The sequence below is a fragment of the Oncorhynchus tshawytscha genome, linkage group LG33, assembly GCF_018296145.1.
Source record: "Oncorhynchus tshawytscha isolate Ot180627B linkage group LG33, Otsh_v2.0, whole genome shotgun sequence".
NCBI lineage: Eukaryota > Metazoa > Chordata > Actinopteri > Salmoniformes > Salmonidae > Oncorhynchus > Oncorhynchus tshawytscha.
Window position 1 is genome coordinate 25054985 of NC_056461.1, and position 280458 is coordinate 25335442.

Genomic DNA, 280458 nt, shown 5'->3' on the forward strand with positions numbered 1-280458 from the left:
GCAGAGGAGTAGCTGGACCAGGGAGAGGAGTAGCTGGACCAGGCAGAGGAGTAGCTGGACCAGGCAGAGGAGTAGCTGGACCAGGGAGAGGAGTAGCTGGACCAGGGAGAGGAGTAGCTGGACCAGGGAGAGGAGTAGTTGGACTAGGACAAGGGAGAAGGAGAGGTAGGGGGAGAGGAGTAAGAATGCGTGGTGGTGTTCAAAGGAAAGTAAGAGCTGTTGTCGCTAATGAAATAAGAGCCACCATCATAGACCATGTGATAAACCAGGGTCTATCACTGGAGGGCTGGTTTGGTCCTGCAGAAATGCCAGATTGGTCCCTACAACACTGAGCGCCTTTTGTTTTTAGATGACCTCCACCAACAACTGGTGCCAGAAGCAGAAAGGGAACAGGAGGAAGGAAACATTTGTGATTGCATGTAGCATTCCACCATTCTCGTGCAATCCCAAACTGGTCTGCAGCCCATCCAAAAATCTTTTCCCTTTTCCTTCCCCCCCTACTCGCCTTTCCTCAAACCCATTGAATATTTTTTTCTGCCTGGAGGTGGAAAGTGTATGATCATCGGCCACTTGACCAAATGTCCTTGCTGGATGCAATGGATGCTTGCTGCAGAGACATCTCAGCTGAAGACTGCCAGGGGTGGATAAGGCAGGCCAAGCGTTTCTATCCAAGATGCAGAGACATCTCAGCTGAAGACCGCCAGGGGTGGATAAGGCAGGCCAAGCGTTTCTATCCAAGATGCAGAGACATCTCAGCTGAAGACTGCCAGGGGTGGATAAGGCAGGCCAAGCGTTTCTATCCAAGATGCAGAGACATCTCAGCTGAAGACTGCCAGGGGTGGATAAGGCAGGCCAAGCGTTTCTATCCAAGATGCAGAGACATCTCAGCTGAAGACCGCCAGGGGTGGATAAGGCAGGCCAAGCGTTTTTATCCAAGATGCATAGCGAGAAACGACAATCGATGTGATGTGGACGAGAACATGTGGCCAAATGCTGAAGATTGTTTAGATTAGAACAGGACTGGGCATTTTTGTGTTTTTTCCCTTCTGTGCCTTTTTTACAGTAATTATGTTTTATTTTTTAAACATTTGGAACCAAAGGCCATGCATGTTGGATTTGTTGTTGATCACTGGCAGCAATTTCATGTTGCTAATAAAGATTTTACTGCAGCAATTCTGTCACTTACTATTTTTTTCTACTGTACATTCTATAAAGTAAAGATGACACATTCACTTATAGATAGTATGTTCCCGGGGGCACACATTTGACACTCAACCAAAAACATGTAGTGGTTTACAGTAAAAGGAAACTGAATTATAAAAAACAATGGATTTCATATTGTCTATTGTCTGCAGGTAGAACTGAAACATGAAAAGTAATGCAGTTATTGCAATGCCATCAACTGTTAGTATTTTGAAAGTCGTTGTGCTATGATTGACTATATGATACAATAATTGTACATATTTGCCCCTAAGCACATATTACTTTTTGGTGCTATAATAATGCAAGTGCATTGTGAGTGAGTGAGTGAGTGAGTGAGTGAGTGAGTGAGTGAGTGAGTGAGTGAGTGAGTGAGTGAGTGAGTGAGTGAGTGAGTGAGTGAGTGAGTGCCGTAGCAGGCAATTTCTAAATGTCTTTAAAAAAAATCACTGGACAAGTAACTAGAAACATAGCTACTGTTAGGGACAAACGACTGCTTGCTAGTAAGAGGCAGATGTCAGCAGCAGAACAAACTCAAATCAACTGAAAATTAGTTTGTTTTGGCAGCATAGATAACTAGCGAGCTAGTTAGCATAGTTATATAATTCGCTCTGATCAGCTGATAGCCACTCTTTTCCTGATGTCAATCATCTCTCGTGGCCTCTAGGCCTAGGAGTCACTGGCACTAGCTTGTTGCAATGTGTGATGATGCGAAAATAGGCCTTTTATTATTTTGAGCACCTTTCCTCCTAAAGGTCTGTGCACTGCCCAGTGACCATGTGCTTTTTAAGAATAATATCAAGATATTCCTGATTGTGTCCCCAAGAAATCCAATATGTCATGGTTAGGCAGTACCACTCACAGAAAAGCAATTCAAATCCCTGCAAAAAGGATCAGTGTGTTTTTAACCTCTTCCCAGATTCTAATTCCATGGAATACCATCAGCCACGATTGTGGGAAAGTAGAGGGAAAGAGAAGAGACATTCAATCTTTCAAAGGGATTTAAAAAAAAAAACCAAACTGAAATTGTCCCTCAGATGCAGACACACGCTTATGCAAGCTTTTACACACACACACACACACACACACACACTCTTTTTTCATCTTCACACTATAACAAACTAATGAAACAAAGCTCAACTCTACACAAAACTCAAAACAATAAAATCAAAACTGTGAAAACCAAAATACTTTAAAAATAAAATCCACTGAAGTCCGTACCCTGGTATGTAAGGAGCCGGCCATTACACCCAGACACAGAACAGACGTCTGGCATCTGGCGACAGCCCTCATGCATCTTCACAGGGAGATGCATTGAACTAGCTCATAACGCCACACCCCCAAGCACACTTCTAATTAAACTTCCTCTCTTCTTATTGGCTCCTCCTAATTGATTTAATGTGTCTTTCCTCAACTATTGGCTGTGACCTCTACTTAGTTAATTCATTAATTGATTTACCTCAAGTATATTTGGGCTTCTAAGAGTATTTTTTACATCTTCACCCTTTAATCTTATGCCGTGTGGTCACTCTGGGGCTGGACGGCGATGTATTGGGAAATGCTGCTGGGATTTTGCTGTAGATTTAGACCAACAGCGATCGACGTACAAGGTCATATTCTCAGGCCTTCACACAACTGCAAACTTCGCATCAGGCATTTTTCTTAATGAAATTAAACATAAAATATTGAGATGGTGAAGAAATAAAAAAGTCATCAACATAAATATAAAAGTACTGCCATTTATTTGTGGTTCGGGGTTGACGTCAGAGTTTATTCAGTGTTGAGAACAACTTTAATCCCACAGAAAAACTACAGACAGTATTTGTGACCATAGAAGTTTGGAAGGATGTACTTGTTCCAAATGCCCTCGAGATTTAAGGGAACAACATACGAGGTGCTAATATTGCCGTAATTAATGATTAGGACCAGTATACCTCCTTTACGAGGGGCTCGGATACAGAAATCACAGACACTGGTTTATGGAAGTCGTTTTTCTTAATAACTGTGTGGGCACTGGACTAGATGCATTCATTAAGGAGACGTAGGAGGAGAGGACATCAACTTTTGGCATCATTTTAGTGCTGTTTGCTTTTAAGGAGGTAGAAACTGTAATGGCTGCTGAATCTGCCCATTTGTCAAAGGATATGTTGTTAATGTATGAGCTGGACATTCTTCAAATATGCCCACTTTATGAAAAAAAGGCAGTTTGCTGCCATGCCCATGGAAGAGCTCTTTACCATTGACCCAAGTGTGTGTGTGGGTGCATTAGTTTGTGAGTGAGTGAGTGAGTGTGCATACATTTGTGCATCTTAAGTGTAAGTTGGTATAAGTTTCCTAATAAAACTTTTTATATTATATTATTCTAAGAACAGACCAGAAAGAAACATGTGAAATAAGTTAGACAAAGAAGCTGTGAGTTATAAGGTACATTGTTATCACAATAAGAGAGGTAAGCTTACCATACTCCTTTATGTGCATCATTGTCTCCTTACTGCGTTTGAGAAGGCAGCATGCAGAGATGGACAAACAGCTCTATCTAGTGGTGAATGTGCAGACTGACATGATGTTATTTATGTATCTTTTTCAAGCTTGTGCTGCTATATGAGGAAAATAGCAGAATATCAACAAACCATTGGGTACAATACACAACCTGCGATGTACAGTTCTTTGCAAAAGTATTCAGACCCCTTGGATTTCTTCACATTTTATTGTTTATTGTGTTACAAAGTGGGATTCAAATGGATTTAACTGTCATTTTTTGTGAACAATCCATACAAAATACTCTGAAATGTCAAAATGAAAGATTTTTATTTATTTAAGAAAAAATAATAATAATAAAATATAGTCATTTGCATAAGTATTCAGCCTCTTTGTTCAGGCAATCCTAAATTATTTCAGGGATACAATTTGGCTTAACAAATCACATGATGAAAAGTTACATGGACTCACTCTGTCGAACTAACCCTTCCTCTGTGCCTCATACATACAACATCTGTAAGGTCCCACAGTCAAGTATTGGATTTCAAGCACAGATTCAACTACAAAGACCAGGGAGCTTTACAAAAGGCTCATAAAGAAGAGCAGTGATTGGGAGATGGGTAACAATAACAAATCATACATTGAATGTCTCTTTAAGCATGGTCAAGTTAATAATTATGCTGTGGTTTATGTATTAAACCACCCAGACACATCAAAGATACAGTCGTCCTTCTGAAATGAGCTGCAGGACAGGAATGAAACTGCTCATGGATGTGGCCATGAGGACATTGGTGATTTTAAAAAAGCTACAGAGTTCAATAGCTGTGATGGGAGAAAACTGAGGATGGATCAACAACATTGTAGTCCACAATAATGACCTAAATGACAGAGTGAAAAGAAAAAGAAAAATATACAGAATACAAATATTCCAAAACATACATAGGTACGCAACAAGGCACTAAAGTTATACTGCAAAAAAACACAGCGAAGGGATACACTTTTTGGCCTGAATGCAAAGCCTTATGTTTGGGCTAAATCCAACAAATCACATCACTGAGTTACTGCCTCCTTATTTTCAAGCATGGTGGTGGCTGCATCATGGTATGGGTATGCTTGACATAGGCAAACACTGGGGAGTTTTTCAGGAGTAAAATAAATGGGATGGAGATATCCTAGAGGAAACCCTGCTTCAGTCTGCTTGACACCAGAGACTGGGAGAGGAATTTTTTCAATAGGACAATAACCTACAGCACAAGGCCACATCTACACTGGAGTTGCTTACCAAGTAAACAGTGAATGTTCCTGAGTGGCCAAGTTACAGTTTTGAGTTAATTCTGCTAAAAAAAATCTATGGCAAGACTTAAATTGCTGTCTAGCCATGATCGCCAACATCTTGATAGAGCTTAAAGAATTTTGAAAAGAATAATGGGCAAATATTGCACAATCCAGGTGTGCAAAGCTCTTATAGACTAACACATGAAGACTCACATATGTAACCATAGTGTGAATTACACCATGACATTTGGTTGTCTCTATTGAGTGCACAATTATTTATGGGCCTAATAATAAAGATGTCATTTAAACAGTAATAATGAATGACCTTTTACTGTGGCATGAACAAAACCAGTCATAATATTTTCCTCTGATTGTCATGTTCGTCTACTCCAAAATCATTTCAGCATCAGCATCCAAACTACATGTCTACTCGTGCCATTTGATGAATGGAAATAGACATCTGTCACAAAACATCAGCTATGGTCATTGATTAGGCCTACATTTATTTGCATTTTTCGGTTAAGAGAAGCCTACTCTGAACTCAATTCATCCTTTCACTGCTTCTAAACAACGAAATGTTTGAAACTTTGGCAAAATTGTCTGTCTTTGTTACAGATTTTAGTTTTGGAAACAGAAAACTGTATGGAGATGAGAAAGTTAGCAGAATACTGGCCAAAATCCATCTCACTCCATGTTCTCCCATGACAGGCCACTTGGCTTCCTCTCATCAGCATATTTGGTAGTGAGTGGAAATGCAAACCGGATGCTTCTAATTTATATTGCCGGTGAAACATGTGGGACATTGTTCTAGCTGTGGTTTCACTGTTGAGGAACATTCTCACTTTTGGAAAGGATGCATTGGTGCAATTATTTATCCCAGGAATTACAGTGTCATGTCAATATCTGCCCATTTTCGCAACACGCTCAAATAACATGACCTTGAATGTGCCTACACGTGTTGACACTGACTTATGTAATAGTGCGAAAAGAACTTGGTCAAGAAGATGATCAATGTGCAAAATCCAGACACAAAAGATTCCACGAAAGCAACAAAGTGTTGTAGGTCAAAAGCATCAGCACAGGAGATAGAAAGTATGTCTTCCATGCAATTTGCTTTGTTTTTTTGGATACATGAAGTCAGCTGGATGATTTAGCAAAGATAGTTAGCTAGCAATGTTAGCTACAGTGGAGGCTGCTGAGGGGAAGACGGCTCATAATAATGTCTGGAACGGAGTGAATGGAATTGCATCAAACACATGGAAACCATGGTTAGCTAACTGTAGCTTTTGTTCGATAAAGTCCATCATTTATATCCAAATACCTCATTTTTGTTTGTGCGTTTAACCCAGTAATCCAAATTCATGAGGCGCAATCACTAGGTCCAGACAAAAAGTCAAAAAGTTCCGTTACAGTCCGTAGAAACATGTCAAACGATGTATAGAATCAATCTTTAGGATGTTTTTAACATAAATCTTCAATAATGTTCCAACCGGAGAATTCCTTTGTCTTCAGAAATGCAATGGAACGCAGGTCGATCTCACGTGAGTGCGCGTGATCAGCTCATGGCACTCTGGCAGGCCTCTGGTTGAATCATCTCTCATTCGCCCCCACTTCACAGTAGAAGCCTCAAACAAGGTTCTAAAGACTGTTGACATATAGTGGAAGCCTTAGGAAGTGCAATATGACCCCATAAACACTGTATATTCGATAGGCAATGACTTGAAAAACTACAAACCTCAGATTTCCCACTTCCTGGTTGGATTTTTTCTCAGGTTTTTGCCTGCCTTATGAGTTCAGTTATACTCACAGACATCATTCAAACAGTTTTAGAAACTTCAGAGTGTTTTCTATCTAAATCTACTAATTATATGCATATTCTAGCTTTTAGGCCTGAGCAGCAGGCAGTTTACTCTGGGCACCTTTTTATCCAAGCTACTCAACACTGCCCCCCAGTCCCAAAGAAGTTAAATCCTCAAGGTCCTTGACCTCCTGAGAATCACACCACCAATCAGAAAGACATGCTTATACCCTGGCGATCTCAACAAGACTTTGTGATTCTGTCTTTCGTAATTTATGTCACTGTTGTCTGTATGTGTCTGGGACCAACACGTAAGCCTGAAGGATAGCAGCTTTAACATGGTCATAATCTGAACTCTGGTCAAGAGATAAAGCGGCGTACACGTTCTGAGTTTTTACCAAATGTCCCGTGGCCATTTTAGGGATGTGGCAATCCCCTCCAACAGAGTAAAATAGTCATCCATCTCCTTTTTGTTGAAAGGCGGTACAAGCCGGCTGTTTCAATCTTTTTTAATAGAGTAGCATGTGTACATTCTTCTTGTTCTTGTTCTTGTTCTAGTCTGGCTGCACATTCTCTTCCCCTTTCCTTGTGCTCAAGCTCTAATTTCTGTTGTTCACTTTTTGCCTTTAGTTCTACCTCTCGCAGTTGCACATCTGAAAAAACAAACATACACTGTGTATACCAAACATTAGGAACACCTCCTAATATTGAGTTGCGCTATCTTTTCCCTTCAGAACAGCCTCAATTTGTTGGGGCATGGACTACACAGTGTCGAAAGCGCTCCACAGGGATGCTGGCCCATGTTGACTCCAATGCTTCCCACAGTTGTGTCAAGTTGGCTGGATGTCCTTTGGGTGGTGGACCATTCTTGATACACAGGAAACTTTTGAGCATTGAAAAACCCATCACCGTTGCAGTTCTTGACACAAATCGGTGCGCTTGACATCTACTACCATACTCTGTTCAGAGGCACTTAAATATTTTGTCTTGCCCATTCAACCTCCGATTGGCACACATACACAATACGTGTCTCAATTGTCTCAAGGCTTAAAAAATATTATTTAACTGGTCTCCTCCCCTTCCTCTACACTGACTGAAGGGGAATAAACAAGTCACATCAATAACGGATCATAGCTTTCACCTGGATAGTTGGTGTTACCTTTGATTGTAAACTGTCATGGCCAAAATATATAGATTCAATGGTTGTAAAGATGGGGAGAGATCTGTCCAGTTGTCCAGTCATGGGGCCAAGTGCTGCAAAGAAAGACCTATTTAAGCTGCAGCTGGCCCAGAACAGAGTGGCACATTTTGCTCTTCCTTGTAGGGGGCTTGTCACTTCTGCTCCAGCTCCCCCTCTCTGGCGCTCAAGGTCGCCAGGCTGCTAATCATTACGCACACCTGTCACCATCGTTAAGAGCACCAGCGCTTCATCGGACTCACCTGGACTTCATCACGTCATTGATTGCCTCCCCTATATCTGTCACTTCCTCAGTTTCATCCCTGTGTCTACATTGATGTTGTTTTGTTTCTCTTGTCCAGATGCTGTTCTTGTTTAGTTTCATGTCTATTTATTATTAAATCTGCACCCTGCACTTGCTTCCCGTCTCCCAGCATCTGTGGTTAGGAACCATTACAGAATGCAGACACCACAATTGGAAGCATCAGGAATAAAATAAAAAATTGTGGTGACGTCGGGTCCGGGTGCCACTGCCGAAGCAACCGGGGATGCCTCAGCTGGCTCGTCAGGCTCCCATGTCTCAGCTGGCTCGAGAAGCTCACAAGCCATGGCTGGCTCCTTGGGCTCCCGTTTCATGTCTATTTATTATTAAATCCTCACCCTGTACTTGCTTCCCGTCTCCCAAACGTCTGTGGTTACGGAACCGTTACAGGGCTAATATAAATACTATGCATGCCAGTCTCTCATTGCTAAGAGTTGAGAAGAAACTGACTGCATCACTTATTATTTTTATAAAAAACATGAATGGATTCCAAATTCCAAGTTGTTTGCATAGTCAACTTACGCACAGCTCTGACATATACACTTACCCCACCAAACATGCCTCAAGGGGTCTTTTCACAGTCTACAAATCCAGAACAAATTCAAGAAAGCTTACAGTATTACAGTATACAGTGGGGCAAACATTATTTAGTCAGCCACCAATTGTGCAAGTTCTCCCACTTAAAAAGATGAGAGAGGCCTGTAATTTGCATCATAGGTACACTTCAACTATGACAGACAAAATGAGGGGAAAAAATCCAGAAAATCACATTGTAGGATTTTTAATGAATTTATTTGCAAATTATGGTGGAAAATAAGTATTTGGTCACCTACAAACAAGCAAGATTTCTGGCTCTCACAGACCTGTAACCTGTAGCAAAGAGAACAGTCTATGACTTAGATGATTGGAGTCTGACAATTTTTTGGGCCTTCCTCTGACATGCCTAGTATACAGTGCCTTGCGAAAGTATTCGGCCCCCTTGAACTTTGCGACCTTTTGCCACATTTCAGGCTTCAAACATAAAGATATAAAACTGTATTTTTTTGTGAAGAATCAACAACAAGTGGGACACAATCATGAAGTGGAACGACATTTATTGGATATTTCAAACTTTTTTAACAAATCCAAAACTGAAAAATTGGGCGTGCAAAATTATTCAGCCCCCTTAAGTTAATACTTTGTAGCGCCACCTTTTGCTGCGATTACAGCTGTAAGTTGCTTGGGGTATGTCTCTATCAGTTTTGCACATCGAGAGGCTGAAATTTTTTCCCATTCCTCCTTGCAAAACAGCTCGAGCTCAGTGAGGTTGGATGGAGAGCATTTGTGAACAGCAGTTTTCAATTCTTTCCACAGATTCTCGATTGGATTCAGGTCTGGACTTTGACTTGGCCATTCTAACACCTGGATATGTTTATTTTTGAACCATTCCATTGTAGATTTTGCTTTATGTTTTGGATCATTGTCTTGTTGGAAGACAAATCTCCGTCCCAGTCTCAGGTCTTTTGCAGACTCCATCAGGTTTTCTTCCAGAATGGTCCTGTATTTGGCTCCATCCATCTTCCCATCAATTTTAACCATCTTCCCTGTCCCTGCTGAAGAAAAGCAGGCCCAAACCATGATGCTGCCACCACCATGTTTGACAGTGGGGATGGTGTGTTCAGGGTGATGAGCTGTGTTGCTTTTACACCAAACATAACATTTGCATTGTTGCCAAAAAGTTCAATTTTGGTTTCATCTGACCAGAGCACCTTCTTCCACATGTTTGGTGTGTCTCCCAGGTGGCTTGTGGCAAACTTTAAACAACACTTTTTATGGATATCTTTAAGAAATGGCTTTCTTCTTGCCACTCTTCCATAAAGGCCAGATTTGTGCAATATACGACCGATTGTTGTCCTATGGACAGAGTCTCCCACCTCAGCTGTAGATCTCTGCAGTTCATCCAGAGTGATCATGGGCCTCTTGGCTGCATCTCTGATCAGTCTTCTCCTTGTATGAGCTGAAAGTTTAGAGGGACGGCCAGGTCTTGGTAGATTTGCAGTGGTCTGATATTCCTTCCATTTCAATAGTATCGCTTGCACAGTGCTCCTTGGGATGTTTAAAGCTTGGGAAATCTTTTTGTATCCAAATCCGGCTTTAAACTTCTTCACAACAGTATCTCGGATCTGACTGGTGTGTTCCTTGTTCTTCATGATGCTCTCTGCGCTTTTAACAGACCTCTGAGACTATCACAGTGCAGTTGCATTTATACGGAGACTTGATTACACACAGGTGGATTGTATTTATCATCATTAGTCATTTAGGTCAACATTGGATCATTCAGAGATCCTCACTGAACTTCTGGAGAGAGTTTGCTGCACTGAAAGTAAAGGGCCTGAATAATTTTGCACCCCCAATTTTTCAGTTTTTGATTTGTTAAAAAAGTTTGAAATATCCAATAAATGTCGTTCCACTTCATGATTGTGTCCCACTTGTTGTTGATTCTTCACAAAAAAATACAGTTTTATATCTTTATGTTTGAAGCCTGAAATGTGGCAAAAGGTCGCAAAGTTCAAGGGGGCCGAATACTTTCGCAAGGCACTGTATAGGTCGTGGATGGCAGGAAGGTTGGCCCCAGTGATGTACTGGGCCGTACTTCCTACCCTCTGTAGCGCCTTCCGATCGGATGCCGAGCAGTTGACATACCAGGCGGTGATGCAACAGGTCAGGATGCTCTCGATGGTGCAGCTGTATAACTATTTGAGGATCTGTGGACCCATGCCAAATCTTTTCAGTCTCCTGAGGGGGAAATGGTGTTGTCATGCCCTCTTCACGACTGTCTTGGTGTGTTTGGACCATTATAGTTTGTCGGTGATGTTGACAACCAAGGAATTTGAAACTCTCGACCCGCTCCACTACAGCTCCGTAATTGTGAATGGGGGCGTGATCGCCCCTCCTTTGCCTGTAGTCCACAACATTTAACCTTGATATTGTTCCCACATTCACCACAATCATGTTCCCCTCCACACTTGGCACATCTTTTCTTTCCTTTGCACAGAGCCGCTACATGTCCCATTCTTTGGCATTTAAGACACCTTAATGGAGGTGGGACAAACTCTCTAACAGTGAAAGCCAGGAAGCCCATCTGTACTTTCTTAGGTACAACCTTCTCAAACATGAATAATAATGACAGGCTTTCACTTCTCTGCCCCTCTTTCTTACTGAACAGCCTTTTGGCTTCTACCATTTTATTTGATATAATCTATGCATATGAATAGTGGAACTCCAGAAATGACCCCCCTCAGCTTAGCCGAAGTTCCAGACATGACTGTGATTTTCTTCCCATTGAGAGAATTCATTTTCAGAATCTTCCCTTGCTGAACATGGTCAGCACAGAATGTTAACGGTCTACCATTACCAATGAACCGGGCTAACGTGACTTCCCCTATCTCTTTCTTAACGGCATTGTTTAATCGAATAGGGTCTAGATGAGACACATCATTGCTTTTGTTTTTCACTACCTTCACCCTCTTCACGTTCTCAACACTAGAACTGCTACTGCTGTCAGCAGCGCTTATAGCAGTGCCATTCTTTTAACTTGATCTTTTCACCACAGACCATCCAGGTCCATGACTTTCATCATACCACCCATACCATCAGAACTATCATCCATGTCAACCACAGTCTAGCGCTGCTGTTGCTAAAACCGCCTACAACAATATAGAACAATGGATTCTAGTGTTTCCTTGTTTGAAGTCGAACGTCGTGCGTCCAAGCTTACGAAGATTCTGTTGCAAAAACCTAGCAGTCCTCTAGTGAGAATCGTCCGACCCTTCCTACCCGTTCCACCTCCTCTGACATGCACTGTCAACAGTGGGAACTTATATAGACAGGTGTGTGCCTTTCCAATCAAGTTGTTGAAACATCTCTAGGATGATCAATGGAAAAGGGATGCACCTGAGCTCAATTGCGCATCTCATAGCAAAGGGTTTGAATAGTTATGAAAATAAGGTATTTCTGTTAGGGTTTGAATAGTTATGTAAATAAGGTATTTCTGTTAGGGTTTGAATAGTTATGTAAATAAGGTATTTCTGTTTTTTATTTTTAATACATTTGCAAATAATTCAAAAAACTGTTTTTGCTAACTCATTATGGGTTATTGTGTGTAGAGTGCTGAGGATTTTTAAAAATGTAATCCTTTAGAATAAGGCTGTAACGTAACAAAATGTGGAAAAAGTCAAGGGGTCTGAATACTTTCCGAATGCACTGGATGTGTCTAGTTATAAGTTGTGTTCCCCTGCTCAGAAGTTGATGACACATGCCAGCTCTTACAACGCCTGAACAGGTATTTTACGTATCAGCTAACCACATCATATTGTAGCGAATTCGGAGGGTTCCCCCACCAGGACTCAAATCCGGACCCAGTGACTGTTAAGCCAACACCTTAACCATTAGGTCAAGAGATCCCCTTCTTCGGGACAGCGTGTCTCCACCCTTCTCTATACCAGGTACACGTGCCTCTCCGATGTCCTACTCGGTTAATGCTCACTGCTCACCATCTGGAGAGGTAGCCTTTTTAGATGTACTGTAGGCCTACGCAGGGTTATTGTTGTCATTATTTAAACCAGCAGTTTACTTTTATTAAATGTAGTTATATTTTTGTACTAAAGTTCCTGTAATACTTTTCCCTTTTGCTCTTTGGATCCCTACAAGAAAATAACAAAATCTAAACTTGGTTCCTGGTGCAGAAAAAACTTGGTTCCCTCCTTTCACTCCAACAACACCCTTTAATCACCAGTACCATCACTGCAAGACTTAGGCTCTAGGTCTCTTTCTTACAATCTTTCATAGCACTTTGCTGCATTTGTAGAGTTTGACAGGGCTTTGTTACTAATAGGCTGCATGACGTTATCACAACGTTGCAAATAAGTTGTGACATTACCATGTGACAATGCTGTGACAACCTAATTTGGTTAGTAGAGCTCTCCCTACAAAGCAATTCAGTTGGTGGGCAACTGGGCATGTAGAGAAATAAAGCATTCTGTAATGGATGGAATAGATGCCCTCCCATTTTAATCATAATCCCCAGAGCTCTCTGCAGAAGTCATTATCTCTGTGTTCGCAAATCTGATATCAATCCTCAGCCACCACTCAAATTATTACACTGTTTATTTAATTAGTAAAAGCAATCACAATCTGGAAGTAAGGTAATTGGGATAATTTATTAAGCCCTGGCGACAGCTTTATGCATGTTTGATTAAGTATTATAAGGTTTGTTTTTCAGATTTTGCATAATATACCTTTAAATCCTGTGCAAAGTAATCTGGCGCACCATTAACGACTGTAATAAACTCTTTTTAAAAACGACTCTGTTTATGATTTATTTGCATGTGCCTTGTCTCTCCCCCGGCCGTCTGGCCGGCTGACAAATAGCCGGGCAGTAATCATTTGGCCACCTCGTAAATCTGCCTAATGAAGGTTGCTTGATCTGCTGGAAAGTTAGAGAAGGGTTAGAGACAGTTTACAGGGGTGACATGTGACCCGTCCAGGGGATGGCACGGCACCACGGGCCAAAAGTGCATGACCTAGTGACGTCAGAAAGTGAAACGCTTCCCAAGTTTGGCTCAGTGCTTTGTAATACATTATAGTATTCGAGGATATTATGGCTATGTAAAGTTTATGGCTAGCCTCCTGCTCGTACCACTGCCGCGTAACTAATTATGACTAAAGGAACTATGTTTCATGAATGTATGAGTTAAAGGCCCAGTGGAGTCAAAAATGTGATTTTCCTGTGTTTTATACAGTTAAAGTCGGTTTACATACACTTAGGTTGGAGTCATTAAAACTTGTTTTTCAAACACATTTCTTGAGAACAAACCATAGTTTTGGCAAGTCAGTTAGGACATCTACTTTGTGCATGACACAAGTAATTTTAACAACAACTGTTTACAGACAGATTATTTCACTTATAATTCCCTGTATCACAATTCCAGTGGGTCAGAAGTTTACATACACTAAGTTGACTGTGCCTTTAAACAGCTTTTAAAATTCCAGAAAATGATGTCATGGCTTTAGAAGCTTCTGATAGGCTAATTGACATCATTTGAGTCAATTGGAGGTGTACCTGTGGATGTATTTCAAGGCCTACCTTCAAACTCAGTGCCTCTTTGCTTGACATCATGTGAAAAACAAAAGAAATCAGCCAAGACTTCAGAAAAAAAATGTAGACCTCCACAGGTCTGGTTCATCCTTGGGAGCAATTTCCAAACGCCTGAAGGTACCACATTCATCTGTACAAACAATAGTACGCAAGTATAAACACCAGGGGACCCCGCAGCCGTCATACAGCTCAGGAAAGAGACGCATTCTGTCTCCTAGAGATTAACGTACTTTGGTGCGAAAGTGCAAATCAATCCCAGAACAACAGCAAAGGACCTTGTGAAGATGATGGAGGAAACAGGTACAAAAGTATCTATATCCACATAAAACGAGTCCCATATCGACATAACCTGAAAGGCTGCTCAGCAAGGAAGAAGTCACTGCTTCAAAACCGTCATAAAAAAGCCAGACTACGGTTTGCAACTGCACACGGGGACAAAGATCATACTTTTTGGAGAAATGTCCTCTGGTCTGATGAAACAAAAATAGAACTGTTTGGTCATAATGACCATTTTTATGTTTGGAGGAAAAACGGGGAGGCTTGCAATCCGAAGAACACCATCCCAATCGTGAAGCACGGGGGTAGCAGCATCATGTTGTATGGGGGCTTTGCTGCAGGAGGGACTGGTGCACATAAAATAGATGGCATCATGAGGAAGGAACATTTTGTGGATATATTGAAGCAACATCTCAAGACATCAGTCAGGAAGTTAAAGCTTGGTAGCAAATGGGTCTTCCAAATGGACAATGACCCCAAGCATACTTCATACAAAGTTGTGGCAAAATGGCTTAAGGACCACAAAGTCAAGGTTTTGTAGTGGCCATCACAAAGCCCTGACCTCAATCCCATAGAAAATATGTGGGCAGAACTGAAAAAGTGTGTGCGAGCAAGGAGGCCTATAAACCTGACTCAGTTACACCAGCTCTGTCAGGAGGAATGTGCCAAAATTCACCCAACTTATTGTGGGAAGCTTGTTTGACCCATGTTAAACAATTTAAAGGCAATGCTACCAAATACTAATTGAGTGTATGTAAACTTCTAACCCACTGGGAATGTGATGAAAGAAATAAAAGCTGAAATAAATCATTCTGTCTACTATTATTCGGACATTTCACATTCTTAAAGTAAAGTGGTGATCCTAACTGACCTAAGACAGGGACTTTTTACTAGGATTAAATGTCAGGAATTGTGAACAACTGAGTTTAAATGTATTTGGCTAAGGTGTATGTAAACTTCCGACTTCAACTGTATATATTTCCACACTATGAGATTGGACTAATACTGTGACATTTTTTAAATTATGAGTGTAAGAGCTGTTTGAAATTTCAGCCTGTTGTGGTGGGAGGGAGTTTTGGCCTGCCTCTTTACATAACCAGGTGGTGCATTAGTTAATAGAAAGAGCATTCCAAACCTCAAATCAAATCAAATTGTATTGGTCACATAGACATGGTTAGCATATGTTAATGCAAGTGTAGAGAAATGCTTCAAATCAAATCAAATCAAATTGTATTTGTCACATACACATGGTTAGCAGATGTTAATGCGAGTGTAGCGAAATGCTTGTGCTTCTAGTTCCGACAATGCAGTAATAACGAACAAGTAATCTAACTAACAATTCCAAAAAAACTACTGTCTTATACACAGTGTAAGGGGATAAAGAATATGTACATAAGGATATATGAATGAGTGATGGTACAGAGCAGCATAGGCAAGATACAGTAGATGATATCGAGTACAGTATATACATATGAGATGAGTATGTAAACCAAGTGGCATAGTTAAAGTGGCTAGTGATACATGTATTACTACCAAATACTAATTGAGTGTATGTAAACTTCTAACCCACTGGGAATGTGATGAAAGAAATAAAAGCTGAACTAGAAGCTTGTGCTTCTTCTGCTTCTAGTTCTGACAGTGCAAAAATATCTAACAAGTAATCTTGTAGTAAGCAAATCTTGTAGTAAGCAAAAAGCAAGTAAACAAATTACAATCTAACAATTACAAAAACAAACTACCTAATACACACAAATCTAAAGGGATGGAATAAGAATATGTACATATAGATATATCGATGAGCGATGGCTGAGCGTCATAGGCAAGATGCAATAGTTGGTATAAGATACAGTATATACATATGTGATGAATATTGTAAGATATGTAAACGTTATTAAAGTGGCATTGTTTAAAGTGACTAGTGAGTCTCTACGTAAGTCAGCAGCCTCTCTGAGTTAGTGATTGCTGTTTAGCAGTCTGATGGCCTTGAGATAGAAGCTGTTTTTCAGTCTCTCTGGGTTCCAGCCTTGATGCACCTGTACTGACCTCGCCTTCTGGATTGTAGCGGGGTGAACAGGCAGTGGCTCGGGTGGTTGTTGTCCTTGATGATCTTTTTGGCCTTCCATTGACATCAGGTGCTGTAGGTGTCCTGGAGGGCAGGTAGTTTGCCCCCGGTGATGTGTTGTGTAGACCACACCACCCTCTGGAGAACCTTGCGGTTGAGGGCGGCGCAGTTGCCGTACCAGGCGGTGATACAGCCTGACAGAATACTCTCAATTTTGCATTTTTAATAGTTTGTCAGGGTTTTAGGTGACAAGCCAAATTTCTTGAGTCTCCTGAGGTTGAAGAGGCGCTGTTGCGCCTTCTTCACCACACTGTCTGTGTGGGTGGACCATTTCAGTTTGTCTGTGATGTGTACGCCGAGGAACTTAACTCTTTCCATCTGATCCACACTGTCCCTTCGATGTGGATAGGGGGGTGCTCCCTCTGCTGTTTCCTGAAGTTCACAATCATCTCCCTTGTTTTGTTGGCGTTGAGTGAGAGGTTGTTTTCCTCACCTCCTCCCCGTAGGCTGTCTCTTCATTGTTGGTAATCAAGCCCGCTACTGTTCTGTCTTCTGCAATCTTGATGATTGAGTTGGAGGCGTGCATGGCCACGCAGTCATGGGTGAACAGGGAATATAGGAGGGGGCTGAGAATGCACCCTTGTGGTGTTGATGGTCAGCGAAGTGGAGATGTTGTTTCATCCTTCACCACCTGAGGGCGGCCCATCAGAAAGTCCAGGACTCAATTGCACAAGGCGGGGTTGAGACCCAGGGCCTCAAGCTTAATGATGAGCTTGGAGGGTGCTATGGTGTTGAATGCTGAGCAGGTATCAATGAACAGCATTCTTACCTAGGTATTCCTCTTGTCCAGATGGGATAGGGCAGTGTGCAGTGTGATGGCGATTGCATCGTCTGTTGACCTGTTGGGGCGGTAAGCAAACTGAAGTGGGACTAGGGTGGCAGGTAAGGTGGAGGTGATATGATCCTTGACTAGTCTCTCAAAGCACTTCATGATCACAGAAGTGAGTGCTACGGGCCAGAGTCATTCAGTTCAGTTATCTCTCTGCCAATAACAGATAGTTTTCAGTTTCCCCTTCCGAACTCAGAACACTCCCAGACAATTCTAGCAAAATTATTGGTTTAGAAAATGCTTTTGCAATTTATTTTTGATTGGAAAACAATCACAGTAAGGTACTTAATTGTTACCCTGAAATGATTTGATATTGAGATTTAAAAAACGTTGTATTGGACCTTTAAACTTTAAAGTATACTTTATCAAACATATTTAGATGTACATTTGAATTCACCTACAGGTTTCAAACACACTCACTAGGTCAACATGCTTTAGGAATGACTGTTGTGGTCAGGCTATGGCTAAATCTTAGGTTAGGCCTTTTGTGTTAGGGTGAAACTATCAGTAAGCTGTCTCCCAATATTACAATGGCAGATTGGGGGTGATCTCTGTTCTCTGAGGCTATAACATGATGTGGCCATGCATTCTCTCTCCGAACTCTCTCCAATAATTTTTAAATTCCAAAACCATATTGCAGTTTGGCTTGACTGACATTGACACTGAAGAGTTTTTCTCTGTCATCATACATTCACAGAAATCATTAACCTCTATGCAACATGGATTTGGGGAGGTAGCCTGGCAAGCCATTTTTCTCACAATAACAATCTCTATCACACCCAAGGCAAAAAAGAGAACCAACCACAGTTTTAATTAAACTGGACAAAAAAAAAAACAATTGAACCCTTCTCCTTTAAATTTCAGATGTTGTCGTGAGAAGAATGACTGAAACATTTTACGACAGGATGTATTCACCAGTTGTCAGAGCAACACTACCGCCCCTGTTGAGTTACATTGTAGCAAGCATAGCCATCTATGTCAATACAATGATGTATCAGAGGGCTGTAATTACTGTTTGTTGTTTTTGAAAGGTCTTCATGTGACGAGTTATAACATGATAACTTGCAGCAGTCGTTTCACAGCATACTACGACGAGTTTGAGGAACTCATGTATGAGCATCGAATCGAATGCTGAGAATTCATTGCGCAAGACATCTTTCAATAACTCGAAATCATTTTTCTAAACGAACGGTATGTACAATTTCAGCTTGATAAATAAGATACATATTGTAATGTCAAGTGACGTTTCCAAGCAGTCAAGTCTATAGGCCCAGGCTACATCCATAATAGAGATTTTAAAATATTTGAGAATGAGCATTTTCAACAGACATAACCAGCATAAACCATGATTTACTGCTTTTACTATCAAGGCTGACCTAATGTCACACTGCTATCATAGTGTGTGAGGGAAAGGGATCGCTCATTTCAATGCCTATATTTAGTTTGGTGTGTGTAACACAAAAATGTAACATAAATGTGTTGTGCCCTCTTTACAGAGCCTTGTTGCCTTTTGGATGCCTGTAGCGACAGACTCCAAACAGACCTAATCAGAAGCCCACATTCCATGCCTGGGGTTCCGTTTTAAGCTCTAAGCCAGTCAATGATGCTAACCCCCACCACCCCTGAAGCAGAGGACAAGGCATATTGCTGCGACTCCCCACAGAAGCTTGTGGCTCAATTCTCCCACTCATGCCTGTGATCCCCATCCCTCGTCGTGTGCGTAGCTTCCATGGTCCCCACACCACCTGCATGCACTCGGCCTGTGGGTCTGCACACACCACCCAGCTTGTGCGCACCAAGTACAACAACTTTGACCTTTACCTGCGCTCACGCTGCATGTACGGCTTCCTGCGCTTCCTGCTCTACTTCGGCTGCAGCCTTCTGACCTCCCTCCTCTGGGTGGCGCTGTCGGCTCTATTCTGCCTGCAGTACATGAGCGCCCGTGTCTTCCTGCGGCTGCAGTACAAGCTGTCCGTCATCCTACTGTTGCTAGGACACCGGCGCCTTGACTTTGGGGTGCTCAACAACCTGTTTATCTACAGTATGCAGGTCACAATGTTCCTGGTGGGAGGCCTGGGCTGGTGCTTCATGGTGTTTGTGGACATGTAGCTTCTGGTGACAACAGTGACCATGGTTTTTTTATTGTTTAAAAAAAATGTAACCTTTATTTAACCAGGTAGGCCAGTTGAGACCTGGCCAAGATAAAGGAAAGCAGTGCGGCACAAACGACAACACAGATTTACACATGGAATAAACCAACGTACAGTCAATAACACAGTAGGGGGGAAAAGTCTATATACAGTGTGTGCACTGTTATATACCAATGTCAGACCTCTACCCACTGCACAGCAGCCATTTTGTACCAAAACATTACCACACAGCAGCAGTTGCGATGAAGGCGTAAGGATGACCAGGAATAGAAGGTGGACAGAATATATGGTTACACTCTGGTGCTATTTGCCTGAAAAAAGCTGATGCATACTTACTCTAAGACTTCTGTAATAACAAGCCTTACTTTAGTTTGGACCATGAGGGGTGGGATGCCTCTCAAGACCCTAGAAAGGAAAACATGCTGTCTTCTGTTTGACTGGAGAAAACAAATCACGCAAAATGTTGAATTATAAGCATAAAGGATACGTTCGTATTGGTGTTGGATTCAAATCCCTTGGTGACCAACATTCTTTTTGTAACGTTATTATTTTACACATCGTCTTTTCATTTAAAAAAAAAAGCAACAGTATCGTGCTGTAAAGTATATGGATAAGTGAGTATGTGTTAGTGTTTGCAGATTGTGTCTTATTGATGCCACTAATATCTGCCATGGGTATAGCCTGCTGCTTGAGCTGTGTCATCGAGTCTGTAACAGTGCAAGTTAGTTACAGTGGGTGGCTTTGGGTGAAGTGGTCATTTAGTCCCTCACATGGTCCCAGAATCCCTCTCGCAGAGAGAACACTCTGTTTGTTCGGCCTCCCTCAGAAAACAATAGCCAATCACAGCCAGACACCTCCGTCTCTGCCAACCAAAACAATGGCTGTGGCTGTGTCCCAATGGCCTCCTTTACTCAGCTTCTTCCCTACACTAGGACTGATCTGATAAATATAGGAAAGGCTGTAATGATAGGATGAAAACCTATTCAGAATGTTTATCATTGTGGTCATGTGTAAAGCCTGTAGTTTTCACTGACCATGTGTCAATAACTTTCTCATTGTTCATTTTAAGTACTGAAATCCTGATAAATTTCTCCTAAATTCTCCTCCTTTCCTTGTCCCCTTTTCCACAAGCCTAGGTCCTGGCCAGGAAAAGGTCTGGCCCTAGTTATAGTCACAGCCTCTGTTTCAGTACTTAAACTGTAAACAGTGTGCAAGCCAAGTTTCCACCATGCTACTTTCTATTCAGTCTGTTTCAGATCAGTGCTCAATACTAAGGGAAGAAAACCATTTAAAATATTTGGGACTCGGCCCCAGTCGTTGGATGGAGTTCAGAGATAGAGGACTCACCTTAATATCTGTGCCATTATAGTGTCTGTGATAGCCAGTGAGGCTACAACCCATAAGAATCCCTACCCAGTTGACTACTTTGACCAATTTAAAATGGCGACATGGCTGAGGACTGGCATTGGGCCGAAGTGGGTACGCAGCACAACCCTATATTGTTCTAGGATCAACTCATCAAATGCCTCATACTCTGGGGCACTCATATTTGTTAGCCTAGTTCGTATGTCCTGTTAAAACTGAAAAGAAGGAAGAATTGCGTTTTTGACATACAGTTCCTAAAGGAAGTGTTCATACCTCTTGACTTATTCCACATTTGGTTGTGTTACAGCCTGCATTCAAAATGGATTAAAACATTTAAAAAAAATATCTCACCCATCTACACACAATGAATTATTCCACATTTGGTTGTGTTACAGCCTGAATTCAAAATGGATTCCAATTAAAAAAATTATCTCACCCGTCAACACACAATAACCCATAATGACGAAGTGAAAACATGTTTTTAGAAATGTTTGCTAATTTATGAAAAATGAAATACAGAAATATCTAGTTTACATAAGTATTCACACCCCTAACTCAATACCTTGTAGAATAACCTTTGGCAGCAATTACAGCTATGAGTCTTTCTGGGTAAGTCTCTAAGAGAGTCTCTACTCTCTAAGATTTCCATACCTGGATTGTGCAACATTTGTGCATTATTCTTTTCAAAATTCTTCATGCTCTGTCAAATTGGTTGTTGAGCATTGCTAGACAACCATTTTCATGTCATGGATTTTCTAGTAGATTTAAGTCAAAACTACCTCGGACACTCAGGAACATTCACTCTTGGTATGCAACTGTCTTGGTATGCAACTGCAGTGTAGATTTGGCCTTGTGTTTAAGTTATTGTTCTGCTAAAAGGTTCATTAATATCCCAGTGTCTGGTGGAAAGCAGACTGAACTAGATTTTCCTCTAGGATTTTGCCTGTGCTTAGCTCCATTCTGTTTCTTTTTTATCCTGAAAAACTCCTGTCCTTAACTATTACAAGCATACCCATAACATGATGCAGCCACCACTATGCTTGAAAATATGGAGAGTGGTACTCAGTAATGTGTTGTTTTGGATTTGCCCCAAACATAACACTTTGTATTCAGGACAAAATGTTAATTGCTTTTCCACATTTTTTGCAGTATTACTTTAGTGCCTTGTTGCAACCAGGATACATGATTTGGAATATTTGTATTCTTTACAGGGTTCCTTCTTTTCACTCAGTCAATTAGGTTAGTATTGTAGAGTAACTACAACGCTGTTGCTCCATCCTCAGGGATCTCCTATCACAGCCATTAAACTCTAACTATTTTTAAGTCACCATTGGCAACATGGTGAATTCCCTGAGCAGTTTCCTTCCTCTCTGGCAACTGAGTTAGAAAGGACACCTGTAGCTTTGTAGTGACTGTGTGTGTTGATACACCATCCAAGTGTAATAACTTCACCATGCTCAAAGGGATATTCAACGTCTACTTTAAAAAAAATTGTACCCATTTACCAATAGGTGCCCTTCTTTGTGAGGCATTGGAAAACCTTCCTGGACTTTGTGGTTGAATCTTTGTTTACAATTCACTGCTTGACTGAGGGACCTTGCAGGTAATTGTAATAATAATGTTAAACTTTATTATTGTACACAGACCATGCAAATTATTTTCTCCTGAACTTACACTGAATATACCATACCACTGAATATACCTTTCCCCAAGAACAGCCTCAATTCGTAAGGGCATGGACTCTACAAGGTGTCAAGAATTCCCATAGTTGTGTCAAGTTGGCTGATGGTCCTTTGGGTGGTGGGCCAGTCTTGATACACAAAGGAAGCTGTTGAGAGTGAAAAACCCAGCAGCGTTGCAGTTCTTGACACAAACCAGTGTGAGTGGCACTTACTACCATACCCCGTTCAGAGGCACTTTAAATATTTTGTCTTGCCCATTCACTCTCTGAATGGCACACATACAGTACACAATCCATGTCTCAATTGTCTCAAGGCTTAAAAATCATTTAACCTGTCTCCTCCCCTTCATCTACACTGATTGAAGTGGATTTAACATGTGACATCAATGAGGGATCATAGTTTTCACCTGGATTCTCCTGGTCAATCTGTCATGAAAAGAGCAGTTATTCTTAATGTTTTGTACACTCAGTGTATTTAGACTTGCCATAACAAAGGGGTTGAATACTTGAGTCAATAAGACATTTCAGCTTTTCATTTTTAATTCATAAATTGTAATAAAAAAATCTGTTTTGACATTGTGTAGATCAGTGACAAAATTCAGAATGTAATACATAACTCAACAAAATGTGGAAAAAGTAATGGATGTGAATTCTTTCTGAAGCCACTGTAGCTGTACAATGCAATAGATAGCCATGTATAGCAGGCCTATGGCAAGTAGGGTTGTGGTTAATTCCAAATCAATTCAGTTGAGGAATGTAAAGAATTCACATTTTATGAAATGAGAGTTGCAAGTTATTTTCACCAACATTTCAAGTCTATTCCCTGAGTTGATGGATGCCAGGTGAGTTGACCCTCCATTGAACCTGGTCGTCACTAGTTACCACACCCACAAAGGCATAATTTTGTCTAAACCCTGCCTATTTCTACAATTTATCTTCTAAAAAAAATCTGATTTGAAACCTAACCTTAACCCCGCTGATAACCTTTTGTCTAACCTTAAATGAAGCCCAAAAGGCAATGTTTTGTTTAAATGAATTTTTACAATATAGCCAATTTTTACTTTGTGGCTGTGGTAACTAGTGACAACCATTGGCCCTCATTAACAACATCTCAATATATCCCGAAGCTGTTCAGAATGCTAATGTGGAAAAGTATGTGTGAAATGGACATGGTATGTTATTGTTTCCTCCGTTGCTGCTGTTATTCAGGGCATTGTACTGTACATTTTCATATTACCAAAGCTGCTTGGGAAGAGCATATGAATAAATGTATATATAAAATGTTAAAAATGTGTCTGCTCCTGGTGTTTTTATTTGTGTCATTCTTTACCATGCTAATGTATTCCCTGTTATATAATGAATACGGGGGCAAAGCTTGATGTGCTTTAGGTGTTTGCAATGTTTGTGGACTGATAATTTATGGTTTCATAGGATTACAGAGACACATTTTCATACTATGTTGTATTTAGATTTTTCTCATACAATTCTGTAGTATATGGAAATACATTAGGATACATTATAAAATGTCTACAGTATTAATGATGGGGACCTTATGGTTATTAACCATTATCAATGACTATACATGTGTTTATTGACAGTGGGCATATTCTACATTGCACCCTCTGTCGAGATAAACACACTGAAAGATATGTTTAATGATGTGTGGGAATATTTGGTCAGACATGGTTAAGGTCAGTTGCTTTTGGAGTCATGCAACTGCACAGTTGAGATTTAAGGGCATGGTCTACAAACAGTAAATATAATAGCAGATTTTATGGAAATAGAGTCATGGATAGACGTATCAGTGAAAGTAAATACATTTTGTTGTCTGGCAGTGGGTGGTATATGGATTCACTACAGTAAAACGGATACAGCAGTTAGGGGACAGTTGACTTGAGGTCATAATATGTAGCCCGCAGTTGGTCCCCAAAATTATGAGCTGCACACATGCGCAGCTTGCAACTAATAGGCCACGTGAGGTAACCATGCATGTAAATGCACTCCTGCGCTCACGCTCCATATGTTGCGTGCTTGAGTTTTAGCTAGATTTCGGTACAGTTGAACAATTCACTTTGTCGTGAATTCTGTCATTAGAATCGAGTGCATGTAAAGGTGTCATAATTTAGAGGTGCATAACGTAGAGCGCTCAATGTTTTTCTGTATTTACAGTAATGTGCATAACATCTGAAAGACTGTACAGTAGCATCTCTAAACGCCGAGTCTGTGTCTTTAATGAAAGTGTATCGACTGTAGAATGATGTCAGTCTGCGGCTATGCGCACAGTTCATATAGCGTCCATGTGAGCGTCATTCACTTCCTGCACAAGGATACATTGGGGAGAGAGAGAGAGCAGCGAGAGAGAGAGCGCGCTGGGGGCGAGCAGGCAAGATATGAGAGCGAGCAAGCAAACGAGGTGAACTCGGGGCCTGCCTATGCTACAGACGGAACCTGGAAACTTTACATCGCAAGAAATAAAGCTGTGCCCGCTACTGACAGCAACCTTTTATGGAGGAGCGACCATATCGGGTAAACATTTGTCATAATCGTGGTTTGATATGTAGGCTATAGTGTTTGTTTGTATAACGCATATGGTTTTGCCATGTTTTATTTCCTCGTATGTAGGCTAGATTTAATCTGCCCATCTTTCATATCCATCGCTTGATATATTAATTCACGAATGACATAGCGATATTGACATAAACTACAACAACGATTTAACTTTTTATAGTATTGTAGAATAGCCTAGAAATTTCGTAGATTTTGTGATTTTGTTAGAACCGTGACATTGATTTAATGCAACTGGATTCCTGAAAAATATAACCCGCCAGTATTTTAGACTAAAGGAATTTGCGCAGATGTTTAGAAATGCTACTTTAACAATGAACTTTGTGAAATGTAGGCCTGACATTTTGGGACCACTTTTTATCAGTCAACGAAATACAGTGTTTCTAACGGGATATGTGGAGCATATATCGGTCATTGCGTCGCTGTCAAGTCCACAACAAAAACGCCCCCCACTTCTTTGTAGGCTGTAGGCATTATAACACACATGTAGCCGACCAAACCACACCCCAAACATACAGAATGTTATATACAATGTTGCCTATTCATAGCTGTTGATCTTAAAGTTATGGGATCCAAATGAGAGTGATTACACTGTGAATTTAGGTCAACTCGACTCACCGCCATCAGACCAGAATATTTTGTGGCATAATATAGGCTTCAACCTTATAGTATTTTTATGTCCTCGGTGCTACCATAATTTGTGACTCATGGTGTACAGAAAATCATTCTAAGTCTGGAGCCTCAGGAGTAGACTATAAAGTAGGCTATGCAGCATGGCTTATAAACTTGGTATAATTTAACTATGATGTCCTCTTGTAATTCTGTGTAATATTTAAATAGGTCTGTAGTTGTTTAAATGTACCCTACATGCCTTAGCCTATGGAGTATTCATTATACATTATTTTGTTTGTGAAGAGGTAATAGGCCATTATTGATTCAATGGAATCTCAATAGGCTACATCCTTGCTGTTTGTTGGCAAAAAAATGACAGTGACACACTAGATCAGTGCTTCTCCATGACCTGGGGTCTGACTGGCATGTTACTCACTTTCTGCTTCCCTTGAAGCCCCTGACATGTGATCAATGCCTACTGTACTGTTTGCGCCGTGCATGTGACTTGTGGCAATTTATTCATTTCCTGCTCTCTTGCTCTCTCACTCTCTTCTCTCTCTCTCTCTCTCTCTCTCTCTCTCTCTCCTCTCTCTCTCTCACACACACACACACACACAAACACACACACACTTTCTCTCTCTAACTCTCTCTCTCTCCCACACACACACTTTATGTTGTTTAGTTATTGTTTGGAGATGATTTACAGCTTTTAGACCAGTACATTGCAAGATGTTCCCTCTATTTTCATCTATATGAGGTGGAATGGTGTCGGGTTGGAGGTTGGCCTCATTTGCCCTGTGTGTGTGTGTGTGTGTGTGTGGTGTGTGTGTGTGTGTGGTGTGTGTGTGTGTGTAGCTTTAACTAACATGGCTGGCATCCAACACTCCAAGTCTACAGGTTTGCCTTTCACACACAGCTCTCAGCACTGTGAAATCCATCTGAGCTGTCATACCAAACAAGAGAAAGATATACAGACACAGTGACTCCCATCTCTCCGCTTATTGATTCAAACGAAATCTATAGGCACATTGTGTGTGTAGGCGTGTACTTGGCTGCCTGCCTTCCTATATACACTACATGACCAAAAGTATGTGGACTCTTGCTCGTCTCATTCCAAAATCATGGGCGTTAATATGGAGTCGGTCCCCCCTTTGCTGCTATAACAGCCTCCAATCTTCTGGGAAGGCTTTCCACTAGATGTAGATCTTAGGGTTGTGTGCGGCTGCTCGGCCATGGAAACCCATTTCATGAAGCTCCAGACGAACAGTGCTTTTGCTGACATTGATTCCAGAGGCAGTTTGGAACTTGGTAGTGAGTGTTGCAACCAAAGACAGACGATTTTTACATGCTATGTGCTTCAGCACTCGGGGGTCCCATTCTGTGAGCTTGTGTGGCCTACCACTTTGTGGCTGAGCCGTTGTTGCTCCTAGACGTTTCCACTTCACAATAACAGCACTTACAGTTGACCGGGGCAGCTTTAGCAGGGCATAAATTTGACGAACTGACTTGTTGGAAAGGTGCCATCCTATGACGGTACCACGTTGAAAGTCACTAAGCTCTTCAGTAAGGCCATTTTACTGCCAATGTTTGTATATGGAGATTGCATGGCCCTGTGCTCGATTTTATACACCTGTCAGCAATGGGTGTAGCTGAAATAGCCGAATCCCCTAATTTGAAGGGGTGTCCACATACTTTTGTATATATAGTGTGCTTCACACAATGACACCTTTTTTTCTTAGTAGTTGCTTTATTGCTGGGAAGTCAGTGAGGGCATCGAGGTGTACTGCCAAGTTCTTATCTTCAATGTTTAACACAACATACAGTACATGGAAGGAGTGTGCTCTTTGTTAACTTTTTTTTCTTAACCAAGGCCTTCACCGCCACACGTCTTTGAGTTGGATGGCTGCCAAGCGCTGTGATGGCGCTCAACAGCTGTATTTGTGTGTGCCGTGTCCTCAGATGCCCTTCCTCCATAGGCCCCGCACTACAAAACATTCCACAGGGGGGCCAAGGGGGGAAGTGAGAAGAGAGACACACACACACACACATTTTGATAGACACGTACATGGGAAGAGAGAGAGGTTGTAGGGTTCACTCAACTGCATCATCAGATGCTTGACTGAACAGCATGGACTCATTATCATAAGGGGTGATCGACAGTAAAGGAAATGTTTAGGTTTATTTGTTACCTTCCTTAATGTTTATTCTCCAGCATTGTAGGATCCACCCACTCTGTTGCTCGACCAGTAGAACTATTTTCTCATATTTTTGTACTACCATAACTTGAGTCTGGTTTTGTAATATGAATATTCAACCTTATAGTAATGTCTAGAGAATATGTATAACCAATATAACCAATATTTGAGATGAGATTTTCCCATTCTTTGTTTACAGTGCTCACTGAAAAATGCCTAGTGTTGATTTCTGTCTCTTTGGCTCCTTGGTTTAGCTAGTGCACTTGGTGAGAGGGAGGGAGTAACCATACTACAAAGGCTCTGTGTAAAAAAGGCCTAAACGGCATCCATCTGTCTGTGAGGCCCTCTAGAGATGATGATGGAACAATGGGATGACAATGTGCATGGTACGTGATACAGAGCAGGCATACATTATTTTCTCATGCGTCATGTGTATGTACAGTATGTACAGTTGCTCTGGGCCAGTGGTGTTGTCGCAGATCCCATCACAAGGTCAACTGAGTCCACTACACAGATCCTGTCATTTAGATGTGGAGTGGGTTCTGTCATACAGTATTGCATTGCCTTATTCTTTTTGACGTGTTTAGTTATGGGTATGGTTTCAAACCTTTTTCTCTTCGTTTTTCCTTCTTTTTTCCCATATAATATAGTGTTTAAAGATTCTTGTGTGAAATGGACTGAAATTTGAATCTGTATGGCGAGACAGATCTGTATTTCCATTTGTTTCTATCCTTCAAGCCTTTTAAGCATATGCAATCAATAAACAATAAACAGGCCTACCTATGGAGCCTAACTAGTGATGTCGACGTATGTTGACTTTATTTGAACTACTGTTGACATTTCGGGTGGCAGATTAAATCAAACTGTAGGTAGTGTAGCATGGCATGGTACTTGGTTGGTCAACAGTGTTTCCTTAACTGTTAACCCACTGTACATTCTAAATGAAGATACACACACCAATACAAACACACACCAATACAAACACACACAAATACAGAGAGACAGACAGAGAGACAGACAGAGAGACCGAGACACAGAGAGACAGAGAGAGACAGAGAGAGACAGAGAGAGAGAGAGAGAGAGAGAGAGAGATTCGTGAAATGTAACTGATTTGGGTGCTTTGGCTCATTCTGTGATTTTCAGGAAGTCTTCCAAGAACTGAGACAATGGACAGTAAACATGCTCTCCAGAACAATTTAACATAAGAGCTCATGTGCTCCTTGTTACTTAGGGCCTACTGCCTCAAGAACGTTGGAGAAACAGAGAAAAGTCATAAAGCTTCATATGCTTTTTCAGTGTACGTTGTGGAGAGGATTGACAAAGAGCTCTTGCATAACTAAAGGCCCTTTACTCTCCCCTTACTTGCTTCTCTCTCTCTCTCTCGCTCGCTCTTGTGCACTCTCTCTTTCTCTCTGTATGAGATTTCTGGTAAGTGACATGGGTTGGCCTTTGGCATAACGCCTGGCAAGATCACATGGCATGGATGTCACGGCAGTTTTGTGTGTGTGTGTGTGTGTGTGTGTGTGTTTGAGAGAGAGAGTGATTTTGTGTGCATTTTTACTGTTCTAAGTGTTTCCCTATGAATGACAGCACATAGCCATTGCAGCAAATTAAGAGAAGTACTAAGGGGTGGGATGATTCTGGAATTCTAATGACATTTTGATAGCCTTACACTTGCAGTTTCCTCTGTTCCCACTGTATACAAAAATTCAAAAGTAGATTTGTCTTGGTTTGGCTGAAAAGAAGTCAATAGAATCTATTGCAACCTCCTGAAAGTTTGCTTGTAAATCACTTAAAATCACTAAAAACCATCAGTAAATAGTTTGTAGACCATTAATAGATGTTGTGTAAATCATTAAATCATTTGTTAATGTATCATTAGCATTTGTCTATACATACAAAACACTAAATGTTAATAATTTATTATGGGGACTTGTAATCATAGAGTACATGAATTTACATTGATTTTTGAAAAAATATAGTAATGTGTATAAAAGGTATAGCAGTCCTTCAAAAGGGAGTGTTCCCTACAGTATCTATAAGATTATGCTATACAGAAGCTCTAGGTCAGTGGTATTACTAATGTGTATCCGTCCATGGACCTTGAGGTAAAATGTAAGTTAATTTGCTAAGGGGAAAACAATACCATTGGAGTTATCTCTCCAGTGAACACTAAATGGTTCTTGAGAGTGTGTGGGCTCAAAACAGTATTTTCATTTCCCTTATCTTTTTGAGGGTCCGGCTTTCTCTGATTACAGGCTTTATCTGATTACTTCTTTAGCTCAATTATAGGCTAATATATCTCAATTACCTACAGTACATGTTATTCCCTCAGTCCCCGAGGCTTTTAAGTGACTTGACAATTTGGAATACTTACAGATGTAGGATCTTAATTTGAGCCAGTTTGCTGTATTACGTTGTATTACCTGATGCAATTAAGATCCTACATCTGTATATATACACACCACACATAGATGCATGCACACACAGGCACACTCAACTTGACAGCCAAATATATAAAAAAGTGTGGTTCGAGTTCAGTGTAACTTCTGCACAGTATCTTACCATGGTTTCACTTTAAACAAACTACAACTTATAAATGCTTTATATAGTATACATAACATCTCTATTTTACCTTGTCGGTTTACTGAGGGCATGTGTTATTGGCTTAGTTTAGCATAAACACATTAGGCCTCGCATGACGGTTACACCTGCCTTGCTCCAGGCCAGAACACGAGGTATCTGCCAAGTATGGCGGTTGCATATGCAGATTAAACTGTTTATAGGGCAACTAATGTTATGTGCAATCTATATCATCATCACAGAGTACACTTCCACTGCTATGCTGATGGTACCTACCCAGCTCCACCTCTCCACCAAACCCAAACTCAACAGCAACAAGCGGAGGTCATGCTCATCGGTTCCAAATCCACTGTCTTCAAATGGCACAAACTCAGCATCACCATAGACGGGTTCCAGGTCCCTTTGTCAACAAAGTCAAACACCTCAATGTCACCCATGACTGTGACCTGTCATTTGAACCCCACATAAAAACCATCACCTGGACAGGATTCTTCCACATCCACAATATCTCCAGGCTCCGCCCCTCACTGTCACACTCTATCACTGAAACCCTCATCCATGCTTTTGGCCCCTCCCGACTGGACTACTGCAACACTCCTTACTGGTATTCCCACCAAACTCACCAACAAACTTCAACTGGTCCAGAATGCTGCTGCACGAATCCTCACCTGCACCAGATCAATTGAACACATCACAAAAATCCTCATCAAACTACATTGGATCCCTGTCCAATTCTGTATTAACTTTAAGACACTCCTCACCTACATATCCCTCCAACGACCTGGCACCTACCTGGCACCTACTGACCTCACTGAACTCCCACTTTATGCCCCCTCCCACTCTCTTTGCCCTCTACTTGTCACCCCTCCATTACGCTTCTCCACCATGGGTGCCGGGCCTTCAGCTGCTCGACACCCAGGCACTGGAATAGGCTTGGGCTGAATACCATATATACAGTTGAAGTCAGAAGTTTACATATGCTTAGTTTGGAGTCATTAAAACTCGTTTTTCAACCACTCCACACATTTCTTGTTAACAAACTATAGTTTTGGCAAGTCGGGTAGGACATCTACTTTGTGCATGACATAAGTAATTTTTCCAACAATTGTTCACAGACAGATTATTTCACTTATAGTTCACTGTATCACAATTCTAGTGGGTCAGAGGTTTACATACACTAAGTTGACTGTGCCTTTAAACAGCTTTGAAAATTCCTGAAAATGTCATGGCTTTAGAAGCTTCTGATAGTGTAATTGACATCATTTGAGTCAATTGGAGGTGTACCTGTGGATGTATTTCAAGAACTACCTTCAAACTCAGTGCCTCTGCTTGACATCATGCTCTGCTTGACAAAATCAAAAGAAATCAGCCAAGACCTCAGAAAAACAATTGTAGACCTCTACAAGTCTGGTTCGTCCTTGGGAGCAATTTCCAAACGCCTGAAGTTACCACGTTCATCTGTACAAACAATAGTATGCAAGTATAAACACCATTGGGCCACGCAGCCGTCATACCGCTCAGGAAGGAGATGTGTTCTGTCTCCTAGAGATGAAGGTACTTTGGTGGGAAAAATGCACTCAATCCCAGAACAACAGCAAAGGACCTTGTGAAGATGCTGGAGGAAACAGTTGCAAAAGTATCTATATCCACAGTAAAACAAGTCCTATATCGACCTGAAAGGCCGCTTAGCAAGGAAGAAGCCACTGCTCCAAAACGAAAATTTGTGGGCAGACCTGAAGAAGTGTGCGAGCAAGGAGGCCTACAAACATGACTCAGTTACACCAGCTCTGTCAGGAAGAATGGGCCAAAATTAACCCAACTTATTGTGGGAAGCTTGTGGAAGGCTACCCGAAACATTTGACCCAAGTTAAACAATTTAAAGGCAATGCTACCAAATACTAATTGAGTGTATGCAAACTTTTCACCCACTGGGAATGTGATGAAAGAAATAAAATCTGAAGTAAATCATTCTCTCTACTATTATTCTGACATTTCACATTCTTAAAATACAGTGGTGATCCTAACTGACCTAAGACAGGTAATTTTTACTAGGATTAAATGTCAGAAATTGTGAACAACTGAGTTTAAATGTATTTGGCTAAGGTGTATGTAAACTTCCGACTTCAACTGTACCATATACTGGGGAATGTTGAAATACAGACAGTATCATTTTCAATACCGTCCCCCCAAAAATATATATACAGTATATACGTTGACTTATGTAGTAACCAAAAAAGTGTTAAACAAATCTAAATATATTTTATATTTGAGATACTTCAAAGTAGCCACCCTTTGCCTTGATGACAGCTTTGCACAATGTTGGCATTCTTTCAACCAGCTTCACCTGGAATGCTTTTCCAACAGTCTTGAAGGAGTTCCCACATATGCTTAGCACTTGTTGGCGGCTTTTCCTTCACTCTGTGTTCCAACTCATCCCAAACCATCTCAATTGGGTTGAGGTCGGGTGATTGTGGAGGCCAGGTCATCTGATGTAGCAGTCCATCACTCTCCTTCTTGGTCAAATTGCCCCTACACAGCCTGGTAGGTGAGTTCGATCATTGTCCTGTTGAAAACAAATGATAGTCCCACTACGCGTAAACCAGATGGGATGGCATAGCGCTGCTCTGCATCTCACAAAGACACAGCGGTTGGAACCAAAAATCTCAAATTTGAACTCATCAGACCAAAGGACAGATTTCCATCGGTCTAATGTCCATGGCTCGTGTTTCTTGGCCAGAGCAAGTCTCTTCTTATTATTGGTGTCTTTTAGTAGTGGTTTCTTTGCAGCAATTCGACCATGAAGGCCTGATTCACTCAGTCTCCTCTGATCAGTTGATGTTAAGATGTGTCTGTTACTTGAACTCTGTGAAGCATTTATTTGTGCTGTAATTTCTGAGGTGGGAAACTCTAATGAACTTATCCTCTGCAGCAGACGTAACTCTGGGTCTTCCTTTCCTGTGGCTGTCCTCATGAGAGCCAGTTTCATCATAGCGCCTGATGGTTTTTGCGACCACACTTGAAGAAACTTTCAAAGTTCTTGACATTTTCTGGATTGGTTGACCTTCATGTCTTAAAGTAATGAATGGCTGTCGTTTCTCTTTGCGTTTTTGAGCTGTACTTGCCATAATATGGACTTGGTCTTTTACCAAATAGTGCTACCTTCTGTATTCTACCCCTACCTTGTCACAACACAACTGATTGGCTCAAATGCATTATGATGGAAAGAAATTCCACAAATTCACTTTTAACAACACTTTTAACAAGGCACACCTGTTAATTGAAATGCATTCCAGGTGACTACATCATGAAGCTGGTTGAGAGAATGCCAAGAGAATGCCAAGAGTGTGCAAAGCTACTTTGCAGAATCTCAAATATAAAATATATTTTGATTTGTTTTAACACTTTTTTTGTTACTACTTGATTCCATATGTTTTATTTAATAGTGTTTACAATGTCGAAAACATAAAAAATGGTTCTGTATAGAAGAAAGTATGTGGACACCCCTTCAAATTAGGGGATTTGGCTATTTCAGCCACACCCGTTGCTGACAGGTGTATAAAATTTGAGCACACAACCATGCAATTTCCATAGACAAACATTGGCTGTAGAATGGCCTTATTGAAAAGCTCAGTGACTTTCAACGTGGTACCACCTTCCCAACAAGAGGATGCCACCTTCCCAACAAGTCAGTTCGTAAGATTTCTGCCCTGCTAGAGCTGCCCCGATCAACTCTAAGGGCTCTTATTGTGAAGTGGAAACGTTTAGGAACAACAACGGCTCAGCCGCAAAGTGGTAGGCCACACAAGCTCACTGAACAGGACCGCCGAGTGCTGAAGCGCGTAGAGCCCAAAAATCGTATCTCCACAGTTGCAACACTCACTATCGAGTTCCGAACTGCCTCTGGAAGCAAGAACTGTTCGTCGGGAGCTTCATTAAATGGGTTTCCTTGGCTGAGCAGCCGCACACAAGCCTAAGATCACATTGCGCAATGACAAGCGTCAGCTGGACCTCTCTGCCATTAGACTCTGGAGCAGTGGAAACATGTTCTCTGCAGTGATTAAGAGCGAGAGAGGTGCTCATGAATCATGCTTCACCATCTGGCAGTCCGACGGATGAATCTGGGAGAATGCTACCTGCCCTAATGCATAGTGTCTGAAAAGTTTGGTGGAGGAGGAATAATGGTCTGGGGCTGTTTTTCATGGTTCGGTCTAGGCCCCTTAGTTCCAGTGGAGGGAAATCTTAAAGCTACAGCATACAATAACATTTTAGACAATTCTGTGCTTAGTACTTTGTGGCAACAGTTTGGAGAAGGCCCTTTACTGTTTCAGTTTTAGAATGCCCCCATGCACAAAGTGAGGTCCATACAGAAATGGTTTGTCAAGATCCATCTGGAAGAACTTGCCTGGCCTGCACAGTGCCCTGACCTCAACCCCATTGAACACCTTTGGGATGAATTCGAACGCCGTCTGTGAGCCAGGTGTAATCGAACCAAACATCAGTGCCTGATCTCAATAATGCTCTTGTGGCTGAATGAAGCAAGTCCCTGCAGCCATTTTCCAAGATCTAGTGAAACGCCTTCCCAGAAGAGTGGAGGCTGTTAAAGCAGCAAAAGGGGGACCAACTCCATATTAATGCCCATGACTTTGCAATGAGATGTTCGACAAGTAGGTCTCCGAATGCTTTTAGTCATGTAGTGTATATGTGACCGACTGCCTCGATTCGATCTTATGTAGCAAAATTTGAAATTGTGTTTTTTTACATATGAAAAAAGTAGATATTTTATCCAATGTAATGATATACCATTTTCAGAGCTAGAAAATGGTATATCATACACTGCAATCGAGGAACAATGGGAAGGTAATTCTGCTTTGAAAGTTGATAAACTTGTAACCCAACTTTTGGGAAAATGGCCCTTGGATGTTATGGTACACCTACTGGAGAGCGCTTCTTTGTCTATGCACACTCAGCATTGTTCACACCCTCTTAAGCCTTAGTCTCACCCATCTCTTTAATGATTCACATGTGAGGGCATGTGCTAAACAGAGTGAGTAGTTTAGTAAACAACCTAAGATTTAAAGATTAAAAGTAGTAACCTACAATAAGGAAACACCAGGTAGAATTACACTTTATCTAGTGCTTGGCCTATATCCTAATCTGACCTTGGTGCAGGTCATGCTGTTCTTCACATTACCTTCTCTGGTAAACACACACTATATCAAATAAAATCTATGTTTATTTGTCACATACACAGGAAACAGAAGGTGTAAACAGCACAGTGAAATGGTAACTTGCATACTAGCAATATCAAAAACAGAAAGTGTCCAGATAAAATTTTTATAATTATTAGATGACTCTTACCCAACAGACACACTTGTCTAAATTGATGGGTCATGTGAAGGAAATGCTATAACCACCCCAAAACACATCTAGCTAAGTGGATGGGTCGCTATTGTCTAGACATGTACTCATGTTCATGAAATACAATAGATGGCCTTACTCACCCCCAGACACACCTGGCTAACATGATGGGTCATGTAATCATTTGGCGAGTCTTTTGTTTAGACATGCAGCTAGCTAGCTAAACAATGAACCGGCATAATCCCAACTCATACTACTACCAATACAAACATTGACTTAGCATTAGTGAGTAAGTGAGAAGTACACATCGTTGCACGAGATCTTCAGTTTCTTGGCAATTTCTTGCATGGAATAGCCTTCATTTCTCAAAACAAGAATAGACTGATGAGTTTCAGAATAAGTTATTTGTTTCTAGCCATTTTGAGCCTGTAATCGAACCCACAAATGCTGATGCTGCAGATACTCAAGTAGTCCATTTTATTGCTTATTTAATCAAAACAACAGTTTTCAGCTGTGCTAACATAATTGCAAAAGGGTTTTCTAATGATCAATTACCCTTTTAAAATTATAAACTTGGATTAGCTAACATAACATGCCATTGGAACACAGGAGTGATGGTTGCTGATAAATGGACCTCTGTACGCATATGTAGATATTCCACAAAAAATCTGCCATTTCCAGCATCAATAGTAATTTACCACATTAACAATGTCTACAGTATATTTCTGATCAATTTGATGTTATTTCAAAAACAAGGACATTTCTACATCACCCCAAACTTTTGAACCATAGTGTATGTCTTGGTAATCTGTCTTGCATGCATCGCTAATTCACCAAAGTAGCCGAAAGTCTGCCTCTTCCTCTCTGGTTTTATTTAAATTACACAACTTTCCCCAGGCCTTTATAGCCTATCGTCTAGTTAGGCAATAACACATAAAATAATGTTTTGTGATAACTTTACTGCTATTTACATTTTGGACTATTTATACATGTTATTGTGTTACAGCCTGAATTCACACAATGCCCCATAATGTCAAAGTGGATTTTTTTTTTTCCTCCCAGCTTTTTTAAATGATTGGATTTCACCATTGAGGTCAATGGTGACCTTAAAACAGTTACAGAGTTTATTTTAATTTTAATTTTTTCCTTTATTTAACTAGGCAAGTCAGTTAAGAACAAATTCTTATTTTCAATGATGGCCTAGGAACAGTGGGTTAACTGCCTTGCTCAGGGGAAGAACGACAGTTTTTTTTTACCTTGTCAGCTCAGGAATTCAATCTTGCAACCTTTCGGTTACTAGTCCAACGCTCTAACCACTAGGCTACCCGCCATCCCAGTTTAATGGCTGTGATAGGAGAAAACTGAAGATGGATCAACAACATTGTAGATACGCCACTGTCACGTTCTGACCTTTATTTCCTTTGTTTTGTATTTATTTAGTATGGTCAGGGCGTGAGTTGGGGTGGGCAGTCTATGTTTGTTTTTCTATGATTTGGGGATTTGTACGTTTCGGCCTAGTATGGTTCTCAATCAGAGGCAGGTGTCATTAGTTGTCTCTGATTGAGAATCATACTTAGGTAGCCTGGGTTTCACTGTTTGTTTGTGGGTGATTGTCTATGTTAGTTGCTTATGTCATCACAGGTCTCATTTATAGCTTCACGGTCGTTATTTGTTTATTGTTTTTGTATAGTTTGTATTCAGTGTTCAGTGCTTTCTTTTATTAAATATTCATCATGAACACATACCACGCCGCATTTTGGCCCTCCAATCCTTCTCGCCTCTCCTCTTCAGATGAAGAGGAGGACGACCGTGACAGCCACACTACTAACCTAATTGACAGAGCACAAAGAAGGAAGCTTGTACAGAATACAAATATTCCAAAACATTGCAAAAAGGTACTAAAGTACTACTGCAAATAAATGTGGCAAAGCAATACATTTTTTTTCCTCAATAGAAAGTGCCATGTTTGGGGCAAATCCAATACAACACATTACTGAGTACCACTCTCCATATTTTTAAGCATAGTGGTTGCTGCATCATGTTATGGGTATTCTGTAATCATTAAAAGACTGGAGTTTTTCAGGATTTTAAGAAATGGAATGGAGGCAAAATAGGCAAAATCCTAGAGGAAAACCTGGTTCAGTATGCTTTCCACCAGACACTCGGAGATTAATTCACTTTCATCAGGCCAATAACCTTAAACACAAGGCCAAATCTACACTGGAGTTGCTTACCAAGAAGACAGTGAATGTTCCTGAGTGGTCGAGTTAAAATTTTGGCAAGACCTGAAACTGGTTGTCTAGAATTAACAACAACCAATTTGACAGAGCTTGAATAATTATTTTAAGAATATTGGGAAAATGTTGCACAATCCAGCTGTGGAAAGCTCTTAATAAGATATTTCTGTATTTCATTTTCAATACATTTACAAACATTTTAAGAATCATTTTTTAAATTTGTCATTATGAGGTATTGTGTGTGGATGGGTGAGAAAAAAATATTGAATTCAGGCTGTAACACAAAAAAATGTGGAGTAAATCAAGTGGTATGAAAAATTTCTTGAAGGCACTGTTGTTCTTCAGTTTGGGAGTTCCTTGTGTGCCTTCCCAGTATCCCTTCGTGGCCTGTCCTGTTTTGTCTGGTCTTTGTTTTTAATTGCACTATTGATTCATGCACTTGATTTATGATTTGATGTACTATCACTAGATTTTATGCAGGCATACTTTTATTGTAAGATGTCCTTGAGTTCCCTGAAAGGCATCTGCTAAATAAAATGTATTATTATTATCAACAATTGCAAATGAATTTGCATGTGTTATAAAGCACATATTTTGTGAGAAATGTATATATTGAGTTATGTCACATTAGGCAACACACCTTTGATGATTTGTGAAACATCTATGTTGTGCTCATAAAGCCTTTATAAGTAGTTGTTTCTTCAAAGTGTGATTCTAACTATCATGATATTATAATACATGACATTGTGACATCCAACCTAAAATCAAGAGCGAAATCCAACCTAAATCAAACCTCTGTGTGTAAAGCCAGATTTCAGCAGGAGTTAGCACCATTACCCCTCTCTCCCTCTGCAGTCCTGCCCTGTATGTGCGCTGTTTGTTCAGTCTGTGCCAGAGAGTTTAGTGGACTTCCAGTGCAGGCCAATGGAAAAAGCCTGCCATCTGAGGCAGCTACAGTCTCTCCTACACAGCTCCCCTAGTCCACTGCAAAAACACATGAGCAATTAGCATAGCATTATCAGATGCTCATGCCTGTCATGGTAATTTTATGTTGAAGGGGGCTTTTGTCGTTTGTCAAATCCTGAAATTTCCATCCCTAACTAAAACATTTTCCGACAAGATAGAACTGCCAAAGGGGGCGGAGTTGCAATCTACTGCAGAGATAGCCTGCAGAGTTCTGTCATGCTATCCAGGTCTGTGCCCAAACAATTCGAGCTTCTACTTTAAAAATCCACATTTCCAGAAACAAGTCACTCACCGTTGCCACTTGTTATAGACCCCCTTCAGCCCCCAGCTGTGCCCTGGACACCATATGTGAATTGATCGCCCCCCATCTATCTTCAGAGTTCGTACTGTTAGGTGACCTAAACTTAGGCATGCTTAACACCCGGCCGTCCTACAATCCCAGGTGGTGAGGGTAGGTAACAACATCTCCACCCCGCTGATCCTCAACACTGGGGCCCCACAAGGGTGCGTTCTGAGCCGTCTCCTGTACTCCCTGTTCACCCACGACTGAGTGGCCATGCACGCCTCCAACTCAATCATCAAGTTTGCGGAGGACACTACAGTGGTAGGCTTGATTACCAACAACGATGAGATGGCCTACAGGGAGGAGATCAGGGTCCTTGGAGTGTGGTGTCAGGAAAATAACCTCACACTCAACGTCAATAAAACAAATGAGATGATTGTGGACTTCAGGAAACAGCAGGAGGGAACACCCCCCTATCCACATCAACAGCGCCTCTTCAACCTCAGGAGGCTGAAGAAATTTGTCTTGTCACCAAAAGCACTCACAACTTCTACAGATGCACAATCGAGAGCATCCTGTCGGGCTGTATCACCGCCTGGTACGGCAACTGCTCCGCCCACACCCGTAAGGCTCTCCAGAGGGTAGTGAGGTCTGCACAATGCATCACCGGGGGAAAACTACCTGCCCTCCAGGACACCTACACCACCCGATGTCACAGGAAGGCCATAAAGATCATCAAGGACAACAACCACCCGAGCCACTGCCTGTTCACCCCACAATCATCCAGAAGGTGACGTCAGTACAGGTGCATCAAAGCAGGGACCGAGAGACTGAAAAACAGCTTCTATCTCAAGGCGACCAGACAGTTAAACAGCCACCACTAACATTGAGTGGCTGCTGCCAACATACTGACTCAACTCCAGCCACTTTAATAATGGAAATTGATGTACATTTTTTTTTATCACTAGCCACTTTAAGCAATGACACTTAATATAATGTTTACATACCCTACATTACTCATCTCATATGTATATGTATATACTGTACTCTATATCATCTACTGCATCTTTATGGAGTACATGTATCACTAGCCACTTTAAACTATGCCACTTTTATGTTTACATACTCTACATTACTCATCTCATATGTATATACTGTACTCGGTACCATCTGCTGCATCTTGCCTATGCCGTTCTGTACCATCACTCATTCATATATCTTTATGTACATATTCTTTATCCCTTTACACTTGTGTGTATAAGGTAGTAGTTGTGGAATTGTTAGGTTAGATTACTCGTTGGTTATTACTGCATTGTCGGAACTAGAAGCACAAGCATTTCGCTACACTCGCATTACCATCGGCTAACCATGTGTATGTGACAAATAAAAATTTGATTTGATTTGAATCTCAACTAGATGCCCTCAATCTCACACAAATTATCAAGGAACTGACCTCATCCTGTCAGTAGAGGATGCCTGGTTTCTCTTCAAAAGTGCTTTCCTCTCCATCTTAAATAAGCATGCCCCATAAAAAAAAATCGAACTAAGAACAGATACAGCCCTTGGTTCACCCCAGACTTGACTGCACTTGACCAGCACAAAAACATCCTGTGGCATTCTGCATTAGCATCGAATAGCCCCTGCGATATGCAACTTTTCAGGGAAGTCAGGAACCAATATACTCAGTCAGTTAGGAAAGCAAAGGCTAGCTTCTTCAAACAGAAATTTGCTTCCTGTAGCACTAATTCACAAAGGTTTAGGGACACTGTAAAGTCCATGGAGAATAAGAGCACCTCCTCCCAGCTGCCCACTGCACTGAGGATAGGAAATACTGTCATCACCGATAGATCTACGATAATCAATAATTTCAATAAGCATTTTTCCACGACTGGCCATGCTTTCCACCTGGCTACCCCTACCCCTACCCCTGCCATCTCAGCACCCCCTGCCTAATCTTACTCCCCCCACTTCTCCTTCACCCAAATGCAGACAGCTGATGTTCTGAAAGAGCTGCAAAATCTGGACCTGTACAAATCAGCTGGGCTAGACAATCTGGAACCTCTCTTTCTAAAATGATTTGCCAAAATTGTTGCAACCCCTATTACTAGCCTATTCAACCTCTCTTTCGTATCGTCTGAGATCCCCAAAGATTGGAAAGCTGCCGCGGTCATCCCCCCTCTTCAAATGGGGAGACACTCTAGACCAAAACTGTTATAGACCTATATCCATCCTGCCCTGCCCTTATAAAATATTAGAAAGCCAAGTTAATAAAAAGATCACCGACCATTTTGAATCCCACCGTACCTTCTCCACTATGCAATCTGGTTTCCGAGCTGGTCATGGGTGCACCTCAGCCACGCTCAAGGTCCTAAATGATATCATAACCGCCATTGATAAAAGACAGTACTGTGCAGCCGTCTTCATTGACCTGACCAAGGCTTTCGACTCTGTCGAAATCGGCAGACTCAATAACCTTGGCTTCTCAAATGACTGCCTTACCTGGTTCACCAGCTACTACAGATAGAGTTCAGTGTGTCAAATCGGAGGGCCTGTTGTCCGGACCTCAGGCAGTCTCTATGGGGGTGCCACAGGGTTCAATTCTCGGGCTGACTCTCTTCTCTGTATATATAATTGATGTCGCTCTTGTTGCTGGTGATTCTCTGATCCTACTCCACGCATACGACACCATTCTGTATACATCTGGCCCTTCTTTGGACACTGTGCTAACAAACCTCCAAACGAGCTTCAACGCGATACAACACTCCTTCCGTGGCCTCCAACTGCTTTTAAATGTTAGTAAAACTAAGTGCATGCTCTTCAACTGATTGCTGCCCGCACCCTCCCACCCTACTAGCATCACTACTCTGGACGGATCGGATCAAGAATATGTGGACAACTACAAATACCTAGGTGTCTGGTTAGACTGGAAACTCTCCTTCCAGACTCACATTAAGCATCTCCAATCCAAAATTAAATCTAGCATCGGCTACCCTATTTCGCAACAAAGCATCGGTCATCATGCCGCTAAACATACCCTTGTAAAACTGACTATCCTACCGATCCTTGACTTTGGCGATGTCATTTATAAAATAGCCCCCAACACTCTACTCAGCAAACTGGATGGAGTCTATCACAGTGCCATCCGTTGTATCACCAAAGCCCCATATACTACCCACCACTGCGACCTGTATGCTCTCGTTGGCTGGTCCTCACTACATACCCATCGCCAAACCCACCGGCTCTAGGTCATCAATAAGTCTTTGCTTGGTAAAGCCCCGCCTTATCTCAGCTCACTGGTCACCATAGCAAGACCCACACTTAGCATGCGTTCCAGCAGGTATATTGCACTGGTCAACCCCAAAGCCAACACTTATTTTGGCCGCCTTTCCTTCCAGTTCTCTGCTGCTAATGACTGGAACGAATTGCAAAAAATCTCTGAAGCTGGAGTCGTATATCTCCCTCACTAACTTTAAGCGTAAGCTGTCAGAGCAGCTTACCGATCACTGTACCTGTACACAGCCTATCTGTAAATAGCACACCCAACTACCTCATCCCCATATTATTCTATTATTATTATTATTACCTCCCTTATCCTACCCTGTTTGCACACACTGTATATAGACTTTTTCTATTGTGTTATTGACTGTACGTTTGTTTATCCCATGTGTAACTCTGTGTTGTTGTTTTTGTCGCACTGCTTTGCTTTAACTTGGTCAGGCCGCAGTTGTAAATGAGAACTTGTTCTCAACTAGCCTACCTGGTTAAATAAATGTGAAATCAAATAAATGGTGTCTTGACTGTTAACTGTGTGTAGTCAGTAGGGTAGGAAATGTGCTATAGATATATCAATGAAAAGCGTGGTAACACTTTACATTAAGTCTAAGAAGTAGTATAATTCTTACTACATCATTGTACTAACATGGATTTAATAAAGTTATCACTGTCACTTTAAATAAAGCCTCTTCAATAATGTCTACATATCCTACATTTGTCACGTTCTGACCTTAGTTCTGTTATTATATCTTTGTTTTAGTATGGTCAGGGCGTGAGTTGGGTGGGTTGTCTATGTTCGTTTTTCTCTCATTTGGGATTTCTGTGTTCGGCCTAGTATGGTTCTCAATCAGAGGCAGCTGTCAATCGTTGTCCCTGATTGAGAATCATACTTAGGTAGCCTGGTTTCACTTTTGAGTGGTGGGTATTTATTTTCTGTCTTTGTGTGTGTCGCTAGACAGGACTGTTTCGGTTTTCGTTCGTTCACTTTATTGTTTTGTATTTCAGTGTTCATTTTTATTTATTAAAGATTACATCATGAACACTTACCACGCTGCGCATTGGTCCTCCGATCCTTCTCGCTACTCCTCAGAAGAGGAGGACGAGATCCGTTACAACATTACTCTTCTCATATGTAAACTCAGCAAAAAAAGAAACTTCCTCTCACTGTCAACTGCGTTTATTTTCAGCAAACTTGACATGTGTAAATATTTGTATGAACATAACAAGATTCAACAACTGAGACATAAACTGAACAAGTTCCACAGACATGTGACTAACATAAATGGAATAATGTGTCCCTGAACAAAGGGGGGGGGGTTCAAAATCAAAAGTAACAGTCAGTATCTGGTGTGGCCACCAGCTGCATTAAGTACTGCAGTGTATCTCCTCCTCATGGACTGCACCAGATTTGCCCGTTTTTGCTGTGAGATGTTACCCCACTCTTCTACCAAGACACCTGCAAGTTCCCGGACATTTCTGGGGGGAATGGCCCTAGCCCTCCGATCCAACAAGACCCAGACATGCTCACTGGGATTGAGATCCGGGCTCTTCACTGGCCATGGCAGAACACGGACATTCCTGTCTTGCAGGAAATCACACACAGAACGAGCAGTATGGCTGGTGGCATTGTCATGCTGGAGGGCCATGTCAGGATGGGCCTGCAGCAAGGGTACCACATGAGCGAGGAGGATGTCTTCCCTGTAATGCACAGCTTTGAGATTTGCCTGCAATGATAACAAGCTCAGTCCGATGTTGCTGTGACACACCGCCCCAGACCATGACGGACCCTCCACCTCCAAATCGATCCCGCTCCAGAGTACAGGCCTCAGTGTAACGCTCATTCCTTCGGCGATAAACGCGAATCCGACCATCACCCCTGGTGAGACAAAACCGCGACTTGTCAGTAAAGAGCACTTTTTGCCAGTCCTGTCTGGTCCAGGGACGGTGGGTTTGTGCCCATAGGCGATGTTGTTGCTGGTGATGTCTGGTGTGGACCTGCCTTTACAACAGGCCTACAAGCCCTCAGTCCAGCCTCTTTCAGCCTATTGCGGACAGTCTGAGCACTGATGGAGGGATTGTGTGTTCCTGGTGTAACTCGGGTAGTTGTTGTTGCCGTCCTGCACCTGTCCTGCAGGTGTGATGTTCGGATGTACCAATCCTGTGCAGGTGTTGTTACACGTGGTCTGCCACTGCGAGGACGATCAGTTGTCCATCCTGTCTCCCTGTAGCACTGTGATTTTGTTAGATTACTTGTTTGATATTACTGCACTGTCGGAACTAGAGGCAAAGGCATTTCGCTACACTCGCATTAACATCTGCTAACTCTGTGTTTGTGACCAATAAAATTAGATTTGATTTGACATACTACATAGTATTTTAGTGATTACAACAATACACATTTAAAGAGATTTAAAAAGGGCTGCCACAATCAATTCCCTTATTATGAATCCTATCATGCATGGAGACTAATCTCTCATGGATGGACAGGTCTCCATGTAATCTCGGTTAACCCAGAACAAAAATGTTGTATAATTTGGTCAGATGCTCGATGTTTACGTAAACATCAAGTATCTGACCAAATGATGAGAGATTTTAGTTCTGGGTTAACCGAGATTACATGGAGACCCACGACTCTCCCTCTTTTAAGTAAACTCACTGAAGGTCAATCACATGTAAATATAATATATAAAGTCTTTGTCTATGCTGTTTATTACTAGGTATATAGGAAAAGACACCTCCTTTGAGAGGACTGCTCAGGGGCTTCCAGTAATTATTTAAGTTGACATGTTATTTGAGTTCACGTGTATGTGGAGTGTTGGGGGGTGTAACTGCTATAATACCTAGCCAAGTCTGGTAAACCACTAACGTGAGGTTCTGTCTGTGTGTGTGTGTGTGTGTGTGCGTGCGTGCATTCTTGCCTGCATGCCTAGCCGTGTGTTTGTGGAAAGCGCCATACCTGCGTGTCTAGCTGTGTGTTTGTGGAAAGCGCCATACCTGAGTGTCTAGCTGTGTGTTTGTGGAAAGTGCCATACCTGCGTGTCTAGCTGTGTCTGTGGAAAGCAAGTGGAAACAATAAAATTACACTGAACCAAATTTGACTTTACTGAGATACACTTCACATAAGGATATCAGTCAATTGAAATAAATTACTTAGGCCCTAATCTATAGATTTAACATGACTGAGCAGGGGCGCAGCCATGGGTGGGCCTGACAGGGCGTAGGCCCACCCACTGGAGAGCCAGGCCCAGCCAATCAGGATGAGTTTTTCCCCACAAAAGAGCTTTATTTCAGAAAAAATACTACTCAGTTTCATCAGCTGTCAGGGTGGCTGGTCTCAGACGATCACTCAGGTAAAGAAGCTGGATGTGGAGGTCATGGTCTGGCGTGGTACACGTGGTCTACGTTTGTGAGGCCGGTTGGATGTACTGCCAAATTCTCTAAAACGACGTTAGAGGCGGCTTATGGTAGAGAAATGAACATTACATTCTCTGACAACACCTCTGGTGGACATTCCTGTAGTCAGCTTGCCAATTGCATGCTCCCTCAAAACTTGAGACATCTGTAGCATTGTGTTGTGTGACAAAACTGCACATTTTAGAGTGGCCTTTTGTCCCCAGCACAAGGTGCAACTTTGTAATGATCATGCTGTTTAATCAGCTTCTTGATATGCCACACCTGTCAGATGGATGGATTATCTTGGCAAAGAAGAAATGCTCACTTACAAGGATGTAAACAAATTTGTGGAAGTCTGAGAGAAATAAGAGAAATACGATTTTTGTGTGTATGGAACATTTCTGGGATCTTTTATTTCTGCTCATGAAACAAGGGACCAACGCTTTACATGTTGTGTTTATATTTTTGTTCAGTATATTTTTAGAGGCATGGGTGGACCCACAGCAAAGTACAGCAGAAGTTTGCCAAGTCCTTATCATGGAAAATCTGTAGGTTATATAATAGAGCTTGCTGGATATGGAATTCAATATGTCCTGCAGATTTACAGTAGTTTATCTGCAACCAATTCTCTGTGCTCCAGTTCAGAAGTATACTGAGGGTGTTGTGTATGTTTCGGTGTGCCGACAGTGACCGGTGATGCTGAATGATGTGTCCTCCTTTCACTTTGCGCATCAGCAGCCATGTTGCCCCACTCTAATGTCAGACGTGCATCACATGACGTACAATAATTCACTCAGCTGAGAATGGAGGTTATGTATGTGCTCTGCTGACCTGACTAGCATGTTTTCTGTCATTCACTCTCTCTCTCTCTTTTTGGCACCTCTCACTCAATCACTTTTCAATTTCGAGACTGCATATAGCCTACGACAGTTTGAGTCTTTCTCATTCATCACTATGTGCCTCTTCCCTCTCTTTTTCTCTCTTTTCCCCTCTTTTCTCTATCTCTCTCTCTCTCTCACTCACTCACTCACTTTCCCTTCATATACCATGTATCTCTATGTTTTTCTAATCTCATTTCTCTCTCCCCTCTCTTCTGCTGACTCATATAGAATCAGGGCGTTCCGTCCTTAAAAACAGGTGACTCAATGGCACAGGAACACAGCAGAGTTTTTTTGTATATTGAGTTATAGAGTCCTCTTACCTTGCAGAGGATGTACCCAATTCTGCCCCCCCCACACACACACACACACACAAACACACACAAACACACACACACACACACACACACGCCTACACTCGTTCCCCTCTCTCTGTGTCATACTGTACACAAACAAGAACACACTCAGGCACACGCCTACATTCTCTCTCGCTCTCTCTTTCAAACTCACACCAACTTACTATATTACACATGCATACATGCTACACTTTCTCGCCACCTCTCTTACACACACACACACACACACACACACACACACACACACACACACACACACATACACACACACACACACACACACACACACACACACACATATGCCCCTCCCACCCACCCACACACACACCTCCCATTACCTCAGACCGAGTGGAAACTACATCCCTGTATGAGACAGTAACATTCTGCAGGCCCGAGTCTGTAGTGTTGACCCCACTGTCCTTAAAGGCCCAGTGCAGTCAAAATTATTTTCCTTGTGTTTTGTATCATATTGTACAACAGCTGATGAAACAAACACTGTCAAAGTGTGAAAACATTTCATCAGTGTTATTTCCTGATAGTTGATTGTTGAAAATATAGTCACAGGATCTCCTAATCAGCAGGTTTGCTGATTAGAACAGCAAACGTTTGTGTCCCTGGCTAGATTGCTATTAGAGGATATTGATTCTAGTGTCGTGGAAATTCTACACAGGGACTCTCAAAGTCAATCTTAAATGAATCATTGTTTATTAACAGCAAGCTGGAGAGGGCACAGTCAAACTTAGATGCATAAAGTACCTGGTCTGAAGTGAGCTCCTTTGGGGCAGGCCTGTTAGATCTCTTATATACTGCTTACACAGACAAGTTACATGGGTATGGTTCATAGGGTTAGTTCCTGCATGTGTCTGGCACCGTCTCCTATATTAACTTATAGAACATTTTCTGGGAGTTCTGCCAGATGGTCCTAAGGAGGGGGTCATGTCGCCCCCTCTCATATCTTTACCAAGCACAGGCAGGAACCAAGGATTATTTATGACACAAAAAACAAGATTAACATTTTCAAGTCTCTCTTCACACAATAACATTTTCCATCACACTAGATTATATTGTTCCTGCAGTTTTACAATCACTAAGAATACAGAAGCCTTCTTTGATGATGTATTAATATAGATCTTATAAAGATCATATTGCTAAAGGAATCTTTCGACGGTCTCCCCTTGAATGCCTTATATATTTGACCATGGAATAATGTACATACACTACGTCACCAAAAGTATGCGGACACCTTTCAAATGAGTGAATTTGGCTATTTCAGCCACACCCATTGCTGACTGGTGTATGAAATCAAGCACACAGCCATGCAATCTCAATAGACAAACACTGGCACCGTCATAGGATGCCACCTTTCCAACAAGTCAGTTAGTCAAATGTCTGCCCTGTGGAAACGTCTAGAAGCAACAACGGCTCAGCTGCGAAGTGGTAGGCCACACAAGCTCACAGAATGCATAGTGCCAAATGTAAAGTTTTTGTGGAGGAGAAATAATGGTCTGGGGCAGTTGATTTGGATTAGGCCTCTTAGTTCCAGTGAAGGGAAATCTTAACGCTACAACATAGATATTCTAGACGATTCTGTGCTTCCAACTTTGTGTCAACAGTTTGGGGAAGGCCCTTTCCTGTTTATTCATGACAATTCCCCTGTGCACAAAGCGAGGTCCATACAGAAATGGTTTGTTGAGATCGGTGTGGAAGAACTTGACTGCCCTGCACAGAGCCCTGACCTAAACCCCATCAAACACCTTTGGGATGAATTGGAACGCAGACTGCGAACCAGGCGTAATCACCCAACATCAGTGCAAGACCTCACTAATGCTCTTGTAGCTGAATGGAAGCAAGTCCCCACAGCAATGTTCCAACATCTAGTGGAAAGCCGTCCCACAAGAGTGGAGGCTGTTATACTTTTGGTCATGTAGTGTATTTGTGAGTTTATTCTAGCACCTGATTCGCACAAGGTCTATGACCCTCAAAGTCAACTTTGGACCTCGAAGCCAGTTCCACTGCATTTTTTCATTGTTCCCCTCTAATCAGGGACTGATTTAAACATGGGACACCATGTGTGTGCAATTAACTATCAAGTCGATCAGAAAACCAGCAGGCCTCATAGGGTAATAGTTGAGCACCCCTGGTCTATAATATAGACTCTGTGACAATGACTGTTGTCTTACTGTAGCTGTTATTAGATCACATGGGACTTATGCTGCCCTTGATACACACGCTCATGTTAGCACACGCACACGCACACACACACACACACACACACACACACACACACACACACACACACACACACACACACACACACACACACACACACACACACACACACACACACACACACACACACACACTCCTCGGGTTTGGGTTTCCCTGGACGGAAGGGAATAACCTGCACAATTCTCTAATGTAATACTGAGTTCTCTACTGCTGTCTTCTTCAAGCACTCTAATGGCATTTTTTGTGTTATCTCTCTCTTCACCTAGGTCATTTTCTCTGTCTGTTTCTCTTTTTATGTCTCTGCCTCTGTCACTCTGTCCCCCTTTTTACCTACCTCTCACTGTCTCCCCTGTTCCACCCCCTCTCTCTTTCTCTCTCTCCCTTTGTCATCCTCCATCCCTCTCTCTCATGCTGTATTCATTGTCAGTGGGGCTGCTGTGAATGTTTGTTTGTTTAGCTCCTACGCCCACTTGGAGTCCATTAGCGCACTCACTGGCAGTCCCTCTACTGATTTTACTCCCTAGGAGTACACTGTCAGAAACCTGTGTTGAGAGACTCAAGTGGAGGGTGGTTGAGATGTGAGTGTAATGGTTGAGAGAAATAGTAGTTAGTTACTACAATAACTATAAGGCTATGCACCAGACTAGTTAGGGAATATATGGATGTTGTGTTGTATGAATATGATAAATGTGTTATGCTCTGTACGTTTACACTGTACGTTGTGTTGTATATGTAGCCATTGTGATGATAACGAGAGCTTAGAGACAGCTAAGAAAGCCTTGAACAAAAAATACTAAACAATATTCATACCAACAACAAACAAATCGCTGTATGCATATTACACAAGCCGTAGTTCACAAAACGATTCCAACGACAAAAATAAATGTTCTGACATTGACTTTGCACAGACAACTTCTCCCTGGGGAGTAGTCAAGCAAAGCCTGACGTTGTATTGTAGGCAGCTATAAGCACTCAGACACCTCTCCTTTGTTCCTCCTTTCTATCTTTCTCTTTCACTCTCTCTATCTCTGTCTCTCTCTCACACTTCTCTCAATGCATACCATAATGCTCCTCTCAGACTGAGAGCTGAGGCTCTCTCCCGATTGGTAGAACTGTTGCCATGGAGCCGACCGCCTCAACAATGTAGATGGAATCTGTTGTCTGTTAAACTTTAGACATGAGAACAACTGCAGTATCTGAATATTTATAGAGAGGGATTGTTCATATTATCAGGATAAAGATAAGACCCAGATGCAGACCGTGTCGAAGTAACAATGTTTATTACAGCAACAGGGGCAAAGGTACAGGACGGCAGGCAGGCTCAGGGTCAGGTCAGGCAGAGGTCGGTAATCCAGAGGCGGGGCAAAAGTACAGGACGGCGGGCAGGCAGAGGGTCAGGGGCAAGCAGTGTGGTCAAGCGGGCGGGCTTAGGGTCAGGACAGGCAAAGGTCAAAACCAGGAGGATGAGAAAAGAGAGACTGGGGAAAAGCAGGCGCTGATGCAAAAAACGCTGGTTGACTTGACAAACAAGACGAACTGGCAACAGACAAACAGAGAACACCGGTATAAATACACAGGGGATAGTGGGGAAGATGAGCTACATCTGAAGGGGGGTGGAGACAATCCCAAAGACAGGTGAAAAAGATCAGGGTGTTACACATATTGAGAATGTATAGCTTCGCTATTATAGCAGTGACTAGACTTTGTGCTGGAAAGCTGTTAGTCTATGTTTGCCTCTGTTTAACATTGTATAGAATTTGAATTGACTTGTATCTATCCTCGAAGGGATATAGAATAACACACATTATAAACATTGAAAGGTGCTGCTGCGCTATATGCATTAAAACATATATTGTGTTAAGCCTACATATGTAGGATCTTAATTTGAGCCAGTTTGCTACAGCAGGAAAATAATCCTGCAGCAACAGAAATGTTTAATTATTATGTGGATTATAATTCATGGACATTTTTGTAGGGGTTGATACATTTTTCGTGAGGGCAAATCAAGCCTGAAATGTCATAGTGGAAATTACAAACTTTATATCATTTTTGAAACTCGAATACACTGCAAGTTTGCATTTCTTGCTGGGACGTTGCTGGCAGGAATTGTGTGGAGTTCCAGTGTAAGCCAACGTTGCTACCATCATGCCATCCAAAGGTAAAGAAGGTTGGAGTAATGGAGAGGACAGTGTTTCCCTACCACAGGTGTGTGATATTTTAAATCAACAAAATATGTCTACAAGCAATTGTTACAGCAACAGGGAAAAACCTGCGCTACAGACGGCTATATCGGGCCACAGGGCCCACCAGGCTGGGGAGACGTACAGGAGGCCTGGTGCGTGGAGGAGGCACCGGATGGACCGGGCTGTGGGGGAGCACTCGATCTCTGGTGCGCAGCCTTGGCACCACTCCTCCAGGCTGAATGACCACTTTAGCCCGGACCCTCCAGAGTGCAGGCACAGGTCGAACCGGGCTGTGGGGGAGCACTGAATATCTGCTGCATACCACTCGCACCTCTCCCTTAGGCTCAATGCTCACATTCGCCCGGCAAGGGGGGAGTGCAGGCATAGGGCGAACTGCACCCTCCCAACGCCCCGGAGACACAGTACACAGAGCCGGCGCAGGATACTCTGGACCGAAACGGCGCCCCCGGAGACCAAACGCGCTGCGCTGGCACAATCCGCCCTGGCTGGATGCCCACTCTCGCATGGCACTTGCGGGGGGCTGGCATATAGCCCTCCGGGCTATGAGCGCGCACTGGCGACACCGTGCGCTTCATCGCATAACACGGTGTCTGACCAGTACCACCCTGCTTCCGGTAAGCACGGGGAGTTGGCTCAGGTCTCTCGCCTGACTCCGCCAATCTCCCCGTGTGCCACCCCCCCAAAATAATTTGGGGGCTGCCTCTCGTGCCTGTTGCGCTGCCGTGCTAACTCCTCGTAGTGTTGCCGCTCAGCCTTAGCTGCCTCCAGTTCCTCCTGCGGATGGCGATACTCCCCAGCCTGTGCCCAGGGTCCCTTGCCTTTCAGTATCTCCTCCCATGTCCATTTCTCCAGATAGCGCTGCTCTTCCTTACCACGCTGCTTGATCCTTTGGTGGTGGGTGGTTCTGTAACGGCTTTCGTCAGAAGAAGAAGAGTCATTGGACCAAAATGCAATGTAACTGACTGAACACTGAATACAAAATCACAAAAGAATAGCCGAAACAGTTCTGCAAGGTGCAACCAACACTAAACAGAAAATAACCACCCACAACTAACCGTGGGAAAACAGGCTACTTCAGGCTCTTCCTTACTAAGAACTAAGTATGGTTCTCAATCAGAGACAACGAAAGACAGCTGTCCCTGATTGAGAACCATACCCGGCCAAAACATAGAAATACAAAACCTAGACATACAAACAGAGTGCCCACCCACATCACACCCTGACCAAACAAAAAATAGAAACATACAAAGCAATCTATGGTCAGGGCGTGACAGGCTGTTATTGAGAGGGCCAAGAACTTGAGAGGAACCAACATCTTCCTCAACGAGGACTTCTCTGAAGCTGTGCGCCAGAGGTGGATATAACTTATCCCAGCTATGAAAGCTGCCAGAGAACATGGGGACATAAATCTGGGACATAAATCTGCTACGACAAGCTCATTGTCCACCCTCCCTCCTGGGTGAGAGAGAAAGACAAACTTCCGGGTCAGTAGCTTCAGTCCAACATCACACACACATACACCAACTGAAACTCACAAGTGCCTGATTATTGGACTCTATTAGCGAAACAATGTTTGTATTTTACTTATTTTTTTCTCCATATTATGCCTATCTCTGTCCAAATACAATGCTATTTTTCAGTTAACTACTGGCTTTCGGCATGCATATAGAGAATGGCACTCAACTTGTACTGCACTGACTCAGATGACAGATGATTGGTTAAAATAACTGGATAATAAGATGATAGTTGGAACTGTTTTGTTAGATTTCAGTGCAGCCTTTGATGTTTTTGAAGAAACTCACTTGCTATGGCTTTACATCACCTGCCATCACATAGTTGGAAAGTTATTTATCCAATAGAACCCAGAGAGTTTTCTTCAAGGGAAGCTACTGCAACATCAGATGTGTACAGTGAAGTGTCCCACAGGGCAGTTACCTTGGGCTGTTACTCTTCTCTATTTTTACATGATTTGCCACAAAGCTAGAATGACTATGTATGCAGATGATTCCACACTCTACATGTCAGCACCCAAAGCCAGTGAGCTCACTGAAATTCTAAGTAAGGAGTTATAGTCAGTATCAGAATGGGTGATTAGTAATAAACTGGTCTTAAATACTGTACATCTAAAACTAAAAGCATGCATTTGGCTCAAAACATTCTCTAAGACCTAAATCTCAACTGGCGTTGTGCATGAAGGGTTAACCATTGAGCAAGTTGAGGAAGCTAAACTCCGAGGTATCTCTACACTCTACTCAGCAAATTCGATGTAGTCTATCACAGTGCCATCCGTTTTGTCACCAAAGCCCCATATACTACCCACCACTGCGACCTGTATGCTCTCGTTGGCTGGCCCTCGTCGCCAAACCCACTGGCTCCAAATCATCTTTAAGTCTTTGCTTGGTAAAGCCCAGCCTTATCTCAGCTCACTGGTCACCATAGCAACACCCACACGTAGCACGTGCTCCAGCATGTATATCTCACTTGTCATCCCCAAAGCCAACACCTCCTTTGGCTGCCTTTCCTTCCAGTTCTCTGCTGCCAATGACTGGAACGAATTGCAAAAATTATTGAAGCTGGAGTCTTATATCTCCCTCTCTAACTATAAGCATCAGCTGTCAGAGCAGCTTACCGATCACTGTACCTGTACACAGCCTATCTGTAAATAGCATTCCCAACTACCTCATCCCCATACTATTATTTTATTATTTTTATGTTCTTTTGCACCCCAGTATCTCTACTTGCACATTATCATCTGCACATCTATCACTCCAGTGTTAATGCTAATGCAGTAGATGGTATAGAGTAGAGGTTATGATTTTTCAACGCTGATACAGATTATTGGAGGATTTTTTAAAATTTTAATTTGTAATAATGACAATTACAACAATACTGAATGAATATAATACATCAATAAAATCAATTTAGCCTCAAATAAATAATGAAACATGTTCAATTTGGTTTAAATAATGCAAAAACAAAGTGTTGGAGAAGAAAGTAAAAGTGCAATATGTGCCATGTAAGAAAGCTAACGTTTAAGTTCCTTGCTCAGAACATGAGAACATATGAAAGCTGGTGGTTCCTTTTAACATGAGTCTTCAATATTCCCAGATAAGAAGTTTTAGGTTGTAGTTATTATAGGAATACTATTTCTCTCTAGACGATTTGTATTTCATATACCTTTGACTATTGGATGTTCTTATAGGCACTTTAGTATTGCCAGTGTAACAGTATAGCTTCCATCCCTCTCCTCGCCGCTACTTGGGCTTGAACCAGGAAGACATCGACAACAGCCACCCTCGAAGCAGCATTACCCATCTCAGAGCGTGTGACGTTTGAAACGCTATTAGTGCTCACCCCGCTAAATAGCTAGTCATTTCACATTGGTTACACCAGCCTAATCTCGGGAATTGATTGGCTTGAAGTCATAAACAGCACAATGCTTGAAGCATTGCGAAGAGCTGCTGGCAAAACGCATGAAAGTGCTGTTTGAATGAATGCTTACGAGCCTGCTGGTGCCTACCATCGCTCAGATTGCTCTATTAAATCACAGACTTAATTATAACATAATAACACACAAAAATACGAGCCTTAGGTCATTAATATGGTCGAATCCGGAAAGTGTCATTTCGAAAACAAAATGTTTATTCTGTCAGTGAAATACGGAACCGTTCCGTTTTTTATCTCACGGATGGCATCCCCAAGTCTAAATATTGCTGTTACATTGCACAACCTTCAATGTTATGTCATAATTACGTAAAATTCTGGCAAATTAATTCACAATGAGCCAGGCGGCCCAAACTGTTACATATGCCCTGACTCTGCGTACAATGAACGCAAGAGAAGTGACACAATTTCACCTGGTTAATATTGCCTGCTAACCTGGATTTATTTTAGCTAAATATGCAGGTTTAAAAATATATACTTCTGTGTATTGATTTTAAGAAATGCATTGATGTTTATGGTTAGGTACACATTGGAGCAACGACAGTCCTTTTTCGCGAATGTGCACCGCTTCGATTATATGCAACGCAGGACACGCTAGATAAACTAGTAATATCATCAACAATGTGTAGTTATAATTAGTGATTATGGTTGATTGATTGATTGTTTTTTATGAGATACGTCTAATGCTAGCTAGCAACTTACCGTGGCTTCTTACTGCATTCACATAACAGGCAGGCTCCTCGTGAGGCAGGTGGTTAGAGTGTTGGACTAGTTAACCGTAAGGTTGCAAGATTGAATCCCTGAGCTGACAAGGTAAAAATCTGTTGTTCTGCCCCTGAGCAAGGCAGTTAACCCTCCGTTCCTAGGCCGTCATTGAAAATAGGAACGTGTTCTTAACTGACTTTCCTAGTTAAATAAAGGTGTTTATGAAAACTTGAAATCGCCCCTAATTAATCGTCCATTCCGATTAATCGGTTGACCTCCAGTATAGAGTACAGTATATACATATGAGATGAGTAATGTAGGGTATGTAAACATTATATGAAGTGGCATTGTTTATTATTTCACCTCTATGGCCTATTTATTGCCTTACCTCCCTAACCTTACTACATCTGCACACACTGTACATAGATTTTTCTATTGTGTTATTGACTATACGTTTGTTTATCCCAACAACTCTGTGTTGTTTTTATTATTTTATTATTCGTTTTTTTATTTCACCTTTATTTAACCAGGTAGGCTAGTTGAGAACAAGTTCTCATTTACAACTGCGATCTGGCCAAGATAAAGCAAAGCAGTGCGACACAAACAACAACACATAGTTACACATGGAATGAACAAACATACAGTCAATAATACAATAGAAATGTCTATATACAGAGTGTGCAAATGGGGTAGGATAAGGGAGGTAAGGCAATAAATAGGCCATAGTGGTGAAATAATTACAATATAGCAATTAAACACTGGAGTGATAGATGTGCAGAAGATGAATGTGCAGGTAGAGATAATGGGGTGCAAAGGAGCAAAATAAATAAAATAGCTAACAGTATGGGGATGAGGTAGTTGAATGGGCTATTTACAGATGAGCTATGTACAGGTGCAGTGATCTGTGAGCTGCTCTGACAGCTGGTCCTTAAAGTTAGTGAGGGAGATATGAGTATCCAGCTTCAGTGATTTTTGCAGTTTGTTCCAGTCATTGGCATTAGAGAACTGGAAGGAAAGGCAGCCAAAGGAGGAATTGGATTTGGGGGTGACCAGTGAAATATACCTGCTGGAGCACGTGCTACGGGTGGGTGCTGATATGGTGACCAGTGAGCTGAGATAAGGCGGGGCTTTACCTAGCAAAGACTTATAGATGATCTGGAGCCAGTGGGTTTGGCAACGAGTATGAAGCGAGGGCCAGCCAATGAGAGTGTACAGGTCGCAGTGGTGGGTAGCATATGGGGCTTTGGTGACAAAACGGATGGCACTGTGATAGACTGCATCCAATTTGCTGAGTAGAGTGTTGGAGGCTATTTTTTAAATGACATTGCCGAATTCAAGGATTGGTAGGATAGTCAGTTTTACGAGGGTATGTTTGACAGCGTGAGTGAAGGATGCTTTGTAGCGAAATAGGAAGCAGATTCTATAATTAATTTGGGATTGGAGATGCTTAATGTGAGTCTGGAAGGAGAGTTTACAGTCTAACCAGACACCTAGGTATATGTAGTTGTCCACATATTCTAGGTCCGAACCGTCCAGAGTAGTGATGCTGGATGGGCGGGCAGGTGTGGTAGCGATCGGTTGAAGAGCATGCATTTAGTTTTACTTGCATTTAAGAGCAGTTGGAGGCTACGGAAAGAGAGTTGTATGGCATTGAAGCTCGCTTGGAGGTTAGTAAACATAGTGTCCAAAGAAGGGCCAGATGTATACAGAATGGTGTCATCTGCATAGAGGTGGAATCACCAGCAGCAAGAGCGACATCATTGACATATACAGAGAAGAGAGTCAGCCCGAGAATTGAACCCAACAACAGGCCCTCCGATTTGACACACTGAACTCTATCTGAGAAGTAGTTGATGAACCAGGCGAGGCAGTCATTTGAGAAACCAAGGCTATTGAGCCTGCCGATAAGAATGTGGTGATTGACAGAGTCGTAGCCTTGGCCAGGTCGATGAATACAGCTGCACTGCTTTGCTTTATCTTGTCCAGGTCGCAGCTGTAAACGAGAACTTGTTCTCAACTGGCCTACTTGGTTAAATAAAGGCGAAATAAATAAAAAGGTATTGGATTGGATGGTCAATTATCATGGTCAAGTCATATTGACAGAGTTGTTGGGACGATGGGGAGGGGTATGTTTGTTATAAAAATATGCTCTGCCTTTTTTATACAAAAAACAACTGTACTAGTTGTTCAGGCTCTGGTCTTGTCCCATCTTGATTATTGTCCGGTAATATGGTCAAGTGCAGCAAAAAAAGAGCTAGCAAAGCTGCAGCTGGCTCAAAATAGAGCAGCACACCTTGCCATTAACTGCACCTACAGAACTAACATCAACAACATGCCTGCCAGTCTTTCCTGGTTGAGGCTTGACAGGAAACTAACTGCATCTCTCCTAGTTTTTATGAGAAGTATTACTGTGATGAATATTACAGATTGTCTGCATAATCAAATAACATTCAGCTAAGACATCCATACATAACCCGCAAGACATGTCAACAGGGGTCTCTTCCCTAAGTACAAAACAAATCCATGGGAACCCACAGTATTATACAGACCAATGATCGCATGGAACTCCCTTCTGTCTCCAATTACTCAAGCAAACAGTAAAATTACCTTTAAAAACGGATTATTACATACATGGAATGACAGGGACTGTGAATGTACACAAATACAAACACACTCACACACAGACACACTCTAACCCACACATCATTTCTACTGTTGTATTGTTTGTGTATCGTTGTGTATTACATTTGTGTGACTGTCCTTGTCTATCATTGTATCAGTGTTTTGTTACTTGTCATGTATTGCATATTCAAATACTCCAGCCTGCTACTACAAGTAATCAGCACCAGGCCCCAGAGTGCTGCCCTGATTCAAATTTCCACAACACATTCCAACAAATTTAGAAGGAGCAGTAAAAGCATTCAAATGTCATGTCCCATTCTATAAAATACACCTACACACTCATAACTCACAGTGACACATAAAGAATGGATGTGCGCACACACACACACACATACAAACACCCTCTCACACAAGCGCATTAACTCTCTCTCTCTGATGAAAGTATCTTGTTATTCTTGTCATGTGGCATCGCCCTCTCTCTCTCTCTCTCTCTCTCTCTCTCTGATGTGCTGTGCGCAGTGCTGTGTCGTCCCGTCTGCCTGACTCAACATATTTCTGGCTCCCCCTCCCCCTCTCTGCCCAGGCTGGCACGTACATGCATGTCTGTAGACTCTATACCCAGCATGCTTCACTTCTCTCTGTGCTGTGGCGCACGTGGGACTCACTGCATTGCAGCCCCGTGTGCATTGATTGGCAGAAAGACAGCAGCTCAGAGGGAAAGTGGTGTGAAGAGAGGGAGGGGGAAAGAGAAAGCAGGAGTGAGGGGAGGTATCCTAAGGCTTCAGCGTGCAGACAGACAGACAGACAGACAGACAGACAGACAGACAGACAGACAGACAGACAACCAGACAGACAGACAGACAGATAGACAGGATGAGGGAAGAGGGAAGAGTGTCAATGACGGTATGCAGGTGTTAAATGGGACAGAACTCGTCTGAGTTTTAGTTTTTTATACAGACATCACCACCGCTCTGGCAGGAATATGACTGCTGATGTGTGACCACACTAACTGACTGTGTGATTTCCCTTCTCCATTTTCTTTCCCTGTGGTGATGTGAAGTGAGAAGTTTGCCCAGTTTTGGTATCTTTTCATTACATCTGGCAGGCTGGGTTTTTGTCTGAGAGGGAGTGAGTAAGAGAGAGAGAGCCAGAGAGGGAGGGAGTTAAAAATTCTGGTGTTGTTTACATAGCAGGTGTTGTTTACATAGCTACGCAGTGAGTAAATTACGAGTGAAACTCCAACTTTTTACAAACACACATTTCATGTTGCCCACACCCTACTCTCTCTCTCTCTCTCTCTCTCTCTCTCTCTCTCTCTCTCTCTCTCTCTCTCTCTCTCTCTCTCTCTCATGTGTGTGTCATGGTTGTTTTATGTTCACAGCTTCCCTCACAGTCCTTAGCAGAGACAGTCTCTGTACTGTAAGCTGCTGTCTAACCTTTCCCTGGGCTTTCCTCTGTCAAACTCAATGACGTCTGGGGTCCTTTTTCCTTCTCTAATCCATCCCAAACACCAGTCCGGGAGCCCTGCTTAGTGCCTGTGCAAAAATGTAACCAGACAACAACAGAGGAAATTGTCTACCTGAACAAACTAAGACAGTGAACTCAGTGACATCTCACTGGGAGAACTCACTCGCTCATGTTAGAAATCCCCCAACAGACAGTCACAGCATTTTAAACGAATCTAACGTAATACTTGCACAAACGCTAGCAAGTTCAATCTTTTCCGTCATTCAGAATCAGTAGTGGTAATAGTAGGAGCTGTTTTTGTGTGAGTCACATTCTCAATAAGATATTGCATTGACGATTTCAGAGCAAATGACTGTTACAGCATAATTAACTCCTTTTCTCTCTGCTCCCCTTTTTCTCTGATTTAACTTTAATTTTATTTACTTAGTTCTTTGATTATGTTTTCTCTCTTGGCCATTGTCTACATCCAGATAGGAGCTGAAGTTGCTCCAAACGCAATTGTCTTTCTTTGCTCGTACTGTCCTTAGATGACTTTCCCTCTGTCTCAGCCCACCCCCTCCCTCCCTTGCCCAGTCTCCATCTCTGTCTCTGTCTGTAACTGTAGCCTGTGTTTTTCTCTCTCTCTCTCCATCTCGCTCCCTGGCTCCATCCCTCCCTCTCCCTGCGACATACGTATAGATGCTGCATTGATTGCACACAGAGAGCCTCCCACTCCCTTCATCACTGATGCGCTCTCTCCAGCTGCAGCAGCACTTGTTGAATTCAGCCCTGGGAGAGACAGAGACAGAGGGAGAAAGAGAGAGAGAGAAAGAGCGTGAGGGTGAGTGAAAGGAGAGAGAGAGCGAGGGAGAAAATCTTTAAAAGAGAGAAACAGTGGGAGAGGGAAAAGCTCAGAGCGCTGAGTGAGACAGAGCAAGGCTTTGAGACAGATGAAGAGCATCAGAGCGCTTTTTTCTCTCTCTCTCCTCCCTTCTTCTCTTCTGGTTCTGGCGTGCGGAAGCTCCATGGTGTGTCCACTCTCCTTTCCTACGGACTGGGTTGTACAGGTCAGAGTTGTCTGGGATGGAGGTGTGTGTGTGTTTGTGTTTGGTGCTTGCGTACATCCAAGTGTGTGTGTGTGAGAGAGAGGAGAAGAGGGCTGTGTGTGTGTGTCTATGGAGGGGGGTAGAGAGGGGTTGACAATTTTCCATTTGTATTCTTGGAAACCCTCCTGCAGCGTTGCTCAATAATGAAGCTGGCGAATGTGTGGTGGAGAAAAACACAGAGATAAGGTTCATGGAAAGAAGGAACGTATGCAAATATGTCTGGGGAGCATGCCTGGCTGTAACTGGGTGTTATTGTAAAGGGAGCTATCAAAGTCACACATTTTTGTGTCTCTGAAGTTAGGTGTTTCTAGTTATTATACATGTGTTTCCTTGCTGGCTACAGCTTAGTTTATACAGTCAAAGTGATGGGAGCATACTTACTGAGTTGAAAAATACATGTAAATTACAGTGGGGCAAAAAAGTATTTAGTCAGCCACCAATTGTGCAAGTTCTCCCACTTAAAAAGATGAGAGAGGCCTGTAATTTTTTATCATAGGTACACTTCAACTATGACAGACAAAATGAGGGAAAAAAATTCAGAAAATCACATTGTAGGATTTTTAATGAATTTATTTGCAAATTATGGTGGAAAATATGTATTTGGTCACCTACAAACAAGCAAGATTTCTGTCTCTCACAGACCTGTAACTTCTTCTTTAAGAGGCTCCTCTGTCCTCCACTCGTTACTTGTATTAATGGCACCTGTTTGAACTTATCAGTATAAAAGACACCTGTCCACTACCTCAAACAGTCACACTCCAAACTCCATTATGGCCAAGACCAAAGACCTGTCAAAGGACACCAGAAACAAAAGTGTAGACCTGCACCAGGCTGGGAAGACTGAATCTGCAATAGGTAAGAAGCTTGGTTTGAAGAAATCAACTGTGGGAGCAATTATTAGGAAATGGAAGACATACAAGACCACTGATAATCTCCCTCGATCTGGGGCTCCACGCAAGATCTCACCCCGTGGGGTCAAAATGATCCCAAGAACTGTGAGCAAAAATCCCAGAACCACACGGGGGGACCTCGTGAATGACCGGCAGAGAGCTGGGACCAAAGTAACAAAGCCTACCATCAGTAACACACTACGCCGCCAGGGACTCAAATCCTGCAGTGCCAGACGTGTCCCCCTGCTTAAGCCAGTAAATGTCCAGGCCCGTCTGAAGTTTGCTAGAGAGCATTTGGATGATCCAGAAGAAGACTGGGAGAATGTCATATGGTCAGATGAAACCAAAATAGAACTTTTTGGTAAAAACTCAACTCGTTGGAGGACAAAGAATGCTGAGGTGCATCCAAAGAACACCATACCTACTGTGAAGCATGGGGGTGGAAACATCATGCTTTGGGGCTGTTTTTCTGCAACGTGACCAGGGTGACTGATCCGTGTAAAGGAAAGAATGAATGGGGCCATGTATCATGAGATTTTGAGTGAAAACCTCCTTCCATCAGCAAGGGCATTGAAGATGAAACGTGGCTGGGTCTTTCAGCATGACAATGATCCCAAACACACCGCCCGGGCAACAAAGGAGTGGCTTCGTAAGAAGCATTTCAAGGTCCTGGAGTGGCCTAGCCAGTCTCCAGATCTCAACCCCATAGAAAATCTTTGGAGGGAGTTGAAAGTCAGTGTTGCCCAGCAACAGCCCCAAAACATCACTGCTCTAGAGGAGATCTGCATGGAGGAATGGGCCAAAATACCAGCAACAGTGTGTGAAAACCTTGTGAAGACTTACAGAAAATGTTTGACCTCTGTCATTGCCAACAAATTGTATATAACAAAGTATTGAGATAAACTTTTGTTTTTGACCAAATACTTATTTTCCACCATAATTTGCAAATAAATTCATTAAAAATCCTACAATGTGATTTTCGGGTATTTTTTTTCTCATTTTGTCTGTCATAGTTGAAGTGTATCTATGATGAAAATTACAGGCCTCTCTTATCTTTTTAAGTGGGAGAACTTGCACAATTGGTGCCTGACTAAATACTTTTTTGCCCCACTGTATATCATTACACTGATTATATTAACTGTTCCTTTGGTCATTGAGGCCTACTACGTTGAATACTTACTTTGCATATTACCTTAATTTATGTTTTTATACCATATTTCTGCAGTTCTCCCATGTCTCTCTCTTCACACACATTCTTCTGTCACATGTCTCTTTCTGCTCTCTCTCCAACGTCCCGCTCTCTCTTCCTCCCTTTCCCGCTGTACCCTCTGTTTCACACATCGGTTTCACTTATCTGTCTCACGTCTCTTTTTGCTCTCTGTCTTTCACATACTCTATTCTCCTCTCTTCTCAAGTTTTCCAATTTGTCTAATCCATCCCTCCTTCTCTCCTTGTACAGATGTCCCTTTCTCTGGCCTTGTCAGTGGTGACTCTCTGAAGCCTCTTCCTCCTCCTCCTCCTCCTCTTTCTCCACCACCATGTCCCAGCTGCTCCACTTGGAGATCCCCAACTTCGGCAGCACGGTACTGGGCTCCCTCAATGAGCAGCGCCTGCTCGGTCAGTACTGCGATGTCTCCATCCTGGTTAAAGGCCAGGCCTTCAAGGCCCACCGGGCTGTACTAGCCGCCAGCAGCCTCTACTTCCGAGACCTGTTTAGCAGCTCGTCCAAGAGCCAGTTTGAGCTGCCCTCGTCAGTGACTCCCGCCTGCTTCCAGCTGATATTATCCTTCTGCTACACGGGAAAGCTGACCATGGCAGCCAGTGAGCAGCTGGTGGTGATGTACACCGCCGGGTATCTTCAGATCCAGCATATTGTGGAGCGGGGCATGGACCTGATGTTTAAGGCCAACTCGCCCCACTGTGACTCTCAGACGGCAGCCATGGAGGAGCAGCAACCAGGCTCAGAGCCCCAGAGCCCCAGTAACAACACACTAGCCGGGTCAGGGACGTCCATCCTGGGGCCGCCGGGCTGGTCCCCCTCCCTGGTGCAGCCCACACGGAGGATCAAACTGGAGGGGTGCGATCCGTTGCCCAGCCTGAGTCACCATAAGAAAGGGTCCTCTTCATCTGAGCTGGGAGGGCGGCTCTCCAAGGGAAGCTCATTGTTCTACACAGGGGCGGGGGGAACCACCATCTTCCCGGGGATGCAGCCCTATCCAGTGGCAGGGGGAGAGAGGTCCAGTCCTGGGGCCTCCAGCCTGCCCACCACGGACAGCCCAACCTCCTACCAGAATGAGGATGAGGAGTTTGAGGAAGAGCCGTATGACGGGATCACGGAAGAGGCCTACAGTCAGATCTATGGGCGCTCAGCCAACCCATACGGAAGTAAGTATCAACTGTTGCTTAATAATGCAGTTCTCTGTTACTGTATATTAGTATAACTGCTACTCATTTGTTTAACTGCCAGCTATTTCCTTGGTGTTCACTTTGATATGCGGGATAAATGCGACGTTCTATACATCACCTTGAAAATAATGGATGACCGTTGAGTCCCTTTGCGGAGTTCATTATTCCAAGGTAATGTGCAGAACGGAGGTGTTTATCCCGCATATACCACAGTTACCAAAGAAAACAATGCTTAAGCACACATTTACCGGTAGAAATAACATATAATACATGTTATACCACAGCATTGTTGAATACTCGTTTCTGATTGGCTTGAAGAGCATTCTAGAATGGACATTAAAACCAAATAACGGGACGGTTGGACAAGATAGCGGGACAGTTGGAAAAGATACTGGGAAACCTTGCAATCATGATGCAATATGCACCTACACACATGCAGACCATTGCTACAAAGTTACAGAAGGCTAAACCAACAACCACACAAACCCGAAATTGGATGCATTGTAAAAGCAGGTCCAACAAAGAAAAACATTGCTAGCTAACTAGCAATTGATTTGGTTTTGTAGAGACATATTTTTGGGATAACCTAATGTGGTGAATGATGAACATGAAATTCTATGGTAGTCATGACGCAAGTGGTGCTATGCTGTCAAATCCTCCGACATGTTTCTGGTTTGACCAGCTGTTTTCAGCAACTGATATTTTTTTATTTGGTTGTCATATTGGCAGGTTTGCTAGCAACAAACTATTTATATCGACGAGTGTCCTGAGAGAAGGCACTATGCCAGGCAAAATTTGGGCATCATCTGCTTATTGTTATGGATGTATCCAAAATAATGTCAATAGAAAACAGCTTAAGCAAATGCAAATTCAGCTAGTTCGCTGTTATTCTGTCTGCAGACGTCGTAAGTGTTAACCGTAGCTATTTCGCTAGCTAGCAAGCAAGGGATAAGAACATTGCTAGTGAGCATAGTAATGGAACATATAGAATTAACATCAGGGTTGCTAATCGAGAGAACGACTGGGTCGCATCTCTAGCAACCAAAAGATGAGAAAGTATGAATTTGTTATAAAAAATGAAAATATCAATGAAGATGTTTTATTTCTACCGGTAAATATTGTTTTATTTGGTAACTGTGGTATAAGCGGGATAAACTCTTCTGTTCTATATATTACCATGGAAAAATGTACTCCACTACGTTGTCCATTATTTCCAAGATAATGTACAGAATGTCTGCATTTATCCCTTACATAACTGCCTAGCTGCCGTCATCATTATTACCATATATAGTCCTCCTGGTTTCTATTACTTCATAGGGAAAATAAGCACAAGTTCCATTTGGTGTAAAGTTGCCAGTTGTATTTAACCATTTCAAATGAACTCGTACAAAGCAGCCCAAAATGAATACCGACAATGAATACCAACACCTGCCAAACTGCCAATTGTTTCAAATACTTTACAGGACTGTATCAAATAAAGTGCTGCCCAGTTCTCTGACTACCTCTTGTTATGAGAATATCCTTTCATGTCAAAGCAAGGGCTCACTTGCAACATCTCACTTCATGAGCACTGATGGGGAACATTACTTTTAAAAGTAACTTGTTATGTTACAACATTACTTGCATTAAAAGTAACCCGTTATGTTAAAAAAAAATTGGTCGATAGGTTGTTATTGGATTGAGATTTTTTTAGTTCAGCCGTCAAAAATTGTAACAAAAAATTCATGGCACACTAGACACGTGACTGATTCGCGCCTGTCTCATTGGACTAATCCATTGCGGAGGCCATGGAGATGGTACAGTCCATCACTCTTAGACAGATATCGGCAAGCGTGAGAGTATTCCTTAGGCCTTCAGTAGGTGTGAAAATAATGTGTCTTGGGTATAATTTAAAATGTTGATTCAAGAAGAAGGGATTGTGGCTTAGATGCACCAGGCTGGTCTCTCTAGAATGTGCTCTCTCCCGCCAATTTGTGGGCATTCATTGTTTTATAACTTAATTGTGTGAATTGTTTGCCCTTTGATTGTTAATGTCTTGCAACTCACCATAACATATACCACCATATACCAGTAGTACATTTACCATTAATTCCTATAATTTCTAATCTGCTATGTTTGTTTGGTTACCGTCATTTCTGTTAATGCATTCAATATATTATTATTCCAGTCTTTTGTCATTCTCATTGTCGGAGTGGACACGTTGTTTGCAGAGCGCACAACCTATGTTACACTTGTGAGAAACAAGTTTTGGTTTATTTCATTCCATTTATGGGTTGTCAATTTATTAATTGTATTTTGTTGGGAGCACTCCTGTCATATTGTTGAGTAAGGACACACACCTGATTACGTATACATGTAGGCCTAAACCATCTGGCCTGCGCGCAAAAGTATAAATGTGCTCATTTGGGCATGTATGATAGTATTTCTAATTGTTTTAACGCACCACCACTTTGGAGCTTCTCAAAGTATTTTTTTTATTCACCTCAAACAGCAAGTAAACAAAGTCTGTTTTTACATCAAATCAAATGTATTTATATAGTCCTTCGTACATCAGCTGATATCTCAAAGTGCTGTACAGAAACCCAGTCTAAAACCCCAAACAGCAAGCAATGCAGGTGTTGAAGCACGTTGGCTAGGTAAAACTCCCTAGAAAGGCCAAAACCTAGGAAGAAACCTAGAGAGGTACCAGGCTATGAGGGGTGGCCAGTCCACTTCTGGCTGTGCCGGGTGGAGATTATAACAGAACATGGCCAAGATGTTCAAATGTTCATAAATGACCATCATGGTCAAATAATAAGTCTGGGACAGGTAGCACATCCGGTGAACAGGTCAGGATTCCATATCCGCAGGCAGAACAGTTGACATCCATTAAGAATGACAATAGTTCCTCAATGTATTTGAAAAATCTATCCAGCTCTACCCCTTTCAATAACCACCGACTCTCGGTGTGAATGGGAAAAATGTCATGCTCTGATCCAGTGTAAACGTCATAAAAAAAAGATGACTTCTTATCCCTTGCGCAAATACAGCTGTGTCTGTCTGAAGCTCACTGGCACAGGAAACTCTGAGAACCCAGAGTAATTTATACAATGTTGTAAGTTTGCTAGACCCAGTTGCAGGCCATACCCAGTTGATAGTTGATACAATGTTTCAAGTTTGTTGAAGACAGGTAGAGTAGAGAGATGAAGAACATGAACAATCCTCCATGTGTAGCCAGTGATTTATAGGATATTTATTTCTATCAAGATATTTTCTACCTGTTTTTGTTTGTTTGCTTCATGTAGGCTATTTTTACCTAGTTTGCAATATATCTAAAATACGTTATTATAATTGAAATTAAACTATTCCATGAAAATGTGCTTATGAAAATCATAACTGGCACGCAGATCGGTAGAAATTGTAAGATAAATTGTAAATTGGCCCTCCATGTGAAAAAGGCAAAGGTCAGCAGAAGGGGGACGGTTGGGAACAGGTTTTTTCTTCTGGTTATCTTGATCTCTGGCTCCCTCTTGAGTCATTTATGTGTCTTAATTATTTCATCAAACAGTACACTTAAAGTATTATACAAGCTCAGTGCATATAGTTGATTTTATTAAAACACATAGGGTGTGTCTATATATGGAAAAATTTAGAAGTATTGTAAAAGTAAGTAGTTACTTATTTGAAAAAGTAACATAGTAACTGATTACTTAAATTGAAAAACTACTGTGTTAGGTTATTTCTTTACATCAAAAAAGTAATCAGAGTACAGTAGCATGTCACTTTATAACACATTCCCCCAACACTGTTCATGAAACATGCAAAAATTAAGCAATATTATTTTCATTTTTAATTGTTAGAATCAAGAATATGCATGTTAGGTAAATGCATTCACCTTATACACACAAAAACAGCCATGTATAAAATTGGTTTTAAGGGGCAATTTTTAATGAACACATTACTGAGTGTTGCGTGTGAGCTGGAGAATGGATCAGGTTAGTACTCTTGTATCAGATAACACTTTGCTAGCCGTGCATGCCCGTCTTCCAGGCTGACCTATACATTGTTTTTACAAAATCATGAATGTGTCATAAATAATGCCACGTGGCCTCATAAAATGGGATTTCATATAATGCATCTCATAACATCAATCATGAACATCGTGCACTATTAGCATTGTGTCTTGTCATGCTCATTTGATGGTGAGCTTTAAATAGTCTTATTTATGTAGACTTATGAGAATGTTATATGAGGTTATAGTTACTGTATTAATTATACAACTAAAAGGCTTTGCATGGTCAATCCGACTTCTGCAGAGGCTGTACAACATTTACTGCAATATAGCATCTGCAGTTTTCAGGGCATTTATACTTTTTGCGAGCAAAGCTGTTGTGAAGGATGTTGTTCAGGAAGTGAGTTTGTTTTTATACTGGATCTCCTGCCACCACCTACCATCAACCAATCATGTCAATGCGGTGCTATACGGAGCTATACGGAGGCGTTCACATTGTTAAAAAATGTAGGTGGCGCACGGCAATGCGGTACAGAGCTCAATTTGGCCTCTGCATGCCTCCGGCGGCTCCGCAATTGCATCATACTCTCCATCTTCGGATCGAGCATGAATTGGCTTTTATGCACACACACGCACGCACACATACATTGCATTCGGAAATTATTCAGATCCCTTGACTTTTTCCACATTTTGTTACGTTGCAGCCTTATTCAAAAATGTATCAAATTATTTATTTTTCTTTATCAATATACACACAATACCCCATAATGACAAAGTGAAAACAGATTTTTAATACATTTGCAAACATTTTGAAAATGTCGATAATAAAAAACAGAAATACCTTATTTACATAAGTATTCAAACCCTTTGATATGAGACTCGAAATTGAGCTCAGGTGTATCCTGTTTCCATTGATTATCCTTGATATGTTTTTACAACTTTATTGGAGTACACCTGTGGACATGATTTGGAAAGGCACACACCTATCCATATAAGGTCCCACAGTTGACAAAGCATGTCAGAGCAAAAACCAAGCCATGAGGTAGAAGGAATTGTCTGTAGATCTCCGAGACAAGATTGTGTCGAGGCACAGATCTGGGGAAGGGTACCAAAACATTTCTTTAGTATTGAAGGTCCCCAAGAACACAGTGGACTCCATCATTCTTAAATGGAAGAAGTTTGGAACCATTAAGGATCTTCCTAGAGCTGGCCGCCCGGCCAAACTGAGCAATCGGGGGAGAAGGGCCTTTGTCAGGGAGGTGACCAAGAACCCAATGGTCGCCCTGACAGCTCCTCTGTGGAGATGGGAGAACCTTCCAGAAGGACAACCATCTCTGCAGCACTGCACCAATCAGACCTTTATGGTAGAGTGGCCAGACGGAAGCCACTCTTCAGTAAAAGGCACATGACAGCTTGCTTGGAGTTTGCCAAAAGCCATATAAAGGACTCAGACCATGAGAAGCAAGATTCTCTGGTCTAATGAAACCAAGATTGAACTCTTTGGCCTGAATGCCAAGCGTCACATCTGGAGGAAACCTGGCACCATCCCTGCGGTGAAGCATGGTGGTGGCAGCATCATGCTGTGGGATGTTTTTCAGCGGCAGGGACTGGGAGACCAGTTAGGATCGAGGGAAAGATGAATGTAGCAAAGTACAGAGATATCCTTGATGAAAACCTGCTCCAGAGCGCTCAGGACCTCAGACTAGGGCAACGGTTCACCTTCTAACAGGACAGCGACCATAAGCACACAGCCAAGACAACGCAGGAGTTGCTTCAGGACGTCTCTGAATGTCCTTGAGTGGCCCAGCCAGAGCCCAGACTTGAAACCGATCGAACATCTCTGGAGAACCATAAAAATAGCTGTGCAGCAACACTCCCCATCCAACCTGACAGAGCTTGAGAGGATCTGTAGAGAAGAATGGGATGAACTCCCCAAATACATGTGTGCCAAGCTTGTAGCGTCATATCCAAGAAGGCTCGAGGCTGTAATCATTGCCAAAGGTACTTCAACAAAGTTCTGAGTAAAGGGTCTGAAAACCTAGGTAAATGTGATATTTTTTTATTTATTTTTTTAGAAAGTATTGAACTCATTTTAGGCTGTAATTTAACAAAATGTGGAAAAAGTCAAGGGTTCTGAATACTTTCCAGATGCACTGAACTTGCACACTCATGCGCGCACACACACAGACACAGACATTAAAACACCCCACTGTCCCTACTGCAGAGGTTTTATTTTTTTGTTGCAGAGGGCATTGCTATTGGACAGGTTTGTCTAAGTCTAGAGTTTCAGATATTTATGAAATCCATTCTATCTACAATCAGTCAGAACACCCCAGGGTGACATTGTGGGATATTTGAGAGAGAGAGAGAGAGAGAGAGAGAGAGAGAGAGTGTGTGTGTGTGTGTGTGTGTGTGTGTGTGTGTGTGTGTGTGTGTGTGTGTGTGTGTGTGTGTGTGTGTGTGTGTGTGTGTGCGGGCCATCTTAGAGGTCAATGTGAAGGTTTTGGGAGGGTAATTAATCCACAGTTTGAAACCAGTAACACTCCCCCCTTTGTCTCTCAAGATGCTGATACAGCGCGTTGCGAATCTGGAACTTAGCTGTGCTAGGCCTTGAATCATTTATTAAACACCCTCACCTTTAATGGAGATCACCTTAACCTTGTGTGTAGGCTGATGTTAAATTCTATCTAGCTTTCTCCTTGAAATATGTAAGAGCACTGTAGAAGGACTAGATCGTAACCTGTGTGTCTGCCTGTCTCTCTTTGTCTTTCTGTCTCTCTGTATTTCACCCAGGGAGATTTTGTCTCCCTCTCTATAGAAAGGGTTTATTGTTATTTCCATAACACTTATGATTTCTTCCACTACAGAGTTAACCCACTCCCTCTCCTCACCTGTCCCTCTCCAGTCCAGGAAAAGCCAGAGATGGCAGCCATGCCTCTGTCCCTGGAGAGCCGCTCCTGTGTGCTGATCCGTAGGGACCTGGTGGCCCTGCCCGCCAGCCTCGTCAGCCAGATCGGCTACCGCTGCCACCCCAAGCTCTACACCGAAGGAGACCCGGGGGAGAAACTGGAGCTGGTGGGAGGTAGGCAGCAGGAGGAGAGAATGAGAGGTGGATTGGTGAATACTGGTTAGATGAGACCAGTTTTTTTGAAGTAGCAAGGCTGAGGTCTCTGTTAGTCTTTGGTAAAAGGGTTGAGGTAAAAGGTAGAGATTAGATCAAATGCTGTATGAAATGTTCAAGTTGATTTGCCGTTTGTAATGAATACGATGGAAATCTTATTTATTCAAGAGGTGTCACATAAAATAAGTGATGGGAATGAAGATAAGTGATGGGGTGAAATAGCACTGTCTCGGTGAGAGTACTTTTACAGCATAAATGTTTAATGAAAGAAATTAGAGTTTTGTTATAAAGTAGTGATAGAAATACATAGGGTAATGGAGTCGTGATGGGGAAACCTATTTCAATCAGGAAGCTCTCTCTCACACCACCCAAGGTACATCTGTGTTTATGACACGGGGCCAGCTAATGAACTGTCACCTGTGTGCTGGCATCAAACACAAAGTCCTACTGCGTCGCCTGCTCGCCACCTTCTTCGACAGGTAAGTCAAAGCCAATCTAAAAGGTATTGATTAACAGTTAAATGATTTACATGTTTTAGGTGTGACTCAGATCCAGAAGCTGTTAGCTTTATCAGTATAGTTTTCATGATGAAGTGTCTGTTTCATATGCGATCGTATTCAGACTCAGAATCCATACACATATCCAACTTACATTTAGATTCCTTGTTTTCAATGCCCATACTTGCACAAAGTTTAGTATATATGTATGAATCTATCTTCTCAAGTCAACATAAATCTACGGTTTGCAGTGCGGACGTTTCATATGAAAGTGGTGTTCATGCTGCCCTCTGGTGTTGGCTCTGTGTGCCTGCAGGAACACCCTGGCTAACAGTTGTGGGACTGGCATCCGCTCTTCCACCAGTGACCCCAGTAGGAAACCTCTGGACAGCCGTGTGCTCAACGCTGTCAAACGTGAGTCTGAAGTTGATCAAACGGTGATCTTACATGGTCAAATATCTGGTTGTTTAGAATGGAGGATAATGGTTCAGGGGGATGGCAGCCTCTGTTGAATGATGTTACTGTTTCAGAGTCAAACTATTGTAGATGGTATATGAGACTTTGAATGAAGAAGTGTGATGTTCTAGTCTGTAGCCATTAGCAATTTTAGGTTATGAAAACACAAGCATTTATGAATTTATGGAAGTGTGAGTACATTTTAAAAAAAAAACATTTTTTAAATCATACTGTAACATACTGTAATATTTGTTTTTGGGGGTTTTGATCAACTATTCATATAGACTGAGCAACAGGCAAAACAGCGGGTTATTTAAAAAAATAATGTCTTCCAACTAATTCTGTCTCTTTCTCTCTCTCTCTGTATCTTTCTGTCTCTCTCTCTTTTTCTCTCCCTCTGTCTGTCTCTTGTTCTTTCTCTCTGTCTTTTTCTGTCTGTCTCTCCATCTCTCTCTCTCTCTCTCTCTCTCTCTCTCTCTCTCTCTCTCTCTCTCTCTCAGTCTACTGTCAGAACTTTGCACCCAACTTCAAAGAGAGTGAGATGAACGTGATCGCCGCAGACATGTGCACCAATGCGCGGCGCGTTCGCAAACGCTGGCTGCCCAAGATCAAGTCCATGCTGCCTGATGGTATGGAGGTCTACCGGGCCGGTGTAGGGGTGGCTGCTGGTGTGGGCCTGGGCCTGGCCCTGGGAGCCGCCGGACCCGGGGTGGTGCTCCCCTTCGAAACCGATTTTAAATCCCTGACCCCCTCTAGCCTGTCCCTGGACCAGAGGCTGTACTCGGAGCAGAAGGACCCACGCAGGACTCACTCTCTGTTGGACACAGTCAGCCCAGGGTTGGGGGAGGCTGGAGGGGAGGGCGTGGACGCAGAAATTGTCGGTCCCCAGGCAGGGGAGGAGGAACAGGAGGAAGAGGAGGAGGAGGAGGAGGCTGGGTTGGAGGGGGCCTTGATGCCGGGAGGCGAGGCCGGGGGGCGGGGTGACATGGCCCCAGGACAGGAAGGGAAGGAGTTAGGAGAGGACCTGAGAATGAACGGGCAGTGAACATCCTCTGGCGTCTATCTCTGATCCATCCACCGCCACACTTTCTTTCACTCGCTCTTTCTCTCCTCTTCCACCCCTCCTCCTCCTCCGCCCTTTCCTAAGGTAACCTCTCAGTACAAAAAGCCATGCTCTCAGAACTTACAGTACAACACACACACACAGTGTATTCTTTAGCAGGGCAGGGAGTACAAGATGTGCTATGTTGAACAGACACAAGCATTGCTGGGGAACAAACAGAATTACTTAGTGAGAATAAAAAAATCTCTCATTTGAACATGGAAGAACTTTACTTTAGACCTGAGACATCAGGTCATTTTCTCCGGACTATTTTTAGTATTTATCTTCAAGACCACATTGTAGTTCAAACTGAAAAAAGTAACACTGCTGTGTTATCCTTCCTGCATAGTTGTAGAACTTGCTACACAACAGTAACAGTTACTGTACATCTATGGAGTGTGGGTCAGATAAGACTGTAAAATGATAGTCCTCTTTCTAGGAAAGCAGCATGGGTTCTATAAATAACCTAAGTAACCTTGAAACAGATCACACTACACTGGGGGTGTGAGAGACTAAACATACAGTACTCTACAGGAGCAACATGGCTCAGTGTATTTAATACAATTTACCATATTCCTTCTTAAAGTGCCACACAAATTCTTGGAAGATATAATACGATCTCGTCGCAACATACAGCAAATCAGTTGAACAATTTCACGTTGGGGAAAAAAATAGCATGTGATGTTGTGAGAGAGAGAGAGAGAAGAAACTTTTAACCTCCCTTTGTGTTGCTTAAGGGTTGTGGTTTTCCACGCAATTGAAAAGATTATCTGGAAACACGAAGAGCTTTTTGTCTATGGATCATCCTTAGACAAGATGACGTCATCTTTGATTGGCCAGTCAATGCAATGCCTGTGTCTTTTAACGGATAGACGCACGTACATACAGTACATATACACACACGCACAATCACTGTTCCCACACACCTTGTGATTTTAACCTCTAATACAGTACTGATGCATCTGAGACTCTGACAAATCAGATTAACAGTGCTTGCAAACTTAGCATACACTTACAATAGTACACAGTAACACAGACTGAGTCATGGAAATGTCAGAGACACGAACATGCACTAACAGAAAGCTTGCATGCAAAACGAATACAGAGAATCTAAAATACATCAACAACAGAGCCACTTATGAATATGCATACAGAAAAGAAACAATAGCTGCAGTTGCCTGAAGATATATCATTAATATGGAAGGAGGTACCTTTATATATGCGTTTCTTTTCAGAGTCATGCATTTCGCCTGTGTTTCACCCAGGTTTGTTAACTTGGGTATGGCCTGGCTTTCATCTGGGGTGGAGGGCACTAGAGACATGCTGAATTGAGCATACTACATAGTAGTGAGGACTTCAAAGTGAGTTGCCGGTGAAAAGCACGGTTTTACTAGCGTCACGGCGTGCTCGAAAGGATCAGCACTAAGACTACAGCACCCAGCCTACAGCTTTCTTGCATCCGCTATTTGTTTTTTGTAATTTATTGAATGAAACTAATATGATACATTTCTGTTGGCTTATTGCATTTGCACTTGAAGAGGTTATAGGAAGAGATTGATGGGGAGCTTATGGAGATGCCTAGACTGTTCTAAAGAAGTAGGCTAACTGAAATTTGCCCCCATATCTCCTTGTTCGATTGGAGGATTTGAGGTTTGTGGACTTGGATGGTCGGTCATGCTGACGGCGACTGTTGCTCTACGGCAGGGGGGAGACGAGAGACAAAATGTTGCACAGCGACATTTACTAGTTTTGTTGCACTTTAGTTTTTATATATTTTGTCTGTTCTCGCTCTGTTACTTTTTGCCAAAAGTAGGGAAGAAGTCTATAAATAGCTTCTAACGATAATGGTTGGTCGATAACCCACCAGAATAAGTTGCTTGGGGTAACACATTGATAGGCCTATCAGACACCCACACTGTATGTTGTAGTTTATGAATGTGTACTTGGTCATAAGACCTGGGTAAAAACATAACGTAAGGAGACAGTAGAATTGGAGTGGTCCCAAAAACCTAAATAATCAACTTCCAAGACAATAATTTTAATGGCCAGCCTTCTGAAAAGCCTTTCTTTGAATTGCTGTCTTATAATCGCATGATGCAAAAGCACATCATGTATGTCATATGTTATTATTCTATATTAAGTGAAAATAAGATTGATCTGGTTTTAGAAGCGAATATCAATGTCAATCGACTACAGCCTACACTAAGCCACGATTCAAGACGCTGGCAGTTATCATATTGGCTTGGGATCTCATAACAATGAAACAACAAGATCACATTTCCTCTGTCAAATTCAAATGCTTTATTATATGTGCCATTTTTTAGACTGGGCCCGTTATGTTGTGTTGAATATCTATATGATCCTGTTGTATGGTTCTTTTGGGGAGGCATTAACATGGTCCGGTTTCTTTCATAAGGAGCACAGGGTTATAATTGCACTAGGTAATGAGAAAACAAAAATGTTTACAAGAGTATTTTTTGGAGAAATGTGACCTGCATAGGAGAATAAGGCAGGGGAGGGGGATGGGTGAATGGGTGTGTGGGACTATGGGTAAATGTGAACTGTAGAACTGCTTCACCTAACCTTGGTAGAGTACGGGCACAGTACTGTACAGTAAAATACAGTATCTTGGTACCACAAGATAACTATTTTCTAGCACCTTGTACAGTGTTGTATGTACTCATTTAAAAGTGGGCCAGAGAATGGAATAACATGACACTTCTTTGAAAACAAAGGTGGGGTATCTGACTTTCCCTCTAGAGGCCACTAGAGCTGCTGTGTGATTTCAATAAAGTAGCACTGTGAAAGTCTTCCTTTGTGGAAAATCTCCAAATATACAGTCAAACTAGCAATGTTTGTACTGTAGGCCTATATACTTATTCTATCCACATCCCGACAAGAAACCAATTATCTTCCTTGTTCTCAATCTCTATTCATCTATAAGTAAAGCTGCTTGTTGCAAATCACTAATAAGATAGGAAAGATAGACTGTAAACCAAACCTGTAATATAGAGGTAATAACTGCAAATCGACTCCTTTGGTCAATTTGCATGTGCAACCACTACTGGCTCTAAGGGGAAGTGAAATGGCTTTCCAGTAAAATACTGTCATTAGGGAGGTGAGTTTTCCTGTTCTGAAGAAGGGGCGGGGATCAGTGCCTTAATTGAGACTGCAGGGGGAGAGAGTGTTGTGCTTAGTCACCATCTGTTTGCATTGGGACCTCAACAAATACAGAAACTAGCTTTAGAGTCCTAATGACATAATGGAGAGTTTTATGTACAGTTCTGAATGCTAAGGTAAATGATGCTGACGGGAAATAGGCTCTGTTTTCTCAGAATACATTGGCAGGTGAGGTTAGGATGGAGGTGTCTTGCTTTTTCTTGGAAAATAACCCCTAAGGCTTTAAGAACTGTGTTCTTGTAAGCAAATAATAATAATGACTTTGGACTTATGCCCCGAACCATTTGCCTTCCTAAATCTCAGCAAAACATGTGTAAACTCGAGAAAAACAATACTGTGACATTTTGCATGGAACTGCTTGTATAGGTCTAAAGAATCTGACAGACTACAATGGTGACATATTATCACATATATTAGAAACCTTTGTTAGTTTCATGCTACTGGATCGTATAACAACCAGGTTTACTCCATGACTTGTCAGTAGTGGTCTATACTGCTTGAGTGGCAGGTTATTTAGTTATTGGTGTCACTTTGTTATTTCAAAACCACCTGGATAACATGTGAACTTGATCAATCTGCAAGATATATCACACACTCAAACAGTTATCACCATAAATGTCCACAAAGACTGGAAAAGCTTCAGATGACCCATGGAGTAGGCTACAGTAGTACAGACTTTCACCCATAGGAGCCCTTATGTACATTCTCTTTGTTTATTTACCTTTTTTAATGCTTCAACTTGTTTATATCTGATCCGCTTCCTGCCTGCCTTTCTGCATCTTCTGTACCTGATTCTGTCCAAGCCCCCAAAAAACACCCTCACAAACTGTACTCTTAGCTCTCGCCCTAACGTCTTTTTGTGGGGGTGAAGTTGGAAATGAAATGATGTTGCACTAGAAAACTGAGTGAAGCTCAGAGAATGTTGTGGCTAACCGAAAGAGAATGAGCTCTTTTTGTGGTGGCTGAAGAAATAAAGTTCTGTCCCATATGTAACATAATACAATGCTATAATTTACAATGTTTACGTTAGTGTAGCACTTTGCTATTTCTTCAAATAGAGGCCTATTGACTACCAGAAATCAGCGATAATCTGACATTGCATTTTGGTCCATCTTGTCCAACAAAACCTATGAATTCAATGAGTAGGATAGAATACGGGATTGTGCTGAGTGGGTGTGTAAATCCACCATTTGGCAATGCAATGTGAACAGTCTGCACACAGTAATCTGAGCTGTTAAGTGTTCCCCATAACCAACTGCTTTGTGTGGCATATGGTTACCCAATTCCTACAGTACACACTTCTACACAGCTCTAACTCAGTACCCCTGGTTTGGCTTTTAGTCCTGAAAGGAGAGGTTCTAAAATACAGTAACTACAAGTCCTTTCATATGGATTTTCGACATGTTGAAATAGGGTCAGCCTCAGTAACAACAGGCTTTTTGTTAAATGTCTGTAATGCATGCGGATACCCAGACACCCATTATTCCTACCTTATTAAAGTCTATGATCTTGACACATTTTACTTCTAAATTATATCAAGCTCTTTGCTATGGTCGCTTCTGACAAAGCAGACGGCCATGAATGAGTGTCCATTTTGTCTACCAATACAAAACCTATTGACTGTTAGCATAAACCCACCCAGCTTACTACAGTAAAGTCTGAGGAATTGGAAGACTGACTATTGCAATGGATGTGCATGTGAACCTATGGACAGACTAAGAAAATAACTGCACTAAGTTTGTTTGTTTGTCTTTGGACATAATGCCATTAAAATAAAGAATAAATACATTTAATTTAAAAAAATGTAAGAGAGAAGGTTGGACGACAGACTTAAGTCTCTGGGAGCAACCTTCAAAGCCATGTGCTCAGAGCGCTGACAATCAGAACAGGGAGGACCCACGTGCACTATGGGAGATCTGTCGTCAATAGCTGGGCTCCTGCTAATTCCTGCCTTGTTGCTTCCAGCTTTGCTATTGGTCCATGTGAGCTACTTACTCCAGAGTGGAGGCCCGTGGCAGTTCCAACTCCAGCCCTCAGGATTACCTGGGTCAGTGTTTCCCAACTCCGGTCCTCGAGTAGCCCTAACAGCACACCGTTTTGTTTTAGTCCCGGACAAAAACACCTGATTCAACTTCTCAAAGGTTTGATGATAAGTTGACAAGTAGAATCAGGTGTGATTGTCTAGGGCCACAACAAAAAGATGTACTGTTGGGGGTACTCGAGGACCGGAGTTGGAAAACACTGGCTTAAGGCAACTTATTGGTTCTCAGTGCACCTCTCTCAGCTACTGTAGATTTGATTGAGAACCTGATTGTTTTTAGATAGAAGTTCCACTTAAGTACTGATCCAGGACCTGCTGTGTTTTTACTCCTAAATGTCATGTTCAGGATGAGGGTAGCTTAAGCTGATCCTAGAGCAGCGCTTTGGGGTAACTTAGCCTACTTGACGAATCTATAGGACAAGTGACTTGACATTTGTCGATCTCTTAGAGATTGGGTTCCTTAGGGTTGGAACCTGGCAAAATGGTTTTAATGGAACTCTGTGACTGCTTTATATTTTAAATGACGATGATTAAAACGTGTATGCGCTTTCTAACTCAAGCATCAATAATATATACAAGACAAACACAAGATGACACTTTTGATGTTGCATAAAGAATACAAAATCTCCATCCTCGTTATGTTTTTTCCTTCCACCATCAGTTTTAGTTGAGGTTGACATTTGTGTAGTTCAAGAGTAACTGATTTCTTTCAAATGCAACATTGAGAAGTCTGCTTTTTAATAAAACTCCTTACTTCACCATATCTTCTGTCTTCTTGTTTAATATTCCCTGTTTATCATTGTCCTTTTTTTAAATAGGCCACATCATTAACAGCTCTGGTGGACATTCCTCCAGTCAGCATGCCAATTGCACACTCCCTCAAAACTTGACACATCTGTGGTATTGTGTTGTGTGACAAAACTTTACATTTTAGAGATTGCACTGTTGGTTAGGGGCTCATAATTAAGAATTTCACTGTAAGGTCTACACCTGTTGTATTCGGCGCATGTGACTAATACAATTTAATTTAATTTGGCCTTTTATTGTCTCCAGCACATGGTGAACCTGTATAATGATCATGCAGTTTAATCAGCTTCTTGATATGCCACACCTGTCAGGTGGATGGATTATCTTGGCAAAGAAAATGCTCACTAACAGGGAGGTAAACAAATTTGTGCACAACATTTGTATACTGTGCATACAGTATGGACATATCTGGGATATTTTATTTCAGCTCATGAAACATGGGACCAACACTTTACATGTTGCATTTATATGTTTGTTCAGTATAATTTATTTATTTATTTCACCTTTATTTAACCAGGTAGGCTAGTTGAGAACAAGTTCTCATTTGCAACTGCGACCTGGCCAAGATAAAGCATAGCAGTGTGAACAGACAACACAGAGTTACACATGGAGTAAACAATTAACAAGTCAATAACACAGTAGAGAAAAAAAGGGGAGTCTATATACATTGTGTGCAAAAGGCATGAGGAGGTAGGCGAATAATTACAATTTTGCAGATTAACACTGGAGTGATAAATGATCAGATGGTCATGTACAGGTAGAGATATTGGTGTGCAAAAGAGCAGAAAAGTAAATAAATAAAAACAGTATGGGGATGAGGTAGGTAAAAATGGGTGGGCTATTTACCGATAGACTATGTACAGCTGCAGCGATCGGTTAGCTGCTCAGATAGCAGATGTTTGAAGTTGGTGAGGGAGATAAAAGTCTCCAACTTCAGCGATTTTTGCAATTCGTTCCAGTCACAGGCAGCAGAGAACTGGAACGAAAGGCGGCCAAATGAGGTGTTGGCTTTAGGGATGATCAGTGAGATACACCTGCTGGAGCGCGTGCTACGGATGGGTGTTGCCATAAATTGTCTCTTTTGCTGGGTAATGGGTTTAACAGAGTGCTAGTCACTCCTTACTCCACCCACTCCATTCACTGCAATGCAATACACTGAGTAAACCAAACATTAGGATCACCTTCCTAATATTGAGTTGCACCCCCCCTCTCCCCTTTTGGCCTCAGAACAGCCTTAATTTGTTGGGACATGGACTTTACAAGGTGTCGAAAGCATCAACAGGGATGCTGGCTGTTACGGTTTTCTAGGTGTGAAGGAGAGTCGGACCAAAATGCAGCGTGTAGATTGCGATCCATGTTTAATGAATAACGTAAACACGAAGTAACAAACACTACAAAACAAAGAATGTAAATAACGAAACGAAAACCGAAACAGCCTATACTTGTGTAACCTAACACATACCCAGGAACAAGGACACTAAGGACAATCACCCACGACAAACTCAAAGAATATGGCTGCCTAAATATGGTTCCCAATCAGAGACAACGATAAACACCTGCCTCTGATTGAGAACCACTCCAGACAGCCATAGACTTTGCTAGATAACCCCACTAGCTACAATCCCAATACATACACACCAGAATCCCAAGACAAAACACACCACAATACAAAAACCCCATGCCACACCCTGGCCTGACCCAATACATGAAGAAAAACACAAAATACTTAGACCAGGGCGTGACAGAACCCCCCCCCCCCTAAGGTGCAGACTCCCGAACGCACCTCAAAACAGTAGGGAGGGTCCGGGTGGGCGTCTGTCCATGGTGGCGGCTCCGGCGCGGGACGTGGAACCCACTCAGTCAATGTTTTAGTCCCCTCTCCTCGCATCCCTGGATAGTCCACCCTCGCCGCCGACCATGGCCTAGTAGTCCTCACCCAGAACCCCACTGGACTGAGGAGCAGATCGGGACTGAAGGACAGCTCGGGACTGAGGCAGCTCGGGACTGAGGGGAAGCTCGGGAGTGAGAGAAAGCTCGGGAGTGAGAGAAAGCTCGGGAGTGAGAGAAAGCTCGGGAGTGAGAGGAAGCTCGGGAGTGAGAGGAAGCTCGGGAGTGAGAGGAAGCTCGGGAGTGAGAGGAAGCTCGGGAGTGAGAGGAAGCTCAGGAGTGAGAGGAAGCTCAGGCAGGTAGGTAGATCTACCAGATCCTGGCTGGCTGGTGGTTTCAGCAGATCCTGGCTGACTGGCAGATCCTGGCTGACTGGCGGATCTGGCAGATCCCGGCCGACTGGCAGATCCCGGCCGACTGGCGGATCTGGAAGAGTCTGGCCGACTGGCGGATCTGGAAGAGTCTGGCCGACTGGCGGATCTGGAAGAGTCTGGCCGACTGGCGGATCTGGAAGAGTCTGGCCGACTGGCGGATCTGGAAGAGTCTGGCCGACTGGCGGATCTGGAAGAGTCTGGCCGACTGGCGGATCTGGAAGAGTCTGGCCGACTGGCGGATCTGGAAGAGTCTGGCCGACTGGCTGATCTGGAAGAGTCTGGCCGACTGGCGGATCTGGAAGAGTCTGGCCGACTGGCGGATCTGGAAGAGTCTGGCCGACTGGCGGATCTGGAAGAGTCTGGCCGACTGGCGGATCTGGAAGAGTCTGGCCGACTGGCGGATCTGGAAGAGTCTGGCCGACTGGCGGATCTGGAAGAGTCTGGCCGACTGGCGGATCTGGAAGAGTCTGGCCGACTGGCGGATCTGGAAGAGTCTGGCCGACTGGCGGATCTGGAAGAGTCTGGCTGACTGGCGGATCCTGGCAGACTGAAAGATCTGGCTGCTCCATGCTGACTGGCGGCTCTGGCTGCTCCACGCTGACTGGCGGCTCTGGCTGCTCCATGTAGGCTGACAGCTCTGGCGGCTTCTTATAGACTGGCAGCTCTGGCGGCTCCGTGCAGACTGGCAGCTCCTTGCAGACTGACAGCTCCTTGCAGACTGGCAGCTCCGTGCAGACTGGCAGCTCCGTGCAGACTGGCAGCTCCGTGCAGACTGGCAGCCCCTGCAGACTGGCAGCTCCCTGCAGACTGGCAGCTCCTTGCAGACTGGCAGCTCCTTGCAGACTGGCAGCTCCTTGCAGACTGGCAGCTCTGCCTGCTCCATGCAGACTGACAGCTCTGGCTGCTCCATGCAGACTGACAGCTATGGCTGCTCCATGCCTTTGACAGCTCTGGCTGCTCCATGCAGACTGGCAGCTCTGGCTGCTCCATGTAGACTGGCAGCTCTGGCTGCGCTGAACAGGCGGGAGACTCCGGCAGCGCAGGAGAGGAGAGAGGCTCTGGCTGCGCTGAACAGGCGGGAGACTCCAGCAGCGCTGTAGAGGAGAAAGGCTCTGGCTGCGCTGAACAGGCGGGAGACTCCAGCAGCGCTGTAGAGGAGAAAGGCTCTGGCAGCGCTGGAGAGGCGAGGCGCACTGTAGGCCTGATGCGTGGTGCTGGTACTGGTGGTACTGAACCGAGGACACGCACAGGAAGCCTGGTGCGGGGAGCTGCTACCGGAGGGCTGGGGTGTGGAGGTGGTACTGGATAGACCGGACCGTGCAGGCGCACTGGAGCTCTTGAGCACCGAGCCTGCCCAACCTTACCTGGCTCGATGCCCACTCTAGCCCGGCCGATCCGAGGAGCTGGAATATACCTCACCGGGCTATGCACCCGCACTGGGGCCACGTGCGCACCACTGCATAACACGGTGCCTGCCCGGTCTCTCTAGCCCCCCGGTAAACACAGGGAGTTTGTGCAGGTCTCCTACCTGGCGTAGCCATACTCCCTGTGAGCCCCCAAGAATCTTTTGGGGCTGACTCCCGGGCTTCCATCCGCTCTGCCGTGCTAGCTCCTCATAATGCCGCCTCTCTGCTTTTGCTGCCTCCAGCTCGGCTTTGGGGCGACAATAATCTCCAGGCTGATCCCAGGGTCCTTTACCATCCAGTTCCTCCTCCCATGTCCATTTCTCCAGGTGGTGCAACCTCTCCCACTGTAGCTGCTGCTGGTGCTGCTCCTGCTGCTGCTGCCTCTTCTCCTGTTGCACCTTTGGGCGGCTACACTCCCCTGGTTTAGCCCAGGGTCCTCTCCCGTCGAGGATCTCCTCCCATGTCCAGAAATCCTTCTTACGCATCTCCTCTTTGGGCTGCTCCTGCCTGTTGACACGCTGCTTGGTCCGTTTGTGGTGGGTGATTCTGTTACGGTTTTCTAGGTGTGAAGGAGAGTCGGACCAAAATGCAGCGTGTAGATTGCGATCCATGTTTAATGAATAACGTAAACACGAAGTAACACAAACACTACAAAACAAAGAATGTAAATAACGAAACGAAAACCGAAACAGCTTATACTTGTGTAACCTAACACATAGACAGGAACAAGGACACTAAGGACAATCACCCACGACAAACTCAAAGAATATGGCTGCCTAAATATGGTTCCCAATCAGAGACAACGATAAACACCTGCCTCTGATTGAGAACCACTCCAGACAGCCATAGACTTTGCTAGATAACCCCACTAGCTACAATCCCAATACATACACACCAGAACCCAAAGACAAAACACACCACAATACAAAAACCCCATGCCACACCCTGGCCTGACCCAATACATGAAGAAAAACACAAAATACTTAGACCAGGGCGTGACACTGGCCCATGTTGAACAGCAGTGTTGCAGTTCTTGACACAAGCTGGTGTGCCTGGCACCTACTACCATACCCTATTCAAAGGCACTTAAATATTGTGTCTTGCCCATTCACCCTCTGAATGGCACACATACACAACCAAGCTCTTTAAATAAGACAATACAAAGGCTAAGTAATAATAACTTTTTCTAAGAAATGACCATTTGGAGAGATGGAGAGGTGGGTTTAAGAAAATTGTGAGAAGGCTGTACATAATTGGGGTGATATAAACATATATCAACATGATTTTACTAGCATACTGCCTCAAAAATATTTTATTTTGTCAGGCCAAGTGATTGACATGATGCATTTTTGGTTCATGTCAAGACTGGCCTTGGGCTGGTTTATATGTGTAAAGTTGCAGCCATTCCCATTACGTTAATCTAATTTGTTTAACAGATATGTTAGCCCATCATTGTTTACATTGTGTTTTTGAAGCAGTTGACTTCTCGACTAATCAACTGCTAATAATTGGTATTTGGTACCTCCATTGGGGCAAGGCAAGAGTGCATGAAAGTCTCGTATGAAATGGCATTTTATTTCACACTGGAAGCGAGCAGGGTAAGCAAAAGAAAAAGTGTTTATGGTGTTTTGTCTTCCCAACTGATATTCATCAAAATAACAGTACATTCATTTATTATTTTGGAATTAATATAACATTCAAGACTAAATGCATATGTCTATAACACATGTCTATAACACAGTCCCCCTCCAAAGTTACACATATTTGGTTAGTAGAGACGTTACTGAGTATTTTCCACCCGACTTCAGATGATACGGGTAGAAAGGTTTTCTCTCTACAATCCAATATGTATTCTATGTACAATGTATTACATAGGGGGCTATGGAGGGGGTGGAGTGAAAACCATCAGCAGGCGGTGGGACACAGTCCCCCTCCAAAACTAAACATATTTTGTTCGTGTAGAGACCCTACAGAGTATTTCCCAACCCACTTTAGCTGAGGCAGGTAGAAAAGTTGTCTCTGCATCCCAATATTGTGTTCCCCCCAAAAAGTTAACCATATATTGTTTTATTGTTTTCATAAATTACTTATTGACTTTTCTTGTTGGCACCATAAAAGTGGCCATTGATTAAACCTCAATATATTTTGAATGAGTTGTCCACATTGCAATATTTTGAAATTCAGGCTTATATTTTTAAGGAATTCCTCATTACCATACAAGTGATGTCATAATTTGTGCTGCTGGTAGAATACCCGTTCTTATAACAGCCGGGTGACTGACTGCTTCTCAGAAGGAAGGCTGGCAAGGGTGAGAGACGTGACTATTGTGGATGTTCTGGGGAGCCTCGACAACATCATGAAGCCGACGAGGCAGAGAAGAGTCTCTCGATTCCCACCGGGGACCAGTATGAAATATTGTGAAAAATGTTTGCACTCACTACTGTAAGTCACTTTGGATGAGAGCGTCTGCTAAATTACTTAAATGTAAATTGTAAGCCTGACCTCTGCTCTGTCTGTGGGGAAATGCTTTGCTCAATCAACCCATCTTAAAGTACACCAGCGCACACAAGAAAAAAGACATAAGGTTGCCATAGACACCATTGAAAACACAATGAATTTTGGAATGATTTGGGGTGAAGGGGGCCACTAGGTACTTACACATCCATAAATCACTTACAGTCCTCATCTTATTTAATGTAAGCCTACTGAAATGTATACAAACACAATGTCAGTTCGGAGTTCACGCCAGTCAAACTCAATCAAGCCCGGATAAAGTATTTGAAATGATTTCAGTCACAATGTTAACAATGTAATAGTAGGTATGTTTAAGCAATGTAAAATACAAATAAAAGCTTGTTCATCACAAAAACAAAATCCGTTCTTATATTATGCCGCGTTCAGAGACAAGTTGGAACTAGGAAACTCCAACATTGCTGTCTTTGAAAGTGGGACGTGTAAAACTACAACCAAATAGCATATCGGAAATATCCGAGTTTTCTAGTTCCGACTAATACATGAACGCGGCATAATATCTTCCTGAATAATGCTAGTGTCACTTCCGTATTGTATTTCGCTAAATTCGAGCGCCTTATGATTTCGTTTCATGTGGAAATGAAAAGTTAACCCGTGTATATTTCTTAGAGTTCGGCTGTATCCAAAACAATTACACCTGCTGTTATTTCAACATGAGTGACGACCCGGACTCTCCTCCCGAAAGGGAAATGAAGGTAGGCATATTATTGTACGTAGTGTAGCTTGCTAGGTTCAGGTTGCGGCAATAGCTTACTTGCGCAGCAAGTGGTTTGTTAGCTAGCTGCATAACGTTAGCTAAAGGCAACATAGACGGGTTAACTCGTTTTAGTGTCGGCCTGGGGATAACCTTCCAACTGAAGTACTGTATGGGCTATTCCTTACTGCAAAATCCCCACAATGTTACTGGCTAACGTTAGAAGCTTGCATGTACTTTAGTGAAAGATGACTAGCTAAACCAGACTCCGCTAGGTAGCTAACAACATCACGAACATCTATATGTCTCCATAAAAGCAATGTAACTTTCTGGATTAACATTTGATAGCTAACGTTACCTAGCTAGCTGTGTACAATAGGGTGTCTAACATTGACCTTAAGCTGTAACTTAGTAAGTAAAGTTAGTTAGCTACTAACTACTGTACGTTTATTTGTTATATACATTTTTTTTTATGAACAATATCACACATACAAAAACAGAAATATACAGACAAGGGTGCATAAACCTAGCTACATAGACAGGGGTATTACATGTCTAAATACATTTTCAATTTGTCAGTTTTATTTTATGTACTTTTTTTTTTTTTGACATTTACTGACCATTTCAAAATATCGTTTCAGTTCTATCTTAAACAATGTAAAGATGGGTTTGTTCTTCACCCACTTCATCTTTATGGATAAATAATCTTGGCCTTCTAGGCAGAGTGGTAAAGAAAAAGCCATATCTCAGACTGGCAAATAAAAATAAAAGATTTAAGATGGGCAAAAGAACAGACACTGGACAGAGGAACTCTGCCTAGAAGGCCAGCATCCCAGAGTCAACCTCTTCACTGTGGACGTTGAGACTGGTTTTGCGGGTACTATTTAATGAAGCTGCCAGTTGAGGACTTGTGATGCGTCTGTTTCTCAAACTAGACACTCTAATGTACTTGTCCTCTTGCTCATTTGTGCACCGGGGCCTCCCACTCCTCATTCTATTCTGGTTAGAGCCAGTTTGCACTGTTCTGTGAAGGGAGTAGTATACAGCTTTTCACAAGATCTTCAGTTTCGTGGCAATTTCTCACATGGAATAGCCTTCAATTCTCAGAACAAGAATAGACTGACGAGTCTATTGTTTCTGGCCATTTTGAGCCTGTAATCGAACCCACAAATGCTGATTCTCCAGGTACTCAACTAGTCTAAAGAAGGCCAATTTTAATGCTGCTTTAATCAGCACAACAGTTTTCAGCTGTGCAAACACAATTGCAAAAGGGTTTTCTAATGATCAATTAGCCTTTTAAAATGAGTCTTGGATTAACTAACAGAACGTGCCATTGGAACACATGAGAGATGGTTGTTGATAATGGGCCTCAGTACGCCTATGTAGATATTCCACAACAAATCAGCCGTTTCCTGCTACAATAGCCATTTACAACATTAACAATGTCCACACTGTATTTCTTATCAATTTGATGTTATTTTAATGGCCAAAAAATGTGCTTTTCTTTAAAAAACAAGGACATTTCTAAGTGACCCCAAACTTTTGAACAGTGGTGTATGTATCTATGTAAAGTATGTATGTTATTACATAACATTTTAAAATGTAAATTCCCTCTTGCTGAATTGAGGCTACAAATTCCTCAACAGTTGGAGTACTGTTATATTCTCATAAAACGAGAATCTCACCTGTAATGACAGCTCCAACAACTATTTTAAACTTTTCAGGATGATTGGAGCATTGTGAGTTCTCATGAATTCTGGATTATTATGTAGTTGTTCATCGTTATTCAATAATTGTTTAACCCAGATAATGCTGTCGTCAAACCAGGTCTGGAAAAATAAAAACTTGTTTTTGTATTTTATGTCTTTATTATTCCAGATTGTATATCTACACTATATATACCAAAATTATGTGGACAACCCTTCAGATTAGTGGATTCGGCTATTTCAGCCACATGTATAAAATTGAGCACACAGCCACACAATCTCCATAGACAAACATTGGCAGTAGAATGATCTTACTGAAGAGCTCAGTGACTTTCAACGTGGCACTGTCATAGGATGCCACCTTTCCAAGAAGTCTGTTTGTCAAATTTCTGCCGTGCGAGACCTGTCCCAGTCAACTGTAAGTGCTTTTATTGTGAAGTGGAAACGTCTCGAAGCAACAACGGCTCAACCGCGATGTGGTAGACCACACAAGCTCTCAGAACAGGACCGCAGATTGCAGAATCGTGAAGTTTGTAAAAAATAGTCTGTCTTCTGGGAGGAAACCAGGCACCTCACATCACCTGGCCAATACCATCCCTACGGTGAAGCATGGTGGTGGCAGGATAATGCTGTGAGGATGTTTTTCAGCAGCAGGGACTGGGAGACTAGTCAGGATCAAGGGAAAGATGAACTAAGCAATATACATGATGAATACATACATATACATTGATGAAAACCTGCTCAGGACCTCAGACTGGGGCGAAGGTTCACCTTCCAATAGAACCTGATCAAACATCTCTGGAGAGACCTGAAAATAGCTGTGTAGTGATGCTCCCCATCCAACCTGACAGAGCTTGAGAGGATCTGCAGAGAAGAATGGGAAAAACTCCCCAAATACAGGTGTGCCAAGCTTGTAGTGTCATACCCAAGAATACTCAACTAAGTAATTGCTGCCAAAGGTGCTTCAACAAAGTACTGAGTAAAGTGTCTTATTACTTATGTAAATGTAATATTTCCATTTTTTTCCCCCAAATGTTAACAACGATGACATGGTGGTGGAGATTTAACTAAAAAATTATGGATACTTCAAACTTATTGCACGTCAACTTCCGGAGTTGACTCCCAATTTTGAGTGTCAAGATTCAATTCTGCTAGGAATCGACTCCTAAGATTCTGTATTTTTGGAACGGAAGAGACTGATTAGCTTCCGTACTTACGTAAATGTGATATTTCAGTTTTTTAAAAACCTATTTTTGCTTTATCATTATGGGGTATTGTGTGTAGATTAATGAGGAAAATTTAAATTTGATCAATTTTAGTATAAGGCTGTAATGTAACAACATTTGGAAAAAGTGAAGGGGTCAGAATACTTTCCGAATGCACTGTATGTCTGCCCTTCATAAAACTAGACTGGGTATCGTCAATGACTTGTTCAAGACTATTTTGAAGTCTTTCTGCAAAGATGGATGCTAGTAGCTTTCCATCATTGTTCATCAATGTGATTGGTCTGCAATGTTCTATCATCATGGGATCTTTGTTTGGTGTGGTGATTACAGAATGAGGCATTGTGTCATAGAAACAGGCAGGACCTTAAATCAATTGCCTCCTTCAAGGGACATTCAATATATATTCAACAATATCCTCCTGAAAATCTTTAGAGAATTCACTAATAATGCCATCATTCCCTGGAGATTTGTTTTCTTTTCATTTGCTGATCATTTTTTTATTTCAATAATATAAAAAAATCATCACATGACTTCATCACATGAAAATTCAAATAAATTCATCACATGAAGTCTTCGTCTATGAACTTTGCATAGTCTTTAACATAGTCTAGAAAGGCATACATGTCACTAGTAGGACAGGCAACACTGGTGTCAAATCAAATTTGTCACATGCGCCTAATACAATAGGTTATTACATACAAGCCCTTAACCAACAATGCAGTTTTAAGAACAATAAGAGTTATATTGTCTAAATAAACTAGTTTTTAATTTTATTTTAAGTAACACAAAATAACAAGGCTATACTGGGGGTACTGGTACCGAGTCAATGTGCAGGGTTGCAGGTTAGTTCATTTGCAGGGTTACAGGTTAGTCAAGGTAATATGAACATGTAGGTAAGGGTGAAGTGACTGGATAGATAAAGATTACCATAGCTATATTAAGCTTATGAATAGAGGTAAATTCAGTACATATTTCTTTTTGCTATAAGCTGTAAAACAAACAAAAAGTATTCACCTTCCTCTAACCATCTTGATATTACAAATTCCCCTTTTGCTCTCTCTCTCCATACATTTGGTCCAGTTCTAGCTGTAATTTTTTTTTATTGACCCTTCATCAAGGTCCTCAATAGAGATTAAATAAAGTATTACTTTAACACTTTTCTCTTTTCTCAATCTTTTAAGTTAAGCAATTTATTTACTGCTCTTCATGGCTGTTTGTCTTAATTTCATACTTCATTATTTCCCAATAGACTTAAGTAGATTGGCTTTTCTCCCATTTTCTTGCATAATATCTTTAGCATCCATCTTGAATTTATCATCTCCCAAAATTGAGTTTCCAATAACACCAGTTCGGTTGATTAACTTCATAGCCATTCATATTTAGTGATAAGAATATAACTTTATGGTCATTAAGAATAGATGGTTCAATGGATACCTTGACTACAGTATTATCTAATGAATTAGAAGTCAACCAGAAGTCAATTCTTTACTGCCTGGGACATATCCTTGTTACACCTTGTTACACAGTCCTTTTTATCAGGATATTTCGATATCCACCTATCAAATAACCCAAGACATAGATGATTAAACTCAGGATTAACAATACTGGATCTATTAGGAGTGGGGTATCTGTCAAACATCACATTAAAAACAGAGGTAAAATCTCCACCTAGGATCATTTTGTTTAACACTTTACTTGACACCCAGCGTCATGACATGTTATGCCACTGTCAAAATCTGTCATAATATGGTCATACCACTGTCATGACATATTTAGACCTGTTGTGACATATCTTGCATTTTATGGCTTGTTATGACACCTACGTAAGCGTGTCTAAACCTACTACACAAGGCCACAGTATGTTTATATAACATTTTCAGAAATGGACAATCTGAAATTATTGTAATTGCGTACAAAACTGTCAGACATGCACCTACACCAATGCTCTTTTACTGATGGCTGGGATGAATGCAGGAGCAGGACAAGACACCGTCTTTTTGACTGATGACTCTCATAAGGGCATGTATGTGATAATCACAAGACCGATATGCCTATGATAGTCATAATGCTTCTTGACGGTGTCATAAAGTGTATTTTTTTTAGTCCAAGTAAAGTGACACAGGATGGTCGTAATGCTTCATGAGTGTCATAAAGTGTATTTTCTGAAAGTTATTTAAAATATGATGGGAAAAACACTTGGCTATAAAGAATTTATAACAACAACATTGTAAGAAACACATTTTCAAACGAGGAAAATTCTTGGCAGGGAAAAAACGCATTAGAATAAATGTGGTTTGACACACTTGTGTAGCTGTCATAACCAGCCATAAAATAACACAATATACACTACATGACCAAAAGTATGTGGACACCTGCTTGTCAAACATCTCGTTCCAAAATCATGGGCATTAATATGGAGTTGGTCTGCCCTTTGCTTCTATAACAACCTCCTCTCTTCTGGGAAGGCTTTCCACTAGATGTTGGAACATTGCTGTGGGGACTTGCTTCCATTCAGCCAGAAGAGCACGCTTGGCATTGCGAATGGTAATCTTAGGCTTGTGTGCGGCTGCTTGGGCCATGAAAATCCATTTCAGGAAGCACCAGACGAACAGTTATTGTGCTGGCGTTGCTTCCAGAGGCCGTTTGAAACTCGGTAGTGGGTGTTGCAACTGAGGACAGACAATATTTACGCGCCTCAACACTCAGCGGCCTCATTCTGTGAGCTTGTGTGGCCTACCACTTTGTGGCTGAGCCGTTGTTGCTCAGCCACACTCAACGTTTCCACTTCACAAAAACAGCATTTACAGTTGACGGGGCAGCTCTAGCAGGGCAGAAATTTGAGAAACTGACTTGTTGGAAAAGTGGCATCCTATGCCACGTTGAAAGTCACGGAGCTCTAAAAGAAGGCCATTCTACTGCCAATGTGTGTCTATGGAGATTGCATGGCTGGGTGCTTGATTTTCTACACCTGTCAGCAACGGGTATGACTGAAATAGCCGAATGCGCTAATTTGAAGGTGTCCCCACATACTTTTGTTTACAATACCTTTCAAACGTTTGGGGTCAGTTAGTAATGTCCTTGTTTTTGAAAGAAAAGCAAAAAAATGTCCATTACAATAACATCAAATTGATCAGAAATACAGTGTAGACATTGTTAATGTTGTAAATGACTATTGTAGCTGGAAATATCTACTTAGGTTGCTGATAATGGGCCTCTAAAAACCATCACTCCTGTGTTCCAATGGCACATTGTGTTAGCTAATCCAAGTTTATAATTTTAAAAGTCTAATTGATCATTTGAAAACCCTTTTGCAATTATGTTAGCACAGCTGAAAACTGTCCTGATTAAAGAAGCAATAAACCTGGCCTTCTTTAGTCAACAGAGAAGAGGCGACTCCGGGATGCTGGCCTTCTCGGCAGAGTCCCTCTGTCCAGTGTCTGTTCTTTTGCCCATCTTAATCTTTTATTTTTATTGGCCAGTCTGAGATATGGCTTTTTCTTTGAAACTCTGCCTAGTTGGCCAGCATCCCGGAGTCACCTCTTCACTTTTAACGTTAAGACTGGTGTTTTGCGGGTACTATTTAATGAAGCTGCCAGTTGAGGACTTGTGATGCGTCTGTTTCTCAATCTAGACACTCTAATGTACTTGTCCTCTTGCTCAGTTGTGCACCGGGGCCTCCCACTCCTCTTTCCATTCTGGTTAGAGGCAGTTTGCGCTGTTTTGTGAACACAACGTGCCATTGGATCACAGGAGTGATGGTTGCTGATAATGGGCCTCTGTACGGCTATGTAAATATTACATAAAAAACAAGCCATTTCCAGCTACAATAGTCATTTACAACATTAACAATGTCTACTCTGTATTTCTGATCAATTTGATGTTATTTAATGGACAAAAAATGTGATTTTCTTTCAAAAACAAGGACATTTCTAAGTGACACCAAACTTTAAAATGGTAGTTTATGTCACAACAGGTGTAAATATATGGGTCAGGGCAGTGTTATGTCTGCTGATATGACATGGTTATAACTGTCATAATGTTATAATGGTGGGTGTCAAATAAAACTTTACCTACTACTGATGACCTTTCCTTTAAATGTACCTCTTAAAACTGCTACTCTAGCGATAACCATTTATGAATGTTGTGCTCTGAATCTTGTTCAAATCAAATCAAATTTATTTATATAGCCCTTCGTACATCAGCTGATATCTCAAAGTGCTGTACAGAAACCCAGGCTAAAACCCCAAACAGCAAGCAATGCAGGTGTAGAAGCACGGTGGCTAGGAAAAACTCCCTAGAAAGACCAAAACCTAGGAAGAAACCTAGAGAGGAACCAGGCTATGTGGGGTGGCCAGTCCTCTTCTGGCTGTGCCGGGTGGAGATTATAACAGAACATGGCCAAGATGTTCAAATGTTCATAAATGACCAGCATGGTCGTATAATAATAAGGCAGAACAGTTGTTTTTGCTATTAATAGGAGCATTTTTCCCCAGAAGGCATTCGTTCAGCTACTAGCTATCCCAACATTGGGGGTAGTAGTACTATAATAAAGCACCACTAACTACCCTTTTGACTTATTAACAAATCTAACTCATCCTATCAACAATATATGTTTATTAACATAGTCAATGTTCTTTACAGGTCTTAAACCAGTAGCCTACAGTACAAGACTTTCAGCGCTATCACGGTCATTAAGTATTTTATTATTATTTTATGCAGGATTTTCAGTTCCGGCAAATGAAGAAAACCCGAGTATTTGATTCACCCGATGACCTGCCAAAGGATAGATCAAGTCTACTTGCCATCTCAAACAAATTCGGACTGACATTTGTCGGACTAGACAAAAAGATCAAGGTGTACCGCACGCGGGACATCCTAGCTGCAGACAAAGTTGATGGGAACTCCAATGAAATAAGTAAGAATGTCCTTAAATTGGTCATTCCATCTTGTACAGTTTTTGCTAAGCGAAGACTGTTAATGGCTTGCCTTGGCCAATTTGACTTGATTTCTACCCTTTTCTCTACATCTTACTCCCTTCTCTCTGTTATCCCATTTCTCTCTCCCTTAGTTGAGGGGATAGCAGCCTTGGCTGATGTTGCTGTGGAGTTGCCTGTGCACAACCTGGGCCTCAGCAGTGATGAGCTCACCCTGTCAGTCAGCGGCATGTCAGAGGAGTGTGGCCTGTCATTGGACTTCTACGACGTCCGTACCTTCATCAACAAGGTGATTAACTGACTCATAACAACCCCCACCTGCTAATGGAGCAGATGGATCGCTTTATGTTCTAGTATCTGCTGCAATATGTGTGTTCTCTTCATTTTTCATTAGAATCTGTTATGGCCTGCTTTTTTGAGAGGCAATATGTCCATCTTTGGGGGACAGTGTAAGAAAACCACTTTTTTTTCAGAGTGAAGTGATACGGTTTCGTCATGGTGAAAAAGAGTTCAGAGTCCAAGCTTTGATATCAGCCACAAGCACAATAAGACTAGTCACCCCCACTTCTTCAATTCCGTATTTTCCCCACACACTTAATCCCCTCACTTCTATGGCTGTCCCCTTTCTCCAGGCCCGACAACAGAAATTGCCGTTTGTGACTCTGCGACCTGGAGTCGGCCTGGGCATAATTGTGCAGGACCTCAAATGGAACCCGGTGCAGGCGTCCATGCTGGCCACCTGTCTGTCTGACGGCAGCATGATGGTGCTTGAGGTCACAGACAGCATCACAGTGCAGGCCCAGCTTCCCGCCACTGAAGGAATCACCTGTGGTGAGTGTGACAGTGTGTCATCACATTAAAGATTATTATGCTGAAATTATTTACATTTTTATGTGATTATCATTTATACAGTTTTGCTCACTATTTCTGTCATCCTCTCTCTTCATACAGTATGCTGGAGTCCCAAAGGAAAGCAAGTGGCAGCAGGAAAAATGAATGCGACAGTCAGTCAGTACACTCCAGTAAGTCTGACCCATCAACTCCAGCATAGTACAGTAATTGTAGACGCACTCATTATTCCTGTGCCATGTGTATGATGTAGTATATGCCCTGGTGTGACTCTGACTCTGCTCTCCTGAACAGGGGCTTCAGGAGAAGAAAGTGATCCCTTGCCCAAGCTTCTACAGCTCCGACAACCCTGTCAAAGGTAAACTGGACACAGATCCCGCTGGTCTGAAGCAATAAACCTCTTAGCCTTTTTAGACATTTTCAGTGCCTTTTATTCTCCGGCCAAATAACCCGAATCTCACAGATATGTTTTCTTTGTGTTGTCCTTTCTCTGTCAGTACTTGATGTGCAGTGGCTGAGTACGTTTGTGTTTGCCGTGGCGTATGCAGCAGCCGATGGCTGTCCAGAAACACCCCCTGAACTGGTGGTGATCTCCCTCCCTGTGAGTAGTACCGCTGCTCTGCCGTACAGCTGAATGATTAGAACATTTTGCAGTGTTTAATTGTTATAATATTACAAGGTTCATTTCACGCAGTGACAAATGTTTTCCTTCCTGATAGATTGTGACATTTTGACAATTAACATGTTGATCTGACAGACAAAGACCGAGAAGAGGGAGGAGAGGTACCTAAACTTCAACGACCCCGTCTACGGCACCTGCACAGAGAGACAGCTGCACTACTTCCTCAGCCACATAGAGGACTGGTGAGACGCTGCCCACTCTGTATTCTGCACTGCCTGTGTACAGTACACTGCAAAAGCTAAAAAGCTCTTGTTTGTAGAAAGTGGCTTTTGTATGCGTACTTAGTTGGTATAAGCTCTGTTCTGTTTTGAGGAACAACCGTGAGGTTGGTTAATCACATATACTCGTTGTTTCTCCTTTTTTCAGGGATGTTGTTCTTGCCGCCTCGGCAGCCTCCATTGAAGTCAGTGTCATCGCCAAGCAAGAAGATAAGGTAATATTTGGGGACCCGCTATTGGTTTGATTCTCACCTTGGGTCTTAGAAACTGTAGCAGGTCAATGTGGATTTCTCAACTTCAGATGTCTTTGTGCACGACTTAGTCAGATCCACTAGGTACCTCCCACAAGCAAACATCACCTCAGCATCTTCTGATAAATTATTATAGAGTAGCAAAGCCTAGGTGGCATGTAGCCTAGCGGCTAAGAGCGTTGGGACATAACCGAAAAGTTGCTGGTTCGAATCCCCAAGCTGGCAAGGTGGAAAAATCTGCCGTTCTGCCCTTGAGTAAGGCCGTTAACCCCAAACAACAACTACTCCCCGGGTGCAATGACTTGGACGTCGGTTAAAATAGCCCCCGCACCTATTTGATTAAGAGGGGTTGGGTTAAATGCGCAAGACACGTTTCGGTTTAATACATTCCGTTGTGCAACTGACTAGGTATCACCTTTCCCTTCCCAAAGGCCAACTGATGTTGATCAAGTGAGCAACTGAGTGTCTATGTCATGTAACCTCTGCCATGTGCTGTTGTGGTGTTGTTCAGTCCAACTGGGAGCTGTGGCTGCTGGAGGACGCCAGTAGGGGAGAGCTGCCCGTTTCACAGAATAACGATGACACGCTGCCTTTGGGCCTGGCCATTGTCTACACCAGCCAGCAGGAGATCCACATCAGTGAGTGGTTGCTGCTCTCTCCTCTTCTAACTTTCCACATTCTTCTATGACCCCATTCCAAACTGGTCACTTGATCCTTGACCTGCATTAGGATTTGTAAATGTTTAAAGTAAGCTATTTGACAGACACTTCCGCCAACCTGCCATATTGTTACCAGTCCAGTTCGCCCAGATCTGAGAATGTAGACTACACTGGAAGCTTCAAGCAAAATAAGATGGTGAACCATTTGGAATCAGCTGATATGTTGGTCAACCATGGCAGGATCAGTGAATGTTGCACTTCAATTAGATGCATAGTTAAACTTTTTGTAATACACTGTGCAATGTTCATCTCCTCAGTAGCAGTTGGTAGGCAACGCTGGTTGGCGCAGTGTTTTTTTTGGGCAGCTGTGAGATGAAAAGTGATAAGCTACTGTCTCAGAATCTACTGTTTAAGGCAGTCAGACAGTCACATAGCACCGCTGATGTTGCTGTCTGGGCTACCCACTCAAAAGGACTCCACCAGCAAACCAAATCAGCAGTTTGTGCAGCATTTTGAAATGATTGTACTCTGATCAAACCTAAGTGAGACCTCAGCTTTGTTGGAGAGAAAGAGCGAGGGAGAGATGGTGAGGCCCACGCTCATTAGAATGACTCAGACAAATGAAATTACAACAAACAGCATAGCCAGACAAGCATATCTGAGAATGTTGATGAGGTTTACCTTGAGCTTTCCAAACTTTTGTTTTCTCTATAGAGAGCAGTCTCAGGCACAGTCATTATTTGTCTCATCACACTGGCCTTAGTGATGGTGCTCGGGGATTTGTTTCTTATTAAGACCTTAAGGTCTCTTAACTCACACAGAAATATAGCCCTTCCTATGCTCTGTCCTTGTACTTATCTCAGCTTTGTGTATGTGTGGGTGTGCATCTGCCTCGAGAGCTTTAGTGTGTTTGACCATGTGGGTGTTTGTGTGCCTTTCAATGGCTGTGGGTTTGCTTTTGTATTGAAGTCTGTGTGTTTATGCCTGTGTGTTTCTCTCTGACTACCCATAGTTGTACTGCGCTTCTCGTTGGCCCTCTAACATAACTATCACCTCAACTGTCGTTACAGCCGATGAGAAGACTCTTCCCCCGGTGCCCACTCTGCTGCTTCTGTCTACAGACGGAGTGTTGTGCCCCTTTTCACTGCTCAACCTTAACCCTGGGGCCAAGCAGCTGGTCGCTGCCCCCACCAACCTGGCTCTGGACGGAGAGAGACTGCCCCCTGCGGGTCTGGAGGAACTTTTTCATATTTACAAATAGTTGTATTTATTTTATGTCTCACTGGAGACATTTGTCTTATGATACTTGCTATACCTATACTACTAACATACTGTGGAGTACTTATAATAGTGTTGTGATATGGCCCACTAAAAGCAGCGCTCTCCTCTGCTTTGCAGGTTCTGCAGCCCCCCCGCCCCCTTACCCAACCCCTCTCGCATCAACCCTGGGGTCATTCCCTCCTCTCCGCCCCCCTTGTCCCCCACGCAGACTCCCCTGCCTCCCTGTTCACCACCACAGCCCCTGCCCCAGCTCCAGTCTCCTCATCCGGCTTCTCATTCTCCATGCCCCCTTCCTCCTCCACTGCTCCTCCCGCCTTGTCCCTCGGGGGCTACACGGCCTTCAGCGCGGCCCCAGCTTCGGGCACCTCCGCTGGCTTCTCCTTCGCCTCCAAGCCTCTGACTGATACCCCCGCCGCAGCCTCCTCCTTCTCCTTCAGTGCCCCCAAGCCTCCAGTGGTGGAATCTACTCCAGAACCCTCCCCCACTCCGACGCCCACCCCCCAGCGCCTGGCCACCGCCTCCCCTATCACGGTTTTCCGAGGTACCCCCGAGCCAGCCACTCCCGCTGTGAAGATGAACCTCAGTGACAGGTGAGAGGAGAGTTTGATATAACTTGCTGAATAACTTTTACTGTGTTCGCATATCTCTTAGATGCAAGCTGGCTGACTTGGCTAGATATATTTATGTTTCTGTTCCTCAGGTTCCTGGCAGTGGAGACCCCTGCTCCAGCTGCTGTTACAGCCTCCCTACCCTTCTCCTTCATCCCCAAACCTGCATTCTTTGAGCCCACCAGCCAGCCCGCCCCGCTGCCCATTGTCACCAGTCCCACAGCCATGCCAGGTAAGGAGAATGATGAGCTTTACAGCATTATTCATACATATTTATATGAATGGCTTTGATAAAATAATAACATTTTAATTTGTATACCAACATTAGCATATTTGTCAAATCAAATCAAATGTTATTTGTCACATACACAAGCAGATGTTAATGCGAGTGTAGCGAAATGCTTGTGTTTCTAGTTCCGACCATGCAGTAATATCTAACAAGTAATCTAACAATTTCACAACAACTACCTTATACACACAAGTGTAAAGAAATGAATAAGAATATGTACATAAAAATATATGAATGAGTGATGGCTGAACGGCATAGGCAAGATGCACTAGATGGTATAGAATACAGTATATACATATTAGATGAGTAATGTAGACTATGTAAACATTATATAAAGTGGCATTGTTTAAAGTGGCTAGTGATACATTTATTACATTTATTATTAAAATGGCTAGAGTTGAGTCAGTATGTTGGCAGCAGCCACTCAATGTTAGTGATGGCTGTTTAACAGTCTGATGGCCTTGAGATAGAAGCTGTTTTTCTGTCTCTCGGTCCCTGCTTTGATGCACCTGTACTGACCTCACCTTCTGGATGATCGCGGGGTGAACAGGCAGTGGCTCGGGTGGTTGTTGTCCTGGAGGGCAGGTAGTTTGCCCCCGGTGGTGTGTTGTGCAGACCACACTACCCTCTGGAGAGCCTTACGGTTATGGGCGGAGCAGTTGCCGTACCAGGCGGCGATACAGCCCGACAGGATGCTCTCGATTGTGCATCTGTAGGAGTTTGAGTGTTTTTGGTGACAAGCCGAATTTCTTCAGCCTCCTGAGGTTGAAGAGGTGCTGTTGCGCCTTCTTCACCACGCTGTCTGTGTGGGTGGACCATTTCAGTTTGTCCGTGATGTGTACGCCGAGGAACTTAACTTTCCACCCTCTCCACTACTGTCCCGTCGATGTGGATAGGGGGACGCTCCCTCTGCTGTTTCCTGAAGTCCACAATCATCTCCTTTGTTTTGTTTACATTGAGTGTGAGGTTATTTTCCTGACACCACACTCAGAGGGCCCTCACCTCCTCCCTGTAGGCCGTCTCGTTGTTTTTGGTAATCAAGCCTACCACTATAGTGTCATCTGCAAACTTGATGATTGAGTTGGAGGCGTGCATGGCCACGCAGTCGTGGGTGAACAGGGAGTACAGGAGAGGGCTGAGAACGCACCCTTGTGGGGCCCCAGTGTTGAGGATCAGCAAGTTTGGAGGGTACTATGGTGTTAAATGCTGAGCTATAGTCGAGGAACAGCATTCTTACATTGATATTCCTCTTGTCCAGATGGGTTAGGGCAGCGTGATTGCGATTGCATTGTCTGTGGACCTATTGGGGTGGTAAGCAAATTGGAGTGGGTCTAGGGTGTCAGGTAGGGTGGGGGTGATATGGTCCTTGACTCGTCTCTCAAAGCACTTCATGGTGATGGAAGTGAGTACTACGGGGCGGTAGTCATTTAGCTCAGTTACCTTAGCTTTCTTGGGAACAGGAACAATGGTGGCCCTCTTGAAGCATGTGGGAACAGCAGACTGGGATAAGGATTGAGTATGTCTGTAAACACACAAGCCAGCTGGTCTGCGCATGCTCTAAGGACGCGGCTGGGGATGCCGTCTGGGCCTGCAGCCTTGCGAGGGTTTTACTCGCGTTGGCTGCAGTGAAGGAGAGCCCGCTGGTTTTGGTAGTGGTCGTGTCAGTGGCACTGTATTGTCCTCAAAGCGAGCAAAAAAGTTGTTTAGTCTGTCTGGGAGCAAGACATCGTGGTCGGCGATGGGGCTGGTTTTCTTTTGTAGTCTGTGATTGACTGTAGACCCTGCCACATACAGTGCCTTGCGAAAGTATTCGGCCCCCTTTTACTTAGCGACCTTTTGCCACATTTCAGGCTTCAAACATAAAGATATAAAACTGTATTTTTTTTGTGAAGAATCAACAACAAGTGGGACACAATCATGAAGTGGAACGACATTTATTGGATATTTCAAACTTTTTAACAAATCAAAAACTGAAAAATTGGGCGTGCAAAATTATTCAGCCCCCTTAAGTTAATACTTTGTAGCGCCACCTTTTGCTGCGATTACAGCTGTAAGTTGCTTGGGGTATGTCTCTATACTGACGCTTAGCTTGTTTGATTGCCTTGCGGAGGGAATAGCTACACTGTTTGTATTCAGTCATGTTGTAGTTTGGTTTGTGATCCTTTATCTTTTCTGTCTCATCCCCAGTTCGCCCAGTCCAAACCAGTACACCCCCCATCGTTGCACAAAAACCTGCCCCAGCCACCCAGACAAGTGCACCCACTCCACAGGTATTAAATCATCAGCCTTCTCGGGTATTAGGCCAATCCATTTCTTGTAGTACCGGTCATAATAGTAGAGACAAAATCTGTCTGTGTTCCCTCCTGTAGGCAGCACTGAGTGTGAAGGCCCTGGAGAGACAGCTGCAGCAGAGGAAGGACTCGGACCCAGTCATGGCTGGAATACTGGAGGAGGTAACAGATTAATCTTTCTCTTAAAGCTGTAATCTGCACATGTGAAACAGCACCACTGTTCGTCCCAGCGTCTTTGTTATTGTTTTGTTTGGTTGATGAAACAGAGGTGAGGAGTGTCCGGCATTGTGATTTAAAAAAATATATATATACACCAGTCAAAAGTTTGGACACACCTACTCATTCAAGGGTTTTTCTTCATTTTTAGTATTTTCTACATTGTAGAATAATAGTGAAGACATCAAAACTATGAAATAAAACCCATAAAAACAAATCCAAATATATTTTAGTTTCTTCAAAGTAGCCACCCTTTGTGTTGATGACAGCTTTGCACACTCTTGGCATTCTCTCAACCAGCTTCATGAGGAATGTATTTCCAACAGTCTTGAAGGAGCTCCCACATATGCTGAGCACTTGTCGGCTGCTTTTCCTTCACTTCTCGGTCTCTCATCCCAAACCATCTCAGTTGGGTTGAGGTCGGGTAAATGTCCCACTAAGCGCAAACCAGATGGGATGGTATATTGCTGCAGAATGCTGTGGTAGCCTTGCTGGTTAAGTGTGCCTTGAATTATAAAAAATCACTGACAGTGTCACAAGCAAAGCACCATCACACCATCACCTCAATGCGGTGGGAACCATACATGCGGAGATCATCCGTTTACCATCTCTGCGTCTCATAAAGACACGGTGGTTAGAACCAAAAATCTCCAATTTGATCTCATCAGACCAAAGGGCAGATTTCCACTTGTCTAATGTCCATTGCTTGTGTTTTTTGGCCCAAGCAAGTCTCTTCTTCTTATTGGTGTCCTTTAGTAGTGGTTTCTTTGCAGCAATTTGACCATGAAGGCCTGATTCACGCAGTCTCCTCTGAATAGTTGATGTTGAGATGTCTCTTACTTGAACTCTGAAGCATTTGTTTGGGCTGCAATCTGAGGCTGGTAACTCTAATGAACTTATGCTCTGCAGCAGAGGTAACTCTGGGTCTTCCTTTCCTGTGGCGGTCCTCATGAGAGACAGTTTCATCATAGCGCCTGACGGTTTTTTCAACTGCTCTTGAAGAAACTTTGAAAGTTCTTGAAGTTTTCCACATTGACTGACCTTCATGTAATGATGGACTGTCATTTCTCTTTGCCTATTTGATCTGTTCTTGCAATAATATGGACTTGGTCTTTTACCAAACAGGGCTATCTTCTGTCTACTACCCCTACCTTGTCACAACACAACTGATTGGCTCAAACGCATTAAGAACATATTAACTTTTAGCAAGGCACACCTGTTAATTGAAATGCATTCCAGGTGACTACCTCATGAAGCTGGTTGAGTGAATGCCAAGAGTGTGCAAAGCTGTCACCAAGGCAAAGGGTGGCTACTAATCTCAAATATAAAATATATTTTGATTTGTTTTAACACTTTTTTTGGTTACTACATGATTCCACATGTGTTGTTTAATAGTGTTGAAGTCTAAACTATTATTCTACAATGTAAAAAATGTAAAAAATGGTTCTGTATAGAAGAAAGTATGTGGCCATCCCTTCAAATTAGTGGATTTGGCTATTTCAGCCACACCCGTTGCTGACAGGTGTATAAAATCTCCATAGACAAACACTGGCAGTAGAATGGCCTTACATAGTTTTGATGTCTTCACTATTATTCTACAATGTAGAAAATAGTAAAAACCTCACATAATCACTGTAGTTAACCCACAAAGGAATCGAACCCACCACTTGGCTATTTCCAGCACCATGCTCCAATCATTTTACAGTAAGTATATTGTCCTCATGGTAGCTTCATGCTGATTGTGTTCCTCTCAGATTGGCCATTTCCAGAAGGAGCTGGCTGACCTGAAGGCGCGCAGCCACAAGGCAGACTTTAGAGTGGGCACCATAGAGGAGATGAAGGAGCTGAGGAAAGAGTCTAAAGATCTCCACGTCTTCACCCTGGAGATAAAAGAAACCACTGAGGTACGAACTGAATTTGATTAGATTGTATTATTAAAATGAGAGGTAAAGCCAGTCTGAATCAGGACATGAAGCTTGGTGAAGTTGCCATTGTTAATGTATCCAGTTGTGTCCAATTCAAAATAACACACAACAAACTGGTACCACACACACTACAACCTCCTAAAGACAAAGACCCTTTCTATCCCTCATAGGCTCTGACCATGTGTGTGTTCTTGTTCTCCCCAGTCTCTCCATGGGGACATCAGCACTCTGAAAACCACCATGCTGGAGGGCTTTGCCGGTGCAGAGGACGCCAAGGCCATGAGTGAGCTCAACAGAGACAGAGGCTACCTGCAGCTGCTGTACAAGAAACCACTGGACCCACGCAGTGAAGACCAACTCAAGGTAAGCCTGGGGGGGAGGAGGATGATTGCTCTATACATTATGGGAGGATGAGATGGATGGTTGGGTGTGTAAAGGGAACTTCCATGATTCATCAGAGTGGATGTTTTAGAAATGGCAAAGGCAAAACACTATTGAACAAGATGACCCATGTTAAACAGTTTTTCGTACAGCAGACTTTGTTTTGTTGGGTGTTAATTTCCTTGTGGTTTTTTCCCCTTAACCAGGAGATCCGCAGGCTGTACCAGTATGTGAAGTTTGCTGTGGAGGATGTGAACGACGTGTTGGACCTGGAGTGGGAGAAACATCTGGAGAAGAAGAAGAAGAAACAGAAGTGAGTGAGAAAAAGAAAATAGATCACTTTAATTTTTGACCTGTAATTAATTTCCTATGACGATTTTCTCATTATCATTCATTGTATGTTAAATGTTTCCTTTCTAACCAATTCCCTCTGTGACTCCTGTCTCTCCCAGACACATGATTGTCCCAGAAAGGGAGGCTCTGTTCACAGCCCTGGCCAACAACCTGGACATCATCAACCAGCAGAAGCAGAGACTGGACACACTGGTCAAAGACCTCCATGCCCTGCGGCTCTACAACAAGACTGCAGCCTGGAGTACTCCTGGCCCCACCCAGCCCGCTGCAGCCACCCCCACAGAACAGGGGTATGTACAAGGGTGTATACCTGAAATACAATGGCCAGATATGTAGCAGCACGAGGATGTTTTTGGTCTGTTCAGTTTTTTATATGTCAAATGTTCATTGGGGCATGTGTGTGTTGCAAATAATGATGCACAGTGGATTAAAAATGAAGTAGGCTATCAGTCCTCATGAACTCAGTTCTCATGCTGCCAAACATACTAGAGGTCGACCGATTAATCGGAATGGCCGATTTATTTCGGGCCGATTTCAAGTTTTCATAACAATCGGAAATCGGTATTTTTGGACACTGATTAAAAAATATATATATATTTTAGACCTTTATTTAACTAGGCAAGTCAGTTAAGAACACATTCTTATTTTCAATGACGGCCTAGTAACGGTGGGTTAACTGCCTTGTTCAGGGACAGCAATCGTTGCACGACTGTACCTAACCATAAACATCAATGACTTTCTTAAAATCAATACACAGAAGTATATATTTTTAAACCTGCATATTTAGCTAAAAGAAATCCAGGTTAGCAGGCAATATTAACCAGGTGAAATTGTGTCACTTCTCTTGCGTTCATTGCATGCAGAGTCAGGGTATATGCAACAGTTTGGGCCGTCTGGCTCGTTGCAAACTAATTTGCCAGAATGTTACTTAATTATGACATAACATTGAAGGTTGTGCAATGTAACAGGAATATTTAGACTTATGGATGCCACCCGTTAGATAAAATACGTAACTGTTCCATATTTCACTGAAAAAATAAATGTTTTGTTTTCGAGATGATAGTTTCCGGATTCGACCATATTAATGACCTACGGCTCGTATTTCTGTGTGTTGTTATGTTATAATTAAGTCTATGATTTGATAGAGCAGTCTGACTGAGCGATGGTAGGCACCAGCAGGCTCGTAAGCATTCATTCAAACAGCAATTTTGTGCGTTTTCCAGCAGCTCTTCGCAATGCTTCAAGCATTGTGCTGTTTATGACTTCAAGCCTATCAACTCCCGAGATTAGGCTGGTGTAATCGATGTGAAATGGCTAGCTAGTTAGCGGGGTGCGCGCTAATAGCGTTTCAAATGTCACTCACTCTGAGACTTGGAGTAGTTGTTCCCCTTTCTCTGCATGGGTAACGCTGCTTCGAGGGTGGCTGTTGTCGTTGTGTTCCTGGTTCGAGCCCAGGTAGGAGTGAGGAGAGGGACGGAAGCTATACTGTTACACTGGCTATAGTAAAGTGCCTATAAGAACATCCAATAGTCAAATGAAATACAAATGGTATAGAGAAATAGTCCTATAATTCCTATAATAACTACAACCTAAAACTTCTTACCTGGGAATATTAAAGACTCATGTTAAAAGGAACCACCAGCTTTCATATGTACTTATGTTCTGAGCAAGGAACTTAAACGTTAGCTTTCTTAAATGGCACATATTGCACTTTTACTTTATTCTCCAACACTTTGTTTTTGCATTATTTAAACAAAATTGAATATATTTCATTAATGTATTATATTAAGTTAAAATAAGTGTTCATTCAGTATTGTAACAATGACAATTACAACAAATAAATAAAACAAATCGATCCGAGTATTCAGTATCGGCCTTTTTTGGTCCTCCAATAATCGGTATCGGCGTTGAAAAATCATAATCGGTCGACCTCTAAAACATACCCTAGTAAAACTGACTATCCTACCGATCCTTGACTTTGGCGATGTCATTTACAAAATAGACTCCAACACTCTACTCAGCAAATTGGATGCAGTTTATCACAGTGCCATCCGTTTTGTCCCCAAAGCCCCATATACTACCCACCACTGCGACCTGTATGCTCTCGTTGGCTGGTCCTTGCTACATATTCGTCGCCAAACCCACTGGCTCCAGGTCATCTATAAGTCTTTGCTAGGTAAAGCCCTGCCTTATCTCAGCTCACTGGTCACAATAGCAGCACCCACCCGTAGCACACTGTCCAGCAGGTATATTTCACTGGTCATCCCCAAAGCCAACACCTACTTTGGCCGCCTTTCCTTCCAGTTCTCTGCTTCCAATGACTGGAACGAATTGCAAAAATCACTGAAGTTGGAGACTTATATCTCCCTCACTAACTTTAAGCGTTAGCTATCAGAGCAGCTTACCGATCGCTGCAGCTGTACACAGCCCATCTGTAAATAGCCCATCCAACCAACTACATACCTCATCCCCATATTTGTTTTTGTTTTTCTGCTCTTTTGCACACCAGTATTTCTACTTGCACATCCTCATCTGCACATATCACTCCAGTGTAAATTGATCAATTGTAATTACTTCGTCACTATTGGCCTATTTATTGCCTTACCTCTTTACTTCTTTTGCACACACTTTACAGATGTTTCTATTGTGTTATTGACTGTACGTTTGTTTATCCCATGAGTACCTGTTGTTTTTGTCGCACTGTTTTGCTTTATCTTGGCCAGGTCGCAGTTGTAAATGAGAATTTGTTCTCAACTGGCCTACCTGGTTATATAAAGGTGAAATAAAAAAATACTTTTGTGTTTAATAGTTTGGACAACGAGCTGGAGAGTTTGAGAGATGCACTCCTGAAAGCCAGTCTAGACACCATTCCTAAGACCTTAAAGTCTTCAGGTAAAGTACTTTCCAACCCGTGTATCACTGTGTTAACTATTGTTCTTGAGTGATGTAAATGTATTATGATTCTTTCCACTTCTTCAGCCAAGATGTCTCCAGTGAAGCAGTCTCAATTGCGTAACTTCCTCTCCAAGAGGCAGACACCACCAGTCCGCTCCACTGCTCCAGGTACTCCCAACACACAGAACATAGTGAGCAGTGTAGTGTAAGTAATGTGTGGAATGTACTTCTCCTGAATGGTTCCATCTTTTACCCCAGCCAACCTGTTCCGCTCGGCCTTCCTCTCTCCCAATTACTACGAGGATCTGGACGATGTGAGCTCCACCTCCTCCCTGTCTCAGGCCCTTGACCCAGACTACTCCCACTGTTTTGAGGAGGAACTGGAGCCCGAGCCTGCCCCCCTCCCCGTGCTGCCCACCTCTATGCCCCGCCACCCCACAGTGGTACGCACCCCTTCCATAGCCCCAGGGTTTGGTGCCATCCAGTCCACTCCTTTCAGCAAGGTGCACCAGGGCCTGGGCATGGGCCTGGGACTCAGCCCCATCCTAAGCACAGGTAGGAAACTCCATTGACTTTTTAGTTTACCTTTATTTAACCAGGTTGGTCAGATAACAAGAGGTTCTAAAACGTTGTTTTTGTACTATGTAGTTTGTATTGCATGTTTTATCTTCTAGTAACAACCATCAGGACAGAGAGGGGACAGCCAACCATATGACAATGTGCTGTTCAATGTGGTTTTCAGAGAGCTGGTCTCTTGTACAGTAAGTTATCAAATGTACTAACATCTTTAGCGATTTTTCTAGCTCCAACCAATAAGATCAACATGGGAGGTGCGGACAGTACGGCACTAGCCACTAAGACGGTGAAGCACGGAGCCCCTCCCACTGAGAAGGCCACACCCGTCCCCCTCCCTGCCCAACAGGCTGCTGCTAAAGCTGCTTTCCTCAGGCAAATGGCTAATCAGAAAACAGGTAGGCGGGGCTGGACATTTGTAGAGGTTGCAAATAATGGAAAGTGTAATGCCTTTGTGACTGTTTTTCTGTCACTGTAACTCCCATACAACGTTGCATTTACCTAGTAAAAATCTATCAATGTTTCATTTTCTGCTCCGCACAGGACATGGGACCTGTTTCCGTATTGTTCGACCATATTATGCTCTTTTAACCTCAGTAGTATAACTTGCTAGTTTGTTAATTTTTCAATCTGGGAAGAAGCTTTCATTGGTGGACTCGCTACACTGAAAACAGTTTGACAATCCGATGTATTGACCAGCAGAGCTTTAGTGACCGGTAAAGCTTTTCAGCTCACCATCTGTCCTCATGCCATATTCATACTCTGACACCATGGGGAGACAAAGACCAGGATCACTGGTGAACTGACAACCCCATGGTTTTACGATGCAGAATTATGGTTGATAAAACTTTAGTCAACAAATTCAATTATCTAAACAGTACTTTTAATTAATTAGGCCTATTCATGGTAGTATACGTCTGTGTGTCAGTAACCCAACATAACGTGACATTTAGTACTGTTAGATGCACACAATTATGCTATTATTGTGGATAGTCAGATTAATATAATAGTTTGAGTAAAATGTTTGCATCCTTTGCAAGAATTTCAACATGCTTTTGCATGTATTTTATCACTTTTGTGTAATGATGATGATCATTTGATTTTTCTCCTTTGTGGACAACCAGTGGTCAGTTCCTCTCTGGCAGAGTCTACCCTGAAGACCGTTCCCCAGGTGGTCAACGTCCAGGAGCTCAAGGACAAAGGACCGCCACTGCCTGTATCCACTGTGATCAAGTAAGTCTTCATCTTTATTACCATCCCTCTTCATCAGGGCTTTACCTGGAGCCTACTTTCAACAATGCTAGGCACCTTTTCTGATTGCAGTTCCCAAAACATAAAATATATGCACATAGATAAGACATTATATTTAAAAATATATATATGTAGATAAGAAATGTGACAAAGTAAATACATTTCTCGTGATTAGGAGCACGGCTGAAGGATTCCTATCTCATACCACTACAATATTACAATAATTGGATGATTCCAATCTGACTCACCATTACTGTACACAGAACCTACAGTCCACATTAATACTGTACACCGCAGCATTCTTGTGTGTGTTTCTGTTTGTCTAAGTTAAAGTCCTGTGCACTGCAGTGTTGGGTCTGCTGACAGTGCTGTGTCCCTCACAGAGTCCCTTAGGGTCTGCCACAGTGAATCTGTTTCTCTTTTTTTAAACAACTCAAGTCACGGAAATACGTCTTCCTTAGTCTAATAAGCATAACTTGTATTTTTTTGAGTTTGAGCGATGCAGGGTCTTCCGATTGGCCAGGCTTTAAAATGAGGTCACGGTAGAGGAAGAGAGGGGTAGAGGGAGAGAATCGTTATTTTAGCTTGGTGAGGCATGTTTACAGTGACTCGCTGAGGCAGAAAGATACAGCCACATACAAATAGGGGCAATGAAAAGAACGTGGTGAGCGAGTGTGCCATATACAGTACACAAAACATACTGTGAAATATTTCCCCTGGTCCAGCACATAGACGGTCACAGCACTAGACTGGCGCTGCATGGGGGGGGCTGTGTATGTGGGGGATGGGCATACACGTGGGCAATGGACCATGATATAAAGTATGTGTGTGAGAGCGAGAGTGTGTGCGCGGGGGGGGCACCCAGGTTGTAACGCTAATGGGGTATATGTGAAGGGCATTGGTGTATAGACTAGACTAAAGCGTGATATTGAACCCTTAAGATCAACACACACAAAAAGACATCAAGTATTTTTATGTGAATATGTCTAGAGACTGAAAGCATTAAAGAGATTCTCCGGTACTTTTGTATACTTTTTAGCCAGTAGTTCTGCTGTGTGTGCATCTTGCTATCTGTCACTCAAATAGCGAGGGGCTGAAGTTCATTGGCTATAAATCGAATTGCTAGGGGGCTGGCCCAGGGAAAATGGCACATAAGTTTCCAGAAAAAGTAACTTTCAAACTGGATTTTGTGGCTAATTGAGGTAACACAGTAGTACTGCTCATAGATTATGCATATACAGTGGGTCAAAAAAGTATTTAGTCAGCCACCAATTGTGCAAGTTCTCCCACTTAAAAAGATGAGAGGCCTGTAATTTTCATCATAGGTACACTTAAACTATGACAGACAAAATGAGAAGAAAAAAAACAGAAAATCACATTGTAGGATTTTTAATGTATTTATTTGCAAATGATCATGGAAAAGAAGTATTTGGTCAATAACAAAAGTTTATCTCAATACTTTGTCATTGCCAACAAAGGGTATATAACAGAGGTCAAATGTTTTCTGTAAGTCTTCATAAGGTTTTCACACACTGTTGCTGGTATTTTGGCCCATTCCTCCATGCAGATATCCTCTAGAGCAGTGATGTTTTGGGGCTGTTGCTGGGCAACACGTACTTTCATCTCCCTCCAAAGATTTTCTATGGGGTTGAGATCTGGAGACTGGCTAGGCCACTCCAGGACCTTGAAATGCTTCTTACGAAGCCACTCCTTTGTTGCCCGGGCGGTGTGTTTGGGATCATTGTCATGCTGAAAGACCCAGCCACGTTTCATCTTCAATGCCCTTGCTGATGGAAGGAGGTTTTCACTCAAAATCTCACGATACATGGCCCCATTCATTCTTTCCTTTACACGGATCAGTCGTCCTGGTCCCTTTGCAGAAAAACAGCCCCAAAGCATGATGTTTCCACCCCCATGCTTCACAGTAGGTATGGTGTTCTTTGGATGCAACTCAGCATTCTTTGTCCTCCAAACACGACGAGTTGAGTTTTTACCAAAAAGTTCTATTTTGGTTTCATCTGACCATATGCTCTCTAGCAAACTTCAGACGGGCCTGGACATGTACTGGCTTAAGTAGGGGGACACGTCTGGCACTGCAGGATTTGAGTCCCTGGCGGCGTAGTGTGTTACTGATGGTAGGCTTTGTTACTTTGGTCCCAGCTCTCTGCAGGTCATTCACTAGGTCCCCCCGTGTGGTTCTGGGATTTTTGCTCACCGTTCTTGTGATCATTTTGACCCCACGGGGTGAGATCTTGCGTGGAGCCCCAGATCGAGGGAGATTATCAGTAGTCTTGTATGTCTTCAATTTCCTAATAATTGCTCCCACAGTTGGTTTCTTCAAACCAAGCTGCTTACCTATTGCAGATTCAGTCTTCCCAGCCTGGTGCAGGTCTACAATTTTATTTCTGGTGTCCTTTGACAGCTCTGTGTTCTTGGCCATAGTGGAGTTTGGAGTATGACTGTTTGAGGTTGTGGACAGGTGTCTTTTATTCAGATAACAAGTTCAAACAGGTGCCATTAATAAAGGTAATGAGTGGAGGACAGAGGAGCCTCTTAAAGAAGAAGTTACTGGTCTTTGAGAGCCAGAAATCTTGCTTGTTTGTTGGTGACCAAATACTTATTTTCCACCATAATTTGCAAATAAATTCATTAAAAATCCTACAATGTGATTTTCTGGATTTTTTTTTCTAATTTTGTCTGTCATAGTTGAAGTGTACCTATGATGAAGATTACAGGCCTCTCATCGTTTTAAGTGGGAGAACTTGCACAATTGGTGGCTGACTAAATACTTTTTTGCCCCACTGTATGAAGTACACATTGACACATTCAGCCCAAAGCGGGAGGTTTAAAAACAATTTTCAGTAGTCACCAAAGTTCCAGAGCATGTAACCAGCTGTTTTTGAGGTTGGATTTGCAAGATCAAGACCCTCCAAACATGCTTAGAGAAGCATTCATACAACAGTCCTAGATTTCTACCAACCATAAGCCTGTCACATGCTTCCCAGTGGAAACAGTTTGCGCACAAATTATGGAAGTGTTCGGACTTTTTGCGTTCGTCAGGTTTCTTTAGGCTGTTCAGGCACACACTTTTTCCTTTTAAAGGGAGTATTGGAGGAACAGACGTTTGTGTCGCCTTCTGCTAAGATCAAACTGAACCTACTATGCGGGCGCCTTTAGAGCCTAGAGTGACGGTTAGATGGCTGACATCCTGACCTTGTGACTTAAAGAGTCAGATGGAACGCTGCTAATTAAAGACTTAACGTTGCTCAATAATATGAGATGTGTATTAGAGCTTTGAGGTCACACACACATACGCACACTTCCCAAAAAGTACATACATTGGATGCACACACAGACTCCCGTCACGCTTGCGTGAGTGTGCTCAATTTTTGACCTCTTGTGTCACTGCAATTGCTGATATAAATGACTGTTGATGACAGCTGTGCATGTCATTTGTCAATGCCAGAGGGACTGAGCGGTGCAAGGTTGGACAGATGTTGGCAGCTGGCATACGGGTGCAGGCTAGTGATGGGGGATAAATAGTTACCTATCGGGATATTATTTTTGATGATGTATCGTTTTGATATCGCAATATTATTTTTATGTTAGTTGTACCTGCAGCAAAACTCCAGTATTTTTCCTTCATAGTGTTGTCCTCCATCTTTTTAAATTGGAAGCAAATTTGCTTTCAGCACTTTTATTTCCATGATTGATCAAAACTCGTTTCCTCATGCTCTCGCATGTCCCTCTGTAGCAGACATACGGTGAGCAATATGTTTGGAACATTGAATCGCAATAAAAAAATCACCGTATCGAATCACATTACATATAGAATCGTGAGAATCGCAGTACATATCGTATCTGCACTTAAGTATTGTAATATCTTGAAGCCCCTGGCAATTCCCAGCCCTAGTACAGGCCTGTGTCCCTGTTGTCATAATGACAGAGAGCGAATGTCACTCCCCAATGTCACAGCACATTCAGACTGGAGGGCGGAGGAGGACCTTCAATTTGTACCGTCAGCAGTTTCTGTTTTCATTATAATTGTTCTTGGGGGACGGAGCAGTTGAAAGTGCATTTTATGCTTCTGAAGTGTAGATAACGATTAAACCCACAAATGTTCTACTCTTTGTACACAGTAACTGGTATTTGGGAATTAAATAGTTTGAATAAATTGATTTATTCAGACGACTCCTTACATTTTGATTACATTTAAGACTGTCAAATGCACATTAGCCATCATCCTTGTCTAGGGAGATCTTCTTTGTCTCTTACTTTGGCCCTGCTCCCTATTTTTCACCACAGCATCAAGCTACATCACCCATGGCTAATAGTCACCTATAAGCAGGTTATTACTTCCCAGAAGAGCTGTACGCAGGAACAGCCATTTACTAATCCCATGTCCCCAGCCTGTCCTGTCTTTACTGCAGTAGTGGTGTTGTCCTGCCCCAGCTACGGTGTGTAACTGGGGACATAGTATAGATTATCAGAGCTGCTGCTGCCAGCCAGATGCCAAGAGCCACTGTGACCTTTCACTTGATGGCGTGCCAACGTCCGGACGGAGAATGGGATTTGGTGTATGGGTGAGAACCTAACCGCAGCAGTAGTTGTGTGAGAGAAAACACTATCTCTCTCTCTCCTCTGTCCTCTGCTCTCCCATTCCTTTCCTGTATTTCTCTTTCTTGTTACTACATCTGTCATCTCATGCCCTTTTACTTACTCTCTCTCACACACACACACACACACGACTGACAAAATGTATCTTACTTATACATGCCAGTCATGGTCTTTTGAGCAGAGCACCTCCAAGCATATAACCAGCTGTAGCTTCCTATCCGTCCTATTAAGATTTACTTTGATTAATTCATTTCATTTTATCCGTGGGTGGTCTTTTAATTTCAAGCTTCAGTGCCTGTGTGATAGAGTTACAGTGTACTATGTTCCAATTAACAGCAGGAACATTGCACTGGAGTTGGGTTGTCACTGGTGCCTGGCCTAGCCTGGCTGGCAGTGTCAAAGCCGGCTGACTTGTAAACCTGGGCTGATTCATAGCAGTGCTTGTAAATGTGTGTGTCTGTTGGTGCCAGGTTACGCTGTGTGCGTGTGTAGGGCTGGCTCAGTTACCATGTAACCGACTGTTATGGATGAAGACCGTCATGGGGCGGCAGGTAGCCTAGTGGTTAGAGCACCGAAAGGTTGCTGGATTGAATCCCCGAGCTGACAAGGTAAAAATCTGTCGTTCTGCCCCTGAACAAGGCAGTTGTTCCCCTGTAGGCTGTCATTGTACATAATAATTTGTTCATATCTGACTTTCCTAGTTAAATTAAGGTTTTTAAAAAATGAATAACTGTCATAAAAAAAAGTGTGTTTATTAATATTTCCTGGGAATGAACAGCTGACGCGTGTGTCTGCTTGACTTATAGCACCTAGGAAAGAGCAGGCGACAGCAGAGCTCTCTCTCATCTGAGTTAATGCACTGCTAAGGCCTGCCCATGCAACTTTGATGGAGAGACACTGAATTATTCAGTGGGTGTGGCTGACCCAAGGCAAGCCGCAGGGGGAGCGGTCAACACCCAGGTGCTGCTCACCAAACTGACATGTTTTTAACTATGGATGCGTTATAGCATGGAGAAACAACTCCTAGCCGCGGCCTTTGCAGATCTGAAATAATTAGTTGGGTGTAAGCAAAATGGAGGAGTCTCCAATAAAAACCTGCCATCACCATTTTGCTTACACCTATCTAATCCTTACCGTGCTTGGAGTAATTCTGAATTATTGCATGCTTCACTGTTGGTTAACTACTTATCTACTCGTGTTCCATTGCACCGTACTGCCACAGATGGAAGAAGGAGCCAAATGTCTCACAGGATGTAGAAATCTGAAACACCTGTTTAGTCTAGTGGTGTGAAGTGAGAGAAGATGGAACTAGATGAAACTTGGCTGACTTTCTGCTAATTTTCTCATTGATGAAACATTCAATTTCAATTCAGGTTTCTGTTCCCAAAACTATAATCTATTAAGAAGAGTGCACCATGTTTTGTAGACTTGACCCATTGCCAAAGTTTTTAAAAATGGTTTTGTTTAGGATGGGTGAATGGGTGTATGGGTGAATTGAGTTATTGGATAACGGTAAAAAGGCTAAAACGCACCAATATGATCTCGCTAGCTTGTGCTTGGCAATGCCCACCACCTTGCTTGTTCTGCGCACTATGCTTAATTTGCTCCCATTGAAAACGACACCAGTGACAGATCTTGAGTTAGTTACCATTAGAGTTCGACCGATTAATTTGGGCCGATTTCAAGTTTTCATAACAATCGGAAATCGTTATTTTTCGATGACGATTTGGCCGATTTTTATTATTTTTTAATATATATATATATTTTTACACCTTTTATTTAACTAGGCAAGTCAGTTAAGAACACATTCTTATTTTCAATGACGGCCTAGGTACAGTGGGTTAACTGCCTTATTCGGGGGCAGAACGACAGATTTTTACCTTGTCAGCTCGGGGATTCAATCTTGCAACCTTTACAGTTACTGGCCCAATGCTCTAACCACTAGCTAGCATTAACCTTATCTTATAAAAAATGATCAATAATACTCACTAGTTAACTACACATGGTTGACGATATTACTGGTTTATCTAGTGTGTCCTGCGTTGCATATAATTGATGCGGTGCGCATTCGCGAAAAAGGACTGTCGTTGCTCCAACATGTACCTAACCATAAACATCAATGCCTTTCTTAAAATCAATACACAGAAGTATATATTTTTAAACCTGCATATTTAGCTAAAATAAATCCGGGTTAGCAGGCAATATTAACCAGGTGAAATTGTGTCACTTCTCTGGTGGCTGTTGTCAATGTGTTCCTGGTTCGAGCCCAGGTAGGAGCGAGGAGAGGGAAGGAAGCTGTACTGTTACACTGGCAATAGTAAAGTGGCTATAAGAACATCCAATAGTCAAAGGTATATGAAATACAAATCGTCTAGAGAGAAATAGTATTCCTATAATAACTACAACCTAAAACTTCTTACCTGGGGATATATTGAAGACTCACGTTAAAAGGAACCACCAGTTTTCATATGTTCTTATGTTCTGAGCAAGGAACTTAAACGTTAGCTTTCTTACATGGCACATATTGCACTTTTACTTTCTTCTCCAACACTTTGTTTTTGCATTATTTAAACCAAATTGAACATGTTTCATTATTTATTTGAGGCTAAATTGATTTTGTTGCTGTATTATATGAAGTTAAAATAAGTGTTCATTCAGTATTGTTGTAATTGTCATTATTACAAATAAATAAAAACAATCGGCCGATTAATCGGCAGTGGCTTTTTTTGGCCCTCCAATAATCGGTATCGGTGTTGAAAAATCATAATCGGTCGACCTCTAGTTACCAGTATCTTTCGCACTGCCTGATGAGAGAGCTTATCCCTGGAAGGGACCCTGTTGGCAATGGGATTTCACTGGCTTTTCTTGGCCTGACTTGGGCATGCTTGAGTGAGTGTGGGCTTCAAGATGACAGCATTGGCACCCCACAGTTCAAACTCATCACCATGTGATTAAACTTTGTCAGAAGATCAGCTGTCACTTTACACTACACATCCTCCTCTGTAACCTCACTGGCTATACGTCTATAGCGGATGATCCAGGATCTATTAGCGTTTAGATTGCATATCTGTCAAGCCTGTTCAGTGTGTCTGTCTTGTTTAGTGCTTAGGCTATTTCCTCCACAGACACACACACACACAGTCCTTTGCTTGTGTGTCTATTGATCCATGCGGGCTCCCCAGGGTGACGTGGTGCACATACTGATGCAGCACTGAGACGGCCATGAGGAAAGCGGCTGATGAGCTGAGTGATCATCCCCAGCTCTGCCACCTGCTCTTCTCTGTCTCTGCGTCTCTCTCTAAATAGTTACAATGCAACTTCAGTTAACATGGAATTCTGAAGGCAATTTAGTTCTTAAAATGACAAAGCAATGCATTCTTGGAGACAGTAGATATATTTTTCAAAATAAATAATGTATTTCAAAATAACCAGGGTAAAGCAATGAATGTACAGGTTGATGTGATGGCAAAATGATGTACTAATGTGATAAGCTACAGAATCAGAGCCAGACAGGGAATAGGGATTAGAGGGCCTAAGATCAAACAAACAGTTATTCTTTATATTTCAGAATGAAACAAGGCAGGCAGGAGAATAGGATAGGAGAAATATAGTAGTGATAAAAGTAACAGATACAGGTTACACACACATGAAAAGATAGGTGGAATAGCATTCCTCATGAAGCTGGTTGAGAGAATGCCATGAGTGTGCAAAGCTGTCATCAAGGAAAAGGGTGGCTACTTTGAACAATCTCAACAACAATTGACACAGGAGGAGTGCTAATCCCACACACAAATTCTAATGGTGTGAAAAGTCTGACTTCAAGTTGACTACGAGGACTATACACTATAGAGCTTTACCACAAAGATTAGAAGATTAGAATACACAACCAAGACAATTGTTTATGGATAACCAATAGTAACTAATATACAATTTAACGGTTATCTGAATGCACATCGACCAGGGAGTGCCTGGCTTACAGAACGAGGAAGACCGTATGGGGTTTGGTTAACCCTGGGGCATTAAAATGATGGTCACCCCCCTGGAACTCTTTGAGTTGCTTTGCAAAGTGGATGGGACTGGTTGAAATTGGGAACAAACTAGGCAGCTTTTGCCTCTTTAGGGGCATCTTGTGTCATCTGTGGCCAATTGACTACCTTGAGCAGTGTATTGCATGTCGAAAGACTATCCTCCTGCAAGAGTTGCATGTACATATAAAGAGCTTGTTGGCTCTGGGAAATACACATATAAATTATGACTGGTTCAGGTTGTGTACCCTGTCACGTATAGGCTTTGATCACTAGCAATGATAATGTGGTCACGCAAACAAAAATAGTACGCCTAACTCAGAGCAGGGCACTTTCAGACAACAGTTATAGGTTGTCACCTAACGTAAGTCTCAAATCAAAATTATGGCTCAAGGTCAAGTTACACTAGTATGGGCAATGGAGGTTGAGCAGCCTCATTAACTATCAGAAAATCATTAGCAATACCAGCGGACACTGAATATTACCTGGATAAAACTAAATTGGACACCTAATTAAAAGAGAAGGGTACCAAAATATATAGCTTATCACCTACTACAAGGGTCAAAATTACAATTATTAAACTGTAATTAAAGTCTGCTGTAGTCTTTGTGAGGGAGTATGGCAGCTCCCCTTGAACTCACTATCAGAAAAATAAAAACGGTAGTTAGGTTGATCAGACCTTACTCTCTTGCTAGCAGGAATTCAATAATCGTAGGCTACCACTTAGATACTGGACAGCCTAATTAGATATGTTTTCCAAAAACAGTAACTCAACTCAAAGGCACTATATTTAGCAGAGGAGCTAGGCTAATTCAATCATCACTGTTAATTAAAACACTACCTTAAAGTACGCCTTGTCCAAAGGGGTCAACACCATGTCCACCAAGTTACAATATCAGAATAATATGATTTGTCCAAGTCCATAGGTTACACAATGCAGTAGAATCCAACAATAGAATTGTCAAAGAAATAGGGACTAGAGTATGAATCATGCACGACTGCCTTGGCTCCTAATCTGGGAGGAGGGATATATTCAACTAGGCTAAACTAAGGATAGAGGCAAGCGATTATTCTAATAATCCTAAAACGAAACAAAGGAGACATACAGCGTGGGTCTAATCATAAGGAACAACTTCATAGGCTTAATTCACAATAAGGATTTACAGATTACGCACCTGTTTCAGGCTAACATAATAGATTATTATTGACTCAAATAAACTCAATGGGCTCTCAGAATAAGGACTGTTGTGTTCGGACGGCGACCAGCCATATGGTTACTATTATGAACTACAAAACAGTCCAAGGACACCCCACGTGGGGACATTGCAAGAATTCTCTGGACTATTGAAGTGCTTTATTTTGGACTGCCTGTCAATGTCCTCTGAAGACATTGGTTCCAGACATACAGTGCCTTGCGAAAGTATTCGGCCCCCTTGAACTTTGCGACCTTTTGCCACATTTCAGGCTTCAAACATAAAGATATAAAACTGTATTTTTTGTGAAGAATCAACAGCAAGTGGGACACAATCATGAAGTGGAACGACATTTATTGGATATTTCAAACTTTTTTAACAAATCAAAAACTGAAAAATTGGGTGTGCAAAATTATTCAGCCCCTTTACTTTCAGTGCAGCAAACTCTCTCCAGAAGTTCAGTGAGGATCTCTGAATGATCCAATGTTGACCTAAATGTCTAATGATGATAAATACAATCCACCTGTGTGTAATCAAGTCTCCGTATAAATGCACCTGCACTGTGATAGTCTCAGAGGTCCGTTAAAAGCGCAGAGAGCATCATGAAGAACAAAGAACACACCAGGCAGGTCCGAGATACTGTTGTGAAGAAGTTTAAAGCCGGATTTGGATACAAAAAGATTTCCCAAGCTTTAAACATCCCAAGGAGCACTGTGCAAGCGATTAATATTGAAACGGAAGGAGTATCAGACCACTGCAAATCTACCAAGACCTGGCCGTCCCTCTAAACTTTCAGCTCATACAAGGAGAAGACTGATCAGAGATGCAGCCAAGAGGCCCATGATCACTCTGGATGAACTGCAGAGATCTACAGCTGAGGTGGGAGACTCTGTCCATAGGACAACAATCAGTCGTATATTGCACAAATCTGGCCTTTATGGAAGAGTGGCAAGAAGAAAGCCATTTCTTAAAGATATCCATAAAAAGTGTCGTTTAAAGTTTGCCACAAGCCACCTGGGAGACACACCAAACATGTGGAAGAAGGTGCTCTGGTCAGATGAAACCAAAATTGAACTTTTTGGCAACAATGCAAAATGTTATGTTTGGCGTAAAGGCAACACAGCTCATCACCCTGAACACACCATCCCCACTGTCAAACATGGTGGTGGCAGCATCATGGTTTGGGCCTGCTTTTCTTCAGCAGGGACAGGGAAGATGGTTAAAATTGATGGGAAGATGGATGGAGCCAAATACAGGACCATTCTGGAAGAAAACCTGATGGAGTCTGCAAAAGACCTGAGACTGGGACGGAGATTTGTCTTCCAACAAGACAATGATCCAAAACATAAAGCAAAATCTACAATGGAATGGTTCAAAAATAAACATATCCAGGTGTTAGAATGGCCAAGTCAAAGTTCAGACCTGAATCCAATCGAGAATCTGTGGAAAGAACTGAAAACTGCTGTTAACAAATGCTCTCCATCCAACCTCACTGAGCTCGAGCTGTTTTGCAAGGAGGAATGGGAAAAAATTTCAGTCTCTCGATGTGCAAAACTGATAGAGACATACCCCAAGCGACTTACAGCTGTAATCGCAGCAAAAGGTGGCGCTACAAAGTATTAACTTAAGGGGGCTGAATAATTTTGCACGCCCAATTTTTCAGTTTTTGATTTGTTAAAAAAGTTTGAAATATCCAATAAATGTCGTTCCAATAAATGATTGTGTCCCACTTGTTGTTGATTCTTCACAAAAAAATACAGTTTTATATCTTTATGTTTGAAGCCTGAAATGTGGCAAAAGGTCGCAAAGTTCAAGGGGGCTGAATACTTTCGCAAGGCACTGTATATACAGTACCAGTCAAGTTCGGACACACCTACTCATTCAAGGGTTTTTCTTTATTTTTGTTGTAGAATAATAGTGAAGACCAACTATGAAATAACACATGGAATCATGTAGTAACCAAAAAAGATTCTTCAGTGGCCACCCTTTGCCTTGATGACAGCTTTGCACACTCTTGGCATTCTCTCAATCAGCTTCATGAGGTAGTCACCTTGAATGCATTTCAATTAACAGTTGCCTTGTTAAAAGTTAATTTGTGGAATTTCTTTCCTTAATACATTTGAGCCAATCAATTGTTTTGAGACAAGGTAGGGGTGGTATACAGAAGATAGCACTATTTGGTAAAAGACCAAGTCCGTTTTATGGCAAGAACTGCTCAAATAAGGAAAGAGAAATGACAGTCCATCATAACTTTAAGACATGAAGGTCAGTCAATCCGGAACATTTCAAGAACTTTGAAAGTTTGTTCAAGTGCAGTCGCAAAAACCATTGTGCTATGATAACTGGCTCTCATGAAGACCGCCACAGGAAAGGAAGACCCAGAGTTACCTCTGCTGCAGAGCATAAATTCATTAGTTACCAGCCTCAGAAATTGCAGCCCAAACAAATGCTTCAGAGTTCAAGTAACAAAGACATCTCAACATCAACTATTCAGAGGAGACTGCGTGAATCAGGCCTTCATAATCGAATTGCTGCAAAGAAACCACTACTAAAGGACACCAATAATAATAATAATAAGAGACTTGCTTGCTTGGACATCGGTGGAAATCTGTCCTTTGGTCTGATTTGAGATTTTTGGTTCCAACCACTCTGTCTTTGTGAGACGCAGAGTAGGTAAACGGATGATCTCTGCATGTGTGGTTCACACCGTAAAGCAAGGAGGTGTGGGGGTGCTTTGCTGGTGATAATGTCATGATTTATTTAGAATTCAAGGCACACTTAACCAGCATGGCTACCACAGTATTCTGCAGTGATACGCCATCCCATCTGGTTTGTGCTTAGTGGGACGATCATTTGTTTTTCAACAGGACAATGACCCAACACACCTCCAGGCTCTAAGGGCTATTTGAACAAGGAGAGTGAGGAAGTGCAGCATCAGATGACCTGGCCTCCACAATCTCCTGACCTCAACCCAATTGAGATGGTTTGGGATGAGTTGGACTGCAGCGTGAAGGGAAAGCAGCCAACAAGTGCTCAACATATGTGGGAACTCCTTCAAGACTGTTGGAAAAGCATTCCAGGTGAAGCTGGTTGAGTGAATGCTATGAGTGTGCAAAGCTGTCAACGTAAAGGGTGTCTACTTTGAAGAATATTAAATATATTTTGATTTGTTGAAGTTTTTTGTTTGTTTTATTTCATAGTTTTGATTTCTTCTATTATTCTACAATGTAAAAAAGTTTAAAAAAAAGTAAAAGTAAAGTAAAAATAAAGAAAAACCCTTGAATGAGTAACCAGCTCGATCTCACCTATCTTTTCCCTGCTTTGAATGTGTGTGTAACCTGTGTCTGTTACTTTTATCATTACTATCTATATTTCTCCTATAATCCCTGCCTGCCTTGTTTCATTCTGAAATATAAAGAATAACTGTTTGTTTGATCTTAGGCCCTCTAATCCCCATTCCCTGTCTGACTCTGATTCTGTAGTTTATCACATTAGTACATCATTTTGCCTCACAATATCCATTATTAATTCATCCTGCATATTCATTGCTTTACGCTGGTTATTTTGGTAAAATATCTACCGTCTTGCATTGCCTTGTCATTTTAAGAACTAAATTGCCTTCAGAATTGTAACTTATCCTTAGTTATAATTGTAACTATTTGGTGCCCTGTCAATAATTTCATAGTAATAAAGCATGCACATTCCATTTCACAACCCACCAACCTTATGTGAAACACACACACACTCTTATAACACACTCCCTGGCATATCTCCACTAGAGCGGTAGATGAGCTATGCCCCTAGTCAGGCTGATATACAGTATCTCTGATGTAGAGACATGGCACAGTCGAGGTGAGTCCATCACACGAGCCATCAGCCCTGGTTTGTGTATGTGGCCCTCAGCCGAGATAAATAGACCCCAGCTAGATAGCGGGTCACTGCCTCCATCGCATCTGATTCACTGCCAGCATAGGCTAACAATCTGAGTGCATCTCTCCTCTCATTTCTCTCCTCTCCCAACTGTCTCTCCCCCTCTTTCATCCCTCACAGCACTCACTGCTCCAATCCCCCTTTTTTATCACTCTTTTTTTTCAGCCTCTCCCATTCTCTCAAACAGCTCCCTCTGTCCCCTCCCTCCCTCCCTCATCTTTGGTTCTCTCATCTCTCTCTCCCAGTCGCTCACTGTCTTTCATTTTCTCTCTGCCTTCTCCCAAAATCTTTCTCTTTCCATCTACGCTAGTGCTGATCGATTAACCAAATTGTCATTATTTTGTGGGGGATATTAAACAATGGGAACCGATGTCGGTTCATTCACACCGTTTCTCCAGAGGGAAATCAAATCATTCACAAGAGAGTTGAAGTCTAGAACTATATGGGACACTGGGCTGAAGGAAGTTGTAGTTTTCAGTAAGCAAATATTCAACCTAGTTCAGCGCAGAAACTTGGTAATTGTCTACAATGACCATAATCCATTGTGCCTGTTCTTTTCCGTCTATGACACAGATGGATACACTTTTACGCCTGCTACTATAAGTTAGATACACACAGACCGCATAAGCCACTGCATGAGAGAGGAATGTACACAACACAACGAGAGAAAGGGATAGAGAGTTCGTGAAAGTATGTCTTATCTACTAGTTAAATGATTTAATCAGACAGCTCTGCAACATATTTAGGCAGGCTAGCCTAGCTAAATAGGTTGATTAAAGACTACAGTATGGGGAGAACAGAGATAACATTAGATGGTTGGTTGGCTGGCTGCTACTGCCTAAGCAGAGATGAGATGATGAATTTTAAGGAATTTAAAGTTTTATAAAGTCATCAAATTAAACTAGTAATATACACGACTGAAATATTTTGCTATTTAATAGTCATTTCCTTTTTCTCGATGTGGAACATTTTCAATGTTTTGGCAATTGAATATTCAATATTTTTGACTTTGGAATTTCCATTAAAAAGCTCTTTATAATTTTTGTCAATATTTCATAATGCATTTAATGTTCAAGAAAAATAATTGAAATCTCTAACCGTGATTTATTTTTGAATAATCGAACCGAACAGACCTCAACCACTAATCGCTCAGCCCTGATTTCCACCTCTCTCTCTTTCTCGCCAACTCTATCGCTCTGAGATTATGTAATTAATGTAGAAACTCTCTCACTTTCTGCTGGGCCAGGCCTCGTTCCACTGTTGTGTTGAGGTTGAATACATTTTAGGCAGGACTCCCCCTGGGGCCATTTTCCAAATTAGCCCTGCTCACAATAACGAGTCCACCCCAGCCAAACCGTCAGATAGGGGGCTTATTTTAGAGATGCACTCCCCAGCCAGTCAGTCTCTCAGTCACAACACTGGGCCTGTAATGTGTCTATCCACGTCAGTATGGTTCAGTTGGCTATGGTCTGTCTGTGGCAGTAGTTATAGGGTTGATGCTGGAGAATAATTAGTGAGACAGTGCAGTTCACCATGGCTTTTGTTTTCTGTGTTCTATTCACTACTGTAGATATTGTGCATGGCCCTGGCTTTTATCTGAGACGACATTAGCCTTGGATTATGCCACGTATTTTCAGATGGGGTAGTAAATTATAGGCTGATACAAAGTTCTAATGCGCACACACACCCCAATTAATCAATGTGGCATGAATTGTTATCATACCTCATTTGTAGATATGTGCATGTCTCCTCATGACTGACTTGCATTCACTTACTTTCAGAAAGCAAATCCTGATGAGAGAGTGTGGAGAAGAGAAATTAGGCAACATTTAAAATTTGATGTGCTGTGTAAATCCAGGTCGTTGCTCAATTATTTTCTTTCCCCTCTCTCTCTCTCTCTCTTTCAGCTCGTCAGTCCCAGCCCCGGTTGGTCAGGTTGTTCAGCAGGTTTTGGCGACGGTAGCCAACACCAACCAGGCCAAACGAGTGAGTATGAAGAGTCCATCTAACATCCTCCCAACTGTCAAGGCGTTTCATCTGTGTGCTTTCCGCTATCAGAGACTGAATATCTCTTGTACACCCCATCTCTAAGAACTCAGCAACTCCGTGTAGTTCCTGGAGTTCCAGTGTACTTGGCTGACCGCTGGCCTGCGATGTTATAGGATAGAGTGGAAGGTCATTATGACAGGGCTGTGAAATGCCCCAGGTTTCTCCCACGTGCCGGCGGAGGAGTGATACAAGTGGCGACTGGGTGGGAATACAGGGGAACTCTCTCGCACATCACACCTCAGTCCGAACCAGGTTCAAGTTCATGGGATGCATGACTCCTAAACCTACACACAGAAACACTCACAGAAAACACTGCGTATATGAACACTAAAACACTGTTTTGCAAGAAACAGAATCCAAATTCTGAGTAGTGAGATGAACTAAATTACATTTAGTTTTGACTTAAGATAAACATGAACATTGATTGTTAGATTCTCTAAAACACCCTCTTACTTTGTGTAGTTATTCTTGAAGCCATGGCAATGAGAGATGTATAAACTTTCCTTCTGTTGTTTTTCTCATCAGAATTCTATTCAAGGCATACTGAAGGTGTCTGCTGAGAGTATCCGCTCAGCTTCCCCCCAGGGTTTTGTGTTTGGTAAGTACATAAAGATAAGATGTTTTAGATGCTCATCATATCAAGACACGTTGGAAAATGCCTTCCACCTTTTCCCAGGTAATATTTTTTTCAAGGGTTTTTATATTCTACAAATCTACACAATTTCTGGTTGAACCATTCATACATTACATCCATTTGATTACATTCATCATATTACATATTTTATTAGCTCTTTGTATAAGGTGTGTTAGAACTCTTTTGTCATGCTTATTTTAATGTCATCTCCTCCTGTCCCTCTCTCCCAGGCGGACCCCCTAAACCTGATGCCCTAGTTTCCCTGGCCTCCTCCAGCTCAGCCCCGTCACTAGGGGAGCAGAGCAGCAAAGCCTTCTCCTCCTTTACCACAGCGTGAGTCACTGGGGGTCAGGGGTCAGAGAGGGAAACTTTATGTCAGACCTTCTTGATCAGAAAACAGGAATGTTTTTTTTTAGCTCTGGCTGACTGTGTTTTCTCATACTTTATGATGATTTCGGACAGGTCTGCCGGGGGCTTCAGTTTCTCCTCTGTGTCCCAAGGAGCTCCACCAGGTACCTCTCTCAAATGTACAGCCATATATGCCACTCATTGGTGTTATTAGACAGTAAAGTCAGTGCTATAGTTCATTGAATGCCATATCAATGAATTACAGTAACTTCAATTAATATCCCGGGTGTTTATTTTCTTAAATTACTGAAGACAGGCGCATTAGAGACAGGCGGAAGACGCATTTAAGTTGAATGCATTCAGTTGTACAACTGACTAGGTATTCCCATTTCCCTTTCTATTTGAGCCAGATGTCTATTTCTTTAATGCACACAGCTTTTGCTCATTTGCATAGTTAATTGTTTAATTCCAGCATTCACTTACGTAATTTAAATCAATTATCAAATAAAACATTAAACCTCGTAAGCAATTAATTTACACCTGCCATTTATTTTAAACAGCGAGTATTTACTTAAATGTGTGCGGTTGCCCGACTATTAAAAAGGATATTTGAGACTCAGCTTTTAATTGAATTTTTGCGGTAGTCATGTATTAAATCTATTTGTTCAAAGTGTTTCAATGTCTGGCATAGTTTGTAAATCTGCTGTCCATGTTTCTTCCTCCCAGTGAAGGACGCCAGTAAATTCTTCTTTGGCAGCGCTGGCGCCACCGGCAAGATGATGTTCAGCTCTTCTGCCGGAGAGGAACCCTTCTCCTTCATCCCAAAATCCACTTCCCCCACCGTGGGGAGCACCAGCTCCCCTCCTCCCAGCATGTCAGGGGAGCCTGTGAGGCCCACCCCCACCTTCAGAGTGGAGCCCCAGGCGCCGAAGGTGGTAGGAGGAGAGACCCTGGGGAGTTTCTCGGGTCTACGCGTGGGCCAGGGGGACGAAGAGAAGCCCTCAGCGGCCGCGTTTAGCTTTGGCCAGCCGGACAATGGAATGGGGCTAGGTTTAGGCACGGGCACGGCCCAGTTTAGCTTCGGGTCGACCCTCCAGCAAGGAAAGCCAGCTGAGGCTGCGTTTGGTGAGGCGGATTCTACCGTGACAGACTTATCCAAGACTGCATTCAAGCCTCCCGAACTGGCAGCCCTGTCGATCACCAAGCCTGCGTTCTCCACGTCAGCAGCCACCTCCTTCAGCAGCCTCCTAGCTGCACCCCTCTCTTCCCCGTCCCCCACCCTGGAGGAAGAGCCCCCCAAAGCCCCCACCCCCTTATCAGACCCCACTCCACCCCCAGAGCCTGTTCCCTCACAGCCCAGCCCCTCTGTAAGCCCCCTGTTGCTGAGCCTGAGGTTACTACCTCCCCAGTGTCCTCAGTCACCCCCACCCCTACCATCCCTGAAAAGGCCACAACTCCCCCTGCCTCGGCCTCCTCCCCAGCTCCCCCATTGCCTCCACCACCCCTGCCCCCTGCCTCTACCACCCCACCAGCCCAGGCAGCCCCCAGCACTACCCCAGACCCTGCCCCCGAGGCATCACCACTCACTATCACCCCTACCCCGGAGGCCCCACCACCAGCCTACCCGGCTCCCAGCTCTGACAAACCTGGCTCCATCTTCACCCAGCCACCTGCCATCACCACAGATAGCACCACTATAGCTGTCACCAGCCTCACGACGGTCATAAACACCGCAGCCCCTGCTGCCACCACCACCACCACCCCTACTGACTCCAACACCGCAGCCCCGGCTTCAGGCACAGTTTTCGGACAGCCTGCTCCAGTGACTGCCGGCGGCTTTAGTTCCACCGGCTTTGGTGCTCCACCTGCAGGTGCAGGGGCTGGCTTTGGAAAACCTGTATTTGGGCAGACAGTTGGCGGGTTCGGCCAACCTGTTCCTAACGCAGCCGGTGGCTTCGGTTTTGGCCAGTCTGCGTTCGGGGCCAGCCCTGGATTTGGACAGCCTGCAGCGGCCACCACTGCTGCAACTGCTAGTACTGCTGCTAGTGGAGGTGGTCTGTTTGGAGCCCCCAGTGCCAGCAATGCCAGCAGTTTTTCCTTTGGCTCCCCCAGCGCCAGTACGGCCAGCAGTACGGGCACGGGCCTGTTTGGGCAGCCGAGCGCAACCCCGGCCTTCGGGCAGCAGAGTGCTGGGTTTGGACAAGGCTCTATGTTTGGAAGCAACACAACCACCACATCCTCTACTGGCTTCAGCTTTGGACAGCCTGCAGGTGAGTGTATCTGTGATATGTTTGTGAAAATGCACTAATACGAAGTAGCTGTTAGGCCTCTGCATTCCATATCACAAAACTGGAAATTAATCGTCAATGTAATGTTATATATTTTATATGTGGCAGACAGCTCAGGACAGTGGTCGTATTGGAAGAGCATCCCTTGGACATCACCATGACACTATTAAGTTGTTTTAAGCCTCTAGCATTTACACAGACGGCCACTCAAGCTGCCAACCTGTCTTTTCTTATTGACTGGAGGTACAATCTCGTTAGGAATCAGATGATACCTTAAATGCTTATGGATTGGATTACCAGATTCTAGTTGATTTTGATTGATCTCCAAAATCCATATTTAGGATTACTAGGCTGGTATTATTTCAGCCATGGTATGTTGACCTATATAATTGCAGCATACAGTGCCTTCGCAAAGTTTTCAGAGCACTTGACTTTTTCCACATTTGAAGTTACAGCCTTATTCTAAAATGTATTAAATATGGATTTTTCCTCATCAATCTACACACAATACCCCATAAGGACAAAGTGAAAACAGGGTTTTCTAAATTTTTGCTTAGTTATTCAATTAAAATGTAATCCCATTTACGTAAGTATTCAGACCCTTTACTCTACTTTGTTGAAGCACCTTTGACAGAGATTACAGCATCGAGTCTTCTTGGGTATGATGCTACAAGCATGGCACACCTGTTTGGGCAGTTTCCCCCATTCTTCTCTGCAGATCATCTCAAGCGCTGTCATGTTGCAAGGGGAGCGTCGCTGCACAGCTATTTTCAGGTCTCTCCGGAGATGTTAGATTGGGTTCAAGTCCGGGATCTGACTGGGCCACTCAAGGACATTCAGTCTTGTTCCGAAGCCCCTCCTGCATGGTCTTGGCTGTGTGATTTAGGTCCCTTTTTGGCAAACTCCAAGCGGGCTGTCATGTGCCTTTTACTGAGGAGTGGCTTCCGTCTGGCCACTCTACCATAAAGGCCTGATTGGTGGAGTGCTACAGAGATGGTTGTCCTTCTGGAAGGACACAGAAGAGTTTATTGCTCTGTCAGAGTGACCATCAGGTTCTTGGTCACCTCCCTGACCAAGGCCCTTCTCCCCCGATTGCTCAGTTTGGCTGGGCGGCCAGCTCTAGGAAGAGTCTTGGTGGTTCCAATCATCTTCCATTTAAAAATGATGGAGGCCACTGTGTTATTGGGAACCTTCAATGCTGCAGTAATGTTTTTGGTACCCTTCCCCAGATCTGTGCATCGACACAATCCTGTCTCGGAGCTCTACGGACAATTTATTCAACCTCATGGGCATGCACTGTCAACTGTGGGACCTTATATAGACAGGTGTGTGCCTTTCCAGATCATGTTCAATCAATAGAATTTACCACAGGTGGACTCCAAGTTGTAGAAACATCTCAAGGATGATCAATGGAAACAGGATGCACCTGAGCTCAATTTCGAGTGTCATAGCAAAGGCTGAATACTTACGTAAATAAGGTATTTCTGTTTTTATTTTTAATAAATATGCAAACATTTCTAAAAACATGTTTTCGCTTTGTCATTATGCTGTATTTTTGATTGATTTTTGAGGAATTTTTATTGCCATTTTAGAATAAGGCTGTAATGTAACATAATATGGAAAAACTCAAGGTGTCTGAATACTTTCCGAAGGCGCAGTATCTAGGGAACGAAGCAATGGGGCATCCTGATAAAGGCAGTTCTCAGTTACTCATCCAGTCAGAGCTGCTGCCAAAGTGCTTAAACTAATGTAGTTGTTTTCCCTCTGTGGGACTGAGCAGCATCATTAGGATGGGTATTTATCACGCCATTAGGATAATGGAGCTTAGAGAGAAGGCCACTACTCTCTGATGGTCTTATCCAGTCCAATCCCATCCATCCATCAGGGCCTGTTAGGATCTGCTGGTATTGGCTGGCAGACCATACTCCTCCATGGGTCATAGGCCTCTCTAAACCACTATGCTGGAGGAAATTGGCATTGACCACTGGTATAGGGTGGTCAGTTTTGTTTCACCTGGTACCGATCTGGTTAGGGTTGAGGATGGTGGTTAGCTGATCCCTGATCTTTACTTCTAGGGGTAAGCTCTACCTTGACCCTGTAAACCCAAGTATAAGCTAAACACTCTTTTAAAAAATATATATATATTTCACCTTTATTTAACCAGGTAGGCTAGTTGAGAACAAGTTCTCATTTGCAACTGTGACCTGGCCAAGATAAAGCATAGCAGTGTGAACAGACAACACAGAGTTACACATGGAGTAAACAATTAACAAGTCAATAACACAGTAGAAAAAAAGGGGAGTCTATATACATTGTGTGCAAAAGGCATGAGGGGGTAGGCGAATAATTACAATTTTGCAGATTAACACTGGAGTGATAAATGATCAGATGGTCACGTACAGGTAGAGATATTGGTGTGCAAAAGAGCAGAAAAGTAAATAAATAAAAACAGTATGGGGATGAGGTAGGTAAAAATGGGTGGGCTATTTACCGATAGACTATGTACAGCTGCAGCGATCGGTTAGCTGCTCAGATAGCAGATGTTTGAAGTTGGTGAGGGAGATAAAAGTCTCCAACTTCAGTGATTTTTGCAATTCGTTCCAGTCACAGGCAGCAGAGAACTGGAACGAAAGGAGGCCAAATGAGGTGTTGGCTTTAGGGATGATCAGTGAGATACACCTGCTGGAGCGCGTGCTACGGATTGGTGTTGTTATCGTGACCAGTGAACTGAGATAAGGCGGAGCTTTACCTAGCATGGACTTGTAGATGACCTGGTGCCAGTGGGTCTGGCGACGAATATGTAGTGAGGGCCAGCCGACTAGAGCATACAAGTCGCAGTGGTGGGTGGTATAAGGTGCTTTAGTGACAAAACGGATGGCACTGTGATAAACTGCATCCAGTTTGCTGAGTAGAGTGTTGGAAGCAATTTTGTAGATGACATCGCCAAAGTCGAGGATCTGTAGGATAGTCAGTTTTACTAGGGTAAGTTTGGTGGCGTGAGTGAAGGAGGCTTTGTTGCGGAATAGAAAGCCGACTCTTGATTTGATTTTCGATTGGAGATGTTTGATATGAGTCTGGAAGGAGAGTTTACAGTCTAGCCAGACACCTAGGTACTTATAGATGTCCACATATTCAAGGTCGGAACCATCCAGGGTGGTGATGCTGGTCAGGCGTGCGGGTGCAGGCAGCGAACGGTTGAAAAGCATGCATTTGGTTTTACTAGCGTTTAAGAGCAGTTGGAGGCCACGGAAGGAGTGTTGTATGGCATTGAAGCTCGTTTGGAGGTTAGATAGCACAGTGTCCAAGGACGGGCCGGAAGTATATAGAATGGTGTCGTCTGCGTAGAGGTGGATCAGGGAATCGCCCGCAGCAAGAGCAACATCATTGATATATACAGAGAAAAGAGTCGGCCCGAGGATTGAACCCTGTGGCACCCCCATAGAGACTGCCAGAGGACCGGACAACATGCCCTCCGATTTGACACACTGAACTCTGTCTGCAAAGTAATTGGTGAACCAGGCAAGGCAGTCATCCAAAAAACCGAGGCTACTGAGTCTGCCGATAAGAATATGGTGATTGACAGAGTCGAAAGCCTTGGCAAGGTCGATGAAGACGGCTGCACAGTACTGTCTTTTATCGATGGCGGTTATGATATCGTTTAGTACCTTGAGCGTGGCTGAGGTGCACCCGTGACCGGCTCGGAAACCAGATTGCACAGCGGAGAAGGTACAGTGGGATTCGAGATGGTCAGTGACCTGTTTGTTGACTTGGCTTTCGAAGACCTTAGATAGGCAGGGCAGGATGGATATAGGTCTGTAACAGTTTGGGTCCAGGGTGTCTCCCCCTTTGAAGAGGGGGATGACTGCGGCAGCTTTCCAATCCTTGGGGATCTCAGACGATATGAAAGAGAGGTTGAACAGGCTGGTAATAGGGGTTGCGACAATGGAGGCGGATAGTTTCAGAAATAGAGGCTCCAGATTGTCAAGCCCAGCTGATTTGTACGGGTCCAGGTTTTGCAGCTCTTTCAGAACATCTGCTATCTGGATTTGGGTAAAGGAGAACCTGGAGAGGCTTGGGCGAGTAGCTGCGGGGGGGGCGGAGCTGTTGGCCGAGGTTGGAGTAGCCAGGCGGAAGGCATGGCCAGCCGTTGAGAAATGCTTGTTGAAGTTTTCGATAATCATGGATTTATCGGTGGTGACCGTGTTACCTAGCCTCAGTGCAGTGGGCAGCTGGGACTTATTGCCGGGATGATACCAGTATTTCGATAGTCGTTAGTATCGTGACAAGGAAAACAAGGCAAATTTAACTTCTTTAGAAAACAGCCCTAATTTTGGAAACAAACATTGTTTATATCCTGAATCGCATTTATTTATTTTCCAAAATATAGACAAAATGTACATACTGCAGGTTTTTAAAGAACCAAGAGTTACTGTTTAAAATGTTCGCGCTACTGGTATTGTCACAACCCTACTATACATGTTAGCAAAAATTGCAGAACTGCAAATTACAGAAGATTCTATGTTTTGTTTGATTATGCAAATTATAGCATTTTAGCAACATCATAACTTATTATAATCTGTTCATATACACCCCCAGGAAGAATATAACACCCTTTTAAAATGTTTTTATTTTTTTTACATTTTCTGACAAACGAGCACTTAAATATGGTCATTTTCACATTTCATAAAGTCTTAGAAAGTATACATAATTCCCAAACAAGCGCATTTGTGAAAATTCGATAGCAATATAGAGTGGGAAAGCAGCCGTGCGTCTGGAAAATTAATAGACACTGCAGGAAATAATACCTAATAAAAACACCTCTCCTCCAGGACCAGAATCTATGGAGACCGGTGTGCCATAGCCAATCGGCGCTTCAGTAGGCCCTTATACAAATAACCCATTTGCTACACGGTCCTGCCATCATTCACTTTGAACTGTACTGTATGTTTACAGGCAGTAGCAACTGGCGACTTTAGATCATTAAAACGCATTCACCAAATTCCACAAAATACACCTGAATGGATTAAAAAAAAAAAAATGGAAATACCACAAGTTCTCTTACATTTTTTTTACTTTACAGTCCTATTGGTCAAACAACCATGAAAAGATAGGCTTTCTCTCCCTCAGTTATGCACATCAACAATAAGATCAACAACTAATGCTAGTCAGAGCGAGAGGAACTAAAATCAAATGAGGGAACATTCGATAAACCCTTTCAAACTTTTTCAGCTAGTTGGCCATCAGATTTTCCTTGATAAAAGATGGGTAGCCTGTTTGTCCATCTGCAGCTTGCCTGCCAATGCATATTTGGCCCAACCAAGCACCCAAGCTAACTGGCTAAAGTTGTCGAACTTGCTAGCTAGCTACTTCCAGACACAAAGAGAACACCTCACTCTGACTGTTTTACTCGCCCCAGCAGAGCTGATTATCTAGAGCGTTCGTGACTAACTATTACTTTTTTGCCTACATTTACTGACACTGGTCATATTCAGCGGGTGTTGCACGTTTGTAAGTTCATCAGTTATTTTGAACACTCAGATGAGTGCTCTGAAATTGGAGTAGATAATTTGCAAACGCAGGAGATATGATAACTGGATAACAGTTGTTCAGCATAGCTAGCTAGCAAAGCAAAGATATTTACATTTCTTGCTAGCTAACCAAATGACACCTGTATCTCTAGCTATGTAGGAACTGAAAAACGGTATGAGTGGAAAAAAGTCAGTCACTCACCCATTCCTCCAATGAAATGTCATCCTCCTAGCTAGCAAACATTAGGCTCTGTGTTTTGAGCATGCTACATAAATAGATATGCTAGCCTATTTGCCATGTTATGACTGACTTGGGATCATTGCTCTTGCTAGTTTGATTGTATTGACATTCCCAGCCTTCGTTACAGTTGTCTGTTTTTGTCCAGCATATTGAGTAACTGAAACTGAAACAGTGAATCCCAAATGGAGGCTGCAAACAATGTACCAGGCCAGCAATGATTTATAACCTGATAGTAATATTTTTTGGACTACCAAGAAATGTATTGGTAAATTATATTAATCATTCATTGAACTGTATCCATTTATTCTGCCAACAATGCCTTACTGTATGTAATGGAATGTTGAATCAAATCAAACCTATTTTTATAACCTCTTGTAACATTGGTTTTGTAGCATAAACTGGGAATTTTATATTTTTTACTGCTATGATTCTGTTTCATAATTGCAAAGTAGTTAAAACACTGTCAGTTCCACTTTGAGCCATTATTATGGCACCACGTTAAAAAATCATTTGAGTGGTAAAGTAATGTTGAGCCGGGAGTTGCCCTATTCCCAGGGATTCTCTGAATTCCCATCCATGCTAAGAGGTGCTGGGCCGCGGGAAGACAGTTGACCTGTCTGTGTGTGTCACAACAACTCAGCAGTTGCTGAAGCAATGTCTCGGTTCTGACTGTCCTAGGGCACTGTGTTCCCACCCAGATAGGCTTTCTGTTATATCATAGTGACAATGTGTCTGTCTGGCCATATGCATGTACTAATAGTGGAGATAGGCTTACACTTCAAAGCCACGTTGGGTTACTTTTTCATTTTAATTACACAAAGAATTGAATGTGGAAGCAGGGTTAGACATGCTGTCAAAGTGATGTGGTGAACAGGAAATCTGAACCAGTTATCTGTAACGGAGGAGGTTGTGATGGGGGTTAATTGAGCTCACTGGTGCGCATGGTCTGTACCACTGTCGGTGCCTTTGTCGGTCTTTACTGTATTAGATAGGCAATATGTGAGGAGAGCAACCCTTGGCCAGTAATTTATCCGCGGAGCCCCACAGCAGGTTAAACATGAATTAGGCCTACTTACCCTGCATCAGAGCACGCCTGGTCGACGTCGCTCTTAACAGAGCTGGATTAAGATGGTATAACCAAAGACCAGGCTACATTAAATCTGTCTTGAAACAGAGGAGGAACTGCCTGAACTTGTCTAATAAGAAAGCTCCATTTTACATCATAGACATGGAAGAAATCGGAGAGACTTTGGCTTTGCTCTGTAAGCCTAGGGGTGATTTCTCTTAACTCTATTAGCAGGTTGGTAGAGAGGGCAGTTAGGGGTATCTAAGGGAGTGTTAATAGCCAGGGTCATGTTTGTTTCTAAATGTCTTTGTGCAGGTCTGAGGTGACAGCAGCCAGTCTTATAGCCAACTAGCTACCAACGCCAGGACAGCAACAGGTGTTACACTATAAATGGCCCTAGAATTCCTATTGAGTCTGGATATGTGTTATGCATTCCCATGTATTATTTCTGTCCCCTTCACGGCTGGCTAGTTATTTCAGGCAGTATATTGTCAGCATAGCTATGTGAACTAGCAAAAGGGCTGCTGTTACATTTGATTTTGTTGCACGTCCGTCGTCCGCAAACTGCACAGGAACATTTGTGAATGTATTCGTTAATAAAAATTTATGTTGACTGTTCCCTAGGGCTGTCCCCGGGGGGAGAGGGGGGGAGGGGGGGAGAGACTTGTCACTTCTTTCGACCAATCGGCTGGTCCAAAAAAATATAGACACACCATATATAGACACACCTTATGTGATTTGATAAAATCAACTAAATATGTAGGCTACTGAGCTTGTCTGATGCTTTAAGCCCACTGTGAATACTTAACACACAAATGTCTCAAGGGAGCCAGAGATCAAGATAGCCTAACCAAAATAAATAAATATGTTCCCGAATCATCTCCTCCCTCTGCTGAGTCCGCCACTATGCTCTAGAAGTTGCCGGTAATAGGCTACAACCAGGGGTCGGTAACCTTTTTCCATTTGGAGTGCCAATTTATCTTTTCTACCAATCTGTGTGCCAGTTATGATTTTCATATGCACATTCTTGTGGAACAATTCAATTTATTTGAAAATAAAGTCTTCGTATCTCAAAATAGTTGTCATGTGATTAATAAAAATGATATCTAAATGAAAAGTTACTAAAAGTAACTTCTATTGCCATTGCCAACTATGTAAAAATGGCCTACCTGAAGCCAACAAATAAAAACATTGCGGCCTGCAGGTAGAAAATATCCTGATTAAAAAATAAATTACATTGGCTATTCATGGCCTGTCTGCAAGGAACTTCAAAAATTGTATCAACTATCAACTTGGTCCAGCCTGAAGCTTGCACTAACAAACTTGCAACATTGTATAAAATATTAAGGACCCTCAGTTTCCCGGGCCAGTGAGCTTCAGACAGACACAGCTGTAGTCTATTTGCTTAAGGGATAAGTAATCAGGTATGCCTATTTTAAGATGTTTCCACCGGTTCGGAGCATGACATTTTCCCCCCACTTTTTTCGAATGGGAGAGAGCTGGAAAGATTTTTCAAATAGGCTACATTGAGGAACTATTGGCATTCTCAATGGATGTAAAAACAGACTGAGTTTACTTGCTGTTTGCGGTGAAGAAAACATTCCTTTGACGCTCCACAGCTCAGTAGTGGTGGTGAGTTAAATCAGAAATACTATCAGATCCCCAAATGGGCACATTTATAAGCCTATGTTTGCCCCCAGGCCAGGTAGCCAAGGCCTACTTCTGTGTAATCAGGTACGTGTCCTTAATCAACATTGACAGGAGCCCTCCATACGAAACACAATGAATAAATGGACAACTCGTAAATGGAATGAGATAAACCAAAACTTGTTTCTCACAAGTGTAACCTAGGTTGTGCGCTCTGCAAACAACGTATCCACTCCGACAATGAGTGAACTGTAAAATATTGTAATATTGAACGCCTATATTGAATGCATTAACAGAAATGACTGTAACCAAACAAACATTGTAGATGATAAATGATGGGAATTAACAGTACATGTACTGCTGGTGATACTGGTGTGCCATCCCCGCGTTCTCCACAATGGATTAGTCCACTCAGACAGGCGTCAGTCAAGACATGTGCAATACATTTTTGTTGTTACAACTGCTCAACTAAAATATTCTCGATTGACCAACAGCCTATCAACCAAACAATCGACCAGTCGACTAAATGGAGTCAGCCATACTGTTTCTTTTATAGAAAATTAGCATACACAGTCAGAAGCATTTCATCTACGCCCTAAACTTGTTCACAAACAAGGTCACCACATGGAATAATTCAAGCCACAGTAAATGATACGGTGGGTGTCATGAATGAATGAGTCATTGCCAAGTCCCAGGTCCAGACTAAAGGCAGTCCCAGCATTAATTTGTAGACCTGTCCCCATACTCTGAGAGAATAACATTTTCATGTTCCGCCTGATTTATTATAGGGGAGTTGACTCTCGGCATGAGGGATTTAATGGACAGTCGTACAGCCCGCTTTCTAAAAGCCACCAATTTAAAGGGAAAACGAGCAGAGGCCCAGGCAAAAATGGAAGTGGAATAAAAGGGAAATGTGGAGTTGACTGGTGGAAGATATCCACCTATCCACCAGCCAGTATGCCTTTCTTTCTCACACGCGCAGGCACTCCCACACACACAGCTTACGCTCTGCCACACACACAGCATGTACGCATCCATCTAGAGTTTGTCAGAGGGCTTATCACACTGCATACATATCCAGTGTACATGGTGGCATTGTGTCAGAGATAAATGTGGGGATTTGTCTTTTTCTGCTCCACTGTCTTCCCCTCTCAGTCATCTATAACCTGCAAAGAAAATAGTTCTGTCGCCATAGTCTAATGCTGCTGGAACGAGACCATCCATAAAACTACTGCACTATCAGCGTACACACACACACACACACACACACACACACACAGTTCTGACTTCCTACCACTGTCATCATCGCTAACCTTAAATGACTGTACGTCTAAAGGGTAAATTGTGATAGTTTGCATGGTTGTATTGTACAGAGCCTGCTTAATGTATTTTATGTGCTACTTATTATTTTCTGTCCTCTTCCCTCCCAGCTTTCGGAAACTCCTCCACTACCTCAGTGTTCGGTCAACAGTCCAGTACTGGGAGTGTCTTTGGACAGGTAACATTCACATTTGACAGTGTGTACAAAATAGACAACCATCCTACCATTTTGATATGTAACACTTCAGGGAAAGACTCCCAAATGCCCCTCTTCAAATGTGCACACGCCGCACCACTCACATACACATGAGATGTATTATTGCATTTGGGTAAGAATCATGGAGAGAACTCATCAGGGAGGCTCATATGTACTTATTACTACATAACCAACACTGATCATTGTGACCTTGTTGTGACCGTGGCTGTGCACCCCTCCCCCTATCCTACCCAGCAGCAGCCATCCAGCAGTGGGGGTCTGTTTGGATCTGGCTCTGCCCCGGCTGCAGCCTCCCAGCAGGCAGGGGGAGGCTTCTTCAGTGGCCTGGGGGGCAAACCCAGTGAGGACGCCGCCAACAAGAACCCTTTCGGCACTGCCGCTGCCACCGGGGGCTTCGGACAGCCCAACCAGACAGGTGGGAGAACCAACAGTGGCCGAGAAGGGTTGTAGCAGAAAGGATGACTGATCTTAGATTTAAACTTCATGTTCAATTTTAAGACGGACGGGTGCAGTTATCATCAGCAGGGGGGAACCCTTTGATTGACATCCCTCTTGAAAAAGGATGACAAAGTCCACTGCAATAAATTCATAGCTCAAATATTTTTGCATTAATGTTATCAAGACTGATGTTTTCATGTGGGGGGAGGTAGCGAATATAATCATATTTTTTGTTTCTAAACACAGCCTGACGTAAATTGATTTTCCTCAGCATTATGCTGCGAGTCTTAATCTCATAAGCAGAGCAGTGATTTAGCCTGTTGCTGCTGGAGGCACTGACAGCGTATGTATCTGTGCTGTCCTATCTATGACACAACATGAGTCAACACAACACAACCATCCTCTATAGCTCCCGGTCATATGTTACTGCTCAACAGACTGGCATAGTTTTCCATAGCAAATAGGCTTGTATCTCTTGTTTTCTTATTCCTCTAATGCACATAAACTGCATCGAATCATCCATGTTTGTTCTGTAGATGAATGCTAATATGTTAATATTTTCTCAACCTTTGAGACCTTGAGGTGGTACGTGATTCATTTGTGTTAAACAATGTTAATGAAATCATTAGTCTGCTTTTCTTCCAAGCTATATTTCACTGTGGTACTGTACATGTAGGTTTGATGAGTAGAAATATCCACTTGAGCCACCCCCATTCTGTCCTCCTATGCCCTCTTTTGTTCCGAATTGAAATGGTGCAGTATTCTGATTATGGCTATGTGAATATGTATGACCCATTTCATAGGGACTATGTGATAGTATATCGCTTGTTTGCCCACGGCTTTGATTCTTATGAGATAAGTCATGCAATGGCACTCGTATGGCTTTTTATTACATTTTCCCTGAACATATTCTTACCCACATTTTCACCCATGTCTTTGCTGCATGCAGACCATTAGCTTTTAGTCAAATTCCTCAATTCCATTGTTTCTTGGACACAATCACCTTTAGGAAGAGCACTGCAAATGACTATTTTCCTTGAATAGCTCTTAACTGACAGTAGGCGTTGTGCCATGCTGCGTAATACATCAAGTGTCCGTCCCAATGTCTTCCACACACACCTAATACCATTTAGCCACATATCCCTCCTTGTCTCTATGATGAAAAGTGACCCCCTTTATCTGGTAGTCAGGTAACTTGTCTATGTAACCACCCAGCCACAGGAGAATCCATTTTGATTTGAAAGGTGATTATTTTATTTTCTCTCACGTTCTTTGCTTTCAAGTTACTATGTTGCAAATTGTTGAAGCGTGAAGTGCTAAATTGCTTCTCAAATGAGATTTCAGTGTTGCGTGTCATTTACACACAAGTACTTTCCATGCTCAGTATTACCATTATGGTGAAAGCCATTGTGCAAAAAAAGTATGAAAATGGCTCCTAGAAAAGAGTCTGGACTCTCTATGCGGATTTGATATATGATGTCTGGGACTTGGAAAAGATGTGTGAAATGAACATGAGCAGGAAACCTTAATTCGAAAACTAGAATTTAACGATCGGAAATTAGGCTTTTAAACATCTCTCCAGTGTCTCTATCAAAAAGAGAGGAAAGATTTACATGAGTATTGAAACATTGGCAGCGTTGACATGGGGGCCACATCTGCCAGTGCAGTCGGAACAGAAAGTGACCAGTGGGCTGTGAGGTTGCAGCTGATCCCAGGTCAGATGAAGAGGCCGACTTCCCAGCCGTTTAAAAGTGAGATGCACTGCACTGTGAAGATCAAAAGACAGAGGGAGACCTGGGTCAACCGGAAAGTGTGTTGTTCTCATGACACCCCCAAACAATATTCCACCACATCGTTCTAGAGATGAACATCTAATGAGCTTGGAGGGAGATGGATGGAGAGAAAGAGAAAGAAGTTAGGCGGCTGATTTTCTTCGCATAATTAGGATTTTGAAATGGATGTGTCTGAGTGAGGAATCATGGGCAGGAAAGAGAGCTCTGTGAAGCTGTCAATGGTTTCCCATAGTATTTTTTAGGCAGGATGCTTAGCTCAGTGGCGCTCTGTCTAGAAATCTTTTGGGTTCATTTTAACTCTTATGGGAAACACATGGTTGGTTTACTTTTGTGTAGAAACTCTTGTTTTCCTCTATATCTATTGGAAACACTAAGGCTGTTGACTTAACTATAAGTTAACTGGAACTGAGTACCGGCCCTTCAAATGTTCTGCTGCTTGAGTTCCTGCACCTCTTATAGAATATTAGCTCAAAACTATTGCACCTAAATATGAACAGTCCCAGCACTCAAAATGAGTACAGGCACCTATTTCAGTTTAGCACTGCTATAAATCCACTGTTAACCTCTGTTTGTCCTAAAGGAGGAACTACCCTGTTTGGGAACAGCGGGGCCAAAACCTTTGGCTTTGGCTCCCCAGCGTCAACATTCGGAGGGGGGGAGCAGGCGGCCAGTGGAACCTTCAGCACGGGAGGGGGGAGTGTGGCCGCTCAGGGGTTCGGCTCCTTCTCCACCCCCACCAAACAAACAGGTAGGCTACACCCTCACCCCAAAACAAGTGACAAGTCATCCAGCTCTGTCGACCCCAGACTTTTGTGCCCATGGTAATGTACTGTATATATTCAAAAGTGTTATCCAACAATGTTACAAATTACCCTTCTTTTGTTAGCCGCACTTCTTCTTGACACACTGCCCGCTTAACCGAAGTCAGCATGGATGCACCCGGTCAGCCACCAGGAGTCGCTAGGCACAATGGGACAACGATATCCCGGCTGCCCAAACCCTCCCCTGACCCGGACGATGCTGGGCCAATTGTCTGCCGCCTCATGGGTCTCGGTCGCGGCCGGCTGCGACACAGTCCGGAATCGAACCCGGGTCTGTAGTTAAGCCTCTAGCACTATGATGCAGTGCCTTGGGCCTCCCGAGTGGCGCAGCGGTCTCTTTACAATACCTTCTACCCTCTGTGAACGCATTCCCCATCACTATCCCCTCCAGTCTCTTTGACTGTAATAGTAACAGCCATTTACATTCTTGGCTCCGTCTCTGATGTTGTCCTGTCCGCCTCGGGCTGTTGATGCGGCGGGCGGCTCTGTGATGTGTGAGGGTCAGAGAGAAAGGCAGGTGGTTGTGGATGAACACTCCACACACGCATCACTTCCTCTTTGGCCCTGTGGCAGCAGCAGATCCACTCCCTGCAACCTCAGCTGCCGCCACTGCTTGCTCCCCAAGGAGAGACTCACTCTGTACTCCTTTATCATCTGAGTTACAGCTACAGTCACATTATCTCTCTCTCTCTGCCAGTACAGCACTAGTGGATCATGGTTAGGCTACATTCCACAATGTAGCATCTTTCCGAGCTAATGAACAGTCTTGGCGTCTACTTGGCTAAAGAAGTCAAAGCATCAATCAATTTAGTCAACGCAGTTATATTTCCTCAATTTAGCAAATAATATAGCATATCTTAGCAATTAGGGTCATAGCGTTCCCCAAAAGTTAGCACCACTGCAGTTTTGTCTTGGCATTTTACTCAGCTAGCTATATAGCAGTAGCATCTACCCCTAAACTCTTCTGGTCATATTCACAAAGCATCTAAGAATAGGAGTGCTGATCAAGGATCAGGTCATCCCTCTTATTCATTACCTGATCATAGATTAGCACTCTTACTCTGAGATGCTTTATTAGTACGGAACCTGTGTCTTTTTGGTACTGCTGTCACTTCTATAGCTACTATCACTGGCCAGGGTCCAAGGAATGTAATCCCATTACATTAACCCAATCAATTATTCACTGGTCCGTGCTCGTAGCCAGGCTGTCATTTCAGTGATCCCCTCTGTTTATGACTCTCTTTTCATCCCAAAGAGTGTGTGGCTGGAAATTGATTCCCATCAAGCCCTCATAGCCACAGTTGTGTGTGTGTGTGTGTGTGAGTGAGTGAGAGAAAGCTGTTGTCCCTGAACAGAAATGGAGGTGTTGTAGAGCAAATAAAAACTTTATTAATCATGTTGGGGCTGTTAGTTTCAGGGCAACAGCAGGTGTGACATACACATCCATCAAAGTTGAGGAAGAATATAAACATTGCCTGTGTTTGCTTCTATTTTTGAAGTATTTACTTATGTATGGTTAGTATTAGACTGTGGTAAGTGTCCCCTGAGACATTCTGTCCTGCCTGCCCATCTCAACGAATTCAAGAATATTGCTCATATACGTGTCAGCTTTATTCATGTAACCGTCCCGCTCACGTATTGTTATCAAATCAAAGTCAGCCAACTTACTCTTCCTCACACCCCTCTATCTGTATCCCTTCAGGTGGTTTTGGGAGCGCCCCTGTGTTCGGTAGCCCCCCTGCTTTCGGGGGCTCCCCAGCGTTTGGGGGGTCAGCAGCGTTTGGCTCGACCCCGTCCTTCAGCAGTCCCATGGGCTCCTCAGCCAGCAAGGTGTTTGGAGAGGGCACGGCAGCCGCCAACGTGGGAGGATTCGGGTAAGAGAGACACCCCTCTTAGACATTTATTGGATATGCAGAGTGAGATGTTTTGTATTGTTCTAAAATGACAGTGTAGAAGATCTCAATATTCTTGATAATACTGACCATAAAGGCTGTAGAATGTCTTGCAAAGTTTTTATGCATTTGCTGTTGGTTATTGGTTATTGTCTTGATTTTGTTATGTATAGGGGCGGCGGGTAGCCTAGGGGCGGCGGGTAGCCTAGGGGCGGCGGGTAGCCTAGGGGCGGCAGGTAGCCTAGGGGCGGCGGGTAGCCTAGGGGCGGCAGGTAGCCTAGGGGCGGCGGGTAGCCTAGGGGCGGCAGGTAGCCATGGGCGGCAGGTAGCCTAGGGGTTAGAGCGTTGGGCCAGTAACCGAAAGGCTGCTAGTTCGAATCCCCGAGCTGACAAGGTAAAAATCTCTCATTCTGCCCCTGAACAAGGTTGTACCTAGGCCATCATTGTAAATATGAATTTGTTCTTATCTGACTTCCCTAGTTAAATAAAGTTTACATTTTTAAAAAACTATGATTAAGGTTGACAAATTAAAGGAAAGCAATATAGGGACGAGGGGCTTTAGCCATTCCAACTGAGAGCACGCTGACACCTCCTAGCCACTGTTTTCATATTAACACACGGATTTTGTCACCAACACTCCCTGATAAGTAAATAATACCTTGCTAACCACCAACCTCCTTTCTCAATTTGGGGCATAATACCCTAAACCCTGCTCGTCTACACTGGCACACGTTAATGAGCTTGACATTTAATTTAGAAAAGTCCACAGTAGATGAGTATTAAAGATTTACTTACTGCATTTACATTAAGTATTTCTGGTATTTGTTTATCACTATACATCAGGGGATGGAAATCAGTCAGCTATAACCACCCAGACCTCCTGCAGAGTCAACCTTTGTTCTGAATTTAACCTCAACCCTCATTGTACAATAATGGGAGAAAATGGGATTATTCCTTCATCCCCTCCCACTCAGCTCCCTCTCCCCCTGGAGCAGCCCCCGGCATGTGCAGGCCTGCTGAGGCGTTGGGCACCTCTGCCAAGCCCCAAACCACAGAGGCATGCAGAGCTAGATTATTCCAGATAATCCCACTCTGAGGTCATACCGCCAGCAGATTAAGATGGGCTAGTTCCCCCTTCTCTCTAGCCTCCCTCTCTCTCTCTCCCCCTGGGGTTGTTGTATTAGGCACAGGTCTTCTAGAGGGAATTGCCAACTAAACCCCCACCCCTCAATTCTCTACCACACACTCTACACACACACACACTTTACACCCTCTGCCTCGGGTCCTGTTGGCTGCAGGGAGATGGGAGCTAGCCTTGCCGTGCGTGAACTCATCTCTGTTTTTCTTCTTCTCCTCCCATTCTCTCACTCCTTTCCCTATTTAAGTTGTCAGGGTTTCATCCTATTGGGCTGTCAGATGGCAGCAGGCCAAGTGGCTTGGTGTTTTCATTCATTCCCTTCCTCCATTCAGTCACACTTGTTTTTTTAAATTGTGTTATTATGTCAGGACTCGTGAGGAAAAACATTTTTGCAGTCTCTCACTTGTTATCACCCCGCCGTCTTGTTTACAAGGAGAAATATTGATAAAGTTGTTTACGAATACCGGTCCTAGTTTTGTTTTCCAAACCCGTGCAAATATTTCTTGAAAGATGGTTTCGATGATACAGTATTTCATGACTCCCCACAACCAGTAAATGTCACCCTCCCTATCTTTTTAAAGTGGCTCCTCAATTTAGTAGTTTGCCGTACCTAGTGATGAGGCGATTGACCCAAGGGCGGTAGAGGTGGGCGGGCTGAGCAGAAAAAGATTGGCTCCTGTATTAGGGTCAGAGGTCAGCCTTTATTTCTGTCCAGGGGTCTACCCATGCTGCCTCCAAGATTAAAACCAGCAGAGCAACTGAGCTGGCTGGACGGCCCGGACTATTCTCTACCCCTCTCTCACTATCCCTCTATATTCCCGCTCTCTTCTTTCATGTCTTTATTCGTCTGTCTATTTTTCCTCTTCCCCTCTCTCTCTGTCTCCTCTGACTATTGCAACACACTTATTACATATGCACATAGTATAGTATGTCTCTCCTTCACTCGTCCTCATCTCTCTACTGATGTTTGATGACTCTAGTCAAATAATCCTGGTTCGGTTGTGTGACTGGCACTGGTCTTGTCTGTCTCGCTCAGGGCACCTGAAGCCTCTGTCAGAAGTAGCTTCCCCTCACGCTGTTCTACTACATTTAAACTCAGTAAAACATCAAACAAACTCTGCTCTCTGACTGTGTCGCAGCTTCCACACACAGATCCCAGATCAGTAGGGGAAGAGCCGTGGGAGCATTAGCGACTTATTCCATTGTCATTTAAATCAAGGCTTATTGCAATATGCTTTGATGTAATGGGCTCTGATATTATTCCAGGCTGTTCCACTGCATATTTTAGGTTACCTCTCCTCTCTGGGTTAGAATGGTAATGGGAACAGAGTAGAGTGACTGGGGTAGTGTGCTAAACTAGCTGTACTAAACAGTCTACAGACTGGAGGGAGAGGGAGTTAAGGAGCACAGAGCATAGTAATTCTTCCTCAGACTGTATGGTCTCAGGACTGACGTAGACATAGTATTATAATGTGGATGTAAACGGACCAGTGCCTCAATAACGTAAGAAATCAAATGTACCAATGGTTATTCAACACATTTCCATGAAATGTTTATTAGGCTATTGTTAGACTGTAATATTGAATATTCAGTCTTTTTAATGTTTTTAATCTTTTATGTGCATTTCTCTTCCTTCACAGCTTTGCTTCCACTCAACAAAGCACACTGTCGTTTGGTGCTCTGGCCAACCAGAGTGCCCCATCATTTGGTAACCTGGCCCAGCAGCAGCAGGGGTCAGGGTTCGGAGCTCCTCAACCCAGCGGCTTCTCTGGGTTCGGACAGCAGGGAGGAGGAGGTGAGTAGTAATATCTCACCCGTTCAGTTTTTTTTCAGATCATTGCATGGGAACGCTGCTCCAGATTATCCAGATGCACCCCAAGCCTTAATTGACCATTTCTCTTCCCTCCCCTCCCTATTCTTGTGACTAAACTGTATGAAGAGTCCAACCCCCAGTTTAGTAATTTCTGCCCCTGCAGTCTCCTCCCCACTCCCCCAGCCACGCTAATAAGGAAAAATAAACAAGGTCCTTGTTTGAAGCCTTGCCAGTGAGTCCCTTCCCCTATTCCCCTGAAGTAAAGCCACTGTTTTTTTAATGTAACCTTTATTTAACTGGGCAAGTCAGTTTAGAACAAATTCTTATTTACAATGACGGCCTGCCTTGGGGCAGAACGACAGATCTTTACCTTGTCAGCTCGGGGATTCGATCCAGCAAACTTTCGGTTACTGGCCCAACGCTCTAACCACTAGGCTACCTGCCGCCCCATCCTAAGACCATTATTGGCTGTTTTAAATATCAGTCATTTAGCCTAGTGGCTAATACTATCCCCAGCACTCTGTCTGCTGTGCAGTACAACAGGGCCACAAGATGTAGCACTAGGTTCATTCTAGGCTAGGCTAGCCGTGGGGATGGTGGAATCCCACAAGTGGCTTCCTATTAACGCACATTCCTACTGCGGTCACATGCCGCCATGCAAGTTATCTTTTTTGTTTGTATATGGCAGTTTTCTCAAGATGGGAAGAGGAGGGTGGGAAGAACTCTTTCAGCATCTTACACTGAACGAAAATTTAAATGCAACATGTAAAATGTTGGTCCCATGTTTCATGAGCCAGAAATGTTCAAGAAGATGATTAAACAGCATGATCATTACACAGGTGCAGGGGCAATAAAAGGCCACTCTAAAATGTGCAGTTTTGTCACACAACACAATGTCACAGATGTCTCACGTTTTGAGGGAGCGTGCATTTGGAATGCTGACTGCAGGATAGTTCACGAGAACTGTTTCCAGAGAATTCTCTACCATAAGTCGCCTCCAACGTTGTTTTAGAGAATTTGGCAGTACATCCAACCGGCCTCACAACCGCGGACCACGTGTATGGTTTTGTGTGGGTGAGCGGTTTGCTGATGTCAATGTTGTGAACAGAATGCCCCATGGTGAAGTTATTGCATTGGCAGGCATAATCTACGGACAACGAACACAATTGCATTTTATCGGTTGCATATTAAATGCAGAGGTACCGTGATGAGATCCTGAGGCCTGTTATGAGGCCCATTTTTTTGTAAGGTAGAGTACCAGTCAAAAGTTTGGTCACCTACTCATTCAAGGGTTTTTCTTTATTTTTTACTATTTTCTACATTGTAGAATAATCGTGAAGACCTCAAAACTATGAAATAATACATGGAATCATGTAGTAACCAAAAAAGTGTAAAACAAATCTAAATATATTTTAGATTTTAGAGTCTTCAAAGTAGCCACCCTTTGCCTTGATGACTGCTTTGAACACTCTTGGTATTCTCTCAACCAGTCTTGAAGGAGTTCCCACATATGCTGAGCACTTGTTGGCTGCTTTTCCTTCACTCTGAGGTCCAACTCATCCCAAACCATCTCAATTGGGTTGAAGTCAGGTGATTGTGGAGGCCAGGACATCTGATGCGGCACTACCATCACTCTCCTTCTCAATCAAATAGCCCTTACACAGCCTGGCGGTGTGTTTTGGGTCATTGTCCTGTTAAAAAACAAATGATAGTCCCACTCAGATTTAACCAGATGGGATGGTATTGCTGCAGAACACTGGTAGCCATGCTGGTTAAGTGTACCTTTTTGAATTCTAAATCAATCACAGACCGTGTCACCAACAAAGCACCCCCATACCATCACACTTCCTCCTCCATGCTTCACGTGGGAACTACACATGCGGAGATCATCCGTTCACCTACTCTGCGTCTCATAAAGACACAGCGGTTGGAACCAAAAATCTCAGTTGGACTCATCACACCAAAGGACAGATTTCCACCGGTCTAATGTCCATTCCTCGTTTTTCTTGGCCCAAGCAGGTCTCTACTTCTTATTGGTGTCCTTTAGTGGTATCTTTGCAGCAATTTGACCATGAAAGGCCTGATTCACGCAGTCTCCTCTGAACAGTTGATGTTGAGAAGTGTATTTTACTTGAACTCTGTGAAGCATTTATTTGGGCAGCAATTTCTGAGGCTGGTAACTAATTAACTTATCTTCTGCAGCAGAGGTAACTCTGGGTCTTCCTTTCCTGTGGCGGTCCTCATGAGAGGCAGTTTCGTCATAGCGCTTGATCGTTTTTGTGACCGCACTTCAAGAAACTTTCAAAGTTCATGAAATGTTCTGAATGGAATGACCTTCATGTTTTAAAGTAATGATGAACGGTCGTTTCTCTTTCCTTATTTGAGCTGTTGTTGCCATAATATGGACATGGTATTTTACCAAATAGTGCTATCTTCTGTATACCACCCCTACCTTGTCACAACGGCTTAATGGCTCAAACGCATTAAGAAGGAAAGAAATTCCACAAATTCACTTTTAACAAGGTACACCTGTTAATTGAAATGCATTCTAGGTGACTACCTCATGAAGCTGGTTGAGTGAATGCCAAGAGTGTGCAATGCTGTCATCAAGGCAAAGGGTGGCTGCTTTGAAAAATCTCAAATATATTTTGATTTGTTTTTTGGTGAGTACATATGTGTTATTTCATAGTTTTGATGTCTTCACTATTATTCTACAATGTAGAAAATATATAAAAAATATAAATCATTGAATGAGTAGGTGTGTCTAAACTTGACTGGTACTGTATCTGTGACCAACAGATGCATATCTGTATTCCCCAATCATGTGAAATTCATAGATTAGGGCCTATTTCAAATCCTGTTAGGTCTAGAGGAAGCAATCACATTATTATGGTTTGTGTTGGCACCCAAGTGGTTGACTGGCTCTGGAACAGAGGTAATAAGGTGGAAGTAGTAGTAACTCACCCAGGTTTCTCTCTGTGTTATTCAGTCAACATTTTAGAGTCATTTTAAATAGTCTCTACTGATAATTCTATCTAGATCAAGGGTGTTAAACAAATCGGGGGTGGCAGGCAACTCAATAAAATTTAAAATGACTAAAACCAAATTGAAACTGTAGAAATTATACTGAACCTACATTCATACAGTTTCTTGACTGTGTCCAGCTGGCTAATAATCACTGAAATGAAAGCTAGACAGTCAGAGCACTGAAAATACCCCACAAAAATTGCACATTTTGACGACAAGGAAATCTAACCATTTTTCAGTGCCCCTGGGGCAAAAAGAGTTTGATCTAAATTAAGTGTGTTTTGTTTTTTTGTGTCTATTTTTTTGTTGCAGGCTTTGGGTCTGCTGGCGGTTTTGGATCGAATCAGTAAGTATCACTCCTCTTTGTGTGTGTGTGGATGGGTGTTTGGTGAGTGTATACATTTGTATGTTGAGTGTTTGAACCCTCCCTATACGCACTCGCTTGTGTCTCTGGCAGTAGCGTGTGAAGGAAAAGTGTGACCACAGCCCACTTATAAGAATCTGATGGGCAGCACGAATTCATAACAAGCTGCCCTATATATCATCCCTCCTTCCCCCCTTTGTCTCTCCTGTACCTTATTCAACCCTCACCATTCTCATCTCTAACACCACTGATCTCCTCACCCTCGAGGCCTCACCCCAGACACTCGCCTACTCGAGCCGCTTCCCCCTCTTTGCTCTCCTTTTCCCCCTACCTCATCTACCACTCTCCTTTTCCCCCTACCTCTTCCCTTTCTCCCTCATCCCTCCTTTATCTCTGCCCTCCCTCCCTCTCTCCCATCCTGCCTCCTCCCTCCCGCTCTCTCCCTCCCCTCTCTCCCTTCCTGCTTCTCACTCTCTCTCCCTTCCTGCTTCTCACTCTCTCTCCCTTCCTGCCTCCTCCCTCTTCCCTTCCTGCCTCCTCCCTCCCTCTTTCTCTCTCCCCTCCTGCTTCCTCCCTCTTCCCTCCTTTTCCTCCTCCCACTCTCCTGTGCCTCCTCTCATTGTGCTGCTGTGTCACATGGCCCCTGTGTATCCCCCAGGGTGCATTGCAGTGGAATGCGATCTGAAGTGCTCAGGAGAGTGTGGCAACACGGCCCAGCTCAGTCATTCACACGCTGTTAGATAAGCTCCTCTGTCTCCCTCCGTTCCGCTTCACCCTCCCCCTCCTCTTCTCTCTGTTCTTGTCTTCTATTGCTTGCTTTCTCTTCCTCGTCCCTCCTTTAACACCCCCACTTCTGACCTTGCTCCCTCCCTCATCCCCTCCTAATTCTCCTTCTCACTCACTCTCCTTCTTCCTCATCGTACCCATTTTATAATTGTTGATGAGAGCAAAATGCTGCCAAATGCTCTCAGATGGGTCCTCTGTGTATGTTTTAGTTTCATTTGATGCAACTAGAATGTATATGCTTAAAGAAACATGGTTTATATTAATACTCTGACACAAGCAAGCATTGCGGTTTTTTTTTTTTTAATAAGTCTTGATGTCATTCTGAATACATTTTCATGAGGCAGTGTTTTCATGTAGACAGAATTTACAGTACATAACAGCAGCTATATGTAGTTCTTAAGTGAAGTTAATTTCATTCCCCCCTCCGTCCCATAGAAACTGATGCCCCTCTTCGTGTAGCTGCATCCTAGTATGACTCTAAATACCTGGACATATCTCAAGTGCCTCTCATCACTCTTCCTCCTTCTAGTCCCATTCCTACTTTCTTCTCTCCACCTACCTGAGTTCTCCCCCTCGCCCACCTATCTCAACCCTCTCTCTCCTTCTCTGTTCCACCCATCCATTTACGCCTTCATCTTCCCTTTTTAGTGTGCTATGTGTTGATATGTATCGTGTGCCCTCCAGGACTCCCTCCTCATATATGTTGTATGTCCCTGTGTATACAGTACGTACATCCCTCACAGTACTGTCAGACAGCAGTAGTATTCCTCATAATCATCAGTCAGCAGGGCAAGGCAGGGCCTAAGGGGAAAAGTCCAAACCATCACATAAGGTAGCTAACTTTCCAAGCAGAATTTAGTTTTTTTTTTCTTTTGTCTTCAATGTTTGTTTTTTTCTTCAGATCATCTTCTCAAACGTTTGGAGCCGGTCCGGGTTGGAGAAGCTAGTTTTTGTTGACCCCCCTCCCCCATGCCCCCAGGCGAGTGCACCCCTGGTGTGTGTGACCAGCAACACTGCTCTCTGCAATCAAGCTCTTTGAGTAGACTACACCTAAAGGGAGAAGGGGGAGGAAGGGTGCGCAGGTTGGGGGTGGAAGAAAGGGGGGTTGAGGTGAGACAGTCCAAACTAGTTGTAAAGTATGTAGACTGATCTTATAGACCATCGTAATAGTCTTACGTCAAGTACATCAGGGGTGACTACCATGTGGAATGTGTATTTGGATGAGTGAATTTACATTTTGTGTGTGTTTTTCAAATCAGAACAGTTGGCTGTAACGCTATAATAGATTTGTTCATCCATATGAACTTTGTTTTCCTCTAAAATAATTCTGCAGTTCATAATTGAGCCTCATTCTCACATATTTTGAATCTGGGAAAGTTTTAAACTTTTAATTGAAGTTTTAAGATATCTTATATTCCAAGCTTTAGTAGTTCTGATAAGAATCAGTTCTTAATGTTTCTCGAAATATGTCTTGTCTCACTAAATGGAGTAGAAAATACCATCCTCTGCAACAATAATTCATAATTTACTGACTCCAGGCAAGACTTCGGCAGGTCGTTGATAGAAGTATCAACTCTTGATTGCGTACAATGAACTGCAATATGAGAAAATATTTTGCTTTTTATAATGCCTACTGCTGGTACCCCCATTCCTATAAATATGTATATTTTATACATGGAAAATGGGAAATAAACTTGGCAATTCTCAAATCTGTATCTAATGTAGTCTCTCTTTTTTTGACAACGCACTGAAGATGAGCACTAATTGATTGCCTTTTATTGTTTTAATGATGACAGCCTCTGGCTATTTTCCTATTGCCTTTGTGTCTGTTTTATTTATTTTTTATTTAACTAGGCAAGTCAGTTAAGAACAAATTCTTATTTACAATGACGGCCTACCGCGGCCATATCCTCCCCTAACCCGGACGACACTGGGCCAATAGTGCCCCACCCTATGGGACTCCCGATCATGGCCTGTTGTGATACAGCCCGGAATCAATCCAGGGTCTGTAGTGATGCCTCTAGCACTGCAATGCAGTGCCTTAGACTGCTGCGCCACTCGGGAGTCTGTCTGTCTGCTTATTAAACAGAAGATTTCATATATGATTAGCTTGCTGTTTAACAATTAGATGTCTTTGGACTAAATACTTTACTGTCTATTGTATCCGTGGGGAAAATTTGTTGCAGTATCATGTAAGTTGAATTAATTACATCAATTAAATACATCATCAACCTTGAATTAAGAGTATTTGAATCAGAGAAGAGCTGCTGAAGAGGGTTGTCTCTGGCATTAGCTGGCGAAAATTAATTAATTGAATGCAGCAAAAGTAAGGTAAGGGAGCTCCAGGCGGGTGGAGGAATTCACTGGCCCTTATTAATTATTAGACATTTGGATGTAAGCCTAAGACATTGCAGGAATGAGTGTATAGTGAAAAGAGGGGTGCTATTGTTTTGTAGTGGTATCTGGTCTTTGTGGCTGTCACCAGAATGCCATCCATGGTCACCGCAATTGAGAATGTCACCGTCGCTCTGTCCCATTAACTCTGGCGGGCCTGGCAATGGGGGGAATGTTGCAAGCCCGGACACTCAAGTGATTGGGGAATGTTGCAGTCACAACATGTGATCTAGAGTCCTAGCTTCCCACTGTAACAGTTGGATTTATCCTCCCCTGTTTGCTAGGATATGATTGGTCACACACACTGTGTTCAGGGCAGATAATATTAGAGATGGATAACAGTCAGTGCTATCAGAGGTAGGCAAGACTAGAGAGAGGGAGTTACATTTGTATTGGACTTCTGGATGTTTTCTACCGCTTATCTTTCATACTAATGTACAGTACCAGTCAAGTTTGGAGACACCTACTCATTCCAGGGTTTTGCTTTATTTTTACAATTTTGTAGAATAATGGTGAAGACATCAAAACTATGAAATAACACATGGAAACATATATTAACCAAAAAAGTGTTTAACAAATCCAAATATATTTGAGATTCTTCAAAGTAGCCAGCATTTGCCTTGATGATAGCTTTGTACACTCTTGACATTCTCTCAACCAGCTTCATGAGGTAGTCACCTGGAATGCATTTCAATTAACAGGTGTGCCTTGTTAAAAGTTAATTTGTGAATTTTCTTTCCTTCGTGTGTTTGAGGCAGTCAGTTATGTTATGACAAGGTAGGGGTGGTATACAGAAGATAGTTCTATTTGGTAAAAGACCATGTCCATATTACGGCAAGAACAGATCAAAGAGAAGTGACAGTCCATCATTACTTTAAGACATGAAAGTCAGTCAAACATTTAAAGAACTTTGAAAGTTTGTTCAAGTGCATCCGCAAAAACCATAAAGCGCTATGATGAAACTGGCTCTCATGAAGCCCGCGACAGGAAAGGAAGACCCAGAGTTATCTCTGCTTCAGAGGATAGGTTCATTAGAGTTACCAGCCTCAGAAATTGCAGCCCAAATAAATGCTTCACAGAGTTCAAGTAACAAACACATCTCAACATCAACTGTTCAGAGGAGACTGCGTGAATCAGGCCTTCATGATTGAATTTCTGCAAAGATACCACTACTAAAGGACACCAATAAGAAGAAGAGACTTGCTTTGGCCAAGAAACACAACCAATGGACATTAGACTGAGATTTTTGGTTCCAGCCGCCTGGTCTTTGTGAGACGCAGAGTAGGTGAACGGATTATCTCCGCATGTGTGGTTTCCACCGTGAAGCATGGAAGAGGAAGTGTGATGGTGTGGGGTTGCTTTGCTGGGGACACTGTCTGATTTATTTACAATTTAAAGGCACACTTAACCAGCATGGCTACCACAGCATTTCAACTGGACAATGACCCGACACACCTCCAGGCTGTGTAAGGGTTATTTGACCAAGAAAGAGAGTGATGGAGTGCTGCATCAGATGACCTGGCCTCCACAGTCACCCGACCTCAACCCAATTGAGATGGTTTGGGATGAGTTGGACCACAAATTGAAGGAAAAGAAGCTAACAAGTGCTCAGCATTGTGACGTAGAAGTCCGTCACTGGCTGCGGGCAGCATTTGGTTCTTTAACGCACACACATATTCATCACTCCTCCCTGCGCCATTATACCATAAGTTAACAATGTGGGTCGACACACAATTTAACTTCTGTCTTGGTGCATGCATTTCACACTTGTCAATGTTCATATTTGAGAGATACAATAATTATTATACTTATCAATGTTGTGGATGAGCGCATTGTTTGTTTGTTCTGTTCCTCTCTCTCCATCTCTGTAGCTTCTGGGTATGCTGGAAAAGGACCCGAGCTAAGGGAATTGGGTTGGCTTTATAGTGCCTGTCCCAAATGGCTCATTAATGCATATGGGCATATTGAAAGATATTGTCAGTAATGATGTAATGTTGTAAATGTTATGTTGTGATATTGTTTAAAACCGTGTTGCAATGTATATCCTTGAGTATGTTTAGTTCATGGAAAATGTAGGTTTGTATTGTTAATTGATTAATTCATTAGGGTTAATTGTTCTGAGGGGAGGGGCTAGCCCTACAAAAGGAGCCTCTCTCTCAGTCTCTAAGGGGGATTTTGGATGGGGCATTGAGCTGTGGATGGGGCAGCATTGTTGTTAAGCTGTCCCATAAGGTAGACGTTGATGGCAGTACTGTTATTTTCTGTTCCGGAATCACTTGTAAATAAACACCTTTGCACAGAAGAACTTTTGCGGTTCCGCCATCTTTTTATTTTTATAGAGGTTAGGTTATCCAGTTTAGCCATCTGGCCTACTCTACGTGACAAGCATATTTGGGATCTCCTTCAAAACTGTTGGAAAAGCATTCCAGGTGAAGCTGGTTCAGAGAATGCCATGAGTGTGCAAAACTGTCATCAAGGCAAAGGGTGGCTACTTTGAAGAATCTAAAATATATTTTGATTTGTTTACCACTTATTGTTACTACATGATTCCATATTTGTTATATCATAGTTTTGATATCTTCACTATTATTCTACAAATAGTAAAGATAAAGAAAAACTTTTGAATGAGTAGGTGTGTCTACACTTTTAACTGTATGTTTTGCTGTTATTGCCCAAGGGGAGGTGTGTTTGTGTGGTGTGTGAAATGTCAGTCATAGGTATACGTATGTGGAATATCTGATACGTTTCAATATCTCACTTGGCAATTAATTTTACATTTTGCTACACGGGCTACAGCACAGTATCCACCCTCCTTCTCACAATTGACTTATTTGAACAGATCAAGAACAGTCTACTTTGTGTTGTGGATTTGCTGCTGCTGCGCAACGCTGATACGTACTCTGTGTCCTGTGGTGCTCAACAATGACAACTCCCAGAGTGCAGCACTGCCTTCTCTCTCGTCCTTTTCTCTCCCTCTGTCGTTGCTCTGACAGAGAGCGGGAGAGTAGAGCAGTGATACAAGCACCCGTGGGGACAGCAGCTGTTTTTGAGGAATTCAGATAAAAACAACCACTCGGTCGGTTTCTCTCTCGCTCTTTTTACAGAGTGATGATTGGCATTGTTCATGCTCTCGCTGCTTCATCGGTCCAGTCTTTTCTGCTCGCTGGCTTGTCTACAAGCTGGCAGAGTGTGTAATGCAATAAGCCTACCCAGTGTTGGATGCGGAGCTGATTTCTGGGGGGGTCAACCTATGTTGATGTACCCAGAGACCTACAGTTAAAGTCGTAAGCTTACATACACTTAGGTTGGAGTCATTAGAACTCATTTTTCAATCACTCCACAAATTTCTTGTTAACAAACTATAGTTTTGGCAAGTCGGTTAGGACATCTACTTTCTACACAAGTAATTTTTCCAACAATTGTTTACAGACAGATTATTTCACTTATAATTCCCTGTATCACAATTCCAGTGGGTCAGAAGTTTACATACACTAAGTTGACTGTGCTTTTAAACAGCTTGGAAATTCCAGAAAATGATGTCATGGCTTTAGAAGCTTCTGATAGGCTAATTGACATCATTTGAGTCGATTGGAGGTGTACCTGTGGATGTATTTCAAGGCCTAACTTCAAACTCAGTGCATCTTTGCTTGACATCATTGGAAAATCAAAAGAAATCAGCCAAGACCTCAAACAATTGTAGACTTCTTCAAGTCTGGTTCATCCTTGGGAGCAATTTCCAAACACCTGAAGGTACCACGTTCATCTGTACAAACAATTGTACGCAAGTATAAACACCATGGGACCACGCAGCCATCATTCGGCTCAGGAAGGAGATGTGTTCTGTCTCCTAGAGATGAACATACTTTGGTGTGAAAAGTACAAATCAATCCAAGAACAACAGCAAAGGACCTTGTGAAGATGCTGAAGGAAACAAGTACAAAGTATCTATATCCACAGTAAAAACGAGTTCTGTATCAACATAACCTGAAAGGCCGCTCAGCAAGGAAGAAGCCACTGCTCCAAAACCGCCATAAAAAGCCAGACTAGGGTTTGCAACTGCACATGGGGACAAATATCATACCTTTTGGAGAAATGTCCTCTGGTCTGATGAAACAAAAATAGAATAGAATAGATCATTTGGAGGAAAAAGGGGGAGGCTTGCAAGCCGAAGAACACCATCCCAACCGTGAAGTACGGGGGTGGCAGCATCATGTTGTGGTGGTGATTTGCTGCAGGAGGGACTGGTGTACTTCATAAACTAGATGGCATCATGAGGAAGGAAAATTATGTGGATGTATGGAAGCAACATCTCAAGACATCAGTCAGGAAGTTTAAGCTTGGTCGCAAATAGGTCTTCCAAATGGACAGTGACCCCAAGCATACTTCCAAAGTTGTGGCAAAATGGCTTAAGTACAACAAAGTCGAGGTATTGGAGTGGCCATCACAAAGCCCTGACCTCAATCCTATAGAAAATTTGTGGGCAGAATTTAAAAAGCGTCTGCGAGCAAGGAGGCCTACAAACCTGACTCAGTTACACTAGCTCTGTCAGGAGGAATGGGACAAAATTCACCCAATTTCTGGAACGATACCTGAAATGTTTGACTCAAGTAAAACAATTTAAAGGCAATGCTACCAAATACTAATTGAGTGTATTTGAACTTCTGACCCATTGGGAATGTGATGAAAGAAATAAAGGCTGAAATAAATCATTCTCTCTACTCTTATTCTGACATTTCACATTCTTAAAATAAAGTGGTGATCCTAAAACAGGGACTTTTTTACTAGGATTAAATGTCAGGAATTGTGAAAAACTGAGTAAATGTATTTAGTTAAGGTGTATGTAAACTTATGACTTCAACTGTATGTAGCTAGCATTTAGAGGTATGGCAACTGTCCTGTTTTCTCGTCAGATGTATGCCACTTTTATGTTATGGGAAAGTTATTCGCTTTAAGTTGAAGGTTTGGTTGTCACTGGCTAATAGAGCTTACTTGCTTTTGAACTCGTTCATCCTAGGAGAATTGGATTTGATTGTCTTCAAATCCCCAGTGACTCATTTAGCAACAGAGGCATGGGTGCCAGTGAGGGTAGCGTTTGATAACCTTGGTCAAAAATATCCCTTTCTCCCCACCACACAGATTGGACAGGGAGAGAGGTAAACAGATGTTTTAAAGTCTGATTTGGAGAGTGTAGTCAGTAATCACTATGGTCTAGCTTTGTGGCTGGCAGCTTATTTTATTATGTAACGGGACGCAAGCAAGCGAGAGCACACCGGAGACTCCAAATTCAAGATCAGTGAGAGGTTTGCAAATTCGCACATCAAACAGTGATTGCGTTCTTATTACCTGATATACAGTGGCATTAGAGGTGTAGTTAGATGAGTGTGTGTGTGTGCGCCATCTCCCAGCTGCCCAGTGCTATCCCAACAACACCATGTCATGCCAAGTGCATGTAGCCGATGTTCCCTTCACGTGGTCAGAGGTTTTGAAATACTGCTCGCTCTCTCTGTGTGTGTGATAGATAGATAGTTGAGCCTACTCCCAGTCTGTATTGCCTTGTCTGATTGGACAGTAAGGGTGCAGGAATCAGTCTGTGTGCCCTCTAGGGCTTTTACAGTAATTACATGCAGACATTTTGTATTTGATTGCCGTCTGTGTGAGGGCGCGCCAGTGAAATCAGCCATGCGACCCTGACTTTAACATCACATCAGCCAGCCAGTTATCTGATGGAGCCACAATCCACTAACTGAGGAGAGAGGAAATAACCTTCCATATCTTAGGCTGTGTGCTGTCAGTGTTTCTGTGTGGATGTATAGATTTACCTCAGCCGAGATAAGAGTGCCGCAGGCAGACATCGTAAATGAAATGAATCACAATTAGTGTCCACGCTCATCACTGATACCGGAAGAAGGCCGCTATTGTTATTTAAGAGGCTCTCGGTCTTTGTATTCATGCCCGGAGGTATTCATGCCCAGAGTGGAAACACTCTTTACTGTAAAAACAACCTTCTCTCTCTTTATACTCCCGTCTGATAATATAGTCCTCAATGTGTAGGTTTATATATCCATGGGTTTAGACTGCTTGCTGTGAGTTCAGCTGCTGAATGCATCCCATGTGATAACAAAATATTAGCCTTAGCCCACGATCCGCTGAGCCCCCCTTTTATTTCATCCAATTATTTAACTCATCCCTTGGTTGGTGTCACAGTTAATGGTGCCCCCCACATTCATTGTTTGGGCATTAGCTTATCAAGTAGGACATGGTCTTTAAACACAAATAACCTAAAAAGGAGTTGTTTCTTTCAGATGATCCAGTGAGGTCCCCTAATCCAGGAGGAAACTAAATGGTGTGTTTTCAAGTTGAGAACAAACCTGCTACAGTTAATAATGGAGGCCTGTGCCGCCATGCCGTGTCTAACACTGATGTTTCTGTGCTTTTACAGACCAAGATGGCCTGGACTACAATAAAGAATCTACGCTGTTTTAATTTTGGAGGGAGGGAGATCTCTGTTATTTTGGCCCACAATATGTTTATTATGTAAGCTTGGTCTACAGTATCCATAAAGAAATTATATATATATATATATATTATATATATATTATTTTTCATCACAGGAAAAGAGCCTAATTAAACTCAAACTTGATGTTTGTGGCAGTCATGCTTTACTGTACCTTTACAATATTGCGAGGGATTATGCTGAAAAACACTAGCCTGACACCTCACACTAAATTTTTCCGCTGTTCTGTCATTCACTACATACTTTAGTCTAAGACTGCCATCATTGAAGTTGTTTGTGGTGAGGAGGCGTTGTACAAAAAGTAATCAGCAATTGTATTGTCTCTAACCAATCAGAGAATGAAAGCCAATGACGAACTTTCAAACCACGGCTTTACCCACGTGTGTTCTGGCTCTGGCCCAGCCCATAGGTTTCTGGACCAATCAGACGGCCCCAAATGTGTTCCTATTTGGTGAAGGAGGTACTCAGATGCAGACTCATTGCAGAGAAGAAACTAACGTCCGTGGGCATATGGTGTAGTGTTTGACCTGAACAAGGAGTGTGGGTAGCCAGGCAAGAAATACACTGGACCCTTGCAGTTTTCAGAAACAGTAGCACATTATTGACCTTACCAGGACACCATAATAGGAGTTTATCCAAAAATAGCAGAGTTGTGATTAAATTCCCTTCACATGAACAAATATTTACAGCCTGATTTTTAAATTAGCAACAACAACAAAAAACCCTGTTTTTGCTTTGTCATTATGGGGTATTGTGTGTAGGTAGATTGATGAGAAAAAAAATAACAAAATAATCCATTTTAGAATAAGAATGTAACCTACCAAAATGTGGAACAAGTCTAGGCGTCTGAATACTTTCTGAAGGCACAATATACATATTGATATCAAAATCAATAGTGGTGGTTGAGAAATTAGTCTCATAAAATTCCATCGCAGTGAATATTTAATAATTCATGTCAAACTTTGCTTGTTGAAGATACAGTCACACCTCATGGTCTGAAATGTTGCATAAGAACCACAACAATATGAATACATCTCATTTGAGTTTAATTCCTTCTCAAAGCTTCCCTTCCTGTTCCAGCAAATCTATAGCAGAATTATTAACTGTATCACTGTAGAGGCAGATCTTTAACTGCTTCTGGTGATCATTCATTCTTTACCATTCGAAAAATGGTAAAGAATTTATTCACAAGTCTTGCCTGTCGATCAGCTGCCTTGCTTTAGCATGGGAATAGTAGGGAACATGTTCGTGACCAGGCAACACCGGTTGTTGTGGATGTTGTAAGGTGTTACACATGCAACGGGCATGTGGAATTTGAAGTGCACGCCGATTAGACCCACACTTGGAGTGCAGTAAAAATGTTTTGTAGGTATGCACCGTATAATGGCCTGGAGAAATGTAATCTAGGTTCAATGTGCAGAACGTTTTATTAATATGCTGGTACTATTGAAAGGCACATGCAACTGGATGCGGACGTGCACTCTACACAACTCATTCTGACCATGGAAAGTATATTGTTTCAATGGGGCACTCCTCGTTCTGTCACACACAGATGCCAGTCGGCAGTGGTGCCCCCCCCCCTCCCCCCACCTTTCTTAATCCTGTCATTCTTTACCTCGGTCCCCATTGCGTGTAATCCCTGTTGGATGATAAACTGTGGGGGATTGGAAGATCTGGGTGAAATGAGAGGAAGCGGCCACATGTTTTATTAATGGCAGTGTGTGGGTGCAGGACTGACAGTGTCAGCTTAAAACTCTGACAGGAGAAGATCCCTTGCACAAACCTATTTTCCTCAGTAATCTGTAAGGAAGCATTGGTGAATTTGAAAGCAGTGTTGAAGCAACTGATCTCAGATGCAACCTCTCATAAATAAATTGCATTGGTTAAGTATATTATGCTTCAAAATGACTTTTACTGTGTTTGTATTGGTTGTAACAGTAAGTCTTGCAAATTATGCTGAGCGAATTGAATTCTGCATGGATCCGATTTCAAAAGGCGTTGTGATTTATTTGACACACAGTATTGTAGTATCATTAGTCAAGCTGGCCTTTCACCAGATCTACTTTTTCTCTTGTTACCCTTGCCATTTCCCCCAGCTGCACTCTGTCAACTCTAATCTGCCCACGAAGCATCGATCAATCTGTTACATAATGTAGACATGAAGGTCGCAGCCAGGTTTTTTTACACAGATCTGTCTTTTTCCAAGGAACTGTTTTTGCACCCATTACACAGCATGTCATTCATTTTACCACCATTGCAACAAAGCTTAAATAATTAAAGTTGTTAACCGGTATAAAACACCTGATTCTCTCACTGGCAGCTGTTGACATAGACTGTTAGCTGTTGCTAAGGTGTTAGACTGACCAGGTGAATCCAGTTGAAAGCTATGATCCCAGTGGTGGAAAAAGTACCCAAGTGTAAAGGGAAAGCTACTTTACATGTACATATTCTCATTCACGCCTTTAGATTGGTGTGTATTAGGTAGTTGTTGGGCATTGTTATATTACTTGTTAGATATTACTGCATGGTTGGAACTAGAAGCACAAGCATTTCGCTACACTTGCATTAACATCTGCTAACCATGTCTATGTGACAAATACAATTTGAATTGATTTGACCATACAAACTGACTCAAGTGAAAGTCACCCAGTAAAATACTGCTTGAGTACGTGTCTAAATGTGTTTGGTTGTAAATGTACTTAAGTATCAAAAGTAAATGTAATTATTAAAATATACTTAAGTATCAAAAGTAAAAGTATAAATCCTTTCAAATTCCTTATTATGGAACACTGGTCACTTGTATAATGTACATACTGTTACATACAGTACTTACCTATTTCATATGTGTATATACTGTATTCTAGATAAGACCATCCTATTCAACTATTGCTGTACATTTACTATTCTATCCTTTTGTATTCTTCATATATACTACATATTCTTTCCACATACTGTCCATAATGTCTATACATCCCATCACATACAGTGCCTTCGGAAATTATTCAGACCCCTTAACTTTTTATACATTTTGTTACATTTGCCTTATTCTAAAATGTATTAAATTGTTTTTTTCCCCTCATCAATCTACACACCCCATAATGACAAAGCAAAACGTTTTTTTTTTTTTTTTGCTCATTTATTAAAAATAATATTACATTAACATAAATATTCAGACCCTTTACTCAGAACTTTGTTGAAGCACATTTGGCAGCAATTACAGCGTAGAGTCTTCTTGGGTATGACGCTACAAGCTTGGCACACCTATATTTGGGGAGTTTCTCACGTTCTTCTCTGCAGATCCACTCAAGCTCTGTCAGGTTTCATGGGGAGAATTGCTGCACAGCTATTTTCAGGACTCTCCAGAGATGTTCGATTGGGTTCACTCCTGCATTGTCTTGGCTGTGTGCTCATAATCACTGTCTTATTGGAACGTTCACCTAGCTGTGCAGCGACTCTCCCCGTCCAACGGATCTGTAGATCTCATACCAAAGAAGACTCAAGGCTGTAATCGCTGCCATCTGTACTTCAACAAAGTACTGCGTAAAGGGTCTAAATACTTATGTATATGTGATATTTCCTTTATTTTTAATACATTTGCAAACATTTCTAAATCTGTTTTTGATTTGTCATTATGGGGTATTGTGTGTAGATTGATGAGGGGGAAAAAACAATTTAATCAATTTTAGAATAAGGCTGTAACGTAACAAAATGTGGGGGGGAATCAAGGGGTCTGAATACTTTCCGAATGCACTGTATGTTGGTGTTTCATTTATTTTGGCAGTTACATGTTTTCAAATGTAATATTGGTCCACAAAATATCAACGGGATGCAAAAGAAACCTATTTCGTGGAAGGACCCTCCAATTGAAAAAACTACTCCCAGGTTTAACTAGACACTAATGACTACATCAATTGATGTATACATACAATCAGGTCCATAATTATTGGTACCCTTGATAAAGATAAGCAAAAAAGACTGTTTAAAAATAAATAATACAAATACTGAGCTATATTGTATGCTAAAAATGTATACAATTTATATTATTTTATACTAACACAATTACTCAGATAAATATTTTTTGTTTAACAAGTAATAAAAAAATAAGATAGGGGTCAAAATTATTGGCACCCCTGTTTTCAATACTCTAGCACCCTCGCCTTGTGAGGACAATAACACCGAGCCGTTTTCTAAAATGTTTTTTGAGATTGGAGAACATGTTTGGATGGATAGACCGTTCCTCCATACATAATCTTTCCAGATCCTTGATATCCTTCATCTGTTCTTATGGACTGCCTTCTTCAATTCAAACCACAGTTTTACAATGGGGTTCAAGTCCGGAGACTGAGATGGCCTTTGCAAAATGTTGATTTTGTGGTTGATGAACCATTTCTTTGTGGATTTTGATTAGTGCTTGGGGTTATTGTCTTGCTGGAAGATCCACTTGTAGCCAAGTGTCATCCTCCACAGTGAGTCCCTGAGCCATAGGAAAAGATCATGGATTTTCTCCTAGGTCTTGGAAAGCTTATTCTAAACTCCAACCTCTTCCATGTATACTGGGATGATATGCTATTTTATCAATACAATTCAAAAGAACTGGAAGGTGTGCTTTTAGAATCTTTTGGACATAAGGCTGAAAATTAAACCAAAGATACCCGCAGAGTACACACAGTATTTCATTCTCAATGCTTTTTTTGAGTGAGTATTTCTGTGCCACCGAATTCAATTTGTCTTTGTATGCACAGCACTTGAGAAACACTGGATCTGTGTACACCACTGTGAGACTTTGATTCTAGGTGCCAGTGTGTTATGTTACAAACCTGTGTTTTGTTTGTTTGTGTTTGTACCTCAGGGTGTATTTCTGTAGGTTAGCACTATGATTCTTAGACATACACTATGAGTTTGAACATGCATTCTATGTCCCTATGGGAATCTGCGCTGTATACACACACAGTATATCTCTCTGTTGTCATTTCCCCTGTGTGTCTGTCTAGTTAGCCACATCTATTCCCTTCTGTCTGTCATGTGACGCGCATCCCCACTCCACTCCCAGTGGAATGGCCACAGCCAGTATCCGACATTTGATTGGTGCCTCCCAGAGCGGACCGTTCCATCCCAGCACTCCTCTCTCTCTCCATGGGGGACACAGGGTGCACTTTGATTGACACACGTATGAGTCCATGTTCCGTGCCACTAGTCATGCCCCACACCACGCTGGCAGCACTGTGACAGTTAGGCAGAGAGCCCAGTAGTGCAAGTCCACGGGGAGACAGACAATGCATAGGTGGGGAGATAGCAGCTATTTGTCTTGCTTAATGTCTGTCTACCTTTACTTCCACTTTACCGTGATAATTTAGCATTTTAGAGTCAATAGCGCCTCCAAATTGTCTAACCACTTGTTTATATACATAGACATTCTTATTGTCTACTGGGGGAACAAATGGTTGTACGATCAGAGCAGTGAATATTTTCATTCATACAGTAGGAGAAAGGAATGGCTATTCCCAAAAAGGGAGAGACCTGGAGTTGGGGGAAAAAAAGATCTGTGAGATGGAAAGAAGGGATGAAAAGGAAGAGAGAGAACAGGGTAGAGCGATGGAGTGACTGTCTCCCTCCCTTAAAGGTTGTTTACAGCTGGGCCAGTGGGGGAGTTGATATTCTGCTCACCGCAGCAGACGGTACAGCACACTCCACGCCTGCTTCAAAAGCACCAGCCAGTCAGTCGCATGGACTTGGCTTCAATCAAAGAAGATCCATCATTACTGTTTCAGTTATTTACTTTATCACCCAGAGAGGAAATGATTGAATCCACACAACCATGGGCTGTCAATCATTCTAATGGCTAAAATAAGGTAGTTGATGAAGAGAGAAAGGAGCTGCCATTGGATGAAATGACTGATTATCCTGCCCTGATTGAATCCATTGAGGTTCACACACCATACTATATAGTACATGCCTTTATATCACTCGTGCTGTGTAGTTATATTAAAGCAGTGTAGAAATATGCACATGTCAATTAAACATGTATAACATAAGCTATTCTATACAAATGTAATTCATAATTCATGAACACACGACTTTAGCAAAACTATAGAGCCCCCAATCTTCAGAAGACATACTTTTGGAATGTCTGAAAACTAGCTGACGGTGTGGTGGCTGTGATTCTATTTGCCTGCCCTTTCATACAGTTTGTCAAGATATCTCAGAGGAGCAGCCTTGGGATCCAATCTAAATGTCACCTCTCCCTCTAATACCATAAGCCCCAAGGCTGGTCTGCTTGATGTGATATTTCAATCAGTCTGGACTGCTGGTTGCTCCTTGATGGAGGCTTGGCAGACATACTCTCTAACACATGTGCACACACATGAGGAAGGTTCAGATCAATCAAGTAAGCTTTTCCATGTTGGCTGCTGATCTCATTCTGGTCATTTTAACAGAGGCATTGGTCTTGAAGTCTAGTCACAAAATCATCACTATCAACCCAAGATGGGTGATATCTTTTAAGATTTCTCTCCCTCCAACTGACACATAGATGTATAAAACGTAAAGATATTTCCTCTAGGCATAATAAGGATTCAAATGTATCCAGGACAACTCTAAAGACTACTCTATAGTGCCACAAATACACATCTGTTTTATTCTTCTGGATGTAGCAGCAGTTCTTGTCCCCCCACTTAAAGAAAGTGCTGTAGAGGTGGTGTAATGGAGGTTTCGGGTCATAGCACAGGCTTGTCGCTGTCATGGCTTTGTATGTTGATGATGATGTCAGAGGTTATCATCACCACTGTGTTCCCATCTCTGTGCTTACACATCTCTCTTCCCAGATTATACTGCTCTCTATCAATCTCTCTCTATATTTATCTTTGTATCTATCCCTCAGGTTTATCCTTGTCTCTCTCCTCTCTGTCGCTTTCTCTCTCTCACTCTGTGTCTGTCTCTCTGTACAGTAGTGGTGTTTTTCAGAGGTATTTCACAGCCCATGCACATCAGTTCATTGATTTATTGCTCCCCTGTGGCAGAGGCACTCACCAGGCCCAATGCCCGAGCAGCATCATTAATAACCTGCCAATCCCCTCTTTCCCTTTTCTCTCTCTCTTGCTCTCTCTCACACTCTCTCCTTGACCATCTCTCCCTCGCTCATCCTCCCTATTCTATCACTCTTTCCACCCCCCCCCCCCCTCTTTGTTTGTACAAGGCTTACATCATCAGAACTGAGGAGATCAAAATAAGTAATGTTCAGCAATGTGTGTCCTATGTACAGCAAGGTGTCCAACCCCTGGCCATAAAGGGCCCTGATGCATACAGGGTTCTTTCCCTTGACACTATAAGTAAATGAGTCATTGAGGTGTCTACACACCTGGGGGGGTATGCGACGACACAAGCTAGATCTTCCCAGGTTTTCTAAAGATTCAGTTAGCTTCCCATTCCAGCTAAGGCTTCATCCGTACAATGACTGTGGATATTGCTCTCCTCCTGCAGCTAACTAACAGGCTTGCAACTGCATGTGCATGTCGCACGTGGCTATCCAAACGCCAAACTCTTCATTGAGACAATGCTAAAACATCAATCGATGGGCAATTCAGTGCCATGTTTTTATTTGTGCCGAAATCAAAATGAAAGACAAATTATGTTGCAAATTCAGCAGGCTGTGGTGTGAAATAGGCTTTTAAAAGTGCCGTCTTTATATTATTACTTTGGTGTGGTTATCAATAGACAAGCACCTTTTCTCTACTCCTATCGATTAAAATAATTTTTTAAGTCATTACAAAAGTTTTACTGTGCATGAAGTTTCAAATGCATTTGCCATTACTGAATGTGTAATGTAATAGGTATTTTAACATTATATTTTAGCACACACATACATTTAATAATAAAATATTTAATCAGTTGTCGTCCTCAAATGAAGTGGATGATGATGCAATCTTTGCGAGAGGGTGGTAATCTGATTTCATTGGTCCTCAACTCGGGGCTCAGACACTTCATCAGAATAAATGGAGTTAGTCCTGAGTTATCCTGCCCCAGAGCAGGTTAGATCTGAATGATTCGTTGACATAGCAATTTACCTGGCTAAAAGGTGAGCCACTTTCGTGGTACCGGTTATTCCAAGTTGATCTCTGAGTTGACCAAAGTTACAGCATTCTCACATAGGTGTTCCTCTTGTCCAGGTGGGAAAGGAGTGTGATTGAGATTGCTTCATCTGTTGGGGCGGTATGGAGTGGGTCTAGTGTTTCCGGGATGATGGTGTTGATGTGAGCGATGACCAGCCTTTCAAAGCTCTTCATGGCTACCGACGTGAGCCTTACAGGGCAGTAATCATTTAGGCAGGTTACTTTCACTTTCTTGGGCACAGGGACTATGGTGGTCTGTTTGAAACATGTAGGTATTACAGACTCGGTCAGGGAGAGGTTTAAAATGTAATTGAAGACATTTGCCAGTTGGTCCGCACATGCTTTGTGTACATGTCCTGGTAATCAGTCTGGCTCAAAATTGTGCCCCATTACTCAAATAATTCAATTATGTAATTTGTTATACTATACCCCAGCCTTACTCATAGCACTGGAGTACAATGTTTAAAATATTGCAGAGAGAAATGTCATGTATAGAGCTGATACAATCATTTCTGTTGTACGCAATACATTTCTATCTTAAGGCTCTGTCATGGTGGTAATGTCTTCAAGGAGGGGGACACTAATCTGGACGCTTATAAGAAATTCCGCTATGCCCTCAGACGAACCATCAAACAGGCCAAGCGTCAATACGGGTGTAAGATTGAATCCTACTACACCGGTCCTGATGCTATTACGGTCTATAAAGGGAAACCCATCCACAAGCTGCCTAGTGATGCAAGCCTACCACCTCTAAATGCCTTTTTATGCTCGCTTTGAGGCAAGCAACACTGAAGCATGCATGAGTGCACCAGCTGTTCCGGGCGACTGTGTGATCACGCTCTCCGTAACTGATGTGAGCAAGAACATTAAACAGGTCAACATTCACAAAGCCGCGGGGCCAGACGAGGTCCCGAGTTGGAATTCCGAGTTGGTTGACCATTCAAAACTATTTTTCCCAGTTGTCTTGAACACACTGAAGTCGGAAGTCGGAGATTTCCCAGTTCCCAGTTGTTTTGAACGCGGCATCAGATTGTAACTTTGGTACTTCAGAGTTGCCAGCCCCTTTCCAGGGGTTTTATTTTTATTTAGCGTATAAACTTATCTTGTGTTTGCCCCCCATTTAATGATAAATCCCACATCATAGTAATATTTCCTGCATCATATCCCCCCACGATACATTTGTCCCGTCCCCCCCAAAAAAAAAACTAAAATGGTTTTGGGTGATGATCTGTGAGGTGATAACATTTTATTTGCTTTGTGATTGGTCAAAACTGAAAACAACTTGTCAAGTCACGTGCTCCTGTTCTTGTATACACTGTAACAAGTACATTGACAATTTGTAATATGCTGAAAAGTGGCTCAACTAAGTGGCTAAACAATTTAGACTGTGTTATGGAGTGAGTTTGGCTGTGGATGTGTTCCGTGTGATGCTTGGATGATGAAGTTCGCTTTTATCTTTTACAATAAAAGGTCAAATTGAGTAATAAAGTTGAAGACCTTTATTTTCCATCAGTACAAAAAAATTATATTTAGATGATGTTTAAAAATCAATGCTATTTAGCCGCGTTTGTTGCGTCATACGTTATGTTGCTACTGTTCCAATCACATATTTGAGATTGTTCGCTGCAGGGACCACTCAACAATGATCACAAATACAAGATCATATGCGTCAAAGGGTTAACAAGTATAACACTAGATTGGGGTGAATAGCCTAATTAATCAAATACATACAGTGGTAATTGCCCATTAAAGCTCTGGCATTCTGATCAAAGCCGGGAAAATCATCTTAGCAGGGCCAGAGCAGAGGGGAAGGACGAATGCCTCTGGTCTTCAATAGGGAGTTTAATTAATACTCTCAAACTCTAAACCAAGTCTGCCTTAGTGAAAAAAATAACAAGAAAATGACTGTATTTACTGATGTTAATAGATGGTATATTATGTATTCCAAAGTTGACTAATGGATATTTGACTTGATTATGGTTAAGAAATAGTTTATAAGCAGACTTTCAAATAAGTATCACCAACTCTTTTCCTTCATAATGTATGACATGGTATCAGAGTTGATAAAAGCTAGGGTGTTGTGGGTGCTGTGTGTGAAGCATCTTGGCAAGGTGCTTTTGTAGATAGAATCACCATGTCACAAGGTGCATATTCTCCCATCACAACACTTTAGGAGACAGATGCCAGGGAACAAATAACATTTGCAATTTTTTTTAATTCATGAAAAATACCACTCTTTTCATTTTCAGTCATTTTTTTAAATCATTGTGCATATTCACGGTTTTAAATATTTGCCAGTACTGTTCCATTTTCAAGTATCGAGTATCAGTGTCAATGACAAAGCACAACAAGAAAATACTGTATTTTTGTTTCAGTGCTGTGAAATATATTAGAGCATTTTTCAGAAGACAAACCAACAAACCCAAAGAAATTAGAAATACATAGCCTATTGTGTATAATCTGCTACAGTTAGTCATGGGGCTACTCTACTGAAAACCTAGTCAGAGGTGAAGGGTAAGATGGACAGGCAAATGGAATATCCAATCAACTCTTTTGTTTACATGGGGTAAGCCAATAGCAAAGGATAGGAAATAATGATGGGCAATCCTGAGAGTGAGCTTGGGCTTGTTATTGGTTGAACTAAAGCTACATCTTTTCTGCTGGTCTCTGAGGAGTTGCTGGACTGTTTACAGGACTCTTTTACATAAAGATCCATAGAAAAGGTGGTAGCCTTCAACTAGGAGTTGTGGGTTTAGGAAAGGAAGGTTCCACCCAGTGGCACAACCCCAGAAGGAGAAACATGAAGTCAATGAATTTCACTCATTCAATGTTGGCATCGTAATCTCATAAGAACGTTTACGTAAATGACCATTTTTAAAAACAGAACTCAGTTAGAGGTGTGTTTCCAGGAAGCACTTGTACATTATGAGATGGCCTCATCAGTAGAACATAACAAAACGGTCAGACTCAGAGACACATTGAGGCAATCGTCTCCTCTGTGACCTCCCTCTCGTGTGTGTGTTTTGCTGGGGGCCAATAAGCGCTGTTCAGTCCCAGTGTGATGTTGTGACGATCCGATAGGATGCAAGGAGAGACCGTCCCCGGGGGCCTCTGTCCCTGCTGTCTTATGATAACTGTGTGTGTGCCCCACCCCTTCTAACACTGACCTTTGCCCTCTAGCCCTAAGAGCCCATCATATATCACTCTAGCCACCCTTGGCACAGTCGAACACAGTGTATCTGAAGGGGGCTCAGCATTTCACAGCAGATATAATAATGGCAGCACTTCCAGTCCCCTCCTCCCTCCTCCCTCAGCCCAGATGATTGAGTCCAGAGCAGGGGCTAACTCACAGAGCTGATGCAGGGGCAGGGCAACGAGGGCCATCTGATTAGGCTATTATGCGGGTCCAAAATGTAATTATAACAAGAGAGAGCTGCAGTATACATACTGCATCATAGCTATCATACTGAAGATCTCATTTGGCGAGGCTATCAGTCTATCTAGTTTCCTAACCCTGTCTCTTTTTTAATTATGTTCAGCTGTTACACACTTGGCTGCTCTGTCTTTTCTCATCAGGCAAAGATGTCAAATTAAGGTTGATATTTGGTTGAGAGGTCAACAGATTTGAGTAATTTTAAATAAACCAAACCACGAGGTAGGCTAAAATAATGAAGGAAACAATGGTGACTCAACACATTTTTGGCCAGTTGTTGGTGGCATTTGATGGTAATATTACTCTACCAAGAAAGCTTTGCCTCCAAAAAATATCAAACCACAATGGCATAGCATCTATACTAAAACAATACCATCAGTGGCAAAAGTGGAGATGCTGTTTTCTCAACCACTTCAAAATGGCAGCTTGACCCCGGTGTTACAAAACAAAAACATCGGTCCCTGTCCCTTTTTTTCTTAGCTCGTTGTTGTCGTTGATGATGTTATAAGGAGATAAAAAAGCCTGATGCCAAATTCTGCCCCACAGTCATCCCTCTACCACACCCCCTCCCTCCCTCCTCCATGAGAGAGAATTCAGCCCGGGGTAAAGCTGCCGTTCCCACAGATAAATGAATGACTAGACATTGTCCCATTTATGGAGGTATTTAGCTAGCCGGGGCTCTGTGCGTTATCCCTGCGAGAGGAGGGAAAAAAAGCACCACATTTCTACACCGGTGGCTACCCCTCAAGTGGGTCTTCTATATGCCAGGCTGAGTCTCGCTTTTCTACTACTACCTGCCCTTCCTCCACACAAGGAAGACAGAGAAGAGGGTGAAGAGAGGAGGGATGGAGGAAATAGAGAGATGGATCGAGGGGAGCAGAGAGAGACAGATGGATCAGAGAGAGGAGAAAGTGGGGACAGGGTAAATGGGGATAAACATCAGAAGTGGAGAGAGGGTGAGGGGAGCGGTGGGGACAAGGAGAGAGAATAGAGAGGGAGGGCAGTGGGATACATCCAGTTAACCTCTGCAGAGCCACCCCACACACAGGGACCCTAAAGCCAAGATTATTTATCTCCAATAGCAATAGCTTTCTTATTGCCCTGGGATTTGAAACACAGTCATTTCCCCTGGCTACTGCTTGCTGTGATTGCTTATTAATACCAATATTGATTAGGTGCTAGCATACCCCTCTCTTCTGACAGCTGTAGAGAGGAGAAGAAAGGCAGAGGGATGGATGGGGCGAGGGAGGTGTGTGTGACAAACACTTTACAGTGTCAGGGGCCCTGAGATGGAGGGAGTGGTGATAAATCAAATAAAAGATAACATGATGAAAGACAGTATTCTCTCTGTAAAGGGAGGTTGTTGACAACCCTTGCTGTCCATCTGAATGTCAGCTGAATGTCACTCAATGGGTTTGAATGTTGTCAGAAAACCTTTTACACTGCCAAACATAACATGTGCGTTTGCATTGATGAGATGAGCATACTGGCATTGTGAAAGGGTTTGTTTGAATGAATTTTCTCTGTATGTTCTGTGGGAGTAAAGAGTTCTAGCAGTATTAGGACCCAATTTGGTTCCCTGTAACCCCATAAATAATGCTAATTTAACCATTCTCCTATTTGTTTAAAATACTATTTGTCCTGCTGCAGTGGTAAATATTTCTACAAAAATGACAATTGCTGAATGTCATTACACTTGTTGGTGTTTTGTAACAGATGCCTCTTTCCATATATCAAATGGGTGCACGTGTTTGGGATGCTGGAATTATTTTGGTGTGGACGAACATGTGCAGGTAGCCTACTTTTTGAAGAGATTTGTTTGACAATCAGATGAAACCACCTTGACTGGTTGTGTACATACCACATGAAAAGGTCATATATTTCAACTATTTAAATGCCGTGTGTTTACTATTAGACCCGTAAAAACATGTGTCTAATAATTTGCACTCTGTTGTCACTGTTCCATTCCTAAACCCACACACAACAGCACCAACAATCTGGATGGAAGAAGAGACAAGACATGTCAAGGAATATTGCATTGCACATGATTAAAGGCTCAAAGTTAAAAGCGATGTAAACATAAGGCAGCATGGATTGAATGTCTCGCATGTTTAAAAAAAAAAGTACTAAAACTACACATCTCCCCGATGTTCACTATCCATCATGTAGAGCACAGAAGAGTGCTTATTCACAAAAAGTGCACTCTCTCCAGACCATAAATAAAAAGACAACTTTGTGCATGTACCATGTACATAAACACGAACATGAATACTATGTTATTTGTTCAAACCACACACACTCCCCAACCCTCCCAAATTACAATCCCCAAAATGCAACAAAAAATGCAACGTTTCTGTGGGTATTTTTTTGCAATGACTTCATCTAGCACAGTGAAACCCGACCCCAATTGAAGGTAGAATGGTTGCAGTTTGTTCATTCCTGTTTTTAAAGTCTGCTCCAGCTCCCACTTATAGGCAACGAGTGTCCTCTTTCTCCAAGCTGCTCTTGTCCTTGTTTCACTTTCTCTCCCTCTCTCGCTCTATTTTGACAAAAAGTGAGAGAAGAGATCGGAAAAGTAGAGGCAAATAGAGGCAAGGAGCTTGAGGGAAGGTTAAAAGGAGAAGAAAGGAAAAGGAAAGTAGATAAAAAGAGAAGAAAGGAAAAGTGAGGTGTAGGTAGAGGAGTGGGAGAAGAGAAAGAGCGTTTAACCTCCAGAGGTCAGTCAGTATTTGGGCGGGATGACCACGACGGCTTCCCCGGTCTTTGGCCGCCACATGAGCACCTGAGCGTCGTTGGCATTGGGCTTGACCATGGCGTTGGGGGGGATGGGTTCATTCTTGCCCAGGATGTGGGGCTGCTCCTGGGCCACGGGCTCACGCAGCATAGCCCTCTGGCCCAGGAGCTTGTCAGGGTCCACCTCGATGTGGAGCTGCATCCTCCAGCGGATGGTCTGCAGCACCAGGGTCTCGGCCGTGGCCTGATTGATGGCCACCAGCCAGGTGGTGAAGCTCTGGTCGCGGCGGATGCTGCTGAGCTGTGGCATGTTGCTGTCGCTCACAGGAACTCCCCACGTAACACTGGGGTAGAAGTTGTCGTTCATGCTGACCGTGAACTTGGTGTCCTTCTTGGTGGGGCCCACAATGGTGCACGTTTCCGTGGTGTTGCCATACCAAGGGTAGTTGACACCATCCGAGTCGCTGATGGCCTGGATCTTGCCATCCCGCAGGTCAGGGAGTTCCCAGCTCGACCTGGAAGTGGAAAAGCAGGTAGTTATATTTAACCCGGAAGATTAAAAAACAGAGTGAGGTTTAAAGTTCACGGCAAAATCAAGGATGGTGCCAATCACTCACATTCATATGGGATTGAAGTATCCTTGTGTGTATATATAGCTAAATCTACACAACAGATGGTGTGAACTGTCAACGGAACTCAATTTTAGAGCACATTTTTAATGTGAATTTTGGAAAAAGTATTCCTTTAACCTAGAAGTGGAAACAAGAAGGGGAGACTTGTTTTACACGTGGGAATCTCTCTGCATTTGGTTACTGCTTTCCTGACAAAACTTGTTTGAGAGATGTGTCAATCGTAATAGGCTCTTACCCACTGTTAAATAATGGCTGGAGGATAAAGGTGGAGGAGACTATCTTCCTGAGAGGCTCAAACAGCCTGGCTGAGTGGGTTTGTTATTGAGAATCAGGGCAGCACAATCACAGCACATCCCAGGTTCCCATTGTTAACAGCCTCCCCGCCTGTCTAACCCACTCCTGTGTAGTAAGTCACTGTAGATGCATGTCAATGATCTCAAATGGCTTCCTTTTCTCATTTGTCACTGACCAATGATCTGTCAACACAGGATAGGTGAAAGCGATATGTCCTAAGCATATCGGGATTGCTTTGCTTCGTCCACCCTTAATTTAGATCTGAGTGAATTAAGTGACGGTGAATTTTGTAGTATTGAGATGTAGCAGGTGAAATTGTGGGACAGAGGCACCTCATAAACAATCATGTCCGCCCCCTCGGCAGGAAGAAAATTACCTTTCTCCCAGAAGTGGAGGATCAGCAGAACTGTAGATAGCAGTGTGATCACTAGTCACATGACAGGTCTGCATGGACATTGGTTCAGTTTCTGTATAAGCACTTTGTGACAACTGCTGATGTAAAAAGGGCTTTATAAATCAATTTGATGTATTTATTTATTCAAAGAGGTTCTAGATTGTGATCTTTAGGCAAGCCCCTGTGTGTGTGTGTGTGTGTGTGTGTGTGTGTGTGTGTGTGTGTGTGTGTGTGTGTGTGTGTGTGTGTGTGTGTGTGTGTGTGTGTGTGTGTGTGTGTGTGTGTTATCCATGTCCATTCTTGTCGCTACAAATCACTATCCTCTCTATCGATCTGGCTTCAAAACAACTTGAACAATCTTTACATCTATAAATATATCTCTGACAGGAGCCAAATTGTAACATCAATTTCACTGTGAAGGGCCAACTACTACAGACAATGGCCAACAAAGCACCCCCCGTATTTTTATCTTGATAACACATGGTTTCATGAGAACAGAACATGCCCCAGAGCAAGAACATTTGGCTTTTTCTTTCTCCCTCTATTGGAGGCCTAACGATACTACAGGATCTACCTACTCTTTATAGACTGTATTGTATTATAGTACTGTTCTATTTTCAGTACTGTATTCAAAACCATGGGAGGTGCTCTATTGAAATAGATAGGAAGAACCCAACAGATGTGTATTTGTGCCATCTGGGGGGATAGGTGCTCTGAGAGAGAGAGAGAGAGAGAGAGAGAAGGACCTGTTAATACCAGTTTCATCTCTCTCTCGCTCACTACCCTCTCTATTCTCTTTTCATATTATATTTTGTTTGCAGAGCTGAGGGACGTCTCTCTAATCTCCACACAGCATAATTTTATTTGTTTTATTTTGTTTTTTCCATTCAGTAGCTCTTTAGGTCCCGTGTGAGAGATTAACACACACACACAAACACACACACACAAACAAACAAACACACATCTCAGAGCAGCTTTCACCTCATATGGCACAAATACTGCACGCATCCTCTATTCTGGGCAGATCAATGGCCAAAGTAAATGTGCCTCTCCTATTTCATCTAAGCGACACGTCTGCTGGTTTGGGGTTCAAAAGAAGAATGCCCCGGTACTCTGATTTGTAAGAGGGCACAACAAAACCTATTCCCCCTCAGGACACTGAAAATATTTGGCATGGGTCCTCAGATCCTCAAAAGGTTCTACAGCTGCAAAATCAAGAGCATCCTGACTGGTTGCATCACTACCTTGTATGGCGACTGCTCGGCCTCCAACCTCAAGGCACTACAGAGGGTAGTGCAAACGGCCCAGTACATCACTGGGGCCAAGCTTCCTGCCATCCAGGACCTCTACACCAGGCGGAGTCAGAGGAAGACCCTGAACATTTTCAAAGACTCCAGCCACCCTGGTCCTAGACTGTTCTCTCTGCTACCACATGGCAAGTGGTACCGGAGCACCAAGTCTAGGTCCAAGAGGCTTCTAAACAGCTTCTACCCCCAAGCTAAGACTTAAGACACAACATCTAATCAAACGGCTACCCAGACTATTTGCATTGCCCCCCCACCTTTACACCACTACTACTCTCTGCTGTCATCTATGCATAGTCACTTTAATAACTCTACCTACATAACCACCTAAAATTTGTTCACCATCTACAGTTGAAGTCGGAAGTTTACATACACCTTAGCCAAATACATTTAAACTCAGTTTTTCACAATTCCTGACATCACCGCTTTATTTTAAAGAATTTGCCATGTCAGAATAATAGTAGAGAGAATGATTTATTTAAGCTTTTATTTCTTTCATCACATCCCCAGTGGGTCAAAGTTTACATACACTCAATTAGTATTTGGTAGCATTGCCTTTAAATTGTTTAACATGGGTCAAACGTTTCAGGTAGCCTTCCACAATAAGTTGGGTGAATTGTGGCCCATTCCTCCTGACAGAGCTGGTGTAACTGAGTCAGGTTTGTCGGCCTCCTTGCTCGCAAATGCTTTTTCTGTTCTGTCCACACATTTTCTATAGGATTGAGGTCAGGGCTTTGTGATGGCCACTCCAATACCTTGACGTTGTTGTCCTTAAGCCATTTTGCCACAACTTTGGAAGTATGCTTGGGGTCATTGTCCATTTGGAAGACCCATTTGCGACCAAGCTTTAACTTTCTGACTGATGTCTTGAGATGTTGCTTCAATATATCCACATAATTTTCCTGCCTCATGATGCAATCTATTTTGTGAAGTGCACCAGTCCCCCCTGCAGCAAAGCACCCCCACAACAAAATGCTGCCACCCCCGTGCTTCACGGTTGGGATAGTGTTCTTCTGCTTACAAGCCTCCCTCTTTTTCCTCCAAAGATAACGATTGTCATTATGGCCAAACAGTTCTATTTTTGTTTCATCAGACCAGAGGACATTTCTCCAAAAAGTATGATCTTTGTCCCCATGTGCAGTTGCAAACCGTAGTCTGGCTTTTTTATTGCGGTTTTGGAGCAGTGGCTTCGTCCTTGCTGAGTGGCCTTTCAGGTTATGTCGATATAGGACTCGTTTTACTGTGGGTATAGATACTTTTGTACCTGTTTCCTCCAGCATCTTCACAAGGTCCTTTTTTGACACCACAGTACGTTCATCTGTAGGAGACAGAACGGGTCTCCTTCCTGAGCGGTATGACGGCTGCGTGGTCCCATGGTGTTTAGACTTGCGTACTATTGTTTGTACAGATGAACGTGGTACCTTCAGGCATTTGGAAATTGTTCCGAAGGATGAACCAGACTTGTGGAGGTTTACAATTGTTTCTGAGGTCTTGGCTGATTTCTTTTGATTTTCCCATGATGTCAAGCAAAGAGGCACTGAGTTTGAAGGTAGGCCTTAAAATACATCCACAGGTACACCTCCAAATGACTTAAATGATGTCAATTAGCCTATCAGAAGCTTCTAAGGCCATGACATCATTTTCTGGAATTTTCCAAGCTGTTTAAAGGCATAGTCAACTTAGTGTATGTAAACTTCTGACCAACTGGAATTGTAATACAGTGAATTATAAGTGAAATAATCTGTCTGTAAACAATTGTTGGAAAAATTACTTGTGTCATGCACAAAGTAGATGTCCTAACCGACTTCTTAAAACTATAGTTTGATATTAACAAGACATTTGTGGAGTGGTTGAAAAACTAGTTTAATGACTCCAACCTAAGTGTATGTAAACTTCCGACTTCAACTGTACATACTACCTCAACTAACCAGTGCCCCTGCACATTGACTCTGTATCAGTACCTCCCTGTATATAGTCTCGCTATTGATATTTTACTGCTGCTCTTTAATTACTTGTTACTTTTATCTCTTATTCTTATCCGTATTTTTTGAACTGCATTGTTGGTTAGGGGCTCGTAAGTAAGCATTTCACTGTAAGGTCTACCTACACCTGTTGTATTCGGCGCATGTGACTAATAAAATTTGATTTGACATAGCCAGACTAGGGCAAGGGAAGGAGGTTATGTTGGGGATTGTAATATTGGGACAGTGTGTGTAATCTTTGACATGCAGACCTGAAACATCCCATGCTGCAACGGGTGTAGATAAACCCTCTGCATTCTGGATATACAGTGCCTTCAGAAAGTATTCACTTCCGATGATGCAGCGGTCTAAGGCACTGCAACTCTGTTCAAGAGGCGTCACTGCAGTCCCTGGTTTGAATCCAGGCTGCATCACATCCGGCTGTGATTGGGAGTCCCATAGGGTGGCATACAATTGTCCCAGCTTCGTCTGGATTTGGCCGGGTTAGGCCGTCATTATCAATAAGAATTTGTTCTTAACTGGCTTGCATGGTTAAATAAATAAAATAAAAATTCACACCCCTTGTTACGACTCCCACCGAAGGTGGCTCCCCTGCCTGTTCAGGCAGTGCTCGGCGGTCGTCGTCGCCGGTCTACTATCCGCCGCCCATCCCTTTTTCCTTTTCTGTTTGTTTGGTCTTATTAGTTGCGCCTGTTCCTTATTATGGTTCTTGATTTTGTCTATTTAAGCCTGTTAGGCCCGCCTAGGTTTGTGCGGGATTGTTATTCTGTGAGTTTGTGGATGTTCAATTGTATTTTATTTTTCCAGACATTTTGGGTCCTGTGTATGCGCCAGTTGATGCGCCTTGTGTTTTTGGCATGACCGTTTCTTCCTGGTAATAAAATGTACATTTATTTACATTCATTTATTTATGTACATTTATAACCCTCTGCGCCTACTCCAAACCCACTGTTCTTAAAGGACTCTGACACCCCTTGACTTTTTCCACATTCTGTTGTGTTACAGCCTAAATATAAAATGGATTAAACTGAGATGTTGTGTGTAACTGGCCTACACACAATACCCCATAATGTCATAGTGGAATTATGTTTTTAGAAATGTTTACAAATTAACAAAAAATGAACACCTGAAATGTATTGAGTCATTAAGTATTCAACCCCTTTGTTATGGCAAGCCTAAATAAGTTCAGCAGTAAACAGTTGGTTAACAAGTCACATAAGTTGCATGGCCTCACTCTGTGTGCAATAATAGTGTTTAGCATGATTTTTGAATGACTACATCATCTCTGTTACCCACTCATACACTTGTCTGTAAGGTCCCTCAGTCGCACAGTGAATTTCAAACATTGATTCAACAGCTGTAATCGCTGCCAAAGGTATGTACTTACTCAGGGGTGTGAATACTTATGTAAATTAGATATTTCTGTATTTAATTTTCCAAACATTTGCAAAAATGTCCAAAAACATATTTTCACTTTGTCATTATGGGGTATTGTGTGTAGAAGGGTGAGGAATAAAAATAAGAATCAATTTTGAATTCAGCCTGTAACACAACAAAATGTGAAATAAGTCAATAGGTATGAATACTTTCTGAAGGCACATACATATTTTGTCTGTCTCTGTTTTTTTTTACATCCAGATCCAGATTCAACTATGATGATATGTGTTCGTTGAGCAGTAAATATTTTTCAAATTGTGTAAATTATTATTTAAGTAAAGTCAATGTGAAATAAGTCAATAGGTATGAATACTTTCTGAAGGCACTATACATCAATTTATGGTCCCCTGCCACAGGATGTGGGACGAACTGAATTTGTGTAAGTCACAGACATCTGTCAATAGACAGGGGGAAGTGAATTTGAGCTAACTGCCTGAGCTCACATTAACTCATTTTGTAATATTTGGAAAATAATGTGATTTCTCATACCAATACAGCTTCTGTTGACTCCAGTAGCCTACCTAACAATGAAACCTAGCTTGAATGGATCAATTTAACAGAGTGTTTATGAAAGCCTTGGCTTTAGAGAAAATTGAGGACTCAGTCCTTGCCCACCACCGCTCTATAGAATCCAATAGTGCTAAAGCGTACTGCATCTTCAAGGACACTATCACCTCTCTATGCACCAGAGACAGTGAATTGATACACTATATATGCAAACAGCCGATTCTGGGTTTGGCGGATGCCAGGAGAATAGTACCTGCCCGAATGCATAGTGCCAACAGTAGAGTTTGATGGAGGAGGAATAATGGTCTGGGGCTGTTGATTCGGACTAGGCCCCTTAGTTCCAGTGAAGGGAAATCTTAACGCTACAGCATACAATGACATTCTAGACGATTCTTTCCAATTTTGTGGCAACCGTTTGTAGAAGGCCATTTCCTGTTTCAGCATGATAATGCCCCTGTGCACAAACCGAGGTCCATACAGAAATGGTTTGCCGAGATCAGTGTGGAAGAGCTTGACTGGCCTGCAAAGAGCCCTGACCTCAACCTCATCAAATACCTTTGGTATGAATTGGGACTGCAAGCCAGGCCTAATTGCCCAACATCAGTGCTCGACCTCACAACTGCTCTTGTGGCTAAATGGAAGCAAGCAATGTTCCAACACCAACTCAATATTAAAAAAAGCTGTTCTTAATGTTTTGTACACTCGTGTATGTATTACATATCTATCAAAAAGGCTAAAGTTACCTATTCATATTTGAGGTTTTGAATGATATAGGGACATAAGGTTTATCCCCATGGACATGGGATATAAAAGTGGATTTTTGTAAAGTCTTGATGGTTTGGTTTTTTCAATCTAATAATTGATTTGATTTCGCAAAAGCATGGATTTGCAATATGAATAAAAATGTGCCTTGGCTTTTCTGCCTTTCCTAATTTCCACTAACTTTTCTCGAACTTTTCTCCGGAAATCATCATGACGCAAGTGTGTTCCAGCATCGAGGTACAGTAGACTGTTGACGTTCTGAAGTTAGCCCTCCAATCTCCAAAAATATCTTGGAGGTGTCAAAGCCCCAGCGCCATTGAGATGTGAATATGAAAAATGAAGTAGATTACGGATGGCAGGTATGGTCTGGAATTTTAATTCAGGGTTATTTATATTAGGTCTTAGTCTACTCAAATGTGATTGCCTCTGCACCTGATCAAACTGTAGCCCTAAATAGCCTAGTACCATCACCTGCACCGTTGGTGAGCTTGAAGTAGACCTAGACCTACATTTCACATGATTGTTTACGTTCCCTTGTAATGTGAGTTGAGTTTAGGTTGATACTCACATCCCTTTGGTTCCATATTTGTTGTAGAACTCCATGTGGTTGCATGCTTGAATCCAGCCAACAGTCCACGTCTCTTTACCGGCCACCTGCGGCACTAATACTCGAGCAGAGGCTCGGAAGTGCGGTGTTCGATAGCGCAGAACCACGTTGGATGACTCGTCGATGCTGGTTGGATTGGAGTCGATGGAGGAGTTCACCTCGAGAACGATGATACTTTCACGGAAACACTTGGGCTTACACCTGATACTCTGGATACAGCCCATTGCATTAAATAGCAACACAATCCACAACAACGTCCTGAGATCTGGAGGAGAAAGACGCATGGAAACAGCAACTAATTCACAATTGCATCCATATTTTCAATAGTTAAAAAATACAAAAAAACGAAAAAGGGTGGCACTGGCAAATGGCCACTCCACTGTTCTCCGTTGAGAATGACTAGACTATCACTTTGCTGACATGTTCATAAAAGCCATGCATTTTGCAACCAGTTCTGTATTCCAACACTATGAGGAAAAATGTAGTTTTACTCAATAATAGAACTGCTGCAGTATGCTTTCTGCTTTTCGTTAGCGATCCGCTCACATCACCAAAAAAGGGCCGATGCAACTTTCTTTTCCGTGTCTTGAAGCTTCCTCCATCAATAGAAGTGCCTATTCAGATGTCTGTGTTGTATGATCTGTTTCACCCCCACAAGAAGCTTGAGGTCGCCCGCGATCACTGGCAACTTGCGACCATCGGAGATGTACACCAGAAAAGATTCACATTTAGGCCTACTTTGTGATCTAATAAAGCAGACGAAATAGCTAATTGTGACGCATAATTTACAAAAACTGCTAACGTAACATTTCGACGTCATATTGGCGGAGCTCAGCGCCTCTCATCTGTGAGCCTATTCATTTCCACTTTCATTATCCTCCTGAGTGTGCGTAAAATCAACTTTCCCTCGGATACGCATTCTGTTTTCCATAAGCCACCAGTTCGGTCACTGGTGAAAGGTTTTTAGTCCCCAAAAAATGTTTTTGTGTGGATAAGAGGTCTGCAGCCAGCAACGGCTTGCATTGAGCAAAGTCTTAATTATGTAACAATAAACGATTAACACTTAATGCCACAGTAATAAGCCCCCTTTCACTGACCCCAGTGTTACGACAATTATAACAATGTCACATCAAAAATACGTTACGACTAAATTAGGTGCACACCTCATGAGGTGCATGTACATAATAAATAACCCATCTAGAATAAGTTGCTGAAGGTCTTCACTTACAACAGACACACAGCCCGCGTGCAATCCTATAATAACTCTATGCACAGGGATTATATGAGGGATAAGAATAAATATTGCTGTCCGTACCCGAAGTCGACGAACATTTTAGACATGGTATGCAAAAGGCAATAGGGCAAGTGAAACGTTTAGCTTAAAATTAAACAATTGGACGTAGTATCATTGCAAAACGCCTGTTGTAGCATAAACCCAATATATTCTATTTAAAAAAATAGAGGTTCACCACACTTTTGAACAATGTAAGGCAAGACCGTCTTTTTGACTTGTCCCCTCAAGACAGTTTATTGGACTGCCCTATATGCGTGCGCACGTGGTTTGAGTGGTAATTCCGTCCATCTTCCCAGTTGGTTCCTTTCTCTTTTATTGTTACGATCAATTGCAGGGTCCAGTAGTGGTAACATTTCAATGTACAGTTATTTCATCGTCGGTTATTATAATGAACACCGCGCAACATTCAAAGGCAGCCAGGTCAACTTTCCCCTCTCCGTTTGGATCCCTATCTTCTTGTAGATCAACTAATAAAAACCTATTTTAATTCTAATCATGGAATGTCCGATAACCCAACCAGGCTCCCTCCTCGATCCCTGTCCTTTGGGTATAATTTAGTCCCAATTCCAGAACAGAATGTAATTTCTCTGCGCTTGTCCCATTGCGGCCACAGCAGGTTCACCCTCCCGCATTGGTCTATTTCAGCGGCTTGAGCTGCAGCTCCTTTTAAGTAGCCTACCTTTCAGACGACACTTCCCCTCGCCATTGCAAGCATTCTGGGAAATGTAGTGATGGGCTTTTTTGCTATATTTATTAAATGACATATAATTCAGGCTATAATAGGCCTACTTCTATCAGTCAAAGTGAAGTGAATAGCCCAAATGTAATTGAATATTTTTGAGCGATGTTATAGGCTATAGGCTATAGCTCACATCAATTTGGATGAATGACCAATTATAAAATATAAATTGGTGAATATTCAATAACAAAATAAATAATTTAAATGTAGGCCTACTTTGAATGCTCCTGAGAAAACCCCTTTTATTTTCTATAGGATAAAATAAGTTTTCATAATTGAATGTTTGTTATTTTCCTTTCTTCTATTTTGGTTCGTGCTGAGAGCGTCTCTGTCGCTGTCCATTTAAGCACCTTGGAGAACTCCCATCTGGAAGAGCGCGTCCGTAGAAGAGCGCGGTGGAAGTGGGATTGTGCGTAGGCTACGTCATGTCCACGGAAAACGACTGACGATCGAAAAAAAGAGCTCTCATCTATTGTAAATACTGAATGACTCGCCGAGCTGACTATGGATGCTTGTTCCTTGATTGACTTTAATAGTATCGGGGCTACAGTCTATCTGTCTAACTAAGAATTCATTGACGCGTTCTCCAAATTCCAATCGTGTTCCAAACGAGAGGGATCTGAACGATAGCCCATTCTTATACATTGGCCTGGTAAGACGATAACAAAAATGTGTCTTTGTCGTTGAGCATAACAGACAAAGTAAAACCAGTGTATTTAGTTTCTACCGTTCAGGATCAAAACAAAACATTATGCCATTCCATGTTAGTTGCTGATGGTCGTATATTTTATTTAATGACATGTTAAAAGCTGATAATGTTTCACTGTAGATTGTATCTCGTTTGATTGGTCCAGGCAGATGCCAGTCAAGCCTCTTTGTGCCTGCATGGATCCGGTTGTAGGCTTAACACAGCAGCATGGGCAGCGCGCATTCCAACCGGCCTAAATATATCTGGTAGGGACGCAGTGGGGGAAGGAGAGGGCGACAGGGCTTAGCTTTGGATATTTAGGCTTCGTGGTTAAAACGAGAAATTGACCTTCTGAAACGTAGTACAGTAACTTTTTTCACCAAGGAGGCGAAGTGGGACCAACCCAAAATGCCCGCAATTCCGAGTTCTAGGTCCAGGACGCGGGATCGGAACAACGTCCTGAGCAGACCCGAGTTCATGTCCCTGAACCAGCCCCTTTGGAGCGGCAACTCGGAGAGCCAGGGAAACTCAAGGCGACCTGGTCAACCCAAACACCAAGCAAACCTGCCGTGCGACCCGCAGGAAACTACTGACAATGCCAACAAGGATCGGAAAGAGCCCACGAAACTGCCAGAGGAGGACTGTATCCAGCTGAACCCTTCCTTCAAGGGGATAGCGATGAGCTCCCTCCTCGCCATTGACATTTGTCTGTCCAAGCGCCTGGGGGTCTGCGCCTATACGTCGTCGTCTTGGGGCACGGCTCGTTCCATGGTCACCCTACTTGCGTTCACGGGGCACGGCATCACGTGGATCATTGGCACTATCGTGTGTTTGACAAGGAGTAATACGCTGGCGGAACAAGAGGTCTTGGTCAATCTATTACTTGGTAAATGCACGCCTCACTCTACCCAAAACACATAGTGTAATAATTAAGTTATTTAATTGTACATGTATGATTCAGCTCTTATTTAATGGTTTTGTTATTATGCTATAGGGTGTCTATCAATGCATGCATTTTTAATAGGTATAGGCTAGGCAGTCTACTGATATGATCACATCTCTACTTCCTTATCCCAGGGCCTGTATTAGGCCTATATAACCCATGTCAATAGGCTAATATTTATGCCATGAAATGTTAACTTGTTAATGCTTCTCACTAAAATATGTCATTGTCCACCAGAATTTAAAGCATCCCATGGTAGAGGATCAGAAGCATGTAATTAGGAAATGCCTTCATGGTCCCTCTCTCCTTCACCCAGCACAGAAGCAGGCCTGGAGAACAGGTGCTAGGCTCCACATATCGCAAGTTTACTTTGGACTAAAGAACTATAAGTAGACATTTTACCAAGCCAGGGGCCTACATCAAAAGACTCAGTGAAGTCATTATCATCAGTGTCAAGCATAGCACTTCTTATCCCCACTATGGCAGATGGTACAACATCTACAGTATAATAATTTTCCAAAGTACCTTATTTAAGTAAATATACTTGATTATCCTTACTTTCTTAATAGGTGTTTTCCCTACATTAGATATATTAATGCGAATGTAACAGATTTCTCTAACTAGCGATAATGGAATCACCCTACAGTTGAAGTCGGAAGTTACACACAGTAAACTTAGGTTGGAGTCATTAAAACTCGTTTTTCAATCACTCCACAAATGTCTTGTTAACAAACTATAGTTTTGGCAAGTCAATTAGGACATCTACTTTGTGCATGTCACAAGTCATTTCTCCAACAATTGTTTACAGACAGATTATTTCACTTATAATTCCCTGTATCACAATTCCAGTTAGTCAGAAGTTTATATACACTAAGTTGACTGTGCCTCTCAACAGCTTGGAAAATTCCAGAAAATGAAGGATTGGTGTTGGTGTGTCAATGGGACAGTTGTAAATCATGCAGCGCGTTTTGTCAAGATCACAGACTTTTTAGAGAAACAACAAATGTCAGTACATACAGTGGGGCAAAAAAGTATTTAGTCAGCCACCAATTGTGCAAGTTCTCCCACTTAAAAATATAAGAGAGGCATGTAATTTTCATCATAGGTACACTTCAACTATGACAGACAAAATTAGGAAAAAAAATCCAGAAAATCACATTGTAGGATTTATTATGAATTTATTTGCAAATTATGGTGGAAAATAAGTATTTGGTCACCTACAAACAAGCAAGATTTCTGGCTCTCACAGACCTGTAACTTCTTCTTTAAGAGGCTCCTCTGTCCTCCACTCATTACCTGTATTAATAGCACCTGTTTGAACTTGTTATCAGTATAAAAGACACCTGTCCACAACCTCAAACAGTCACACTCCAAACTCCACTATGGCCAAGACCAAAGAGCTGTCAAAGGACACCAGAAACAAAATTGTAGACCTGCACCAGGCTGGGAAGACTGAATCTGTAATAGGTAAGCAGCTTGGTTTGAAGAAATCAACTGTGGGAGCAATTATTAGCAAATGGAACAGACCTTATGCTAGACTAGAGCCCTGTATGCCCTTTGTATGCCCTTTGACACCGTTGACATCTAAAGATGAAGACCACTGATAATCTCCCTCGATCTGATCTTGCTCCACGCAAGATCTCACCCCGTGGGGTCAAAATGATCACAAGAACGGTGAGCAAAAATCCCAGAACCACACGGGGGGACCTAGTGAATGACCTGCAGAGAGCTGGGACCAAAGTAAAAAAGCCTACCATCAGTAACACACTACGCCACCAGGGACTCAAATCCTGCAGTGCCAGACGTGTCCCCCTGCTTAAGCCAGTACATGTCCAGGCCCGTCTGAAGTTTGCTAGAGAGCATTTGGATGATCCAGAAGAAGATTGGGAGAATGTCATATGGTCAGATGAAACCAAATTATAACTTTTTGGTAAAAACTCAACTCGTCGTGTTTGGAGGACAAAGAATGCTGAGTTGCATCCAAAGAACACCATACCTACTGTGAAGCATGGGGGTGGAAACATCATGTTTTGGGGCTGTTTTTCTGCAAAGGGACCAGGACGACTGATCCGTGTAAAGGAAAGAATTAATGGGGCCATGTATCGTGAGATTTTGAGTGAAAAACTTCCATCAGCAAGGGCATTGAAGATGAAACGTGGCTGGGTCTTTCAGCATGACAATGATCCCAAACACACCACCCGGGCAACGAAGGAGTGGCTTCGTAAGAAGCATTTCAAGGTCCTAGAGTGGCCTAGCCAGTCTCCAGATCTCAACCCCATAGAAAATCTTTGGAGGGAGATGAAAGTCCGTGTTGCCCAGCAACAGCCCCAAAACATCACTGCTGTAGAGGAGATCTGCATGGAGGAATGGGCCAAAATACCAGCAACAGTGTGTGAAAACCTTGTGAAGACTTACAGAAAACATTTGACCTCTGTCATTGCCAACAAAGGTTATATAACAAAGTATTGAGAAAAACTTTTGTTATTGACCAAATACTTATTTTCCACCATAATTTGCAAATAAATTCATTAAAAATCCTACAATGTGATTTTCTGGATTTTTTTCTCTCATTTTGATGAAAATTACAGGCCTCTCTCATCTTTTTAAGTGGGAGAACTTGCACAATTGGTGGCTGACTAAACACTTTTTGCCCCACTGTATAAGTGTCTTACATTGGCAGAAAGCTTAAATTCTTGTTAATTTAACTGCACTGTCCAATTTACAGTAGCTATTACTGCAAAAAAAATGCCATGCTATTGTTTGAGGAGCGCTCCTAACAACAAAACACCTTTTTCACCATGATAGGTTTGATAAATTCACCTCTGAAGGTGAGATTTGTACTTACATTCGGAAATCTTGCTCTGGTTTATCATCTAAAGGGTCCCAGAGATAACAGATAGTGTCGTTTTGTTAGATAAAATCCCTTTTCATATCTTAAAAAGGTCCATATAGCATGCACGATCGATTTTGTATTTCCATTCGTTCAATTTGCAAAGAAAGGAATCTGTGAAAATCTCACCCTAAACATTGTTTCAACAACTCAAATCACATTTGTATGTATTCCTCAGAGATTCTAGAAGGTAACAAGACTTCACTATGTCATTAGGGGTGTAGTATATCCTATAGGACACCATATTTGGTCAGAGAGCGACTCCTTCATGGCACGCTGATGACACAGGCGGCCATCACTTGACCGACTGTATCTTGACCAATCAGGGTCAATCAGGGTCAAACAAAGCTAGCTAGACTGTATCTAGACCAATCAAGGTGAAACAGAGCTAGCTAGATAGCCAATGATCTGGCTTTATGGGAGTATCCGGAAACCATGTGTATGTCGTAAAATGTAGCTACTAACCTTGTATGACAGCATGCCTTTCAATTTAGGACAAAAATTATAAGGATTTTCAGAGTTATGAAGTTATGAAAATGGGTTGTTTTGCAAATGTTGAACTTATAATATGGCTACTAATACATGGAAAGCTAAATCAAAGTCCAAGTATACAGATCTGACGATATTCTTGCAGAAAACATTAATATGAATGCGAATGTCTCCTTCACGATTTGCCCAAATGTGCCTGGTGACTTCACACTAAAAGTCTTGTAGTTCACTCATACCTCCAGTTATCAATCTGAAACTTTGCACAAACACTGCTGTCATCTTGTGGACGCTATCAGAATTGCAATGAAAGTGATAGAACTGTACCCTTTCTCTTGCAATTCAAAGGTGGAAGAAAAATACTTGTTTTTTTCTTATTTTCTGCTACCAGATCTATTGTGTTATATTCTCCTACATTCAATTCACATTTCCACAAACTTCAAAGTTGGCTTTCAAATGCTACCAAGAATATGCTTATCCTTGCTTCAGGGCCTGAGCTACAGGCAGTTAGATTTGGGTATGTAATTTAGGCAAAAATAAAAAGAAGGGGGCTATCCCTAAGAAGTTTTAAACAGCTTGGAAAATTCCAGAAAATGATGTCATGGCTTTAGAAGCTTCTGATAGGCTAATTGACATCATTTGAATCAATTGGAGGTGTACCTGTGGATGTATTTTAAGGCATACCTTCAAACTCAGTGCCTCTTTGCTTGACATCATGGAAAAATCCAAAGAAATCATCCAAGACCTTGGGAGCAATTTCCAAATGCCTGAAGGTACCACGTTCATCTGTACAAACAATAGTACGCAGGTATAAACACCATGGGACCACGCAGTCTTCAAACAGTCTTCATACAAATTTGTTGCAAAATGGCTTAAGGACAACAAAGGCAAGGTATTGGAGTGGCCATCACAAAGCCCTGACCTCAATCCCATAGATAATTTGTGGACAGAACTGAAAAAGCGTGTGTGAGCAAGGAGGCCTACAAACCTGACTCGGTTCCACCAGCTCTGTCAGGAGGAATGGGCCAAAATTCACCCAACTTTTTGTGGGAAGCTTGTGGAAGGCTACCCTAAACATTTGACCCAAGTTAAACTATTTAAAGGCAATGCTACCAAATACTAATTGAGTGTATGTAAACTTCTGACCCACTTGGAATGTGATGAAGAAATTAAAGCTGAAATAAATCGTTCTCTCTACTATTATTCTGACATGTCACATTCTTTAAAGTAAAGTGGTGATTCTAACTGACCAGGACAGGGAATTTTTACTAGGATTAAATGTCAGGAATTGTGAAAAATTGAGTTTAATGTATTTGGCGAAGGTGTATGTAAACTTCTGACTTCAACTGTAGATGGTGAACTAATTTTAGGAGGTTATTTTGACACATGTATGTGAAGGAAACCAGCAAGCTATACCCCAGACTGATTGTGTCAATTCATGCATTTCTCAGAACAAATTGGGGCCACTGTGCAGATATTTTCTTTTGATGGGGGGGTACGTGTGTGTGTGTGTGAGAGAGAGAGAGAGAGACTTCAAAAGTACTATACTCACATTGTTCCCATTCAGCTATGTGCCACTGAAGCTAAGCAGTGTTGGTCCTGGTCTATCCCTGGATGGGAGACCAGATGCTGTTGGAAGTGTTGTTGGAGGTCCAGTAGGAGGCACTCTTTTCTCTGGTCTAAAATAATGCCCCAGTGCAGTGATTGGGGACATTGCCCTGTGTATGGTGCTGTCTTTTCCGGATGGGACGTTAAACGGGTATTCCTCACTCTCTGTGGGCTTCCAATATGGGCTGGTTCATACCAGTGAATTCACCATGTCCCTTTTGACACCTGAAATCTTGAGGGATTTTATTGTTACTCCTGTGCTGGATGCCTGGTTGCTTTGGGCTGATGTGTGTGAAAGGGTTGTGTGTGTTATACCAGTAGAGTGATTACTCAGAAAAACACTGCAAATCTGTGGACTGAGTCTATATTGTGTTCAGTTTATAATCTGTTTAATTTGGTCAAGTTTGGGCTATTGTGCTAACATAATTGTAAAGGGGTTTTCTAATGATCAATTAGCCTTTTAAAATGCTAAACTTGGATTAGCTAACACAACGTGCCATTGGAACACAGGAGTGATGGTTGCTGATAATGGGTCTCTGTGCGCCTATGTCGATATTCCATAAAAAATCTGCCATTTCCAGCTACAATAGTCATGTACAACATTAACAATGTCTACACTGTATTTCTGATCAATTTTATGTTATTTTAATGGACAAAACACTTGCTTTTCTTTCAAAAACAAGGGCATTTCTAAGTGACCCCAAACTTTTGAACGGTAGTGTACATATTTTTAGCTTGGAAGTGCATCATAGATAACATTGACTCTAGGCTGGTGAAATCCGTGGCTTGGCTCTCCTCCTCCCTCACCTTCAGTAGTGCTGAGGTGGGCTATATCAGGGGGCAGAGCACCATTGACTTTCATTGGCAGCTCAGCACTGTGTCCCCACTGTCCCAAAATGACCCAAAGGTACCTCATACTCACTTCCATGCTGTCCATTCCCCTCTCTCTGCCTTCTTTCAATTTCCTCTAACTTTCCTTTTTCATCCTTAACTCCTTTCTTTCTTCCTATCTTTCCTTCCTTCATTTCCAACATCTCTCCCTCTCTCATTCCATGCTTCCAACCTCCTTCATTCCACCAACTCCCAAATCTTAATGGTCTGTGAACACTGTGAATTCTAATTTGCTAGAAGTCTACTTCACAATAGAACTAGGGTGTTATGTGTGTGTGTGGGTGTACAGGAAGGAGACGGTGTCATCAATGTCTGAATCCTGAGTCCTGACAGGTTCCACAGGGTGGGGTGGAAGCCGGGTAATCAAAATGAAAGGTGGGGATATTTTGGGCTGCACATAGAGGTTTGGATGCTACTAAAAGGAGACACTTTAGGATTGGATCAAGTACTTTAGGTTAGTCATATCCAAATAATTAATAATGATCTATCACACCCAATCATACGTAAGTCTATTATACTGTACATCTATATTATTCAAGTCTTTTCCATTCTTATTACAAAGGTTTCAGATGGAAATCGTTTCTATCTCAGTATTTCACTTGCAAAACCTCTCAGCGACAGTCGCCTCAGATCAAATCACTACACAGATAGCCAAGTGCACATACAGTAAGCCAAAGCTGAACTATAAGCTAGGTGGTCTCAGTTTTGTGCTAGCTTCCAGACCTATTTAGAGAGTAACTGGGCTGCTAGCCTGATAATGTGGCCGATTGGGATGCCGTAGCACAGGGGCTTATACATTCTGATCACACACAGGGAAGAGAGAGGGGATGTAACGATGCGCACCTTTTCCACAAACTGTTGGCTCTTCTTAACCTTTTACTAAAGTGGGCTAAATCAGGGTCACACAGAGTGTTTCTTGGTAGTCTGAAACAAATCTACTTTGAAACAGACATACACTTCACACACATGGTTATGGCCTTTCAAAAAAGAAGACACCTGTCAGATATAGAGTTGGAATGCATTCAATTTTGAGTTTATATACACTACTGGTCAAACCTTTTGGAAAAACTATTAATTCAAGGATTTTTCTTTATTTAGAACATTTTCTACATTGTAGAATAATAGTGAAGACATAAACTATTAAATAGCACATATGGACAAACAAATCAAAATATATTTTATATTTGAGATTCTTCAAATATCCACCCTTTGCCTTGACAGCTTTGCACGCTCTTGGCATTCTCTCAACCAGCTTCACTTGGAGTGCTTTTCCAACAGTCTTGAAGGAGTTCCCACATATGCTGAGCACTTGTTGGCTACTTTTCCTTCACTCTACGGTCCGACTCATCCCAAACCATCTCAATTTGGTTGAGGTCGGAGGATTGTGGAGGCCAGGTCATCTGATGCAGCACTCCATCTCTCTCCTTCTTGGTCAAATAGCCCTTACACAGCCTGGAGGTGTGTTTGGTCATTGTCCTTTTGAAAAACAAATGATAGTCCCACTAAGCACAAAACAGATGGGATGGCGTATTACTGCAGAATGCTGTGGTAGCCATGCTGGTTAAGTGTGCCTTGAATTCTAAATAAATCACAGACAGTGTCACCAGCAAAGCACCCCCACACTATAACACCTCCTCCTTCGCGCTTTACGGTGAGAAATACATATGCGGAGATCATTCGTTCACCCACACCGCTTCTCACAAAGACACGGCGGTTGGAACCAAAAAACTCACATTTGGACTCCAGACCAAAGAACAAATTTCCACCAGTCTAATGTCCATTGCTTGTGTTTCTTGGCCCAAGCAATTATCTTCTTATTATTGGTGTCCTTTAGTAGTGGTTTCTTTGCAGCAATTCTACCATGAAGGTCTGATTCACGCAGTCTCTTCTGAACAGTTGATGTTGATGTGTCTGTTACTTGAACTTTGTGAAGCATTTATTTGGGCTGCTATTTCTGAGGCTGGTAACTCTAATGAACTTATCCTCTGCAACAGAAGTAACCCTGGGGCTTCCTTTCCTGAGGCTGTCCTCATGAGAGCCAGTTTCATCAAAACGCTTGATGGTTTTTGCGACCGCACTTGAACAAACTTTCAATGTTCTTGAAATGTTCCATATTGACTGATCTTCATGTCTTAAAGTAATGATGTACTGTCGTTTCTTTTTGCTTATTTGAGCGGTTCTTGCCTTAGCCATATTTGGTAAAAGACCAAGTCTATATTATCTTCTGTATACGCCCCTAACTTGTCACAACACAGCCGATTGGCTCAAACCGATTGGCTCAAAAAATTAATTCCACCACTAACTTTTAAGAAGCCACACCTGTTAATTGAAATGCATTCCAATTGACTACCCCATGAAGCTGGTAGAGAATGCCAAGAGTGTGCAAAGCCGTCATCAAGGCAAAGGGTGGCTATTTGAAGAATCTCAAATATAAAATATTTATTTATTGAACACTTTTTTGGTTACTACATTATTCCATATATGTTATTTCATAGTTTTGATGTCTTCACTAGAAAATAGTAAAAATAAAGAAAAACTCTTGAATGAGTACTTTTGACCGGTAGTGTACATCACAGAAGACTGAAATATAACAAAACTGTTTGACATAGAAACACCAGATTTTCTGCAGATAAAAAAAAATAAAAAAAAGTTTATGAATTATGAAATTATTAAAAATATTAATAACATTCCACCATGAGGCCACAAGGTCATTTGACTGCAGGAAAGGGCTACCAGCCACTGTGTCATTGCTGGGGTACCGCCTGGCCTGCCTCATTGCTTCATTACTGATGCTTTGCCCTATAACAGATATAGAGAAAATTACATGAACTATAAGCTAATTGGTCTCCATGGATTTTTGACTGGAGATATTGTGTGTTGTGGTTTACTGACCTTAATTGATTTAGTTTGGCTGTTTCATGCAACATCTTCTCTCCTCAGCCCTCCTGCTTGACGTCATGACAGTGGCCGGAGTCCAGAAGCTGATCAAACGCAAAGGACCCTGGGAGATGAGTCCGGGATTCCTGGACTACTGTGTCATGGATGTGTACTCCTTCCCAGCGGCCCACGCCAGCCGCGCCGCCATGGTGTCCAAGTTCTTGCTTTACCACCTGGTCCTGGCCATCCCTCTTCGCATCCTGCTGGTGCTCTGGGCCTTCCTGGTGGGCATGTCCCGGGTGCTGTTGGGTAGACACCACCTGACCGACATGGTGTGCGGCTTCGCCCTGGGCCTTCTGCACGTCAGCCTGGTGGAGACAGTATGGCTGTCGTCCAGCACCTGTCAAACCCTCATCTCTATAGGGACCCTCAGCTGGAGCTCCTTCTACTGAACACAGGGCCAGGAGTTCTTCCTGATGTGATCTGAGTTTTCCCTGATCAAGGCCTACTGTCAAAGGCTGCATTAGACCTACGTATAGGCTTTATCTTGATTTCCTTTCAATTATGTTGTTTGTATTTTTCTGCTGGAAATCATTTGTTTAAACTACACATTTTTGAGAAACAGGTGGACTGGACTCCAAATGTGAATAGATTTTTGCTGTCTTTGAATTGTGCTGTATGTGTTAAACAAAAACATGATTTTTGTCTTGAAGATCAGGGATTTTGCTACAAGGTTAAATATTTACCCTATCCAAATAAGTTTCAAAAGATAGTTTTGATTAGATTAAAGGAAGTGGTTTCATCATAGATCTGTATGTTGTATATTCCACATTGTTTGCCTTCTCTATTGCAATCTAAGCATTAACCAAGCAGATAGACACAGTTTATGGTGCTGATTTCATGCCTCACTGAGTAACTGAAAAACGTCTGTGTGAAGTCAACTACAGTACATCAGGCTTGGGGTTACCATTGATCCTGTGACATATGTGTGTGTATATGGGTGATTGTGTGTGTGCATATGTGTTACGCTCGTCGTTGGAAGGAGTAGATCAAGGTGCAGCGTGGTAGGCGTACATCTTTCTTTTATTGATGACACTGAAAAAACAACAAATACTAAACGAAACGCACAATTCTGCAGGGCTGGAAAGCAACAGTACAAAAACAAGATCCCACAAACTAAGGTGGAAAAAAGGCTGCCTAAGTATGATCCCCAATCAGAGACAACGATAGACAGCTGCCTCTGATTGGGAACCATACCCGGCCAACAAAGAAATAGACAACATAGATTGCCCACCCTAGTTATACCCTGACCTAACCAAATAGAGAATTAAAAGATCTCTAAGGTCAGGGCATGACAATATGTCTGTGTGTGTTTGTATGCCTCCATGCAAGATTTCTTATGTGTGTACCTTTTTGAGTCAAACGTAATGTCTTTTGGAGGGTAAAAGTCACTGAGTAAACCTTTGCTGGGTAAAGTCTGGTATGTTCACTGGCATGTACAAAAAATGAATTATACCCAATATCAAAGGCTTTCTACCTACTGTGTGCCTTCATGTATTTCATTTATTGGTCTTCTGCTATGTCTTTTGGTTGTTTTTTTGTTGTTGTGATATTATGGACTTGGCAACCAAACTATTTAAGATGTAGCCTTTTTGCTTTCGGATTGTGTGTGTGTGTGTGTGTGTGTGTGTGTGTGTGTGTGTGTAATATTGCATTAGTGCAAGTCAGCATGTTTTGTTTTGTACAAGGATGACAAGAAAGTCCTGTTTTCATGCAGTGTTTGAATTTATCCAGTCTAATTTGCTCAATTAAGAAGATGGCTGGATAGTCTTTATAAGATGTGGACTTCTGAAAAAGTGGTATGTCTTTCCTGCGTTGTTTATTCATGCCCATAAATATACCATTTGCCATGACTTATGGTATATTGCTGTGTGTGTGTGTGTGTGAGCGTGCGTGCGTGTGACATTCATTTTTTGATTGTGGTGGATGCTTTTAAGAACATGTCCATGTGCTAAACCCAAGTAATGGCTGTATTTGTACTCATTGACCACAAAATTGATTGGTAGCCACCACCTGAAAACCATTGATTTACATAACTCCACTCCATCAATATGCCTCACTGTCCGGAGTTACTCATCAGTAATGAAGCTGAAACAACAGCTTCCTTATTTATTCAGGGCAAACCTATTGAAATACATGTATCACAGCTGACCACACACACACACACACACACACAAAGTTGCATGTGTCTCCCCTTTTACGGGGAAGAAGGATGGGAACAAAGGAGGGATAATCTGTCTCAGCAGATGGGGAAAATGGCATTTACGGTGCCTTCAGAAAGTATTCACACCGCTCTACTTTTTCCACATTTTGTTCTGTTACAGCCTGCATAAAATTGATAACATTCTGATTTCACTCGCATACACACAATACCCCATAATGTCAAAGTGGAATCATGTTTTCCATTTTATTTGATTTTTTATACAAAATTAAAAGCTGAAATGTCATGAGTCAGTAAGTATTCAACCCCTTTGTTATGGCACACTAAATAAGTACAAATGTGCTTAACAAGACACATAAGAAATTGGATGGACTCACTTTGTGTGCAATAATCGTGTTCATCTCTCTAAGCCACACAGACAATGATATGTAAGGTCCCTCAGTCAAGAAGGGAATTGTAAACACCGATTCGACCACAAAGGCCAAGGAGGTTTTCTAATACCTCTCAAAGAAGGGCAACTATTGGTAGATGGGTCAAAAATAAAAAGCAAACATTGAATATCCCTTTGGGCACGGTGAAGTTATTCATTACACTTTGGATGGTGTATCAATACACCCAGTCACTACAAAGATACATGGATCCTTCTTCACTCAGTTGCCGGAGAGGAAGGAAATTGCTTACGGATTTCACCATGAGGACAATGGTGACTTGAAAACATTTACAGAGTTTAATGGCTGTGATAGGAAAAGACTGAGGATGGATCAACAACACTGTTTTTACTCCACAATACTAACCTGAATGACAGAGTGAAAAGAAGTAAGCATGTACAGAGTAAAAACTTTTCCAAAACATGCATCCTGTTTGCAATAAGGCACTAAAGTAAAACTGCTAAAAATGTTGCAAAGAAATGAACGTTGTACCCTAAATACAAAGTGTTATGTTTGGGGTAAATCCAACACAACACATTACTGAATTCCACTCTTCATATTTTCAAGCATGGTGGTGGCTGCATCATATTATGGGTATGCTTGGCATCGGCAAGGACTATGGAGTTTTTTAGGATAAAAATAAAAAATCCTAGAGGAAACCTGATTCAATCTGCTTTCCAACAGACACTGGGAGACAAATTCACCTTTGATTAGGACAACAACCTAAAACACAAGGCCAAATATACACTGGAGTTGCATACCAAGACAACATTGAATGTTCCTGAGTGGCCAAGTAACAGTTAGGACTTAAATCCTAAATCGGCTTAAAAATCTAAGGCAAGACTTGAAAATGACTGTCTCGCAATGATCAACAACCAGCTAGAGCTTGAATAATTTGTTTAAGAATAATGTGCAAATATTTTATCATCCAGATGTGCAAAGCTCTTAAAGACTTACCCAGAAAGACTCACAGTTGTAATAGCTGCCAAATGTGATTCTAACGTGTTGACTTATGTAATGACATATTTCTGTATTAAATTTTCAATAAATTTGCTAAAATTTCACTTTGTCATTATGGGATATTGTGTGTAGATGGGTGAGAAAAAAATCTGTTGAATTGATTTTTAATTAACTGTAGGGGGGTATGAATATTTTCTGAAGGCACTGTACGTATCATAATTCCTCCATCCTCTGCTTTTGTCTTGTCCCAAGGTCACATATTATTACACCTATTTACATTCAATATTATTCATACATGCATCCATGATGGAATGCAAACAGCATTGCACTGCATAGCTTGTATTTGCCTGCCTGTGTGACAGATACGTCTCCCGGGGGATTCCCAGACAGAGTTTAATTTAAGAGGCTAATTCTACTTAAATTAAGTAAGGACTAACCAGTTAAGTACTTGGTGCTGACCAGAGGATTCTTAAAAGAACAGAGATGGGACACTAATACATAAGCATTGTGTGGAATTGGAACAAGTCACCTAAACCAAACAATGGGCGGAGGTAAAAACTAAATGTTCAAAGAATTTCAGTGACTTTGAAAAAACCCTCTTGATGCAAAATGTGTCAAACCAACCAATTATCTAGAACAGCATGGCTCATCAACAGAAAACAAAAAAAGAATGCCCGGACTACCATTTGTAATTAATTCAAAGTAAACAAAAGATCACTTTGAAATGGCACTTTTCTTGTCTAGCACAACACAGTGGGGCCTAAATGTATGTGTGACAAAACTGTAACACAAACAATATCATACATAATCTCGGATATAATTTCTATATTGTCTAGTCTTTCTAAGGTCCTGTGGAAAAACAAAAATCAACTTAAAAAAGACCAACGCTGTTGCTCGTAGGGATCCTTTCAAGACCGGTGCAGACCCCCAGTAAGACCAGAGACAGATGAGCTGGTGGACGTGTTGACCGGGATCATTGATAGCCACCAACCCCTAGAAGGTATCCCCGATGATGACCAATTTGGACAGTTCAGATGGGGGACTGTTCCAATCCTCATTTGGTAGGACACTTTCATTCAACATGTGCCATCCCCAGACTGCAGGCTATATGTAATGTTTCCAGTCATCTCTTGACTCATGACTCACATAATAAAAACTATGTAATGAACACATACTCTTAAAGAAATAGTGGTCTCTAATGCTGCACTGTAATAATTTTCTAGAGGCAGAGGATCACCATAGCTTAAAGCGGATAAGACAGGAAGTTACCACATCAGTCACCGGGTTTATTTATTTATTATTATTTATGACAAAAAACACAAGGAAGGGGTAACATTAGAATATTAGAACATGAAGGACAAACAACACAGCATCAAGACAATATCAAACATGTATCAGTCTTTCCGCAACAAAGCCATCTTTATGTGTGAGGGTGCGTGTGCATGATAGTGATATAAAATATATGTCATAGTTTCCTTTTTCATGATCACAATCTTGTGAAGCCCAACCCTCCAAGATCCCCCCCACAGTTCCCCACAGTTAGCTGTCCCTCAACCATTCGAGACCCTTCCCACAGTCCCCCCCCGGGAATAAATACTTTTTAAAAATACCATCAATTCCATTCCCCACCCCCAAGAACCCCCCAATGCACCAACAACCAAGAGAATGAACTAAAGAGAAGAAAAAGCAGAAGACAGAAGAAAACAGCAAACAACAATGACGTTTTTTCTCACAAAATAATACATTTAAAACAAAGGACATCAAGGACTACTGAAATCATAACAGCAATGCCTACTTTATATGTTTGTGTGCATGTCTGGCACTATTACATGTATGTGTGTGTTCTTGTATGTGTTTATTTGAATGAGAGTGGGTGTATATGCGTGTGTACAAAAACCTGTACGGCATCAGCCTCAGGCAAACCGGCATTAGTTGTAAAAACACTGCCACTTAGTATCATTCAAATGTACTTTTATTATGTTTTATTTAGACTTTTTTTTTCCTTTATCTTTTGACCATGATTCTCTCTCTCACACAGCAACTCCAATTCCACATACCAACCCTCAGCTTCCCTCAGCCCATCCCATCTATCTCTGCTGGCCACCCACTTTGTGTTTCGACGCAACACATATCTTTCAACTATGCTATGATGTTTAACGTACAATTTGAATCTCTAACTTATTTTGTATCTCTGTAGTTTTTATTGCTATCTACCTGTACTGTTAGTTCATGGATTTCCCTTATTAGTCTTATTTCTTTAGCCAGAAACTGCTTTTTTATGATTGATGAATATTGAATTGAATGACCCCTGAAGGTACATTTAAAGGTATCCCAAACAATAAGGGGATTTGCTGAACCAATATTATACTTGAAAAATTCAGTTATAAATGATTTTGTCTTAGTAAAAAATAAGTTGTCCTCCAGTAAACTTTGATTAAATTTCCAATATCTCCGTCCACGTGGAAAATCTATAAGAGTTATGTGAAGGCCAATTAGATGATGATCCGATCTCATTCTGTCTCCTATTAAAACTTGTTTGACCTTTGATGCAAGAGAGAAAGAGACAAGAAAGTAGTCAAGATGACTAGCTTGATTAAGTCTCCTCCATGTTTGTCTCACTAGGTCTGGGTTTTTTAGTCTCCAAATATCCACTATTTCTAATGTGTCCATAGTATTTTTGATTTCCTTAAGGGCACAGTGATGATAGTTTGTAGAGTGATTACCTTAATGGTTCATTGAGGTACTTAACACTGTGCTATAGTCTCCTACCATAATGAGTAGATCATTTGTTGCCTGTAAATTAATAAATTGATATAAATGTTTTCGAACAAGTGTGGATCATCCTGATTTGGACCATATAGATTAATGAGCCAAATCTCTTTTTCATCCAATTTCATATTCAAAAGGATCCACCTTCCTTGCGAATCATTCCTGACTATTTGTACCTTCAGATCAACATTTTTTGCTAATTAATATCATCACACCCTTTGAGTTCCTTTGTCCATGACAGAAAATTATTTCACCACCCCATTCCTTTTTCCACGCAACTTCATCTAAGGATGTAGAGTGAGTTTCCTGTAAACAGTATATGTTATATTCCTTTTCTTTTAGCCATGTAAAGACTCATCTTTTTTTATAATCTGCCAAAATGTTACAATTTTATAACTAGCTATACTTATTTCACCCCTTACCATAACTAGATATTATTAACTATTCTTAACTATTCTCAGGCTAAATTTACCATAATTAGTGCTTGTAAAGTTACTGTCATCAGAGGTATTATGATGGTCAAAACTAGAGTTTTCAAATGTCTGATATTTAGAATTCAAGAAATAGGTTCTCGCAATATTTTTTTAAATTCCCTTGCCTGTTTGCCTGTGAGCCAATGCCACCGAGTTTATTAATAAGTGTATTGAAGACATTCCCAAAGTGACCGTAAGTACATATCCCAACCAGAAACCATGGATTACAGGCAATATTCTCAATGAGCTAAAGGCTAGAGCTGCCGCTTCCAAGGAGCGGGACACTAATCTGGACACTTTAAAAGAAATCCCGCTATGACCTCCGATAAACCGTAATAAAAACGTCAATACAGGCCTAAGATCGAATTCTACTACACCGGCTCTGATGCTCGTCGGATATGGCAGGGCTTGCAAATTATCAAAGGAAACCCCGCCGCAAAATAGTGTTATATGACGTGTATCTTTTTTGACACGCAAAGACCCAAAAGGCGTTCAATGTGCCTCACACCAATAATTTGGTCAATTTTCACCTCTTAATTTTGCCTACTGTTCTAACTTGGTGGTGGACATGTAGCCTATAAGCTGTTTTAGAGAAATGTAATAATCAAATATTGTGAGCGCCTTCATTGACTGTTTATATGCTCCCTATATTTATCCTATGGTTCTGACTTGGTGTACAGGGAGTACACTGTATGAACGGCCCATGTTCTGAATTCTGTCGCTGTACATTTCAAAGGTGCTGAACAAATAGTTCTATTGACTATGTTCGTCACTCGCTCATTAATGTCTTAATCGAAATTACGGATCGCCTCTTATCCGCTTGTCATCCCCTTATGCCATAGTTTGTACTATGGCATCTCAATTGTCAGTAGAAACCACATTTGTTCAAGCAAGTCAGCCATACAGTGCCTTGTGGAAATATTCACCCCTTTGGCATTTTTCCTATTTTGTTGCCTTACAAACTGGAATTAAAATGGATTTTTTTAGGGGGTTTGTATCATTTGATTTACACAACATGCCTACCACTTTGAAGATGCTAAATGTTTTTTTCTTGTAAAACAAACAAGAAATAATACCAAAAAAACTGAAAACTTGAGCTTGCATAACTATTCACCTCCCCAAAGTCAATACTTTGTAGAGCCACCTTTTGCAGTAATTACAGCTGCAAGTCTCTTAGGGTATGTCTCTATAAGCTTGGCACATCTAGCCACTGGGATTTGTACCCATTCTTCAAGGCAAAACTGCTCCAGCTCCTTCAAGTTGGATGTGTTCCGCTGGTGTACAGCAATCTTTAAGTCATACCACAGATTCTCAATTGGATTGAGGTCTGGGCTTTGACTTGGCCATTCCAAGACATTTAAATGTTTCCCCTTAAACCACTTGAGTGTTGCTTTAGCAGTATGCTTAGGGCCATTGTCCTACTGGAAGGTGAATCTCCATCCCAGTCTCAAATCTCTGGAAGACTGAAACAAGTTTCCCTCAAGAATTTCCCTGTATTTAGCGGCATCCATCATTCCTTCAATTCTGACCAGTTTCCCAGTCCCTGCCGATGAAAAACATGCCCACAGCCTGATGCTGGATGGTGTTCTTGGGGTGATGAGAGGTGTTGGGTTTGTGCCAGACATAACGTTTTCCTTGATGGTCAAAAAGATCAATTTTAGTCTCATCTGACCAGAGTACCTTCTTCCATATGTTGGGGAGTCTCCCACATGCCTTTTGGCGAACACCAAACGTGTTTGCTTATTTTTTTCTTTAAGCAATGGCTTTTTTCTGGCAACTCTACTGTAAAGCCCAGCTCTGTGGAGTGTACGGCTTAAAGTGGTCCTATGGACAGATACTCCAATCTCCGCTGTGGAGCTTTGCAGCTCCTTCAGAGTTATCTTTGGTCTCTTTGTTGCCTCTCTGATTAATATCCCCCTTGCCTGCTCCGTGAGTTTTGGTGGGCAGCCCTCTCTTGGCAGATTCTTTCCATATTTTTATAATGGCTTAAATGTTGCTCCGTGGGATGTTCAAAGTTTCTGATATTTTTTTTATAACCCAACCCTGAACTGTACTTCTCCACAACTTTGCTCCTTGGTCTTCATAGTGCTGCTTGCTTGATGGTGCCCCTTGCTTAGTGGTGTTGCAGACTCTGGGGCCTTTCATAACAGGTGTATATATACTGTAATGTGACAGATGATGTGACACTTAGATTGCACACAGGTGGACTTTATTTGACTAATTATGTGACTTATGAAGGTAATTGGTTGCACCAGATCTTATTTAGGGGCTTCATAGCAAAGGGATGAATACATATGTACCCACCCCTTTTCAGTTTTTTATTTTTTGTAATTTTTTTAAACAAGTTATTTTTTAAATTTCACTTCACCAAATTGAACTATTTTGTGTATGTCCATTACATGAAATCCAAATAAAAAAATCTATTTAAATTACAGGTTGTAATGCAACAAAATAGGAAAAATGCCAAGGGGGTGAATACTTTTGCTAGGCACCGTATCAGCTATGTTTTTTTTAAAGGCAATAAATGAGGCTGAATGATCTGTTTTGCTGCCAGACAAGGCTCCGCTGAAAGCCAAGTGTAGCAGTGGTAAAGTGTTGGGAGTCTGCTGTTGGGACAGCTTCATTTGTCACTGTTATAGTGCAATTAATGTATTGTTTAGTGTTGTGTTGTGTCGTGGCTTTGCTGGCATGCACATCCAAAGTTTTTTTTTTGCCCCACCAAGATTTACATGCTAAAATCCCCACTGCCTACAGAACTAGACTAAACTTAACTTGCGTCATCCTTGTGGTATTGAGAGATAAACATGGTAATGCATTTACTGATTGCAGATAATTCCTAGATGATAGAGCGCTTGCTTTGTTATCCAACTGATTTTGCATCCTTTCTGACATCCTGTGAACCCCATTCATTGCTGCCCGCGGCTATATTTCGTTATCTTTTTCTCTCACATTGCTCATGTTCACATACCTATGTTACAGTTGTCTAACACTATCACAAGGAGATCATTTGAGAGATGATTTGTTTTTGTTACCTGGGCGCGTGTTCTGAAACGGCTGGTGACAACTCTGTCCCACTTTAAATGAATCACTTATAAAGCATTCGTCGAGTGCATTCATTGATTTACAAATAATTGAAAAGCAAAATCATACTACATTACCTTTTTCCCTCAGCCTTCCTTTTTTGATGATCTATTTACTTCTCTAGCCATTTCTCACTTTCTTCTTCTCTATCTGCATGGCTAGCTTGCTTCTCTCCCCACTTTTTCTCTCTTCCTGTTAGTTTTAGAGTTCCTGTTCTATGACTAATTCCCACATTGTGAAGGCCATCCTTTACTGAGAGGTCCTTTCAGCCCATTCATACTACCTCTGCTAGCATAGGCCATAACACCATCATACATCACCTTCAGATCTCTTAATCATAATGTTCATAATGACATTTTTTCTCAATTGCTAAAACACTAAAAACCCATTGGCTGAACAAAGTTCTCAGTTGCCTGGACTCATTTAGCTAATTATGCTGTCTGTTGTCAATACCTTAAACCATTTCACATGGTAAAACACAATTTGCAGATCTCACTTAGACTTTTCAGCAAAACTCTAAACACATTCTCATTCTCAAAACACATTCTGCACTCTAATGCACATGTCATCCATACTGGTAAACACAAGTGGCAACAATCAAATACAAATAGAGAACACATGTCATTGATTGAACACAACCACTCAAAATTGATTTAACCTGTTTCAAATGATGCGACACAACCAATATAAGCCAGTTCAGAGAGAAAACGAGGACGAGTGCGTATGCGAGGTGGGCGACGAGGAGGAAGAGGAGGAGGAGGGCCATAAAGAGGAAGAGGAGGACGAAGAGGAAGAGGAAGACAAAGAGTGGAAATATCTGATGAAATTCGAGCAACAGTTATAGACCACGTTCTTGTCCATGGTCTGACAATAAGGGAAGCAGGACTTAGAGTGCAACCCAATTTGAGCCAATGTTCTGTGTCCACCATAGTAAGGACATTCAGAGAAGAGAACAGGTACAGTATACTACTGTATTTTTGTAATTGCAAATTTACTGTACTACACTATATGCAGCAGTTTCAATAGACATTTGTAAAGTTAATCTCTGTATGTACTGTACTGCATGAATATGTTTTGTAACTGCACAACTACTTTTTGTAGAATTGCAAGGCTGCCACATGCAGGTGGAAGGACAGCTATATTCACTCGGGAGCAAGAGGCCATTATAGTTGGCATGGTTCTTAAAGATAATGCAATACAACTCAGAGAAACGGGGTAGCCTAGTGGTTAGAGCGTTGGACTAGTAACCGGAAGGTTGCAAGTTCAAACCTCCCGAGCTGACAAGGTACAAATCTGTCATTCTGCCCCTGAACAGGCAGTTAACCCACTGTTCCTAGGCTGTCATTGAAAATAAGAATTTGTTCTTACCTGTCTTGCCTAGTTAAATAAAGGTCAAATATCTATTTTTTTTTAAATACAAGACAACACACACTTCCAGGGAATCGACAGTGTGAGCATTTCCACAATTGGCCGTGTCCTCCATTGTAACAGGATGCGAATGAAACAAGTATACAGAGTACCTTCTGAGTGCAACTCACCAAGGGTGAAAGAACTGCGAGCTCAGTATGTGCAAGTAAGTGTACATTTAGAAACATTTACTGTAATCCAGATTGTCTACAGTACTAACACATACTATGTGAATGACATTATTCTTCAGTACATACAATGTATGTGAATCAGAAGCCTAATTGTACTCTACAGTATAGCACTGTCTCTGTACGACTTACAAAATCCTACATACAGCATATTGTATTTCTACACAGACAATATTTGACTTGGAATCCTTGGACAGACCCCATGAGTTCATCTTTGTCGATGAAGCAGGCTTCAATCTAACAAAGAGGAGAAGGAGAGGCCGAAACATGATTGGACAGCGGGCCATTGTTGAAGTCCCAAGTCAACGAGGTGGCAATGTCACAATCTGTGCTGCTATCAACTACATCACCATGTTACACTCGGGTCATATAACACCCAGCACCTTCTAAGATTTATTGCCAATCTAAGAGATATTTTATTTGAGCAGCAGGTTCAAGAGCAGCAGGGTCAAGAGCTAAATGAGAATCCCATTCCCACCTATGTGATAGTGTTGGACAATGTCAGTTTCCACCGAGCTGCTCAGGTAAGGGAATGGTTTAACATCAATGGGCAGTTTATGAACTTGTACCTCCCTCCATACTTGCCTTTCCTGAATCCGATTGAGGAGTTTTTCTCCTCTTGGAGATGGAACGTGTATGATAGACAACCCTACACCAGAGTAAATCTTCTGCAAGCCATGGATTTAGCCTGTGGTGATATGTCAGGGCTGGATAGGGCACACAAGAGGCTTCTTCCCCCGTTGCCTCAGGAGGGACAATATTGCTTGTGATTTCGACAAAGTGCTCTGGCCTGACCTAGCCCAAAGACAAGAAGAAGCACATTGATCACATGTTTACTCCTTTGCTTTTTGTCCCTTTTAGTATTGTATACTTGATATTTATGATATCTGTGCATTGTAGGCTGTATACTGTACAATGGACAAATTGTATGGTCCTGAACATTGTGCTTTCCATTTATTAACAGTACTGACTGCTCAATAGATTTTGACTGGTTGCAGGTTCAAATCAACAAAGAACAAGAATTACAGTATCACAGCGACAAAGGACAAGTTTGTGAGATGCAGGGTACAGTACTGTAAAAATGGGGGTACAAGGAGGAGGAAGAACAAAAAACTAAATTGCAAAGAGCAAAGCAGAGAAGTAATTTCTGATCAATTTTGAGCTACTATGATAGAATATGTTTTCGTTCATCAAAAGACAATGACGGAAAAATATGAATATTTTTGTAGATGAAAAACCATGTGTTTTCTATTTTTCGTTGTATTGTTTACTGACTGCTTGAGAGTGTATATCATTTTGATCACTTTGTTTATGATTTGAGAGCAGTGTTTGATTTTGAACACAGGTAAAACTGTTTTGAGACGAATGTTTATTTTTGCGAGAGGAGTCAGAGGTTATGTAAATAGTGCTTGAAGATGAGGTTTTGTGTTTAATGTTTTCAGGAAATGGAGCAAGGTTTCAGAAATTGTGTTTTAGCAATTGAGAAGAACTGTAATCATTCAACAAAGAGCCAACGCTATTACACCACTGATAACATGCAAAGCATTTCCTACAGATCCACTTCAAACGGCCCAGTGAAAAGCAGCTGGCTGAGGAGGGCAGTAGAGATATATATATATATATATATATATATATATATGAGTGTCCTTCAGGGGGTTCTGTTGCTGTCTGGCAGTAACGTTAGCGAGGCGGATAATTCTGACAGCTGGAGAGAGAGAGAGTACTTTATATGAAGATAACCCACCCCACTACATTGCTGCCTGCCATAAAATGAGGGGCAGTGTCTGACAGACCAACCAAGGACAATGATATCAATCTCTACAATATACATTATCTTGGAAATATATGGTACCAAGTGGGCCAGATTAACCTGGAAAACTTTGGCTCTCGTGTGTAACTTCAAGTCTCTTTCACAGTGTTGTCATTGTCCTATCCTCCCTTGTCTCCTACTAGTATCCAGGCAGCTGTCAACTCCCACTCCCTGATAACAATAGTGGTCAGGTATCCTTTGGTCAGTCTGTGGGCCAGCCCTGACTCAGCACTTTATTAATAGTGCTTATCGAGATCCTATACCCCAAAACTAACTGCATCAAACACACACACACACAAGCATAAGCCAGAAGTACTTTCAGTTCGGTTTACAATAAAAACCTACATCAATAATGACAGTATTGATTAACCCAATAACTGTGTCAGTATTTCATGAGTTGAAAATGAGTGTTTCATTCATTTAATTTAATTACTCATTTATTTAATAAAAGGTAGTTGCTGGACAGAGGTACATCTAGAAATGTGTAGTTACATCACATTGTTGCAACAAAAAAAAGACAACTCTTTCTTTATTGACATCGCTTATAGCCTGATATCTGTAGGCATACTTACTGCATCTAAAAGGGAAGTGAAAGGAGTTGAACGCCCCTCTGACTCATCATCAGACATGTTTACGCAGCAGTGCAATAGGCTTTCTTGCCAAACGTAACTGAGAGAGGAAGTAGCTGTTTTCCTCTGTCTTGACCATATTCTGAAATCATTTTCTTCAGAGCATTTCTGCCATATTCAAGCAGGACGTAAAACACCTGTGGATTTCACCAATCCTTATACAGAGTCCAGTATTCATTTGAACAGGAACAATAATTGGTAAAGTGTCAATGTCTAAAATTACACAATTCTGGTTATTTGTTACGTGACTTTAATGATGGAATAGGTTTTGATATTATGTGACTAAAACTGTATGTTCTCCATCTCCCCAGTATTCCCTTCCAGTGCTAAAAGGGTTTCTGTCTTCAACTCTTCATCTCTGCTTAGAGACCAATACATCATTTCACCCCTCAGAGCAGGGAAAGGAAATAACACCTTCTTCATACATTAATGACAAAATATTGATGAGTGCATGTGGGCAAATGCCAAAGCCTGTGAGTCAAAACAAGGTTTGGCATTTAAATGCTGGCTAGTTATTCAAATGTCTTGATAAGTGCGCTCTCTATTGGACATTCTAAGCTCCTACACTATGAGACACAAAAAGCATTTGTGTTTCCTAAGTCTGCCAGATACGATGCAGTAGAGATGACCGGTGATGTTCCCTTGATAAGTGCGTGAATTAGACAATTTTCCTTTCCTACTAAGCATTCAAAATGTAACTTGTACATTTGAGAGTCAGGGGAAATGTAAGGAGTATAAAGTACATTATTTTGTTTAGGAATGTAGTGGCGTAAAAGTAAAATTTGTCAAAAATATAAATAGCAAAGTAAAGCAGAGATACCCCTCCAAAAATGACTTAAGTAAGTAGTACTTTCTAGTGTGTTTACTTAAATACTTTACACCACTGGTATTTAGAGAGTTGGGCCAATGTGGTTACTGCATTATGATGCATTTACATGACACTCCAACATTCTATGGCAGCCATGATAGCTCCCTATAAATATTACATGGGGAATATTTAAACAATGTTACTGTATGTACAGTTGTGGCCAAAAGTTTTGAGAATGACACAAATATTAATTTTCACAAAGTCTGCTGCCTCAGTTTGTATGATGGCAATTTGCATATACTCCAGAATGTTATGAAGAGAGATCAGATGAATTGCAATTAATTGCAAAGTCCCTCTTTGCCATGCAAATGAACTGAATCCCCAAAAAACATTTCCACTACATTTCAGCCCTGCCACAAAGGATCAGCTGACATCATGTCAGTGATTCTCTCGTTAACACAGGTGTGAGTGTTGATGAGGACACGGCTGGAGATCACTCTGTCATGCTGATTGAGTTTGAATAACAGACTGGAAGCTTCAAAAGGCCGGTGGTGCTTGGAATCATTGTTCTTCCTCTGTTAACCATGGTTATCTGTAAGGAAACATGTGCTGTCATCATTGCTTTGCACAAAGAGGGCTTCACAGGCAAGGATATTGCACCTAAATCAACCATTTATCGGATCATCAAGAGCTTCAAGGAGAGAGGTTCAATTGTTGTGAAGAGGGCTTCGGGGCGCCCAAGAAAGTCCAGCAAGCGCCAGGACCGTCTCCTAAAGTTGATTCAGCTGCGGGATCGGGGCACCACCAGTACAGAGCTTGCTCAGGAATGGCAGCAGGCTGGTGTGAGTGCATCTGCACGCACAGTGAGGCGAAGACTTTTGGAGGATGGTACCAACACATCCTCCGAGAGCAACTTCTCCCAACCATCCAGGATCAGTTTGGTGACGAACAAGGCCTTTTTCCAGCACTTTGCCATGAGACAAAATGGCAAAGTGCCAGCACTGGAGCACTTTGCCATAAGACAAAAGTGATAACTAAGTGTCTCGGGGAACAAAACATCTACATTTTGGGTCCATGGCCAGGAAACTCCCCAGACTTTAATCCCATTTAGAATTTGTGGTCAATCCTCAAGAGGCAGGTGGACAAACAAAACCCCCACACATTCGGACAAACTCTAAGCATTGATTATGCAAGAATGGGCTGCCATCAGTCAGGATGTGGCCCAGAAGTTAATTGACAGCATGCCAGAGCGAATTGCAGAGGTCTTGAAAATGAAGGGTCAACACTGCAAATATTGACTCTTTGCATCAACTTCATGTAATTGTCAATAAAAGCCTTTGACACTTATGAAATGCTCAGTCTAAAGCTGTTAAATATATGGCTCTGGACACCAGGTGTCGCTGTTACATTCGGCACGTCATATCCGTGTACAGCCACACCAGAATCGACGAGAGCAGGGACAAAGATATTTATAATTAACCCAAGATAGTTAATCTGTGTCGTTTATAGCGGGAGCAAATGAAGCATAGTGGATTGAACAAGCAAGGAGGTGGCCAAAGCCATGCACAAGCTAGTTAGATCCTATTGGCGCGTTGTAGAATATATTTGCATATTTCGTTTAGGGAATGCCTACTCTGTGAAGTGCGCGTGTGCACAAACTCAATTCAACCTTGCACTCCTTCTGAACAACGCATTTTTTTAAAGAGTGAAGTCTATACCTAGTGCCCTGTATTCATAACACATTCTAGTTTTGAGAACAGTAAATCTATTGAGAGCAAATGTTTAATCGATGAGAAAATTAGCAGAATATCGGTCCAGTTTCAACTAGTTCCGTCCTCTCCCACTACTCGCGACTGCACTTCCTCTCACTACCATATTTGGTGGTGAGAAAACGTTCTAAACGGATGCTTCAGCTTTATAGCCCCTGTGGCGTGTCTGGGTTACCCCTTCTGTCTGTGGCAAGGAATTTCATTTTCAGGCCGGGTCGGTTGCCCACCAACAACATAAGTGAACGGGAAAATAGAATAAGAATAGGCAGCACAATCGCCAGCCATCCTTTGAAGCAACGTAATCTTTCGGAAATAAATCGTCATTATTGATCACAATAAATAATAACAAGTAAAATCGGTGAGTTATGAATGTATGTGTGAACTGTTTTGCAGGGACTTCACCAACTGACCAGTTTTATTGTTGCTTTGTTCTGTGCAGCAGCCATTTTTAATCGCCTTGTCCTATATAGTCATCGCCGCCTTCCGTGGTCCTGAAATTTGGCAAACTGCTAAAATAATGGTTCGTTTGTGCACTACTGTTACCTGAAAGTGAAGGGTTTCATGTGTTCTCTAAAACGCCAAATTGCTGCATTTTCTGGGATTTGTTTTTGGAATTCCAAACAGGAACTTCAGTTGATTGGCCGTCTTGAAATCGTAGCTAGCGAACGTTAGTTGCTAGACTAGCTAACTTGACATCTAGCTAAACTAGTTTGGTGTCAATGTTATTATTTTGACTAAAATGTGAGTTATTATATCAATACTTAATCATGGTGGTTTTGATTAAGAACTAATGGCCATTTCATTTTGTTTCCCCACGAACTCGCAGACAAAATACGCAATCAATGTTTACATACTCAGTGATACTAGGCAGACTACCAAGCGGGTACTACTAGCTAGCTAATTCAGCAGAGATGGCTACTGTCAAATTTGACTTGTCCGAGGTTTAAACCCCTCTGAACTAATATTGCATAGGTAACAAGTATCAACAATGTTTTGCAATAGCTAGTTAGAATACGCAGAAAATGGTTAGCTAGCAAACGAATAATGGTTTAGCCACTTAACACAGCAAACAGGCCTTTGTGGTTAGGTAGCTGTGTTCCTACGTTTTTATTCTTAAATTCTGTTGCGATTAACCCGTTTTGTTTCTGATTTTTATTCCCTTTGAAAATATTTGTGACTGCTAGCTTTTCTTGCATAACCACTTTAGTGCACAAACAGCTAGCTATCAGCTAGGCTATAGAAATGTCCTTCTGTTTGTAGGCTAACTCAGGGGTTCTCCAACTTTCTGGGATCGGGGACCCCTTTTGTGATAACAAATTCATCAAATACCCCCTCATAAACAAGTTGATAGAAAAATAGCATACAATAAGCAACGTTTTAAAGGCCAGCCACTTGAGTCTTGGCATCAGAGAATGTTGCTGTTTTCAAGCGAAGTTCCTGCAATTAAAAAAAATAATCATAAAGCAGGTTGTTATTGTTGCCGTTTCTAAATTAATATCCGGCAATACTACACATTTTGTCATGGGGCAGAGAGATTCTTTGTTGTTGCAGCTTTTACGCTAATATCCTGCAATACTACACATTTTGCTACAAGGTAGAGAACTTTAAACCTAAATTACACTGCATTTATGTGAAGGGGGGGGGGGGTATTGAGTTGAAAAACTGATAATTGGTACTGTAGATACCAATATCCCTGTAATCCTACCAAGCCCATGTTGTCCAGGGTTAAGAAATTGGAGATTAATATTAGGGTCGTTTCACCAATTCTTTGCCATAAAAAATTTAAAAAACTTTGCATTTCACCTAATTTTAACATTATTTCATGAAGAGCATGTTCAACTCAATAAACGTGTTCCTACCTAGAGGTTAATTCAAATAAAAAACAATATAGTAAGTGCCAAATAAAATAACAGGGTTGATTTCTTAAATCAGCCATAGATCCTCTTGTGACAGGGGAATGGAAGTTTTTGTGCAACAGGGAGTGGTGGCAATTGAATGGGAGCTACACAAAAAAAGTTAAATTAAAACATTTCTAGTCTGTCTATGGGTAACAGGGTTGACTTATGCTCGACCTGCTAATTTTTCCTCCGCATTTCATTTTTTTTTTGTAAAAGTTTGTGTGTCCCGACTAAAAATCTTCGTCCACCAAGAGTCGTCTGTTCTTTTGAGCAATCTAGCACCCGTTGTCTCTCCTCCCTGCTGCAGCGACCACCACAGAACATCAGTGTTTATCGTTCTGACCGTGTTGCTAAAGCTGCAACATAATTACAGCCATTTCTGACTGAAAAGTCTTGCTACCGAAATCCCTAATTTGTTTCTGAAAAACTTCCCCTATTCCCTCAACACTTGCTCTCATCGCATGCACGTGACCAAAGACCTATTCGCACGGGACTAGAGAGCGCTGGCTATGTAATTATTACTAAAATGTCCGTTATTCCAGAAGATGTTTCGCACGGGATTAGGTTTTTCCAAACTGCCCACTGTAATTCTTATTTTTGTTCAATAAATTGACAGTTATGACATAAGCCTGAAGGTTTTTATTCTAGGTGTGAAGATACAGTATTTCAACATGTCCAGGTGATAGGGCCACTGGTAACTCGAGCTTGGTTTCGTCGCCATTATATTTTGAGGTAGTGTGATCCGCAGTATGTCCTAAATGCCCCCCAGCCTTCAAATGTCAGCTAAACGGTGCAATTGCGCTTGAGATATGTTTTAAGGCTATGGTAATTAAAGCTATGGTTAAGAAAGTGAACTTATAATTGCCAAACGTTTAGGTCAGTTGTATGCTGCTTTGCGATCTATTAACAGCAAGGGTTGCATTAAATGGGCTCTATTTTTTTTACTGATGTATTTTGCTATATTCAATTCATACGCACAAAACATGTAAGCAAAAGCATTCACTGAAAGTCGATAAGCTACATGTAGGCCATACATATAGCTTATGTGCAGCATTTAGTTCAATTTATCGAATCCGTTATTCTTGCGGAAACCACAAGCAACACCTGTCAAATGTATAAATAAACTCTCAAAACACAGGGATGTCGATTTAGCAAAGGACTAGTTTTATCAGAGGACCTTGGAATTCACCAAAAAACAGTAGGTTATTCTGGCTGGAATTATTACTCTCCTGGCATGTAAAAATGACAGATGTGGTGTTTTGTGCTTGTGCACAGATTTACATTACTCGACCTCCCCCAGTGAAACTAATCCTGTCTGAATAGGGCCTGACCTATAGCATATCATAATCACATCGACAAACTCTGAACACCGTGACAGCAAGATGGATGCAGAGGATGTGACAAATAAACCTTAAACGGGGGACTGCTCAGGAGGTAAAGGGAAATTCAGATGGGTGGATAAAATGTGACTAGTTGTGGGAAATCCTAGGGATCAAGAAAAGGAACGTAAGGGGCATGCGCTGCGTGCATATTATGTGTGCTGAAAAGATTACAATAGCATTTTTCTGACTGGTAAAATTTAAAAAACAATGAATTATGAGCGTACCAGAGTCTTGTGAAGTTTTTTTGTTAAGCCTTTGTTACAGCAAGAACTAAAAACAGTCGCTTTCATTCGGGAATACAATTTCTGTAATGGAATGGTTTATTTGTTTCAGCTAGTTATTCAAGCCTCGCTTAACTTTGATTTAAAAAAATAAAATGCTTGATTGCCTTTCAAATAATGAGTGACTCGTATGCTGTGTGATGACATGAATGAATGATTGATATAGTAGCCTATATAAGTATTGAAATATGCCTGGTTAAGTTGCCGTATTAAGACTAAAAAGCTCTTGTGCTACAGCTCAATGGTGGTTATACAAGGCTGCTATAATAAGCCTACTAATGATAATGACATTACTTATGATCATAACAGTAAAATAACGAGAAGGAGATCAAGAAAAAGGAGCATTATTAAAAATAGTTTTCTGAAAATTTGGAAGTGAAAATAGCACACACAAAATGTATGATAGCAGAGAGGCAGTTATAATGGGAAAAAAAAGTGTAAAGTGTTTTTTACAGCAAAGATTTTTAAAACACCGGAATTTGTGAAATTGTTTACTTGGTATGTTGCGTCAGGCTTGGTGCTCACGGAATCAGTAGGCCATTAAACAAAACTCACAGGCAACAGAAACAGGATCTGTCTTATTTCTGTAAATACAGTGCCTTCGGAAAGTATTCAGACCCCTTAACCTTTTCAGATAAAAATAATGTTTTTTTAATGTTACAGCCTAATTCTAAAATGCATTAAATAAAAACAATTTGACAGCAATCTACGCACTACCCCATAATGACAATGTCAGATCAAAATCCAAGCCATCAGATCGAAGGAATTGTCCATAGTGGTCTGAGACAGGGTTGTGTCGAGGCACAGATCTGGGGAAGGGTACCAAAACATTACAAATCTAATTTTCTTAGTCACGTGCCAAATACAACGAATACACCTTACAGTGAAATGCTTACTTATGAGCCCCTAACCGACAGTGCAGTTTAAAAAAAAATACAGATAAGAATGAGAGAGAAAAGTAACAAGTAATTAACCTGTCTAGGACTGGCGTTACCCCTCGCCAACAGCCAATGAAATTACAGGGTGCAAAATACAAATCAACAAAAATCTCAATCTAATTTCTCAAACATACAAGTATTAGGCACCATTTTAAAGATAAAATCCTCGTTAATCCAGCCACAGTGTCTGATTTCAAAAATGCTTTACAGCGAAAGCTCCACAAACGATTGTTAGGTCACCACCAACTCACAGAAAAACCCAGCCATTATTCCAGCCAAAGAGGGGAGTCACAAATAGAGATAAAATTAATCACGAACCTTTGATGATCTTCATCAGATGACACTCATAGGACTTCATGTTACACAATGCATGTATGTTTTGTTGGATAAAGTTCATATTTATATCCAAAAATCGTATTTTACATTTGCGTGTTATGTTCAGTAGTTCCAAAACATGCAGTGATATTGCAGAGAGCCACATGAATTCACAGAAATACTCATTATAAATGTTGATGAGTGTTATGCATGGAACTTTAGATACACCTCTCCTTAATGCAACAGCTGTGTCAGATTTCAAACAACTTTACGGAAAAAGCATAATCTGAGAACTGCGCTCAGAGCCCAAACCAGCCAAAATAAATATCCGCCATGTTGCGCAGTCAACATTAGTCATAAATAGCATTATAAATATTCACTTAAGTTTGATCTTCATCAGAATGCACTCCCAGGAATCGCAGTTCTACAATAAATGTTTGTTTTGTTCGATAATGTCCATCATTTATGTCCAAATAGCTTCTTTTGTTAGGGCGTTTGGTAAACAAATCCAAAAGCACGTTCAGGTCCAGTCGGACAAAAAGTTCAAAAAGTTATGTTACAGGTCGAAGAAACGTGTCAAACTAAGTATAGAATCAATCTTTAGGATGTTTTTATCATAAATGTTCAGTAATGTTCCAACTGGAGAATTCCATTGTCTGTAGAAAAGCAATGGAATGAGAGATACCTCTCATGTGAAATGCGCGTGACTGAAAACGAGGCTGCTGGCAGACCCCTTAGTCAAACAACTCCCATCCGACCCCCCTTCACAGGAGAAGCCTGAAACAATGTTCTAAAGACGGTTGACATCTAGTGGAAGTCTTAGGAAGTGCAAAATAACCCATATCCCACTGTGTATTCGATAGGGGCTGAGTTCAAAAACTACAAACCTCAGATTTCCCACTTCCTCTGGATTTTTTTCTCAGGTTTTTGCCTGCCATATGAGTTCTGTTATACTCACAGACATTCAAACAGTTTTAGAAACTTCATAGTTTTTTCTGTCCAATACTAATAATAATATGCATATATTAGCATCTGGGACTGAGTAGGAGGCAGTTCACTCTGGGCACGCTATTCATCCAAAAGTGAAAATGCTGCCCCCTATCCCAAAGAAGTTAAAGAGCAGCAGTAAAAAAATAACTATATATACACAGGGGGGTGCCGGTACAGAGTCAATGTGCGGGGGCACCCGTTAGTTGAGGTAGTATGTACATGTAGGTAGCGTTTAATTAAAGTGACTATGTATAGATGACAACAGAGAGTGGCAGTGGTGTGGGGGGGGGCAGGCAGGCAATGCGAGTAGTCTGGGTAGCCATTTGACTCGATGTTCAGGAGTCTTATGGCTTGGGGGTAGAAGCTGTTTAGAAGTATTTTGGACCTAGACGTAGCGCCCCAGTACCGCTTGCCGCGTGGTAGCAAAGAAAACGGTCTATGACTAGAGTCTAGAGTATTTGACCGTTTTTAGGGCCTTCCTCTGACACCGCCTGGTATAGAGGTCCTGGATGGCAGGAAGCTTGGCCCCAGTGATGTACTGGGTCGTTCACACTACCCTCTATAGTGCCTTGCGGTCAGGCCGAGCAGTTGCCATACCAGGCAGTGATGCAACCAGTGCTCTTGATGGTGCAGCTGTAGAACCTTTTGAGGATCTGAGGACCCATGCCAAATCTTTTCAGTCTGAGGGGCTGAGGGGGAATAGGTTATTGTCGTGTCCGCTTCACGACTGTCATGGTGTGCTTGGATCATGTTAGTTTGTTGGTGATGTGGACACCAAGGAACTTGAAGCTCTCAACCTGCTCCACTGCAGCCCCGTCGATGAGAATGGTGGCGTGCTCAGTCCTTTTTTTCCTGTAGTCCACAATCATCACCTTTGTCTTGATCAGGGTTAGGGAGAGGTTGTTGTCCGGGCACCACACTGCCAGGTCTCTGCCGCCTCCCTATAGGCTGTCTCGTTGTTGTCGGTGATCAGGCCTACCACTGTTGTCATCAGCTAATTTAATGGTGGTGTTGGAGTCATGCCTGGCCATGCAGTCATGAGTGAACAGGGAGTACAGGAGGCGGCGGAGCACGCACCCCTGAGAGGCCCCTGTGTTGAGGATCAGCGTGGCAGATGTGTTGTTACCTACCCTTACCACCTGGGGGTGGCCCGTTAGAATCCAGTTGCAGAGGGAGGTGTTTAGTCTCAGGGTCCTTAGCTTATTGATGAGCTTTGAGTGCACTATGGTGTTCAACTCTGAGCTGTAGTCAATGAATAGCCTATGAAAGGGCAGTGTGGAGTGCAATAGAGATTGCATCTGTGGCTCTGTTGGGGCAGTATGCAAATTGGAGTGGGTCTAGGGTTTCTGGGATGATGCTGTTGATGTGAGCCATGACCTGCCTTTTCAAAGCACTTCATGGCTAGAGACGTGAGTGCTACGGGTTGGTAGTCATTTAGGCAGGCTACCTTAGTGTTCTTGTGCACAGGCACGATGGTGGTCTTTTTAAAACATGTTGGTATTACAGACTCGGACAGGGAGAGGTTGAAAATGTCAGTGAAGACACTTGCTAGTTGGTCAGTGCATGCTTGCAGTACACGTTCTGGTAATCCGTCTGACCCTATGGCCTTGTGAATGTTGACCTGTCTAAAGATCTTATTCACAGCGGCTGCGGAGAACGTGATCACACAGTCTTCCGGTACAGCTGGTGCTATCATGCATGTTTTAGTGTTATTTGCCTCGAAGCGAGCATAGAAGTAGTTTAGCTTGTCTGGTAGGCTCGTGTCACTGGGCAGCTCTCGGTTGTGCTTCCCTTCAGTCTGTAATGGTTTGCAGGCCCTGCCACATACGACAAGCTTCGGAGCCGGTGTAATACGACTCTTTGTCCTGTATTGATGTTTTGCCTGTTTGATGGATCTTAAAAGGGCATAGTGGGATTCTTATAAATTTATAAACTTCCTTGTTAGAGTCCTGCTCCTTGAAAGCGTCAGCTCTAGGTTTTAGCTTATTGCAGATGCTGCCTGTAATCCATGTCTTCTGGGTGGGGTATGTATGTACGATCACTGGGGGGATGTCATCAATGCACATATTGTTGAAGCCAATGACAGATGTGGTGTACTCATCAATGCCATTGGAGGAATCCCAGAACATATTCCCGTCTGTGCTAGCAAAACAATCCTGTAGCTTAGCATCTGCTTCATCTGACCATTTTTTTTATTGATCTGGTTACTGGTGCTTCCTGCTTTAATTTTTGCTTGTAAGCAGGATTCAGGAGGATGGAATTATGGTCAGATTAGCCAAATGGAGGGCGAGGGAGAGGTTTGAAAGCATCTCTGTGTGGAGTATAGGTGGTCCAGAGTTATTTTCCCCCTGGTTGCACATTTTAACATTTACGAAGCATTGAAGTTCCCCAAGAACACAGTGGCCTCCATTCTTAAATTGAAGAAGTTTGGAACTACCAAGACTCTTCCTAGAACTGGTTGCCTGGCCAAACTGAGCAATCGTGGGGAGAAGGGCCTTGGTCAGGGAGGTGACCAAGAACCCGATGGTCACTCTGGTAGAGCTCTGGAGTTGCTCTGTGGAGATAGGAGAACCCTCAGACTTTTATAGTAGTGGCCAGGCAGAAGCCACTCCTCAGTAAAAGGCACAAGAAAGCCCGCTTGGAGTTTGCCAAAAGTCGCCTAAAGACTCGCAGACTATGAGAAACAAGATTATATTGTCTGATGAAACTAATATTGAACCCTTTGACCTGGATGCCAAGTATCACGTCTGGAGGAAACCTGGCACCATCCCTACGGTGAAGCATGGTGGTGGCAGAATCATGCTGTGGCAATGTTTTTCAGCGGCAGGGACTGGGAGACTAGTCAGGATCGAGGCAAAGATGCACAGCCTAGAGTACAGAAATCCTTGATGAAAACCTGCTCCAGAGCTCTCAGGAACTCAGACTGGGGCAAAGGTTCACCTTCCAACAGGACAACAAACCTAAGCACACAGCCAAGAAAACACAGGCGTGGCTTTAGGACAAGTCTCTGAATGTCCTTGAGTGGCCCGGACTTAAACCGTGCAGCAATGCTCTCCATCCAACCTGATGGCTTGAGAGGATCTGCAGATAAGAATGGGAGAAACGCCCCAAATACAGGTGTGCCAAGCTTGTAGCGTCATACCCAAGGAGACTTGAGGCTTTAATCGCTCTCAAAGGTGCTTCAACAAAGTACTGAGTAAAGGGTCTGAATACTTATGAATACATTTGCAAAAATGTCTAAACCTGCTTTTGCTTTGTCTTTATGGGGTAATCAATTTTAGAACAAGGCTTCAACGTAACAAAATGTGGAGAAAGTCAAGGTGGTCTGAATACTTTGATTTATAAAGCCAGGCACATTTTACAGTTAGGCTATTGATTATAGGCCTAATTAGGTTGGTTTCTTCCCTCCTTGCTTTTCCTAGACAATAGGGCAATGGCTGTTTTCTCATCTCTTCATTCTGCTGCTGCCTCGGCGCGTTGTTCTCAACACAAGGTTAACTTTGTTTCTGAACAGCACACAGTGACCACTATCCAACACGGGAGAAACACACTTGCTATAAAATATAATTCTTTATTAGTGTTGCTCCATTGTTCTTATGTAATATCACCATATACAATTTCAGTAGCATATGTCTTAGACTGATAGACTGTGCCTCCGTAATGGATCAGTCAACTCCGACCAAAGCCAATCAGACGGGTGTCTTGTACACCATGATACTTTTTTCTATTTAATAAAAAATAAAAATAAATGTTTTGCTACTTCTCGGGCAAAATAAATCTTGGTCGACCAAACAATCGACCAGTCGACTAATAGGTCAGCCCTAATAGGAAGGAATGGGGTAGATCAGACACATTTCTCAAATGTTCAGAAAATGTTAGCTGTGTCCGCTCATTGCAAAAAATATCACCGTAAATGCAGTGCACTCGGTGAGCACTGTATTGAGATGATGCGACGTCAGTGTTTTCCCTATATTCATTTAGCAGCTGCAAAGAAATATGACCCAAGTAGCAATGTTGATTCCTTTAGTAGGTTTCATGTAATGTTAAGCCTACTAAAGGAATCAACAACTTTTATAAGAGGTAGTAGCATCAATGTCTGGTTGGTCAGTCAGACCACTCAGCAGGCCTACCGGTATTTGAAGATTCATGTTCTTTCACATAGGGTAACACTGTTTCCAGTTCACAATTTACAATAGGCCTTGTCACAGTTAGGGCCAGCGATACTCGTTAGTATCGTGTCAAGGAAACAACAAAGGGGATTTAGCTTCTTTCGGGAAATAAAAAGCCAGAATTTCCACCTTACTATTTGCATTGAACCCCCCCTTTGTTTTTATACTGCTGCTACTCGCTGTTTATCCATGCATAGATACTTTACAAATGACCTCAATTACCCTAAACATTGCATTTGGGTAATTGAATTAAGATTGGTATGTTGACTTTTTTTTGTCACACTTTAGAATAGATTGAATAGTAATATTACGTTCTTTCCAATTCTAAGCTGGTGTGGCTTGTGTGCTAACAGTTTCCTCTTTTTTCCCTTCAGTAAAAGAAGGCACAGCAAGAGGCGCATAGAAACATTTCCATACTCGATGACATTACATCGCAATGTCCGATCGTTTGGGGCAAATAACCAAGTCCAAGGATGGGAAAAGCAAGTATTCCTCACTCAGCCTATTTGATAAGTACAAGGGAAAGTCTATAGAAACTCATAAAACCGCAGGTAAGTCATTGTCCATTCTTTTTCAAGTACTTCTGTGCAGACCTGGGTTCAAATACATCTGTATTTGTTACTTAAAGGCCCCCATCATAGGGAAATGCCTCCTCTATTTCAACTTAATTTCTGTCCTATAGTGGAAATTCTCGTTTAAGTTCCACCTCCCAAGAAAGATGCAGGCTGCTAAAACATAAATTCACAAATTGGGGGTGGGAAGGCTGTGCTGATTTCCACATGGCGTGGAGAAATAACAACAGAGCACTAACTTATGTCAGTGTAGCTAGCTAGCATGCTAACCTTATCTAGCAAGCAAGTATATTTTGTTGCTACACCCTATTCAAAGAATTAGCTGTCTAGGCTGTGACTGATTCTGGAGCTGGATTTGTCATAGGCATTTAGGGAAAACTTAGCCACAGATGGCTAGGGGAAACCAGTATCTTTGACTTTGCAATCTAAGTTTTGGCATCTTCCATAAATTGTGGACGGGACACTGCCATGGAAATAGAAAGAATAAGATGAAGCTCTGGTAATAGGGATAGCCGAACTGTTGAATGGTTTGGACTACACGTTTTCTACATTGTAATGGTCACAGTGCAACCTTGGCTGCTGGCAGGCTATCAGGCTGCGCTACAGCAATGCCAAGTTAGGGGAAAGTGAAATGATGGGCTACAATGGCTTTGCTCATGATGAACGTTGCAAATGATATGTAACAACACCCTGAGCACATCAGATGCGAAAATAAACACCAATACAAATGTAACAACAGCATAAAATAGAAACACATTTGTGGAATTTTCATTATGAGATAGACACTTGTGTTTTCTAGCTGCACCAATCCAGTGGACTGTGGTCAAAACCATTCATTTAGGGGGAGTGGGGTTCCAAAATGCAATCATTGCACATGCAATTTTTTATTTAAAAAATTGTATTTCAAAAATGTACCCCCTCTTTCTTCCCAATTTCGTGGTATCCAATTGTTAATAGTTACTGTCTTGTCTCATCACTACAACTCCCATATGGGCTTGGGAGAGATGAAGGTCGAGAGCCATGCGTTCTCCGAAACACAACCCAACCAAGCCGCACTGCTTCTCAACACAGCGTGCATCCAACCCGGAAGCCAGCCGCACCAATGTCGGAGGAAACATCGTACACCTAGCGACCTGTCAGTGTGCACTGCGCCCGGCCCGCCACAGGAGTCGCTAGTGCGCGATGAGACAAGGATATCCCTACCGGCCAAACCCTCCCTAACCCGGATGACGCTAGGCCAATTGTGCGTCGCCCCATGGACCTCCAGGTCGCGGCCGGCTGCGACAGAGCCTGGGCTCGAACCCAGAGTCTCTGGTGGCACAGCTAGCACTGCGATGCAGTGCCTTGGATCACTGCGCCACCCGAGAGGCCTTCACATGCAATTTTTCAATGTTAAAATGGTTATGTATATTTTTTTTCCATACAGACTAGCTTAAAAATAAGTGAAGCTTGACTAATTATCCAATGCCTTATGATAATTTGATGGTTAAACGTGGAGGTTCAGCAAGTTTCACGGCTATGAGACCGATGATACTTTTACCTACAAGAACAAAATATTTAATTTGACATTTATTTAGCTCATCTGCACTTGATCTACTGACCGCTACGATCTACCTTCTGAGCAGGTCCTACAACGTGGGTCCTAACCCTACTGTCAGGGCGGTGTCCGCTACCCATATCGCCTAGGAGCAGGGCTCGGGGCCACCCTCATGAGAGATGTTCCTGTCTCCTTGGTCAACTTCCCGCTGTTCACCCACCTCCACTGGCTGGGCCAGCCCTCTCGAGATGAATCGGCACCCTTTTACTGGGCCTTGCTCTTTGTCTGGCTGGCTCTACTGCAGCTGTGACAGTCAATCCTTGTGATGTTGTGAAAACGAGATTGCATTCTCTGAGCAAAGGGGCGAAGAGGAGAGTTACAACAGTGTGGTTGACTGTCAGTAAGATCATACGTAAGGAGGGTCCCTTCTGCCTTCCTGAAGGGAACAGGCTGCAGGGTGCTGGTCTTCGCTCCTCTTTTCAGCAATGTCCTGGTTATGTATGTTATTGGCATCGGAGAGTTCATCCTGGACCATTCACCTTTCAACTATTTGTCTGCATGAGACGACCAACCCAACCTGGCTGTGCATGGGACTTTCGCATGTCGGATGATGATGTATCTCCGCAAATGACTGGCAGCTTTACACCAATATATGTTACAGATTAAAATACACAATTGTTGACATGTCAGAGCTTTGGAGCCAAGAAAAGACAGAAAAAAAACATTATGTAGTATGGTCTTCCTGTATGGTCTAACGGCTGCACTGCGCTTTCTCCAAGTGGGTTGCTGGCTTATTTCGTGGGCTGGGACCAATGTTTGTGCAGATGTCAGTTTTCAGAACTGGGGACGGAGAAGTGTAGCAGTGATGCTGGCTGGGGAGTCTCCTGGTTTCCTCTGTGGGAGAGGTGGGGACCACTTTAACTAACAACTGAAGTCTTTTTCACGCTGTTATTTCATTCATTCATTGGCTGGAATTATTTTTTTCTTCATTTAATCTGATTTGCACATGTGACTTGTTAATTTCACTGTGGACAACTGAGGCCCAAGGGCAGTCTCTGCTGTAACTAAGATACTTGATCTTGCCACTTAGCTAGCAAGTTGGCAAATGAAGTGCCAAAATGTTTACTTCTAAGCAGTGGCATAGGCATGTGCGCCCCCCACAAAAAAAATGTGTATTTAAAATCCTACCACTGAAGCCTAATTGTGTTATATCCTAAATACTTCATTCATATTTTGTAGTATATATACAGTAGGGTTGTGGAGTGTTCTCATTGTCCACTTTTCTTGCGGGCTAAAGACAGTAGGTCAAGAGAGATTAGTTTATGGTCATTATTTAGTTTCTTTTGTATTAATGACATGCCCCTAAATGTAATGCAAATTGTTTTGTATTAGCCTTAACTGAGTGGCTTGGCAGTTCTCACACTACGACGACGCGATCCTGTATCAGGACTGACTGAGCCTGCAAAATGGCATCACTGATACTGTCTGCACCAGGTCATTGAACATAGGAAATGACTTGCATCACTTTTTATGTTATGTCTAGTTTTGTATATGTTCATAAAATGAAATGTATAGCTTTCTGCTATAAACAAAAAAAGTGGAGGTGCAAAAACACAAGTTAGCCCCCCCATTTTAATTAGCTCCATGGCTCGGGTGGCCAAGTGGATGCTACTGCGAAATGCTGTTTGGCTCAGCCAAAAATTATCTATTATATTGCTCAGTTGTAACTCACAAAGACTAACTTTGCAGGTGTTTCTGATTTTAATAAACGATGCCATGCTGGCGGGTGGTAACGTTCAATTAAAACCCAGCCCTGAAAAGAAACGCAGACTGAAAAGTATTAGCACGTGATATCATAGGTGAGAAACGCTGCACTGGCATGGAAAATATCTGAAGTTACCACTTTGGATTTTCCAATTCAACCCCAAATATATCATACTTTGACTAAAATGATTACTTATTGTTTTGTAAGCTATAGGCATAGTCTTTCACCGAGAGAGGGAAATGTGTATTTGAGTACTTTCAAATATGTCCCAAATCAACTACTAACATGGGAGTGTATTTCCAAATGCATTCCAATATTCAACTACTTGTCTTTTTAAATTAAATATGTTTCAATACCTCGAAATGTATGTTCAAGCAATTAAGATATTTAAACCCAGGTCTGCTTCTGTGTTTTAAAGGATTTGATTTGACTTGGCTCATGAAGGTTGACCAATACAAACAATTTGCAAAGAGCTTTATTACCACCTCTATCCTTCCCCCTGTCTGTGTCCACTCTTACTCCCACTCTCCATCTTTCTCCTCCCCTCTTCCTCCCAGCAGTTCCGCGACATGGCTTACAGAGTCTTGGCAAAGTGGCCGCAGCCCGGCGCATGCCCCCACCCGCTCACCTGCCGAGCCTGAAGTCCGAGAACAAAGGAAACGACCCCAACGTGATTATCGTGCCCAAAGACGGAACAGGATGGGCAAACAAGCAGGAACAACCCGATCAAAAGAGGTGGGTGAGAGCCCGGGATGGACCCTGGGAATGGTCTGAATAACCGATTTAATGCAGTTACATCCAACTGTTTCTTGGAGATTGAACATCTGTAGACACAGCACTTTTGCCATTTCAATCAGCAACTGATGTACACTGAACAAAAATATAAACATAACAATTTCTAACATTTTACTCGGTTACAATTTATATAAGCAAACCAGTCAATTGAAATAAATTCAATAGGCCCTAATCTATAGATTTTACATGGCTGGGAATACAGATGGTCACCGATACCTTTTTATAAAAAAGGTAGTGGCGTGGCTCAGGAAACCAGTCAGTATCTGGTTTGATGACAATTTGCCTCATGTAGTGCAGCACATCTCCTTCGCATAGAGTTGATCAGGCTGTTGACTGTGGCCTGTGGAATGTTGTCTGACTCTTCAATGGCTATACGAAGTTGCTGGATATTAGCGGGAAGTGGAAAACGTTGTTGTACACCATCGATCCCGAGCATCCAAAACATGCTCATTGGGTGACAGGCTATGGAAGAACTACGACTTTTTCAGCTTCCAGGAATTGGCTGTTGAAGATGAGCATTTGCCCACTGAAGTCAGTTACGACGCCAAACTGCAATCAGGTCAAGACCCTAGTGAGGATGACGAGTACTCAGATGAGCTTCTCTGAGACTGTTTCTGACAGAAAATCTTTTTCAGATGATCCCGCAGGTGAAGAAGCCGGATGTGGAGGTATTGGGTTGGCATGGTTACACGTGGTGTGCGGTTGTGACACCGGTTGATGTACTGCCAAATTCTCTAAAATAACGTTGGCGGCGGTTTATGGTATAGAAATGAATATCAATTATCTGGTCAAATCTCTGGTGGACATTGCTACAGTCAGCATGCCACAATTGCTTGCTCCCTCAACTTGAGACATGTGACAAATGCATATTTTTTGAGTGGCCTTTTATTGTTCCCAGCACACAGTGCACCTATGTAATGATCATGCTGTTTAATCAGCTTCTTGATATGCCACACCAGTCAGGTGGATGGATTATCTTGCCAAAGGAGAAATGCTCACTAAAGTTGTGCACAAACTTTCAGCACAATGTTTTTGTGCGTATGGATAATTTCTGGGATGTCAGATCATGAAACATGGGACCAACACTTCATGTTGCGTTTTTATATTTTTGTTCAGTATAGATTGAAGAAACCAAAACAATATGAAAGTGATACATCTCTTTCAAGGTGGGAAATTACATTTTTGGTACACCAGCCACTGTTGCAGGTATAATAAATAAATAAAAATCTAACAGCCACTCAAATGTTCTCCCATTATTACACCAAAAATCACGATCGTGTGAGTACGCTTTGTTTCTAAAAAAACAAATGTATTACTAGTAAGAAGTAATGGGGTGTATATTGCTCAATTTCATTTTTTGTGACTAGTCTTTTTAACCAATGTTAAAATAAATTTAGATACAATAGTAAAAATGTAAAGTTCTGCCACTGAACATCAAGAATTAACAAATTGGCTGCCCTGTCACAAAATGCTGAGTGATGAGGCTCATTTATTATCATTATTATTAGTTCAGGAGGGCTCAAATGCTGAATTTTTTTGTAAGTACAAAAGTTGATATTTAGGAGCACAGTGAAATTGATTTTTTTAATGATAAGAAATTAATACAAGTTTTTTTGGACTGTTCGATGCATAATTTATCCCCAAATATTTGGGTCATTAGATGAGACAATGTTCAGCTTCCCCTTTAAGGGGTGGGCCATTACCGTGGTAACGGCACTCCTCAGTAATGTCTGCAGTAAATGTCTGCTGGTAGCTCAAACTAATATTGAAAAACGACCTAGCATGTGAAAAAAAGCGATGTAACTAGCCAAGATACACGAGGACAAAGTCTCACTGTAGTAGTGTTTCAGGTCTTGTGCTTTGTAATTTAAACTGTTCCCATATGCTGTGACTACCTGCGAACGGGGCTGGTGAAAGACATTCTTACCCAGCAATGCCAAAAACCTACCCAAATTTGGCGGGTGTTCCATTTCCCACAGTGGTCTATTTTACCAACCAATTTCTCGTTTTGTAGGCTAAGAATGAGCCTAAAAAAATGTGGCGTCATAACGCGGTCAATTAAGATCTAGCTTTAAGTGAAGTTACTTACCATACGTCGGTTTTCAACATAGTTAACAGCCAAGAAGAAGCACAAAGCCAAAGCCCAACCGTTTGGGGGCGGAGCTAGCATGTTGGAGTGAACAGCTGTGTGTGAGAGGCTCCTGCAACTTTTTTGCGAAATAATCTAATTTAACCTACTTTATGGCACTTTTTACAACAAATGTTTCTTTTCAATACAAGATTGTAATTTTTATATGAAAATGCTGAGTAATAAGCGACCAAAGGACAATAAATCCACAGTGGAGGCCTACTCCCCACTAAACAACGAGACGGACATGGCGGAAGGCACATGCAACAATGTGACACTTACAGAACTTGCCCGGGCTTTGGGGGAGCTACGTGTTGCTATAGCTGAGGATCTTAAGGCCACTATTGCTGAACTGGACACCAAAATCGAGAGCATCATTCGAATGGTCGCTTTGCATGGCCAGAGTATTGTGGACCTTGAGAAAGCTTCTGAATTCAACGCTGGTAGGATCGACGAGTTCGAGAAGCTATGCACGTCATTGCAGGATAGTGTGCAGAGGCTTTCTGGGAAAGTGGTTGACCTGGAGGGCCGATCCAGACGTAATAACCTTCGCGTTGTTGGTCTGGCAGAGGGGGTGGAGGCGGGCTCTCGCCCCACCGACTTCTTCGCCAAGCTATTGAAGGATGCAATGCAATCGGATGTTTTGGCTTCGGATCCCCAGCTGAACCGTGCACATCACTCCCTTGTCCCAGTGCCTGGACCGGGCCAACGTCCTCGCCCAGTAATAATCTGTTGTCACAGTTTCAAGACCAAGGATCTTATCCTGCGTGAAGCTCGAATGAGGGGCAACCTGTCGCATAAAGGGCACCCGTTCCGTGTCTATGAGGATTATGCGCCCGATGTGGCAAAGCATCTCGCCGACTACAGAGATGTCATGACCAAACTCTACAAACTCCATCTTCACCCAGCCTTCCTCTTCCATGCAAGACTAAGAATTACCCTGCCTTCCAGTGAGAAGATTTGGCTCTCCTCAGTTTTGGACGCAGGGAAGTTTATCCGGGAATATACGCCAATCCCCTGTACAGGTTAGAGTGCCTTGTCATTGTGTGTTAGGGTCTGCTCATGGACTCGAATCCATACTATAGCATAATGGGTGAAACTGTATTAAACGGGCTCAACAAGGGCTACCGAACATGTAAGACGCTGAGCCAACCAATGGATGGAGGTCAGAGCTCTCATTTAACGTTAAATTAACTTTCATCCCGGCTGTGCTCAGAGCGATGCATATTTTTACTTCCAGGTTTGATCACTGACACCTTCGGATGGATATACTTATATTCCCCCATTTTTGTTTTGTTTCGTTATTTATTTTACAATCATTACATTATTCTTATTACCATACCATTTATTTATTGCTTGCAGGGGACTGGGGGTGATGGTTGGGAAGGGGCAGACGCAGACACCTGGTTAGCAAGTTGAAGTTTTGTGCCGTTCTGCCTTTGTCTAGCCGTGGGCCGCTCTCCCGATTAGATTCCCACTAGCCCTCTGTAGTGCTTGTGTCTGTGTAGGTGTGCATACATATAATTACTATTTGTACTTTATTACTATTTTCTCTTAGCATTTTAGTATTATGTATGTGTATATTTTAAATCAGTGTAGAATGTTATTCTGTGGTATGAATGTTTGTATGTGTATATGTGCATATGGATGTATATACATATCTTTTAAAAATATATATGCATTTTTTGTGCGGGTATGTATGTGTGTGTATGTATGTGTATATACACATTTTTTTCTTTAATCTTTAAAAAGGAAAAATGTGTGTGTGTGTGTGTGTGTATATATATATATATATATATATATATATATACTGCTCAAAAAAATAAAGGGAACACTTAAACAACACAATGTAACTCCAATTCAATCACACTTCTGTGAAATCAAACTGTCCACTTAGGAAGCAACACTGATTGACATGAAATGTCACATGCTGTTGTGCAAATGGAATAGACAACAGGTGGAAATTATAGGCAATTAGCAAGACACCTCCAATAAAGGAGTGGTTCTGCAGGTGGTAACCACAGACCACTTCTCAGTTCCTATGTTTCCTGGCTGATGTTTTGGTCACTTTTGAATGCTGTCGGTGCTTTCACTCTAGTGGTAGCATGAGACGGAGTCTACAACCCACACAAGTGGCTCAGGTAGTGCAGCTCATCCAGAATGGAACATCAATGCAAGCTGTTGCAAGAAGTTTTGCTGTGTCTGTCAGCGTAGTGTCCAGAGCATTGAGGCGCTACCAGGAGATGTGGAGGAGGCCGTAGGAGGGCAACAACCCAGCAGCAGGACCGCTACCTCCGCCTTTGTGCAAGGAGGAGCAGGAGGAGCACTGCCAGAGCCCTGCAAAATGACCTCCAGCAGGCCACAAATGTGCATGTGTCTGCTCAAACGGTCAGGAACAGACTCCATGAGTGTGGTATGAGGGCCCGACGTCCACAGGTGGGGGTTGTGCTTACAGCCCAACACCGGGCAGGACGTTTGGCATTTGCCAGAGAACACCAAGATTGGCAAATTCGCCACTGGCACCCTGTGCTTTTCACAGATGAAAGCCGGTTCACATGTGACAGACGTGACAGTCTGGTGACGCCGTGGAGAACGTTCTGCTGCCTGCAACATCCTCCAGCATGACCGGTTTGGCGGTGGGTCAGTCATGGTGTGGGGTGGCATTTCTTTGGGGAGCCGCACTGCCCTCCATGTGCTCGCCAGAGATAGCCTGACTGCCATTAGGTACCGAGATGAGATCCTCAGACCCCTTGTGAGACCATATGCTGGTGCGGTTGGCCCTGGGTTCCTCCTAATGCAAGACAATACTAGACCTCATGTTGCCGGAGTGTGTCAGCAGTTCCTGCAAGAGGAAGGCATTGATGCTATGGACTGGCCCGCCCGTTCCCCAGACCTGAATCCCAATTGAGCACATCTGGGACATCATGTCTCGCTCCATCCACCAATGTCACGTTGCACCACAGACTGTCCAGGAGTTGGCGGATGCTTTAGTCCAGGTCTGGGAGAAGATCCCTCAGGAGACCATCCCCCACCTCATCAGGAGCATGCCCAGGCGTTGTAGGGAGGTCATACAGGCACGTGGAAGCCACACACACTACTGAGCCTCATTTTGACTTGTTTTAAGGACATTACATCAAAGTTGGATCAGCCTGTAGTGTGGTTTTCCACTTTCATTTTGAGTGTGACTCCAAATCCAGACCTCCATGGGTTGATAAATTTGACTTGCATTGATAATTTTTGTGAGATTTTGTTGTCAGCACATTCAACTATGTAAAGAAAAAACTATTTAATAAGAATATTTCATTCATTCAGATCTAGGATGTGTTATTTTAGTGTTCCCTTTATTTTTTTGAGCAATGTTATGTTATGTTATGTTGTGTTGTGTTGTGTTGTGTTGTGTTGTGTTTTATGTGTTGTGTTGTGTTGTGTTGTGTTGTGTTATGTTATGTTATTAGTCAGCCACCAATTGTGCAAGTTCTCCCACTTAAAAAGATGAGAGGCCTGTAATTTTCATCATAGGTACACTTCAACTATGACAGACAGTTAGGAGAAAAATCCAGAAAATCACATTGTAGGATTTTTTATGAATTTATTTGCAAGTTATGGTGGAAAATAAGTATTTGGTCACCTACCAACAAGCAAGATTTCTGGCTCTCACAGACCTGTAACTTCTTCTTTAAGAGGCTCCTCTGTCCTCTACTCGTTACCTGTATTAATGGCACCTGTTTGAACTTGTTATCAGTATAAAAGACACCTGTCCACAACCTCAAACAGTCACACTCCAAACTCTACTATGGCCAAGGCCAAAGAGCTGTCAAAGGACACCAGAAACAAAATTGTAGACCTGCACCAGGCTGGAAAGACTGAATCTGCAATAGGTAAGCAGCTTGGTTTGAAGAAATCAACTGTGGGAGCAATTATTAGGAAATGGAAGACATACAAGACCACTGATAATCTCCCTTGATCTGGGGCTCCACGCAAAATCTCACTCCGTGGGGTCAAAATGATCACAAGAACGGTGAGCAAAAATCCCAGAACCACACGGGGGGACCCAGTGAATAACCTGCAGAGAGCTGGGACCAAAGTAACCAAGCCTACCATCAGTAACACATTATTGTGGGAAACACTGAAGGCTTATCTGAGAGGCTGTATCTCCTTTCAGGCTGCCAGGAGTAGGCAAAACAGAGGACAACTGGAAGATCTGGAGGGCTAAATTCACTTACTGGATAGGGAGAATGCTAGCCATCCATCTATGGAGAAACATAAACAAATTTGACCTCTTTAAAATTAGAATATAATCAGATTCTCTCAGCTAAAATGGCTAAATCTTTTCTCTATGCCAAGCAAAAATATTTTGAGTTTGGTGACAAACCATACAAATTACTTGCCAGACAACTTCAAAAAAATGTGAGTGACCGAATTATTCACAAAGGTAAATCTGCATCTGGGGAATTACTCTCCTCCCCAAAAACATCAATGACAGATTCCGTCAGTTTTATGAGAGACTATATTCATCTATAGCGGATCCTAACCCCTTAATTATGCAAACATTTTTGGAGGACTATAATCTTCCTGCCCTGAACCAGGAAGATTCCAACTTCCTGAATAAGGAAATATCTCTTGATGAAATTCGAAACAATTAAATCTCTAAAGAGTGGCAAGACCCCGGGCCCAGATGGATACCCTGGATTAATTCTATAAAACATTCAGCAACATGCTCTCTCCCTACCTGCAGAAAATGTTGTTTCAGGCCAATGAGGATTGAGTTCTCCCTTCTACTTTGGATGAAGCGTTCATTACAGTTATACATAAGAAGGGTAAAGATCCGGAAGAGGTAGGGTCATATAGACCAATATCTCCTTAATACAGACCAAAAGATTTTAGCAAAAACTCTGGCTAACAGGCTTAGCATTTTAATTGGCAAATTGGTCCATTGGGATCAGACCGGCTTGATCCCTAACAGAAACTCATTCTTCAATCTCAGGCGCCTCTTCAACATTATGTATTCTCAGAGGTTACCCAATGTGGACCTTGCCGTCATATCTCTTGACGCCGAAAAGGCCTTAGGGCCACTCAACTTGGTCAATCTATTCAAGGTCCTACAGAAATTTAATATTGGAGATGGGTTCATAAATTGGATCCAGCTTTTTATATAGGAACCCCTGTGCCAGAATACTCACTAACCAATCATTGTCACCCCGATTTAACCTTTACAGAGGGACAAGGCAGGGTTGTGCGCTGTCGCCTTTGCTCTTCGCCCTAATTATCGAACCGCTCGCTCAGACGATTAGATCTTATGCAGCAATACACAGCTATAATACTAAATATACTCTAAATAAGATTTCCCTTTACGCAGATGACATCCTCCTCTATGTAACAGAACCCCAGGCTAGTATCCCAGCTATTCTTGATGTGATCAATTTGTTTGGTACCTTCTCAGGATACAGAATCAATTGGAACTAGAATGAATTAATGCCCATACGGTTGCAAAACACCTCCTGGCTAGAACATCTCCCAGTTAAGTTATCTTCAGAAAATTGTAGTTACCAAACAATACTCCTTACTATTTAAAGAGAATTTCCCCTCTCTGATGCAAAAACTCAAGGCAAACATACTATTTTGGAGAACTCTCCCAATTTCTCTGCTCGGCAGAATTAATGCCATTTAAAATGGTCTTCCTCCCACAACTGCTCTACCTATATCAGAACATCCCAGTATTCATACCTAAATCCTTTCATAAACAACTGGACTCAATTATCAATCCTTTCATCTGGGATTATAAAACACGCTGGATAGGTAAACACCTCTGTAAATCCAAGATAGAAGGAGGACTGTCTCTCCCAAATGTTATATTTTATTACTGGGCCGCTAACCTCCGCACTGTTACATTTCTGCTGGATGACGCACTTCCGTCATCCAGCTGGCTTAGTATGGAGCTTGAGGAGTGTCACCCCTTCTCTATTGGCGCTGTGATTTTGTCGCCTGTCAATCTGGAGATGTCACTTTATTGTAACAATCCTATTATAAATAGCACAGTCAGAATCTGGAAGCAAATTAAAGTCCACTTTGAGCTTAGACCAATGTCATTCATGCTCCCTGTCGCCAGGAATCCCTCCTTTGCCCCTTCTAACCTTGATAACACCTTTGAGCGATGGGGAGAGTTGGGGATAAGTACCATAAGGGATTTATACATAGAAGTACCTTTATTTCCTTTGAGTTGCTGAGGGAAACTTATAATCTTCCCAGAAGTAATTTTTTCAGATACCTACAAATTAGAGACTACGTTAGAAAACACCTCCCAATATTTGGTAATGCTAAACCTTCCATGTTTGACAGATGCATAAAAATATGCCCCACCTCAGACACACTGATATTGCGTCTAAATGATGCTTTTCAATCTGTTAGCACACCTTCTACAGATGCCATTAAGGCAAAATGGGAGGAAGAACTAGGGACTGACATCTCGGTGGCAGACTGGGAAGAGAGCTTGGAGTATATCCACACATGCTCCATTACTTCCAGACATCCTCTCATACAATTCAAGGTATTACACAAATCACACTATTCCAAAACTAAACTGCATAGGATATTTCCTGATACATCCCCTACGTGTGATAAATGTCAGGCTGCGCAGGGTACACTACTCCACTGCTTTGCCCTATGCTCTAGCTTGCATGGTTATTGGTGTGGAATTTTTGGGATCCTCTCTGACGTTTTGGAGACTTCAATAGATCCAGACCCGCTTCTGATAATCCTGGGAGTATCTGAGTCCCTAAACGGATTAACCAACCCCCAAAAACAACTAATCTCTTACGGTCTCATTTCGGCAAAAATCTAATCTTGTTGTTTTGGAAAAGGAGGGAAGCGCCCTCTACTAAATTATGGCTCAGTGAATTGGCAAACACTGTACACTTAAAGAATGATATATTCTGAACAATAAATTATCAACATTTGATCAAATCTGGCAGCCTTTCCTCTCCTACATGGACGAGTCGGCACTGTGAATTTGTACTTATTAACGCACTCTCAATTGTAATATTTTAATCTACCTTTGGGCAGCATATGCTGGCCCTGCCACCCGAGCAGTTCTTTCTACATGTCGTGTTTTGTATTATTTGTTTTGCACCCAGAACTCTGGGTCTTGTTGTTCCTGTATGCTCTTTTATGTTAAGATAAGAATTGTATTATCTGTCTTGTATACCTATACACCATTCTTGTGTGTGTTAAATAAAAAAGATTTGAAACAAAATAAGTTACAACCGTTTTAATGTGAACTTCACGATTACAGGTTTTTAGATGTTTATTTTTTAGTTTATACATTTGCACAGAGAGACCTTATTTACATAAGTATTCAGACCATTTGCTGCGAGACTCAATTGAGCACAGGTGCATCCTGTTTCCATTGATCATCCTTGAAGTTTCTACAACCTGATTGGAGTCCACCCGTGGTAAATTTCAATTTATTGGACGTGATTTGGAAAGGCACACACCTGTAAGGTCCTACAGAGCAAAAACCAAGCAATGAGTTTGAAGGAATTGTCCATAGAGCACCAAGACAGGATTGTGTCGAAGCACATATATATGGGGAAAGGTACCAAAAAATGTCTGCAGCATTGAAGGTCCATAAGAATACAGTGGCCTCATCATTCTTAAATGGAAGAAGCTTGGAACCACCAAGACTCTTCCTAGAGCTGGCAGCCCAGCCAAACTGAGCAATCGGGGGAGAAGGTTCTTGGTCAGGGAGGTGACCCAAGAACCCGGTGGTCACTGTGGCAGAGCTCTGGAGTTCCTCTGTGGACATGGGTGTCCTTCTGGAAGGTTCTCCCATCTCTGCAGCACTCCACCAATTAGGTTTTTATGGTAAATTGGCCAGACAAAAGCAATTCCTCAGTAAAAGGCACATGACAGCCCCCTTGCCAAAAGACACCTAAAGGACTCTCAGACCATCAGAGACAAGATTATCTGGTCTGATGAAACCAAGATTGAACTATTTGGCCTGAATGCCAAGCGCCACGTCTGAAGGAAACCTGGCACCGTCCCTACAGTGAAGCATGGTGGTGGCAGCATCATGCTGTGGGGATGTTTTTTTAGCAGCAGGTACTATTCCGGATTGAGGAAAGAATTAATGGAGCGAAGTACAGAGATCCTTGATGAAAACCTGCTGCAAAGAGCTCGGGACCTCAGACTGGGGTGAAGGTTCACTTTCCAACAGGACAACGACCGTAAGCACACAGACAAGTCTCTGAATGTCCTTGAGTGGCCCAGCCAGATCCCGGACTTGAATCTTATCAAACATCTCTGGAAAGACCTGAAAATAGCTGTGCAAAGTTGCTCCCCACCCACCTGACAGAACTTGGGAAAAATGGGAGAAATGCCCCAAATACAGGTGTGCAAAGCTTGTAGCGGCATAGCCAAGAAGATTCAAGGCTGTAATTGCTGGCAAAGGTGTATCAACAAAGTACTGATTAAATGGTCTGAATACTTATGTAAATATGATACTTCAGATTTTTCTTTCCATCAATTTGCAAAAATTTCTAAACCATTTTTTTTGTCATTATGGGGTATTGTGTGTAGATTGAGGGGGGGGGACAATTTAGAGTATGGCTGTAATGTAACAAAGTGGAAAGCGAAGGGGTCTGACTCCTTACTGAATGTGCTGTATGTCTATCTTTCAACCACGCAGGTCTACAAAAATATATATTTTACATTTTCAAAAAGTACTGGCTGTGAACGTTCAGTAAAAAAAAAAACACTAATCTATTATAAAACACACAACGGCCTGTAACAGGTTCTTATCGTCCTGTAGGTCCTCAGCTCGAGCAGGCATGCTAACAACGGTGCAGGAAATGTATTTAAATTAGGCTTTTCTAATTAGACTTGCTTCTTGAGCATCAAATATTTAGATGAAAGGCATCGGGTAAATCAATATAATATTATTTTTTATATACAGTACCAGTCAACTTTGGACACACCTACTCATTCAATGGTTTTTATTGATTTTTACAATTGTTCTACATTGTACAATAATAAAGGCAACAACTATGAAATAACACATGTAAGCAAAAAAGTGTTAAATCTAAATATATTTGAGATTCTTCAGAGTAGCCACCCTTTGCCTTGATGATAGCTTTGCACACTCTTGGCATGATCTCAACCAGCTTCATGAGGTAGTCGACTGGAATGCATTTAAATTAACAGGTGTGCTTTGTTAAAAGTACATTTGTGGAATTTCTTTCTTCCGTAATGTGTTTGAGCCAATCCGTTGTGTTGTGACAAGGTAGGGGTGATATACAGAAGATGGCACTATGATAACTGGCTCTCATGAGGACCGCCACAGGAAAGGAAGACCCAGAATGACCTCTACTGCAGAGGATTAAGTTAATTAGAGTTACCAGCCTCAGAAATAGCAGCCCAAATAAATACTTCACAAAGTGTAAGTAACAGACACATCTCAACATCAACTGTTCAGAGGAGACTGCGTGAATCAGGCCTTCGTGGTGGAATTGCTGCAAAGAAACCACTGCTAAAGGACACCAATAATAAGAAGAGACTTGCTTGGGCCAAGAAACACGAGCAATGGACATTAGACCGGTGGAAATCTGTCCTTTTGGTCTGTTGAGTCCAAATGAGTTTTTTAAAATATTTTTTAAATTATTTTTTTTCAACCGCCGTGTGAGTAGGTGAACGGATGATCTCCGCATGTGTGGTTCTCACCATGAAGCATGGATGTGTGGGTGCTTTGTTGGTGACAGTCTGATTTATTTAGAATTCAAGGCACTCTTAACCAGCATAGCTACCACAGGATTCTGCAGCGATACGCCATCCCATCTGGTTTGGGCTTAGTCCCACTATCATTTGTTTTTCAACAGGACAATGACCCAACACACCTCCAGGCTGTGTAAGGGTTATTTGACCAAGGAGAGTGATGGAGTGCTACATCAGATGACCTGGCCTCCACAATCACCTGACGTCAACCCAATTGAGATGGTTTGGGATGAGTTGGATTGCAGTGTGGAGGAAAAGCAGCCAACAAGTGTTCAGCATATGTGGGAACTCCTTCAAGACTGTTGGAAAACCATTCCAGGTGAAGCTTGTTGAGAGAATGCCAAGAGTGCAAAGCTGTCAAGGCAAAGGGTGGCTACTATGAATAATATAAAATAGACAAAATATAACTTTTTTGCTTACTAAATAATTCCATATGTTATTTCATGGTTTTGATGTCTTCACTATTATTCTACATTGTGTAAAATAAAGATCCTTGAATGAGTAGGTGTCCAAATGTTTGACTGGTACTGTATATCTTAAATTACCTTTTTTAATTTTCATATATTTGATGCTGTAGTCTTGAAGCCCATTCAAATGACCTGGGCCATGACCCCGGAAGTATGACATGGGAGGATATCACTTGCACATCGTATTGAGCGAACACTGGTCAATCAGTGTTATTGATTCAATTAAGTTCCAGGGAGAAGAGGAAGTCGGCAAACTGTGTCCTAAATCCTTTGGCCGCCATCACAATAATGTGAAGTGGCTGATCTTGTGTCATCGCCTTCATCCTCAGTAACCAGGTTTACATCCAACCTTTTTTATGCGAGGATACAAAATGTCACGACAGGCCTAATGGAAACATCAAATGTAACTTTCCCACATGTCGACAAAAGAAATTTACAGTAGACAAGTTGGGATCTTTTTGTCTGTAAAATGTATTATGCGATAAATGGAGGTGAAAATGCCTTCATGCACAAATGAATATAATAACCATATCGAAGTGAACTTGGAGTCATTTGATATGTTGTGGTCCTACCGCTACGACTCGGATGAGCTTGATGCTCCTTTCCAATAAGTATTGAGGGTCTAATGCCGTGTGCACAGGTTAATGCTGTACTGTACATTTGTAGTCTTCACAATCCATGCTCTGTATCACAACAAAAATAATCGCTCTACAAATGAGAAACTACTTATGTGGTTTACTACTGGTACCACATGGAAAAAAATACAACGCATGCGACACATTTCATGCAGTGCCACGCAACGCAAGCTAGTCTGGACAGATAAGTCACGGCGGTGCGGATTGCCTCCCAATGAAATAAATGCTCTTCTGGTCGGAACGCATACAGTTTGACGCATCCACATTCTGGTGACATGATCGATGCTTGGCTGCCGTTTAAAAAAATAATCTTGCTTTTTTTGTCCTTAATTTTGGTGGCTGCACTATCTGCGAGCTGTTAGCTAGAGCTCAGTGGGCACATTCACTATAAAACACTTTTTTTGTGACAAAACCATCAGTACAGTTTTAAATCGTTTTCTATTGCATTTGAACTTGATTTTAATTCAGTACACAAAACATTTGCTGTTAGATGACATAGTACATTGGAATTTATCTCATACACAAGTCAATTTGATGGAAATACAGTTTGAAGTCGGAAGTTTCCATACACGTTAGCCAAATACATTTAAACTCAGATTTGAACAATTCCTGACATGTAATCTGAGTAAAGATTCCTTGTCTTAGGTCTGTTAGGATCAGCACGTTATTTTAAGAATGTAAAATGTCAGAATAATAGTTGCGAAAATGATTTATTTCAGCTTTTATTTCTTTCATCACATTCCCAGTGGGTCAGAAGTTTACATACACTCAATTAGTATTTGGTAGCATTGCCTTTAAATGGTTTAACTTGGGTTAAATGTTTTGGGTAGCCTTCCACAAGCTTCCCACAATAAGTTGGGTGAATTTTGCCCTGTTCCTCCTGACAGAGCTGGTGTAACTGAGTCAGGTTTGTAAGGCCTCCTTGCTCGCAGACGCTTTTTCAGTTCTGCCCACATATTTTCTATAGGTTTGAGGTCAGGGCTTTGTGATGGCCCTTCCAATACCTTGACTTTGTTGTCCTTAAGCCATTTTGCCACAACTTTGGAAGTATGCTTGCGGTCATTTGAGATTTCTGAAAAAACATTTAAAGTATTGTAATAAAGCTTGCAATAATCCATTTGAAATTTACATTTTACTCAATACAGGGTCTATTCTCGTGACACCCAAAGCCCTTGTGCCCATTATTTCAGACGTATTTAAATGTTTCGGGATTATTTTAATGTTCTGTCAATTTACCGGAGCTCGATGTTCCTTCCTCCTCCTGATGTCTTCCACAGGAATAATGGGCCAAAAAAAGACCCATTTGCGACCAAGCTTTAACTTCCTGACTGATGTCTTGAGATGTTGCTTCAATATATCCACATCATTTTCCTTCTTCAGGAAGCCATCTATTTTGTGAAGTGCACCTCCTGCAGCAAAGCACCCCCACAACATGATGCTGCCACTCCCGTGCTTCGCGGTTGGGATGGTATTCTTCGGCTTGCAAGCGTCTCCCTTTTTCCTCCAAACATAACGATGGTCATTATGGCCAAACAGTTCTATTTTTCGGACCAGAGGACATTTCTCCAAATAGTATGATCTTTGTCCCCATGTGCAGTTGCAAACCGTAGTCTGGCTTTTTTTATTGCAGTTTTGGAGCAGTGGCTTCTTCCTTGCTGAGCGGCCTTTCAGGTTATGTCGATATAGGACTCATTTTACTGTGGATATACATACACTGCTCAAAAAAATAAAGGGAACACTAAAATAACACATCCTAGATCTGAATGAATGAAATATTCTTATTAAATACATTTTTCTTTACATAGTTGAATGTGCTGAAAATCACACAAAAATGATCAATGGAAATGAAATTTATCAACCCATGGAGGTCTAGATTTGGAGTCACACTCAAAATTAAAGTGGAAAACCACACTACAGGCTGGTCCAACTTTGATGTAATGTCCTTAAAACAAGTCAAAATGAGGCTCGGTAGTGTGTGTGTGGACCCACGTGCCTGTATGACCTCCTTACAACGCCTGGGCATGCTCCTGATGAGGTGGCGGATGGTCTCCTGAGGGATCTCCTCCCAGACCTGGACTAAAGCATCCGCCAACTCCTGGACAGTCTGTGGTGCAACGTGGCGTTGGTGGATGGAGCGAGACATGATGACCCAGATGTGCTCAATTGGATTCAGGTCTGGGGAACGGGCGGGCCAGTCCATAGCATCAATGCCTTCCTCTTGCAGGAACTGCTGACACACTCCAGCCACATGAGGTCTAGCATTGTCTTGCATTAGGAGGAACCCAGGGCCAACCACACCAGAATGTGGTCTCACAAGGGGTCTGAGGATCTCATCTCGGTACCTAATGGCAGTCAGGCTACCTCTGGCGAGCACGTGGAGGGCTGTGCGGCCCCCCCAAAGAAATGCCACCACACACCATGACTGACCCACCGCCAAACCGGTCATGCTGGAGGATGTTGCAGGCAGCAGAACGTTCTCCACGGCGTCTCCAGACTCTGTCACGTGCTCAGTGTGAACCTGCTTTCATCTGTGAAGAGCACATGGCGCCAGTGGCGAATTTGTCAATCTTGGTGTTCTCTGGCAAATGCCAAACGTCCTGCACGGTGTTGGGCTGTAAGCACAACCCCCACATACCACCCTCATGGAGTCTGTTTCAGGAAGCATAGGAACTGAAGTGGTCTGTGGTCGCCACCTGCAGAACCACTCCTTTATTGGGGGTGTCTTGCTAATTGCCTATAATTTCCACCTGTTGACTATTCCATTTGCACAACAGCATGTGAAATGTATTGTCAATCAGTGTTGCTTCCTAAGTGGACAGTTTGATTTCACAGAAGTGTGATTGACTTGGAGTTACATTGTGTTGTTTAAGTGTTCCCTTTATTTTTTTGAGCAGTGTACTTTTGTACCTGTTTCCTCCAGCATCTTCACAATGTCTGTTGTTATTCTGGGATTGATTTTCACTATTCGCACCAAAGTACGTTCATCTCTAGGAGACAGAACGCGTCTCCTTCCTGAGCGGTATGACGGCTGTGTGGTCCCATGGTGTTTATACTTGCGTACTATTGTTTGTACAGATGAACGTGGTACCTTCAGGCGTTTTGGAAATTGCTCCCAAGCATGAACCAGACTTGTGGTGGTCTACAATTTTTTACATTTTTTAAATCTGAGGTCTTGGCTGATTTTCTTTTGATTTTCACATGATGTCAATTAGAGGCACTGAGTTTGAAGGTACGCCTTGAAATACATCCACAGGCACACCTGCAATGGACTCAAATGATGTCAATTATCCTATCAGAAGCTTCTGACATCATTTTCTGGAATTTTCCAAGCTGTTTAAAGGTATCTTAGTGTATGTAAACGTCTGACCCACTGGAATTGTGATACAGTGAAATAATCTGTCTGTAAACAATTGTTTGAAACATTTCTCCTGTCGTGCACAAAGTAGATGTCCTAACCGACTTCCCAAAACTATAGTTTGTTGACAAGAAATTTGTGGAATGGGTGAAAAACAATTTTTAATGACTCCAACCTAAGTGTATGTAAACTTATGTCTTCAACTGTACGTCTCTGGTGGGAATATGTGCATATTGTTTTTATGCAGATTATAGAACATTTGCATGAAACTGTCGCCAGTTGGATGGAAACCTAGCTACTGATCTGAAAAGTGTTGAATTTCGGTCACCTATTCAGTTTTTCCATGTCCGTGCAGATAAATTAGTGGAGATGAGGAAAAGAAACCATAATAGACTGAGATGCACTCTTGGATTCATGTATTCCCATGATCCAACATCTTTCAGGAAATCAATGGGTTTTGTATTCTGAGAACATGTAATCTCTTGCACAACCAATAGGTACTGTGGGGCAAAAAAGTATTTAGTCAGCCACCAATTGTGCAAGTTCTCCTACTTAAAAAGATGAGAGGCCATTTTCATCATAGGTACACTTCAACTATGACAGACAAAATTAGGAAAAAAAATCCAGAAAATCACTGTAGGATTTTTAATGAATTTATTTGCAAATTATGGTGGAAAATAAGTATTTGGTCACCTACCAACAAGCAAGATTTCTGGCTCTCACAGACCTGTAACTTCTTCTTTAAGAGGCTCCTCTGTCCTCTACTCGTTACCTGTATTAATGGCACCTGTTTGAACTTATCAGTATAAAAGACACCTGTCCACAACCTCAGTCAAACTCCATTATGGCCAAGAACAAAGGGCTGTCAAAGTACACCAGAAACAAAATTGTAGACCTGCACCAGGCTGGGAAGACTGAATCTGCAATAGGTAAGCAGCTTGGTTTGAAGACATCAACTGTGGGAGCAATTATTAGGAAATGGAAGACGTACAAGACCACTGATAATCTCCCTCGATCTGGGGCTCCACGCAAGATCTCACCCTGTGGGGTCAAAATGATCACAAGAACGGTGAGCAAAAATCCCAGAACCACACGGGGGGACCTAGTGAATGACCTGCAGAGACCAAAGTAACAAAGCCTACCATCAGTAACACTCTATGCCGCCAGGGACTCAAATCCTGCAGTGCCAGACGTGTCCCCCTGCTTAAGCCAGTACATGTCCAGTCTGAAGTTTGCTAGAGAGCATTTGGATGATCCAGAAGAAGATTGGGAGAATGTCATATGGTCAGATGAAACCAAAATATAACTTTTTGGTAAAAACTTAACTCGTCGTGTTTGGAGGACAAAGAATGCTGAGGTGCATCCAAAGAACACCATACCTACAGTGAAGCATGGGGGTGGAAACATCCTGCTTTGGGGCTGTTTTTTCTGCAACGTGACCAGGGTGACTGATCCGTGTAAAGGAAAGAATGAATGGGGCCACGTATCGTGAGATTTTGAGTGAAAACCTCCTTCCATCAGCAAGGGCATTGAAGATGAAACGTGGCTGGGTCTTTCAGCATGACAATGATCCCAAACACACTGCCCGGGCAACGAAGGAGTGGCTTCGTAAGAAGCATTTCAAGGTCCTGGAGTGGCCTAGCCAGTCTCCAGATCTCAACCCCATAGAAAATCTTTGGAGGGAGTTGAAAGTCCGTGTTGCCCAGCAACAGCCCCAAAACATCACTGCTCTAGCCCTTGCACAATTGGTAGCTGACTAAATACTTTTTTGCCCCACTGTAACATTCGCTGGATGATGCAAGAATAGGGGGATAGTGGCATTGGTGAGCAAAGAAATGGGGTTTTGTTCACCTGGTACACAATTTGTTGGAGTTTGTTTCTGTACACTTTCCTGCAGAGTGTGTCTGTGCACTTTTGTATGGATGCGTTCAAACACTTAGTCCCAAGTGTAGTTGCGTCTTTGTCTCGCAGACTTGAGGCGTTTGTTTGCTACCTCAAGGTTCGCTGACATGCAGGCCGTAGAGCTGTCTGTGTGGGAGTTGAGTGGTGGGAAGTGACCACTCTATTGTTTAGCGTGTGTGGGTGGTTGGAGGAGTGCGAGCCGGATGACTATTGCAATGTTGCATGAACACCAAACATATGGCAATTATAAAACCAACATTAGGGTGCTACTTTTTATTTAGTGTTATTTGCATACAGGTCCGTCACTTTCTCGCACTAGTCATTTGATTCCAGACAGCAGAAAAGTGAGTATTTTTGTAATGCTGCCTGGTATGCGAGAAGTATGTGTACTATTTATTTTTTAAATTCTCCAAGAGATTCTTGCTGGGTTATGTGTTCGAGCTCTGTAATGTGCCGAAGTGATACTGTGCACAGTATGTGTCTTGGCACAAGATGTGTATGCATCTAGTCTGCCTCTGTGTTTTGTCATGAACTGATGGAGTGATGGTTCCCTCTATCTCCTCCCTCAGTTCCATTGCATCAACACAACAGCTGCTGGAGTTGCAGCCGCAGCTGGCTTTACAGAAATCTGTCTCCAATCTCCAGAAGACCACACCGGTAGCCAGTCAGGAGGTGGGTTTGGCCTCTCTCTACTTTTTATCTTCTACAGCTTGTGGTTTCACATTGTATTGTTTTTATTGGAATTGTGTTTTTCAAGTTCATTAAAATTCCTTCCTTTCTACAGAGCACAAACACAAGTGGACCAAAGCAATGGGCCCATCTAAATGGAAAGGCCGTAGAACTAGATGGTGAGTTAGAATGGGAAACCCAACTGCTTAAAATCACTGTGTCTGTGGTCAACTGATGGATTTGCTATCAGACCTCTGACATATGCCAATTTACTGCATGTCTCCACCACACCTCATAATGATTCTCGGGCAGCCTCTGTTTTATTTTTTACTTCTCTGACTGACAGCTGTGCCACTTGTTTTTATGGCAATGGCAGGTTTAAGGGCCTCAAACCGACTGCAGCCCTTCTCTCACGAGGAATTTCCAACGCTGAAGGCTGCTGGGGAACAGGACAAGGCTGGCAAGGAAAGAAGCACCTTCGATCCGTCGTATGGGCCCGGACCAAGCCTCCGCCCCCAGAGTGAGTCCAGTGAACAATGGCTGTGGTGGCACAAAAATTGACTGAAGTTCAAAAGTGGCCCAAATGTCTCCCAGCAAAGTTGCTAATAATCTAACAAGTGCCATGGGAAAATATTGCACACATACTTTAAAACAACTGAATACGCTGCAATTTCACCACTTAACTCTTATACCACGGCCTTGTTTTCTCAAATGTGTTTTCCTCTTGTCTCTCCAGATGTGACAAGTTGGAGGGAGGGTGGTGGGAGGAACCTTGTGCCCTCATCCCTGCCGGCCGGCCTGCCTTCAGAGACCGAGGGCAAAGCCAGCGGCGTGGCTGAGACTGGGAGCTCCCCCCCTCCTCTTCCCCCCTCTGCCTCCTCTATTCTCTCTGCCCCCATGGTTAGTCCCACCACTGCCACCATTGTCAGCACCACTCCAGCCCCGGAGCCCAAGGAGATCTCTCTGCGCCCCGCCCAGCCACTCCGCAGGCCCGCCCCCCCTGCCATGAGCCATCACCACCCTACCACCACCACCACCTACCACGACATGCTGCCTGCCTTTGTATGTAGCACAGTACTACTCTCCATTTATTTTCTCTTTATGACACCATAATGCAAGATTCTGTTCTGACTGTATGCTTTTTGGCCATTGGTTTTCAGATGTGCCCCAAAGAGACTTGTGATGCTCCCGGCACTGCTGAACACACTGGCCCTGTCACTGTGGTCGCCCCAGTCCGCTTTGACAACAGGCCCACCTTCAGGCAGCCCTACCCCAATAACAACCAAGAGCCTGTCAAGTAAGTAGTCACCTGCATATGCCCACTGTCTGGAAGTGTGAGCAATGCTCAGTTAAAATTATCATGAATTATTTCAGAAGAATAATACAGATGCTGGGAATATTTTATTTTACTTAGCAAAAAAAATAAATGCAGACTTCTCACCTCCCCATGTTCCTATTCTCCATGTAGTTGCGAGGTGGGGAGAGGAGAAAACCGCTTCATCCGCGGGCCCCTGCGCAACCCCTCCTCCCGACCCATCCGTCGACCTGGCGACAGACCCCCTCGTCCGGCAATCATCAACGCAGATGACCTGAAGGATCTGGATGAGCTAGACAACGACTGTGAAGACGGCTGGGCAGGTAGGGGGGTTCCTGTTATTATCGTCATCATACAAAGACTGAAACAACATACATCAATGGCAGCATTTCTGTACATGTGCCCCAACGGAACTAGTTTGACCTTAATTAAAATGTTGCTCCCTTGCTGTTCCAGGTATCCATGAAGAAGTCGATTACGGCGAGAAACTCAAGTTCAGTGATGATGAGGAGGAGCATGTCGCTGGTGAAAAAAACAGGATGTGGTGAGATTACCCCCACCCCCTTTGTGTTTGTGACTAAATTGAATATTGTCGGTGCAAGTTCTGTCATTTTAAGCGCAGTGACCTTGTATCAGTGACTGATGGTGAGCTTGTCTGGGTCCATCTCTGATCCAGGGCTGAATGGGAGAACCAACGTCGTGAGCGCCAATTGTCCCTGAGCTCAGGAGAGGGGCCATACCCCCAGGAGGGCCCTGAGGAGGAGGCTTACCTTGCCTACCAGGAGCAGATGGCCCACAGGAACACCAATGGCAAGTTCCCCTCTGGAGAAGCACAGGTAAGATCATACCGGGGTCCACTATGTCTCAGACTGCTTCCTTGCCTGGTCCCCCTAGCCTCTTCAATACCACGAATCTCTGACTTTTTGAGTTGAAAGCAATATGGCAGGAACCCGTTCAGTCATTTCACCTATCACTGCTCATAAAATAGAGGAGACCAGGGAAAGGGAGGCAATATAAAGTTGAGACAATGAACGAGAGATTCACTTTGTTACGTTACAGCCTTATTTTAAAATTGATGATGAAAAACATTAATTTAATCAATCTACACACAATACCCCATAATTACATTTTTTGTAAATGTATTTAAAGTAAAAAACATATACCGTATTGACCCTTTGCTATGAGACTCGAAATAGAGATCCGTTGCATACTATTTCCATTGATCATCCTTGAGATGTTTCTACAACTTGGAGTCCACCTCTGGTCAATTCAATTGATTGGACATTATTTTGAAAGGCACACACCTGTTTATATAAGGTCCCACAGTTGACAGTGCACATCAGAGCAAAAACCAAGTCATGAGGTCGAAGGAATTGTCCGTAGAGCTCCGAGACAGGATTGTGTCGAGGCACAGATCTGGGGAATTGTACCAAAACATTTCTGCCGCATTGAAGGTCCCCAAGAACACAGTGGCCTCCATCATTCTCAAATTGAAGAAGTTTGGAACCACCAAGACTCTTTGTAGAGCAGGCCTCTCGGCCAAACTGCGCAATCGTGGGAGAGTGGCCTTAGTCAGGGAGGTGACCAAGAACCCGTTGGTCACTCTGGTAGAGCTCTGGAGTTCCTCTGTGGAGATAGGAGAACCTTCGAGAAGGACAACCCTCCCTTCAGCACTCCACCAATCAGGCCTTTAGGGTAGTGGCCAGAGGATAGCCACTCCTCAGTAAAAAGGCACAGGACAGCCCGCTTGGAGTTTGCCAAAAGGTACCTAAATACTCTGACCATGAGAAACAAGATTCTGGTCTGATGAAGCCAAGATTGAACTCGTTGGCCTGAATGCCAAGTGTCACGTCTGGAGGAAACCGGACACCATCCTTACTGCGAAGCATGTAGGGGATGTTTTCAGCTGCAGGGACTGGGAGACTGGTCATGATTGAGGGAAAGATGAATGGCCCAAAGTACAGAGATGAACACCTGCTCCAGAGTGCCCAAAGTTGCCTCAACAAAGTACTGATTAAAGGGTCTGAATACTTTTGTAAATGCGATTTATAATACATTTGCAAAAAATTATAACCCGTTTTTCTTTGCCAAAATGGGTTATTGTGTGCAGATGAACAATTTAATCAATTTTAGAAGGCTTTAACGTAGCAAATTGTGGAAAGTTGAGGTGTCTGAATATTTTCCAAATGCGCTGTATATACTGTACACCTGTAGCTCAGAGAAGACTGAGACAGAGAAGCACAGAACCCAAATCATGGAGAGTCCTTCCCATGGTAACACCTCTGTGCCGTCTACAGGCACAGCAGAAGAGCTCTGGGCTGGGCATGGCCCACCAGGGTGAACCCCTGGAAGACCAGGAGGAGCGCCAGGTCCCAGCCCGGGCCAAGTTTGTTTCCCCTGAGCTCTCAGAGGCTGTGGAGAGAGCTCGCCGACGCAGGGAGGAGGAGGAGAGACGTGCCCGCGAGGAAAGACTGGCCGCATGCGCCGAGAAGCTCAAGAGGCTAGATGAGAAGTTTGGGAAGATGGAGAGGCAGTTGTCGAGGTCTGAGGAGGAAGCAAAGGATGGGGAGAGCAAGGAGGTAGCACTGTCCCCTGGAAAAGAGAGCAAAATCCACCCAGAGAGCTGTCAGTACGGCACGAAAGGTAACATCAATCTGCTATTACTGTTTTGTTTAATAAACATTTATCCAGGTTGGTCAGTTGAGAAAATACTCATTTGCAATTGCAACAATAACCTTCTCAGTTATATATAGATGGATAGATAGAGTTCACTTATTGTTGAAATGGAGCATTTTACTGAATGGTTTACAGAGGTAGTTATGTAAAAGTAGGATTATATCCCTCTCCTGTCCCAGACGCTGAGTGTCTCTTGGAGCACTCCCCCAGACAGCAGGACTACAGGGACAAGGCCACCTCGGGCTTCGCCTCCTACCGCAGCGAGGACGATGCCGGGGCCGAATCCAACTCTCCCCTCCCGCCCCGCTTCCAAAAGCAGCAGCAGCAGGTGAGCCGCCCGGCCGACGCAACAGCCCGTTCCCTCGTGCCCCTAATCCCCATCCTTAATTCCTGCCAGGATTAGCACCCAGCGGCACTAGAAAGGCCCGTCAGAGTTCACATGAGCAGGTGTTTTCCGTAGCGACTGTCCTTCTTTACTGGAAAGGGGAGGGTATTATGAAGGGTGTGCTTGTCATTTTCTATTTAGTTCAGTGGTGGATACGTAGCAATAGGATACACAACAAAACAGGAATAAAAGACCCACTCACTGCTTATAGTACAATTCCAAAAGGTCTTTAACTGTAGCTAGTCACTTTTTATTTTACTTATGTGAGGTGAATAATTGTACCAGTGTTTATACTAAATGAGTTTCTGCTCTGTGTCCCTCCCACTCACAGGAGCAAGTGTATAAGATGCAGCACTGGCAGCAGCAGTCTGGCCACCCTGCCCCCTCCGGCTCCAGCCATCCCCAGAGGGGCTACTACCCCCCACACGTGCTGGGCTTTGACCCCCGCTGGATGATGATGCCCCCTTCATGGACCCCCGCATGGCCCAGGGCCGCCCCCCTGTGGACTACTACCCTAACGCTGTCCACTCTTCAGGTTAGACCTGAGAAAATAGTCTTGTTGTACTAAAGCAGGGTTTCCCAACCCTCTCCTTAGCCCCCCCTAGACATTTCACAGTTTTGTTTAACTGTCACACCTGATTCAATTAGTCAACTAATCGTCAAACCTTTGACTAATTGAATCGAGTGTGCCAGTTTAGGGTTAAAACAAAAATGTGAAAAGTTTGTTGAGTCCTAAGGAGAGGGTTGGGAAACCCTGTACAGGAGGGAATGGTAAGGGGATCCCTTTAAAAGGATCTATCTTTTTAGTGTGACAGCATTATCGATCTTTATAGACTGATATAGATTCCTAAACAATCCTATATCTCTTACTGTAAAAAACTGTTTTTGTGTAGGAATGATGAAACCGCTGATGCAGCCAGACCACTTGAACAGCCCAGGGTCCACCTCTGACGAGGGTTGCAACCCCAGCATGCATCACGAGAGGAGGGCCCCCTCCACCGAGCCCTACCCCGTTTGGAACCAAGATGGCTACCCCCCTCGCAGTTTCACCCCACCCTACCAGAGACAGCACGAGAGCTCAGACAGGAGCCAGCCAGACGACCGGATTGACAGGACCTGCTCCCAGCAGGACTTGTATGAAGAGAGGGGAAACGAGTGCCTAGACAACCCCTCTCACAACCTCTTGCATCCGGCCTACCACCAGAGCAGAGGCCCCGACAGGGACCGCCTGCTCTCCACAGCCCTGAGCCGGCCCCAGCAGCAGAACGCAGACGGCGGCTACTCCAAACAGGAGCCCAAAGACGGGCACCTGAAGGACAGCACTGACCACCGCGACGATGTCTTCGACACAGCCAAGGAAAAGGGCTTTGACTCAGACTTCTGGAGGCGAGATGGAGGCCAGAAGAAGGAAGGTGGTGTTGGTGTTCAGAACCAGTGGTTTAATCCTGGCACCACTACCTCCGCCAGCAGTGTAAGCCAGCCATCTGAGACCAGCGGTAGGACCCTGACCCGCAGGACCGGCCCCATTAAGAAGCCTGTGCTCAAGGCCCTCAAAGTGGAAGACAAGGAGAACGAGAAGCCCAAAGTCGAGCCCGGGGAGAAGGTAGTCCCTTACCGTCTGGAGAAAGAAGTGCTCACCAATGTATATGACCTGAAGAAAGACAACCAGCCCCTAGTAAGTAACAGACGCTCTGCCTCACCTGCTATCGAGAAGCAGCCAGAAGAGAAGCAACACCAACCACCAGCCCCTGCTAAAGTAGAGCAGCCATCCAGTCCCCACAGTGAGGATTTGCCCAAGGAGAGCAGCTGGGACAGCGGGAAGAGCCAGTCCTCTAGAGATGACCAGGAGAGCAGGGAGCCTGCCGCACCACGACGCAACAACTGGATCTTCGTCGATGAGGAGCAAGCCTTTGCCGGAGCCAGGGGAACGGGTAGAGGTCGAAGCCGTGGCGGCTTCAGGGAGTTCAGCTCCAGAGGGGACCGAGGTGGCCGGGGAGGCCGAGGCGGAGAGAACCCCAGAGGAAGCTACAACAATAACAGCAGGGACGCCACTGGAGCCCAGAGACCAGGCAGAGGCAGAGGACTGCCCAGGGACTTTGTCAAGTTGGAAGACCTGCAGAGGGGGAAGCCGAGGAGGCGCAACGTCAGTGAGACTCTGAGCGAGACCTCCGAGTACGAGGAGCTGCCCAAGCGGCGGCGCCAGAAGGGCTCTGAAAACGGAGAGGGTGTCTGCTACCCAGAGCAGGGAGAGACCAGGAAGGCTGACCGAGACTCGTGGAGGTCGAACAAGGTGTACACTGAAGACCAGGCGGCTAGCGACGCCCGAGACGACAAAGCCAAGGCCAGCAGCAGGGGCTTCGGCGGCCGCTCTCTGCCTCCCAGACTCGACACTGGCAGGGGCTACAACACCGGCCGGGGGTTCAACAACGGCTCCAGAGACACCTCCACCTGGAGGGGCCGGGGGACACAGTTCGGCAGCAGCGGTGGGCCCATGCAGGAGAACGGATATGGCCCGGGCACCGACACCTTCCCCAGAAGACCACCACCTGCAGAGCGCGAGCTCCTCAAATACACCCCCAAGTTTACCGGCTCTACCGGTTCCTTCATGGAGAATGGCACAGAGGACCGTGGCTTGGAGGGAGAGTACTACATAGACAATGACAACCCTGGACAACAGCAGTTGAGAAGACGGCGGCCGCCGCGCCAGGACAAGCCCCCGCGCTTCCGCCGACTACGCCAAGAGAGGGAGCCCGGCAGCGGCCAGTGGACCAGTGACGAGTATATCAACGGATCGGACGGATTCGCCAACCCCTGGTCGGGCCGCTCCAAGGAGGGAGGTAGAGAAGACGGCTGGCCCAGTGGCCACTACTCCGGAGGGGGAGGGAGGTCCGGTGGTCAGCATGGCCAGGCTGAGGACTGGGAGACTGGCTCGGAGAACAGCGACTTCAACGACTGGAGGGAGAAGCGAGGTGGAGGGCAGCAGCAAGCCCACGGTGGAGATGTGCACTCAGACTCTGGCCACGGGGAGCTTGGCTCTGTGGAGAAGAGGGATCTGGCCAAAAGAAGCTTCTCCAGCCAGCGCCCCCTGGTGGACCGGCAGAACAGGAAGGGAGAGCCAGCCCTACTGGAAGGGAACAAGATGACCCGTTCCTCAGAGAACCCCAGCGCACTGCCCTCTTGCAACAGGAATGACGGCTGGCAGAACGGAGGGGCCTCCAACCATAGGAGGTGAGTACTGTGTTAACTTTGGCTTACGTTAACTTGGTGCGAGAATGTTCAACAAAACTGTGGATATATATATATTTTTTTTCAAAACATCCTCATGGCATCATGATACAATAGCTTTTAAAAGCAACACCCTTTAATGGGAACACCTGACTCATGGAATGTGTCTCCCTTTCTGCAGGAACAAAGAGGATTCAGGCCTAGTCTACTGTGTCGAGCAGTCTGAGGAGGGCCACAAGCCCAACGAACCCTCAGGGAAGAAGCTGGACAAGGAGCTGAGGACTCGGTCTGTGAAGGGAGACCTGGCTGAACCATTGTCTCAGTACGACCTCAACAGCTACCACAGTGAGTGCCAGGCACCAACCTCATAGTAAAGCACGGCTCAAATGTAACCAGGGTTCTCAAACTTGTGGCCCATGGACCAGATGTGGCCCACAGACTGATTTAATGTGCTCCGTAGTTGTCTTTTTGTCAATTTTATTTTCATATTTCCTATCACAGTGTGTTGTAATGGCATAAGTGTATGTCTTCCAGTTGAGGGGGATGCTGGGTGTTCCAGTCCAGATGGGTTCCAGGACCTGACCAAAAAACAGCAGCGTCGTCTTCCACAGGAAGACGACAGGAGGAGGAAGGATCATGGAGCTCCGGTAAATTGACAGAACATTAAAATAATCCCAAAACATTTAAATGCATCTGAAATAATGGGCACAAGGGCTTTAGGTGTCTCGAGAATAGACCCTGTATTGAGTAAAATCTAACTTTCAAATTGATTATTGCAAGCAGCAATTACTTTAAATGTTTTTTCAGAAATATCTCAATTGTATAGTTGTACATGACTTATTTTTTTATTTTACCTTTATTTAACTAGGCAAGTCAGTTACTTTCAGTTACTTATTTTCAATGACAGCCTAGGAACAGTGCTTTAACTGCCTTGTTCAGGGGCAGAACAACAGATTTTTTTCCTTGTCAGCTCAGGGATTCGATCTTGCAACCTTTCGGTTACTAGTCCAACGCTCTAACCACTTGGCTACCTGCCGCCACTTGAGCAGCTATGTTGTACTTCATCTATGAAGAAATGTCTTCCTCTACCTCACAACTGCAGGTGTCGGTGAAGAACAGACCGATCACCTCCAAGATGCCCCCACGGTTTGCCAAGAAGCAGGGTGGCATGACCATGGATCCGCCAGAGGAGGGCCTCTCTGCCAACAACCTGGGCACTGAGATCTGGGAGACCAACAGCTCCGGTAGGAGTAGGAGCAACACCCCTGTGCTCACAACTCATCTTCCACCCCATCTGATAACTGAGAGTAACTCAGTCTGTTGCCCATACTCTGCTTTTCTATCCAGATGAACATTGTGTTTTCAACTGTGTTAAAGAAAATCTTTGACTCCAGTGGTTCTTACATTATTTTCATACCCTTTAGCTTTGTCAGTCCAGACATCTGGAGGAGACTCGTGGACCAAGCAGGTGTCTTATACGGGCAGTGAGCCCAACTCTGAGGACTCTGACGCGGGGCCTGAGCAGAGCAAGGAGCAGCACAAGCCCGGCCCCATCGGCAACGAGCGCTCACTCAAGCACCGCAAGGGCTCGGAGGGTCTGGAGGGCGGGTCCATTACACCTGTCAATGGTGTGAACCTCCACGCGGACACGGTACTGCCCGTGCCGCCCATAGAGTTTGGCGTTAGCGCCAAGGACTCTGACTTCAGCCTACCGCCCAGGTCCACCCCAGTGCCTGTGTCCAACCCTGTCACCAAGCTACAAGTCACCCTTGCCAGCAATGTGAGTACAAATAAACTGAGTACTACCAGATTTCCATTGTCACCTCATAATTATAGGGTGGGGTATTGAAAGGAGTCCTTGAAATTGCTTCATAGTGAAGTGGCTTGATTAAATAAATATAAATTAGATGTAAAATGGACAAAAGATGTCATTGACTAGTTGTGTTAACTTCTGTCTGTGTGTAGCCGGCCCTGACCCAGGCCATCCCCATGCTGTGTAGAGACCACCTGCAGCCTGGCATCAACCTCAACCCCATCTCTTTCCCCAGCGCTGACCTCACACTCAAGGTACACCACCTCCACCACACTACCTCTCACTTTCCACAAATCAGTCTTGTTGGAGATTTAATTCTCAATAACCTACCTGGCTAAATGTCAGATCAGATAAACGTTAGTAAACTCCAAAATGTTTTTTTTGGTGTACTTTCACTAAACAGTTGCCTCCCTTCGGCCCTCTTCCTCAGATGGAGTCAGCCCGTAAGGCGTGGGAGAACTCCCAGTCTCTCCCTGAGCAGGGCTCTCCTGGTGGGGTTGCCGCTGGTGCCCAGCCCCCCTGCACCGTAGGCTCCTCCAGTGGGGTCAGCTACAGCTCCTTTGGAGGGGTGCCCATGCCTGTGGCCTCTGTGGCGCCTTCCATGTCCATGCAGGGTAAAGGGACACTCAGACACATTAACAGACATTATTGGTATATTTGGCCAAGGACTATGCATTGTATGAAATCTACATCTGTGTGTTATTATTACCATTTTTGAAATAACATAATTGCATTTCCCTCTCTCTAGGTAACCATATCCCCCCGCTGTATCTGGACGGCCATGTTTTTCCCAGCCAGCCTCGTCTGGTGCCCCCAACCATGACCCAGCAGCAGAGCTACCAACAGGTACTTCACTCACAAGTATAGGGTCTTACAGGATTTTATTCCATTTTTCTTTTTAATAAAGAACACATTTATTGGAGGTTTTCTTTTTGGCAATAATCAACAAAACTACACTGTGCAGCGGAACACCAACTGTAATATTATAATTCACTCCTTCCCATGTGTGCACGCAGGCAGCTGCCCAGCAGATCCCCATCTCCCTGCACACCTCTCTGCAGGCCCAGGCCCAGCTTGGTCTCCGGGGGGGCCTGCCCGTCTCACAGTCCCAGGAGATGTTCAACTCCATTCCCTCCTTCAGGTCCCAGGTATACATGCACCCCAATCTGTCCCAGCCCAGCCCCATGGTGCTGTCAGGTGGTGGCCCCCTCAAGGGGCCCTACTCGGCCTTCCCGGGCATGCAGCCGTCAGATATGGTCAAGCCCCAGTCTGGCTCCCACTACCAGCCAATGAATGGCAGCCAGGCCATGGTCTATGACGGCCAGATGAACCAGGGCCCTGGCATGGGCTCCTCCCAGCTCATGGACTCCCAGCTCATCCAGGTAAGGGGAGCCACTCTGTGGCACACTTGTGTTAGTTTGAAGGAAAACAGTTAGTTTGGCTTTTAATGGAAACATACTCTCATAATTCAATGTTTCAAAGTCCGATGCATTGATCACCCCTCTCTCTCTCCAGGTGACCATGCCCTTGCCGGGCTCTCAGCTGCGTTATGGCTCTGCCCAGCAGCACCTCATCCTGCCCCAGTCCATCCAGCTCCAGCAGGGCCAGAACCTCTCCGTGGGAGCTGCCCGCAGAATGCTCCCCCCTGGCTCCCAGCCCCCAGTCATGACCGGCAGCAGAGAGGTGAGAGCCAGAGACCCACCAAGTGTCCCTTCCAACAATGATACAGCCCAACTACCTTGATTGGTCAATGTTAGCTTTAGGTTGGATTTGGAAACATTTCATGTATAAACAGAAAAAATGCACATTGAATTAAGTGAAACCCATCCCTTTGAAATAGAGGGGAAAGTTCACCTAAATCACAATTACTTGAATGTTTTCGCAGAATTTCCCAATCTCTACTGGTCCATATACTACTTACAAGGTAAGGAAAAACGTATGAGTGAATTTGTCATTTGGGTGAACTATGACGTTAATGCCACAACATTTAATAGATGGAATTGAGAAGTTCTTACATGGATGTTTGTTTGTTTATCCTCTAGACCTCCCAGATGGAAATGAAAGGTTTCCAGTTCTCTGACAAGCCCAATCACTCCCAGGGCATGCCCGGAGGATACAACAGGTGAGCTGGAACAGCTAAATGTCACCCGGAAGCTGTTAGACTGCAACACGGCTACTCTTTAGTTTGGATCCTTATAAACACGTGTTCATGTTATTGTAACATGGCAAAGGATTCTACATGGTTCGCTTCCAGTAACATTTTTGGACTTAGAAACGGACATAATATCTGCCTATGCTTTTTGTTTTCTTCTAGTTAGTTCAAAAGTTAATTTAAGAAACATTTAGTGGTCATATAATGGCATTCAAGTTACTTTTAAATATATGTTATTAAAAGGTAATGGTAAATCTATCTCTGTCCCTCTCTCCCCTCAGACCAGGGTCTGCCAGCCCCAGTGGGAAGCCGTCTGGCCCCGTGCCTGGACATTACACCCAGCAGGTATGACCCAACACATAGTCATACACACATTAGGTACATACACACACAATGGTCGCACTAGTTATTGCTCACACTCTACAATCAATCAAGGTCCTCCAGAGCACTTCACACACTTTCATATGAACAAACACAATTTTACAGGCACTGCACACTGCTCTGACACTAGCAGGCATGACACACACACACAAACGGTCATGACTCAAACAATCCCAGCTGCTTATACACACACACTCATATAGCCTCCCCCTCCCATTTCATTGGAAACAGAAGACGACCTCCATGCAGGCTGTTCAGCAACGAGGCTGGGCCTGCAGTGGCCCTGGCCTGACCTGTAGTTGCTGCTACAGAGACCCGGCCACCGGCTGGTTTGAGGCCCCGCTGTGCCCCCTCCACGGCAAGGTTATAGAAACCTCACACTCAATCATTCTGCTTTATTTAAATCACTGATGTTGTTGCACCATTTTAAATGACTGATCAGTGTTGTCATGCAGCTACCTTGAACTGCTCTCACACAATGGTAAAACGGCCACTCAAGACCTTGAGGTACTTTTGAGTCATGAGCATAAAGCAATATTATTACATATAATTTTGGTATTCTTTCTGTGGAAAATATTTGCGGCCTTGCACAAGTCTCCACTACCCCCAAGGTTTGCCTAAAGATAACCATGCAGATATACTGAGCCATGTTGCCATGCTAACAGTGTGTGTATTTCCCTGCCTGCCGCCTCCGCCCTCTAGGTCCCTCCTCCTCAGGGCAGCATGGTTATGCACATGCGTCCCCCACCACCGGCCCCTTCCCCACCCCCATCCAGAGACCTGTCATGCAGGTCAACAAGACCGTCATCATCCGCTCCCCCTTATCCCAACCCTGGGCGCGAGCCCCCCACTCCACCCCCCTTGGCCCCCGAGCCCTCCGTCAAGGGGCCGGAGGATGGCATGAAGGTGAGCCATCCACTGTAAATACAGGTAATTTGATTTGAATCCATTTGTTTTTTGTTTTTCTCCAATCCAATGTGCAAATGTATGTAATAAGAGCCATATGTGGAGAGTTTGGTCCTTGCTGTTTATGTCAGATTGTAGGTTTCTGTGGATTATCACTTAAACATAATTTGATTGGTTAAAAGGGTGTCATGTGACTTCAATCGCCACTGGCAGCACCTCAACTCTCCTCCATGTTCGTTGCCAAGTGACTAGTAGTTTTCCAAGTTAGCCTGAACTCTCTTTATAGATGGCTTTGAATGAACTCTGGATGTACTGCTGTGAACTATTGTAGTTATTAATGACCATATTATATTGAGTCATAACCAGTAATGTGGTGCCGGAAGGATGAGTTCTCTCATTACAAGATTAATTTGTCAATGAGCTTACCTGGGGAACTGCTTTTGACTGAATGGTGCTCATAGACATAGAAAGCCTAATCATGTAGGCACATGCTTGCTGGTACATAAAAGCATTTACTGGCATATGCGTTGTTTGGTTTTCTGGATTTATAGTCGTCAGAAGACATCAAAATATATATGTTTCAGTGCGTAATACTTGTTGCTAACAATACATTGGGCTGATGCTTGATAATAGCTTTTTTTTTATGGTGTCCAATTTTTGCTATTAGACTGTTTTTAAAACAATGTTTTAACTATTTCCCTTGACATGGCCTAAAAATCATATCAAATAAAAGGCAAACATATGGGCGATTCATGATATGTATCATCTTCTTTTTTTCTCTCTAAGCTTTGTTGTACAACTAAAGGTCAATACACTTCATTTCAAATAGTGTAATGATTTCAGAGCTTGTAAAAGTATACCTAGGCTAAATATAAACAGTCCACAACCATAAGACCCACTACTAATTACATTATTTTATAAAAATAGTTTAACCTGCCTTTTTGCAATAATCACATCTGGCTGTCATGTCAGTCTATGAAAATGCAATTTTTGTTAGAAATTTTAACAGAACCGTGCACTTCCACTAATAATGACCAACTTCTTGTAGCAGGTGATTAGCAGGTGCATTATAGAAAATCAACACAATCTCTCAACCCACGTGTTCGTGAGAAGTCAGCTAATCTTTATATTTGAAGTCTAGCGAACTTGGATATATTTGCTAGGTATCAAGGTAGAACAGTTGAACTGTTATGAACACAGCCTTCTGTCCGTTTCCACCTGTTTGAACAGCATACCAGCCTGTCCACTTTGTTTAGATGTTGAAATCAAGTGGTCTACCTGGATAAGATGCTTATTTCTCAGAATGAGAACGAGTTGACAATTCCTTGTATAAATGCCTCTTTATGCACATTGCAAATGTATAAAACACAGACTAGACTGCTAGCACAACACTCTGGATAAAATGCTGCTAGCGGTACATAGTACTGTAATGCCGTGCACGACAAACTGAGCATTTAATTTTCCAGAATGAATGTTAATCGATACTCCCGTTTTAGTAGGGTCTGCTCTGCGCTCAATTTTGAGAATTCAGACATAAACATTTTACGTTTTCCAGTCAAATGTCTGTTTCGGTGTCCATATGACTGATTCTGTTGGACCAAACCTCAAATGCAAATAGAGTTGAAACTGTCAGAGGGAGAAGTGGTCTTTCATCCTTGTTGTGAGTGGCAGGGTGCGGGACTGTGTGTGTGTGTGTGTGTGTGAGAGAACTGGGAAAGGTACATAGCACAGAAGGAGTGATGTAGACCACACCAAAAAAACATGAGAACAAACTCGTCAAAACTAAATAATAAAAAATGTAATACTTGTGGTACTGGCTTTTGGTGAACATTCATTTGAATTAATTTGATATCGCCACTGCCCTACTTGTAACAGTGTTTTGTTGCCCATTTGAAAACCATATGAAATGTTAACCTTGAATTTCTTGTGTGTGTTCGAGTAAAGCCCTGTGGGATAGGCGCCAGCTGGTGGGTGAGGGGAAGGCACTGCCTGATGACCAGCAACCTCCAGGAGCCCCTTCCCGGCTGGCAGGGCAAACCAGCACCATGCACCAGAGTCATCAAAGTGGAAGAGGGCAAGGCATAGCAACGGACCTTAAACCTCCTTTTAACCTTCACAAAACCTGCTTCTGGAAGACGCAAACCCCTGCCTCCTCCCTCGGCCCACCTCTCAGCCTTCTCTCACAAAACCCCAGGTCGGCGCCAGACTGAAGGGCAGGGATACTGTATCAACTCCCAGAACCTGACACCAACTTTCAGAACCGGACATTATTATTATTATTATTATTATTAAACACCACATATAGAGATATATAAATATATATAAATATATACATAGACAATAGTTTTGGACACTCTTCTAAGCAGACTCTTCAAGGTCGTCTTTATTTATTAATGTTAATGTCCATTTTGAGAGAAGGATAATGGTAACAAAAAAGAGAATAGAAATTCACGTTTTCTGTGTTGCTCGCCATCAGAGTCCGAAAAAGGAAACGGCCAGCTCCTGCAGATAGTTCACCGTCGTAATTCACCCCTTTTTTGCCAAACTGTACTTACCTTTTTGGTCTGTAGCCTTGTAGATGAGGCAGACACTTGACATGTCACCACAAGAAAGCAAATCTATAAGTGTTTTAAAAAAAGAATTGCAGAGCGGCACCTTTTTCACCCCCCCCCCAACTCTTTGTCATTTTTCGCTGATAACTGTGGAGTTTTTTATTATTTTTTTAGTCGTCATCTCCTATTTGCTCTATTCAAGGACTCCTTTTATTCAATAAAAATCCTTCAAACCCAGGTTTGAGGACATTGTGTGTAGACGTTGAAAGGCGTGACCTGGGGTGTGTCACCCTCCCAGGGTACTTCACACAGCACGTGAACTGTGACAAAACTGCTTAGATTCTTAGAAAATGTTTCCGTTTTTTTTTTAAAGGCAGTTTTTTTGCTTTTATGTGACTCTCGCCTTTATGTATTTCCTATTTTAGAGAAATCATGTTGCCTCATTTGAAGCTTCCCTGGCTTTGATGCAGTGTGTGCATGTGATGTGCTGAACATGGGTTAACCGCAGGGCCTGATCCAGGATTCCGTCACAACATTTCAAAAGGCTCTGAAGTCAGTGGACATGTGCCGCTGCAGTGTGTGTGTGTGTGTGGTTTTGATCAACCAAGCTGGCAAAAAAATGTGGAGTTATTCTTTAGTTTTGGGGAGTGAGGGTGGGCTTCATTGACTTACTGTACGATCCCAATAGCTGATTCAAATTCTTTCTATCGCTATCCATTTGGTTGTAATGAGTTGAAATCTGAATCACATCTGATACATGTCAAGTGATTTTATATCCCTCTCCTGGAGTATTTTTGCTTTTTCTCCTAGAGCTATTATAAACACTTCTCTGTATTGTGTTTTTTTTTTTTTTTGTTAACACAACTCGATGGAAAGATGGAGGTTAGTGAAGAAATTAGTAGGCATACCTCCCTAGTGAACGTTCAGCACCATGTAAAGTCTCCGGGTAATAAAAGCAACCTAACTAGAACTCTCAATCAGGGTCCAAATATCTATTTCTATGTTACAATTTGATGATAATGGAGGGGGATTAGATGCTTGATGAATTAATGTACTATCTTCGTGTAACATTTTTTTTGTGAACGTTGCAGTTGCTTTGGGCTCTCAGAAGGAATATTAAAGCATTTATTTTTTGTTTGAAAAATGTGATCTGTTTGCATTTTTTTTTTGTCACATTTTGAAAGTCATTTACTATTCCAATGTCATAAAGGTTTAGAAATGTTACTGCTTATTATAATGCTCCATGACACTACAAAATGTTCACTCATCTTTGTCACTGATGTCTGTACATTATGCATACCTGTTCATTATATTCCGAGTTGTGGTCAGTCGGGGAGGGTGGGAGTCAAAACATGTTTGATTTATATATTGTATCACTAATAAAATGATAAATGTTTAAAAGGTCACTTATGTTCTCACAGGGTGGACTGCTTTAACTTGTGGATTGGCTTATTGGACGTTGTGATGGCTTTCCTGCTTTTTGCAGTGACAGGACCCTGTCAGTTTTTGGACAGGGAAAAGGTGGACACTGAAACCTCATACACACCTGAGAAACTGCATTTGGTTTCCGTGCTCGACTTCTATTACTGTACCGACACCAAGATATCGCCATGACGCTTATTTTTTTTTGTACTTTTAAGAGTCATATTTGATTTGTCAGAGGACCAGTGCACTCTGGCACAGATCCAACAGTATCCTTCCTGATATGTGATCATATTCGCCCTTTCCTTGTTAAGAGCTTGAGAGAGAAATAAAGCCGTTGTGCTTTTTCAAAACCGTTGTCCTTTTTGAATGTGTTTTGTGTTCAAGGCTGTCAGTTGGATAAAGGTATTAGAATATTTTGTACTAATAAAATGTACCAACCCTGTGCGGCTGCAACAGCAATACAAACGGGTTATCGTGCCTATCGTATCAAATAACCGACATATGGTGGTTTTTACCTGCGGAAAAATAAACCAAGTGAATGTCATGACGTCATAAGTGTCGAATTCCACGAATTTTTGTCAAGACAAAGGGGGCTTTCTACACTGCAGAGAATTGTTCAGCACTTGCACTCTAAACAGGACATATCAGGACATCTTGACGGAATAAATCAAGTAGAAGGTAAACATTTGAACTCAAACTTTGTGTACGTCAAGTTGTAGATACATAAGGTGGTCTAGAAAGTTGTCAACTGATGACGGTAAGTTACGTTTGAAAACTTTTGTCGTGCAACGCACCTCTCAAAGTGAGCTATATCGGTCACTTTACGTTGCTTGTACAAAGTGTACTGATGAACTGCATTATAAATGGGGTAAATATATTTACATGTTATGGGGAATAAAGTTGAATGTCACGAATGTGTCTATGTTCTAAAACACTCGCGAATTTCGAACACTTTTGAACGTGGCAGTCGGCCCTTTATCGTCCAGGGAGAATGTACCCCAAACGGCCGGCAGATGGCGATATTGAGTCATTTAATTTTACAGTCCAACGAGCATGCATGCATGCAGCCGGTTATACACACTTTTCCCTGTGGACGAGTTCGTACATAAAACATTCAAGCTGCAAAGGCGTCGATTTCCTCCTTAACTAGCTGTAACGGCGAGAAGGCGGGGGAAATATGCATACTTTCTTTATGAAACACAATTTTCCACCACCACGCTAGAGTGGCTAATGCTAATTTATAATGTTAACGCCCAGCGTTCAACCAGGGCAAAGATATGGATATAATGATTAGATACTTACTTGTATTGTCTCCATCCTAACAATGGATTTGAAATGGTGGGCTGTGCAGCTCCCGTCTTGTCTTTGGATTGGTAGATAAGTCTCATTATTTTAATACTTTTTAAAATATTCGATGAGGGGTTGCGTTAATCGCCTGTATTCAATGGAGAGTTAGATGCTATGCTAGCCTAATACATATACATAGACTGTCTCGAATTTCAACAGGGACAACTGCGATATAGTGTTTTTTCTCAGTCAGGTGCATCACACATATCACTCTTAAAAACCTACGCATTACAAAACATGTATTAAATAAGCATCACAAATCAAAATGGCAGTTCATGTTCATCTTGACTCAGTTTGACACTGTCTCATTGCCCCCACACAAAAACCTTGTCAATTGCTTTATAGGCTGACTACACCGATGCGAGCATTGCAAAATAAATTTAAAAATCTATGTTATTCAATTATTGCACCCACACTGCTCGCACACGCCAACGAGTGTCTAGCGCTAAGGGCTAAAATAGAACTCCTTTCTATTTCTGAGGCAAGTCCTGCCCCTCCCATCTCCTCATTGGTTTGTAGAAGCAGGTACGTGCCATCTCCTCAGGGTGATTGAAAGACAATGTTTTGCCGGTTGTCGTGGTAATACTATGAAAGTGTGCCAATCACCACATAAGTTCAAAGATGAAAAAGCCGGGAAGGAGGAGAGATGACTAGAAACGATTCGGTTGGCCGTTTTATGTGTGGATTTAGAGGACCTTGTGCATTTCAGGTAATATAACAACTCAATGTTTATATCCCAGGGCAATTAGCTAGCAACAGCAAGGTAGCTAAATAGGACAAATTAGCTAGCAAGTGGAAGCTAACTAGCTAAATTGCCATACATGTTTAATGCTTTTCAACCTGTCCCCAAATTAATGTAATTGGTTCAGAGTTTGTTTTGATATTTTAACCTACGTGACGTGATCGCATTTGGTGTAGGGGGACAAAATAAATGTATCCACGATAGCGCACAATGGCGCACTCACGCAGCTGGTTTGGGTTCCGTGTAATAGTTAAGGATGTGTTTAGCATAGGCAGCTGGCTTCGCCTCCCTCTCTCTGGCCTGGGCTCCATGCATTCCCTTTGGATGGTAAAATGAAATGATTCAATATCGGCATCTGCTGGCTGTGGGCTAGGGAAATGATTTGGCTAGGGAGAATCAAGTCGACTGTCTTCACAAGGAACCAAACGGGGGGACTAACTTGAACTTCCAATAATAAATGCTAATTTTCATTGCGAACATTTTTGCTATTTTGGAGTAATGATTACACACCGGGCAAGCATTCCTGTGCCATAAAGGTCCAGACATCTTGGCAGATATAGTGCCCTACTCTTGAGAAGCCGGAGCAGGGCTAGAACCAACTACCTTGCTGTCAAAGGACAAATGCAATAATTCCTTTGCTATAAAGGTTCAGTGGCCTCATTTATAACCGCTGCATACATTTCACACTAAATATCTGCATATGCCATTTCTGAAAAGACTCCGCACGTACAAAAATATAGAGATTTCTATACTTGGCACACGCCATACACACCCATGTTTCCCGTTGTAAATCAGACCCGTCCTGAAACTGTGCATGTGTGAACAAGCAATAAAACTCAGCTTGAAAACACCCATCATTCACCTTTTATTGTGATATATGTGACCAATAAAAGGTTGTTTAATAACACCCTTATTTTCTTTATACTTTGGAAGTATTGGAATAAGGATGTTTCTAAAGGAAATGGCAAACTTGATCAAATGTCTCTGGAGGTGTTGGCAGTACGTTTTAATCTTTTACAGTGACATTGGCTGTATCTGACAGTTTCTGAAAGAAATCGTTTGAATTAAATAATTTGTGGATCGTTAGAATTAAATAATTTCAATTAAATCATGTTTTTATGTTGGCCACTGGGCACAGACGTCAATTCAACGTCTATTTCACGTTGCTTCAACATAATTTAATTGAAGTGACGTGTAAACAACGTTGATTTATTATCTAAATGTTGAAAGTGTGTGGGCGATGGAGAGAAACAAAATGGTGCAGTTTGAGGCCATGTGGTGGAGAGTGATGCGGGCGCTGGAGATGGGGTTGTGAGCAGGTGGGTCTGGGAAGGTGTGATGTCATTGATGTTTGTGTGTATGTGCGTTTTTTGTATTTTTTGAAGAACAACAAATATATACCTCCCTGAAAATTTGAGATGGGATGCTGAAGGCCTGTAGGCTACTTGGACAGTATGAAACCATCAGTCAGAAAATGCGAGAAACTTATTCTGCGGTTTATGGGAAACTAAGCACATTCTCACATCAAGTTACATTCATAAAGTTACAAGAGTTACATTCATTACATTCATAAATGCCAACTTTTGCATGGCCTGGCGCACCCACATTTTGTGTTATATTTTGTACATACAGTGCCTTCAGAAAGTATTCACACCCCTTGACCTTTTTCACATTTTGTTGTGTTACAGCCTGAATTTAAAATGGATGAAATTTAGATCATTTTTTGTCAATACCCCATAATGTCAAAGTGGAATTCTGTTTTCAATTGTTTTTACAAATTAACTAAAAATGAAAAGCCAAAAATGTCTTGAGTCAATAACTATTCAACTCCTTTATTATGGCAAGACTAAATAAGTTCAGGAGTAGATATTTGCTTAAACAAGTCACATAATATGTCGAATGGACTCACGCTGTGTGCAATAATAGTGTTTAACGTCATTTTTTTATGACTACCTCATCACTGTACCCCACACATACAATTATCTGAAGGTCCCACAGTCGAGCAATGAATTTCAAACACAGATTTATTTTACCTTCATTTAACTAGGCAAGTCAGTTAAGAACAAATTCTTATTTTCAATGACGGCCAGTGGGTTAACTGCCTTGTTCAGGGGCAGAACGACAGATTTGTACCTTGTCAGCTCGGGGATTTGAACTTGCAACCTTTCGGTTACTAGTCCAACGCTCTAACCACTAGGCTACAAAAAAAATTTACAAATTAAAAAGCATACATTGAATATCACTTTGAGCATAGTGAAGTTATTAGTTACACTTTGGATGGTGTATCAATACACCCTGTCATTACAAAGATACAGGCATCCTTCCTAACTCAGTGTATCAATACACCCAGTCATTACAAAGATACAGGCGTCTTTCCTAACTCAGTTGCCGGAGAGGAAGGAAACCTCTCAGGGATTTCACCATGAGGCCAATGGTGACTTTAAACAGTTACAGAGTTTAATGGCTCCTGTTTGCAACAGGGCACTAAAGTTATGCTGCAAAAAATTGTGGCAAACTTTTTGTTTGGGCAAATTCAACACAACACATTACTGAGTGCCACTCTCCATATTTTCAAGCATAGTGGTGGCTGCATCATGTTATAGGTATGCTTGTAATCATTAAACACTGGGGAGTTTTTCAGGATACAAAAAGAAACAGAAAATCCAAATCTACACTGTAGTTACTTACCAATACTTTTTACTTACTCAGGCAAGTCAGTTAAGAACAAATTCTTATTTACAATGACGGCCTATGCTGGCCAAACCCGGGCAACGCTGGGCCAATTGTGTGCCGCCCTATGGGACTCCCAATCACAGCTGGTTGTGATACAGCCTGGAATCAAACCAGGGTGTCTGTATTGACGCCTCTAGCACTGAGATGCAGTGGCTTAGACTGCTGCGCCACTCGGGAGCCCATTTTTAGCATAGCTAATGTTCCTGAGTGGCCAGGCCGAGTTACAATTTTGACTCAAATCTGCTTGAAAATCTAAGGCATGACCTGAAAAGGGTTGTCCAGCAATGATCAACAACCAATTTGACAGAGCTTGAAAAATGGGCAAATGTTTCACAATCTAGGTGTGGAAAGCTCTTAGAGATGTATTACCCAGAAAGATTCACAGCTGTCATTGCTGCCAAATGTGCTTTTACAAAGTATTGACTCAAGGGTGTGAATACTTATGTCAATGAGAGATGTGTATTTAATTGTCAATAAATGTCTAAAAACAAGTTGGTTTTGTGTGTGTATCTGTAACACAACAAAATGTGGAAGAAGTCAAGGGTTAGGAATCTTTCTGAAGGCACTGTACGTGTATAAATGAGGCCCCAGACCACTTGGCAGAGGCAGTATTACATTTGTAGGGTCCAGGGAGTCAACACTCATTATGAAGGAATTTGATACGTGTCTTCATTATATTTTGTTGTGCTTTGTCTCAGGATGTCAGGTAGAGCAGTCAGGCCAGACGAGGGTCTGATGATGATGCAGGAGCTTGAAGACCGTCTGAAGGAGCAGATTGATAAACTAGAGCACGTCCGCCTCTCTGCTACTGAGCTCAAAGACAACCTTTCTGGGGTTTGTTTGCACTATTTATTCTCTCACTCAACTACTATAGCCTATAGGCCTATTTCCCCCTTTTCTTATCTGAATACTGATCCACTACATACAGTGCATTCAGGAAGTATTCAAACCCCTTGAATTTTTCCACATTTTGTTACGTTACGGCCTTAATCTAAAATGCATAAAATATTTTTTCCATCAATCTACACAAAATACCCCATAATGTCAAATGGATTTTTTTAAAATTAAAAACATACCTTATTTACGTTAGAATTCAGACTCTTTGCTATGAGAAGAATGCAGAGAAGTATACCAAATACAGGTGTGCCAAGCTTGTAGCTTCATACCCAAGAAGACTCGAGGCTGTAATCGCTGCCAAAGGTGGTTCAACAAAATACTGTGTAAAGGGTCTGAATACTAATGTAAATGTGATATTTCACTTTTTCATTTGTAATAAACTTGCAAAAAATTCTAAACCTGTTTTTGCTTTGCCATTATGGGTTATTGTGTGTAGATTGACAAGAAAAATACAACAATTTAATCAATTTGAGAATAAGGCTGTCATGTAACAAAATGTGGAAAAAGTCAAATGGTCTGAATACTTTCCGAATGCACTGTACCTGTCCATGGAAGCCCCATTGAGCTCAGAGTGGGATTTATACTGAACTATGACTGTTTCTGTTTCTACACCATTGCAGATCAATGGTGATCTGAACCAATCTATTGCTGACCATCTGGACTGGCTGGGTCAGCTGTCAGAGCGAGTGGAGACCCTTCAGATGAACACATCCGTCTTTGTTCAGGTGAGAGACAGGAGACGTGGTGAAGGGACAGTTTTAACTGACAACTGCTTCTGTCTGTGTTAAGAAGAGGTGCATGGATTTCTATAATAGCATGGCTTTTGTGTGCAGATGAACCCGAAGCCTCGTACCTGGGGAGTGAAGCAGGGCTCCAGGCGCGCTCCACGCTGGGGCCGACTCCACAGTCTGGCTGATGATGCCCAGTCTGAGTATGGCTGGTCCCCTATCCGCACGCGACGCAACAGCGACGCTGCCTCCGAGATGTCCTGTGCCTGGTGACCTGGTAGCTCAGATGGATCAGTTGGTTGGACTTGGATCAGGGTGCTGGCAATACCAGGGTTGTGTGTTTGAATTGCGTGGGACACGTACTACACTGACTGTGTTAACTGCAAGTTGCTTTGGATAAATTAGTCTGCTAAATGACCATACTAAAAGACATGATTACAACAAACTAACTAAGCTGCAGACAAACATACATTTTATATTATTTCAATGCCACAATATTAGTCGCTATCCACTCACATTGCTGTAATTGTATCGAATAGTTGAACATTTCACTGCAGTGTATTATTTGAGAAATTGACTTGTATTATGCAATATAGTTATTGTTTGTATTTTGTGTTCTTCTGTGGTGCTTTTCTGTCTCTTGTAAAATGTTTGTTGATATTACTCAATGTTGCTATTATTCAAAGTTATTTGATTTTGTTTTGGTCTTCTCATTGTTGTGATCTTGTGCAGCTGCCAGCTATAACCAATGATGAAGCCACAACGCCTCCATCTTGGCACTCTCCCTAGCATTGTACATTTCTTTTTAGTGGAAGCTATAGAAATGCATTTATTAATGTCTACATTCATTTTTGCCACATTTATTCTATTACAGACACATGAATGCATACTTTAAAATTAGATTATGTGAGCTAATCATTTAAAACAAATATTTTAACATTTTCCCAATAGCTAATAGTATAATTTTTTTTAGCTTACTAATGATACTGTCCCTACTACAACAACAAAAATACTTATACCGAACCAAAATATAAACGCAACATGCAACAATTTCAAAACATGTAGATCATATAAGGAAATCAGTCAATATAAATAAATAAATAATTTGGGCCCTAATCTATGTATTTCACGACTGGGAATACAAATATGCATCTGTTGGTCGCAGATACCTTTAAAAAAAAACTAAAGGAAAGGATCAGATAATCAGTAGACCAGATAATCAGTTTGTATCTGGTGTGACCACCATTTGTCTCATGCAACGTGACACATCTCTTTTGCATAGAGTTGATCAGGCTGTTGATTATGGCCTGTGTAATGTTGTCCCACTCTTCAATGGCTGTGCGAAGTTGCTGGATATTGGCAGGAACTAGAACACGCTGTCGTATACATCGATCCATAGCATTCCAAACATGGGCAATGGGTGACATGTCTGGGTAGTATGCAGGCCATGGAAGAACTAGGACATTTCCAGCCTCCAGTGATGTAAAGTACCATAGTAAAAATACTTTAAAGTACTACTTAAGTAGTTTTTTTGGTGTATCTGTAATTTACAAAAAGAATTATGTTAAAAAACAACAACTTTTACTTCACTACATTCCTAAAGAAAATAATGTACTTTTTACTCCATATATTTTCCCTGACACCCAAAAGTACTTGTTACATTTTGACAGGAAAATGGTCCAATTCACACACTTATCAAGAGAACATCCTTGGTCATCCCTACTGCCTCTGATCAGGCGGACTCACTAAACACAAATGTTTGTAAATTATGTCTTTAGTGTTGAAGTGTGCCCCTGGCTATCCGCTAATTAATAAAAAATAAATACAATTATGCCGTCTGGTTTGCTTAATGTAAGCAATTTGAAATGGATTATACTTTTACTTTTGATACTTAAGTACATTTTAGCAATTGCATTTACTTTTGATACTTAAGTATATTTAAAACCAAACACTTTTGGATTTTTACTCAAGTAGTACTTTACTGGGTGACTTTTACTTGAGTCATTTTCTATTAAAGCATCTTTACTTTTACTCAAGTAAGACAATTGAGTACCTTTTCCACCACTGCCAGCTTCCAGGAATTGTGTACAGATCCTTGCGACAACGGCTGTGCATGATCATGCTGAAACATGAGCTGATGGCGACAGATGAATGGCATGACAATGGGCCTCAGGATCTCGTCACAGTATATCTGTGCATTGAAATTACCATTGATGAAATGCAATTGTGTTCGTTGCCCGTAGCTTATGCTTGCCCTTACCATAACCCCACCGCCACCGTGGGGCACTCTGTTCACAACGGCACACTCTTCCATCACCTGATTGGCTACTGCTGGCTAACACCTCTGTCCCGAAGCAAACGCCAGTTAGCCTCGAGCTAGGCCCATCTCCCGGCTAGCCGAAGAGGTCTACCAGCTAATTCTTGGGCTACAATTCCTCTTTTGCCAACTGGCCTTTATTGCCGACATGGAGCCCCTGTGATCCATCACGACTGGTCTGCCGACATAATCGTCCGAGGAGGTTTCAACAGGCTTTTCCGTTGCAACGATGCCAAAGACCCATCTGCTTTCCCCGGCCCGCTAGCTTTCTGAATCGTCGTGTCTCAAGCTCGCCTAGCGTAGTAGCGACTACCGAACGGCTCCCTGACTCACTTAATTGCTGGTCATTGGACCCTATGATCACTCGGCTACACATGCCTCTCACTAATGTCAATATGCCTTGTCTACAGCTGTTTAGGTTAGTTATTATTATTTTATTTCACTATAGAGCCCCCAGCCCCGCCCAACTTGCCTTTGATAGCTCTTTTGTCCCACCCCCCACACATGCAGAGACCTCACCTGGCTTAACTGGTGCCACCAGAGACACCGTTCTCATCGTCACTCAATGCCGAGGTTTACCTCCACTGTACTCACATCCTACCATACACTTGTCTGTACATTATGCCCTGAATCTATTCTACCACGTCCAGAAATCTGCTCCTTTTATTCTCTGTTCCCAATGCACTAGACGACCAGATCTTATAGCCTTTAGCCGTACCCTTATCCTACTCCTCCTCTGTTCCTCTGGTGATGTAGAGGTTAACCCCTGTAGTCTCCAGTACCACACCTATTCCCCAGGCGCTCTCATTTGTAGACTTCTGTAACCATAAAAGCCTTGGTTTCATGCATGTTAACAACAGAAGCCTCCTCCCTAAGTTTGTTTTATTTACTGCTTTAGCACACTCCGCCAACCCTGATGTCCTAGCCATGTCTGAATCCTGGTTTAGGAAGGTCACCAAAAATGCAGAAATGTCCATCCCCAACTACATTTTCCGACAAGATAGAACTGCCAAAGGGGGCGGAGTTGCAATCCACTGCAGAGATAGCCTGCAGAGTTCTATCATACTATCCAGGTCCGTGCCCAAGCAGTTCGAGCTTCTTCTTCTAAAAATCCACCTTTCCAGAAACAAGTCTCTCACCGTTTCCGCTTGTTATAGACCCCCCTCATCCCCCAGCTGTTGCCTGGACACCATATGTGAATTGATGGCCCCCATCTATCTTCAGAGTTCGTACTGTTAGGTGACCTAAACTGGGACATGCTTAACACCCCGGCTGTCCTACAATCTAAACTAGATCCCCTTAATCTCACACAAATGATCAAGGAACCTACCAGGTACAACCCTAAATCCGTAACCATGGGCACCCTCATAGATATCATCCTGACAAACTTGCCCTCTAAATACACCTCTGCTGTCTTCAACCAGGATCTCAGCGATCACTGCCTCATTGCCTGCGTCCGTAATGGGTCCGTGGTCAAACGACCACTCCTCATCACTGTCAAACTCTCCCTAAAACACTTCAGCGAGCAGGCCTTTCTAATCGACCTGGAAGGATATTGACCGCATCCTGTCAGTAGAGGATGCCTGGTTGCTCTTTAAAAGTGCTTTCCTCGCCATCTTAAATAAGCATGCCCCATTCAAAAAAATGTAGAACTAAGAACAGATATAGCTCTTCGATCACCCCAGACTTGACTGCCCTTGACCAGCACAAAAACATCCTATGGCGTACTGCATTATCATCGAATAGCCCCTGCAATATGCAACTTTTCAGGGAAGTTAGGAACCAATATACACAGTCAGTTAGGACTGAGGCTAGCTTTTTCAAACAGAAATGTGCATCCTGTAGCATTAATTCCCCAAAGTTTTGGGACACTGTAAAGTCCATGGAGAATAAGAGCACCTCCTCCCAGCTGCCCATTGCACTGAGGCTAGGAAACACTGTCACCACCAATAAATCTACGATAATCGATCATTTCAATGAGCATTTTTCCACGGCTGGCCATGCTTTCCACCTGGCTACCCCTACCCTGGTCAACAGCCCTGCACCCCCACAGAAACTTGCCCAAGTCCCCCCCGCTTCTCCTTCACCCAAATCCAGACAACTGAAAGAGCTGCAAAATCTGGATCCCTACAAATCAGCAGGGCTAGACAATCTGAACCCTCTCTTTCTGAAATTATCCGCCAAAATTGTTGCAACCCCTATTACTAGCCTCTTCAACCTCTCTTTCGTATCATCTGAGGTCCCCAAAGATTGGAAAGCTGCCGCGGTCATCCCTCTCTTCAAAAGGGGGAGACTCTCTAGACCCAAACTGTTATAGACCTTTATCCATCCTTCCCTGCCTTTCTAAAATCTTCAAAAGCCAAGTTAACAAACATATCACCAACCATTTTGAATCCCACCGTACCTTCTCCACTATGCAATCTGGTTTCGGAGCTAGTCATCAGTGCACCTCAGCCACGCTCAAGGTCCTAAATGATATCATAACCCCCATCGATAAAGGACAGTACTGTGCAGCCGTCTTCATCGACCTGACCAAGGCTTTCGACTCTGTCAATCACACGTTCTTATCGGCAGACTCAATGGCCTTGTTTTCTCAAATGACTGCCTCGTCTATAGTTCACCAACTACTTCTCAGACAGAGTTCAGTGTGTCAAATCGGAGGGCCTGTTGTCCGGACCTCTGGCAATCTCTATGGGGGTGCCACAGGGTTCAATTATCGGGCTGGTGACTCTCTGATCCACCTCTACGCAGACGACACCATTATCTATACATCTGGCCCTTCTTCGGACACTGTGTTAACAAACCTCCTAACAAGCTTCAATGCCATACAACACTCCTTCCGCGGCCTCCAACTGCTTTTAAATGCTAGTAAAACTACATAAATGCTCTTTAACCGATTGCTGCCTGCACCCGCCCGCCCAACTAGCATCACTACTCTGGACGGTTTTGACTTAGAATATGTGGACAACTACAAATACCTAGGTGTCTGGTTAGACTGTAAACTCTCCTTCCAGACTCACTTCACTCATGCTGCCAAACATAACCCCGTAAAACTGACTCTCCTACCGATTCTTGACTTCGGCGTTGTCATTTACAAAATAGCCTCCAACACTTTATTCAGCAAATTGGATGTAGTCTATCACAATGCCATCCGTTTTATCACCAAAGCCCCAAAAACTACCCACCACTGCGACCTGTATGCTCTCATTGGCTGGCCCTCGCTATATATTCGTTGCCAAACCCACTGGCTCCAGGTCATCTATAAGTCTTTGCCAGGTATAACCCCGCCTTATCTCAGCTCACTGGTCACCATAGCAACACCCATCTGTAGCATGTGCACCAGCAGGTATATTTCACTGGTCATCCCCAAAGCCAACACTTCCTTTGGCCGCCTTTCCTTCCAGTTCTCTGCTGCCAATGACTAGAACGAATTGCAAAAATCCCTGAAGCTGGAGACTTATATCTCCCTCTGTAACTTTAAGCATCAGCTGTCAGAGCAGTTTACCGATCACTGTACCAATACACAGCCCATCTGTAAATAGCACACCCAACTACCTCGTCCCCATATTGTTATTTATTTTGTTATTTTTTGCTCTTTTACACCCCAGTATCTCTACTTGCACATCATCATCTGCACATCTATAATTCCAGTGTTAATGCTAAATTGTAATTATTTCACCTCTATGGCCTATTTATTGCCTTACCTCCCTAATCTTACTACATTTGCACACACTGTACAGTCGTGGCCAAAAGTTCTGAGAATGAAACATATTCATTTTCACATTGTCTGCTGCCTCAGTTTGTATGATAGCAATTTGCATATACTCCAGCATGTTATAGAGTGATCAGATGTATTGCAATTAATTGCAAAGTCCCTCTTTGCCATGCAAATGAACTGAATCCCCAAAAAACATTTCCACTGCATTTCAGCCCTGCCACAAAAGGACCAGCTGACATCATGTCAGTGATTCTCTCGTTAACACAGGTGTGAGTGTTGACGAGGACAAGGCTGGAGATCACACTGGCATGCTGATTGAGTTCAAATAACAGACTGGAAGCTTCAAAAGGAGGGTGGTGCTTGGAATCATTGTTCTTCCTCTGTCAACCACAGTTACCTGCAAGGAAACATGTGCTTTGCACAAAGAGGGCTTCACAGGCAAGGATATTGCTGCCAGTAAGATTGCACCTAAATCAACCATTTATTGGATCATCAAGAACTTCAAGGAGAGCGGTTCAATTGTTGTGAAGAAGGCTTCAGTGCGCCCAAGAATGTCCAGCAAGCGCCAGGACCGTCTCCTAAAGTTGAGTCAGCTGCTGGATCAGGGCACCACCAGTCCAAGATTGCTCAGGAATGGCAGCAGGCAGGTGTGATGCACAGTGAGGCGAAGACATTTGGAGGATGGCCTGATGTCAAGAAGGGCAGCAAAGAAGCCACTTCTCTCCAGGAAAAACATCAGGAACAGACTGATATTCTGTAAAAGGTACAGGGGACTGCTGAGTGCTGGGGTAAAGTCATTTTCTATGATGAATACCCTTTCCGATTGTTTGGGGCATCCGGAAAAAAGCTTGTCCGGAGAAGACAAGGTAAGCGCTACCATCAGTCCTGTGTCATGCCAACAGTAAAGCATCCTGAGACCATTTATGTGTGGGGTTGCTTCTCAGCCAAAAGAGTGGGCTCACTCACAATTCTGCCTAAGAACACAGCCATGAATAAGGAATGGTACCAACACATCCTCCGAGAGCAACTTCTCCCAACCATCCAGGAACAGTTTGGTGTCAAACGATGCCTTTTCCAGCATGATGGAGCACCTTGCCATAAGGCAAAAGTGATTACTAAGTGGCTTGGAGAACAAAACATCGATATTTTGGGTCCATGGCCAGGAAACTCTCCAGACCTTAATCCCATTGAGAACTTGGGGTCAGTCCTCAAGAGACGGGTGGACAAACAAAACCCCACAAATTCTGACAAACTCCAAGCATTGATTATGCAAGAATGGGCTGCCATCAGGCCCAGAAGTTAACTGACAGCATGCCAGGGTGGATTGCAGAGGTCTTGAAAAAGAAGGGTCAACACTGCAAATATTGACTCTTTGCGTCAACTTCATATACAGTGGGGCAAAGTATTTAGTCAGCCACCAATTGTGCAAGTTCTCCCACTTAAAAAGATGAGAGAGGCCTGTAATTTTCATCATAGGTACACTTCAACTATGACAGACAAAATGAGGAAAAAAATCCAGAAAATCACATTGTAGGATTTTTAATGAATTTATTTGCAAATGATGATGGAAAATAAGTATTTGGTCAATAACAAAAGTTTATCTCAATACTTTGTTATATACCCTTTGTTGGCAATGACAGAGGTCAAACGTTTTCTGTAAGTCTTCACAAGGTTTTCACACACTGTTGCTGGTATTTTGGCCCATTCCTCCATGCAGATCTCCTCTAGAGCAGTGATGTTTTGGGGCTGTTGCTGGGCAACACGTACTTTCAACTCCCTCCAAAGATTTTCTATGGAGTTGAGATCTGGAGACTGGCTAGGCCACTCCAGGACCTTAAAATGCTTCTTACGAAGCCACTCCTTCGTTGCCCGGGCGGTGTGTTTGGGATCATTGTCATGCTGAAAGACCCAGCCACGTTTCATCTTCAATGCCCTTGCTGATGGAAGGAGGTTTTTACTCAAAATTCACGATACACGGCCCCATTCATTCTTTCCTTTACACGGATCAGTCGTCCTGGTCCCCTTGCAGAAAAACAGCCCCAAAGAATGATGTTTCCACCCCCATGCTTCACAGTAGGTATGGTGTTCTTTGGATGCAACTCAGTATTATTTGTCCTCCAAACACGACGAGTTGAGTTTTTACCAAAAAGTTATATTTTGGTTTCATCTGACCATATGACATTCTCCCAATCTTCTTCTGGATCATCCAAATGCTCTCTAGCAAACTTTAGATGGGCCTGGACATGTACTGGCTTAAGCAGGGGGACACGTCTGGCACTGCAGGATTTGAGTCCCTGGCGGCGTAGTGTGTTACTGATGGTAGGCTTTGTTACTTTGGTCCCAGCTCTCTTCAGGTCATTCACTAGGTCCCCCCGTGTAGTCCTGGGATTTTTGCTCACCGTTCTTGTGATCATTTTGACCCCACGGGGTGAGATCTTGCGTGGAGCCCCAGATCGAGGGAGATTATCAGTGGTCTTGTATGTCTTCCATTTCCTAATAATTGCTCCCACAGTGGATTTCTTCAAACCAAGCTGCTTACCTATTGCAGATTCAGTCTTCCCAGCCTGGTGCAGGTCTACAATTTTGTTTCTGGTGTCCTTTGACAGCTCTTTGGTCTTGGCCATAGTGGAGTTTGGAGTGTGACTGTTTGAGGTTGTGGACAGGTGTCTTTTATACTGATAACAAGTTCAAACAGGTGCTATTAATACAGGTAACGAGTGGAGGACAGAGGAGCCTCTTAAAGAAGAAGTCACAGGTCTGTGAGAGCCAGAAATCTTGTTTGTTTGTAGGTGACCAAATACTTATTTTCCACCATAATTTGCAAATTAATTCAATAAAAATCCTACAATGTGATATTCTGGATCTTTTTTTCTAATTTTGTCTGTCATAGTTTAAGTGTACCTATGATGAAGATTACAGGCCTCTCTCATCTTTTTAAGTGGGAGATCTTGCACAATTGGTGGCTGACTAAATACTTTTTACCCCACTGTAATTCTCAATAAAAGCCTTTGACACTTATGAAATGCTTGTAATTATACAATGTATTCCATAGTAACATCTGACAAAAATATCTAAAGACACTGAAACAGCAAACTTTGTGGAAATTAATATTTGTGTAATTCTCCAAATTTTTGGCCACGACTGTACATGGATTTTTCTATTGTGTTATTGTACGTTTGTTTATCCCACGTGTAACTCTGTGTTGTTGTTTTCATCGCACTGCTTTGCTTAATCTAGGCCATGTCGTAGTTGTAAATGAGAACTTGTTCTCAACTGGCCTACCTGGTTAAATAAAGGTGAAATAAAAATGTTAAAATACCAGTACAGTTGAAAGCAGGATTCATCCCTGAAGAGGACACTTCTCCAGCGTGCCAGTGGCCATGGAACGTGAGCATTTTCCTACTGAAGCTGGTTACGACACCAAACTGGAGTCAGGTCAAGACCTTGATGAGGAGAAATTCTTCGGTTGTGCAAACTCACAGTTTAATCAGCTGTACGGGTGGCTGGTCTCAGACAATCCTGCAGGTGAAGAAGCCAAATGTGGAGGTCCTGGGCTGGCGTGGTTTCATGTAGTCTGCCGTTCTGAGGCTGGTTGGACGTACAGCCAAATTCTCTAAAACAATGTTAGGAGGCGGCTTATGGTAGAGAAATTAACATTCAATTATCTGGCAACAGCTCTGATGGACATTCTTGCTGTCAGCATGCCAATTGCATGCTACCTCAGAACTTGAGATACAGTGCCTTGCGAAAGTATTCGGCCCCCTTGAACTTTGCGACCTTTTGCCACATTTCAGGCTTCAAACATAAAGATATAAAACTGTATTTTTTTGTGAAGAATCAACAACAAGTGGGACACAATCATGAAGTGGAACGACATTTATTGGATATTTCAAACTTTTTTAACAAATCAAAAACTGAAAAATTGGGCGTGCAAAATTATTCAGCCCCTTTACTTTCAGTGCAGCAAACTCTCTCCAGAAGTTCAGTGAGGATCTCTGAATGACCTAATGTTGACCTAAATGACTAATGATGATAAATACAATCCACCTGTGTGTAATCAAGTCTCCGTATAAATGCACCTGCACTGTGATAGTCTCAGAGGTCCGTTAAAAGCACAGAGAGCATCATGAAGAACAAGGAACACACCAGGCAGGTCCGAGATACTGTTGTGAAGAAGTTTAAAGCCGGATTTGGATACAAAAAGATTTCCCAAGCTTTAAACATCCCAAGGAGCACTGTGCAAGCGATAATATTGAAATGGAAGGAGTATCAGACCACTGCAAATCTACCAAGACCTGGCCGTCCCTCTAAACTTTCAGCTCATACAAGGAGAAGACTGATCAGAGATGCAGCCAAGAGGCCCATGATCACTCTGGATGAACTGCAGAGATCTACAGCTGAGGTGGGAGACTCTGTCCATAGGACAACAATCAGTCGTATATTGCACAAATCTGGCCTTTATGGAGAGTGGCAAGAAGAAAGCCATTTCTGAAAGATATCCATAAAAAGTGTTGTTTAAAGTTTGCCACAAGCCACCTGGGAGACACACCAAACATGTGGAAGAAGGTGCTCTGGTCAGATGAAACCAAAATTGAACTTTTTGGCAACAATGCAAAACGTTATGTTTGGCGTAAAAGCAACACAGCTCATCACCCTGAACACACCATCCCCACTGTCAAACATGGTGGTGGCAGCATCATGGTTTGGGCCTGCTTTTCTTCAGCAGGGACAGGGAAGATGGTTAAAATTGATGGGAAGATGGATGGAGCCAAATACAGGACCATTCTGGAAGAAAACCTGATGGAGTCTGCAAAAGACCTGAGACTGGGACGGAGATTTGTCTTCCAACAAGACAATGATCCAAAACATAAAGCAAAATCTACAATGGAATGGTTCAAAAATAAACATATCCAGGTGTTAGAATGGCCAAGTCAAAGTCCAGACCTGAATCCAATCGAGAATCTGTGGAAAGAACTGAAAACTGCTGTTCACAAATGCTCTCCATCCAACCTCACTGAGCTCGAGCTGTTTTGCAAGGAGGAATGGGAAAAAATTTCAGTCTCTCAATGTGCAAAACTGAGACATACCCCAAGCGACTTACAGCTGTAATCGCAGCAAAAGGTGGCGCTACAAAGTATTAACTTAAGGGGGCTGAATAATTTTGCACGCCCAATTTTTCAGTTTTTGATTTGTTAAAAAAGTTTGAAATATCCAATAAATGTCGTTCCACTTCATGATTGTGTCCCACTTGTTGTTGATTCTTCACAAAAAAATACAGTTTTATATCTTTATGTTTGAAGCCTGAAATGTGGCAAAAGGTCGCAAAGTTCAAGGGGGCCGAATACTTTCGCAAGGCACTGTATCTGTGGCATTGTGACAAAACTGCACATTTTAGAGTTACCTTTTATTGTCTTTCATTTATGCTCATGAAACTTGGGACCAACACTTTACATGCTGCATTTATATTTTTATTCAGTGTAAATACATGTAATTTTGTCCTTGAAGCATTTAATTGAAATACTGTAGCATTCTATTCATTCCTATGGAGGACTGCTCATACTGGGGAGTGGCTGTATGGGCGACTGGTGGCTTCAAAGTGTCTCTCAAGGGCCAATACATAGCATCAGCAATTCATAATTGGCTAATCTTACCTAAAAAGTGTACACCTTGTTATGTAGTTATCTCAGTGTGTAATAAAGAAAATACCCTCAACACAATCTGCATATGCATGTTGAACCATTTTTAAACCTGTTCCACAACAATAATAGGCAAATTCCATCAAATACTAAATTAAACCATCAGGAGTTAAAGGCTACAGAGAAAAATAACTAAGTTCATTCCAGTATGTATTTGTAACCTTGTTGATTACCTGTTTTATAGTCACTGTTGAAATGGAGCCAGAGCAATCGAAGCCAGGTTCCTGCACCTTGGGTCAAAGGGGGAGCTGAGCTCCAGCATCTTATGGGTCCAAAGAGAAAAGGATGATAAACTCTTAGGGTTATTATTGCCAAGGTTTGAGCCAAGGTGTGGACATGAAGCTAGAGTTATGGCTAGGGTAAAGGTTAAGCCAGGGTGTGGACATGAAGTTAGGATTATAATGTATTACCAGTCTAGGGTTGGGGTTGGTGCTACAGCTATAACTACAATATTTCCAGTCTAGGGTTAAATGTAGGGTTATGGTTGGCTCTACAGCTGTACATGTATTACCAGCCTAGGGTTAGAGTTATGGTTTGGTTGTTTCTATAGCTTTAAATACAATGTATTACTAGGGTTATGGTTTTGGTTTGTGCTACAGCTCTAAGCACAATGTATTACTAGTCTACTTTTAGGGTTGAGGTAAGGGTTAGGGCTGAACCGGGGCGTGGACATGAAGTTAGGGTTAGGATGGACATTTGCCTGGCTGATGCGACCCATGTGGTACACAGCAGACTTGGAGGAGGACTTTGAGTTTGTATCAGCCAGACTAGCTGGACATGGGGCAAGAGGAAAGTGTGGAGAGATGGCAGATGACAGGGCATGGCTCAACCCTAATCTTAACTCTACACCTTCAAATAGAGGCTCCTCCACTCCCCCTCTGAATTCCCAATCCAGTGGAGACTGCTGAGGGGAGGATTACTCATAATAATGGTTGGAATGGAGTCAGTGGAATGGTATCAAAGTGATTTCCATGTGGTTGATACCATTCAATTGACTCCATTACAATCATTATTATGAGCCATCCTCCCCTCAGCAGCCTCCACCTTATATTGCTACAGTACATTGTATGGATACTTAATATCAACCACTATTACATTATGAATACGGGATAATTTGTAACATCAAGCAATTAATACTGGTTATCACAATAACCACAGCCAATAAGTCAAATTTGGCTATATCGTAAAAAAATGAATGAAAGCAAAAATGTGCTCTATGATCAAAATTTAAGGTTAGGCATAAAGTAAACACTGTGGTTAAGGTTAGGGTTACTACTTTGTTGTTACGGTAACATGTAACATCAACCTATGAAGACTGGAAAACGAACATTTTACCCTGCACTACATGAAGAAACTAAGAAAAGACATTAACATTAACTGTATTTTTTGTGTATAGCATCCAGAAACAGTTTTGCATT

At 42.6% G+C, this 280458-nt stretch overlaps 6 protein-coding genes across 8 annotated transcripts; 5 read left to right on the forward strand and 1 right to left on the reverse strand.

Moving 5' to 3' along the window:
- Positions 1 to 18532: 18532 nt before the first annotated feature.
- On the forward strand, positions 18533 to 20205 carry LOC112231019 (transmembrane protein 250-like). Its single transcript, XM_024397514.2, has 2 exons — positions 18533 to 18804; positions 19110 to 20205. Exon 2 carries the CDS (start codon positions 19303 to 19305, stop codon positions 19720 to 19722), a length of 420 nt encoding a protein of 139 aa, XP_024253282.1. The 5' UTR covers positions 18533 to 18804; positions 19110 to 19302; the 3' UTR covers positions 19723 to 20205.
- A 4910-nt stretch (positions 20206 to 25115) lies between these two features.
- On the forward strand, positions 25116 to 79711 carry LOC112231020 (nucleus accumbens-associated protein 2). Of its 3 annotated transcripts, none has more exons than XM_024397515.2 (6): positions 25116 to 25335; positions 63614 to 64539; positions 71457 to 71633; positions 72046 to 72151; positions 72486 to 72583; positions 73126 to 79711. In XM_024397515.2, the coding sequence occupies exons 2-6, from the start codon at positions 63693 to 63695 to the stop codon at positions 73668 to 73670; spliced, it is 1773 nt and encodes a 590-aa protein (XP_024253283.1). In that variant the 5' UTR covers positions 25116 to 25335; positions 63614 to 63692; the 3' UTR covers positions 73671 to 79711. The 3 variants fall into 3 exon arrangements, with proteins under 3 accessions (XP_024253283.1, XP_042166922.1, XP_024253284.1); XM_042310988.1 differs by lacking the exon at positions 25116 to 25335 and adding an exon at positions 60891 to 60999; XM_024397516.2 differs by lacking the exon at positions 25116 to 25335 and adding an exon at positions 61037 to 61225.
- Positions 79712 to 86450: 6739 nt separating this feature from the next.
- Positions 86451 to 152125, forward strand: LOC112233457 (nuclear pore complex protein Nup214-like). The gene is given in 37 exon segments (XM_042311735.1): positions 86451 to 86649; positions 94300 to 94495; positions 94649 to 94803; positions 95147 to 95345; positions 95466 to 95536; positions 95658 to 95721; positions 95861 to 95964; positions 96121 to 96227; positions 96412 to 96478; positions 97026 to 97152; positions 98244 to 98402; positions 98549 to 99044; positions 99155 to 99294; positions 101539 to 101621; positions 101721 to 101804; positions 103613 to 103762; positions 103988 to 104146; positions 104371 to 104477; positions 104617 to 104808; positions 107328 to 107410; positions 107498 to 107581; positions 107672 to 107968; positions 108217 to 108384; positions 109111 to 109219; positions 124910 to 124988; positions 125577 to 125649; positions 125916 to 126018; positions 126148 to 126197; positions 126760 to 127547; positions 127550 to 128303; positions 138234 to 138301; positions 138575 to 138755; positions 141152 to 141319; positions 143095 to 143266; positions 146063 to 146217; positions 149575 to 149608; positions 151314 to 152125. Coding segments are annotated over 37 exon segments (6114 nt in total). The 5' UTR covers positions 86451 to 86607; the 3' UTR covers positions 151360 to 152125.
- Positions 152126 to 169620: 17495 nt separating this feature from the next.
- Positions 169621 to 183430, reverse strand: LOC112233484 (protein FAM78A-like). The gene is made up of 2 exons (XM_024401150.2): positions 181472 to 183430; positions 169621 to 174106 (listed from the first exon to the last, which is right to left on the reverse strand). The coding sequence occupies exons 1-2, from the start codon at positions 181792 to 181794 to the stop codon at positions 173581 to 173583; spliced, it is 849 nt and encodes a 282-aa protein (XP_024256918.1). The 5' UTR covers positions 181795 to 183430; the 3' UTR covers positions 169621 to 173580.
- Positions 183431 to 183825: 395 nt separating this feature from the next.
- LOC112231021 (inactive phospholipid phosphatase 7-like) lies at positions 183826 to 195172 on the forward strand. Its single transcript, XM_024397518.2, has 2 exons — positions 183826 to 185117; positions 193990 to 195172. Exons 1-2 carry the CDS (start codon positions 184640 to 184642, stop codon positions 194376 to 194378), a joined length of 867 nt encoding a protein of 288 aa, XP_024253286.1. The 5' UTR covers positions 183826 to 184639; the 3' UTR covers positions 194379 to 195172.
- A 15481-nt stretch (positions 195173 to 210653) lies between these two features.
- LOC112233482 (protein PRRC2B) lies at positions 210654 to 261217 on the forward strand. Its single transcript, XM_024401145.2, is given in 31 exon segments — positions 210654 to 210827; positions 220817 to 220993; positions 224874 to 225051; positions 243933 to 244035; positions 244148 to 244211; positions 244409 to 244552; positions 244769 to 245094; positions 245193 to 245329; positions 245501 to 245670; positions 245804 to 245891; positions 246024 to 246183; positions 247645 to 247990; positions 248203 to 248351; positions 248740 to 248869; positions 248872 to 248943; positions 249302 to 251636; positions 251815 to 251978; positions 252168 to 252280; positions 252736 to 252877; positions 253058 to 253413; positions 253599 to 253700; positions 253877 to 254060; positions 254195 to 254292; positions 254463 to 254828; positions 254962 to 255129; positions 255332 to 255370; positions 255489 to 255568; positions 255880 to 255943; positions 256211 to 256342; positions 256682 to 256909; positions 258830 to 261217. Coding segments are annotated over 29 exon segments (6747 nt in total). The 5' UTR covers positions 210654 to 210827; positions 220817 to 220878; the 3' UTR covers positions 256904 to 256909; positions 258830 to 261217.
- The last annotated feature ends 19241 nt before the right edge of the window (positions 261218 to 280458 follow it).

What these genes read in the sequence shown, in the direction of transcription:
- LOC112231019 (XM_024397514.2), top strand. Translation starts at nt 19,303, where the DNA reads ATGCCTGTGATCCCCATCCCTCGTCGTGTGCGTAGCTTCCATGGTCCC.
- LOC112231020 (XM_024397515.2), top strand. Translation starts at nt 63,693, where the DNA reads ATGTCCCAGCTGCTCCACTTGGAGATCCCCAACTTCGGCAGCACGGTA. An exon ending in CTCAGCCAACCCATACGGAA is followed by an intron (nt 64,540 to 71,456) that starts GTAAGTATCAAC and finishes GTCCCTCTCCAG; the next exon opens with TCCAGGAAAAGCCAGAGATG. An exon ending in CTCGCCACCTTCTTCGACAG is followed by an intron (nt 72,152 to 72,485) that starts GTAAGTCAAAGC and finishes GTGTGCCTGCAG; the next exon opens with GAACACCCTGGCTAACAGTT.
- LOC112233484 (XM_024401150.2), bottom strand. Translation starts at nt 181,794, where the DNA reads ATGCGTCTTTCTCCTCCAGATCTCAGGACGTTGTTGTGGATTGTGTTG. An exon ending in AAATATGGAACCAAAGGGAT is followed by an intron (nt 174,107 to 181,471) that starts GTGAGTATCAAC and finishes TTCCACTTCCAG; the next exon opens with GTCGAGCTGGGAACTCCCTG.
- LOC112231021 (XM_024397518.2), top strand. Translation starts at nt 184,640, where the DNA reads ATGCCCGCAATTCCGAGTTCTAGGTCCAGGACGCGGGATCGGAACAAC. An exon ending in CTTGGTCAATCTATTACTTG is followed by an intron (nt 185,118 to 193,989) that starts GTAAATGCACGC and finishes TTCTCTCCTCAG; the next exon opens with CCCTCCTGCTTGACGTCATG.